The 255,626-nt window shown below is 43.8% G+C and overlaps 2 protein-coding genes and 1 pseudogene across 3 annotated transcripts; 2 read left to right on the forward strand and 1 right to left on the reverse strand.

Moving 5' to 3' along the window:
* Window positions 1-48,380: 48,380 nt before the first annotated feature.
* Window positions 48,381-239,545, forward strand: DOCK5 (dedicator of cytokinesis 5). Of its 2 annotated transcripts, none has more exons than XM_090290277.1 (52): window positions 48,381-48,616; window positions 101,553-101,636; window positions 122,675-122,715; window positions 127,521-127,576; window positions 129,345-129,441; window positions 138,753-138,901; window positions 141,579-141,714; window positions 142,853-143,010; window positions 144,110-144,191; window positions 146,458-146,587; window positions 149,166-149,238; window positions 152,975-153,117; window positions 155,731-155,856; window positions 160,488-160,612; window positions 162,116-162,214; window positions 163,484-163,556; window positions 165,748-165,851; window positions 166,754-166,937; window positions 170,501-170,598; window positions 170,807-170,896; window positions 172,577-172,677; window positions 176,268-176,402; window positions 178,196-178,307; window positions 179,005-179,075; window positions 179,651-179,757; window positions 181,860-181,996; window positions 186,742-186,837; window positions 191,887-191,985; window positions 195,479-195,573; window positions 197,176-197,254; window positions 198,838-198,938; window positions 201,122-201,180; window positions 201,459-201,613; window positions 202,404-202,489; window positions 204,450-204,609; window positions 205,380-205,420; window positions 206,073-206,163; window positions 210,784-210,903; window positions 213,691-213,780; window positions 216,527-216,631; window positions 221,330-221,471; window positions 223,484-223,565; window positions 224,954-225,038; window positions 225,454-225,540; window positions 227,002-227,178; window positions 230,131-230,214; window positions 230,822-230,959; window positions 232,396-232,562; window positions 236,573-236,741; window positions 237,430-237,568; window positions 238,531-238,634; window positions 239,348-239,545. In XM_090290277.1, the coding sequence occupies exons 1-52, from the start codon at window positions 48,574-48,576 to the stop codon at window positions 239,474-239,476; spliced, it is 5,634 nt and encodes a 1,877-aa protein (XP_090146403.1). In that variant the 5' UTR covers window positions 48,381-48,573; the 3' UTR covers window positions 239,477-239,545. The 2 variants fall into 2 exon arrangements, with proteins under 2 accessions (XP_090146403.1, XP_090146404.1); XM_090290278.1 differs by having other exon boundaries at window positions 239,216-239,414.
* Window positions 58,819-59,533, forward strand: LOC150000244 (steroid receptor RNA activator 1 pseudogene; annotated as a pseudogene).
* A 6,473-nt stretch (window positions 239,546-246,018) lies between the features above and the next one.
* Window positions 246,019-249,331, reverse strand: GNRH1 (gonadotropin releasing hormone 1). Its single transcript, XM_090288985.1, has 3 exons — window positions 248,979-249,331; window positions 247,379-247,474; window positions 246,019-246,193 (listed from the first exon to the last, which is right to left on the reverse strand). Exons 1-3 carry the CDS (start codon window positions 249,240-249,242, stop codon window positions 246,155-246,157), a joined length of 399 nt encoding a protein of 132 aa, XP_090145111.1. The 5' UTR covers window positions 249,243-249,331; the 3' UTR covers window positions 246,019-246,154.
* Window positions 249,332-255,626: the final 6,295 nt, after the last annotated feature.

Raw genomic sequence — 255,626 nt, forward strand, 5'->3', positions numbered from 1 at the left:
CAAAACAAGTAGAAGAGTGGGGCAGAGATGTGGCTTCTAGCCTTCCCTTCTGTCCACATAAGCAAACCATTTACACCTCTGAGCCCCAGGCTCCTCACTCAGCAAAGGCATATCCACAGGTGTTATTACCAACCAAAAGGAGTGGCATGAGCATCAAATGATTCCAGGAACATTTTCCATTTGGGGACTCTAGGTTCTGATCACTGTAGGGGAAGAAAATTAATTGTCCTCTACCCTTCTAGGTTCTTAACTGAGGCACCCCTGTCGTAAAAAAGACAAATTTGCCACAGAAAAGCAAATTTAATTACATGTGTATGTACAGGAGTCCCATAAAGATCTGAAAATCAGGAATGACCAGAGCAGAAAGTTTCAAAACAATGATTTGTGATTTGTGAAGAACGGACAAAACAAAGGGGTTTGGGCTAAAAGTTGTAAAATGGTGAAGAAGTAACAAGGTTTGTTCATACAGCCTTCCTCAAGCCTAAATTTCTTCTCTGGTGATAAAGGATGCCTTTTACCCTCCTGGCCAGGGAAGGCACCTTTCACATGGGAGATTTATTGCCGGCTTTCCTCCCCAAAAAAGAGTCTGAGTATCCTTCTTGTTCTATTTGTCAAGCACATTATTTTACATTCAAAATAATTAATATTCCAAGTGGCATATTTTGGGTGTACTGTTCTGAAACCCTACATTACCAATCCCAATATATGAGTTTTTTTCCACACAGCAAGCAATTCTCTGGCACCAGCTATGTGTTTTGCAATTCAACTCAATTCTGACACCATCTACCTGAAGATAGTATCAGATTTCATAGCTTAAGTGTTCAGACCTACAAGACTGTTCCCTTTTCCCATTTCAGAGTCAATTGCCAATTCAGGTTGTTACCTGTGCTTCTGATCTACGGGCTATAAATTAGAGGTCCCCATGAACTCCTCTTTGAGTTCGATCAGTTTATTAGAGCAACTCACAGGACTCAGAGAAACGTTTTCCTGTGGGTTTATTATAAAAGCACATAACTCGGGAACAACCAGATGGAAGAGATGCATAGGCCCAGGTATGGGGAAAGGGCTCAGAGCGCCCACACCAGGAAGCTCTCCAAATCTACTTCTTCGGGGGTTTTCTGGAGGCTTCATTCCATAGGCATGATTGATTGAGCCCTTGGCTGTTGAAGACTGAACTCAATCTCCAGACCCTCCCCCCTCCCCACAGGTTGTAGGTTGGAAGGGAGACATGAAAGTTCCAACCTTCTAATCACATGAATGGTTCTCCTGGCAACCAGCCCACCCCACCCTGCTTTCCAAAAGTCACCTCAGTAACATAACAGAAGACACCTTGACGTCTCTCTTCGCTCTGGAAATTTCAAGGGTTTCAGGAACTCTGTGCTAAAAACTGGACGAAGGCCATAAATATATTTCTTATTATAAATCACTACATCACAGGGACTGACTCATCAAAATCACCACCTTGAGGCAAAAGTTTAATGGCGCAAAGTTTGACTTCTCATTCTTTTAGAACCCCCAAAATCACATTGTCCTGTTGCTCTCATGGTGGAGCACAGGAATAAAGCAGATGGAAGGGACGGCAGTGGGACTCGCTGTCCTGTGCGTGAGAGGAGTGGCTCCTGTTCCACTTCCACCACTGGTTCCATGACCTTGGCCAGGTCACTCGCCTTTTCTGGACTTTCGCTCTGCATGTCCACATTAAGGGGGCTGGAAATTATGAAAGCTAAGATCCCTTCAATGACGAACATTCAGCCCCACCCTGTCCACACACTACAGACAGTTGCTTCTCTTCCTCATGATGGCCATGGTGGCTGGCCTGGGAGAACTGGGAAAGCAGAAGAAAGCAAACAAAACACCCTAGCAGTGCCCCTGTAATTTACATACAATTATTTTGCATATCAAAAAAGAATTAGACAGGCCCTGGATGGGTAACTCAGTCAGTCGGAGAGCCGTCCCAATGCACCAAGGTTGGGATTTGATCCCCTGTCAGGGCACATATAAGAATCAATTGATGAGCGCTTAAACAAATGGAACAACAAATAAATGTCCCACTCTCTCTATCAAATTAATAAATCTTAAAAATTAGACATTTTTTATAACATATAGTACATTAATGGTGCTGAGAATAATTAAGATGCACTCGTTATCTGCTTTTGGTACTTCTATTACTATTTAGAATTAGTGTTACTGAGCAAAGTGGGGCTTGTTCATGTGGTGCCTTGCTGTATGACCCAACAACTAGTATTGAGAAAAACAGGTTTTTATTTACAGTATTCCAACCTGGGGATGGCAGTGAGCGCTTCAGCTCAGAGCCCTGTTCTCCCACGGGACCCAGCACTTCCCTTGCTCCCCAAAAGGCTATAAAACAAAACCAAGCCCAATAGTTCCCCACTCCTTATCTGTCAGTTCTCTCCTTCAGGATCTGGGGTACAGTGTCCTCAACCTCCATATGACAGTGCAGAAAACCATATGCTGTGTTACACTGGATCATGGTGAAATCCAGGAAAGACACAAGTCCTAAGAGAGTGTGCTTTCCATATGTCCCAAGTTCCAAGAGTCCAGATAAGAGTCCAGGTGTGCAAGGTGGAGTCCTTGGTGGCTTTGGAGTCAGCTGAAGTGGGCATGATCAAAACAGCAGCATGCCTCCTTTCCTACTAGCCCAGGCCACGTGGCCAAATCCTGACTACAAACCGCATAGCTGCTTGCTGCTTCTCCCTTCTCACCACAGACCAGCTTCAATACAGACTGCATAGCTGCCACATCACTACAGAATCCCCTTCTGGCTCATGGCTCCTTCATCATGGCTGGCTGCTCCTCCTCTTCTCTTCTACACTCACTCTGTCCACATGACCCTCTCCCATGGCAGAACAGCTCTCCTACAAAACTGCCTAGCTGCTACACCATGGCTTCTCCCCTACACACCAGACCTCCTAGCCAACTCCCATCTACACCCTTTCAAACTGGGTGGCTTCTCTCTCTTCCCTCCTCATGACTCCCCCTAATTTTATATGCTGACTCCATCACCGAATGTCATTGTTATGAAAAGTATCTTAAGCTTGTCGTCCATCTCTTTACCTGTGGGCAGCATAGCTTCCCTTCAGGAAAGGCTAGTATCTTAAGCCTGTCATCTGTCCTTTTGCCCTGGGCTGTAGCACAGCTATTATCTAGTTATCAATTTACCTTAGATATGCAAAGTACCTCAAAAGATGTATGCATCCCCAAAACGCTGAGCTGTGGGGACTTTGGGAAGGGCCCTCACTCTGTTACATTAGGACCAACACTAAAGATAGTAATTCATAACATGAGCAAAGTCTGGGAGGGGTCAGGAGTAGTTGGGAGGGGGCAGATAAGAACTACCTATTTCTCACTAAATTATCTCTGAAAAAAATATAAATAATCTGAAAAGTGTATGTAACTTTGATGTTTTGACCCTTAATTTGAATTTTAACATTGATTTTAGTTATTTTGATACACAGTAACTCAACCCAGGCTAGGGACATGCAGGTAGTGTAGTGAACTAAACAGTGGCTCCTGAAATAATATGTCCACTTCCTTCCTAGTATCCAGAGCCTGTGAATGTTACTGTATAGGAAAAAGAGGAGATATTACTTTGTGGATAAAAGGGAGGCTCTATAGCAAGTCCAAGTCCAGTGACCTAAAGTAACCTCACAGGGTGATCTGACCATAAATTCCTAACCTGAGCAGGTCACGGTGGGTGGTCACGCCCCAAGCATACAACTTCTTTAGTAAAAGGTTTTATTTTTGCCTTAAGCAAGCCCTGTCCATTGTTCCTGTGCATCTAGGTTAATAACCTTTGAAATGCCTCTTCTTCAGACACCTTGGAAGCTTAACCACCCTCAAGAGATGACACAGTCTTGTTAACTATCCTGTAATCCAACCCCACCTGGCTTTCTTCCACTTTCTGTAACCTTTCTTTCCTTCCCTCCTTAGTTCCAAATGCATAAAAGAGACAGCAAAATTGTTTTTCTTTGGAGCATTTGAGATCTTGCTTCCTGGCAATTGTCATCAGTTTGGCTCAAATAAACTCTTGGGGTTTTTTGTTTGTTTGTTTGTTTTTGTTTTCGTTTTGCTATTCTTTATTTTTTAATTTTATTGTTGACACTATTGCCCAGCCCCATCTCCCTCTTCCCTCTGGCCATCACCACACTGTTGTTTGTGTCCATGGTTCATGCACATATGATCTTTGGCCAATCCCTCCCCTTCTTTCCTCCAGTGGCTATCAGTCTGTTCCATGCACACATACCTCTGTTTCTCTTTTGTTAGTTTATTTTGTTCATTAAATTCCACATATTAGTGAGATCGTATGGTTCAGTCATACCTCTATGCGTGTCACTTCAGACCTTATCAAACCCAGTACTCATTGCATTTTGATGAGAAAAACATGTTTCAGCACTCAATGCTTGCTTGGGACTTGTCGCACTTGTTAGAACTTATATGAGATGATGCCGCTTTGCAAGAGAAAAAGCTTCATCACTCAGCACTCATTAGTTTCAGCACTAGTCATGAGTTCCAGGACCAATTAATGACAAGTACTTAGGTACCATTGTATTTATCTTTCTCTGACTGCTTAATTCACTTAGCATAATAATCTCCAGGTCCATTCATTCTGTCATAAAAGGTAAGAGTTACCTTTTTTTCATGGTCTAGTAGTATCCCACTGTGTAAATGTACCACAGCTTTCTTTATCCACTCATCTACTGATGAGTGGCTGTTTCCAGATCTTGGCTATTGTAAATAATGTAAATAATGCTTCTATGAACATAGGGGTGTATATATTCTTTTGAATTGGTGTTCTAGGATTCTTAGGATATATTCCCAGAATAGAATTCACTGGGTCAAAAAGCAGTTCTATTTTAAAAAATTTTAGGAAACTCCATATTGTCTTCCACAGTGGCTGAGCCAGTCTGCATTCCTATCAACAGTGCAAAAGAGTTTTCCTTCCTCTACATCCTTGCCAGCACTTGTTGTTTGTTGATTTATTGATGGTAGCCATTCTGAAAATTCTCTACAGGTTTGGACATTTCTTATGTCAAAACTCTGTATGGCAAATATATTATTAAATTAAGAATCTTGAGAGGTGGAGCTTATCCAGAATTATCTGGGTAAGCTTTAAATGCAGTCACATTTTTGCTTACAAAAAAAGAAGCAGAGGGAGTTTTGAGACAAATACACTGCTATGCATGAACTATGTGTCCTTTCCCCAACCCAAATTTATATCTTGACAACCTAACACCTAAGGTGATGCTATTAGGAAGTAGGTCCTTAGGGAGGTGAAGCCCTCATGAATGGGATTAGCACCTGTATAAAAGAAACCCAGAGAGCTACCATCCTCTTTGCACCAGGTGAGGACCCAACAGAGAAGCAGTCCTCTATGAGGCAGGAAACAGGTGCAAATCTGCTAGCTCCTTGATCTTGGACTTCTCAGCCTCCAGAAGTGCAGCAATAAGTTTTGGTTGTTCATAGGTCACCTAAGACAAACAGGGTATATAAAAGTAATTATAACTATTTTCTCTGTGCTTTTATCATTTCTTACAATGAGCATGTATTCTTTTCATAATCAGGGGGAAAAAAGCTTATATTAACAAAACTGAATGCAGGCAGGTTGGTTCTAGCTGTTTCTCAGCAAAGAGAGAGCCACAGGATGCCCCCTGAAACTTGTGACTTGAGAGTGTTGACAGCTGTGTACCACCTGGAGCATCTCTTTAAGGCAATTGATGTACAAATTTATATAAAGAAAAGAAGATGGACAAAGAGGCACCAGGAAAACTTTAATTGCCATCATGAAATGGTCTCTGCAGGGATGATTTGCTAAGCTAGTATTTTTCATTGGGCATTAGGTCAAAGTCATAAAATCAGAGCCAGGAAAGTTTGTGAACTGAAATAGAATGTTTGTTCAGCCTGCTAAACCCTATCTTAGCCTCTGTCATTGACTTGTAGAATATCCTTAGGTAAATTCACACAGCTTGATTTCTCATCTACAGAACAGAACACTAACCTCTGGATTACAGATCTGCTGCAGCCTTCCACTTGGCTGTCACTGACCTACACAATATTCTTTAAAAAGATCTGCAGTGGGGCATGCACCCAGCTCCCCTATCGATGACAGTTTACTTCTTGCTTAAACAAACCCTTTTATGTGCCGCATCAAAGACCACCAAATACTATGTTAGGGAAAAGTTTTTATGTTCAAGTGTGTTGAAGAGGGATTTAGATTATTTACAAATTGACAACCTGTGATTATTCTGATGATTTTATACAGAACAACAGTTAAGTGAAGCGTTCACTCTGGAGCTGAGAGCTTGCTGTGTGTCAGTATTTCTCCATATTCCAGGAAGGCACTCAGCTATGCAAATCTGTGTCCCATTGCTCACCCCTTCTTTCAGAGCAAGCCATGCATTCTGTAGAAGTATTTTGAGAACACATATATTCATTGCAAAATATACAAATATATACATGGTTATCAGGTTGGTGCAAAAGTAGTGTCTGACTTTTTTTAAAAGAAAGTTTTAGATAGTATTTATTAAATTTGTGCCTCTTCTTATAATTTTTTGATTTCACAGTGACTACTTTATACCTTATTTTTTCAGATTATCAAGGTATTGTTCATAATCATCTGCAATATTTGCACCAATGTTTGTCCCATCTAAATACCACATTAGAAATGTTTTACTCTATGAGTTTCATAAAGGTGCCAATGCAAGTATAGCAGCAAAGTCTGTTCAGAGCGCTTATGGGGATGATTCAGTGACTGAAAGAAGTTGCAGGAGTTAGTTTTCCCATTTCCGAAGTGGGGATTTCAGTTTGAAAAAAAGAGCCAAAAGAGGGTAGTCCAAAAAAAACTTGATTCCAAAATGTTGGAAGCTGTTGTCGCAGAAAACCCCACCATTACCTCTAGGGAACCTGCAGAACAATTTAACGTAGCCCATACAACGGTGCTACGCCAACTGAAAAGGATCGGAAAGGTTTCAGCAGATGGAAAATCAGTCACACATGAACTGTCTCCAGAGAATCTGCAATAGTGTGTTGCTTATTGTGAATCATTGCTTTCACGACACCTTCAGGCACCATTTTTAAGTAGGCTTGTTCGAGGTGCTGAGAAGTGGATCCTTTACCATAACATTACACGCTGCCGATTGTGAATCAGTCAGGGAGGAAGAAGAGTTCAACAACCAAGAGGAGGACTTCATCCAAAGAAGATCATGTTGAGTGTACGGTGGGATATGGAAGGAATTGTTCATTACGAACTGTTAGACAACAATCAAACAATTTCTGCTAATCTTTACTGTGAACAACTTCATCATTTGAAAGCAGCTTTGGACCAAAATCTACCCTCCTTAGTCAACAGAAAGGGTGTCATCTTCCATCACGATAATGCTCGTCCTCACACAGCTCGTCTCACCAAAAATTTCTTGAAAGAGCTTGGCTGGGAAATATTGCTTCATCCTCCATATTCTCCTGACCTTACTCCTTCTGATTATCACTTGTTTTGGGGACCACAGAGCCATTTTGATGGTCTTACATTGACATCAAGAGGAGAGATTGAAAATTAGTTAGATTCATATTTTGATTCAAAACCTAAAGAATTTTATAAGTGTGGCATTTATAAGCTAGTTGACAGATGGAATGAGGTTCTAGAAAGCAAAGGAGGTTATGTTAACAAATAAACATTTTCATAATCATGGGCTTTTTCATTTTTAAAATAGACCTCGAAATGGGGCATTATTTTTGTGCCAGCCTTATAATTTTATGTGTGAAATATACAAATATGTATGGATAGCTATAGATATATGGTTAATTTTATGTCAACTCAACCAGGTCACAGGATGTCCAGATATTTGGTCAAATCTTATTCTGGGTATGTTCATGAGGGTGTTTCTGGATGAGGTGAACACCAGTCAGTAGACTGAGTTAAGAAGATTGCCCTTCCCAACGTGGGTGGGCCTCACCCAATCAGTGGAATGTCTGAAGAAAACACAAAGGCTGACTAAAAGGGAACCCTTCTGTCTGATTGTCTTGGAGCAAAGACATGAATTTATATTTTGCCTTCAAACTCAAACTGAAACATCAGCTCTTCTTGGGTCTCAGGCCTCTGGACTTCAGACTAGAATTACGCCTTCAGTGCTCCTGAGTCTCCTGCATGCTAACCACAGATTTTGGGACTTGTCAGATTCCATAATCATGTGAGACAACTCTTTATAATACATACATATACATGATAAGTAATGAGCATCTTTCCTATGCTTCCTGGCTGGATGAGTATCCTCTTGTGAAGTGCCATTTTTGTGAACAGAAGTTTTTAAGTTTAATAAACTTCTATTTATCAATTCTTTTTCCTTTGTGGTTAAGACTTTCAGTGTCCTGTTTAAAAAAGTTTTACCTATCAGATCTTTTATAATTTATTATATATCGTATATAATATTGATATTGATATTACATATAATAATATACATCTTGAACTTACAATATCAATATAAATTTCAAATCATGCGATGAGTTAAAACACTAGGTCTCTGGATCTACCAAGTATAAGTGGTAGCTTTTTAAAAATTTATCCACTGTGCAGGTTTTAATCCTATAACTGCTAAAATGACTATTAATTGGCTATGTGTATGCACTATAAAACGTCTTAGAATTTGTGTATAATTGTTGGACCAATTCTAAATTAGTTTCCTCAAGGAAATAAATTACATAAATTTTCGTGATTCAATGTCATTATCAAAGATAAGTCAATGTGAATATCTTTACTAACATTCTTTGCTGGTTTCTCCTCATCTCCCCAAACTCTAAATGTTGGAGCATTCCATGCTCTGTCCCTGAACCAATGTTTTTTCTATCTACACACACTCCCTGGATGGTTGCATCTAGTCTAATAGGTTTAATTACCATCATTTTACAATCCAAAATTGACTCCCCCAGCCCAGATGGGGACTTCAAACACACATACCCCCTCCAACTTACGTCTCATGAACACCTCAAATTTATTATGTCCAAGAATGAGCTTCTGGCATTTGCACACTGCCTCTCCTCTTCTCAGTACCTGGCAGGCAAAGCTAATCTTCCAGTTCCCTTTTTCCTTAACATCCCATCTGTAATTAAACTCTACCAACTCTACCTTTAAAATATACTCCGAATCATGCCATATCTGCTGCTGTGACCCTAGTTCAAGCCACCACAATCTTGTGTCCAGACTATTCCAATGGCCTCCTGAGGGTACACTTATTTTTTACCTTCCCACCATTCAGGACGCTCTCAAGAAAGCAGTCAGGAAAATCTGTCGAAATGTAAATCAGATCATGTCATTCCTCTGCTCAAGACCTCCAGGGCCTTTCATCACATTTAGGGAAAAAGTAAAACCCTTTCCAATAGTTATAAATCTGTGTTAGTCTGTGGTGTCTGGGAAACAAATGCCAAGATGGAATTAAAAGGGCAGAGTGACGTCAATAAGAGGGCAAATGAGTGAGTCCCAGGCCATCATTCCCTCATGAGAACATTAAATAAATCATCAGAAACTAAATAAAATAAGTTTACAGAAATTCTCGAAATCAGTTAAAAATCTACAGCAACCAAGCCAATGTCAAATCAAGAAAAAGCCACATTCAAAATAGTAGGAAACGTTATGATGTGTCTACCATTCCTTCCTCATTTGTGGGAAGCAGTGTCCTAGTCCACAGACCCTGTCTAGGAAAGAAAATTGCTACATTTTAACTTATCTGTGGGCTACTTGTGGGATTTGTCTCAGTTGTGCCTAACTCAGAGCTAGATAGCCAAGAGCGACTTGGAATTCAGGCTAGGAAGCTGCATGAAGCAGCAGACATGAATCGTGAAAATTGCAAGAGCAGACAGACCTGCAGACACCCAGGGCAAAGATCACTGATGAGGAATGCTCTAGAATGGCTACAGCCCAAGAAGAAGAAGGAGTGAGACTCTGAAGGAAATTAAGATATTTAAAAACAGCAATATATAAAAGGTAGGGAGGAGGGAGGAGGAGCACAGGCCCAAGAAAGATTCACAATCAGAAAAGGTCTGAAGACCATAAGCCTTCACAGGGGGCCAGTTAGGGAACATCTCCACTGAACAGAGCCAGTCTGAAAAGCCTGGGAGAGGCTGCTATTTCTTCAAAAGCCCAATATTCAACAAAAGAGCACAAGGCATCAAAAAACAAGAAAACATTGCCCATTCAAACAAACAAAATAAATCTCTAGAAACTGTCTCTGAAGAAACATGGGCATCAGACTTACTTAACACTGCTTACTGCATATGGAATTTCAGTCTGGGAAAATGGAAAAAGTTCTGGAGGTGGATAGTGGTGATGTTTGCACAGCAATGTGAATGTACTTAATGCCACTGGACTGTACAATTAACAATGGCTAAAATGGTAAATTCTGTGATTTTTCTACAATAAAAATATCATGTTAAAAAAGTACAAAAGTTTTATTATGGGAAACATGTCTGAGAAAGAATAGGAAGAGAACTGGAGTAATTTGAGAGAATCATCAGTCCACAAAGCAAGTCTGACCCTAAGAAAGGAGAGAGGGAAGGAAAATTGAGTGGAAGTAGCCCTTATGCTCCTTCGGTTGAAGGAGGGTTTAGCGTGTCTCTCACCCAATGTCACCCACAAGAGAAGTCCTATTTTCACCCAGTAGTGGGCCTGCTTTAGTGCCATTGTCATACTTGGTATTGGCTGTCTAAGGAGTGTCCCTAGGGAGTGTCGGTGGGTTTTAGAATGCAACACAGAAGCCCTTGGTCAGTGCCACTCTGCATTTGGAGGTCAGCAAGACATGTTCTCATTGCCACCCAAAGGCCTTGCATGATCTGTCCCCGCCACTGCCTCTTGAACCCCTTGCCTTCTTCACCTTGTATCCTGTATTCCAGTCACACCAGCCTTGCCAATCCTTGAAAACACTAAGTGTGCTCCCACTGCAGAGCCTTGCACGTGTTTCTATGCCTACATGCTCTTCTCCCAGATAGCCAAGTGGTTTGCCCTTTCACTTCCACCAGCTTTTTACTCAAATATCACTTTCCCAATGAAGCCTGCCATGGCCATTCTATTTAAAATTTCAATGTGCCTCCACTAACCGTGATACATATACACATACTTTCTATCTCTCTGCTTTATTTTTTCTTAGCACTTGCCACTATAAAACTTATTACATTTATTTACCTTGCTTATTTCCTATCCCTCAGTAGGATATAAATTTCAAGTCAACAGGGGCATTGATTTGTTTGCTTATTGTTGTTTATTCAGCAAGTAAAATGGTGCATTGACTATATTAAGCATTCTATAAATATTTGCTGAATAAAACACTGAACACACAGAAAACTAAAGATGGAGAAATGATACATCTATTGCTGATGTGCAAATGAGTCACTACAAGAAATCTAGAGGGACATCTTCTTGGCAATATTTTATTCACAGTTAGCCCAAATTTCCATATGTACTTAGAAGGAAGAAAGTTCATGAAAAATCTGTCATCCAAGCAATTCTCCAGTTTAGAATGGTTTCATGACAACACCCAACGAAGCTTTCAAAGATAAAAATGGTAAGACAAAGGGTCATTGTCAAAGGCACCAACACCAGCACAGAGTGACTACTTTTGCTAAAAAATGAGACAGTTTTTAAATCAAAAAAATTATTGAAAAGAATTGATTTAAAGACACTGAAGTTAGACTTCCAGCCAAGATGGAGGCCTAGACAGACATGCTGCATCTCTCTCCACAACTAAGAAAGAATACAACTACCTCAAAACTAGAGACAACCAGAAGTTCCAGAAAGTCGAGCTGCATGGAAGTCCAACAAACAAACATATAAAGAAGAAATACTCCTCCAGACAGGTAGGAGGGGTGGAATCGGGGCGGAGAGGACATAGTGTGGTGGCAGTGGGAGTGGTGGCAGCGGCAGGCTGACAGAAAGCACAGTCACACATTCTAAAAAGTCAGGAGGGACACCTGGGGAGTACTCCCAGCACCAGACCAGACTGTGCGGCTCACTGTCCCAGCACCGGGGAAAATAGTCTCATTGCTTCTGACTGTGCAAACCAGTTGGGGTTGAGGCAAAGGAAGAAACAGCCAGTCTCTCAGCAGAGTCTGCTTGTTTAAAGGGCCCCTACAGTCCTAGAACATCCACAGATCCACCCCCTCTAGGAACGACAGCCAGGGCAACAACTAGAGAGGCACCAGTCCCATACAGAAGTGGGAGGAGTGCCTTGGAAAGGAACGAGCAACATCATTCCCTCTCAGACCCCTCCTCCACATAACAGCGCCACAACGTGGTGAAACAGGTTGCCTTCTACTGATGAGAAAACCTAAGGCTCTGCCTCTTACAATATAACAGGAGCGACAGCTCTACCTAAGACACAGAGGCAAACAAACACAGGAGCCTGTCAAAATGAGGAGGCAGAGAAGTATGGCCCAAAAAGGGGAATGGATCAAGGTTCCAGTGGGAGAACTAAATGACAAGGAGATAGCCAACCTATCAGATGCAGAGTTCAAAACACTGGTGATAAAGATGCTCACAGGCTTGACAGATATGCTTAAGTATGACAAACGCCTAAGGGAATAAGTGAAGGCTATGCTAAGTGAAACGAAGGAAAATCCACACAAAACCAATGGTGAAGGAAGAGAAACTGGGGTTCAGATCAGTGCTTTGGAACATAAGGAAGAAAAAACAGTCAACCAGTACAGAATGAGGAAACAAGAATTGAAAAAAAAAATGAGGAGAGGCTTAGGAATCACTGGGGCAACTTTAAACATACCAACATCCAAACCAAAGGGGTGCCAGAAGGAGAAGAGGAAGAACAAGAAATTGAAAACTTACGTGAGAAAAATAATGAAGGAAAACTCCCCATATTTGGTGGAGGAAATAGACATACAAGTCCAGGAAGCACAGAGAGTCCCAAACAAGCTAGACCCAAAAAGGACCACACAAAGACACATCACAATTAAAAAGCCAAAGGTTAAAGATAAAGAGAGAATCTTAAAAGCAGCAAAAGAAAAGCAGAGAGTTACCTACAAAGGGGTGCCTATGAGACTTTCAGCTGATTTCCCAAAAGAAACTTTGCAATCAAGAGGGGACTGGCAAGAAGTATTCAAGGTGATGAAAAGCAAGGACTTACAACAAAGATACTGTAACCAGAAAAGCTATCATTTAGAATGGAAGGGCTGATGAAGTGCTTCCCAGACAAGGTAAAGCTTAAGGAACTCATCATCACCAAACTATTATTATATGAAATGTCAAAGGGACTTACTTAAGAAAAAGAAGATCAAAATTATGAACATTAAAATGACAACAAACTCACAACTGTCAACAACTGAATCTAAAAAATAAGAACAAAATCCAACTAAGCAAACCAGAATAGGAACAGAATCATAAGTATGGGCATCATTTGGAGGGTTATCACCTGGGAGGGGGAAGAGGGAGAAATGGTACAGGGATCAAGGAGCATAATTGGTAAATACAAAATAGACAGGGGGGAGTTAAGAATAATATAGGAAAGGGTGAAGCCAAAGAATGTATATTCACGACACATGGACATGAACTAAAGGGGTTGGGATTGCTGGAGGGAAGGGGGGTACTGGCCAGAGGGGAGCAAAGGGGGAAAAAATTGAAACTACTCTAACAACATAATCAATAAAATATACTTTAAAAAAAAGACTTAAACTTATTTTTTAAACAGCCATCATTCTTAATGATTTCTTTTTTTAAAGGAAGAAAAGAAAAAGTCAAACAACAGCAACATCAAGAACAAAAACCTGACACGTAGGAATTAAAATACAAGGATTCATCACTTACCTTAGTTTTAGGATAACCGAATTACTTTAGGTGATTAAAAAATATATTTATTTTCAGAAACTATATAGCTAATGAACAAGGGAATACAATAATTTTTCTAAATCATCATTTTGCAACCTCTAGTGAAATATTTGATTCAGCCAAACACTAGTGCGTGAAAAAATTAGAGAAGAAATTGAGGGGGAACTTAAGTAAATACCAAGCTATCACCTATTGGAACAAGTAATCAATCCTGGTATCACCAAAGGTTGAACAAGCAGACATTCATCTGCCTCCTGTTGTGGTGCGATGCAAAACGCACAACACTGCCTCGGAAGCACTCCCGCCAGGAAAGCAGAGTCTGAATCTAACCAAGCTCTAGCGCTAACTCCCATTTACAGGAAATGTGAGACTGAGAAACACGTGAGATGGCTCCACCAGGAGAAACAGGCAATTCCAGAACATGGGATATTCTACCAGGCAACTGACCTGCCTTCTCAAACAAGTAAATAACTAAAAAAAATTATGGGCCATTGTTACAGGTGTTTTTTAACCTTATTAATACTAAACAACAAAATATAATGGATAGACTTCTATTTGGATCTTAATTCAGGTGAACAAAAGATAAAAATACTGTTCGAGACCATTAAAGACATCTGATTCTGGTCTGGTTATCAGAAGGAACCACAGAATTATTATTAATTTTGCTAGAGATGAATAGTGTCATGATAGTTAGATAGGAAAATATCCATATTGAAGTATGGAGAGAAAAATGACATAATACATTTAATATATTTAAAATACTTCAGGAAAAGAAGAAAATAGGTTAAGCCAGTGGGAAAAAAAACTACAATAATTATTGATATATATAATGTATGTATGTGGTTTATTTTATTATTTTCTTAATTTTGTATATGTTTGAATATTTTTTCAACAAAATGAAAAAGAATGGTTCATTTCTCCCTGGCCAGGTAGCTCAGTTGGTTAGAGTGTCATCTAAGAAGCCAAGATCGTGGATTCATCCCTGCTCAGGGGACATTCAAAAATCTACCCAAGGAATACATAAATAAGTGGAAGAGCAAATCAGCCTCTCTCTCTGTCTCTCTCTCTCTCTCTGTCTCTCTCTCTCTCTCTCTCTCTCTCTCTCCCCTCCCTACATTCTCTCTCTAAAAATCAATAAATTTTAAAATAAGCATGCAAATATATTCAACATGAAGTGAGGTAGAATTCACTTGTTTGATATCCAGTCAAAATTTATGAAGTAGGCAAAGCCCTGGTGTCGTTCAAAGGGTTGAGTGCTAGCCTGTAAACTGAAAGGTCTCTGGTTCAATTCCTGATCAGGGTGATTTTCTCTTTCCCTTTCCCATCTCTCTCTCTCTCTCTCTCTCTCTCTCTCTCTCTCTCTCTCTCTCTCTCTCTTTCTCTCTCTCTCAAAAACAGCAATAAGTAAAATCTTTTTAAAAAAATTTACTAAACAGGTTAAGAAACAGGAAAACATGACCTATAATGAGGAGGAGACTTATAACCTAACCTACTCACGAAGCCTGGCAGGTAGCCAAGCATAGATTAAGCTTTGTTTAGAGTTTAGAAACTTGCCTTGATTAGATGGCTCTAAAATTTCTAATGTTTATGTAATGTTCTCTTATAATTTGCTGAAAGTTTCACAGAAAGACGAAGACTCAGTCATATTTTATCCATACCTGACCTTCATGAATGTTTTTCAGGAGCAATTTTGCAAAGCCAAGGGGTGAACCAGGTGAAACCACTTGAGGCCAGCTGGAACAGCCCGAAGGACCGTCCAATGACCTCCTCATAAACCTTCCTTGTTATACCTTCATTATAGTACTAACATCTCCACCCAGGGGCATGCAATATATGTTTGCTCTGTTTCCTAGTTGTGTGTGCTCTGAAATGTCCTACCTATACAGGCAATGACCAAGTCTACCTTGCTGGTTGTGCATGATTTCCCCTAATAAAGATGGAGTAGATGCTTTGGTGAGAGACATGCTGCTCTGCAAATAATCCCCTCTGTGACCTGGCTTGCTGGCTTGCAATCACGTTTCTTCTTATCTTGGAGTTGTCTTTTGGCTTGGAACCACTGAGCATTCAGACCCAGTTCTGTCTGGTAACAAAATCAACCAACTAAAACCAACACAGAATTGATAAAAAATATTAGAATTAGTAGACAAGGACATGGGATTGTAACTATATTCCATATGTTCAAAAAGAGAAAAAAATGAGCACATTACATATTAATGTAGAGATGCAGAAGACTAAAAAAACAATCTGAATTAATGAAGTTAAAATCTGATATTTTGCAAAGACCAATAAAAGTGATTCTCACCTGGGAGTAATTTTGCCCTTCAGGGGACATTTGGCAATGTCAGGAAACATTATGGACTGTCACAACTTGGAGTGTTGCTGGTACATAACAGGTAGAAACCAGGAATGCTGCTAAACATCCTGCAGGCAAGTCCCTACAGCAAAAAATTACCCAGCTTAACATGACAATACTACTGAGGTTGACACTGATCAGAAGGAAAAAAGGAGCGAGGCCCTGGCTGGTGTGGCTCAGTGGATTGAGTGCCAGCCTATGAACAAAAGGGTCAGATTCCCAATAAGGGCATTTGCCTGGGTTTCAGGCCAGGTCCCCATTTGAGGGCACATGAGAGGCAACCACACATAGATGTTTCTCTTGCTCTCTTTCTCTCTCCCTTCCCCTCACTCTAAAAATAAATAAATAAAATCTTTTTTAAAAAGAAAATGTAAATTTCTAATATCAGATATGAGTTTACACTTATTAAAAGTACAGTAAGCCAGTATTATGAGTAACTGTATATGAATAAGTTGTAATTTTACACAAAGTGGAAGGAGATACAGTCCTACACTGCATTATGACTTTTTGGTCAACAATGGACCATATATATGACTATGGTCCTGTAAGGTAATAATGGAGCTGAACAATTCTATCGCCTGGTGATGTAGCCATCCTTTTTTGTTGTTGCTATAGCCATCTTAATGTACTAACACAGTGCACTAGGCAAATACTTACCATTGTGTCACAATTGCCGACAGCATTCAGTATAGTAACATACTGTACAGGTTTGTAACATAAGAGCTATAAAGAAACAGAATTTGTCTCCCCAAACTATATTTCTTTAGCATAAGGATTATTTTAGGCTGGTTAATTTTTTAAAGATTTTATTTATTTTTAGAGAAAGGGGAGGGAAAAAGAGAGGGAGAGAAGCAGCTGTGTATGAGAGAAACATCAACTGGTTGCCTTTAGCACACCTCCAGCTGACCTGGGGTCAAACTGGCAACCTTTCAGATCGTAGACCTATGCTCAGCCCACTGCGCCACACCAGCCAGGGCTAGGCTGGTAAATTTTAAGAAACAGCACACATAGGAAAAGCTCTGAAAATCAAATAGAAGTTACCCTCTGTAAAAAGACGTTCACATGTGTAAGGGAAACCTTTATTTGTAAGGATATCTCCCCTCACTGTACCAGGAAGAGGAGGATGAGCTTATCTCTAAAAACTCTTAACAGTGCACTAGGCAAGGACTTAAATTTGCATAAAACCTTACTCTGGTTTACTGTGCTTTTCCTGGAAATATCCCATAACTGACTTCCACCAACCCCAACATTTTCTTTTGTCTTCAGTTGAAGATGGTGTTTAAGGTCATGACTTCAGCCATTTTGGCTAGTTGCTCAGTTTCTCAGGGTCTCTCCCATGTATATAGGAAGTATACATATTAATGAAACCAGGAAAGCTGGCATTCATGCTGCCTGTCACCTACCAGTCCCAAATAAGCAGAGATAGGGATCAATCTTTATGGGCACTTTATTCAGATGGTCACTGGTTCAATTCTCAGTCAGGGCACATGCCTGGGTTGTGGGCCAGGTCCCTGGTTGGGGGCAAGTGAGAGGCAACCACACATTGATGTTTCTCTCCCTCTCTTTCTCCCTCCCTTCCCTTCACTCTAAAAATAAATAAATAAAATCTTTTAAAAAAAGAATAAAATGGCAATAAATATGTACCTATCAATAATCACTTTAAATCTAAATGGTTTAAATGCTTTATTTAAAAGCCATAGGGTAGCTAAACAGATAAGCAAAGAAGACCCATGTATATGCTGTCTACAGGAGACCCACCTCAGAACAAAACATACACACAGCCTAAAAGTAAAGGGGTAGAAAAAGATATTTCATGCAAATGGAAATAAAAAATGCTGGGGAGCAATACTTATATCTGACAAAGTAGACTTTAAAACAAAAGCTATAGTAAGAGACAAAGAAAGACACTATAAAATGATAAAGGGAGCAATCCAACAAGAGGATATAACCCTTACCAACATTTATGCACCCAACACAGGAGCACTTAAATATGTAAAGCAAATCTTGATCCACATAAAGGGAGAGACCAACAGTAACACAGTCATAGTAACCAATTTTAACACCCCATTCAGATCAATAGACAGATGTTCTGGATAGAAATCAATAAGAAAACAATGGCCTTAAATGACACACTAGGTTAAATGGATTTAATTGATATATTCAGAGCATTTCATCCCAAAACAGCAGAATATACATAGTTTTCAAGATCACATGGAACATTTTCTAAGATAGACCACATGTTAGGACACAAAACAAGGCTTGATAGATTTAAGAAGATTGAAATCATATCAAGCATCTTCTCTGACAATAATGGTATGAAACTAGAAGTCAATCACAAGAAAAAAATGGAAAAACTCACAAAGTCATGGAGGTTATCTAATGTGTTACATACTAAACAAGGAATGAGTCAACAATGAAATCAAAGAAGAAATCAAAGTATACCTTGAAATAAATAAAAATCAGAACACAATGATCCAAAATCTATGGAACAGAGCAAAACTAGTCCTCAGAGAGAAATTCATAGCATTACAGACCTACCTGAAGAAATTTTAAAATCTCAAATAAACATTTTGACTTGACACTTAAAAGAACTACAAAACAACAACAACAACAAACAAAGCTCAAAGGAAGGAAATAGTAAATATCAGAACAAAAATAAACAAATAGAGTAAAAAATAAATATAAAAGAACCAAGAGCTGGTTCTTTGAAAAGATAAACAAGATTGACAAATTTTTAATCAGATTCATCACAGAGAGAGAGTGAGAAATCAAGTAAATAAAATCAGAAAAGAAAGAGAAGTAACAACTGACACCAATGAAATACAAAGATTGTAAGAAAATATTATGAACAGCTATATGTCAACAAATTGAACAATCTGGATGAAATGGACAAATTCCTAGAAATACACAATCTTCTAAAACTAAATCAGGAAGAATCAGAGAATCTGAATAGACAGATTACAACTGGTAAAATTTAAGCTCTAATCAAAAAACTCTCAGCAAACAAAAGTCCTGGTGAATTTTACCAAATAGTCAAAGAACAACTAATACCTATACTTCTCAAACTATTCAAAAAAAATTGAAGAGGAGGGACAATTCCCAAGCTCATTTTATGCACCCAACAGGATAATTTAAAATTAGGATAATTCCAAAACCAGGTAAAAACACTACAAAGAAATAAAAGTATGGGTCAAGTGTATGTCTGTGATGAACACAGACACTAAAATCTCCAACAAAATATTAGCAAACTGAATCCAGCAATACATTAAAAAGGTCATATGCCATCACCAAGTGATATTTATTTCAGGAATGTACAGTATGTACAATATCCACAAATCAATAAATGTGATTCACCGCATAAACAAAATGAAGGATAAAAGCCACATGATTATATCAACAGATGCAGAAAAAGCATTTGATAAAATCCAGCACCAATTTGTAATAAATACTCTCAGCAACATAGGAATAGAGGGAACATACCACAGTGTAATAAAGGCCATATATGACAAACCCACTGTAAACATCATACTCAACAGGCAAAAACTACAAGCATTCCTCTTAGGATCAGAAACAAGATGGGGATGTCTGTGTTCACCTCTCAGATTCAACATAGAACCAGAGGTTTTTGTCACAGCAATCAGACAAGAAGAAATAAAAGGCATCCATATTGGAAAGAAAGAGACAAAACTGTCATTATTTGCAAATAACTTAATACTGTCTAGAGACAACCCTAAATATTCCACCAAAAAATAACTGAAACTAATAAATGAATTCAGTAAAGTAGCAGGATACAAAATAAGTATCCAGAAATCAGTGGCATTTGTATACACAATAATGATCTATCAGAAAGGGAAACTAAGAAAATAGTCCCATTCACAATTGCTTCAAAATATAAAATACCTAGGGGATTAATTTAACCAAGGATATAAAAGACTGTACTCAGATAAATATAAGACACTGAAGAAATTGAAGAAGATACAAATAGGTGGAAGCATATACAATATTCATGGATAGAAAGAATTAACATCATGAAAATGTCCATATGACCCAATGCAATCTATAGATTTAATGCAATTACTAGCATGATACCAACGGTGTTTTCACAGAACTAGAATAAATATTCCAAAAATTTATATGAAATCACAAAAGACCCTGAATAGCCACAGCAATCTTGAGAAAGAAAAACAAAGTTGGAAGAATCAAGCTACCTGATCTCAAACTATACTACCTGATATCAAACCATACCTCAAGGCCATAGTAATCAAAACAGCATGAGACTGGCATAAAAACAGACATACAGATTACTAGAACAGAATAGAGAGCCCAGAAATAAACCTATACCTTTATAGTCAATTAATATTTGATAAAGGAGACAAGAATATGCAATGGAATAAAGATAGTCTATTCAATAAATGGTGTTGGAAAAATTGGATGAGACATGCAAAAACATGAAACTAGACTACCTTTTTACACCATACACAATAATAAACTCAAAATGGATTAAAGACTTAAATGTTAGGCTCAAAACCATAAAAGTCCTAGAAGAAGACATAGGCAGTAAAATCTCAGGTATTTCTTGTAGCAGTCTTTTTTCGGATGTATCTCCTTGGGCAAGGCAAATGAGGAAAAATGAACAAATGAGACTACATCAAACTAAAAAATGTTTTGCACAGCAAAGGAAACTATCAACAAAATGAAAAGACAACCCAGAGAATGGGAGAACATATACACCGATACACTAATAAAGCCTTAATATCCAAATTTTATTTTTCAAAAACTTATAAAACTCAACACCAAAAGCACAAACAATCCAATTTAAAAATGGGCAAAGCACCTGACTAGATAGAAATCTGAAAGGATGTTCAATATTACTAATCATCAGAGAAATGCAAATTAAAACCACAATGAGATATCACCTCACACCTGTCAGAATGGCTGTTGTCAATAAATCAACAAACAAGTGTTGGCGAGGATGTGGAGAAAGGGTAACCTTCGTCTAATGTTGGTGGGAATGCAGATTGGTGTAGCCACTGTGGAAAGTAGTATGTAATTACCTCAAAAAATAAAAAATGGACTGTCTTTTGACCCAGCAATTCCACTTCTATGACTATATCAAAAGATTCCCAAAACACTAATTCAAAAGAATATATGCACCCTTATGTTCATGGCAGCATTATTTACAATAGCCAAGATTTGGAAGCAGCCCATGTGCTCATCAGTAGATGAGTGGATAAAACAGCTTTGGTACATTTACACGGTGAAATACTACTCAGTCATAAAAAAGGAAATCTTGTTTTGTTGAAACAGCATGGATGGACCTAGAGAGTATTATGCTAAGTGAAATAAGTCAGTTAGTGAAAGACAAATACCATGTTATCGCACTCATATGTAAAATCTAGTGAACAAAATAAACTAACAAGCAAAGTAGAAACAGACTCATAGATACAGAGAACAGACTGACAGCAGTCAGAGGGGAAGAGATTGAGGGCTGAGAGAGAAGGATGAAGAGATTGAGAAAAAGAAGAAAGAGAAGAAAGACTCATGGACACAGACAACAGTGGTGATTGCCAGAGAAAACGGAGGGTGGGGTAGATAGAAGAGAGTTAAAGGGGGTAAATGGTGATGGAAGGAGATTTGACTTGGGGTAGTGATCATACAATACAGATAATATATTATAGAATTGTATACCTGAAACCTATATAATTTTAGTAACCAAAGTCAACCCAATAAATTCAATAAAAAACAAATGAAAAAACCTACTAACTCAATAGAATAAAGGGTAAAGGAAATTAATTGATGTTTAACAGAAAAGTAATACAAATAGCTCTGAAATGTGTGAAAGATGAACAATGTCATTCATAGTAAGAGAAACTAGTTAAAAATACACTGACAGACCATTTTTCACCTATCAAATTGACAGTCTGAAAAGTGTGATAAACTAAGTCGTTGAGGGTTTAGGGTAATAAGCACCTCCATACTCTATAAGTGGAAGTGTAAAATAATATATTTAATGAAATGAGATTTGGCAATATTACCATAACCACAGTGCTTGTACCATTTATCCTAAAATATACTCTCATCTGTGAAGTGATGTATGTACGCTTATCCATTGCATCATTATTTTAAATAATATAAAGTTGGAAACAAAAGGAAAGAAGGAAGGAAGGAAGGTAGGTAGAAAGGAAGCAAGGGAAGGAGGGAGGGAGGGAGGGAGGGAAGGAGTCCAGATATTGTTACATTATTTGGTTGGAACTCAAAGTGTTGCTTAAAGAGGCTTTCGCTGCCAGAAATTTCTTTGTAATATATCATGTTAAACACCAAGGATTTGTTTTAAATTTTGCCTAGTGCTTTTTCTAGTACTGTTTCCCTCATTTGGGGAGATAACATCACAGTATATATAGAGAGGACCTGGTTATTTCCAAATCCATAGATTTATCGAGGCTAGGAAATGTCAACTCAGCACCTGAATAAATAAAACACAAGCCCATTAGTGCAAGCTGATGCAGCCTGTCAGCGCCATTAGGCTTTGCCATGCACAGAAAGCCAGCTGGTGCGTGGCCCTCACTAATGATGGCATCTGGGGAGAGAGCCGAACAAATCCAGGCTTTGCTTTTTCAGTAAGCATTCTGATGTTTATTTTCCAGGCAAGGGTCTCATTGCGTTTTCAGGTTGCTGCAATTCAAACCCTTACCTCCTAGGGTCTTCCCATCCCGCTGTGAATGGATGCACCTAAGGAGGTTCCATAGTGGAACTCAGTTCCACGACCCTGACACAGTAACGACTCAGCGGTCACAGCATCTTCCCCAGACCTTACATCACTGAGGCTAGTATTCACAAAGGCAGTTTCTGCATGGCCCCCTGTGGTTTTGAGAATGAACTCATTCACTTTACAAGTTCAGGGAGTAAATATTAATGTTCAAGAGCATAGACCTGCACCCAGACTGTCCAGATCATTAAATCCCAGCCTTGCCACTTACTAGCTGTGTGATTTTGACAAGTTACTAAATCCTTCTGGGCCTCAATTTACTTATCTGTGAATAGAAACCATGATCTTATATATCACATAATGTTCAGTTAAGAATTAAATAGTATTATTACATATAAAGTACATAGAACAATGCATACAGTAAGCACTCTTTGTTCAGGTTATTATTATTAGCTGCGTGAGCTTGCACCAGTAACCTAACCTCTGTGTGCTTTAGTTTCCTAATCTATAAAATTGAAATAATAAAGATACCTACTTTATAGGGTTATTATATGCATTTAATTAACAAATTCATGCACTGTGTATATTGAATTGCATATAATATAGTAAGCATTCAATAAACATTTGTTATTATTTGATCTTTTTTCTTTTTTACTTTAGAAATTGCAGATAGGAAGCTGGGTTGAATATCAATTTATGCAATGTGTTTACCAGTTTTCAGGAAAAAATGTTAATTATTTAATATAATCTATTTTTCCAATTACAAAGGAAATATATGTCTATAATAACACATTTATAAAATACAGAAAACTGATTCAGACTCTCACTATGCAATTACATTTCATAATTTTTTTTTCCAGTCCCTTCTCTACTGTACACAAACTCTGAGCAGGGTAAAAGAAGTGATAATTTTTTTATAGTATAAAATTTTTCTATTTAGAATTAGCCAGCTGGACTCAGTTCAGATGGATCCCAATTCCATTGGCAACATCCAAAGCATCATAGTCTAGGGCCAGTCGAACACAGGCCTTCTTCTCTCCATAAGGCATGATCGGGTGTGGACCCTGGCCATGTCAATGTCACAGAGCTTCTCCACAGCCTGCTTGGTCTGGTGCTTGTTGCCCTTGACCCCCACAATGAACACAAGGTTATTGTTGCTTTCTACCTTCATGGCTGCCTCGGGAGTCGGGGAGCATGATGATGGCGACGTAGTGGTCAAGCTTGGTTCTCCTGGGGGCACTCTTACAATGATACTTAGGCTGCCCTCGGAACCACAGGGAGGTGGGAAGTGTGTGGATCTTTTCTTTGTGGCTGTGGACGCCTTTCAGCACTGCGTTCTCTGCCTTCAAAGCCTCTGCTTTGTTTTCGGCTGTGGGAGAGGCAGCGGCTTCCTTCTTTGCTTTGGGGGCCATCTTCGTGAAAAGTGAAAATCATCATTTTAAGACTTGGCCCTTGAATTCCTTTTAAAGGAGAACTACCTTCCTTTAGCAAAATCCCTTAATAGTATCATTTGGGTCGAAGGTGGGCCTGTCAGGGCATTAATAATAGTTAAGGATGCAGAACAAAAGCTAAACCACTCAGCCACAGGATTGGATGGTAACTTTGCAGTATAGAGTGAGCACAATAAAGAGAAAGGCAGAGAGGAGGCTGAGATATGTAGTGAAATGGCCTAGGGTCTTTAAAGAATAGGAAGGTCTGATGTTACAATTTTAATCATATGCCACATAAACACCATTCACCTTCCCAAACTGAGTAGTCTGTTATCACCAACAGAGCTTTGTGCAAGTGTACATGTGTTTTTGTGTCTGTGTGAGTCATGGAGATGTGTTAAGTCTCACGTTTGGACCATCGTGGTATTGGAGAAGACACCAGGGCTGGTGTGGATCAGACCGAGTGTCCTTCACCTACCTCTTCAATGATTAGATGCCGGAGTTTTAGCTGAGAACATAGCTACTCGGCTAAAGTCTACATTTGCTGTTCTCTTGCAGCCAGATGTGGCCACATGAAATTTTTTGACCAAAAAGGTGGGAGAGGAACATTGGGTGCTACTTCTCAGCCCAGATGCTGAAGCCTCTAAGTAACACACCGTGGAAAAGACGCTGCGTCCTCCCGAGGTCCTGGGCTATGGCTCAGATGCTGTGGCTCAATTAGACTTTTGGACGTCTCCCTTGCGGGGAAGGGGTGTCAAGTGTGGCTCCAGCAATAAGCAGGTTGTGAAAGAGGCACAGACTCAGGGCCAAGCTCTCTAGTGTCCACTTCACTATAAAACTAGAGAGAACAATGGACAAAAACTCTTTCCAGAGAAAGGGATCAGAGTCCAGCTTACAAGTCAGTGCACTGCCAGGGCAAGGAGCCTTCTGGATTCGTCCTGCAGAATATGATCAATTCTATGGATCACAGTCTGCTGTTTGTCTCCTAGGCCTTTCTTTTCCAAGTAAGAGTTTTTATTGCAGCTGCCCTGGGCCTAATCTACCTTTTCATGCTGCATATATAGACAGGAACACAGATGATGTTGTTTTTTGTTTTAGATGTTGGGAAAGGCTGTCTCATGCTCACAGCCTCGCAACCCTCATTGAGCCACATAAGAATGGGCCTTGGACCTGGAACACTTTCTACCCAGAGTTAAAGAGCCCTCGCAGCCTGTGATGGCATTATCACTCTATGTGGAAATATCTTTCCTTGTTTCAGGCTCAGCGATTACAGACATACCCTGGAGATGTCATGGGTTTTGTTCCAGGCCACAATATAGCAAATAGTGCAATAAAGCAAGTCACATGAATTTTTTGGTTTCCTAGTCTATATAAAAGTTTTGTTTACACTATACCAGAGTCTATTAACTGTGCAACAGCATTATGTCTAAAAAATAATGTACTTACCTTAATTTAAAAACACTCTATTGCTGAAAAATGCCAACCATCATCTGAGCCTTCTGCGAGTTGTAATCTTTTTGCTGGTGGAGGGTCTTGCCTCAATGCTGATGTTTGCCGACTGATCCGGGTGGTGGCTACTGAATGTTGGGTGGCTGTGACAATTTCTTAAAATGAGACAACAATGAAATTCATTCCATTGATTGGCAATTTCCTTGTAGTACATGATGCTGTTTGATAACAGTTTACCTATTATAGAACTTCTTTCAATATTGGAATCAATCCTTTCAAATCCTTCCACTGCTTTATCAACTATGTTTATGTAGTATTCCAAATCCTTTTCTGTCATTTCAACCCCAGAGCATCTTCACCAGGAGTAGATTTCACCTCAAGAAACCAACAGTTTATGCCCTGATTGGCGTGGCTCAGTTGTTGGGTGTCATTCTACAAAGTGAAAGGTCGCCGGTTTGATTCCCCATCAGGGCACATGCCTGGGTTGCAGGTTCAGTCCCCGTCTGGGGCATGGACAAGAGACTACTGATCAATGTTTCCCTCTCACATCAATGTTTCTCTCCCTCTTAGTCTTCTTTTCTTCTCTCTAAAAATAAATAACTAAAATCTTTTTTAAAAACCCACTTGCTTTGTTTAGTTATAAGAAGCAACACCTCAACTGTTAAAGTTTGATCATGAGATTACAGTAATTCAGTCATATCTTCAGGCTCAATTCTAATTCTAGTTCTCTTGCTATTTCCATCACATGTGCAGTTACTTCCTCCACTGGAGTCTTGAACCCCTCAAAGTCATCCACGAGGGTTGAAATCAACTTCTTCCAAACTTCTGTTAATGTTATTATTTTGACCCTTTCATGAATCACAAATGTTCTTAATAACATCTAGAATAGGGAATTCCTTCTGGAAGGTTTCAATTTACTCTACCCAGATCCATCAGAGGAATCACCATCTATGGCAGCTGTGGCCTTACAAAATGTATTTTTTAAATAATAAAACTTGAAAGTCAAAATTACTCCTGGATCCATGAACTGCAGAATGGAGGTTGCATTAGCAGGCATGAAGACAACATTGATCTCATTGTATATACCCATCCCATCAGAGCTCTTGGGTGACCAGGTGCATTGGTAGTGAGTTGTAATTTTTTGAAAGGAATCTTTTTTTTTTCTGAGCAGTATGTCTCAAGAGTGTATTTTAAATAGTCAGTAAACCATGTTCTAAGAGATGTGCTGTCATCCAGGCTTTGTTGTTTCATTTATAGAACACATACAAAGCAGATTTAGCATAATTTTTAAAGGCCCTATAAGTTTTTTGGAATAGTAAATGAGCATTGGCTTCAACCTAAAGTCATCAACTGCATGAGCCCCCTTACGAGAGAGTCAGCCTGTCCTTTGAAGCTTTGAAGCCAGGCATTAACTTCTCTAGCTATGGAAAACCTGGATGGCATCTTCCAATATAAGGCTGTTTCTTCTACACTGAAAATCTGTTGTTTAATGTAGCCACCTTCATTAATTATCTTAGGTCTAGAAAACTTGCTGCAGCTTTATGTCAGCATTTGCTGCTTCACCTTGCACTTTTATGTTATGGAGATGACTTCTTTCCTCAAGCCTCACTCTTATGAAATGACATATGAACAAGATTATTCATTGCAAGTTTGTTTATAATATAAAAGGCTGAAATTAACTCAAGTATCCATCAGTCGTCGTTGGCAGCCGTCTGTCTCGAGAGACGATGGTGTAGCTTCTTAAGAGTCTATCTGCACCGCCGAGAATGGCTGTGCAGTCCGACTCGGGAGTGACACGGTATCTGTCTCCTCCCGTGTTGAATCGACATCTTGAGATGACGCTGGAGTGTCCTCTCCAGTGAAGCTGAAGCTACAGAGCCTGGGCAGGGTGATATGGAGGGTCTGCTGTTGCCCATGCAGCAGACCCCCCCTCTCTTCGCAGCTGAAAGGTCCAAGGGAAAGACGGAGTCAATACAGCTTGGCTTCAGGTGCGCCGCAGGAGTTGCCGGTGTTGACTACAACGTCAAACCGCCTTAGGGACTCCGGCTGCGGATTTTCTGTCGGGGTTTACTCCCTTAGCCTTTCCCCTGAAGAGGTATGCCGCAAGGCAGCGGAGGTTTTTTGGAGTCAGAGTTTTCCTTCTCTGATGTACCCTGACTGGAAGATCGAACCAGCGACACTTAGCTCGCAGGCCGACGCTCAATCCACTGAGCCAAACCAGCCAGATCCATCAGTAGAGTAAGGTAATTAAATTATTAATTAAATAAAATATTATGTGGCATTTTTCACAGAAGGAAAGTGTCCATGTACTGCTTCAGAAAACTCTCTGATATATTAAGTTTACTACACCAAAGTGGGATATTACACCAAAGTACCACAAGCTACGTGGCTTAGAACATCAGGAATGTATTGTCTTACAGCTCTGGAGGCTAGAAGTCCAAAATCAAAGTGTCAGCAGGGCCGTGCTTCCTCCAAACTCTCAAGGGGAGGAACCTGCCTTGCTTCTTTCAGCTCCCATTGGTGGCCAGCACTCCTTGGCTGGCAGCTGTATCAGTCAATCTGTCTGTCATCACGTGGTATTCTCTCCATATGTCTGCGTCCAAATTTCCCTCTTCTTGTAAGTACACCAGTCATATTGGATTAGGGTGAACCCTAATAACCTCATATTAACTTGATTACATCTTCAAACACCCTATTTCCAAATAGGAACCATCACAGGTACTAAAGTTTAGGGCTTCAACATGTCTTTTGTGGGGGACACACTTATACCTATAATAGTTCAGAATAGTATAGTACGCTGCCTTTTGTGTAAGAAATGTGATAAAATGCTTTTATGCAGAAACTGTAGAAAATACACAAGGAAATAGTATAAGTTTTTACTCTCAGAAGTGGGAACTAAGGCAGATAGAGGCAAAAAATAGAAGTAAGGTTATATGCTTTCTTACATTGTTATTTTTAACTAGTGCACATTTTATCTATTCAAAAAATAAAAGAATGGTTCAGAAGAATCACATGAGATATTGAGAGCACGAGGGTACTAGACGGTGGCAGAGTTTGACATCAGGGGTTCCACAGCTGTGCCCAGGCACACAAGCCTGTGGCCTGGAGACAGCAGCGCTCCATGGTGCAAGTCCTGAGGTTCATAGTGTTGACGGGCCCAGCAGCTTCAACGTGGCTCTCAGGATCAGGGGAGTCCAAATAGGTGGCAGTTCAATGTCGGAGAGAGATGACAACTTGGAGGTGTCTTTATGTGGCTTTTCACACCACAGAGACCTCACCTACTGGCCTGGCCTGAGAGGACTAGTTTGCAAGCACTTGTGAGATACTCCCTGAAAACTTCTGGAAATAATTTGAAAGGACTTTGAAGGGGACACAGGACTTATAACAGAGAAATAATGTGTATTACTGTGAATGTGATCTGAGGGTGAATTCCTGCCCCTGACTAGCTGTGTCACCTAGGGCCAGTTGCTTAACCTCTCTGTTGCTCAATTTCATCACCTGTAAAACAACGATTCCTTCATACTTCCATTTTTGCACTCACCACAGCACTTCATGGCAGGCTTAGGCATCGGAACTATTGGAAGGAATGGGAGAGGAAACGGTGGACAGTACATCTGAGCTGAGGCTTTAAACACCATTTTGTGGTTCAGCCTCTCTTTTCTGTGATGAGACCCAGATGGAAGCTGCTCACTGACCTTGAAAGTCAGAGGGGGCAAGAGCTGTGGGGCCACCACCAGCCCTCAGCCAACCTTAAATGTGAGAAATGACCATTTGTAGTTGAAAGCACTAAAGGATGGGGTTGCTTGTTATCACAGCCCCACCTGGCCCAGACTGACTGACACAGAGTGCTGTCTAACTCACAGGGCTACTGAGGAAACCAAGGGAGCTCATGTGTAGAGCATTCAGAACAGTGTTGGGCACTGTGTTAGCACTACAGGCATAGCTCATTATATGGTGCTTTGCAGATACTGCGACCCACAACCAGCAAAAAGAATACAACTTGTTAAAGGCTCAGATGATGGTTAGTTAACATTTTTTAGCAATACTGTATTTTTTAAATTAAGGTGTGTACATTGCCTTTTTTAGACATATTGCTACTGCCCACTTAATACAATACAATATGATATAACATAACTTATATATGTACTTGGAAAGCAAAATCTATTAGAGGGTAATGAAGGGAAGCCCCCACCTGCCCAGGTCAAGGCCATTTGTTCAGAAATCAACATGATCACCAATCAACAGGATGGGTGCCTAGGAGAGACCCAGCTAGTTTTTATTTTGTTTTTTTGTTTTTTTATTCATTGATTTTAGAGAGAAAGAGGATGAGAGAGAGAGAAAGAGAGAAACATTGATTTGTTTTTCCACTTATTTACACATTCATTGTTGATTCTTGTATGTGCCCTGACTGGGGATCAAACCCACAACCTTGGTGTATCAGAACAATATGAGTGGTCTCTCATAACCTAGAATGTCAGGACTTCACACTTTTGGAGAAGTGCTGGCAGAAAGAGTCCTAAGCACACCTCAACCTATATGGCTGTGGTGATTTGGAAAGCACTGCCACCCTTGGTCACTTAAATGAGACACTCCTGACCTGCACCCCCTCACTTTCATCACAGCTGTGGGCAGGATTTAAACTGCCCAGAGTTTCTTGGTAGTCCTAGTTCAGGAGGTCCATCTGTGTAACTCAAGTGAAATTCAATCTTTCTCCCACTGAAGAAGAGGAAAGCAGGTGACCACTGGGCAGGTGATGACGGGGCAGGTGGCAAGCCCAGCCGGCAGCTCTAAAGTGTACGTTGATCAGGGAAGCAGGACTAAAAGAGTGCATGACAGTTGCTTTTTCAAATTTCTCCATCAAAACACTGCCACTTGAAAGTATCTGCATCTATTCTAGACCTTTAAGTGTTGATGTTTTTCTTGCACCTGCTTAGTGACTAGGAAAACCAACACTCTTTTTTCCAGCCAATGGAATCGTCCTGTTAAAAGCTAGAATGAGTCGACTTTGCACTGCTTTGGTTCATGGAAGAAATATTCATTCTTAGGAGAAAACAAAACCCACTTGATAAATAAGTCCCAGGACAAAAACAATGTTTAGTCAATGGGACAAATACAGGCAAGAAAAGTCCTCGGTCTAGTGTCAATATAAGAAACACCCAACCCTGTAAGAATTTTTATGTTTATTTGAGCCAAACTAATGACAATTGCTTTGAAGCAAAATCTCAACGAATTGAGAAAATGTACCAGAAATGAATATTACAAGCAAAAGAGGAGGTGTAAGTGGGTTACAGGAAATCCACTGGTGACAGATTAGGGAGGTGAGAGAAAGCAGAGGGTGGGGGGAACCTCGGGGACTGGATAAAGAGCAAAATGATGCACACACACTTCTTTTACACAGGTGGGTGCAGGATAGTTAGCATGGAACAATTAATATGATCACAATAACAATGAGGGGATTTGTAGCCCCACCCCCACCCCCCATGTAGTGCCTGTACTTACAGGGGTCCGGAAAAAAGAAATTTGACAAAAAGACAATATGCAGGCTCACTTAAGGTACAGATTGACTTTTGTCAGGGAAGATCCCAGCCTAGGACATGACTGCCTGCCATGACCTGCTTTTAGTTAGGAAGTTTTCATTTCAGACAGTCCTGTGTGGTTCCTTAGGCCTCTGAGTTTGTAAGACCACCACACAGGCCTCCCATGAGCTTGTCAGGTCTCATATGAGGCCCTTTTTCGTCCACACTAGGGACAAGATGTTCTCCTTTAAAGAAGTGTCATTGTATGGCTGATCCAAGGTATACTGTAGCAGGATGAAAGGGTACTGAGACATCGGTATCAACCCAGCCTTGAGCCCACTCTTCCAGTGAAGAAACTGATGTCAAGCAAAGCTCACTGACCGGCCCCAGATCCATTAGGTACAAAGGGGTAGAGCCAGGAATTGAATGCAGATGTCCTGACTCCAAGCCCAGTGCTTTCTCCCTACCACGCTGCCTACCCATCAGAAAGCCTTGGCGCATGAGTTGTCTTCCTCACACATCACGTGATCCAGCTTGGAAGTAGTGCATGTCACACCTGCGTCCATTTAACCAAAGCAAGCCACGCATCAGTGAGGCAGGGTGGCATCCATGTCCCCCACCCCCCCGGGAGGGCAGCAATAAATGCAAACAACAGCACGAGCTGTCCCACACTCCCTCTGTCCCCGGGACCCAGTAGAGGTAGCAGCTGTTGGTGCTCCCAGCACTAGGTCCCTGTCCTCTGTTCGGCTCTTCCACTCCCTGCGCCGACATCTCTGTTTAAATAGTCAGTGGGGTTTCTGTCTCCTGGTTAAGCCAACAGTCTCTGCCTCATCAACTTAGGACACATTCTGTGTTTCAGGATGTGGCAGGCACAGATGATAATGTGTGGTGTGGATTTTACTAAGAAGCTGGTGTAAAAATACCATGTGAGGTATCATCCTGGATCAGGTGGGATCGGGTTCCATACTGAGAGACAGAAAATTCAGAATAACAGTGGTATAAATAAGAAAGAGCTCTGTCTCCTTTGCACATACACCATGCCTAGGAAAGTGACCCAAGGGTCTATCTTCAACAGTTCATCATTGTCAGAGATTCGGGATGGTCACTTACTCGGCTTCTACTTCACGCCAGAAGGTGGATGGATAGCAGCCCACATGCACAAGCATACACACGTGTGTGTACACACATGCACGTGAACACACAAGCACACATGTGTGCATGTGCATGCACATGCAATTAGGCCTATCAAAATAATTGGAGGAGGCTGCCATTTGAGATACCTATACCAGAGCACTTGGTTATGGCTGCCACACACATGCACACACACACGTGCACACACACATGGAGTGGAATTCTCTAGGCAGGAAGTAGGACGCTGGCCCAGGGATCAGTCGCCCACCTTTGAGATGCCAATCTAAGCTGTAACTAGGCAACTAAGCCATAGCTTTTGGGTGCACATGCTTAATCCATTCGGAACTCATTATTGAGGTTTTCAACTCTACGGCTGGATTGAATTAAGTGCTGCCACTGCCAAATCTGTGGAGAGGAGAGGAGAGGGGAGGGGAGGACCCCTGTGCACAGCTCACACAGTGCTTTCCACCGCTATGATGCTGGACAAATCTTGATTCAGTGGAATTAATCGAACGCACATCATATCTGGACTTGACTCTTGATTTCAGGGATGTTCTCCTGGGAACCAAGTACACTGTTGGGGAGTCGCCATCGCTCCCGCTTCCTGTCTGTTCCTGGCTGAGTGCTGGGAATGAATCTCCAGCTTCATTCAGCTCTTCCAGTCATGGGCTCCTGGGTACACTTTCCAGATTTTGCTTCTCTCCTTCGCCTGGACTTGCTGCCCTGCCCACGGCTCCAACCACTTTCTCCTCTCTCCTCCCGGACCCATCTATCACCATACTTTCCATTTGCTACATTCCCTGTCTGTTTTGTGTTTTCAAACCTTGGACACAAAATACCTTCACATTTAGCAACAAACCCTGGGATTCATCAGAACGTGGTGCTAAGAATTCTTAGCATCTGTGTACGATACCAGTAAAGGTTTGATACTCCATCTATACAAAACAAGGACAAAGAAGACTTTCTCATCCCCTTGATCGATACATGGTTTTGGAATCCTTAGAAGATGCTTTTCAGGAAAATCCTGACCCTTTTTCCTATTTCTAAGCTGAGGTGCTCTAAACATATTCAAGTACAAGGTATAACTGTCAGACATGCAAATTAGCACAAAGGTACATGAATGCCTGAAACTTGCTAAGCATTATGAAAATCAGAAAGGCTGCCCGAGACAACCTGCAGACCATCTTCTTTGCTCTGGTACTGTTTTTAATGGTCAGCTGAAGCTGGGGTGTTGGAACCAGTTAATCTGAATGGACCCCCAAGAGGAAGACCTCACCACAAAGCAACGTAGCCTAATAGGGCACAATAGCAGCCTTGAGGCTGGCTTCTCGTCCAACAGCCATATTCTAAGCTGGCTCTACCCCTCACCATCTTCATGATGTCGGGTAAGCTCTTTAGTGGCTTTCCTCTATGTAATGGGGATAAAAATACTACCTACCTGGCAGAGTTGTTACGACATATAAATGAGGGGATCTTGACACAGTATTTCTCAGCCCCTGCAGTTAGTGCTCGCTTAGCATTGTCCTTAAGATATTGGAAACTTCAACTTGAACCAAAATGACACATAACAAAACCAATTTTACCAGAGGCTTGTGATAGAAACAAGAGTTAAGTTCCTACATTATATTACTGGTCACCAAAGCATCACCAAACTTCTAAGTAAAGACCCCCAAACACTTCTAATATTAGTAAATGTGAGTTATATATACATACAATAAAGATCAATACAAACAAGTAGAATAATAATTTTTCAACTCGCTGATTCCAGTTCAGGGTCAAGAGTAGGCAGACCCTCTCCCAGCAGCTCGAGTCAAGGTGGGACCCCACCCTGAACAGGACACCCATTGCACCAACACCCACACCCACACCCACACTCAGTCGGACTTGGGATGGCTCAGATGTGTCGATTAACCTCATGTGACACTTCTGGGACATGGGAAGAAACAGGATCCCTAAGCAGACATGGGGAGAGCTGGTATACCTCACACAATCTGGTCCGTGGCCCCAGTCCAGAATGTTTTTTTTTCTAATTAAATTTATAAACGAATGACATTGAACAAAAATATGTAATTTGACGACTTGCTGTAGTAATATTTGGGTAAGTGGAACTATGAAAGCAGCATAAAATACGTGTTCCTGCCATGGGAGGGCAAGCTTTAAAAGAATCAGAATAGTGTTCAGAACAAATCAGCCATTGGATAGCTGCAATTTATATTTGCAACAGCAGGTGGCACTAGTACCACGTTTATCTACTGCTGCGTTGACTGAATTTTGTTTTTTGTTTTTTTAACCATTTCTTTTCAGCTTTCTTTTCCAAAAATAGCAGCACTTCCCCCTTGATCTTTTAATTTTCTGCTATTCCTTTATAATATCTAAGCTATTTGCAGTAGTATAGCATGCATAGTAAATTATTTCTATTAAAAAATGTAGACACAACCATGGCCAGTGTTGCTCAGTTAGCTGGAGTGTTGTCCCTTAAACCGAAAGGCTGCAAGTTGAATTTCCCAACAGGGCATCTATCTAGGCTGCAGGTTCAGTCCCTGGCCAGGGCATGTACAAGAGGCAACTGATGGATGTTTCTCTCTCACATAGATGTTTCTCTCCCTCCCTCCCTCCCTCCCTTACACTCTCTCTAAAATCAAAAATCATGTCCTTGCGAGAGGAAACGAGAGGAAGGGAGGAAGGGAGGAAGGGAGGAAGGGAGGAAGGAAGGAAGGAAGGAAGGAAGGAAGGAAGGAAGGAAGGAAGGAAGGAAGGAAGGAAGGAAGGAAGGAAGAAAGAAAGAAAGAAAGAAAGAAAGAAAGAAAGAAAGAAAGAAAGAAAGAAAGAAAGAAAGAAAGAAAGAAAGAGAAAGAAAGAAAGAACGAACACAAATTGACCTGGGCTGAATTTATTAAATTTTAAAATTTATGGTGGACCCTCCAACAACTCGGGCCTACTATACACAGACTTTTCAAAATAAATACTTGTGACTGTTTTCAATCCACAATTCATGGATGCAGAGAATCAACTGTATACATTGTTTTACATCATTTGATATAGGGAACTTAAGCATCCATGCATTTTGGTATCCACAGAGGGTCCTGGCGCCAATCTTGTGCCCACATCAAGGGACAACTTATTTTTGGGTTGTCAAAAGGTCTACGCAGATTTTCACTGCGTGGGAGATTGGCTCTCCTAACCACTGTGTTGTGCAAGGGTCAGCTGTATTTTGAAGTTTTGCCCCTCTTTCTAATTTATTCTCTAAATTTGATCGTATTTTTCTGCTATGGGAATTGAAACAAGAATATTGAACATCTCTCTTCTTTAATGCCAAGAAAGAGTCAAACTCCCTTTTCTAGGTTACCCTATGATATGCATTTATTAGAAGAAATGTTTGAAGAAAAGACTTACAGCACAGCAAAAGGAAAACTGCCCATGGGTCTGAAATCAATCCTAAATTGCTTGATGGCTATGTCCATGGTTAATCTGGCAACAATTAATACTGTTCTCCAATTCAGTTTGTGTTGCTCTCACAAGTATGTTTCCTATGCTGCTGCTTTGCGACTAACGGCTGGTCATTCTCAAGCCCATCAGGGAAGCTCTGGTTTGACCCACGCACAGAGGCTTGACCTGTGACCTGGCTCAGGGCTCCTTGGCCTCACAGAGGTTGGAGATGGTTTAAGAGTTAACCCAGCCTCAAAAGGAAGGATGTCCACTCAGCACCAGCTTCAAGTAAGTATGAGATCTGTGAAAAATGCATGGGTGCGAAAACACCCCAAAATCTCCCTTTCAACTGTGATTCTGTGGTTGGCACACAAGGGTGGTGTTGACAGGTCAACCACAGGGGCACCGCTGTCAGATCACTCTGGGCTGGGAGGTGAACTCTGAGGCTCACTGGCCGTTTAGGGGAAGCAGCAGCACCAGAATTCAGAACAACACATACACTCTCTGCAAAGGCCATTTCACCCAGGAGGGCACAGTGCGCCACTGACAAAGTCAGAGCAATCAGGTTGACTTATTAAAACTATTCTGTACCTCTGACCAGTGCGGCTCAGTAGGTTGGGCATCGCTCCACAAACTGAAAAGTTGCTGGTTTGATTCCCAGTCAGGGCAGGTGCCTAAGATGAGGGTTCAGTTCCCTGGACAGAGTGTGTGGGAGAGGCAGCTGATAGATGTTTCTGTTTCACACCAGTTTTTTTCTCTCCCTCTCTTTCTCCTTCTCTTCCCCTCTCCTAAACATAAAATGAATATTATCTTTAAAAAAACTTATTTTTTCCATAGCAAATGAAATAATTTTGAAGCTGACTTCTCTTCTGTGTTTAAAGATAGGTAAGTTTAGAGGGAAAACTGAGTTTTGCAGAGACTGAAATATCATGCATCACAGTATAGCATTTGATGACAGGGCCCCAGTATATTTTTGTGGCCTATGAAATCCCCTCACATGTACATCAAAACAAGAGAAAAGACTTTGAGCCTGAAATATATGATACAATTCTGATTTATTTGAAAACATTCATTGTTGATTCTGTTAGCCAGTTAAATCATCAGCAGATAATGACAGCTTGGTCTCCTCTGATTCCTGTCCTGCACGTCCTTGCATTGGAAAAAGTAATCTCAGCAGACTGCTCTCACTGCGGTATTAAAGGATTTCACTTCTTATTTCTCATGAATGGGAACACAAGACAATTCACACTTACGTGTGATGCTGGCTGCTGGTTTCCAAAATGCCCTCTTCATCAAATGGAGGACAGATATCCTACTCTTGGTTTACGAATAGACTGGATCAAGAATGAATATTAATTGTGCCCAACCGCTTCTGGGTATCTCTCCAGATGGCGGTACAGTTGTTCTCTGGGAACTTGGGATCAGATCATTTCTATTGATAAATTTGCTATTATTCTAAAAGCTCTTGTACTTTTTGGATAAGATTATTATGTAGTTATTCTGTATTGTTCTTTTAAAATATTTTACTTATTTATTTTTAGGTTTCAATTGCAGTTAACATACAGTCTCAATGTGTCTGCTTCTTCATATCCTCAGATATGGGAATTCCGTCCAACTAGTCTTCAGGCGGTTCTCAGTGTTGGTTGTTCTATAATTTAATTGTAATTGTTTTTGCCACCGTTGCTGCTGCCCTTCCCAATTTAGTTGTAGTTTTAATGTGGTTGTGGGAGGAAGTGACCACAACTTTTACCTACTAGCCATCTTGACTGGTAATGCATTCTGAATTATTCTTGATAAAATTCACTAATATTTTATTTTGCATCTCTCTTCAAAACTGTATTATACAAATACAAATTTGTACTTTTATGTTTCTTGTTTATTTTAACGGGTATTTCTGCTAAGATTGCATTCTTTCATAAAATAAATTAGCATTCCATCTTCTATGGAATTGTTTATATTATATTATATTTAATGGGTCTATTCTGTGATGTAACAAAGTATTTGCCTTTTTATCTAGTCTGGCAGTTTTTTTTAGTGTAATCTTTTGACCATATTTTTTATTTCTTCTGGGCTGTCTGGTCAGCACAGGTGTTTTATTTTGGCTCAATTATCTTTATTTATATTTTCCTAGTGAATTCTGCTTTCATTGTGATTTTTACAGTTTATTAAGTACGGACCATTCAGCACAGTCTTGTGTAAATTTGCCTCTCTCCGTCGATGGGTCTGTACCCTCCCGTATTCCCAACCAGGCACATTTCTGCTTTTCTTTCCTTCTTCACCGGACACACCACAGACGCACTCATTCCAGTGGCGTGCTTTTACTTAAAATGACTTACAGAACGTTAAGTAATATCTACTTTTTGAATTGTCCTATTGTTCACATTCTGGACACAGGAGTTTCCTGTCTTCAAATGCTACTTCATTCTGATGAATTTTAACATTTGTACCCAGACAATGAATTACAACTACAATTGTACAAACAGGAAGATGAGTAAAGAGAGGTCTTTCTGGCAAATCACAGGAGAAATCAAGGTCGAGTGTCCAGCACCCACTTGGTCCTGGGCCCAGCCCAGAGTCACCCAGGATGAATTCCATAGTCAGGTGATTTTTAAATGAAGTTCCCCTCCAGAAGGGACACAAGTGAGTTTATTCTACTCCTAAAAATATTTTTGCTCTGTGGTATGAGTTGTCCTGTGAAGCAAACCCTGAGGCATGATTTTATGGCAGGGAAGGGCTTGTTTAAATAAGAACATTATGCCACAGGAACATGACTCAGATACTATGTAAGGAACCCATCCCCCACTCCCCCCAACGGTCCTTCTAATCCAGCTGAGCCAGGTAATTGCTGTGAAGTATTTCAGGATACCTTGTTACCTTAAAAGAAGTGCGTTCAGGAATACTGCCCAGATAGGACCCAAAGCAACCCTGGGATGAATGCATACTTTGAGATTAAAGACCATACAAAAAGTTACTTTAATTTTATACCCTTTGATTAACACCTCCTCATTTACCCTACGCCCAGCCCCTGGAAACCACCATTCTCCTCTGTTTTATGAGTTTGGCATTTTTAAGATTCTACATATAAGTGAAATTATACTTATTTCACTTATAAGAGAAATAAGGCATATTGCTAAGACCTTCAGGGCACTGTATGATGCCCTCGAGGTCCATCCATGGTGTGGCAGATGGCAGGATTTCCTTGTTTTTCCTGGTTGAATAATATCCATACACACACACACACACACACACACACACATATCACCTATCCTGTGTCCATTCATCCATGGGCAGACACTCAGGTTGTTTTCATGTCTTGCCTCTTGTAAATAATGCTGCAAGGAGCAAGCCAGCCTCCCTCTTTAGAAGTCTGCCTGTTCAATGGGTACCAAAGCAAATGCTTGTGCGCTGTGGTCTTACAGAGATTTAGTTAAGATTTGTATTTATAGTTTCTATCATTTAGAACGCAGTTCAGAGGGGCCACACATGTAGACAATTTCCCAAAACAGGTGCTGTTCTCAGGAGTACCCACCCCATCCTCTTGCACTTTGGGTCCTTCTCTTCCAATGAATTTTCTGCCGGGACCTTCTCCAAAACCATTACACAACAGAGTTGGTGGGAAAGTACTACATCAGCGCTTTCCTCATTGCTTTGCTGTTTCTCCTGGAAGCCCCCAGCCTCCCCACCCACCTCACAGGGGGACAGTTACAGTCTAGAGCAAGGGCCAGGAACTATGGCCCTTAAGTCAAATCCTGCGCACTCCCTGCTCTTGTACAGCCTGCAGGCGAGGATGTGGAGAAACGGGAACCCTACTGCACTGCTGGTGGGAATGCAGACTGGTGCAGCCACTATGGAAAACAGTATGGAATTTCCTCAAGAAACTAAAAATGGAACTGCTTTTTGAACCAGTGATTCCATTGCTAGGATTATACCCAAAGAATCCTGAAACCCCAATTCAGCATTATTTACAATAGCCAAGTGCTGTTAACAGCCTAAGTGCCCATCTGTAGATAAGTGGATCAAAAAACTGTGGTACATTTACACAATGGAATACTGTGCAGCAGAAAGAAAGAAGGAACTCCTACCATTTGCGACAACATGGATGGAACTAGAGAGAATTATGCTTAGCAAAATAAGCCAAGCAACAAAAGAAAAATACCGTATGATATCACCTAATACAGGAAACTAATGAACAACATAAGCAAACATGCAAGATTGAACCAGAGGCATGTAAATAAGAAACAGAGTAACAGTTATCGGGAGGGAGGGTGGCGAGAGAGAAGGGGGGTAAGTAGGGGAAGGGTTTAGTAAAGGAACTAGTATAAATAACCCATGGACATGTACAACTAGGTAGGGATTGACTATGGGAGAAGGGGTGGACTGGGTGGGGGGGAGCAATGGGGAAAAATGGGACAAATAATAGAAAAACAATAAATAAATCAAAAAATTTTAAATAAAATAAAATGAAAAAAGGGTAAAATCAAGGGAGGAAAAGAATGTTTCTTACATTTTTAAATGGTTGAAAAATTAAAAGAATAATATTTCATGACCTATGAAAATTACATGAAAGTCAAATTTTATGTCTACAAATAAAGTTTTACTGGAACATAGCACACTCATTTGTTTACATATTGTCTCTGGCTGCTTTCCTGCTATAATTGAGAGTTCAGTGATTGTAACAGAGACCATATGGCTACAAAGTTTAAAAAATATATATATGTGGTTCTGACCAAGTAGCTCAGTTGTTTAGAGTATCATCCTGATACACCAAGGTTGCAGGTTCAATCCCCAGCCAGGACACACACAAGAATTAACCAATGGCCTTAGCCAGGTGTCTCAGTTGGTTGGAGCATCCTCCCTGGCACCAAAAGACTGCAGGTTTGATTCCCAACTGAGGCGCGTACAGAAGGCAACCAATTGATGTTTTTCTTTCACATCAATGTTTCTCCTGCTCTCTCTCTCCCTCCCTCTCTCTCTCTCTCTCTGAAATCAATAACCAGAAACAAGATGGCGGAGGAGTAAGTGGAAGCTACACTAACTTCCTCCTAGAACTAGTCTGGATTTACAATGTAATTTTGGAGAAATCATCTGGAATAACGAACCGAACACCAGCTGGAGAGAAGTCTTATAACCACGGAGAGACAGAAAAGGCCGCTACATCACAACGTGACCGGTAGGGAGTGCGGAGACGTGGAAGGGCTGGCTGGACTCCCACGGGTGGCAGCTGAAGGGGCTGAGAAACAGCTCAGCAGCCGGGGATTCCCCCTGAGAAGGGCAGGGTCTAAACCCCCAGCTGGGCTTCCCAGCCTACAGCGACAGAGTGGAAAGTAAAATAGTATCAGCTGTGAAAAGCGAAAAGCCACAGGCTTTCTTGCTAGCCGGAGAGAAACAGCAGGAGAAAAAGAGCTCTTAAGTGGATCACATACGAAAATATTTTGGCCACCACTTACCCTGGGCTCAAGCAGAGGGAAGGCAGAGAGGACTGGAGACACTTGGGGAGAATTTGGCACGGTGGCTTTGAGGGGAGAACTGGAGGAGCAGCTGACTGGGTCCCAGTGCTGACTCATCCCCAGTACTGCGGGTAGACCATTCCCCTCCAAGTGGCGTCAGCCTGAGGGGAAGCAAAAGCCCTGCCTACAGGAATTAAGCTGCCACACCCACAGTCCTTAAGCCTGACAGCTAATCACAGATTGAATAGATTAACAATCAAAGAAGACAGACAACAGCAGTAGATCCCTGGAAGTCTCCAACAGGCTGCCTAGGGCCAGACTGGTACATGATCTGACGCCACCAGAGGCAGATCCAGGAAGTGCAGATCATTCCAAGAAGCACCAACAAACAATAGGAGTCAAAAAAATGGGGAGACAGAGAAACAACCTCCCATCAAAAGGAAAGGTAGAATCCCCAGAAAGAGTGCTAAATGAAATAGAGGGGAGCGAACTATCAGATATGGAATTCAAAACATGGATTATGGAGAAGCTGAATGAGCTCAGCGGAAACTTCAAAGAACTCCAGAAAAACTACAAGGAACTCACAGAAAATTACGTGAGCATGAAAAAGGACATAGAAGCTATCAATAAGAGCCAGGAGGAAATGAAAAATACGATCTCTGAATTGAAGAACACAGTAGAAGGAATTAAAAGCAGGCTAGAGGAAGCAGAAGATCGGATCAGCGAGCTGGAGGACAACCTACACAAAAACTCCCAGACAATGCAACAAAATGAAAAAAGACTGAACAAGACTGAAGAGGTTCTAAGACAGCTGCAGGACAACATGAAACGTAATAATATCCGTATCATAGGAATTCCAGAAGGAGAAGAAGAAGAGCAAGGGATAGAAAACCTCTTTGAAAAACTAATGACAGAAAACTTTCCTAACATGACGAGAGAAAGAGTCACGCAAGTCCAGGAAGCACAGAGGGTCCCAATGAAGATGAACCCCAACAGGCCCACTTCAAGACACATCATAATTAAAATGCCAACATTCAAAGACAAAGAGAGAATCCTAAAAGCAGCAAGAGAGAAACAACTAATAACATACAAGGGAGCTCCAATAAGGCTATCATCAGATTTCTCAGCAGAAACACTACAAGCCAGAAGGGAATGGCAAAAAATATTCCAAGCAATGAAAAACAAAGGCCTACAACCAAGAATACTCTACCCAGCAAGGCTTTCATTCAAAATGGAAGGTGAAATAAGGAGTTTCCAAGACAAAAGAAGGCTAAAAGAATACATCTCCACCAAACCAGCATTGCAAGAGATGCTAAAGGGTCTGCTTTAAGAAGATGAAGAAACAGAGAGACAGAGTGAAATCAATAACCATATCCTGGGGTGATGATTAAAAAATAAGAATAATCAACCAATGAATACATAAATAATGGAACAGCAAATTGATGTTTCTGTCCCTCTCCCTCCCTCTCCCCCATCCTCTTCTCTCTCGAGTCAATTAAAACTATTTAATTAATTAATTAATATATAGAACCTTTATCATGAAAGTTCACTGAACCCCTCGTTTAGGGCATGGATCCTGGAGCCATTCTTCCCAGGGTTTGAATTTAAATCTGTCACCAACTAATTATGTGGCCAATGTGTTAACACCTGCTGAGCCACAATTTCCGCATTTGTAAGGGAAGAATGGCAATAGTTCTTGTTACCTCATTAGGTTGTGTGGGGATCAAACAAGTTAATTTAGATTAGTGCCAGGCACAGGTCCAAATTACAGGCCACAAATATTAGCTATTATCAGTACACTGTAGCTGATGATCATGGGAAATCTGTCTGGTATTAACTGAAAATTCTGGATCAAATATTGTTTTCTTAACTGATCTCGAAATAATAGGAAGAAATCTCTGCTAAATATGACAGTCATCTGAACAATATAGCAATAGTGTCACCGTTACAAGTAGCTGCACAATGAGACTTCACTCCTGCCCAAATAAAGGTCAAATTTAGGCTTTTAACACCCTGCTTTTCTAAAGAGTTCAGGTATCTCAGCAACTAAGCTGTTTTCTTTTGTTTCATTTGTTTTGAAAAAGATTGAAGAAAATGTTCAAATTTTTCATGTTCCTCTATGGCCATTTCCCATATAAATATATAATTTTATATGGTCATAATCATAGTATGACATGCACAGTTTAATAATTTTTACTATGCTTATGTCATAGTTTGTCCACATTGCTTCTTAGTTTTCATCATCTCTTGTATTAAAGTTTTACAAAGATAATTTTTCAACATACATAGTTTTACAAGACATATAAATGCAGTGTTTTAAAAAATCATGTCGTTTTTATTCCTTCTCACCTGAATATCAATTCAGTTTTCATCCAACTAAGGACTTTGTGTCACTCACGTCCTCAGCTGCTCCCAAAAGTGGTTTTGGAACACATTTAGACATTTACAACAAAGAGCATTCTAGAACCGAAATGAAAAGCTTTTTGCTGTGTTCACACAAAGGGAGAAAGTGCTTATGAGCCTGAATCTCACAGTCCTGGGAGGAGGGTATGAACAGCTTTGGAGCCCTGATCATCCTGGCTCAGGGTCCCATGGCAGAGCCAAGGTCAGGCCCAAAGATGTTCACCACCCAAGGCATTTGAGGGGCAGAGAGGTCCTGACACGCATAAAACAGCATTTCTAGGGCTGTAGAGATTGGCTCCTTTGTTAGTTTAGACAAATTACAATGTGTCACTGGATCCTGACTTCCATACAACCACCCTGTCCCAAAGCATCCGCCCCTAGGAGGTTGCAAGGTGGTGCTTAAAGCCAATAACAACCCCCATACCCCACTTTTTTTTTTTTTTTTTTTTGTAGCTCTAGCAACTACATTCACTCATATGCAGGATCAAAGAATGAGCCACCTCTAAGGGGGAAAAAAAAAAAGATGCTTTTTAATGGAACCCATGGCTTCTCTCAAACATGTCATCCACCCAGCCAGACCAGCGAGGAAGACCTGGTGATCAGTGGAAGAAAGGAGACGCTTGGCAGCTGTGCTCACATCCACCTATTTTCTTAGACGCCATTGTGAGGGACAGTCACAATGTTCACATCGAACTAGCCTCCAAATGCCTTTATCTGACTTTGCTTTTTTCCCCAAGGCGCCTTTAGGCAGAGCACACAAGTGCTGGTATATGCGTAAGTGTGTTTGTATTTGGGTGGTTTTTGGAGTCTGCATATATCTGGTTGTAAATATGCTTAATGTTTCTTCCGTAAAGAAATCAGAGGAAAAGGAAAAGGATGTTACTGGGAATCAAGGTGTTATTCCACCTGTCCATCTGATTGACTCTAATTTTAAGCTTCATTTTAATAAAAGACTTTGAATAGCTCCGCTTTTATGATTTTAATGGGCTTCCCAATTGGGATTTAACCACCTGACATAACAAAATGGGTGGACTTCGGTCTTCAGAGGAGAAAGAATAAGCATACTGAAAGCTGTAATTTAAATTTTCCATTTTCCGCCAGCCCTCCTAACACAATTATTGTCAAACTTGAAACAGCCAGTGCCTGGATACAAACCTCAAGTTTTGCAAAAAGCCTACAATGCAAGGGTGGGATGAGGCAGCTGAAATCACTTTGGTAGAAATCCAGTTGCACTGGGAGAGCTTTAACATCTGATGTGTATTAAATTTAAAATATACCAAGGGTTAGAGAACATTGGACATCCAATTTCCTTGAAACCAGAGGACTGAAGTAAGTTTGTGAAGCCCTATTCCATGATGCAAAACGTCTCAGCTCCGACAGGTTCACGTAGAGGAGTTATGGGGGGAGGTATGATGTGAGTCCTGAAGAAATATTGAAGGAAAACTTCAGTACAGAACAATTTAGCTATAAAGTGTGAAGATGAGGTAGATATCACAAATGACCAAGAAAATGGCAACTCTAGTTACCAGCAGCTTAGCCCCAAGTTTTAGAGTCATCCTTGACCCATCTCATGTCTTGACCCAGGAATAAGATTCAAGGTTTATGGGCCCTGAAATATTGGGTTGGCCTAAAAGTCTGTTTAGTTTTTTCCATAAACTAAAAGCCACATTTTGCATTTTTATCAGTAACTTTATTGATTTGGGTATTTTGAGTATGTTGGCTATCTCCCACTATTCTATTGGCTGCTAGTGGGCAGAGGCCAGGGGTGCTGCTAAATGTCTTCTAATGCGTAAGACAGCCCCACAGCAAAGGATTATTTGGCCAAAACATCAATAGGGCCAAGGAACTTTGGAAACCACTTTTGACGTGTTCGATCAGTCACAGCACTTCCTCAATACACTGCACAAATCTTTTTTGGGGGTTTCAGTTGCATTTTTCTTTTCTTGAAATAGTAAAGCATAATATGCCAAAAATGTTGCTTATTTTCTTCCATTTTCAATATTAAAATGGCTACACAAAAATTCACAAATTTTGATTTTTTTTTTTTTTTACTATACACTGATATGACCGCTGTCACAATACAGTCTAACAAAACTGTTTCAAACGAAGTTAAAGACAACTAAGCACTACTAGAGCCATCCTGCGGAAAAAAAAAAAACTAAACAAATTTTTTGCCAACCCAGTATATAGAGACTTAAAAAAAAAAAAATTATTTTTGGATGAACTTCCCCAAAACACATGCTGATGAAAGCTCCCTAAGGCGACCAGAAGCCTCAGTGAATTCCCTCTGCCCACACAGCCTTCCTGTTGATCTTACCTTTAGGATATGCATAGAATCCAACCTTTGAAAACTATCCCAGCTCCCCATCCTGTGCCCAACTACCTTCATTTCATTTCTTTCTTTTCTTTTCTTTTTTTATTAAGAAAGTATTTATTGATTTGAGGTGGGGGGAGTAACATCGATTTGTTGTTCCACTTATTTATGCATTCACTGGTTGCTCTTTGTATGTGCCCTGACCAGGAAGAAACCTGCAACTGTGGAGTATGGGGACAACGCTCTCACCTGCTGAGCTGCCTGGATCATTTCTTGCCTGGGCTACTGGAACAGCCTTCCACCCCTCTGATCTTCCCGCATCTTCCCTTGTGTCCTCATGGTCTGTTCATGCCAAAGCAGGCAAATTAGATCATGCCTTTGGTTGGCTCAAGACCCTGCAAACATCTCCCAGTAATAGAGAAAGTCCTGTTGACTTTCACAGTCCTCTTTTATCTGGCCTCTGGGACCAAGTTTCCTCCCACTCTAGGCTTCTTACTCACCTTTCACCAAGGATTCCTAGTTTGGGGAATCTGCCAAACATGCCCCCAGGCCTTTGCATTTGCGGTTCCTGAGCTCAGAATGCTTTCCCTGAAATCCTTACTTCCTTCTGGTCTGTGCCTCTCGGGCACCTTTCCAGAGATGCCTTTCCAGAGCACTCACTACAGAATTGCAGTGCCTGGTATCCATCCCAGTCTCCTGGGTTTGGGGTTTTCTCTGCAGAGGCAGCCTCTTTGAGCGTACATTTATTTGCTCATTGTCTTACCTCTTCTAGACTGTAGCTCAATGAGCATAGAGATTTTACTTTATTAACTGCTGTGCCCCTGTTCTTAAAACAATGCTTGCCACTTAATAAGTACTTCATAAATATTTGTGGATATAAATATTACCTAATGTGGAAAATGAGGTTAATCACGATGGCAGACAGAACAAGAGAGACAATCTGGGGTGGGGTGGGGGAGATGGTGGAATTCCTTTAGGACATTAATTCTAAAGTGACAAGTTTCTTAACTTATGAAACCTTTGTGAATAAAAACCTATTTGTGGATGAATAAGTAAGCCTAGGAGTTAGCCACCATGATCGGGACTTATTTATTTATTTATTTTAAATTTCAGATCTGGCTTTGCAAAAAGTTACTAAAGTTAAAACACACTAATTCTTCAGTCAAGTTTCACTGTGTTTTACCATCCTGTCTTTTGGTGTTACAAACACGCAAGAAAGCCATCACAGATTGCAGAGACAAAATTTCTCTCAAGTGCGCATTTTCTTAAAGGGTGAACATTAATCAGTTGGTCATATACTCAGATTTTTACTTCCATGTGTGGGGTACCAACCGCCCCCATCCAATCTTTATTCTAGAGGTCTCGCCAGGAGTAAGTGAGTTGCAGGGGGGCGGCTTCAGGAGACGCCACCAGGAGCCTAGGGCAGTTCAAAAGGAGCAGTCCCTGAGTTTGGCTCTTTATCACAAAACCATGCAGTGAACGTGAAGACCTGGATGCGCCTGGTAGGTCCCGTGCTCCGTAGAGATGGTCCTTGGGCAGCTGGTTTGTTGGAAAAGGGAGATTCGGAGGCGGACCCCTTGAGCATGAGGGTCTGAGTTTCTTCAGCTGGGGAGGAGGACGATGTCTTGGGGATACAGGATTTCCAAGTCAAGGTTCTCTAATTTTCCCACTAAGGTTTCCCTAGGAAATTATTTCCTACTTCTGAGAAGCCCGTCTCCTTTGCGTCGGTTCTCCGTTTCCCAGAAGACGCGTGTTCCCGCTTTGAAGGTTATAAACGGCGGCCACAGGAGATCTGTCTTACCCGGAGTCCGGCTTCCGGCTCTCGTGGTGCCAGTTAAAAGTTACAGGGGTTGGATGCAGTAGCCAACTGCTCATTCATTCAACAAATATTGAGGGCCGCTGAGTGCCGGGCACGGGCGTTGGTGGTTGTGGGGCGGCCCGTGGGCGAGAAGCAGCTCTCAATTCATTATAGTGGCCCCGGGCTCCGGCCCGCGCCAGGGGAGTGGACCCGGCGATCCTCGCCCACCTGCGGCCCCCGCTGCCCGACGCCCTCGCCGGGAAACCCGCCGCACTGATCCAGCCTCAAGAGGGGAATCCTAGTGGGGAAGGCGGGGGAAAGAAACGGAAACTATCACAACAGCAAACCAGCCCCTCGTCTGTCCTGGGAAGCTGCTTAGGAAAGCGCGCCAGGAGGCACCCGAGCGGAGCCGGAGCCGGAGCCGGCTGGGGCCGGGGAGAGCTGGCCGGAGAGAGCGGTCGGGGCGCGGAGGCGGGCCGAGGGCGCGGCCGGCGGGAGGGGCCGGGCGGCGCCGGGAGGGAGGGGAGCGCTCCACCGCGCGGCAGCCCGGCTCAGCAGGTGACCTCGGGCCGGGCGGGAGCCGGAGCGAATCCCGGGTGGGCGGGTGCGGACGGCGCAGGGCAGGGCAGCGCTGCGCGGAGCCGGCCCTCCGGGCGGGCGAAGTTTGCCGAACATGGCGGAGGAGACTGGACCGTGCAGGAGCGCGGCGGCGCTGCGGCTGGCGCCCCAGGGGTTGTAGCCGCCGCGGCGTCTGGGCGAGGTCGCCGCCATGGCCCGCTGGATCCCAACCAAGCGGCAGAAGTGCGGAGTTGGTGAGTGCGCCCTAAGTGCGCGGCAGCGGCCCTGCCTGGCGCGAAGTCGGGCGGCGGACGCCTGGCAGTGGGTGCGCGCGCCGCCCGAGTCAGGGTCCGGCCCCCGCAGCCCCCGGGGGCGCAGCCAGGGCTCCGTTCCTGCGGCAGCAGTGTGGGGCGGGTGGGGGTCGGAGCCCCTTTCCGAAGCCCCGCGGGGAAAGTTACTCCAGGTTTGAGGAAGCCAAGTGGCTAAAAGTGCATTTGGCATTTGGTTTCCGGGACCCGTCAGCTGTTCCCGAACCCAGAGCTGCAGCGCTTTCCACAGTGGAAACGTCCGAGGTGAGGGCGCTCGCCGGTTACTCTGTGGGAGCCTAGCTCCGGCGCTCGCCCCCCTCCTCCCCATAGTGCGGTTTCATTCAGGAGTTTGTAACCGGCCAAGGTCGGCAGAGTGCTGTTAGCTGCCCCAGTGCTTTCTGCCCGCCTCTTCTTAGGTTCTCTCTGAAGCTCCAAAGTGAGGAGCTGGGAGTAGAAAACCGCTCCCCCGCTTCCTCCTGGGGACCGGGATGCCGATAACAGCTGTAAAGGGAATGGGGAGGTCAAGTTCGGTGTGGATGTGATGGGAGAGACAGGAAGCGTTGGCGTGGGAACGGGGGTGGTAGCCACCGGGGCTCATCCCCTAAGTGGAAGGAGAGGGTCTAAGACTGCCCTCTGAACCCCGAGTTTCGTCGCAGGATCAGCTCAGGATATTTTATTAAGGAAACGGTGATAGGGCCCGGGCTAGGCGGTGCTGGGGGGACCCACAACCGGCGGAGGGACCGCTGCCCTGCTGGTTTGGATCCGAAACAATCCATGGCTGGGCGGTGGGTTTTGGCCCAGGGAAAACGATTCTGCTGTTTCGCAAGGAGTGAGAGGTTGCTCGGGTCTTGTGGGAAGACTGCCGTTAGCGGGGCGATCACGGAGGCAATTAGATTTCGGAGCGATTCCCAGTATATACAGATGTGTGCTTTGAATTTTATCCCTTCCTCTCAGGTTCATTCATTGGGCCTCTTTGTGATCTAATCTTTTACTTTACTCCCTTCCCCGGCCCTGTTTTCCCTCACTGGCTCCTTACTAGGGAGAGGTCCCTGAACCTAGTCTATGCTTTCTGATGGCAAAGTCGCTTTCAGAGATAACTCAACATCTTTAGGTTCTTTTTAAACTCTGTAGCCGTGAGTCAGTTAATAAATACAAACAAAGCCTCTCATATTTGCTGTGTTATTCTTAGACTGTGATCCTTTATGTATGTATGTATGTATGTCTTATATGTGTAATTATATATGTATACAATTAGTTGTGTTCCCCTATTCCAAAACCTAACTTTTCCCTTTAAATTTGCTTTAGAATCCTTGCACTCTCCTATGGCTGCAATTCAGAAATGAGTAGCTGCTGTCTGTCCTGCCCCAGACCACCTGGTCATAATTTGATCATGAGGCTTCAGACAGGGACTCACAGTCAGGTGACAGTAAGTAGCCCGTAGTTATGGAAGTGAAATGCTCTCTAATAAATGGGATTCGTTTAAAGCATATTGAGCAGTGCCTAATTGCTAGTTACTACTTACATAAAGGTTATCAATTCTAACTTTGTTCAATAGGAGAAAAGCTACTTCCAAAGCTATTTCCAGGACTTGGGTGTAGTTAACCCAAGCATAACCCCAGATGTAGTTTTTATTGTGGTAGTTGTAGGAGCAAGTATGATCGTCCTCTCTCTCTCTCTCTTAAGTATGATTTGTCCTGCTGTCAGGTTATCTTATTTGCTATCAACCAAGAAAATGATTCAAACTGCATTTCCAGGGCATAGGTAACAAAATTGCTCCAGGATATAATTTGGGGCGCTCATTTTACTGGGCACAAGAGATTCTGATTAATCCGTATTTTACAAAAGGACCCACTGTTAGGACAGATTATTCAAGAATAAATCTCTGTTATTTATTCCTAAAGTACATTGTTGTTCATATCATCTCTCTGCTTGGAAACCTACCTTGGCCTAAGGGTAAAGTCTAAACTGAGCCCAACTTGTAAGGTTCCCATAATCCAGTTCCACTATCTTCACCAACGTTATCTCTCCCAGCTCCTCTCATTAACTGGCCAGTGCAGACACTGCCCTTCTCACTCTTGTGCAATCAGTCCCTCCTTTGTGACTTTGCTCCCTTGTGCTTGTCCCTTGTCCAGAGTGCCTTCCCACCTTCTGCATCCCGAAGTCCAGACTTCTCCACAGGGCTCAGATCCATCCCCACCTTCGGCTGTGGTACTCACCAGACCTCAGACCTCCACACTTCTTCCTCACAATCCTGCATTATGCTAGACCGCATTTTATTACATGGCCTCTCATCCTTGGCCTCAGTGAACCAAAAGGTTAGGATTTTCTGTCCCTGTCACGGAAGAAGTAGACCAGGTAATAGTGTGCATTCAGTGACTGCCCGTCCTGTGTCGAGATGGCGTCCTAAAGCACTAGCCTCACTTCTATGATGATTTCTTTTTAAGATTTATTTATTTATTTATTTTTTAGAGAGAGGGAAAGGGTGGGAGGAAGAGAGGGAGAGAAACATCGATGTGTGAAACAATTGGTTGCCTCTCGCACACCCTCAACTGGAGACCTGGCCCGAAACCCAGGCGTGTGCCCTGACTGGGAATTGATCGGTGGCCCTTTGGTTCACAGGCCAGCACTCAGTCTGCTGAGCCACACTAGTCAGGGCTCTGTGATGATTTAAAAATTGTTTTCCTACTTTAGGTTTTAGCATCTCATTCTCTCTAATTAGAGTTTTATTTGTTCTGTTAAATGGACGACTAAATGAGAGCTTTCTATCTGTCTTTCCCTTGTAAGTAAAAACATGAGATATACTGCTGAGAAACAAGGAAGTGTAGAACAGACAGACTCGTTTAAGTATAATTGGAGAAACTGGCTTGCTGGGCTTTGGGGGGGGTGTGATTGTTGTCACTTCTGAGTGTCTGCTAAACATCTCTTTCTTGGGTGAAGAAAACCATGTGATGACCATTTGGAAGCCTTTCAGTGATGCAGAACTGCTCTGTGTGAGGTGGCCCTTGGGTCTCAGTGTGAATTGTGGGCAGTGAAGCCAGCAGTCCTGCTCTCTGCCTTATCGTGGTGAGCTCTTGGCTGTCCCCGAGGCAGCCTAGGTTTTTCCACAGGGACTGAAATGCAGTCTGTCTGGGTTTTCTTAGTTTTTAAACATGGCATTGTTGGCTCATCCTTAGCATCAGGTGGGCCTCAGTGACCTGGGCATGTCATCTTATCCGAGGAGGGAACTAGTGGGCCTGCTTCTTTAAACCTCTGGTCCATCAGTACCCAGGGGTGAAGTGCTGAGTACTGAGTGCTCGGGGAAAAAGTGCTTTTCTCCATAGCCCTGGAGAACTCTTCTTTCTGCCTTCCTTTTTCTTTCTCTCTTTCTTTGTTTACTTTGTTCTGTTCAAGGATAGGAGGCTATAAAACACTTTTATTTACATTTTAAGCAAAAACTATTAAAAACTAGTGATGAATATTCAGATTAGTCTTCTGATTATGGGCACAATTACTTTACATCTGCTATTTCTATCAAGAGCAGACCCAGATTATGCTGATGATGGACTCTTTGCAAAATAATTCATTATTGTTTGTTGTGATTTGTTATATGTATTTTAATAATGTAATAAAAGATAGTTTGGAGGAATATTGGCTTTCACTGTTAGCTTTTCAGCCCTTTAGCTGTACTAGGTCCCATGAGTCTAAAAGCATTTAACTTTGTAGAGTCACTTTCTCCAATGCTGGTGTAAAAACAGACGCTTTGCTAATTCACTCAGGTGTGTATGCGTTTCCACCCATTTCTTCCCCACCAGGCACGGGGTTCCAAATACTCTAGCTAGAGGGGTAACAGCTGGGAGGGGGTCTCAGAAAGTAATTAGTTCAATTCCTTTTTAAAGGGAGGAACTTGGTGCCTGAGAGATGAGATTTTACCTTTTTGGTTGTATGAACCCTTTTGGCCATATGGTTAAGCCAATGGACACCTTTCTCAGAATAATGTTTGTAAGTGCACAAAATTAAATATGAAGGATTAAAAATGAATCAAGTTGTATTGAAATACAATTTTCAAGATATTTTCAAAGTTTGTAATATTGTAATATATGTGCTTCTTTATTAATATATTAAAGAACAAGATCTAGTGGCAGATCTAATAACTACCATACTTTTGAATTAGTGATGAGCACATATGATTTTTTAAGTATCTGAGTAACCATATTTGACGTGAAAATACCTGTGATCTGTTGGTGAGGGTATCACTGGTCTGCTGGTACAGCTGTGGTTTTATTGCCTATAGTAGTAATTGAAGTACGTGCAGGATGTCAGAAAATAGAGGTGTATTTTTTCCTTTTTGAAATCCATGATCCTCTGAATTTGAATGCAGATTAAGAAGCCTTGGCTGAAGATCACACAGCTAATTAGTTATAGAACCAGGATAAGCAACAACAGAAACACTTGTTGACCATCTGTCTACAGGAGACACTGGGCTATATACTATACAATTGTAGCGAAGAAATCCTTGTCATAGTGTATTCATGTTCTAACAACATTGAGGCTAAGAATGAAGGAATAGAGAATAATATTTATTTAGAATTTACTTTATGACAGGCACTGTTCCAAACGCTTTATTTCATTATGTTCCAGGGACATGAGGGGTTCTCAGAAACACTTACAGGGAGTCCATGAGATTAAAACTTTTTGGCACTAATACTAAGATGTTACGGAACTATTTTCATGCTGTCCTCTCATGAGTGTACAGTTTAGCTTCCCAGAGGCCACGTGGAGTATGATATTGCTACAGACTGAATGCAGAAGAAGACATGAGAATCCAACAGCCTTTACAAAACCAGACATTAAAGAGATTTACAAATATGCAAACCAGTGCCACTCTTCTGTGTGTTTTGTTTGGAAAAGTAGTTTTTTTTTTTCCCCAATGTATCTTTTAACTACAGTTGACATACAGTATTATAGTGATTAGACATTTATATATCTTACGAAGCAAATCTAGTACCCATCTGACAGCATACATAGTTGTTGGAAAAGTAGAAGTGATCTAAAAAAATACATGGATTGGGTTTCTTATGGTTACTTTAACAAATAAGTACTGTTCAAATGTCTCAGCTTGAATTTTTAATATGGTAAGTAGTCATAGATGTAACCCACATAAACAATAGCTGTTTGGGGTTCTCAATATATTTTTTTTAATCCTCACCCAAGGATGTTGTTTCTTCATTGCTTTGAGAGAGAGAGAGAGAGAGAGAGAGAGAGAGAAACGTCCATGTGAGAGAGAAACATCAATTGGTTACCTTCATGCATGGCCCTATTGGGGGTCGAACCCACAACCTGGGTATGTGCCCTGACTGGAAATTGAACCCGTGACCTTTCAGTGTATGGATGACATCCCAACGAACTGAGCTATACCAGCTATGGCTCAATAACTTTAAGAGTGGGGAGGAGGGCTCCAGTCAAGATGGAGGCATAGGTAGACACACTTAGTCTCCTTGTGCAACCGTAGAAAGAATTACAACCAGATCTCAAAAACAAGTAACAACCAGAACTGTCAAAAAAATCAAGCTATATGGACGTCCGACAACCAAGAATCTAAATAATTCACATTTATCCGGGCGGGTGAAAGAGGCAGAGTAACAGAGATGGGGCAGGGAGGCAGTGTGGCTTGGACAAGCAGTGGCAGTGGTGGAACAAATGATCCCATATTCACTTGTGGTAGAAAAAAGTTGGAAGGGATAACCTGAGAGCAAGTGATCCCAGGCACCAGGCCAGACTGCACAGCCCAGGGTGCCAGCACCAGGAAGATAAACCCCCATGACTTCTGGCTGTGAAAACCAGGTTGGGTTGGGGTGGTGGAAGAAACTGCCAGATTTTCACCACTTAAAGGGCTTGCATGGTATTAGAACATATGCAAGCCCCAGGACAGCAACTGGAGGGGCACCAATTGCGTATGGGAAGTGGATGAAATGACTGGAAACAGGGAGAGTGCCAGGCAAATTGCCAGAAGCCACGTAGGGATCTTAGAGACCTCTACCACAAACACAACCACAAAGTGGTGAAGTGGGTGGCCCCACCCTGGCAATTACCTAAGGTTCCACCCCACACAATTTACAAGTGCCTTTGCTACATAGGCCAAGCTATTAAGACAGGGAGTAAAAGCAGCTTTATCTAATACACAGAAACAAACACAGGGAGGCTGCCAAATTGAGGAGACAAATATGTCCCAGATGAAAGAACAGAACAAATTCCCAGAAAAAAAGCTAAATGAAACGGAGATAGTCAACCTATCAGAGACAGAGTCCAAAACATTGGTGATAAAGATGCTCAGAGATCTCATAGAGAATGGCAAAAAATAAATAAATAAATAAAGGAAGAAATGAAGGTTCCACTAAATGAAATAAAGAAAAATATACAGGGAACCAACAGTGAAGGGAAGGAATCTGGGATTCAAATCAATGATTTGGAACATGAGGAAGAAATAAACAGTCAATCAGAATTGAAAGAAGAAGCAAGAATGCAAAAATGTGAGAGGCTTAGGGACCTCTGGGATAACTTTAAATGTACCAACATCCAAATCATAAGGGTACCAGAAGGAGAAGAGGAAGAGCAAGAAATTGAAACATTATTTGAAAAAATAATGAAAGAAAACTTCCCTAATTTGGTGAAGGAAATAGACATACAAGTCCAGGAAGCACAGAGTCCCAAACAAGTTGGACCCAGAGAGGACCACACCAACTCACATTATCATTAAAATGCCAAAGGTTCAAGATAAAGAGGGAATCTTAAAAGCAGCAAGAGAAAAGGGGTGCCCATAAGACTCTCAGCTGATTACTCCAAAGACACTTTGCAGGCAAGAAGGGACTGGCAAGAAGATTCAAAGTGATAAAAAGCAAGGACCTGCAACCTCGATTACTCTATCCAGCAAAGCTATCATTTATAATGGAAGGGCAGATAAAGTGCTTCCCATACAAGGTAAAACTAAAGGAATTCATCATCATCAAGCCATTATTACATGAAATGTTAAAGGGACTTATTTAAGAAAAGAAAATCAAAACTATGAACATTTAAATGACAATAAATTTACAACTATCAACAACTGAATCTAAGAAACAAAAACAAAAACAAACTAAGCAAACGACCAGAACAGGAAAGAATCATAGGTATGGGGATTATTTGGATGGTGGTCAGCTGGGATGGGGAAGGGGGAGAAAGGGGGAAATGGTGCACGGATTAAAAGGCATATTTGGTGGGTACAAAATAGACAGGAAGATGTTAAGAATAGTACAGGAAAGGGTGAAGCCAAAGAACTTACATGCATGACCCATGGACATGAACTAAGGGACGGGAGATTGCTGGGAAGAGGAGGGCAAAGGGAAAAATTAGGACAACTGTAACAGCATAATTAATAAAATATACTTTAAAGAAAGAGTGGGAAGATGTTCAGAGACCAAAAAGCTTGTGTTGCTGTTTTATATGTTATTTCATTAATCATTGTGATAATGCTATAATTCTCACATATTGTCCTATTTTCCAGATTAAAAAACTGAGGTTCGTAGAAGATATATTTCTCATCCATGGTCATATAAATTTCCACTCCTAAGCCAGACTCTTCACTATATGTTTCGCAAGCTTCAGCTGTTTATCCTCAGCTTGACCTCTGCCAGATTGAGGTGTCCTTCTGTGGCAGCTTCCTGCCCACTGTCGCACCCATGTGTGTCCCATATTATTTTCTACTTACTATTTTTTTATGCTGCCTGCATTTTTTTCTTTTTTACTTAAAACAATTATTGAATAAGAAAACCTTACATTCCTTCCACTGAAGGAGGACCAGCATGACTTGCCATAGAAAGAAGCAACTGTAGAAGTGAAGGCAACAGCAGCAGCAACAAGAACAACAACAAAATGAAGGCAACGGAGACACAGCAGCGGTTGCCTGTGAAGGTCTGGAGACTTGTGGGCAACTGGAACTTCCTCTTCAATGTGCTATAGAGTTTCCTTTGTGGTAGGTAGTTCATGTTCTGCAGAGTCACCATGAACTCTGAATTAGTGAATACTGAATTAGTGCTCTTAGGGGAAATGCAAGGTCAGGTTCCTTTGAGTCCCTGGTCACATTTTCATCAACTAATCAATATATCCCCTTAATTTGTGTGTTGCTATTGAAGGTTTACAGACCTTATTTAATATGCATTGGTTGATTCACTAACATTGAACTCATGGACAACAGCATTATAATGCTTGCTTGAATAAAACTTATCTATCACATATATTCTTCATAAGGCACATCACAGCCTTTTTGTACCTAAGGACATTAGACAGCACTTTAGCACTGTGCTTGGGGGCCATTTTAAACAGCAAAACCATCGACTAAAAGCACAAAAATCAGAAAAACATGATACTAAATAGATGATAAAAAGGACACTTGAATACAGTATGAGAACTGAAACAAGAAGAAGACAGAGTCCTGGCCAGTGTGGCTCATTTGGTTGGAGCATCATCCAGTGGACTGAAAGACTGTGGGTTCCATTCCCAGTCAGGGCACATATCCAGGGTGCAGGTTCAATCTCTAGTCAGGGAATGTGCGGGAGGCAACTGATCAATGTTTCCCTCTCACATTGATCTCTCTCTCTCTCTCTCTCTCTCTCTCTCTCTCTCTCTCTCTCTCTCAAATCAGTGAACATGTCCTTGAGTAAATATTAAAAAGAGAAAGAAGAAGAGTGTCAACTGGTTCAGCCTCAAGTGGGCACTTGCATGTCATCTTTGCCCTTCTGCGCGCATCTGTGAATGAGCTTGAGAGACCAGGAGTGTTGATTTAGGAGTTGCAAGTGAATTGTAGCCAGTAGGAGAACTCACATACACAGAATCTGTGAGGGTTAACTGTCTTGGGTAAAAGGGAAATTGAAAACCGAATCATTTTCTTATATTATTCAGGTCTCTGAATAATCCCTCCTTAGATCCTTTTGAGAATCCTCGTTAATTGTACCACTGTCTTTGTCATGCCTGCCCACACCTCTCCTTGTCTCTCCTGTTCCCTTTATTGTCTTCATAGAATCTGTAACCGTCCTGTTTATTTCTTCATTAGTGTTTACTGTCTGTCTCCCATACTAGAACGTATAGTTGTGAGGATGGGAACTGCCTCGGCTCCTAGTCAGCGCTCAGTGAGTCCACGATGAAGAAAGAAACATGTGCTGAACCTGTCATCCACCTAAGTCAGTCGTGTCTGCCACAGAAGAGTTTCCCCCACACTGTGAATGCACTGTGCCATGCCACTTCCGGTGAAATGCAACCTAAAGCAGCAGGGAAAAGGAACACTTCAGTAACAGATAAAATAGATTTAATAAATTGTTTATGCAAAGGATTATGTGAACATTGAAGTCCTAAATGTTGTGTTATTACATAGGAAGGGAAGAAGGAACGAGGGGAGTTTGGTTTTCTTTTTTTCGCCATCTGTGGAGGCTTCATGGAGGAAGGTACATGGTAGCTTGGCCTCAGGGGAAAGAGCAAAGGTTGGGCACGGTGGTGGATGTGGTTGAGGAAGTTCTGAGTCATTGCATTCATGCTGCATTCAGCACATGAGTTGGATGGGAAAGAAGATGCAATCTCATGGAAGAAGCAAGGCATTTCAATTCACTTGTTACTCCCCATCACCAAAAAGGAGTTGTGAAGCATTAAAATAAACACGTATATACTATACACAGGGAAATGACAGGAAAAAAGGTAAATGATCACAACGAATGTGCAGAAAAATAACTTAGAGGACTTGCAAGAGGCTTGGAAAGAAAGGTCATAGTTATTCAAATCTTAGTTTGTCCAGATTTTCAGAAGGCTTTTTGTGGTGGTCATTCTGCTATCACGTTAGCTGAAAATTAAATTGATTTGTGGTTTGTCCTCATCTAAATTTTGAGAGACAAACCAGTAGGGTCTGGGAGAAAGGAATCAGATTTCATTGCAATGAATTTTAAAAGCAAATTTTTTTCAAGTTCTAGTTTATTTCCAGCAATGTTATTCAATATAATAGCATTATAATTCTAACTCAATACATACACAATATTTTAGTACTGTCAAATGAATTTAAAAAGGAATGCTGGTCAAATTCTATTACAACTCGCTTCAATTATTTGGAATGAGTTGTAATAAATTGCAATAGAATTTGACCTATGTCGGCTGGCCATGCGGAAGTGGAGATGGCGGAGCTATACGTTAAGCCAGGCAACAAGGAGCGCAGTTGGAACGACCCGCCGCAGTTCTCCTATGGGCTGCAGACCCAGGCTGGCGGACCCAAGTGCAGTCCGCTAACCAAGAGAGTCGCCGCTCCCCAGGATGGATCCCCCAAAGTCCCCACTTCAGAGGCTTCTCCTGGGTCCACCCCAGCGGGGCTTCCACCTCCTTCAAGTAAGGCTTCCAAGCCTCCAGCTATGGGGAGTTGTCCTGCCTCCGCTGTGGAGCCTGCAGATTTCCCAGTCATTGAGTGTGAGACTCTGCTGGAAGATGTGCTGAGACCTTTGAAACAGGCTTTGGATGACTGCCATGGCCACACAAAGAGGCAGGTGTGTGATGACATCAGCCGGCGCCTGGTTCTGCTGCAGGAACAGTGGGTTGGAGGGAAGCTGTAAATGCCTGTGAAGAAGAGGATGGCTCTGCTGGTGCAGGAGATTTCAAACCACCGGTGGGACGCAGCAGATGACATCCACCGCTCACTCACGGTTGACCATGTGACTGAAGTCAGTCAGTGGATGGTGGGAGTTAAAAGATTAATTGCAGAAAAGAGGAGTCTGTCTTCAGAGGCAGCAGCTAATGAAGAGAAATCTACAGCCACAGCTGAGAACCAGACCATACCAGGTGTCCCACAGGATCCATAACCCTGCCTCAGATTCACCTCACAGCACCGCCTGTGCCTTGGCATGGGAGTCTTTGTCTCACTTGGCTCCCTTTTAGCACTTGGGAGACTGTCTGCCTCATTGGGGTCCTTGGCCTGACCCACCTCTAGGGGAAGAGGTCCCACCGGGGCCACAGAGAAGTTACTTGTTAACCCTAACATATGTATTTCAATAAAAACAGCTCCATGGTGGGCCCTGGTTAAGAGAAAAAAAAAGAATTTGACCCATGTCTGTGGCCCAGGCACTTGACTAAGGTCACATGGCTTGTTCTTCACTGAATTCAATGGAGGGAAATACAGTTTTTTTCCTGATCTGATAGGTACAATAATCCATGATATGTCTGTTCTCTGTGGACATTAACTAATGTATTAAATCTTTGGGGGCGTCCTTTGACATTGGTTTGTAAGTAGCTTTTGGCATACCTCAGCATTCATTTTTAAGCTTAAAGAGTGCTTTTGAGATCAGGCTAAAAAGCGACTTTGAGGGAGAGCTTTAGGCAAGCGTGGAAAAGCAGCGAATAGCCGGGTTAATTTTGTTTTTCCCAGGGATGCTCAGGCCGCTTCCTCTCGGAGCTGGGGCTGGCTGTCAGATTCCCCGCAAGGAATGGTCTGAATTGCTGGCAACCAGTTCCAGAGCAAGAGACAAAAGTGGACTTTGTCCTTGACACAAAGCACTGTGTCACCGCCAAGCTGCTGTTGTTCAAATGACTCTATATTCCTGAACCCACCTTTCCCGTCTGTGTCATTTTCTCTTACGTTTTCACACCTCATTAAACTGTGGAACTGTCTATGTCAGAGCAAGTAGTTGGGCCCCTGAGATTCCCTCTCTGACTCCTGGGTGTTCATTCTCAGGCTTTTTAAACAACCCAAGGGAAGGAAGTTGCAGCAGAGATGACTTCTTTGAAAATAGCCCTTTGCTGACTCACCCACAGTGAATGAGAATGCTTCCTGCTGACTGGCTTGCTACCTGTGTACCTGTGGCAGGAGGCTCTGCTTGCACTTTTGATGAGCCTGGAGCTGTGGAGAACTTGCCTCCCAAGCCTTTCCTTCCAGGGACACCTTATAGGAATGTCACAAGGCTGTTACAGAAGTCTAACAGCTTTGCTCTTTTGTGTATGGAATCATGAAATATTAACAGCAGATTCTGTAAACATCACCTCTTGGCTCACATCCTCATTTTATTGCAGAAGTATGCCCTGGAGATACCAAGGGACTTACCGAACTCTCACAGCCAGCAGCAGATTTGTGTTTCAACTCGTTGTCTTCGAGCTGCTTTGGTTCTCTTTATCACTGGAGAGAGCAAATTCCTTTATCACGTTTCCCTGCCAGTCTGAAGAGTGCGTCCTTCCACACAACCCTGAGGGGACCCTGCCCGTGCCTTCCCTGGGCTTTTTTCATGTAGAGGTTTTGTTACAAGTAGGATCGAGCTATTAAATCATCTTCTCTCCCTCTTTAATTGAGACTTAATTGGCACATATTAGTCTCAGGTGTACAACCTAAGGATTTTTATATATAGTCAAATGATCACAACAATACTTGTTAACATCAATCATACATAGTTAACGATTTTTTCTTTTTAGTGAGAACTTAAACGAGATTTACTGTATTAGCAATTTCACATATACACTAGTTTGTTAACTGTAGTCACCATGTTGTACGATACATTACATCCCCAGAACTAACTTATTTTATAATGAAGTGTGTACCTTTAGACCATCTTTATCCATTTTGCCTACTGCTCCCCACAACTGCCACCCCCCCACCACCCGGCCTTGTACTTTAGCAATCTGTTCTCTGTATCTATGAGTTTGGATAAATACCCAGAAGTGGAATTGCTGGGTCATATGGTAATTCAGTTTTTCTAAAAGATTTTATTTATTTATTTTTAGAGGGGAAGAGAGGAGAAAGAGAGGGAAAGAAACATCAATATGTGGTTTCCTTTTGCACATCCCCAGCTGAGGACCTGGCCCACAACCCAGGCATGTGCCCTGACTGGGAATCAAACTGGTGACACTTTGGTTCGCAGGCCGACACTCAATCCATTGAGCCACACCAGCCAGGTGCCAGTTTTTAATTTTTGAGGAACCTCCATGCTGTTTTGGATAGTGGGTGCACCAAGTTACATTTCCACCAACAGTGTCCAAGGGTAAGGGTTCCCTTTTCTCCACTTCCTCACCACACTTGTTATCTTTTATCTCTTTGATGACAGCCACTCTAGTAGGTGTGAGGTGATATCACATTGTGGTTTTGTTACCAGAAAGGAGACTGGGCCCAGGCTGGCCTGTAGCATGTGGGTTCTTGACTTAGTGTAAGATACCAAAGCATGAGTCCAGGTGATTTTGACAGGATGTTTATTAAGGCTGGGGACAGTGAAACAAGGAAGCCCTTAGGGTTAGAAGAAACAATAGGAGAGAGCCAAGGTGGCGCTGCTGTCAGCTCACTGGAAAGTCGGAGAAAACAGGGCCTTGGAGACAGGGTTGGGGGTTAGCCTGGCATGAGCTGTTCCTGCCTATTGCTCCCTGGGGACCCTTAGAATTTAGGACATGCACACCTGTTTGGCAAGAAAAGGGGGAAGGGAAAGGCACAAGTGTGCTCCATGCTCCAGGAGGTAGAGGGTTTTGGGGTATGGTGGGGCTGAAGGTGTGTCAGGGGGCCTTAGGGGAGGCTCTCAATAGAATATTAATCAGCTTTTCTAGGTGTTCCTTTCAGGGTCTCTACTGATTAGTTATTAGTCATTGCAGTTGGTCTTAGTGTTACCTGCCTGGCTTTGGTGCTTTTCTGGGCCTGGGGCTGAGGCCTAGATGTTATCTCCAGGGAGAAAAGGCCATGGGGTCTAAATCACATGACCAGTGATGCGTCAGAAGGGGAAGGGCCACCCTGCGAATGAGGTCCTTGTTTTCCCAGTTCTGCCTGTAACTAGGCACCTGGGGCTTTCCACCCTGGTGACCTTCTGCACCTGGCTGTAAACTGCTGGGCCAGTTTGTTCTGCTGTCTGTCTCAGTTTCCCCATTCCACTTGCCAAGGAATTTTCTGAGCTTCTTCCTGTTCTGTCTCAGTTTTGATTTGCACTTCCATGATGACTAGTGATGTTGAGCATATTTTTATATGTCTGTATGTCCTCTTTGGAAAAATGTTGTTAGATCATCTGCCTGTTTTTTGATTGGTGTATTAGCTCTTTATGTAGTTTGGATATTAACTCTTTACAGGTATATGATTTATAAATATCTTCTTCCTTTTGGTAGGTTGCCTTTTCATTTTGTTGATAGTTTCCTTTGTGGTTCATCTTCCCCTTTTAAACAGTTCTGGGAAGAAAGTTTGTTTTGGAGGTTTGAGCCTGCAAAGTGGCAGTCACGCTGTGGATCCCGCGGTGGTTACGTGGTTTCAGGCCTGCTACGGGGCCATTGGTCAATGGGTATTGACATGGTGTTAGTTGCAAAATTAATTAGTAGCATGACAGTCTCTTGATATCACAGGCATGTTTGAGAACCAATGTCACTGGTTTACAGCATGCTAAGGGAGGAAGGAAGGATCATATATTGATCATAAAGGATGACCTAGAAGTGAGAGAATGTTTGTTTGTTTTTAGACCGGAATTTTGAACAAAATGATGATGCCATATTATGAAGACTTGACCTAGGAAAAGTTTGAGTCAGACTTCTTGTTCCCAAGGCAGATTCAATTCCTGCTCTGTTCTCCCTGATGGGAATAGATGGGTTGATCCTGGGGAGGAGATGCAGCCTCACCTCCCGCTGAGACAGACCCCTCCTGGAATAGGGACACGGTCTCTACCTGGTTTCCTGGCAGAGCAGGAGCAAATAGCAGGTGCTTACTTTTCTGTGCTGAGCGGAGAAGGTCTGCTCCTCAAATTGGGACAGAGTGACTCATTTTACTTTCCACCTCATAGGGTTCTGAGGAGGCACAGTTTCTGTGAACTTAGATGGTTTTATAGGTTTTGTCAATCAATGGATATCAGAAGCATAGTTATACACTGATTGTTTTTGAAAACGGGACTCAAAGGCTCAAAAATATTATAATGGTGTATTTGAAATTCTGGTGTGCTGTGTCTTATAATACGGTTTGTTTTTAAGCTTTTTTCCTTTTAAAATTAATTCATTTTAATTTAAAAAAATATTTACTTATATTTTATTGATTATGCTATTACAGTTATCCCAATGTTTCCAATGTTTCCCCCTTTGCCCCTCTCCCCCCAACACCCTTCACTCCCTCAGGCAATCTCCCCACCATTGTTCATGTCCATGGGTCATGTGTATAAGTTCTTTGGCTGCTCCAGTTCCTATACTGTATTCCACATCCCCATGGCTGTTCTGTAACTGCCTATCTGTACTTCTTAACCCCCTCGCCTCTTCGCCCATCCCCCAGAGCCCCCTCCCATCTGGCCACCATCAAAATGCTCTCTGTCTCCATGAGTTCTCTGTTCTTCTTGTTTGCTTAGTTTGTCTTTTAGATTCAATTATTGATAGGTTTGTACTTTTAGCCATTTTATTGTTCATGGTTTTGATCTTCTTTTTCTTAAATAAGTCCCTTTAACATTTCATATAATAATGGTTTGGTGATGATGAACTCCTTTTGTTTTGTCTTGTCTGGGAAGCTCTTTATCTGCCCTTCCATTCTAAATGCTAGCTTTGCTGGATAGAGTAATCTTGGATATAGGGCCCTGCTTTTCTTGACCTTGAATACTTCTTGCCAATCCCTCTAGCCTGCAAAGTTTCTTTTGAGAAATCAGCTGAGTATCTTATGGGAACTCCCCAGTAGGTGACTAACTGCTTATCTCTTGCTACTTTTAAGATCCTCTCTTTATCTTTAACCTTTGCCATTTTAATTATGGTGTGTCATGGAGTGAGCCTCCTTGCATCCATCTTGTTTGGGACTCTCTGTGCTTCCTGGACTTGCATGTCTATTTCCGTCACAAATTAGGGAACTTTTCTTTCATTATTTTTTCAAATAGATTTCCAATTTCTTGCTCTTTCTCTTCTCCTTCTGGTACTACTATGATGCGAATGTTGGAGTGCTTGAAGCTGTCCCAGAGGCTCTTTAGTCTGTCCTCGTTTTGGGGCGTTCTTTTTTCTTCTTGTTGTGATTGGTTGTTTCTTGTTTCCTTATGTTCCATATCATTGATTTGATTCTCAGCTTCATCCACTCTACTGTTGTTGCCCTGTAAATAGTTCTTTATTTCAGTTAGTGAATCATTTGTTTCTAACTGGATCTTTTTTATGCAGCTGAGGTCCTCACTAAGTTCCTCGAGCATCCTTATAGCCAATGTTTTGAACCCTGCATCTGATACATTGCTTATCTCCATTTCAATTAGCTCTTTTTCTAGAGTTTTGATCTGTTCTTTCATTTGGGCCATGATTCTTTGTCTCCTCATTTTGGCAACATTTCTGTGTCTGTTTCCATGTATTACATAGAGCTGCTTTGACTCTGTGTCTTGGTCATGTGGCCTAATGTAATAGATGTCCTGTAGGATCCAGGGCACAGCCTTCCCCATCAACCAACCCGGGTACTTGAGGTGCACCCTTCATGTGGGCTGAGTATACCCTCCTCTTGTAGTTGAGCCTTGGTTGCTGTTGGCAGGTCAATGGGAGAGGGATTTACCCAGGCCAGCCAGTTGCAAAGACTGGCTGTGACCACTTACCACCACCACCCTCCGTGGAGGATCATCGGTGCAGGGGCAGGGTGGTGGTGTTCCGATGTGATCTGTAGCTGTCCATTGGGCGTGCTGGCACTGGGGTTTCCCAAGTGGAACATCAATTGGTTGCCTTTTGTATGCACCCTGACCAGGGACCAAACCTGCAACTCAGGCATGTATCCTGATTGGGAATCGAACCAGCAACCTTTCGCTTTGCGGGATGATGCCCACCCCACTGAGCCACATGGGTCAGGGCCAATTTGTTATAGTTTGAAAAATCTAATTAAAATTGTTGCAACCTCTATCAAATATTTATTAAAATTTAAAATGCTCATATCCTTTGACTTAGCAATTCCATTTTTATGAGTTTGTCCTACAGATGTGCTAACACATGTGGGGAGGATACATGGAAAAGATTATTATTATTTTTAAGTATATTTTATTAATTATGTTGTTACAATAGTTCCAGTTTTTTCCCCTTTGCTCCCCTCCGCCCAGCACCCCCATTTCCCCCAGCAATCCCACCCCCCCCCTTAGTTCATGTCCATGGGTCATGCATATAAGCTCTCCGGCTTCACCCTTTCCTATATTATTCTTTTAAATTAATTAATTTTTATAACAATAAAAAATAACAATTCCCCCCTATCAGACTTAAGACCCTTTGTAATCTTGTAAAGGACAATGGGCGAAGGTCTCGAGCTCCTCTAGCTGCTTCAAGCTGGACATGGTCGTCATCCTACCTACCCTTGGGTCCAGAATTCCCTAATAAGAGTGGGGGTGTGGAGGGGAGGGTGGCCTTCCCACATGGGGAAGGATCTTGCAGAGTCCAGGTCAGTTGGCTGTCCCTGGACAACGGCATGCTTGGTTTAGAAGGCTGGCATCCTTATTGTATTCTGGGAGCAACAGATTTGGCAATAGGGTTAAAAGGCATCATTCAATCCATAACCACTAGATGACAAAAGGCAGGGATTAATTTTTCAATGTTCCACATTAGGGAAAAAAAGGCTGCTTTGGAGGAAGGTATCCAAGGCACGTCACACCTGTTTAAAACCCTTTTGCCCACTATACTTAGTTTGGGCTGAGGGGAATATTTTAGGTTTTCCATCTCTCAGACCTCTGGGCCCTTTCTGTCCAAGCCATTAGGATGGAAAAGAGAAACCAGTTTTAAAGCAAAATCCACAGACCACCCCATGCTTCTCCAACCCAGCCACTTAGTTCAGCCAAACCATTGAGTCTCAGGAGGCAGCGATGCAGACAGGATTAAGTGAGGCCTATACATACATAAAGTCACTCAGGTAATGAGATCTTAGGCTTATGCTCTATGAAAACAGAATACACATGTTAATTTACGCAACATAACCCACAAACCAGTCTCTAAATCTGCAAGACTGTCTTATTGGAAAGACATCCAATTGCAAGGCATTTGACATTCTTCTTGCCTGTAAATTAAGCATCTTTGATAATGTCACAGACGTACTTTAACTTTCAAATGGAAACAAACTTTAAATGAAAATAAACTTTAAAGACAATTAGCTGCACTACTTTATAGTCTACCACTGAGCATTGTGATTTTCCTTGAATTGCAATTTTTCTCCTTAAGATTACCCTCCTTATCATTAAAGGGACTGCGTTAAGTCCAGTTTTAATTTATCCTGTTCGTTTGCATAAACACAACAAGAACAGCAAATGATCACTTATGATCTTTAGTTCTGCTTTGCTGGAACTTACACAAGGAACATTTAGGGTGACCTTCAGTCTGCCCTTCAGGGCACAGAAGCAGAACCACATACCTGGCATTCAGCCTTGCCTGTAAACACCTGTCTTTTCCAAGTCTTCTGGTTTTCCATTGTGCCTTAAGGTCCCTTCTAGCCATCTTTCAGGAAAACAGCCTTCATTCCTTCCCTGGAAAGATTGCCATGGACCGCACAACCAACCAAGGTACCAGGCCTTTTATCTTGTGGGCTTTTATTACCTTCGAAAGTCAATCCCAGTTCCTCAGGGCTTTTTGGTAACAACCAGAGCCCAAGCATGTCTCCTTTAGGCATGACATTCCAGTCAATGTCTTGGTCAACAAAACCTCTATTAACAACTGGTCTTATTAGTTTTATGTTACAGCATTATTTATAGAAAAGCTATGAAAAAAATTTAAATGCCAAACAGTTGGAAATGGGATTAGTAATTTATGGCACATGTACACAGTGTAGTACTATGCAGCCATTAAGAAAACTCAGGTTCAGGATGGACAAAGTGCCTGACATGCAGTGGTTAAACGATGAGCTCTTCAAAAAATTGTGCTTGGTCAATTGGTTATCTCTTTTGAAAAATGTGTTGGATGCCTATCTATGTCTTATAAAAATACCAACTCCAAATGTATGAGAGGTAAAATAGAAAGTTTAAAAGAAAAAAGAAGGCTTAAAAAAGGAAGCACAAGACAATATCCTCTTGACTGTGCAGTAGGCAGAGATTTCTTTACAAGGCACAAAAACACTAATTTTAAAAGAAAAATAATATGCTGAGTCATATTAAAATTAAGAATGTCTTTTCACCAAGACACCCTTGAGAGATTAAAAAGAGTGGAACAAGACATTCCCAGTAGATCATATTGTGAAAACATAAAAGATTGAATAGAAATCAATAAGAGAAAACAATAACCTAATAGAAAAATGGGCCAAAGATTTGAATAGACACTGAACAAATAAACTATATCCAGGTGTGTAATAAACATGCGGAAGGGTGCCGACATACATTTGTCATTGGGAAGATGCAAACACAGTGCCAGACACCCAGAACGCCACCAGAAGGGTCACATTCATTTAAAAAAAGGAAAGAAAAGAAATACCACGCGTTGGCAAGGATGTGTGGCAATAGGACATCTCACACACTGGTGGGAGAGAGTGCAACTGGGTGCAACCACTTTAGAAAACTGTTTAGCAGTCCCTGGTAAAGTTACCTAGTGGCTCCACTTGTAGGGAAATGAAAAAAGATTTCCACAAAAAGACTTGTGCAAAATGTTTATAGCACACTCTTCAGCATAGTCCCCCATTGGAAACAACACAGATACCCACAAACAGTTGAATGGATGTATACATTGTGTTACCTTTGCATAGTGAAGTACAAACTCAAGGCAGTGAGAACAAGTGCTTGACATGCACACACGGAACTATGGGTTCATCTCACAAGCGTGGCTACGGGAAAGAGGGCAAAGACCAAGAGTACGTACTGTGCTATTCAACTTCTGTCAATACCAATACCGGCAAAGCTATTTTTTACAAGTAGGGTAAGGGGTGGTAGGTGTGCTGGGCACTTGCATTTAGGTTATTAGTCATGTTCGTTGTGTTTCTTGATCTGGGTTATGGTTAGGGGGTGCATTCAGTTTATGAAAACTTAGTGAAATGTACATGTATGCACTTCTCTCTGGGTATATTAAACAACTTTCTAGAGAGAAAAAGAATGAGGCAGCTCTAAATGCTTTGCTATGGGCCATTTCAAAGATATATTTGAATAAATGCGTGATGCAGAAAGTGTGTGTGAATAGTATTCATTTCATTTACTATAAACAGATATTGGTGCAGTGCCCCCTCTTCAGGCACCATTCTAGGCACGGGATACAGAAGACAAAGGGAGATGTGTGTTTGCGGGTCCCTGTGAATGCTAGACTGTTTCTGAAAGTGAGACAACCAATTGTCTCTTTGTTGTTTCTGGGAAGGAAATGGGTGACCAGATGTCAGCAGTAGAGTTTTTATTGAATATTTTCGCACCATTTCAAGTTTGTGCAGTGTGAATGGATTACCAATCTAAACAAATAAATTGATTGAAGCTAAGCACCCTATTAACTGTTAATGCAGTTTGCGACTGAAAGGCAGCAGCTCTTGTCACCTCAGCTTTGGAGATCCAGCAACTGAAACAGACGACTTTGGTGGTTTGACCCCAATCACACAGGATGTCATGGCTGGGCTTGGCAAGTAGGTCTTCACCCTGACTGTCAAACTGTGCTGACTCTTGAGCATTCTAGCAAGAATCAAACTTTATATGTACCTGTATTCTTGATGACTGTCTGTAATTTCATACATTTTGCTTTCTATCATTCAGTTAATTACTTATGACACACTGTCTCTTTGTTTATAATCAAAAACCAGATCCAAGCTTTTGCTTCAGTTAAGTGAAAAATGGAATTTTCATGTTTATGCAAGTCTCATCTCTTTATGATCCTAAAATTTAAAACTTGTGGAATCATGTCTCGTTAATTTTAATTTGTTGGTTGTATTTCTGATCTAAATGCCTATTTTGTGATGGATAAAGCATTCGTCTCAGGCTTTGTCTCTTGTATCTGTTTGAAGACATTGAACTACTGTCATATTTTGGTAAAGTACTTGACCATCCTGTGGTATACACAGCACTTGGTCTTGCGTTACATAAAGTATTCAAACAATAAAGCAGAACATTTATATATAAGTCTTTCTGTAGTCTCACAGCATCTTTGATGTGATATGTGTTTTTAACAGGAAGTCACTTTCTGGGTTACTGAAGGAGACTGAGACAGACGACAGTTTGCTCAGTGGCACATGGCAGGCTACATCACAACCCTGGGTCTACCTGTTGTCCTGCAGACCGGAATTAGGGTCCTGTGGCCAAGCCATGCCTGAAATCCCATTGGTGGGGGGAGGGGGAGGCAAAAGCCAGGTACTGCCGAGGGAAGTTCTGGAGAGCAGCTTCTTGTGGCTGGAATTTTAAAGTCCCAGTCTGCTGTATTTTATTGCTCTTTGCCTTTGTGAAATCATATGAGGCTCCAAGCCAAGTGAGAAAGCAGGAATAGGATTGATACACTACCTGGTACCGTGGGCTGTACACAGTCATTGCCTGCAAGTCTGTGAAGTGGAGCCTGCCTCACAGCACCCTGAGCCTGGCAGTCAGGTGCCCTTGTCTGCAGAGCAGGGTTGGTTCTTAAGTTGTTCATCACTGGTTCACCCTGAACCTGTCCTCAACGGTCCATACTAGGGTCTAGTATATTTTCAGTTTTGAAGCCTTTTTGGCCAGAAATGGCCTGGTCTTGCAAGAATCTTCCTGAAGCTCTCTGGATGACGGGTCTTTTTGTTCCCTGTGCCTGTGGTTTGGGAATGGCCCTTGTTCACGGACTCAGGACAGTTTGGAATCCTAACAGGTATAAATAAGTAATAAATTCACACCTAACTGCCTAATTCACATGGAGGCTTTCAGTCAGGTCAGCTGCAATTTGTGTCCCCACTCGATATGGGTCCCCTGTATTTCTGCCCTGAGGAAGGATGTAGTCACTGGGCACCTGTTCTGTTCAATGGCTCACTGGCGGTTATGAGGATTATATAAGTAACATACAGGAAAATCATAGAGCAGGCAGGGCTTTGTAAAGGCTGCTTTCTCCCCCTTCAGCCTGACAGAGTGTCACAAAATAGTCACCTCTGGCCTCATGATCTCCTGGATACTTTTGACCAGTAACCATTTCTGGTCCTACCACACAGATTATCATAGAACCTGAAAACAGGATTCCATTGAGAACAGAATAGTAGATGGTTATCTGATGTCCCGTCAGCCTTCCTTAGGGTAGACTCATGCCTATAAAGAGTTCTCTGCCTGTAGGATACTCTGGAATCATTTTTCTGAAGAATCTTTTATGCCAGGGGAGGTGGGAGCCCAGTTCATCTTTGACTCGTGAGGATTGTCACACGAGCTTGTTTTCAGATTGTTTGATCGCTTCAGGGAGGTCTCATATGCTCACACATTCAGAAATGGTTTGAGTCTGTAGAAGAATTCTTTTCATGTTTAAGCTCTGATCTAAGCCGAGAGCCTTGGAAATTTTGAATCTTATATTTTCTCTCCTGAATTAGATATGAGTCTGCTTGCTCACTTCAGATTTTGACAAGCTGGCTTATTTTAGAAGCAAAAGGCTCACTCCATGAAGCCCATCCATTTTCTCATTTGAATTCTGATTTAATTCAATGACACGAGGACAGATTTTAGACCCAGAAAGCAGGGAGTCCCTCATTTGTTGGCCGAAGGACAGAATTCTTAAGGATCAGGTCAGGGTGTGTTTGGGAGGACTGAGGGCCTTGTGGATTTTTGCTTTCATTTGTTTCCTTATTTACCTTCTTTACTTTTGGATTGAAATTTTATTATTATTATTATATCACAGGGGACAAAATTTCATGTTGAAAAGGTTTAAAACCTTAGGGAAAGGTTGTATCACTGTTGTGGTTCTGTCTTTCTAAAAGACCTCCTATCAGGAAAGGATAGATGAGGAAATATAAATGATATCTAAAATTAAACGTCCCTTCCATCAGACTGTGTGTCTGTCTTCTTGCATTTACCAGCAGCCTTGAGTGATGGGGGCTTATACGTTTGGATCATTACCGGGCTTGTTTTCTGGCTGAAGTAGTCACCCAACCACGTTCTTTTGTCTGCCTTGGTTCTGAGAATTTTTTTTTTTTTACTGGTTTTTAACACCATGTGCTTGGATTAAGCTTCAGGAATTACCCATTTCATAAAGGTCACCTGTCTTTTGTATTCTGGGGGCACTTAGGGTTTGGAGGGATGGCGGGTGAAGTGAAACCAACAGTGGAGTGTTGAATCCGGATTAGGAAGCCAGCTTGTATTTCCATCTCTGCTACACACACAAGCAAGTAGCTGACTCTCTTCCACTTAGTTTTTCCATCTGTAAAATAGAGATAATATTTTCTACAACCTTCCAGATTCTCAGATTGGGAAGGATTTTCAATTTTCAGAAACATATGCAAATTAGTTAAGCAGTGCCAGTAAGGACACAGTCATTGACCAGAAACATTTCATGATTTTAGGTGGACATGCTGTTGAACTTTCTGCCTGGAGACTTACTCAGGAGGTTTTGTCTGGAAGAAGCTTTAGGACAAAAAAAACCTATTTCTTCATGGTCTTTTCTTCACATGTCAGGTGCAATCTTACAGTATTTTTTCTAACTTCCTGGCAGCTTGTGTATACTCTTCAGGCCAGTTAAGTCATTCATAACATGAAGAGCTAATTTTCCCTGCTTGACTCTGAACTTGTGATCTTGTTAATCTGGCTTCCAGTTCTGAGATTTCCCCTAACACTCCAGTCATGTTTCCCAAGGTATTAAAGGGAGCTCAGTTTTAACAGGGGATTGAGTGTGGTCTGAATTGTGATTCTGCTGTTGCTAGGTCAAAGTTGAATCCCCTTAGTTTAATCCCTGGATTCCCCCCTCCTGCAGGTGTTTGGATCTAGTGAAAGTAATTCACACACACACCCCTTGTGCTTACCAGGCATCTTACAGAGGAGCAGGTTTATGCTCAGCCCTTGGAGGGCTCCAGAGAAGAAGTGGACATAGATCCCATTCATGGGAAGTTTATGATGAGTTAAAGGACCCCAAGGTAGGAAGCCACAGTAACTAGTGGACGGCTGAGCATGAGAAGTGGTGCAGAGACGTTCACTTTGGGTTCTAGGTCTTTAGAGAGGCAGAGGTTATTCTAACTGAGGGACGTGGGGAGGCTTCAGGGAAGAAGTTGAAGTTCATAGAGATGGGCGTTCAGGTCTGGGAAGGCTGGGGCTATGGCTCAGTGTCAGCACTGGCCAAAGTGCAGGTATTCTGGGCAAGTGGAGGAGGAAGATGTTGTTCATTCTGGCTGGAGCCAAGGCTGGGTGCGTGGGGAGGAGGGAAGTGACGTAGGTTATGTCAGGTTGTTGGGAGCCACGTTTACTTGACTTTTTTCTTTAACCATTATTAAGGCTGCGTGGTGAGCTAGCAAGCTAGCTGTGCAGGAAAGAACAGTCCCTCATCCTTAGCATCTGCCCGTGCCTGTGGCGTCAGCAGTCAGCACTCCCTCTGTGGCCAGTTTCACACTGCCAGCAGACGAACAGGTGGGTCCCAGAGTTCTTGAACATGGGACGGCTGCTTTATGCCAGTGGGAGCCTGGTGGGGTGCCTGCGTGACACACAGTCACTGTCGTACCTGTCTGGGCACAGCCCGTGCAGGAGACCGAGGGAAGGCCCGGGACAGCCGTGCTTGACACCCTGCTCGCTCCCGTGAGCATCGCTGGTTGGTGTATGGGTGGGTCCACCACCCCAGGGAGGCCACTCCATAGTCTGGACTGTGACATGTGTATTGGCACAAAGAAATAAGCAGAGTGAATCAGAATCCCTGCCTTGGGAGTTTGAATGAAGGAATCTCAAGACCTGTTTTGCCACAGAGGCAGGAGCTGAAAGGGTGCCGTATGACAGCTGAATCCATGGCAAACTGGAGTCACATAACAGCCAAAGTTATGACTGAAAACCACATGGAAAGGTAGGAAGCTGATCGTTAGAAAGGAGCAGAAACCCTATAGCCTAAGAGGGGGCATTCAGGTCCTGGAGCTGTCCTTGTTCTTAGCAGCTTCCCAATTTCAGGGCCGAACATCCCTTTCTTGACATAGCTCGAGTGGGTCTCTGTTCCTTGCAATGTAATAGCCTGACTGAAAAAGTTGACATGGTGCTTCCGAGTCCCTGCAGAGCTTTCAGTGGATAGGGCAGATCATGTGCTTCTTTAAAAAAATATTTTTTTAATTTATTGATTTGAGAAAGAGGGAGAGAAACAGAAACATTGATGTTGTTCTACGATTTATGCACTCATTGCTTGCAACTCATTGCTTGCTCCCTGTGTGTTCCCTGATGAGAGATGGAACCTGCAACCTTGGTGTACCCAAGGATGCTCTAACTAACGGAGCTACCTGGCCAGGCCCAGATCTGGGCTCTGACGGGGGTTACGCGGCACCCCTGCCTTTATATCCTGGTACACTCTCCCTCTGCTCTTCTCCCAGATGGCTTGTGAATCTTGTGTTTTCTCAGGACAGCAGGGCTGGCTTGGAACCCACGAAGCTGAGAGAGTAGCCAGTAGGGCATGTGGTGGGGTGCTATTCCCTGGGTACTAACCATCAGAGACATTGGAAAATTGGAGCCACTGGCGGCGGGGAAGCGGAGGAGTCCTTTATTTGCCAAGGGTGTCTGGTGAGCCAGCGGGTGAGACGAGGCTGCACTGCTGGCACGGAATGCCATCTGAAAGAGGCCTGGGGCAGAGCCGGGCCTGTGCCCTGTCTGATGGTCTCGCTGCACGCAAACTGAGAAAACAGAGCTCTTAAGCAGGGGATGTCTCGCTGTTTTTGCCCAAGGCCTAGTCCTACACAAATGCAGGACAGCGATGGGGCATTAAGATGGGGCAGTTGCGAGGGAAGGGGGTTCCTTTTTTAAAGGAACATTGGAGAGGAGGGGAGGGTAAAGAGAATGCTTGAGAATCAACCAATGGGGTTCTGCTCAGACTTTGTCCCTAACCAGCTGTGGGACCTTACCTAAGTGGCTTCTGGGGGACCTCAGATTCTCCATCTGTAATGAAGGATTTTGCTGACAGAATTTGAACTTTTGTTTGAGGAATAAAGCTCCTTTGGACTTTTGTTTGATGAATAAAGCTCTCTAATGAGAGCTGTGGATTCTCTCTACAGAAAATTGTGTGTATGCAGTCAGACAAAATTTCACATGCAGTTTTAAGGAAGTTTATAAATCTTCAGGGACTGATGGATCGCAGATGAAGAAAAACCCCTACATTAGATGGTCCCTGAGCATTAGCTTTTCGTGTCTGTCAGAGTTCATTCTTCTAAGACTTTGGCTCCTGGGAGAACCTGGAAAGTCAGCTCGGGCCTCCTTTCTGTCCCCATGAGAGACAAGGCCCCTTGGAAACACCGGAGCTGGAGGCTTAAACAGCAGAGCAGGCTTGTGTGTTTCCTCAAGGACTCCATCAGCTCCTGGAGGATGCACTCTTAAGTGGGCAGAAGACAGTACACCTGAAGTAGATACAAGGTAGAGTCAGCTGTGAGGACGCTGATGAAAGACTGTAACGCCATTGCAGAGAGGAGTGGGGGTGGCTGTTGTCTTGCAGGTAGGGCAGTCAGCGGTCCTTGCTCTGAGGAGTGACACTTGGGAAAATCTGAATAAAAGAAAGAGCGAGCTGTGCATATCTAGGGTTTGAATGTTTCAGGCAGAGGGCTTGGCACATGGAGGGCCAGTGCGGCCAGACCTCAGTGGGGTGGAGGGAGGGGCAGTGCTAGGAGATAGGTCCAGGGGTGGCAGAATTCTGGTGGGGTATCCTGTGCCCATGTGAAAAACACTTGTCTGTATCTTGAAGGACATCTCATAATAATGGCTGTTCTTTAAGCCACCCATTCATATGATAAGTTTTGTTTGTTACCCACAATGTGCCAGGAGGCAGTGAGCTAGCTGAGGAAGACAGGAGTCTCACCTCTGCCCTGCGTCAGGGGCACCTGGACGGCTTTCTGAAGACAAAGTCTTGACAACACTGATCCAGATCAGAAAGTGTCTCCCAGGTGTGAGGCCCAGGCCTCTGCTTCGCTTTGTTTCCAAAAACCTTCCTGAGGGCTCTGGTGTATGATTGCTGGACCCACCTGGGAGCACTGTTTGAACCGGATAAGCCGTCTTCAAGAGGGTACTGGGGAGGAGAAGGGATAGGGTGCTGCCTGAACTGTTGGCTGTACGTGGGAAAATAATCTGTGTGGTGAGAAGCACAGAACATGCTAATGAGGGTTTCAGAAGAGGAAGTGAGCACTCTCCACTGGGGAGGTCAGGGAGGCCTGAGGAACAGCCCAACCCATTTCCTCACCCATGAAGTGGGGTGGTCTCAGAACCTACCATAGAGGTTGTAAAGGCAAAGTGAGTAAGTCCCCGAGAGATTTCCAAGCAGGGCCTGGCACGTAGTAAGTGCTCAGTAAATGCGACCAGTCATTTCAATGGGGTCTTAGGAGTGGTTAGAATTTCTAAAATATCAAGTGTTATCTATAAAGCTTGTCATCTAAGAAGAGTTTTTTGTAAAGCTTCCATGTAAAGACCATTTAAATTAAAATAGCTATCACAAAAAATCTGGTGGTTAGCTTGATATCTTAGTTAACAAGGTGATCCAGATTTTCCAAATACATGCATCTGTATAACCTTGTACAGGAAACATTTTGTTTCTGACATTAATTGGTGCTTAATCTGATACATTTGAACCTTTTTCACTGTACTTATTTATTGGACTCACTTTAAGGACTGTGGACCCAGCATTGTGCTCTCAGTGCAGTGGGCGAGGACTCCATGCCCAAGGCCTGGAGCTGGATTCTAGCCCAGGAAGTAAGTGCTCATAAAGTCAAAATCAGTTGAGTCTTCATTACCTTGGTGCCACCTAGGAAATAGACTGGATATACATCTGCCCATGACATCTGGATCCCATTTCAGTTGGAAAGCCTGTTTGAAAAGGAAATACCCAGATGTGTCATGTGACTGTGACTGATTCATTCTGAATATATAGTTTAGAAAGCGTCTGAATCATTTTGCTTCTGTTGAACCCTTTGAGTACCATGAGTAATTTGAAATTTGGATCAACATGAGAAAAAGTTGTATCAATATATAACCTGAGGTACAAAAAGAACAAAATATAAAATACGAATTATTCCATTATTTACATTTATAGCCATTGAAAAAAGAGTTGCTGGGAGTGACGCTGGCACTTTTGGGAAAATTTGTCAGCGTCGATCACAGCGATATTAGCACTCAAAGGGTGAAGCTTGCAAGTGGGAGGGTTGGGGGACACCCCCCCCCCCCAATGCAGGACTGTAGGAAAACCTAGGAAGAGGGAAGCTCCATAAGGCCAGGGTGCTCTGCAGCAATGTCACCTGGATGGATTGACAGTGCCCTGTCCTCTCTTCATGCAGTGCATGTAAATGCTCAGGAAATGGATTAGCTGACCCCTGAATTTTGACTGCCAGAACTGAAAGGGGATTAATCTGCTGTTTAGAGACTGTTCCCTGGCGGTTTGAAGGATAATCGCTTGATTCCAAGAAAAAGCGCAGTTGGTTCTCAGCGTGAGCTTTGTGGATTGCCCACAGCGGTTGTGGGTGGGCGAGTTTGTTTGGAAAGGCCCCCTGCCTGTTCTCTTGGAGTGGCGGGTGAGCGCGTTGGAACAGACGATGGAAAGTTGAACCCTGGGCTCAGTGGGAGTCTAATCAAGAGAAAAGTTTCCTGTGGATAAAGCCCAGACCCTGGCTGGCGAGGGAGGCCCCTCTGTTTCCTGCCTGAAATGAACTGGCAAAATGAAAAGGCGGGTGTGTTACAGCAGCTTCCCCTGGGGGACCCCGCCTCTTCAAAGCCCTCTTCACCTGCATGGGGTTGGTGTTTCACACAGAAGTCTGAGCCATGCATGAATGTAGCGACAGAGCTGCCGATCTCTAGGCTTCTCCCCTGGGCTGGGGAAGCTGTTTGTGGCTTTTCCTTTGTGCCTTTTCTGAAGCCTTTGGAGATGTGAGCCACTGGAAGCCTGGGAGGCAGAGCTCGGTTTTCCTCCAGTTTGGGTTTTCCCCATGCTCCATCAGGGCTTAATTAGAACCGGCTCTCAAGTCGCCTTCCAGGAGGAATAAACATTCACAGCAAAGACCTCCCTGCACCCCAAAGAGAGGCAGTAATACAGATCCACGGTTGCAGGCATTCTAATCCCAGCATCATAAACTCATTTCTTCTACAAGCGGCTGGCAGCAGAGCTGGGAAAGGTCCCCCTTATTCCTGTGGCCGCGGCACAGAGGCCTTTTAGGACATGCAGAGAGTGTGGGGAAGTCGGTGGTCTGTTTGCACCCCCACCATCCCCCTGCTTTTAGGGAACCAATTCCTGCCTTCATTTAGCCTGTTCCTCTTTTGAAAATTCTAACCTGGGGCACTGGACAGGTGCTCCCACTGTTGGGTGTGCAGGCGGGTGTGGACGGATGAGCTGGGACCGTGTCTGTCCTGCCAGTGGGAAGTGGTTTGGGGGTTAAGTGATCGGGGGTGTGAGCCGGTAGACCATTGGTGAACACCTCCACCAAAGGGGAAGTTGCATGTTTTACATCTAAGGGCACAGAATGATCCCATGGTTCCTGATTTCAGTCTTGTATTTGTCTCTTCAGCTTCCCTGTGGGCAACATGCACTGTCAGTATCTGGGTTTGCACAGCGGTTCTCCCTTCAGGAGCGGTGGAGGGAAGCCCTCACCATGTCCTTGGCCCCAGCCACTGCCTTGCTGTGCGGCTGGGCTCCGGGCTGCGAGCTGTGGGCTCGCCTCTTCTCGTAGAGCTCTCCTTGACTGCCAGCCCCTCACTCCTCCCCTGCCAGAACCATGGATGTTGGTCGGTCAGTCTCCTTCCACAAGCCGTCCGTGTCAATGTGATTATAACATGAGTGGGACGTTGGGTAGTGGCATATGGGAGAGGCCCTGTCACTGGCCACATGGCTCAGAGGACCAGAATGGGCGCCTTGAATCAGGGTTCCTGCCCCAACTTTGTCACTGTCCCTGCCCTGGCCAAATCCAGATCTCTTACCTAGAGGAAGCTAGTGACCAGAACAAAAGACTTCCTGTCATTCTGGCTGGACCTGTGTCTCCCACCTGTCACCAGTCAAGTCTTCTGAAGGAACTGGCAAAATCTGGAAATTGGGGTGCAGGACAGTGTGCAGGTCACTTGAGCCGGGGAAGCCCTGGACTCTGCTGCCCAGAGGAGGCCATCCTCTCTACCATGGGGACCTGGTTCCCTGGACCGGGGAATGTCCTGACAACAGTGCAGCTGGACTCTGTTTGAAAAGCGTGGGGGATTGGTGATCAGTTTGATTGCAGCTTTAAATCACGGATAAGCTGCAGTGACACGGAAGGCAACGTGTTCTGTGGGGACGGAGCAGCTTTGCACCAAACAGAGTCGCTGTGTAGGGGTGGGGTAGGGGCCTCTTGTCTTCTGTGGCCTGGATCTGTAGACACGGAGGAGAAATGGGGCATGACTCGCCTCCTATAGCCCAGGGCCAGCCCGTTTCAGCTGCAGAGGAGGGTCCTGTGGCAGCTTTTATGATGTGTCCTGGTGGTGATTGATCTGCAAGGGACAGCGCCTCTAAGGGAGGGAAGAGAGGGCAGAGCTGGGTGGGGGGTGGGGGGAGGAATTACTCTTCCCAAACTGGGCAGGAGAGCATTTGCAATCTACCCAGTCTTTGGACTCTGGGTTCTCTCTGTTTCTGGCAACAATGTTTCAGAAAACAATGTGTATGCATTGGAACACTTTTTCTCTTCTAACCATAAAAAGGCCATTTATTAAAGCAGTTTTGTGCTATTGTTAAAGAATTTATAATAAGAGAAGGTGACATCTATTATCTTTGATATCAGTGTCCCCCAACTTGAATAGAGTAGAAGTTTATTGAAGTTTCTATATTGTTATCAAAAATAACAACTCTTCGATTGTTCCTAATCATGTTAAACCCTGTGAACACTACACACACATGATTTTGCATAATAATTAGGAAGGGATTTAAGAAGTGTTTTGTGTTTAAACAAGTAATTATATTGATGATCTCTGGACATCTTAAAAAGGGGCAACTAAAGTTAGCTGTAACTAAACGTACTGATCACTAGGATTGGCTTATATGACAATTTTGGGTTCTTTCTGTGCCAACTGATATCAGCATCAAGTATGCTAGATGTCCCGCATGGAGTATAGGTCTAGTGCCCCCCCCCTTTTTCTGCATTAAGCCATTTCTGTATTTTGTTATTTTATTTTTCAATTGTAGTTGACATTTAATATTACTTGATATTAGGTTCAGGTATACACATAGTGGGTAGACACTTATGTAATTCACAAAGTGATCCCCCCCATAATTCCAGTCCCCACCTGGCACCATAGTTAGTTATTACAATATTATTGATTTCATTCCCTGTGCTGTTCTTTTAGTGCCTTTAGTTCCACTTACCCAGGACGTTAGCCCTGGCTGGTTTGGCTCAGTGGATTGAGCGTCGGCCTGCGAGCTAAGTGTCGCTGGTTCGATCTTCCAGTCAGGGCACATCAGAGAAGGAAAACTCTGATTCCAAAAAACCTCCGCTGCCTTGCGGCATACCTCTTCAGGGGAAAGGCTAAGGGAGTAAACCCCGACAGAAAATCCGGAGCCGGAGTCCCTAAGGCGGTTTGACGTTGTAGTCAACACCGGCAACTCCTGTGGCGCACCTGAAGCCAAGCTGTATTGACTCCATCTTTCCCTTGGACCCTTCAGCTGCGAAGAGAGGGGAGGTCTGCTGCATGGGCAACAGCAGACCCTCCATATCACCCTGCCCAGGCTCTGTAGCTTCAGCTTCACTGGAGAGGACACTCCAGCGTCATCGCAAGATGTTGATTCAACACGGGAGGAGACAGATACCGTGTCACTCCCGAGTCGGACTGCACAACCATTCTCGGCAGTGCAGATAGACACTTAAGAAGCTACACCATCGTCTCTCGAGACGGACGGCTGCCGACCCAGGACGCAGGCATCAAGCTTGGGCCTGCGGGTGGGACACGTGGAGGCGGGCAATGGCTCAAGGTTGGCCGTGAGAACCTAAGATGCCCCAGGCCAGCACTTGGAAGGAAGGGGCCCTGTCTGTGGTTTCAGAGAGCCGGGAGGTGATTCCGGACGGACGGCCAGCAATATGCGGCACACATTGGACACCGAGCCGTGTAGTGAGGAAGTAATTCCTTTTCAGTTCTCTCTCGGCGCCTGTGGTTTTGACGGCTGGGGCGTGTCAGTGTGGTGATGGCCACGCCGGGCCAGCATTGCCCTCTCATCCTCCAAGGTCCCTGCAGCGGCTAAGACAGTGCACGCTTCAGGCACTTGCACTTCTCTTTCTGCAAGATTATTTTTCCTTCTCCGGTCTCTTATTTCCTTCCTTCTTGTTTTCTGTGCTATAGTCTCCACGGTGGAGGATTTCCCTCAAGTGTTTGCTAACCCTTGGCTGCCTTACTGCCTTGCCTGCTTGTTCATATAGGAAAAGGAGAAACTCCAAACTTCCAAACTGGCTCTTTTGTTTTTTAGAGCCTTCAAATGCCTTGAATAGTAGAACTTTCTCTGGGCAGTTCAGATTCTCCAGAAAAGACTTTCTATGTCCTACGCAGGCAGAACACGCCTGGCCGCTGGAGCTCCTGGACCTCAGTGGGAGAAGTGGGCTCTGGTGATTGGCACAACTTAGTATGTGACCCTCTTTGTCCTGTTCCACTCCAGCACCTTTCCCTCGCCTGGGGGCCCTGAGTTTTTGCAGAGGACAGACTTCCTGTGTTCTGCGAGGGTGGGAAAGGGCTTTTTCTATGGAAGGGTGTGTGGGATGGAGGGATAATGTTCATTTCCCTAGCCTCCCAAATTTCCTCATCTTGACAGAATGCTTTTGCAGTCTCTCCTTAGATGAGGACAATCTATATCACTTTATTTTTATAGATTATTTTGCAAATCCTACACTCCTGTTGGGTGTTCAGCTGTTTACTGTTTTTCTAATTACAATTAAACTTTATGTTGAAATTCTCTTGTCTGTTTCTACTTTCAAAAGAATATTTCTGATAAATGGAATGACTGGATTGAAGAGTAAGAGTATATCAAATATGTGAAGCTTTTCAAAAGCATGAGCTGTATGTTACCAAATCTTAAATTCCATTTCCACTACTAGTCATTATCATATTCATCACCATCACCATCAGTATACCCATCACAATCATCACCATCACCATCAGCATACCCGTCCACCTATCACCATCATCACTATCACCATCACCATCATCATCACCACCATATCTGTCACCATCACCATCAGCATACCCATCACCATCATCACTATCACCATCACCATCCTCATCTCTAGATGAGTACTTGCAGGGTCTATTTTAAACAGTATATTCTCATCTCATTTAATCCTCAGAGCAGTCCTGTTCAAAAGGCACATTGTTAGCCAGTTTGGCAGAGGGAAAATGGAAGCTCACAGAAGATTAATTAATAACTCATTCAGGGTTCCAGAGCCAGTAGGTGGTGGGGCTGGGATCCCTGTCCGGACCCCTGATGGCACAGGGCTGCTTTATGCGCCTGCTTTCCGGGGCTCATCCACAGAGCATTTGGGAGTGCTCATGCTCTGTCCTACATGCTCTCCTGCCCTCATCCTCCCAAGTTAGCAAGGAGCATTGGCTTTTGCTGGGGTCTTGGCTTTGCTGGGGAAACTGTATTTTTGAGTTGGTGTTCTCACTTTCTTCACACCACTCTAGCCTGCACTGTAGTGTATGAAGACTGTCTCCATGGCTCTGGCATGGCGATAGTGCTTTGGTTTGGTTTCAAGGCTGGATGCAGACTTTTCTTTCTTATAATAATTCCAATATTATTTCAAAGGAGATCTGAGAGGCAGACCATACCCCTGAGGGCTTCTACTTGATCACTTATGAATTGTTCCCAAGCTCCATCTTTACCATAAAGGGAAATATAATTCAATTGGTCATCTCGTGTTCACTTCTGGGTGAGTGGATATGAGAACTCTCAGGAGTCAGGTGGCCCACATCTCCTCCTGACTCAGACAGTCCTTTCTTTCTCAAATATAAATAAAAGAATGACATGCCCTGTCTCGTACTGTTTCACACAAGTTCCATGAGAATAAGTAAGAGGATCTCTGTAAACTCGTTTTTTCTTTCTCCCCTCTAATCAGATAGGACAGAGACCAGGAATCATAATTATTGCCGCATTACCACACTGGGTAGAATTCATTAGAAATCATTCCTTTCCATCTCATCTTTTTGTTCACCTGTTCCTACCTTTCAGCAGCGGCTCCTGCTGAACCCTGGGCTATCCCCAGCTGGCTAAAGAAGGCTTTTGTCAGGGCGCAGGCCATCATTCTTTCCTTCACAGTTAGCAGACTTCCCATCTGCAGAATGGGTTTGAGGAAATTTGCCAAAGTGTCTTCCACACTCGGTGGTGTGGACAACCCATGCCCACCAGTGACACACTGTGTCACCCCATTTGCTGGTTCCTTCCCATCCTGCTCTGGGCCTTCGCTGTGGCCAGTTGAGTGTTTGCATTAAAAGCCCTGGAATGGAGCAGTTCCCTTCATGCATCCTTGCTAGCGTGCAGTGGTTTGCTCATGACCAGGATTTAGAATGTGCATTCTGGGTCTTGGTCCTTCAAACAAAGTACATGTGCTCAAATGTTTTGATTTAAAAAGTGAGTAAGGGGAAGGCTTTTAATACACCCAACAACTAAGTGTGAAAAATGACATGAGAGTGGGTGATGACGATGGATTGCCGTTGAGGGAGGATGGGTGAGGGCTTGTGGACCCGAGGCTCCTCTCTGCAATGGGAGACACAGCTTCATCTTTTTTCCCCTAAAATGCATTAGATCGCAAAAGAATCAGCTAATCTATGTGTTTTATAACAAATCAAATAATAGAGATGTGTAAAGAAAAAATACACTGGCTTCCCTGACCCCTTCCCTGTCCTCACAAAAATGAGACTCAAATAGTTGTAATGATAACAATATCATTAAATCTGCTGTTAAATGGCAGAGAACTGATGGGAAAAATATGACGCTAAGCTTCAGCAACTAATTTTACCCTTCCTAAAATTTCTTCAAAGGGCTGAAGACCTATCAGTGTAGAGAAAACCTGGAATCGGCCCTATTTGTTAGTGAGCTATGACATCCAATTCCCTGTGCTTGGCATTTTCACATCACATACTCACACACACCTCTCCACACTCACATCCCCAACCCACCCCCTGCCCAGGAGGAAATTTTGACAATTTCAGAGTGTTAAGTAAGGAGAAACATCGGGTTGGTCTGCAGTGGTGAGCAGACAGGGCCTGACCAAGGGTGCTATCAGGAACACTCAGTTCCCTTTTGAAGAAATTCAGTGAGGGGGGAAAGTCTTGTAAATCAGCTTAGAGACTAATCTACTGTTCAGCGTGTGTAAGGGAGCCCCTGGCCACGTGGAGCTTTTGCTTATGGGGTTCCCCTTTGCATGGAGCCCCTGGAGGGACCTGGGCAGGCCATCACACAGCAGGTGCTGTTGATTAAGCTGTCACTTATGTCAAATAGGCAAGACATTGCGATCTCCAAAGTGGTGAAGCGCTCAGGCTGGGATGGTGGGGGCTGGCTGGTGTCAAGTGGGCGTTTTGTAAGCTCACTTATGGATAGGATTCAGTCCAGTGGAGGAAGGCAGAGACGACCATTTGAGCAAGAGGATTGCAAAACATTCAGGCAGGAATGAACTTTGAAAATTCTTAAGTTATATGCATAGTAGAAAACATACAACTATTGGAAGGTTTTTGAGCTGGGAAATAGATATTACACGTAGTGTAAAAACATCTTAGAGGGGCACAGTTTTGCAGAATGGTGTCATAATACCAAGGATGGCTAGTTCTTCCTGGGGTAAATGTTTTAGAAATATCAATGAATCTCCACTATAGCCCTGTGATTTAATTGTTATTACCTGTCTCATTTTATGAGGTGAGACTGGAGGCAGGGAAATTAGCTTAAACCCAGCGTGGTAATCTGAGCCGTAGATGATGAAGAAAAGGAAAAATGGTGGTAGCAGAAGTGGAGACAATCTATTCTAAGCTGACTCTACAGGTATCAAACCTGAATGACTCAAAGAACCCCAGTCATCTCACTGAAATAGACTGGTCTTGTTGTTGTTTTTTTTCCTCCTTACCTATGCTATGCTCTGATATTGTAAATCCCCTCTGGGGCAGATGGGTGGGTTGGGGGTGTGAGTGAGCAGTGAAATGTGAGTTTGTAATATCTGCAACTAACTCATCAGAAATGTGTTGCCCTTTGGTGGTCAGTGATCTTATTCTTCTCTATTTGTGATTCACAGAGCAGAAGCAGAAGTTGGAACTGTAACACTTTCCATTTGGAGCAAATACAATTCCTCCAGGTCTCTGCTCATTGACTAATTCATTATATTGAAACAAAATATGATATGTTAATGTGGACAACCAGGAAATTTATTTTCCACTAGCTTTAGAGTGATTTCTATTTTTGAATGCCTGAAAACAAACAAGCCTAGATTTCTGGTTGCATAAATGCTATTCTGCTATTAACATTTAGATTGTATTGTAAGTTAGCATTATATTTTATGAGCAGTGTATTCTTTTTATGAACATTATCAAAAATATTTTAATGCTTGAGAGGCATGTTGAATGTGTATGCTTACTTTTCTACTCTAGATTATTTTCAAATGTGTGTGAAAAGTGGAATTAAGGTGAATTTTTATATCTGTAAAGTGATAATAGTGAAATACAGTCTGTGAAATTTAGATTTTTCATTTGTTGTAAAATTAAGTTGGAAATAATGTATTCACTGTCTTCATTTGCTATTGCAGTAGCTGGAACCACCATTAAAATGTGGAAGAGAAATAATGAGAGCACACACTCTTGCTTTGTTCTCAGTGCTAAGGAAGCATGTTGAATATTTGACGAGTTGGTATGATGTTTAACAGTAGGTGGATCATGTATGCTTTTTATCAGGTTGAAGATATTCCTAATTTGCTGACAGTTTTTTATCATGAATGGATATCAGATTATATCAAATGCCTTTTCTCCATCTGTAGAGATTATCATATATTTTTCATATAGTTTTCATTTTAATATAGATTACATTGATTTCAAATAATCCTGGGTTATTTTGAGGTGTATTGTTTAGTTTCCAAATATTGTGGGATTTTTAGAAATGTCTTTCTGTCATTGATTATTTTTAAAAGATTTTTTAAAGTATATTTTATTGATTATGTTGTTACAGTAGTTCCAATTTTTTTCCTCTTTGCTCCCCTCTGCCCAGTACCCCCCTTCCCTCTAGCAACCCCACCCCCCTTAGTTCATATCCATGGGTCATGCATATAAGTTCTTTGGCTTCACCCTTTCCTATATTATTAACATCCCCCTGTCTATTTTGTACCAACCGATTATGTTTCTTAGTCCCTGCACCATTTCCCCATTTCTCCCCCTTCCCCCTCCCAGCTGATAACCCTCCCAATGATCCCCATACCTATGATTCTGGTTTGCTTAGTTGGATTTTGTTTTTATTTTTTAGATTCAGTTGTTAATAGTTGTGAGTTTATTGTCATTTTAATGTTCATAGTTTCGATCTTTTTTTTCTTAAGTAAGTCCCTTTGACATTTCATATAATAATGGCTTGGTGATGATGAACTCCTTTAGCTTCACCTTGTCGGGGAAGCACTTTATCTGCCCTTCCATTCTAAATGATAGCTTTGCTGGATAGAGTAATCTTGGTTGTAGGTTACTTTTCATCACATTGAATACTTCTTGCCAGTCCCTTCTTGCCTGCAAAGTGTCTTTTGAGAAATCAGCTGATAGTCCTATAGGCATCTCCCTGTAGGCAACTCTCTGCCTCTCTATTGCTGCCCCCAGGACTCTGTCTTTATCTTTCACCTTGGGCACCTCAGTCATGAAGCGTCCTGGTGCAGTCCCCTCTGGATCCAGCTCACCTGGGACCTTCCGTGCTTCCCAGACCTGTATGTCCATCTCCTTCGCAAAATTTGGGAAGTTTTCCTCATTTTTTCAATGCTTGCTTCCTCATTCTGCACTGGTTGTGTTTTTCTTCCTTATGTTCCAAATCATTGATTTGAACCCCAGCTTCCTTCCCTTCACCATTGGTTTTGTGTGGATTTTCCTTCATTTCACTTAGCATAGCCTTCAGTTTTCTTATGTGTTTGCCATACTCAAGCATATCTGTCAAGGCTGTGAGCATCTTTATCACCAGTGTTTTGAATTCTGCGTCAGTTAGGTTGTCTATCTCCTCATCGCTTAGTTCTCCCACTGGAACCTTGATTCGTTCCCCCTTTTGGGCCATACATCTCTGTCTCCTCATCTTGACAGGCTGCTGTGTTTGTTTGCGTCTGCATCCCAGGTAGAGCTGTCGCTCCTGTTACGTTGTAAGGGGCGGAGCCTTAGGGATTCGTGAGTACAGGGTGGCCCGTTTCACCACGTTGTGGCGCTGTATGTGGGGGATGGGTCCGTGAGGGAATAATGCCGCCTGCCCAGCACTCACCCCTTTTCCAGGCACCTCTCTCACCTCCGCACCAGACTGGCGCCCCTCTAGCTGCTGCCCTGGCTGTTGTTCCCAGAGTGGGTGGGTCTGTGGACGTTCTAGGACCGTGGGGGCCCTTTAAACAAGCGGACTCTGCTGAGACCGGCAGTTTCTGCCTCCACCCCAACCCCCACTGGTCTGCACAGTCAGAAGCAATGAGGCTTGATTTTCCCCGGTGCTGGGACTGTGAACTTCGAGGTCTGGTGAGGAGCTGGGAATGCTCCCCAGGTGTCCCTGATTTTTAAAACATGTGACTGTGATTTCTGCTGGCCTGCCACTGCTGCTACTGCTGCCACCGCCACACTGGGTCCTCTCCACCCTGGTTTTGCCCCTCCTACCTATCTGGATGAGTATTTCTTCTTTATATCTTTGTTTGCTGGACTTCCATGCAGTTTGATTTTCTGCAATTTCTGGTTGTTTCTAGTTTTGAGGTAGTTGTATTCCTTCCTAGTTGTGGAGGGAGATGCAGCATGTCTGTCTACACCTCCATCCTGGCCGGAAATCTGTTGTTGATTTTTTAATTTAATTCTTTTCAGTTACTGGGACTTGTTTTATTGCCCGGTCTATGTCATTTCTGGATGCTTTCCTATTGATGGATTTTTCTCCTAAGTATAGGTCAAACTGTTGCCCTTCCTTGCATGACTGATAATTTAGAACTGGATGTCAGACATTGTAAATTTTACCTTGTTGGGAATTATGAGGAAACCTTTATTCTTCCCAGGTTTGCATTTGTTCTTTATTAGATGAGACCAGCCAAGGCTTTAGTCTGGGGCTGTTTTAGTGACATACCAAAGCAATAGTCTTTTTTTCTTTTTTTTTCTTTTTTTTCAGATTTTATTTATTTATTTTTAGAGAGAGGGGAAGGGAGAGAAGAAAGAGGGGGAGAGAAACATAGATGTGAGAGAGCAATGTCCATCGGTGACCTCTTGCCTACCCCCAACCAGAGACCTGGCCCACAACCCAGGCATGTGCCCTGACCTGGGATTGAACCCATGGCGTTTGCGGATCTCTGCCCAGCGCACTGAGCCACCCGATCAGGGCAAGGCACTATTCTTATGAGTACTCTGCTCAGTGGTCACAGGTCACCAGGTTTCCCTACTCTGGTTGTGGAGAATGTGAACCATCCCCAGCCTCATGAGAGGGTTGGGAACGGTTTCCACATGTTTTTCTAGTGTTTCTAGCAGTCCTTCCCCTTGGCCTCAGCATTGCTCCATGTGCATGCGCTGGCCAGTGATCGGTGGACTTTAGGGGAAACTTCCACCGCCCTTCCCTCTCGGGTTCTCTGCCCTGCGGATTCTGGTCGCCTGACCTTCTTGAACTCTCAACTCTCATCTCAGGGTCACCACTGGGCTCCCTTTGGGTTGCTCCTCCCTGCATTTTGACCTGGAGACTCTTTCAGCAGGGAGCGGAGGCACCTGCAGGCGGCCCTCGTCTGCAGACTGTCTCCCAGGCATCTCTCTCTGCCAGTCCATGCTGTTTAGCGTCTGAAAACCACTGTCATATCTGGCCCATTTTTGAGTTGTTGAAGACAGAAGAGTTCACCCAATTGCCAACGGTTCCTGGTCCACTGTGGCCACATGTAGAAGTGAAATACATATGTTTTAAGAAAAAAGAATATTCCAAATTCATACTGATATTTCTAGTTCCCATAGATTAGCCCAGAGTTATCTTTTTCCCTTTTTATTGAATTTATTGCGGTGATACTAGTTAAAAAATTATACAGGTTTCAGGTGCACGACTATCACACATAATCTGTACAATGTCAAGTCTCCTGCCATCACCATTTACCCACTGCGCCTGCACCACCATACCCCCCCCCCACCCCCAGGCCGGCAGTCCCCACAGTGTTGTCTGTGTCTGTGAGTTTTTTCTCTTTTCCTTTTGCTCTGTCCCTCCCCCCTCCCCAGTACCCTCGCTCACCCCAACAGTTGTGAGCTGCTCAGTGTCTACCAGTCTGTCTCTTTGTGCTCGTCTTTTCTACTGAAACAGCTTCATTCCAAAGACATGGATGATGGTCGCTTATTTGTATGTTTCTTCTCATTTTATTTTCACAACAATCCTAAGAGGAAGACAAAAGACCAGTTAACAAAACGTCACTTTTGATGAGAAAACTGAAGCCTGAGCTTCCAGAAAGGTAGTTTTTCTGCCAAGCTGCAGAAAGTATCTTCAGTGGCCTGATTATAACTTTGTTTTACCTTGGTCTACAGTTTCAACTTCACACCACAGGCACAATCGCACCAGATGGAGCCTCCCGGAGGGCTTCCATTTCCTCCTTTATGAGAGGAGCAGATCTGAGTGCCCACATCTCCTCAGTTGCTGGCTCTTCTTGTTCCCCTTCCCTCCCAGCAACGTACACAGACAGGTTTTCTCACTGTGCTTGCAGTAGGCAGGGGCTCTGGTGCATTGAAAACCGAAGAAGCTGGGGTGCTGCTCCAGGCCCCGAAGTGCAGGGCTTGTCCTGGGACAGGCCCTGCTGAGGTGTGAGCCCGGGTCCAAGGCGGCTGCTGTTGTCGTTGCATATACAGTCGTAAGTGAACAGCTTCTGCAGCCCTGCTGGGGATCGTTCCCTGGCTCTGGGAACAGAGTTTTGTCTCCAATCCATATTTGTCTGGAAGAAAATAGTCACATTTTCACTGTGATTTCGAAGTGTTTGTTTTCAGCTCCTCAAGAATCTGTGGCTTCTATCGTCAGATTACCTGTGCTTCCATTGTGACTTTTGTCCATAAGTTAATTCAGTACTCCTGACGCTGTTCATAGATGGGACCATTTTTATCTTAGATCTGTTTAATTTATGAGAATGTATACCAAGAGGAACTTGATACTCGTAATGTGTGATTGGGGAAGGTGTGCTGAGCTTCTTAGTAAGTTTGTTTTCTTCATCTAAACCCCGCCTCAGTTGCCCCTCAGATTTTTTTCTTTTACTTTTTAACAAAGAAGAGTCACATAGAAGCCAAAGGACTTGTAGGCATGAGTAACATGTGATGTGTGCCTCTGACATTCTCCCCTCATCGATGGTCCTGTGCTGAGTTCATGAGCAGATGCCACCACTGTTCTCAACAACAGCAGACTCTTCAGTGGGACCCCTGCCCTGCGCTTGGCAGGGGCAGGGAGGAAATGGTTAAAGTGTTGTACTCTCCCCGATTCTTGTGCTGCTCCTTAGGGCCGCTCTGTACTTAGGCCTTTGCTGTCTTTAAGGACAGCTGCATGCCATTGTCCAACATCCTTTACCTTTGAAGAGCTGTTGAGACTAGCTTATTCTGCCCTGACTGCTGTGGCTTCATGGGTTGAGCATCATCCCACAAAGTGAAGGGTCGCCAGTTCAATCCCTGGTCAGGGCACATGCCTGGGTTGTGGGTTCAGTTCCCAGTCAGAATGCATGCAAGAGGCAAACCGATTGATGTTTCTCTCCCTCTCTTTCTCCCTCCCTTCCCACCTCTGTCTAAAAATAAACAAGCAAACAAAAACGCTTCTTCTGTTACCTCTACAGTCCTTCCTGGTACCCAGTTTTCACTGAATGACCTCTGCTGGTTTAGTGGTGTGGGGGTGGTGTCAGGCTCTGCGGATGTGGCTGTCACCATGCTCCAGGAGAAGCTGGACAGGACAGGAAAGGGGAAGGGGACTCCATTGATTCACTGTCTGCCAGGTGTTAGTCACCGTCCTGGGGGCTCTGTTTATCTTCTCCTGTTTGGCTTCACAAACCATATGAAGAATTCACTGTTGCCACCATGTTTTTCAGATGGGGAAGCTGTGGGAAAAAGCTGCCCAGGTTTGCAGAGCACAGTTTTTTTTCTTCTATGATCTTCAATTGCCTTGTTGCAGCCTTTCTCCTTTAAATATTTCATGTAACTTTAATTTAATGTTAATTTAAATGATACAACTTATAGTAATCACTTGGTACCAGTGATGAAATAAATGATAGTTGAGTTTATATCTGTGAGATAATCTTTCCAGTTAAAGATATTTATTGATTCTATCCACAAATAGACATAATCCTTAAAATAGAGATTTTTAAAGCTGTGATTTTCAATTGGTGGGCCACAAGAATTTTTAAAACATGCAATCCCTGACTGTTTAGTCAGGAGCAGTGACGTCTTTTCCCTTAAATTGTCAAATGAAAACATGACAATAGCCAACACAACAATAGTCATCTGATATGAATGCCCTGTCTTGAACCACAAATATATAGGTCATATAACAGAGTTGTATCTTACTGGCCATGTCACATAATAAGGTTGTGTCCAGCTGGTTAATTCTTGGTGCCAGAAATCCTCATATACAAGTAAAGGTATCTGATTTTTTTAAAGCCACTTTGGAGTAAAAGAAGTAGATAATTATTGTTATTGTAAATCAATCAAAATCATACCTATTTTTTTTATCAGACTGGCAAAAAATAATATATATTTTGGTGCGCTGCATTATTTTAGTAATTTCCTCATGTGTGCCATGGATGAAAAAGGTTGAAAATAATTGTTCTAAAGAATAACCAATAAATTGGTTATTCTCCTGAAGAGTCTAGATTAACGAAGTTAAGAATCCTGTGTGAACGTGCTTTTGTGGAGTACTGATGATGAGAATTATACACTGAAGTCTTTATCTGTTAGCCCCTGGCCTGGAGAGTTCGACCAGAGACCCAGCATGATGGCTACCTCCTCCTAAAAAGACTAGTTTGGATGGAGCCTGATTGAAATGATTAGCATGCAACCTTATATTTTCCCTTCCTGGGGTCAGACTTCCTGTTGAATGGAATTGAAGAGCAAAAGAAGTAAGTCTGCTGGCCTTGTAGGAGGCCAACATGGCATTAAACCCAGGGAGAAGATCGAAGATGAGGTGCACCCTTCTAATTCTTGTAGTTCCCTTGGCTGAAAGTAGGCCGATCACAGTAATAACGAAAAAGATGAAGTTTGATGACCTTTTTAACATTCTGAATAGTATACAACTCAAATTGGGACCTCGTTCTATTTACTGAATCTTTCTTTTGTAGATTGTACCAGAAGACTAATAGAAAATGTCATGTTTTAGTATTCTTCAAGGGGTGGTAATTTGAGGATTCATGAAAGAAACTAATTTATTAGAAGGATTAAATACCAGTAACCCACAGACTTTTCATCATCAAATCTGATTCGTATTTGGGGGCCTTTATTTCTATTCTGCTCTCTTTTTGTTGCATAATCCTAAAACCTCAAATTTATTTTATCTTTGTTCATAAAATTCTTGTTTAAAAGAAAAGGCAAAATCAAAGATTTGGTAAAATGCAAACTATTTTACATTTGTAGACATGCTGTCTTGTCTTCTTGGCTCTGCAAAATTATACTTTGGTGATATAAACAGTCACTAAGCTGCTTAGGGAAGAATTCCAGCAATTTGTCTCTCCCAGCCTTGCACATAGCAGCCAGGTGGAGATAGACAGCAACTCCCCATTCCTGTTGAATTTCCTCAGACAAAATGAGTTTGTGGTGGTGCCAGCGAGTTCAAAACGGCAAAACTTGTTTCTCTTGCCTCTTATCATCACCTCCTGAATCAGAGCATGTTGGAGTCGCAGGGACCTTTAGAGTCATCTGGTCCTGTGCCTAGTTTACATACGGGAAACTGAGGCCCAGACTGAGCAGTTCTGCCAAGGTCATGCATGTGTAAAGGGCAGGGGAGCTCTTCAGTTCTGTTCTGTTCATCTCCAAGGGTTTTCTTTGTTTCCGCTTTCTCTCTCTCTGTAACAAGTAATGCACATTCCAGGTTGTAAGTCTATTCCCAGAAGCAGCACCAGACACTCAGACAACATGATCAGCCGTTGCTGGTTTCCATGATAAAGCTTGTTTTGGGAAGTGTCACTCTCATTTAATGGGAGAAATGGAAGGCTGATAACACATTGAGAATCTGTCCAGCTCTTTTGTTTCCAGCTATTCCAGGACAGACCCGCGTCTTACGGACCAGCCTGGTACAGGGTGACCCGTGGGTCATTGTGGAACCATTCCTAGTAACAGCTTGGCTGCTTGCAAAGCCGGGTTACTGGGGGCACAGTGCTTACCCCTGCTGAGTCTCCATTTGCTCATTAGGTACTGTGGTGTGTAGCATCCCCTCCATGTGGTCACCGTATTCCATGTGGGCAGGAAACTGTAAAATGCAAGGGAAATGAGGTGTCCTAAGGAGGCTCCTAGGGAGGGGATTGTTCTGAAGTGCACAGTTGGAATGAATGCATGACAGCTCTGATTGGCTGCAAGCCTTCTTGGTGCTTTTGCCCAAACGCATGAAACGTCCTCTGAACTTGTCCCTGCAATGAAAGGTGTTGTTGAAGGGCCAAGCGCTGCCCATGGGAATCTCTTCAAGAGCTTAAGTTGCAAAGGCCGATTCTCTCTTGTGTAATGAGCAAAAAGCGGCAGGAGTAGTGATCTGGATATCCCTTTTTTGAGAGGTGGGCAGCCCCAGATGCTGTTCCTGCAGCAAGCAGAGGATCTTAGACTAGGGGAAGGAGTGGTGAATCCCTGAATGGATTTGTGGATTTTATAGAAGTAGCTCTTGTGCCTGGAGCATCTTCTCTGTATCTAATCCAGTACCATGAAATATGAAAGACACAAAAGTCCTGTGTAACCAGGCCCCTCTTTGGGAGGAGTTTCCCTTCTGAGTGGTGGCAGATGATAACACAGGATGACCTCTGATTAAAAACCCAAATTGTGTGGGGAGGAAAAGCTGTTATGGGATGTCAGAGGAAAAAAACAAAACAAAAAGGCATGCAGGCCAGTAGGGAGTCAGCAGTCATTTGTCAGATTGAACCGTGAATGTGGGCTTTGGGTTGCTGTGAAGAAAAAGATAAGTTCTTGTTTCAGGCAGGGACAAACCCTCGGTTGAGCACAGAATTTAGGGGAGAATGTAAGAGTTGGTTGGAACAGAGGGTAGTATTTGGCAGCTAATGGTGACAAAGGTGGACAATTAAGGCAGGGATAGTTTTGGAACATTTTGATTGTCAGGCTTAGGACCTAGGATTTAAGGAAACTTATGGTCTTTGGTCTATGGCAGGGGTCCCCAGCTTCCGGGTTGCGGACCACTACTGGTCTGGGCCTGTTAGGAACCGGGCCATGCAGCAGGAGGTGAGCTTGCATGTAATGTGCTTGAATGATCCCGAAACTATCACCCCCAACCCTAGTCTGTGGAAAAGTTGCCTTCCACGAAACAGGTCTCTGGTGCCAAAAAGGTTGGGGATTGCTGGTCCATGGGGTGTGCACATGTGTATGTACATGTGTATATAGCAGTTCTGGGGCGGTGTTTGTGCCTGGAGTTACCATTGCTGTGTGCTGCCTTTGAGAGCTTCTGCTGACTTTCCTGATGACTAATAATGAGAAGAGATGCAGCGTGGTCATTACCCAACATGTGGTCACATTGCAACCTCACCACTTCCTGTTTCTGTCTGTGCACATTGGTGGTGGAAGGACCTGGATCACTGGGAGGCAGTGAATGGGGACTAGGGGCCATCATGGATGTGAGAGCTATATTTTCTATACAAAACCAGCCATATATTCAGTGGGCAAAATATTTGAGTCAACTAGCAGTCCCATGAAGGAGATGAACTCCAGTGGAGTAGCAGCTGTGCCTGGTGGTAGCCTGTGACAAAGTCTAAGGATGGGGAACTGACTCTGCTTCTGAATTTGGTGTAGTTTCTCCTAACCCACTTCATCAGCTTACCCTTGCTGTGATTCACAGTCTAATTCAGGAGCTCAGTGGTAAATAAATTCCCACATAGTTAGTCCAGGCTTCTGTGCCAAGACTGCAGGAGAACACTGCTTAGGTGGTTCCCGTAAAAAAGAGAGGCCATTTGAAACAGATGTGCTGGAGGTTCGCAGCGCTCCCCTCCCCACCAAGACAGTGGCTGTGGTGCAGGGAAAAGGCTATAGCCACACTGCAGGTACAGGATGCATTGTAGGCTCAGGAAAGAGCAATAAGTGGCCACTGCTGGCAATGATGGGTACAGTGCAGTGGATGCCACGTGCCATATCGTTTAATAAGGAAACTGAGACTAAGGAGGGATGAGCATCTTGCCCAGTGACCCTTTTTAATCACCCCTGGGATCAGTGACTCCCTCGTGCTTATCAGAGCTGCAAGATGGGGGTCATCAGATAAATGGTTAGAACTGAATCACTAAGCTGGTTACTTTTCCCTGGAAGGATGCAGATCACTCATCAAGAGAGTGAGGACAAGACATAAATCTAATTATTTAAAAAAAAACCTTTATTGAGGTCTTATTTATATCCCATAAAATCCACCTGTTTGAAGGATGCAGTTCAATGATTTCTGTCCAGTATTAGGTTGTTTCCATCACCCCCTGAGCTCCCTGTTGAACTCAGTCATCATTCCCACTCCTGCACCAGACAACCAATAACCTGCTCCACTGTCTCTGATAAACTTGCCTATTCTGGACATTGCAAATAGATGGAAGTCTAAACTATATTTTTCATAGGGCTTTCCTTTAGCATAATGATTTGGAAACACATTCATGTTGTAGCATGTGTTCCTATTTCATTCCTTTTCATTGATGAGTAATTCCGTTGTATGGATGTACCATATCCATTTATCCATTCATTCATCAGTTAGTGAATTGTCTTCAGTTTTTGGCTATTGTGAATAATGTTGCTGTATTGGCTGTGACAACAGAGGGCCAAAAACTGAGTGATTTGATTTATATTTTAATTTTTCCATTGTAGTTTACTTTCAGTATTATTTTTATTAAGTTTATTGAGGTGACATTGGTTAATAGGGTAATGTAGGTGTCGAATGAATATTTCTGTGATACGTGACTTGTATAATGCATTGCGTGTCCACAACCTGAAGTGACATCATCTTCTGTCACCATATATGTGGCCCCCTTTCCCTTTACTAACTCCCATCCCCTTTCCTCCCATAACCACCACATTGTTGTCTGTGTCTATGAATTTCAGTTTTATATTCCACATATGAGGGAAATCATATGGTTCTTAACTTTTTCTGTCTGACTTACTTCACTTAGTGTAATATTCTCACAGGTCTATCTATGTTGTTGCAAATGGCAGTATTTCATCTATTCTTATGGCTGAGTAATATTTCATTGAATATATGTACCACATTCTCTTTATCCAGTTCTATATCATAGGACACTTTGGTTGGCTCCATGTCATGGCCACCATGAATAACACTGCAGTGAACATAGGGGTGCATGTATCTTTGCAAATAAATACTTTTGAGTTGTTCAGGTTGATACCTAGGAGAGGGATTGCTGGGTCATATGGTAACTCTATTCTTAATTTTTTGAAAACTGCCAGAGTGTTTTCCATAGTGGCTGTACCAGTCTATATTCCCACCAGCAGTGAATGAGAGTTCCATTTTCTCCAGGACCTTGCCAACACTTGTTATTACCTTTCTTGATAACAGCCATTCTAACAGGTATGAGATGGTATCTCATTGTAGCTTTGATCTGCATTTTTGTAATAGCTAGTGTAGTTGAGCATCTTTTCATATGTCTCTTGGCCATTTCTATGTCTTCTTGGGAGAAGTGTCTCTTCAGATTTCCTGCTCATTTTTTAATTGGATTGTTTGTTTGGTGTTGAGTTGTATGAGTTTTTTAATATATTTTGGATATTAACCCCTTGTAGGAGCTGTTGTTTGCAAATATCATCTCCCATTCAGTTGGTTGTCCTTTTGTTGTGTTGTCAGTTTCTTGTGCTGTGTAGAAGCATTTTAGTTTGCTATAGTTCCATTCATTTATTTTTGCCTTTACTTCCCTTGCCTTTAGGTAATACTGCTTTGAGCATGGCCATTTTTACTATGGTGTTTTTTCCAACCGATGAACATAAAATATGATTTCATTTCATTGTGTCTTTTTCAGTCTCTTTTAATAATGCTCTGTAGTTTTCAGTATCCAGGTCTTTCATATTCTTTGTTAAGTTTATTCCTAGGTATTTTATTCTTTTGGTTGCAATTGCAAAAGAATTACTATTTTTAAAAAATATTTCCTGCAAATTCACCAGCGAATTCTACCAATCATTCAAACAAGATTTTATCTCTCCTTGCAAAAAAATTGAAGAAGAGGTAATACTTTCAAACACATTTTATGAGGCCAACATAACCCTGATACCAAAACCCAGCAAGGATAACACTAGAATAGAAAACTACAGACTAATGTCTCTGATGAATAAGGATGCAAAACTCCCAAACAAAATACTAGCAAATGGAATGCAACATTACATTAAGAAAATAATATATCACCATCAAATGGGGGCTCATTCCTAGGGCACAAGGATGGTTCAACATATGTAATTTGATCAATGCAATAGACCACAAAAGAAAGGATAAAATCCTATGACCTTATCAGTAGATGCAAAAAAAGCATTTGATAAGATACAACATTCATTTATGATCAAACTACACGATAAAATGGGTATAGAAGGAAAATACCTCAACATAATAAAGGCCATGGGTGATAAACCCTCAGCCAGTATCATACTCAGTGGTGAAAACTGAAAGTTTCTCCTTTAAAATCAGGAACAAAATAAGGACGCCCACTCTCACCACTCCTATTCAACATGCCAGTAGTTCTGGAAGTCCTAGCCAAAGCAATCAGGCAAGAGAAAGGAATAAAAGGCATCCAAATTGGGAAGGAAGGAGTATAAGTGTCACTTTTTGTCAATGACATGATTCTGTATATAGAAAACACTGAAGACATCATTTATCTTATTTTGTATTGGTTTCAGGTGTACAGCCTAGTGGTTAGACAATCATATATAGATGTCATTAAAACAATAGAAATGTATTGTCTCAGTATTGGAAGCCAAAAGTCTGAAATCAAGGAGCTGACAGGTTGTACTTCTCCAGCAGCTTCATCCTTTTTAAAATATATATATTTTCTTGATTATGCTGTTACAGTTGTCCCAATTTATCCCCGTTTGCCCCACTCCACCTGGTACCCACTTTCCCTCCAGCAATGTCCCCCTCTTAGTTCAGCTCCGGGGGCCATGCATATAAGTTCTTTGGCTACTCCATTTCCTATACTGTTCTTAACATCCCCTGTCTATTTTGTACCTACCAATTTATACTTCTTAAACCCTGTACCTTTTCCCCCATTTTCCCCCTACCCCCTCCCAACTGATAACCCTCCAAAAGATTTCCATACCTATGATTCTGCTTGTTTGCTTAGTTTGTTTTTTAGATTCAATTGTTAACAGTTGTGAATTTATTGCCATTTTAATGTTCATAGTTTTGATCTTTTTCTTATATAATTCCTTCTAACATTTTGTATAATAATGGCTTGGTGATGATGAACTCCTTTAGCTTTATCTTGTCTGGGAAGCAGTTTATCCGCCTTTCAATTCTAAATGATAGCTTGCTGGATAGAATAATCTAGGTTGTAGGTCCTTGCTTTTTATCACTTTGAATCTTGTTGCCAGTCCCTTCTTGCCTGCAGAGTTTCTTTTTTTTTTAACAGTTTATTGATTTATTTATTTAATTTATTTATTTTTAGAGAGGGGAAAGGAGAAAGAGAGGGAAAGAAACATCACTGTGTGGTTGCCTCTCACGAGCCCCCAGCTGGGGAACTGATGTGCAACCTAGTCATGTACCCTGACTGGGAATCAAACCAGCGACACTTGGTTCGCAGGCTGATGCTCAATCCACTGAGCCACAGCAGCCAGGGCTCAGAGTTTCTTTTGAGAAATCACCTGGTAGTCTTATGGGAACTCTCCTATAGGAAGCATTCTTCTTTTCTCTTGCTGCTTTTAAGATTCTCTCTTTATCTTTAATCTTTGGCGTTTTAATTATGATGTGTCTTTGTGTGGTCCTCTTTGGGCCTAGCTTGTTTGGGACTCTCTGTGCTTCCTGGACTTGTATGTCTATTTCCTTCACCAAATTAGGGAGATTTTCTTTCATTATTTTTTGAAATCAGTTTTCAATTTCTTATTCTTCCTCTTCTCCTTCTGGCACCCTTATGATTTGGATGTCGGTACATTTGAAGATGCCCCAGCGGCTCCTTAGTCTATTCTTGTTTTTTTTTATTTTTTTTTCTTCTTGCTGTTCTGATTGAATGCTTTTTTCTTCCTTATGTTCCGAATTGTTGCTTTGATTCTTGGCTTCACCCCTCCACTGTTGATTCCCTGTGCATTTTTCTTTATTTCATTTAATATGACCTTCATTTCTGCCTGGGTCTTTTTATGCTATTAAGGTAACCAATGAGTTCCTAGAGCATCCTCATCACCATGTTTTGAACTCTGCATCTGATAGGTTGCTTATCTCCATTTAGTTCTTTTTCTGGAGTTTTGTTTTGTTCTTTCATTTGGACCATATTTCTTTGTCTCATCAACTTGGCAGCCTCCCTGTGTGTGTGTTTCTGTGTCTTAAGTAGAGCTGCTTTGACTCCCTGTCTTAGTAGTGTGGCCTATTGTACAAAAGGCACTTGTAAATTGTGTGGGGTGGAGCCTTAGATAATCACCAGTGTGGGGCATCCCGCGTCACTGTTCTGTGGCTCTGTGTGTGGGAGCACTTGCAGAAGGGACAGTGCCATTGCCTGTCCTCTGGAGTTTTGCCCAGGAGGATGCCATCTCCTAGCACTGACCCTATTGCCAGTTACTTCACTTTTTCTCCCCGTATGCCACTGGTGCCCTTCCAGCTTCTGCCCTGGTGCTGGAGTCCAGAGGGAGTGAGTCTGCGTAGGTCCTAAGTCTGTTGTGGGCCCTGTAAGAGGAGTCACCTGTGAATCCTGCCATTTCTTCTGCTGCCCCGACCCCCACTAAGTTTTATAGCCAGAAGTTATAGGGACTTAACTTCCTGGCCCTGGAACTCTGGGCTGGGTGGTTGAGTATGGGACTGGGATCCCCGACTCCAGAGGTATCGCTCCTGATTTTTATCCACCACACGTGGGTGCAGAACCTCCTGTTCTGCATCTCTGCATGCCTCCGTGCCTCCCCACACCTTCTGCATCTCCGCCTCTCCTACCCGTCTGGATGGATGGAGCTTCTTTAAATTCTTGGCTGTAGGACTTCCATGCAGCTCGATTTTATGACATTTCTGGGTGATATTTGTTTTGTAGTCTAGTTGAAATTTTGCTGTAGTTGTGTGAGGAGGCAAGGTCAGTTTACCTACACCTCCATCTTGCAGGTTCATTCCTTGTCCCCTCTGGTTTCTGATGGTTGTGGTCCTTAACTGAGGTCACATGGCTTCCATCTCTGCCCCGGTCTTCATAGCACCGTCTCTTTGTGCCTCTGGGCACTCCCTGTCTTTCTCTTACTGGGCTAAGGAGATAGCATTCAGGGCCTACCTTGATAATCTAGAAAAAGCTCCTCCTCTCCAGATCCTTAACCTGCTTAGTTGTTTTGCCATACCAGCTAACAGTCACAGGTTCCAGAAATGTGATGGGGTATCTTTGAGGGGCTATTTTTCTGCCCATCAGAGCAGCTGTGAATATTCACATAAAGTTTTTACTTAGGCATGTTTTCATTTCTCTTTGCAGGTAACTGGGAGTGGAATTGCTGGGTTGTGTTGTTAATTCATGTTTAACTTTTTAAGAAACTTGCCAGACTGTTTCCTAAAGAGGCTTGTCATTTTACTTTTCTGCTGCAACGCAGGAGGGTTTCCGTTTCCCCACATTCTCGCCAGTTGTCAGCCTTTGTAGTGGGTGTGAGGTGGCAGCTCACTGGTTCTGGTTTGCACGCCCCTGATGGTTAATGCTGTGGAGCAGCAGTCGATGTGCTCAGTAGCCATCAGACATGATTCTTAGTCAAAGGCCCCTTCAAAGCTTTACTTATTGGAGAATTGGATCGTCTTTTACTCCCTGACTTACAGGAGTTAGTCTACTGTGTCACCATCTGGTCCAGCCACTGCTGGTCCTAAGGACTGTGGTGGTTGAAGTCACCTGAAGAGGAAGTGCTGGGACAGCCCAGTTCCCCAGGGTAACTGGAACTGGGGCACAATGGCCCTCCCCACCTTGCATTCTATATGGGACTCACTGTGGCCCTTTGGCTACCAGTCTCTACTGGGGGAGCTGGGAAATGACGTAACCTCTGCCTGTGAGACAATAGCTCAGTGGCGGTGCAGGTTGGTTGTCGTCTGATGGACAAGGGGACTGGCCAGCACAACCCCACATATGTTCTCATCATAGCCTGTTTTTTTCTTTCATAACTCTTATAATAATTTTAGTTAAGTAGTCGTTTCTGCAATAATATATTTAATACCTTTCTTCCCTAGAAGACTATAAGTATCCCCACTGACAGGGACCATACTTGTGAGATTCGTCAACCTATCCCTGGTGTCTAACACAAAATGTGTCCTTAGTAGGCCACCAGCCAGGATTTACGGGGGAGAGAAATGAGGGTCCAGGAGGATGTTCTTTGGTTTTCAGTGGGTGACTCACAAAACCATGAAGTAGAGGGTAATTAGTTGATTAAGTCGTTCGCGAACCACAGAATATGTTGTTGAGTGACGGGTATTGTAACTGTCACTAAAGCCATCTCCCTTTGCTTCTTCTTCCCAGCGATCTATAACTACAATGCCTCTCAAGATGGGGAGCTCTCCCTGCAGATCGGAGACTCAGTTCACATCCTGGAGATGTATGAGGGTGAGTTCGGAGGGCCAGACAGGGCACAGGGGGGAAGGGTTACTTATTAATGAAGCACTTGGGGCCAGCGTCACCACGTGGGCCTCACTTTCTGAAGGGGTGCCGGTGAAAGTCCAGGAAGCCCTCAGGTGATACAGTTTCTCACGGAGGGTGATTTCTTAACAGTCAGCTGAGTACATGAGTGCAAACACACCCAGTCACCAGCATCAAAGTGTGTGGCTGGGGCTCAAGCACTGGTCACAGAACGACCTGACTCGGGGCTGGCTCGGGACAGACACGTGGGGCACTGGGCTGGCGGCGTCTCCAGGGAAGCTCTGCTGATTAAGAGGCTCTTGCTGCTCAATACTGTGTGTTGCCAGGCTAGGGGAGAAATGAGGGGGAGACTAACTGGGGTTGCTGAGGTTCTCGCAGAGAATTAGGTCAGAACTGCAGCTGGTCCAGAAAGCCTTATAGAATTATTTCTTTTAATGACGTCTGGTGAGGGTGGTAGTTCTGGTTAACCAACAAGTGGGGCAGGACTCAGGACTCAGGACTCCCAGTGTGTCTCAAAAGCACAGATAATGTCTGCACCCACCCCACCCTAGACTTCTAGTCCAACTCAAGCTCTCTGTATCCTATCAGGACTCCTGTATCCCCATGTCTGACCCAACCCCCTAGAGCACAGTAAACACCTATCCAGGCCTCTGAAGTTGAGGATCAAAGCAAAGAGCCATATTAGGACCCATTTATTCTCTGAAGGTCGCAGCAGGAACAGGGTGGGCAACTAGGCAGATTGTTCTCATAGATTGAGCATCGCTAGACTGGGAAGTGTGGGTTTGCAGGGTGTGGCCCCAGGTACATGCTTATGATGGTCGAATGCAAGGGTGGTCATTCTAATCTCTCTTCAGCTTCCCAGGACAGGACAGAAAGTGCAGGACAGGGATGAGGAGACCCAGGGACGCAGGGACTGGCTGTAAAGAGCTGTCACCTGCCTGATTGCACAGAAGACTCTGCTATTGCTGCTGCCCACTTTGGTTAGGCAGAGGGCTGGGATTTTGGATCGTCCTCTCTTGCCCACAGCTGAAAGCAGCATGCAGCTCCCAGGGGCAGGGGGGATGGGGGGTGTAGGACAGGGATGGCTGCCTGGACCTTCCTGCTCTACTCTCTTTGCTTCTCTTTTTTTAAAAAATATGCTTTATTGATTATGCTGTTACAGTTGTCCCAATTTCTTTTCCCTTTGTTCCCCTCCACCCAGTGACCCCCTTCCCTCCAGTTGTCCTCCCACCCTTTAGTCCATGCCCATTGGTTCTGCATATAGTTCTTCTCAACATCTTCCTGTCTACTCCACTCCCTCCTACTATGCTTCCTAATTCCTGTACCATCTCCCTCCCTTTCCCCCCTTCCCCCTCCCTGCTGACCTTCCCCCAATATGTTCCCCATACCTATAATTCTTTTCCCTCTCTCATTGCCTATTTAGTCTGCCTTTGTTTTGATTCCCTAGCTTCTGTTGTTGGTTGTTGTGATACACTTTTCATTTTAATGTTCATAGTTTTGATCCTCTTTCTTCTAAATAAGTCCCTTTAACATTTCATATAACAGTGGTTTGGATATGATGAACTCCTTCAGTTTTACTTTGTCCTGGAAGCACTTTCTCTGCCCTTCTATTCTGAATGACAGCTTCGCTGGGTAGAGTAATAGTGGCTGTAGGTTTTTGCTTTGCATTACTTTGAGTATTTCTTGCCAGTCCCTTCTTGCCTGCAGTTTCTTTTGAGAAATCAGCTGATAGTCTTATTGGAACCCCTTTGTACGTAATTTTCTTCTCTCTTGTTGCTTTTAAGAGTCTCTCTTTATCCTTAATTTTTGACACTTTGATTATAATGTGTCTTGGTGTGGTTCTCCCTGGGTCCAGTTGTTTTGGAACTCTTTGTGTTTCCTGGACCTGTAAGTGTATTTCCTTCCCCAAGTTCGGGAAGTGCTGCTTCATTATTTTTCACATAATTTTTCCATTTCTAGTTCTTCTTCACTTTCTGGCAACCCTATGATTTGGATGTTGGCCTGCTTATAGCTGTCCCAGAGGTTTCTGAGCCTCTCCTCATTTTCCTCACTTTTCGTTTCTTCTTTCTGCACTGGTTGATTTTTTCTTTCTTCCCTATGTTCCAATTTGTTGATTTGATACCTGGTTTTCTGTCCCTTACCACTAGTTTCATATGCATTTTTGTTCACTTCAGCAGGACTAGCCTTCATTCCTTCCCCATCCTGTTTAAGATCTGCTGTTAGGTCTGTAAGCATTTTTATAACCAAAGCTCTGAACTGTGCCTCAGAAAGATTTTCTATCTGCTGCTTTGTTAGATTAGATATTTGCTGTCTGGTCAGCTGCGTCACCAGGATCTCTATCATGATCTGTGCCATCCTGAGCATTTGTTTACCTTTGATTCCTGGGTGGGGCTGTCACACCTCCTACGCTATAGGGCGTGGAACCCCGTGCACTTGTCACAACCAGGTGACCCTTCTCACCACACTGTGACATTTTGCGTGGGGTTGGGGGTCCAAGATGGATTTCTGCTGTTCACTCTCTGCTGAGAAACTGGGAGCCTTCTCCTCTATCCCGACACCCTCTGGCCTTCACAGTTCGAGGCAATGGGGTCTGCCTTCCCTGGTGTTGGAATCGTGAGCTGACAGGTTTGGTCTGCAGCTTGGAGTGCTCCCCAGGCACTTCTTGCCTCCCCTTAAATACGGGCATCTGTGCTTATCGTTGTCCCACCACTGTTGCTGCAGCTGCTGCCACCAACACAGCTTGACCTCTCCACCCCAGCTTCACCCCTCCTACCCATCTGGATGAGCACCACTTGTTTATGACTTCATACGTTGGACTTCATGTGGCTTTATTTTCTAGAACTTCTGGTTATTTCTGGTTTTGGGGTAGTTGTATTCCTTCTTAGTTGTGGAAGGAGACGGAGCATGTCAGTCTAGGCCTCCATCTCGACTGGAAGTTTCCACTCTCTTTGCTTTTCTTTCTCACCATCTCAGGTCCAGCCCAACATCAATTCCATGGTGTCCCTAAGTCCCTAAGGGACCATCTGTTTATCTTCGTAGGATGCCTTTGCATGATGAAACCATGGTCCTCACAAACCTCACTTGGTTATACACCCCAGTGTCAGGGGCCTGACTCATCCACTCTGCCACTTTCTGTGAACACATATTTTTCCATGGTACAGGTAAAAGGTGAATGTTTACGTTTTTTTGTTTTAACTCTTCCTTTGGACTTGAAAAGAATGTATATTTTAGAATCCTTAGGTGCAAAGTTCTAGCGATAACTGTTAGATTCTGATTTCTTTGTCATACTGTTTTCAAATTTGCCATGCACTGACTTTTTTCTTTTGTTTCTGGTACTGGGAGACCTGTGTGCAGTCCTCTACCATGACAACTGTGTGTGTCAGTTCCTGGCAACATCTGTTTCTTCTTTACACGTTCTCAGACCTGTTTTTAGGTGCATATGATTTTAGCATTGTTACATGAAACAATTCCCGCTTTTAAGTTCTGTTGGTGAAGCCTTTTGTCATCGTTGTCCATAGGAATCCTTGTTTCCTTAGTCTCTTCTGTCTGAAGTCACGGCCAGCTGGTTGGCAGTGCCCAGGCTTCCTGTCCCTCTGGCCCCACAAAGCCATCATACTGCTGTTCAGTTATTCAGGAACCGTGTTAACGCAGCAGATACTCCAAGAAAAATGCAGCCCAAAATTTGGGTCTTACTTTTCTTTTTAAAAATACTTACTTTTATTTCTTTTATTTTTGAGAGAGGGGAAGGGAGGGAGAGAAAGAGAGAGAGAAACATCTATCAGTTGCCTGTTGCACACACCCCGACCAGGGACCTGGCCCACAACCCAGGCGTGTGCCCTGACCAGGAATCGGACTGGCCACTTTTTCTCGGTGGGAGGATGCCCAACCCACTGCGCCACACCAGTCAGGGCCTGGCCTCGTCTTTCTGAGTTTCGGTGTTTTTCAGATCTTGACCTGGTAATTGTTCACTTTGCGTGTGTGTGTGTGTGTGTGTGTGTGTGTGTGTGTGTGTGTGTGTGTGTGTTAGCTTTTCTAATTGTCCTACTGACTGGGAGGAAAGAGTGGAGAGATGATCTCAAATAAAGTAGGTGATGTCTTCGAAATACATTTTCAAAATGTCCTTCACTTTTAGGTGACCACAGCATATTTTTGAAATAGCTAATGGAAGCACTTTGTCCTCATAAGATTCATATTCATGGCAATTTTAAGTGTGCATACTCTTTCCACTTCACCAGCTAGCTTCCCAGGTGACCCACGAGCATCCCTAAAGCTAGTAGTCCTATGGACAAGCTAAGGTAGTCCCTGAGCTCAGCTGACTATAAACGGAAACAGACATAAAACACACATCCATTTCACATATGTTCCGGAGCTTGGGTTCAAAAGCCACAGTGCCCCTTATGTATGCAACTCACACAGCAGTACGCTTGCTCACGTGCTGGCCCATTGATGCACAGCATAAGAAACACTTACTTTATCAAATGCTGCACCATTTCTTTAAATCCTCATGCAAGGATACATTTACTGATTTTAGAGCAAGAGGAAAGGGGAGAGAGAGAGAGGGAGAGAAACATTGATGTGAAAAACATTGATCAGTTGTCTCCTGTACATGCCCTGACCAGGGACCAGACCTGCAACCTAGGTATGTGCCCTGACCAGGGATCTGACCTGTGACCTTTCAGTTTATGGGATGATGTTCCAACCAGGTGCGCCACCCGGCCAGGGCTCAGTACTGCATCTTTAAGGTGATGATTCACGTGCTGTGTGCTGACTGCAGGAAACTGTTTTTTCTTGTTACTTGCTGCCATCAAGTGTTTGGCATGCCCTGTCATCTCAAAGAAGGACACCAGCATCCATTCTGTAACAGTGGACGTATGTCAAGGTGTGACTGGGCAGAGTTAGAACATGAGCTTCCTGTGCTCATGCATCACGCAGAGGCATGTCAGCTTTACAGAGAGTATTATGTTGGATTAATTTTTAAAACAGTATTTTGTTAGATTAATTTTTTTACCAGCACCTGCCTTGCCCCATGCAGTGATAGGTTTTTTTTATCTGCTAAGTGCTGCGAGCTCTTGGCTCAGTTCTCAAATTCCTTTATTATTTCAGGCCGTTCAGGACTAAGTGAGGACAGGAGTGCTTTGCAAACATGAAACACGATGGAAACACTGAGTAATAATGTGTGTTCTCTCCTCCCCCATCTCCTCTTCCCTTTACAAAAATAAAGTGCAGACACCCACAGGACCGGCCGCTGCCGGATGGAACTGAAGGGCAGTGCTGGCCCCGGTTCACAGCCTGGGGGTATTGTATCTTCAGCTTCCTGTCAGATCTGATTCTTGGGGCTCCCCCATACCCCTCTGTTGCGCTCTGCTCAGCCCCACCTTTAACATAGTTGCATACCAGACCTGTGTGTGCTTTTTCTGTGTGGATAAGAGTCCACCCTTCTGAAACCCAGACGTCAAAAATTCCTTTTGACCCATAGCCCACATCAAAATAGCACCCAGGGCTCTCCTTTGCCCTTTCCTGCCCTGTGGCTGGTGGCAGCTCCCTGAAGGCAAAGCCTGCACCGCCTTCACCTGCAGGCACCTGCCTGCCGGCGCAGCTCCTCTGCTGCAGCAGGTACTCAGCCAAGGCCTGCTAAGTGAGTGGAGGTGAGAGAGGAGCCCGAAGCGAGCTCTTGGGCCAGGAAGCTGGTGTGGAGAGCCGGGCAGGCTTGCCTCCACGGAGCCTGGGTGTCCCTGCAGGCAGGGCTGCACTGTGCCTCCACCAGGGAGACACGGGCTACAGCCTTTCCCCGTTCTCTGAAAACTGCAGAAGGATTTGCTTGTTGTACAAACTTTTTATTTTTTTAATTGATATAGTTATTGATAAAGTACACCATTCAGAGAGTTGGGCAACCATTATCATTATCTACTTTCAGAGCATTTTCATTACCCCCAAAAGAAACCCTGTACGCCCCCATCCCAGGCAACCACCAGCCTAATTTCTGTCCCCATAGAGCTGCCTACTCTAGAACTGTCATGTAAATGAAGTCATATATAATATGTGGTCCCTTGTGACTGACTTCTCTACTTTGCATAATATTTTTGAAGTTCATGCACATTATACCCTGTGTCATCACTTCATATCTTTTTATTGCCGAATAATATTCAGTGTATGCATGTATCACTTTGTTTATCTGTCCATCTGTTGATGGACATTTGGGTTGTTTCCAGTCTTTAGCTGTGATGTATAATGCTTCTGTAGATGCTTGTGTACGCATTTTTCTCTTGGTATACATTTTCACTTGGGTACATGCCTAGGAGTGGAATGTCTGAGGTCATACTGTAACTCTGTGTTTGACCTTTGGGGGAACTGCTGGAATGATTGCCTTAGCCTTGGCTCCAAACCAGGAGACCACAGCCCAATTGAGAGAGCTGTCACTCATCCCTCATCATTCGTTTCTCTCTGTGACTTTACCCCTGAACTTCATTTGTTACTAAAAATGAGGGGAGGGCGTAGAATTGGCTGAGAAGCTATATGCTGCTCCCCTTTTCTAGGCCCTGGAGAGTTATTTACCTTTGGAGACTTTTCCAAGGACTGAAGCAAGGGTCCTTGCCTCTGCCTTTGGCACTGGTCTACCTATATAGTCTTGCTTCTTTCACCAGGCAAGGGGTTTGGCAGTGAGAGAGCTGTTCTGCATCTGGAGTGTTCTTTAAAAGCATCGCCACTGGGGGCCTCAGTGTGGCTGTTTATCATTCAGCAGTGCCGGCTGAGCAGTCTTCTCTGTGCAGGATGTACCCAGTGCGTTTCTTGAGCACAAGAGATGTTGTTCCAGGCACTGAGTGAGTAACGCGGCAGCCAGGCTCCTGCTCGCCAGGGTTTTCATTCACGGGATAGAAAAAACAAGTGGACAAAGTAGGTAAGCAAAAAAAAAAAATTGAATACTTGCAAGTGCTGTGGAGAGAGAAGGATGGGATCACAGGAGTAGCTGAGGATGACAGAGAAGGAGAAGAAAAACTTTAGATTCGATGGCTTTGTCCCGACCTAGGTTAACCATCCCAGAGCAGGACATGTTAGCTCTTGGTGTCACGGTCAATTCTTCAATCGAAAGTGATGACGTGGAAGTGCTTTGAAGAGTGAGGCTTCAGCATCCCCGCTCTGGTGAAGCTCTCTGCTCCTGGGATTAACCGCATTCTAGGCACAAGTGACTTTACACCCACGGTCGGTTCCAGCAGCAGGTTTCCTGCACTGGTGTGTATCTGCTGGTTAATTCTCCCTCAGCTCCACAAACCACTCGCAAGTTCAGGAGAGAGTGGCGCATGTTAACAGGGATGTCTGCGGGTAAACCTAACAATTGGCCCCTGTTGGAAATAACACAATGAGATAATGTCTCAAAGGCAGTCCAAGCTTGACAGAGGCAGGCACAGCATAACGTTTTGTATCATTTCAAAGGATAACACAAAGGATTGTATTGGAACCAGAGGAAACAAGCAATCCAAAAAGCTAGAAGAAATAAAAAGAGGCATCTGTGTGTACGTAGGAGGTCTCTAATATACCAAAGTTATTTCTTCTGTGTGGCGTGAGGCTAGCTTTAACATGCACCTTAATCAAGGAACCCACTCCCTTATAACGGGCAAAGGAGTAAAAATGGGTCATGACTTGAGCTGGACATGTTTTGACTCCTATCTTTAAAAATCAGGCCTTTTTCTGATTTTAGTATAGAGGGCAGTATTGTGACAGATAGGTCAAGTTATATCGAATTTTGCCTCCATGGCTCACAAAACTTTATAGCAGAGACTTGAAAAAGAAGAGAGTGCGTTTAAAGGTGTTTTTTTTTTCCAAGCAGAGGCTTAATAAGCATCTTTCTGAGATATGCTAACGGGAACCCTCGTCAGGCTGTGTGATTCAGCATGGAAACAAACTCATAGGCACAGAGGCACAGCCGAGGGCTTATCAAACCCTGTGAGAATGTCTGATTGGAGAAGCTGGATTGTCACATCCGACCATCCTGGGCAGTAATTAGTCAGCCTGGTAGCTTGACATCCTTCATTGTTTCTCTTTTCTACTCATTTCCTTCTCCTTTTGGTCACCATACCCTTTGACCAGAACATAAGGCAAGTGAGAGACAAAGAAAATGGAAATTGAGTTTTAAAAACCAGCTGTTAAGAGCATGTGTAAAACTTCACGTTACAAGCCGAAAGAAGGCATTTGCTGCCTTTCTCACTTTCATTGACTTCTGTCACACCACTAGTCAAGATCATTGCAAGTTGATTGTAACTCAGAATCTGTAGTCTACCCATGTTCTAGTTATAAAAACAACCCCTTTCACAAACACAAATGGCAGTGAGCCCAACAGCTTGGGTTTTAGGACGAGGGCTTTGTGCAAACCTTTTGGCACGAGCCTTGAGGGCAGAGGGTGGCATTTGAGTGTGCCGGTCACTTCCCACATCTGTTTGGCCTTTCCCGTAAGTGCGTTGCTGACCACTGCTGGGGACATGTGGCCCTGAGATGTGTTTTTTCAAAAGGTGTGTGGTAGTGGGAGTGTTTTCACAGGAAAAGCTAATTTAAAAAGTAGAGTCTGCAAAAAGTCATCTCAAATAATTTTATCACAAAGAGAAGGCCTTTTCTTTTCCTTTTGAGATACATTTGAACGTGCTTCTAAAATTGTGTCTTAAAAATTTATGTTGTTCACCTATAGGCATGTATGGGCTCTTCTTGGGTAGCGCTGAGAACCTTTGTCAGAGCGCTGCCTTCATTCAGTGACTCTGTCTTGAACTGGCCCCTTTGGGCAGCTGCCCGTGTACATGAGGAGGCGAGCTCGCCCCGTGGTTTATGGAGATGTTTGAGATGTTCTGGAGGAATGTTCTCCTGAGCTTATGGCATTCATAGTTTTGGTCGCCAAGGGATCTTAGTGGGGCCAAGGGGTTGGACGGGAACACATCGATGGGCAGGCTCCTTTCCTCCCACGAACACCCATGCCGCTCATGCTGTGCTCACCCCTGGGTGCTGGGCCATTCATATCATTCGGTGTCGTGTCCCCATTGTGAAACATGCTCCATCAAACCATTGTGGGGCTGGGTGACACTCAGTTAAGGATAACTGTAAGGAGAAAGTTCCGGAGGAAAGTTCAAAATTGATTGAAGGCAAATCTGAATAAGATTGTCCTGCTCTGGCTTCTACCTGGAGAGAGAAAGCTAAGTGCATGCCTATGCTTTGCTCAGAGTAATATGCCACTTACGCTCTTTAAAAGCACATAAGGGTGCGTATACATCGTAAATATTAACTATGCTGGAGTGCCTCCATTTTATTCAACTCACGGAGGCTGTTCACAGAACAGGAAGTGCTCGAGGAGCAGACAGCACTGCCGGAAAAGCTGCGCTGCCCATGAGTGGCACAAGCACACGGACCTCCAGTCCTTCCCGTGCCTCACTGCCACGTGTAACTCAGGCTCTGAGAGATGTGGACAAGGCGAGGTAGGAAAGATTCTTGTTAAAGAAGGAGTATTCGTCTAACCCTTGTTTTCTGAGTACTGTCTGCGATGTTTGCCATTCGAACAAGACGATTCGATGTGTGTGTTGAATTTGGACAGTGGGACCGGAAGATTTCACACAACCGCACCTGGCAGTTTCATCCAGCTTCTGAGTGACAGAAACAACGAACACAGAATTCCTAACCTTAGTTCTTGTTTTAGTTTTCACCCTTGCAGGTTTAAGACTCATTATTGTAGTTGGAATTGAAGGAATGGGAAGGGTTGGGGGCTGTTTTTAAATTAGTCTTACTGTCAGATTCGTTGCCCGTGGAATGTTAAATCAGGCCTTCGAACAACTTCTGTTGGTGACTTTTGAGGTCTTCTTGGCTCATTCTCCCTGTTCAGGCCCTGGGTTATTCAGCACCATAAGTGGGTTATTCTCAGTTATTCCAGCCACCGTCACATGGGTTTTCTACCACCCAAGTTCATTCTTCTTCTTTTCCTCTGCTTCTCCTTTCCATAGTCATCCTTTCGGTCATTTTCGTGGGTCATGGAACTTACTCTGTTGGAAAATAAAAGTATGTCTTATCAGGTGCTGTGGCTTTGGAGTGAAGCTTGCCCTCGCATGATGTGCTGGCTGCTTACATGGCCTCAGCTTGGTTGATCATCAGTAATTTCAGAATAATTGAGAGAGGTGCCAATCCTCCTTCCAGGGAATGCAGACACACTCCTCAGAACACAAACAAAAGAGAACTCCAGGTCGTCCCCTGCTGCCATGAGCACAGGACCCAGTGACAGCCCTGGAGGAGCAGCCAGTCCCTGATTAGCTCACTGGGCACCCTTATTTCCAAACTTGCCTGGTGTTTTACACTCCTGTCTGTGGCACTGAGCCAAAGGCTCTCCTGTGCTCAACCTCAGCTCTTACAAATCCCGGAGATGAGAGTCACCGACGCCGTGTACAGATGGAAAAGTCACGTTAAGAACTCAAAGATGTCCCCATGGCTGTTACATGCAGAGCTGTGGCCCCCACCGGGACCTTGGAATCCACGGAGAGCATACTTTCCACATTGCGAGGCTTCTGAGGAAATGACACTTCTATTTTGGACATAGCATACAGTTTTCCAAAGGGGGTGAGGTCCTTTTGCTTTTTAAACAGCTGTCAGATAAGTCTGCCACCACCCCAGATTTGTCTCTGTAAGGGTGAGCTCCTTCTGGCCCCAGCTCTTCCACCCCAGCTGGGCACTCCCAGCTCACGGCGTGCATGGGCCCACCTCACCCCCGGCCTCCCTACCTGTGTGTGGCAGCTGACTTTGTCTAAGCAGATAGGCATGTCTGTTCTAGGGGAGCACAGCAGAATCATTCCCTAACCTAGAGATCTGGTCCTCTCCCCAATGCCACGCACTGCAGGTGGGAATTACTGCCACAGTGGCTGTCCCCAGGAGTTTGTCCAGTCCCTTTAGGTGGAGCAGGTGGGGCAGACAGAATAAGCAGAGGACCCCGGCGGCGTCTCTGACTTCCCAAACCTGAAGCAGTCCCTTCCCACCCTGTGTGTCTGTGGGACAACAGTACAGTTTGTGTCCCCATCCTGCCTCCTGCCTGTGTTAGGAAAGGGGCCCACGAGCTGATCCCAGTGGTCTCCGGCTCTGACACTCTCGGAAAGTCCCATGTGGTTCGTATTCGCACTCGCTTCTCCCCTTTGCCACCCTGGCTCTCACTGCTGTTACCACTACTGGGCTCCACTCCTCCCACCACTGCTGACCCTGTCATGTCCCCAACAGTGTCTCCCCTCCCCTGTCTACGTCCTCAAAGGGGGGCCAGTGGTTCTTGTTCAGAGTCCTCAAACAGCTTCACCATTTCATGTTGAAGGTGCACTCCACTGGAGAATTTGTAGCAAGTGTCTAAGTGACCCAGGCCGAAGGGGTCTTGGGGACAGTGCTGAATGCAGGGTGCAGTCTTCACTTCACCTGACTTGCTTCTTGGCTAAGGTATTTCTCTGTCTAGTGCATGCACACATGATCAGTTTCCTTTAGGGGCCTCCATTGCCACTTCAGAAATTCAGGAGCCTTTACAGTACTTCTGCTCTCACCTCTGGCTCCTTCTCAGGATGCTTAGGGGTCATGAGAAGCTCAGCCTGCACTGAAATCATGGAGATCCCTGTCAACCTGTTTCTCTGTTCCACCAGCAATTTGATGACAAGTTCTTCGAGATCAGGGCTTGGGGTTTATTATACTTTCCAGATCCTTGAGGCCCTAGAGGGTCCAGCCTAGTTCCTGGTAAAAGTGGCCTCCTTTCCTGGCCAGTGTGGCTCAGTGAGTGGATTGAGTGCCAGCCTGCAAACTGAAAGGCCACTGGTTCGGTTCCTGGTCGGGGCACATGACTGGGTTGCGGGCCAGGTCCCCCACTGGGAGCTTGTGAGAGACAACCAATCGATGTATCTCTTGCACACTCATGTTTCTCTTCCTCTGTTTCTCCTTCCCTTCCGCTCTCTCTAAAAGTAAATAAAGAAAATCTTTAAAATACGTGGCCTCCTCTAATCTATTGCGCTTGACTCATTGGTTCCTTACTCACAAACCTGCACCCCTTCCTCGTCCATCATGCATGGTGGTGCTCAGATAACAAACCCACAGAAGAGTGAGTTGCAGCAGAATTATTAAAGCTGCATGCTGCATTTGATCATTTCTGCTTTCTGGAGCTCGCGGGATTAAGTCAGAGAAAGGGGTCACAGCAGAGGGAACTTAGAGCCAGTAGCAAGAAGGACTAACTTTTTGGGGTGTGGTGGAGGCTCGATCAAAAGGACATGGGCTCCCAGGACTCACTTTTTTAAAAGCAGGATTTGTTTGCTTTCAAAAAGAAAAAAAAAAAAAAAAAGAAAAGGCCACAAGCAGAAAATATAAAGGAGTCAGCCAGTGAGAGTGATGCTGTTGATTAGACGGGAGGGAATTGTATTTCCTTGTCACTGAGCTTCCAGGTGTCTGTGAAGCCACAGACAGGTGCCCTGGTTCTGCAGTGGACATTTGGATGTGTCATCTTCCCCTTCTGTGCAGTGCGATTGGATCTGCCCCTCCCCTACCGCCTGGACCAGGTCCCTCCGCCTGTCTGGGCTCTCCAACATCTCCATCGATGGCAGGCCACCAGGAGGGACCTGGCATTGTAGCAGTGGAGCTGGGTTTTATGAGGTAATGAGATGGAAAAAAGTGAGGCTGTGTGGAAGGCAGTCGAAGAGATGAAAGCCTTAACTTCTTCCACAGCTGGAGCAAAGGGTCCTATGGAGTGGCCTGCAAAGACCAGGGCGCAGCCCCAGGCCTTTAGATTCAGGTGCATCCTCTTAGGGTGCAGCGCCTCCTCTTTGCTGGAGGCCTCGTAGGTTGGGGTGCAGGACCCTGCCCCACCCTGCCTACTGGGCCTGGGATCCTAGGGGGAGAGAAGGGTGCTGTGACCGTGTAGTCAGGCTGTGCCTTCTGGGTGGAGGTTCTTTTGCACATTTCTTGCTTCTACCTATTCTGTCCATGGCTGCCAGCTCCAGGAGACCTCTTTCTCATTAATATGTTCATTAAAAGCTTATTTATTGAGTGCCTGCTGTGTGCCAGGTATCACAAAGACACGGCTCCTTCTTGTTCATCCAAGATGGAAACCACATTTCTTTCTTTCCCCCTTTCTTGGTGTGCTGGTGCCTGTGTGTTTTCTGTTGCTGGGATTCCACGCTTCTGTTTCCCTGAGAGACAGCGTGAGTGTCCCATCCCTGTCCCGCCACCCCCACCCCCACATGGGGAGGGGAAGAGAGGAGCTGGGGGACAGGGGATTGGCATTTGCACCCCCAGCTTCCATAGTCAGTTCCTTGCCTATATTTCCTCTTTAAAGTGAGGGTGTTACATTTCAGTGAACTCTTAGTTCCTTTGGAGCTTAGACTTCCAACATCTATCTGCCTATCTCAAAGGTATTGAACTCAGCTAAGATAACCAACCTGGAGGTCTGATTTGTCCCACAAAAAGGTACAAAAGAAGAGAATAATCTTTTACCGTCGTTGCCTTAGAGTGTCTCTTCAAAGCCCAGTGAGCTGCCCAGTGCATTTGGGAAGTGAGCCTCCTGAAGGACGAGGTTCTGGAAGGCAGTGGGCCTGCTGCCCCGGGCTGGCGGGATGACAGCTGAGCCCTGCCTTTGTCCTGTGGGCTGATTCTGCCCAGAGCTTTCCCCAGAGGGGCCTTGGGAGGCTTGGAGGGTTGATGGGACACTCACTGGGGATGGGACCCAGGCTGTGGCCATGGAAACCCGACAGGCTTACCTTGCCCCCAGGGGATGGGACCTTTGACCTTGGCCTAATTAACTGCTTTACCCAGCCAACTACCAGAGCAGTGAGCTGACAGGAAAAACAACAGGATTTAGCACCTGCTCCTCCCCATCCCTCCCACCCCCCTCACTGTCTCCATCATGGGTGCCTGTAAACAGTGGCTCCCTCTCCACCCCTGTTTTTAATTTATGGCTGCGCAGTAATGTGAGTGTGCATTGTGCCGCTGACCGTGCACTTAAAATGGTTTATATTTGTTATGTACTTTCACCGCAATAAAAAACTAATCTATTGATTGAGGGGGAGAGAAAACTACACTGGAACTGCAAAATACAAAGGGATTTTACCAAGCACTCCATGACTTCCACGTCTAAATGATGCTTTTGTGGTTCAAAAAACCGTCTGAGTGCCCCTCAGTAATTGCCTTATCAGTCTTTAGCATATTCATAATTCTCTCTTTGTGTGAGGCTCTCTCCAAGCATTACCATTAAAAGCCCCTTTGTGTTTAATTGTTTACAGATCTGTTTCCCTTCTCCTTGCCCACAACGTCTGGCACACTGGTGCTCAATAAGTGCTTTTATGCCTCATCAGTGAATGACCACATTAGTGATGTAAGTGCTCAGCTCAAAGGTACCTTCTCAGGGAGAATTTTCTAGCAGGCCTTCTAAACCGCCCCCCACTCTGCTCTCACCCTGTCCCATGTTACCCTTTCGTTTCTTCCTAATGGTAAGCTCAATAGGAAACTGCTTTGTTTCTTTGCTCATGTGTTAACATGGGCCTCTGTTTCTTCCCATTTGTAAAATAAGACTTAGAAGGATGGAGATGGTACATGTCTTGCTCTGCTAGCCTCTCTTCTGTTGAACGAGTAGATGAGTCTCCAGTCTGTGGCTGAACGTTTGCAAACAGCAGGACTCCTCAGAATCAGCTTTGGAGCGCAAAGTGATTAAGATGAATAATGTCTTTGGAGAAACACAATACAAAATAAAAGCAGTGAAGAAATGGCTCTTTAATTTTTTTCACACATGCCTCCAACTGGTTTCAGAGGCAGTTTCAAACAAGAATATTCAGGAATCCTTGATCAATCCATTATCATTGAATTCTATGCTCCTTTGAGGTGATTACTTTGTATGTTCAATTGCTAGTGTCAATTTCTGTATGATTTTTGAAAACTGCAGTACAATTTATATACAGTGGAATGCAATCCTCTTCAGTATACTGTTGCAGAAACTTTAACAAGCAAATGCAACTGTGTACCTCATGCTCCGATCAAGACAGAGAGCATTTCCTAGCTCCAGAAGGTCCCCTGCTGCCTCCTTCCACACAATCCCGAGGCCCCCGGCACCACCACTGTTCTCATTTAGATCACTGAGCATCTGTCTCCCTGGCTTCTCTGTGGACCTATCCCTGTTCATGCCCAGTCTTTCTGACGGAAGTGTTTGCCTCCTTCTGATACCTCAGACCGATGATATTGTGTCTCCTGAGTTTGTTCCCCTTGGAGTCCTCTGTCCTGCTTCCTTTGGCCTGATTGCTCTCTAGGTAGGGACATAGCTTCTTTTCTGAGGCATTTGCCTTCTATATCAGGGTCAGGAAAATGAGGACTAACAGGTGTTTCAGTGGAGCTAGGGGTAGTATGCATGTGTGCATCAATATAGAATAGAATTTTGACCTGTTTTGGTTTTTTAAAAGTCATGAGAATACAGGGATCCCTTCATGTCCAATCCAGGATCACAGGGTTCATTCTGGTGTTTTTCCTCTCTGTGCTTGTGACTCCCTGCTGTGGCCATGAGGAACCTGGCTTTCAGCACTCCTAACACACTTCCTTACTCTGTCCATTCCTGCGTGTCACCAGGCTCCACCTTCCCCAGCATACCTCCCACATATGCATCCTCCACCATTGGTCTCGCTCTGACGGTCCGTCAGTCCACCATCCCCACTCCAGGTCCTCTGCGTGATACCCACCTCCTCTTCCTGTGTGGGTTCTGATGCCCCATGTGGGTCCCCCAGCCCAGAGGGGTGACTGCCCTCCTTGCTCTGCCTGGGCCTCAATGAGACCTGCTAGCCCGGCCCCAGCAATGCCCTCCTTCCACCCGTGCAAACGTCAGAGTCACCCTGTCCCACTGGTGGCCCCGGGCTCAGGTCAGGAGGGGCCAAGATACATCTCTGATTCTGCCTCCCACGCCCTAACCTTTTCCTTTTTCCAGTCTTCCTATACCAGAGAATGCTTCTGTCTACCCATGTACCTAAGCTCAAGATCTAAATACTCTTGAACATTTGCCCTTCTTCCCCCTGTTCACGGCTCATCCAGCTAAATCCTGAGCAACTGCAATGAATTCAAAATCTGTCTCTCCTTCTCTTTCTTTACTTTCACTGCACCTATGAGTCTCCTCACTGATGTTCCTCTTTCACCTCTGTTTCACCTCCCACCAGTGATTCTTACTGAGCAGCTGATCTTTCAGAAGCATGAGACAGGCTGTACTTCCCACCCTCCACTGGCTTCCCATCATGCTTAGCATACAATGCAGATTCCTCCACGGCATGTAGTACCTGTGCATGTGCTCATCGATCCTGGCTGCACGTCAGCATCAGCAGGGGAGTTGAGACACAGTAGGCCTGGGCGCCCCCGCCAAGTCCAGTTTAATCAGCTGACTGCGAGAGGTGGGCCAGCATCAGTGCTTATTCCCTGTGGAATCTCTTTGTCATTCAGGCTTGGGAGTCACGCCCCCTCCGACCGCCGCCATGCTGTCTTCCCTTTCACACTGATTTTGCGTAGCTTCTCAGAGCGGCCCTTGCTGGACCACCTCATCTGAGGTGATGTCCCCTCACCAGCCATCTCTGCCATGTTCTTCTTTGGGAATACTTCTTCGCACTGTCATTACCTGAGATCTTCTCACTTATGTGTCCTCTTAGCGTTAGATGTAGTCTTTGTGCTGACACTTGCTCTCCTCTCCACCTGGTGCCTGAATTGCTGCTTATCACTATTTGTGGGTAGAGGGGAGGAGAGTCTGGGGGGGGGCTGTCACGTGGGAGCTGGCAAGGGAGGGGGACACTTGGCCAGGGGAGGTGAAGTGGAGCAGACTGACGGAGATTGTTGGAGAAACCAGGTGAACTAAGCAACTTGGACACTGGAATTAGGAGCTCTCTGGTACTGCAGATCAGAGGGGACAGATTTTTTTTCTGAATTGGTGCAGTCCCAGGAAAACAGAAATGACTGGTTTCCTGATTGGAAGAGTGAGCTGTACCATAGACTCACTTTTGATGTTCACCAGGGTTGCCCTAAACTTCTGGAGACTGTCATTTTAAATGTTGGTAAGAGCAGACCTCTGAACTCAACCTCCCGCCCACCGTCCCCTTCATTTCAGTTATGTATGAACTTAAGAGAGCATCAGAGACTCCCACCGGTTCCTCACTCACTTGGCTGTCCCTGCTGTTGACATGCCTTCGCTACCTCTTTGCATCATGATTCATTCCGAAGCCTAATCGCATTACCACATTTAACTATGATGATCTCGTTCTCAATATTGGGATTAATTGGAAAATTGTGTTCTGGCTTATATCCAACCCAGATTAGTAATGAGGAAGTGAGCAAATATTCTCTTGACAAAACTTTGGTCCTACTTTGTGCACATCATTGGAAAAGACAGTGATACCCTCACTGACCCCCCCAAAAGAAGAAGGCTCTGTGGACGTAGGTCATGCATAGGGTCCCCAGGAGGCAGAGCTGACTCAACGGCGCAGAGCTACTCTTGAGCTGTTACCATATCCCTTGCCGTTATTAGCAATGGAATTTATGGAGTCCTGATGGTATATGAATACAACTCCAGGCACAGGCAGTATTCTGCTACTGCCTAATGCCAAGCAAGATGTTCACTTTTACAAATTCAGTGTGGTAATTTTGTGCCTTTAGATAGGGGTGTTACACGTACCATGATTCCAGAGGAGGTAAAATAGGTTTTCAAAAATGACAGGTTTAGGAAGCATAATTCTGTGATGAATGGCTGTGCAAAAATACTGTTTACAAAAGTACCAGTAAATTCCTCTCTGAAAGTGTAGCAAGATCTCTATTATAATAGCTTGGTTTAGAGGACATTGGGAGGTGAGAACTGGTTGGAAGAGACTGAAGTACTATTGCTCAGCTTGCCCCCTCCCACCCCAGGATGAAGGTGAAGTCATTCATTCAGGTGACAGTGCTTTCAGGTGTCAGCAGACCCAAGCAAGTGTGTGCCAATGGTAAGACTTGAGACTCGAGAGAAGTATTTAGCTTTGTGCTACATATGGATCTCTCCCACACTCTGGTATTCTAAATTAGGAACAGTATTTCATGTTCCAGTATCTTTTTCTCCTCCATAGCCCTTGATGCAAACCTATAATGATTCCACAGGACAACATCCCATTTCTCCCTGGAAAAAGAAATAGCAAAATTTGTTAAATTTTTGAATACTGACAGTTTAAAGTTTTTAAAGATTTTTTTTTTTATTTTTTTTATTTATTTATTTTTTTTTCAGATTTAATGTGTTTTATTGATTAAAATATTACATTTGTGCCAATTTCCTTTCCCTCTGCTCCCCTCCACCCGGTGGCCCCCCCTCCCTCCAGTTGTCCCCCCCTTTTAGATTATGTCCATTAGTTGTGCATACAGTTCCTCCCAACCTCTCTCCGTCTATTTCATTCCCTCCTACCATGATCCCCAATTCCTATATCATCTCCCTCCCTCTCCCCACTCCCCCTCCCTGTTGACCTCCCCCCAATATGCTTCCCGTACCCACAGTTCCTTTTCCACTCTCGTTGCCTGTTTAGTTTGCCTTTGTTTCATCTCCCTAGCTTCTGTTTTTTAAACCAGTCCCTTTAACATCTCATATAACAGTGGTTTGGATCTAATGAACTCTTTCAGTTTTATTTTGTCCTGGAAACACTTTCTCTGTCCTTCTATTCTGAATGACAGTTTCGCTGGATAGAGTATTCGTGGTTGTAGGTTTTGGATTTTCATTACTTTGAATATTTCTTGCCAGTCCCTTCTTGCCTGTAGGGTCTCCCTTGAGAAGTCAGCTGATAGTCTAATTGGGACCCCTTTGTACATAATTCTTTTCTTCTCTCTTGCTGCTTTTAAGATTCTCTCTTTATCTTTAATTTTTGACATTTTGATTATAATGTGTCTTGGAGTGGTTCTCCCTGGGTCCAGTCTCTTGGGAACTCTCCTTGCTTCCTGGACCTGCAAGTCTATTCCCTTCCCCAAGTCTGGGAAGTTCTCCTTTATTATATTTTCACTCAATTTTTCAAGTTCTAGTTCATCTTCCTCACTCTCTGGCAAACCAATGATTCTTATGTTGGGCCTTTTATAGCTGTCCCAGAGGTTTCTGATCCTCTCATTGTTGCTTCCCATTTCCTCTCTCTGCATTGGTTGACTGCTTGTTCCTTCTCCATATTCCAGTTTGTTGAAATGAACTCTGGATTTTTTTTCCTCACCATCTGTCTCGTATGTGGTTTTGTTCCTTTCGTTATGAATGTTTTTCGCTTCTTTCATATCTTTTTCCTGCTCTTTTGTGAATTCTGTAAGCCACCTGATAACAATGGCCCAGAACTGAGCCTCTGACAGGTTTCTTATCTGTTCATCTGTCAGGTTCTCTATCTGTTGTCTGGTGAGTTGTGTCACCGGTATTTCTATAGTTGCCTGCCTCATTTTGACAGATGCGTTTTGTTTTCTTGGGCCGGCTATCGGGGGCAGTGCCTGTGTACGCGTCACAAATCAGCGCCCGGCGCCTGTCCGCGACGTATTTCGCAACCCTGTGGTGCTTTCTTTGGGGGCGGGGGTCCAAGGTGGATTCACACAGTTATTCAGCTAGGAGACCGGGATCCGTCCTCCCGCCCCCCTGGGCCTCACTGTTCAAGGCGATGCGGTGGCTGCTTTCCCCAGCGCTGGGGTCGCGCACTGCCAGGGGCTTGACTGCCTCCGGGCTTTTTCGCAGCCCCGCCGCTGACCGCAAACAGCGCTGCCCTCTTTAACTCTTACCTGCCCAAATGGCACCGCTGGTTTATAACTTCATATGTTGGGCTTCCGTGTAGTTTTATTTTCTGGAATTTCTAGTTATCCTTTGTTTTGAAGTAGTTGTATTCCTCTCTAGTTGTAGAGGGAGACCTAGCGTGTCCGTCTAAGCCTCCATCTTGGCCGGAAGTCAGATCTAAAGTTTTTAAAGTTTTTGAAATGTTATTAAGTCTATGCACAAAGAAGGTAAATTCAACTTTCTCTTTCTAACATGTCCAAAATAGATTGTGTGTCTATTTTATGTAGAACAAATGACAAGAAAGATCTAGCACCCTATTAGCAACGGCCTAACATTTTAATTACAGCTTTTATCTAATTTCTGTACGTTCGTGTCTGCCTTACACATATGTACCTCTCACAATAGGATACCTGATGGGTGTGGGGAATGAGGGAAAATATTACAGTGAATTACCTATAGTAGGTGTTCAATAAATATTTAATATAAAATATGTGTTTATGGACAGATTAAATTGTATACTCTCTCTACTAGATAGAGTCAGGAGAACATCCATACGTATATGGTATTGGGACTTTGAAAAGGAAGTTAAAGCCTTCTCTTAAAGCCTCATCAAGCAGACATAAAACCTTTTCACTGTGGGGGTGCTTATAACATTGCCAAGAATTATTTGAAATGTTGTTTTAGTATGTGAATTTTTTAGGTGCAAATATTTGTATACATAAGATTTCCTACTCCAATTTAAAGTTATTCCAAAATAGTGGTTCTTATGCTTGGAACTTGAGAGAGAGAGGGAGAGAAAGGGGGAGGGAAGGAGAAGAGGGAGAAGAGAGAGCTAGAGGAGGAGAGAGAGAGAGAGAGAGATTGTTTTAAAACATTTGTTTTAATAGTGTAAGGTGACCTGTAGAATGTATATATATATGGATGAAAGTCCAGATTCATTTATACAAAAGCACTTACTGAATGACTTAAGGTGTCGATCAAGGTGCGGAGAGGTTGGGCTGCCTTCTGTCTTGTTTTTTGATCTGTCCTTTGTCCGAAGGAGCAGGGATGAAGCATGGTTCTGAAAGAATTTTAAATCCTTTAGTTATTAGGAAAATAAAGCTTTAAAACTGATGTATATTTTTATTGTAAATAAACCAAAATGTGCACTTTCTAACGTGTTGTCTCCTGTGTCTTAGATCCCATTCTAGCCTTCTGACAACGCGAGAATGTATATTGCTCACATATTTATTATACTGCCTCAGATAACATAAAAGATTTGTGCTCTCTTATACCTTGACAGGTTGGTACCGAGGATATACCCTCCACAATAAATCCAAAAAGGTATGGCTTACCATTCAACTTTTGAGTGTGAAATCTGTCTGCTAGTTTTGTGCTGTGCTGTCTGATCCCATATCTGCTCTCTGCTGTCTCTAGACCTAGTTTGCTTTCTCTTTGATGGCTGTTCTTTGGATGTGAAAGCAGATTGTCTGCCCTCAGTGCTCCAGTAAAACAGTACAGATCCCACCAGCCAACTCAGGCTAGAGACCTGGAGGGGAGTTCACAGGCCAGGCCGGCTGCTGCATGCCTATTGTTCCCTGTCCCTCAAGCCAAGCAGCGTGGTGCAGCAGTGACCTTTAATCCCTGGCTCTGACTTTGAGGAGGGGAGGCGGGGGCATGCTTCTTCTCTCCTTTAGATCCAGTGCTAAACTCCCAGAACTAAAGGGCCCCTGTTCCCCTGATTCTTTCCTTCTCTGCACAACGGACCGACCAGAGCAGCAGTCCTCACTCAGGTTGTGCGCCCGGCAGCCCCTCACACCTCAGGAAAGGAGTAGAGTAGGTCATAGCCACTGTTTCCTGAAAAACAGAACTGAAAAATAGAAAAGAAAATGGAATGCCACGGTAAGTAGTATTTCAGGAAACTTTTGCTTCGGTCCATATTTTTACATATGTTATGTATTTTAAATCGTAGTATAGTAAGTATTGGGTGACCATAAAAATTTATCTCATTGTGAGTAGTGGGTTCCTTTTCCCAGTGCCAAGACGACTGATCATCAAGCGAAAATTGATTAGTGATGTTAATCCCCCTACCCCCGGTTTATTTAGGCCAGGTCAGCGCTTCCCCCATGACACTGCCCCTCGGGCCAGCGCAGCATGTCAGCGCTCTATGGAAAGAGCCTTGGAGCCAGTGCCAAGTAGTTCACAGTTAGTTCACATGCAAAATAGGGACTTAGGAAAGGGGTGCTGGCAACTTTTCAGAATTTATCAAGAGGTAAATTAAAAAAAAACCAAAAACAAAAAAAAAAACCCACGGCTCTTATCTGGAGATAGAAGAACCCTTGCTCAAGGCCTCCTAAAGGGCTCAGGGCTGGAAAGACAGCTTCCCAAAGCTGTGGACCGTGAACCCCAGGCCTGCCGTGGGCAAGCTCCTCATATTGTTGCCGCTTCAGCCACATTGTGTTCACACTTGCCTGCGTGGACACGCACACGCTTTGTTAACTTTAATCATCTACCAAAATAAAGGAGTGTTTGCTGGTGATATGACTATCAGCTCCCACAGTTTTGCTCCTTGGATTCCTCCCCAGACCCTGATGCTGAATTTGTCTGCCCACAGATGGTTGCTTATACCACATGTCTTCATTTCCAGCTTAATTACTTTCATTTAACATCTTGCTGACTTTCATTTCTCTAGCCTTCAAATAGGGACCTTGGATGGCATGACCTGGGGGAGACCTTTCTGTTCTGTTGGGATGCTGGTTAGACAGGCGGGCCTGGAATTTACTACACTTCTGCTTCTTGGTTTGGGTTTAACCCTCTCAGTATTTACTTTACTCGTAATTATGGAAGTGTAGTTATTTCAGAGCATAATTAGAGTTCATTATTTTGAAGTTCTATATGTATTAAAGTGCAAGAATACTCATGTCCCTTAATTCCCTATTGTTTAAAAAGTTAATTTTAAAAATAAACAACAAACATACCAATCTCAGGTAAAATCATATGAACTTAAAGGACAAAGTTCTTGACGTTTAGCTGGTGAATGGGAATCGTGTTGGAACAGGACCGCAGAGCACAGCTTTCCCTTTCACAGAGTCTAGTGTGTGAGGAAGCTTTGCCGGCAGAGATGGCCTTGGTTGCCGAGGTATCCCGCAGCTCCTGATGCAGCAGAGGATCTGGCTCCTGCCTTTGTTGTCTGCTTTGAAAAGTGGGTAGGTGGGGGTGCCCTACTAGGACCTAAAGGACAAGTTCTGGAGGTGGTTTTAATGTTTTTGTATTTTCTGAAAACCCTTATTGAAAATGTAAATTTCGCCCTTTAGAAGAATTATTTCAGTAAGGGTTTCTCTTAGTTCTTGATCATTAAACTTTGTAATTCAGTGAAATGATAGTACAGACAAGGGCCGTGCACTTACTTGTTGGTTTTTAAGTTGAAATATCTTTTTTTTTTGTGGGCAATCCAGGAAAAATAGAGGGAATTGAAAGTCAGTTGTCATGAATTAGGTTCAGCTTTTTGACACCCCTTCATTAAGAGATCAAGCCTATTTGAAATCCTCTGCTAATGTTTTCTTCATTTGCCAGTCTTTAGGGGAAGAGCTATTTGAAAGGCCTATTATTTTAATGGAAATTTTTGGTATCATTTATAAGCAGACATAGCCATTTAGAGTGGCAATAAAAGGAGCTAGTGGTTTTACAAATTGAAGAAACCAAGAGCTTGCAGAAACCAGTATTGATCCTTGCAAGATTATGGATAAGGGCAGTATCTAGAAAATCATTAGTTTATTTATCTTTTTAAATCAAGTGAGTAAGTAGGTTACATTGAGAAAGGGAAGGCTATAGATCAGAAATATATCACCCAGGTTTATTCTGGCTTTCCCTGTGTCCTAATGGCACCGGAGAAGTTCTACAAGCCTCTGATTTACCAGAGCAATTAAATGTCTGCGAGTGGATTTATGCCATCATGGAAGGATGATGCCTATAAATAACAGAGTGGTAACACAATACAATAAATGTACTCTTAATATGAAAATTGTCATATCTGTACACCTAATATAACTTATCTGCTTAGGTGTCACAGCATAACTCTAATGCTCCCAGTTATTCAGAGGAGACCAGTTACCAGATATGAGTGCATGACAATTTAACTGGTCCTTTCCCTTCTGGATTTGGAAAATCATCTGCAAGGATAGTCTTTGGGACTAGCAGAGTTACATCTTATTTAACCCCCAAATGTGGCTCTTCAGAACGGCCACCTCAAGTGGTTCATCCTTATCCAACACTCTACCTTTTTATGAGTTCTGGACATTTGTTTATTAAAAGATATATATATATACACACACATATATATATATATATATACACATATATATAACATAACATTCCTGTTTTAATCATTTTAAAAATGTATGGTTCAGGGGTAGTAAGTACATTCACATTATTATACAGCCATCTCCACCATCCATCTCCAGCACTTGTCCATCTTCTAGGACTAAAACCCTGTCCCCATTGGATGCTCACTCCCCATCCGTCCTTCCCTTCAGACCCTGGCAGTTCCGTCCTGTGTTCTGTCTGTATGAATTTGACTGCTCTGGATTTCTCGTATAAGTGGAATCCTATAGTGTTTGTCTTTTCTTTTGTGTCTGGCTCATTTCACTGAGCTTTGGGCAGCCTTGCCTTGTTCTCCACACCCATGGTAGTCAGTACAACATTCATGCTAGCATCTCAGAAGAGACACCACAGTTCCTTATGCATCCTGAGGACAGACAGAAAGGAAGCTTCAGAACCCCAGAATTCAGGCCCAGAAGGAATTATACACACGTTGTATTTTTGTTTGTTTTTAACTGATCATTTTTCCAACATCACTCTGAATTCTGTCCCTCTAAGGAAAGAGGTCATGTTACCCTGCCTAGGCATGTGTCCTGGGTCCTGTAAAAGGCAGAGCTGGGACAGTGCACCCTACGCCTGTCCCTTCTTAGAGCAAGGAGGGGAAGGTGTGTGCTTTTCTGCTTTGTTTTGCTTGGTGGGAAAGAAGGGCCATTTTGCTTCTGACTCAGCAGTGACAGGATCCCCCCCACCCACCCCCACCCCCATCATCTCAGTGCTGGGAGCTGCTCACCTGAAATCTTGTTTGCCATTTCCTGTCTTCATGGCAAGGGGTTAAAGGAGAAAGAAGACTCTTGTACAGATAAATACAGCACACGAAACTAGATACACATGGGCCCTGGCTGAAATCCACTTGTTTTCTGTCTCTGAGTGGCCCGAGGATGTCCCTCTCCCACCTTTGTGGTGTGTTACCCTGACACACTGACTTTTCCAGCCAAACCCATGGTGCCTGTTAAACAGGTTCTTCTCCTACCTCTGCTGGTCCGGCATGCAAAGTCCCATAAAACAGAACCACAGTGCTATTTCCAGACAGCAGTTTCTCTGGTTATTGAGGACCGTACCTCATGGTTAAGCAACAGAAGCTTTTGGCATTTAAGAAAACTGACACCCATGACTTGCTTCCTCCTGTTGGTTGGATCTGGTCTTCATTCCTTTGGTTTCTGCAAACCAGTTTCCAGTCTCTCTTTTAGGTTCTTGTGCGCTTTGGTTTTTCCCGGGGCAACGTCCCAGTACCAATGTAGAATTGCCTTTAAGTTGATAGAAGGGAGAGCAATTTGAGAGTGGAAAGTGTTAAAAATAACTAGATAACTGATACTAATTGGGGCACATTTAGTTAAAGGGTAAGTGCTGAGAGGAATCGCTTCAGAAAATCACTACAGTTCTGTGGGCCACGAAGTACGAGCCCCCTGTCTCACTAATCACGTGACCCCCTTGACCAGGAATCATCTCACCTCAATTAGATCTGAAGGGGTTAGGATCTCACTGGTAAACTCCTTGCCTTCACTGCAGCTCCAGGCTTACCCTGGTATGTTTGCCTGCTCATTTATGAAGCATTTACCTTAAGCTCTCTGGACCCAAGTCATAAATACCTTTTGATGTTTCAGCCATGATTGCACTGAGGTAGCGCCAGTGGGACTGATGTCCTACCAGCCTGACTGCAGATGGCACCTCTTGTTCTGGCTCCTTTCTCCCTCCATTCATCCTCGCTGCTGTCCATGCTCTTCCCTTTGGGCTGAGATCTTCACAGCTGTATAACCAAGTTCTTCTCTCCATAGGGTATTTTCCCTGAAACGTATATCCATTTGAAAGAGGCAACTGTGGAAGACCGAGGGTAAGTTCCATTTGGGGAAGACCTTTAAAAGATGATGAAGACGTAAAATGATTGAGAAATGCCTTATGCATGTTATTTCCCTTGACTCATTAATTCCACTCTTCAAGGGAGAAAGAAAGAAAAATATCTTTTCCTGGCACAATTCCTTCTTCTGTCTTCTCTTTTGATTATGTCCCTCCCTGGCACCCTTGCCCAGGAGAGTAGAGACAGATGATGAAAGAAGAGGGGTCTTTACCCACCTCTTGCACCACCTGTTCCCTGGTGGTGTGCGTGTGTGTGTGCACGTACGTGAACATTGGACACTCTTGCTGGGGACCTGAGGCTCCATGTGGGAACTCTGGGAGGTAGAGGAGCAAGCTGGGTCCTGTACAGCCCAGCCCTGAATCTCGGACAGGTCGGCTAGCCTCAGGCCCTGTATTTGTCAGGAGCTTGATGAGAAATGGTGAAATGATGTGTATGGATGTGCTCTGGGGATAAACGTCATTGTGCTGTGGGTATTTTCTTGTTCACTTCACCATCTGTCCTGGAAGGTGCTGCCTCCGGGGCAGCTGAGCAGGGTGAGAACTCGGCCTGAAGTGGGAGTGCGGCCTCTCGGTTGGCAAGCCCACGGGCAGCCGAGTTAAGCAGGGAATAAGGAGTTCCCGGAGCCGGGGTGGAGTCCCAGGGCTGATACTGAGTAGACGGGGTCAGAGCCTCAAAGCCGCCAACAGCATTCTTGGTCATAAGTTTTGCCTCCTTGTTTGAGAGACAGGAGGTGGACACATGCCCCAAATTACATGACTCTTCAGAAGCAAAATCAGTCTGGTTACTCTGCCTCCTGGAGACCCTTTTTCCAGGGGCCATTCCGGGCACCCTGGGGTGTCACTAGCTGCAGCCACGTGGGTGGAGAGGAAGGGTAGGAGGCACACTCCCCCTACTTGGAGCTGCCACATAAAATGTGCAGGATGTCCCATTAAATTTGAGATTTGGATAACCCCCCCTAATTTTTTACAGTATGTCCCAGATATGGCATGAGACATACTATAAAATTACTTGCATCTACCTGAAATTCAGACCTAACTGTCTGTCCTGTATTTTTATGTGAGTCTGGCCATCCTACCACCAATCCCTGTTCCTTTGCTTGCTCTTGCTCTCTCCTTTTCTCCTTTCAATCATAAAAATACCAGAGAGGATTTGTGTGACTCAGTGTCAGGCCTGCCTTGTCCTGAGTCTCCTGGGAGTAGGTGAGGAGCTTGGTCTGTACACAGTCTCTGTGCCAGAGGCGGGAGAGGAGAAGGAAACCTAGAACCATTCCGGAAGATGGCACTGCCTCTGTCCCACCCACTCCTGGAGTGAGATGATGAGCCCTGGGACCCTGGCACGCACACTTCTCCACCCCACCCCCTCAAGAAACTGGTGCTTGGCAGACTCAGCTGTGATACTAGGCTTTGGCTTCCATTCTCAGGAAATGCTGAAGCCAGCCTGGCTCAGCAATTGAGGCTCCCACAGAGATGCAAAATGGGGAGGCTGAGGCTGGGCTGTTAACCCATCACGCTGCAGAAAATGAGCTCATTTTGAGGACTGTGGTGTCCTTAGCTCCTTCCCTTTTCTCAGATGATTAGATGTGATGAAGATCTCTTACATAGCCCCAACCCATGGGCAAGTGTTGCTTTGTCTCCAGCCCAGCCAGCTCCATTTCCATCTGGGAGCTTGGGGAATCTGACCTTTGTCAAAAAAGGCAACAGTGATTGCCTCAGAGTAACGCGGGCCTCTATCCTGCTCTCTCTAGGCAGAACGAGGCAGTCATCCCTGGTGAGCTCCCATTGGTGCAGGAGCTCACGTCCACGCTGCGAGAATGGGCTGTCATCTGGCGCAAGCTCTACGTGGTGAGTTTTCCCCTGGGGCTTGGAGCTGGTGGCATGACTCCTGGGCCCTCTGCCTGTCTGTGCTGCTGCTGGAGTAGGTGCACCTTACCTGGACCTTACAATGGCTGATAACCAGCAGATGCTCATTCCCCAGAGTAGGGTCATCGCTGAGATGGGCGGTGGAGGAAGCAGATGTAATCATCTCAGTCTTTTCTCAACAGACAGCATGCTGATTATAAAGTAATAACTGCAAACATTTGCATAGTCCTTACTAAGTTCCCAGAACTATTATTAATCCTACAACCCTCCTATAAAGTACATGCAATTATTACCAATTTACCAGTGAAGAAACTATGGGACATTCTGTTAACCTCTACATGTATTGAGCACCAGGGCAGCTATCTTGCAGGAGACTTAAGAATGTTCAGTCTGTTGGCAGCAAGCTTGTACCTGTGTCCACTTTTCACAACATCAGAATTTACAAACACTAGTTTCTAAAGTTCCCTCTTTCCTGGAGACCTTGAGCATAAGCCTCACTCGGTCTTGCCTCTGGAAGCATCTTCCAGGCCTCCAAGGTGGCAGGGAATGTGGCGCCAGTATGTTCTCTTGCTCCCTGTCCCAATGAATTCAGTGCGGGAACAGGCTTAACCTGATGGCCTCCATCCGGTGTGTGACTATTTATCTAGATTGTTTTACAGTCATCACTCTAGACCCGGATGTGAAAAAAGCTCATTCTGGCATAAGTCTAAGAATTCATGTAAGATCCTTCATGTCCATCCTGGGCTGCTGTTTCCCCAGATGGATCACAGCTGTAGAAATCACCAACCGCTTTGGTGGGAAAGTGCATGATTTTCTTCTCTGCCCATCCTTCAAGGCCACATTTAAGCCCTTTCTTCTTCATAATGTGGCTTCTAAAGACATTAATTCATGACGTTTCCTTCTGGGCTATAGGAGCACTAATAGCTGACTACATTGTCTGGCCCTGGGGGCGTACTGCCCTGCAATGCAAGGGAGCTTTTGGTCTCTGTTTAATTGAGGTGAGAGCACTTGTAAGTTCTTAAATCACCAGCTCCAGGAGAATAGAGATGTTGTTTTAAGCCCTTCGGCCTACATCCATTGTCTGGTATTTCTATTGAAAGCATGCTCTGGTTCCTAATTGATTGGTTAGTGGTGGATGGAACCAGTTTGATAGATGAGGAATGACGCATGCATGAGTTAGCTCTTTAACATGGCATTTCTGGAAGTTGGTGCTTGGTGAAATGTATTTGATAATAAGTACTGGAGAGAGGTTTTTTAAAGTTTTTTAGGTGTAATGTACAAGAATGGAGAGTATGAATGAGGTTGACTTTTCCTCTTGCTAAAACACTGCTCTTGGGCTGAGTTTATGATCTGTCCTCCACATGTCCACAGGGAATTGTACCAAGTCTACTACTGAATAGAAATGAGAAGTGAGCAAGCCAGGGAGGAAGAAGCAGGATTTGTTATTGGGCTTCCCGATCCCTTAGCAGCTAAACGATAATGAGCTAGGGTTTGTGATTTCTCCTGAGGGTGTCCGCTGTTGAGGAACAGAACGGGGTTCTAAGTTAAAAAAAACCAGTCTCCTCTCAGAGCACAGCACATTTTCATCTTAATTTTGACATCTAATAAAATAATTATTTTGTCCTTTATGAATATTTAAAAATGTCTTACAGCTGTTGTTGGTTGACTAAAATACATCCACTGCAGGAACCTTAATCATTTACTAAGGCGAGCAGTGTGCTTCTGCTTTTGATACATGACCTCCCTTTAAGAAATATTCCACTTCCAATGGGTTTTTTATAAATCATGGCTTTCCCCTTTTTGTTCCCCCCGTCCCTTCCAAATCCATTGACAGTTTACTTCAGACAGAATTTCTGAAGTTCTTTCTCAAAAAGCTGTGTGTCAAAGGAGCAAACCTCAAATATGATGCTTCACTGGGGGAAAAAGTAAAAGGAACCAAAATCTGTAGTTTTTACCACCACCAGCAGCCCTCTTGCTGCACACACTTTTTCTTGTATTTTTGTTCTCCGATGCTGTAAGTTCCTTCTGTCTATGCAAGATAAATACAGATTTTTCTCATCTATGTCAACAGCTCATTTGTTTCATGCATTTCCTGCCACAGATGATGCGCCCAGGTACTCTGTTTGATGTCTCTAATGACACCTGTGGTGTCTCAGAGCCTCCACAGTCCTAGTTCTGTTCCAAGCCTAAGTTCATGAGAAATTAATGTTGTAGACCCAGAGTCTTTAAAAAAATTTTTTTAAATTAATTTATTTTTAGTGAGAAGGGGGAAGGGAGGGAGAAATAGAGGGAGAGAAACATTGATTGGTTGCCTCCCTGGGGACCAAACCTGCAACCCAGGCATGTGCCCTGACCAGGGATTGAACCCGTGACCCTTCACTTTGTAGAACAACATCCGACCAACTGAGCCGCACCTGTCAGGGCTAGACCCAGAGAGGAAAACCCAATCCCCTATCAGCCTAGCTGTATAGACACAATTATGCTAGACAGAAAAGATATTTGTATAGCTATGATTTATTTTTAGCAGTTATACTGTAACCTTGTGAAATAACCATAAATATGTCCTAAAAGGGACAGAATTCCTCATGCTGAAGAGAGGGGAACCCACTCATCCACATAGAAGAGAGTTCCATCCACCACTAACCAAGGAACCCCATGTTCCTTCTGTTCCTCTTTGTTATATTAGTATTATTTTTCCATTTAGTTATCTTTCCTGGTGGGTGTTGGCCAAAATGTAGGAAACAGACACTGGACTAGAAATTGCGAAGTTTGGTTTCCCATCCAGGCCTGGCCATGACTGGCTTTGTGGTTCTGGGCACGCCACCTGAGGTCTTCAGCTGTTTGCTGGGTTTTGCACCTCCATAAAAGTGGTATCAGATCCACCCTGTTGACCCCATAGAATTTGAGGGTGTGAAAAGAGATGGTGGCTGTGAAATCACTGTGTGGGCAGATCAAGGACTCTGCAAATGTGAGCACGTGATCCTTGTTGCTGTCTTAGCTGGAAACAGTAGCCGCTCTGGCTGTCCTCCCCTGGGTCAACCTTGGAGACTCTGAAGCTCCCCAACGTGCACCACCCCTTATCCAAGGCCACTGCCTTTCCCTGTGTTATCATGTTAGGCGGAGTGATCTTGAACACTCAGTAACCATAGACAGTGAGCCTCCTTAGTCTAGGTTCAAGTCCCAGAGGCATGGACCATTTCAAAAAGGAACACTGAGTGCAAATTCACAAGTTTCTGGCGAGTTTGCCTGCACTGTTCACCCTCAATGGGAGCCTGTTAACTGTTTGTGTCTTTAGTGGTTGGTCCAGAAAGGAGGAAACACTGTCAGTGAGGAGGTGGCCGCCTGGTGAAATGGCCACACTGTGGAACTAGAATAAGACAGGGGGCCAGTTCTCAACTCTGGCTTGCTCCCTCGCTTGGTATGTACTGTTCGGATTCAACAAAAAGGAAAAACCCAGTAACAGTGACTACAAACAAACAAACCACACAGAAAGAACACAGAGTCTGAAGGGGTCTGGGGTCAGTGTTTGGCACTGAGGGATTCCAGAGCCAGAGATGAGTCCTTACACCTCCTCAGTTAATTTCCTCACTTCATGTGGTAATTATATGTTATATATGTCCTGCAAATTTGCTGTAAGAATTCAATAGGATAATCTGTGTAAATCTCCCGGGACAATGCCTGGCACACTCTTTAAACTGTGACAGCCTCTGATTATCCCCCTCACAGCATTGCCTCACGAAACAGCTGATTAATGATGACAAGTATTAGGAGAATGTGATGGCACTGTGGAATTTTGCCCTGAAGTCAGTTAAGAGTGGGCCCTCCAGCTTGGGGACGAGGGGTGGGCTCCCTTCCGGCCCTGTAGGGACTTAACTAGCTTAGGTGGATGGTTTAAGTATGCTGCCTCTTGGAAAGTAGAGCCAATGAATTGAACTTGGCTTCTTTCCTTTCTAGCAGCACATCCCTGCTTTATGTGAGCTCCCCCAGCTAGAAGGGCAGGTGCCTGTGCATTGATTTAGGCACGACGAGACTGAATAACACCTAAGTAGACCTTCTCAATAACAACCCTATTATACCTTCTTAATATGCACAAATCTACATCCCACCTCATAACATCATATCAGGTCTTGAAAACTGACAGATTAGAGTTTTATTTGGGGAGACATGGGGAACAATAATTTTTGAAAGAGGGACTCTCCTGGAAATGTTGAGATGTTTTGCATGTTAGAAACATACTCAACAGCATCACGTGCTGAGCTGTAGCTCAGCGCTGCTCCCATCATTCATTGGTGGAATGGTTTGGTGAGTTGTGGGCAACCAGCTGTTTGTCCCCATCAGATTGGGAGACTGCATGTAATCTTAGGCCCTTAAGGCAAAGAGATAGAAGGAGGGCTCGGTGTGTTAGAAGGTGCTTAACACACATTGTTGAATGAAGTGAACTTAATTGCTAAAATGTGGTTCACACACAGGACTGATCTCCTTTCGTTTAAAATGTGCCAGCAAAGGACAACCTTGTGCTAGTCTCTAGTTCTGTAAAAACCTGGAACAGAAGAAGTGCCTGTAACTGAGGTGGGGGTTGGGGAACTTGCCCACCACAGAGAGTCACCCTTTCTTCTCATCCTTGCGTATCCAGAGGACCAAAGTTCCACAAGTCTAATCTCTTTGAACTGGGGTTATTACTGGCTGCTGCGACACAGGCTGTGAACTTTCACGGTTTGAAACCAGCATCTGGTCACTTATTACCAAGGACAGGACATTCCCATAGAGGAGTAGCAAGCCCCGCCCTAGCGTAGCTCTCAGGAGAGAGGCTCCAAGAGATGAGGGGATGAGGCAGCGACTGGGACGGGGCAGGGGTGGCGCTTTGGGTGTCCTTCTGGTTGTGTTTTTCTCCGACATTGGTGCCTGGCTTTCAGGATTTCTCTTACTACATCCATAGGCAAAAAATGTCCTTTACTGAAATCTTTTCTTTAAAAATCAAGCCTTTGCTAGTCAGGCAAATCTTTTTGCTGTTAGGGAAAAGGTACTAGAATGGATAGCAAGAGCGGGACAGGGGAGGGAAAAGGTACTAGAATGGATAGCAAGAGCGGGACAGGGGCCATGTGTGCTCCCTTCTTCCCCAAGGACACGGAGGAACCAGGACACCGGTCCAGACCCCAGGAGTTACAGATCCTCAGAAAAGACATGAGGTTGATTGCAGAGAGCTCTGTACAGGTGAAATTGCATAGAGAGATAACTGCGTGTGAGAGGACGCAACGATGAGATGGTCCAACTCCGGCCCAGTTAATCAGGAAGCGGCTGGGATGAGTAAATGAGTTTAAGATCTCAGTCTTAGACTTGAAGACCCTTTCCCTTGGGAACAGATCTCAGCGCCAGTGTTTCCCAGGGAGAATAATTCCCCCAAGTCACTGAGCAATTAATGATAGAATGGAGATAGAAATCAGACCCCCATACATTCAGTTCAGTACTTTGGCATCTAACTCAAAATCCACATGGAAGAGGACAGGTTGGTGAATGGAGGAAGTACTAAGCCTTCTGCAGAGGGAGAGGCGCAGGAACGGACAATGGTCTTTGACTGTGATCTGCATTGTTTGGCAAAGCGAAGGATTGAATCCAGGTTTCAGACACCTGCTGTTGTCTCAGGAGCCCCAGAACTTCTGAAAGACTCGGTGGATGGCTTCCATATTCTTGACATAGTTTCTTGTGACTTTATTTTATCCCTACAAGTTCTCTTTTTAATTTTTTTTAAATATGTTATTTATTTATTCTTAGAGAAAGGGGAAGGGAGGGATAAAGAGGGAGAGAAGCATTGATCAGTTGCCTCTGGCATGCCTCCCACTGGGGACCTGTCCTGCAACCCAGGCACGTATCCTGACTGGGAATCGAACTGGTGACCTTTTAGTTTGCAGGCCGGCACTCAATCCACTGAGCCACACCAAGCTAAGCCTACAAATTCTTTTTAAAAACTCAAGATAGGTAGACATCCAGAATTGAAACGTAAAACGAAGACCTCAGAGATCTTCAAGTGGAAAAGAGAGTGAAACTTGAAACACATGCAGGAATACCTTACTGCCTGATGGAGAGAATATAGAGAGATATCTGTACTTGGTAAGAGGTGATCTTCAGATTAAAACTGGAGTGGTGTTTTACATCTGAGCTGTCCAGAGTGGTTACTGAGTCCCCCTATGTCCCAGGATTGTGCTGACTTTTGCGGAGAAGATCAAAGAAATTATTAAATAAGTGCCTCGCGCCCCCTAAGTTTTGTGGCCGTGGCTGCGAGTGCAAAAAGGCCGAGATGGGCGAGGACTGGGGGTACTGCGAAGGCGCCCTGCAGCAGGCAGCTTGGGCTGTGCATGGTTTAGGACAGGGGGCGGGGGCAGGAGAGACTCTCCGGTCCTCGCTCATGGCCTCTGGGTCGGAGGGGTGGTGCCTGAGTTTTTCCTCCCCTGTCCTCGTAAGCTGCCCAAAGGATCCGTAGTGTCTGGGGCAGCTATGGCTCAGAACAGCTGACTTAGAACAATCTCAGGAATGTGGCAACAAAATCCATTTCCTTCACGTAAGTGGGGAAATTGCTTCCTTTGGTGTGTTCCAGCTTGTCTATTCAGAATTCACTTGGCAGAGTGGATCAGAGAAGAATGGCTCTCTTCATCCTCCTTTCGGGGGAGAACTTGGCAAACAAGGCTGATATGGACAGGCAATAATTAAGTTGCCTTGGGTGATGTCTAATATAATTGAGACCAAGAACTTGGGAGCATGTGTCACGAAGAGCTGTCTCTCACACAGGTTCCTGGGTCTTTGAGCCCCTTCTTGACCATATAATGAGACCAAATAGCTTAATTACAATGAGGAAACATTTTTTAAAAGCCTAACTAGGAATAGACAAATTGCAAAAAAGAGAGAGAAAAAGATCCCCTTTCTGCCCAGCAGCTTTGAAAAGCAAATTTTATGGGCTTCACTTCTCCCTCATTTTCCAGTTTGAAAGGCAATATGATGGAAACATTTTTTTTTTCTAGAATTAAATGATAAAAGCAGACTTTTTTAACCTTCGCTTATTAAAATGGAATTTTAAGTCATTTTTATGCTTTTCGGAAGACTACCTGATGAGAAAGAGACAATACAGAAAACACCAACAGCCTACAATGCGGGGAGTTTCAAAATTTCAAGCAGGTGTGGTGGCCTGTGTTTTTCAGATCAGCGGTGTGAAGAGGGCACGTTGCAGTCACCGACAAAGGTTCTTCTCTCTTCCCTGGCGTTCTCAAACAGTCTGAGTTTCTTTTTGCGCCTTGGGGCCTTGATTGCACTCAGCTAATCTCACTGCTGCCTCCCACTGTCCCCCCTCTAGGCAGAGGCCTCCTCCCTCCATGGTTACTCTCAGTTTGGGCAGATCTTGGATGTTTTCAGCCCTGATTCTAAGTGATAACCTTGTGCAGCAGTCTGTCCCTGGGATTATTGTAGAAGGACATCACTACAGAACATGCTGTGCAGCCTCCAGCAACGTGTGTGTGTGTGTGTGTGTGTGTGTGTGTGTGTGTGTGTTAGCATTGCTTTTATAGCAGATAATATAATATAAATATGTCATGGCTTTTCACCTATAAAGAAAAAAGAAGTTGTCTTACAATATACATGGGGTATGTGGAATTGTACAGGTTTTCACTTAAAAAAAAAATCTCAAAAGTGATACACAAAACAGTCTTTCCTAATCCTCTAGCTAAACTGGTCCCTTTCCCCACATATACCCTGTCTTATAGCTCTTTTTATTTATTTTTCTTCTCATACCTTTTAACATTTAGTTTATTGGGGTGACATTGGTTAATAACATTATGTAAGTTTCAGGTATTCAGTTCAGTTATATGTCATCTGTAGACTGCATTGTATGTTTGCCCCGCAAAGTCCAGTCTCCTTTCATCACCATATATTTGACCCCCTTTACCTTTTCCTACCCACCCACCTCACTTCCTCTCTGGCAACCACCCTACTGTTGTCTGTGAGCTTTGTCTGTTTGTTTGTTTGTTGCTTTCCATTTTATATCCCACATTTGAGTGAAATCTTATGTTCCTGTCCTTTTCTGTCTGAATATTTCACTTAGCATGAGGTTTCTTACCCTTTTCTAAGTCTGAAATTGCCTTCTGTGTATATAAATATTATATATAAAAATATATAGTTTACTTATTGATTGTTGCCTTTCCCCCTCTAAAATGTGGCAGGAATTTTATTTCCAACACATAGTAAATGCTTGACTTTTTTAATGTAATGAATCAATCATTTACATAGACCCAAGGTCATAATAGCTTGGACATCAAGTATTTGACTCTTCAAATGATTGGAGCACAAATGATTTGTCATCAGTTAATTTAGTTTGGTTATAGAAAGTTCTTATGGAAGCTCAGGATAATGGTTTAATTATTCTAGATTTAACAACTTTCTGGATGGTCTAATAGTTTTATGGGGAGTCTGCATTTTACATTTCATTTTCCATTATCTCTTACCTCTGAAGTTACAGCTCTTTCCCCATCCATAATGCGCTCCCTGGGATGCCAACTTGAACAAGCTCCTGCCCTGTGGGTATTTACCACTTAAACTGAGAGCAGGACACCCTGGCCAAGGGTGGGGCTCCTGTGATGTGTCAGGAGTTAATCCCAGGAGCTGGGAGCAGGCCAGGGAACTGGAGTTAGGGTTCAGGAACAGACTTCTGACTTTAAGTTAAGGCCAAAGAAGTGAGGATCAGCAGTTGATGGAGGGTGTAGTGGAGAGATTGAGGGGGTAAGCATGGGAGTTGGTTCAGGGGGAGAGGAGAAAAGTGGGTCCAAGTAGAGGAAGTAATATATTAAAGGGTCTGCAGCACCTGGGAGAACTGGACATAGCTTTGCATGGGAGGAGCGTAGGTGTATGAGGGAGAGATTGGTGTAAAATGCAGCTGGGAAATGGGGCAGGAGCCAGGATAGGAAGGGATTTACCATGTGATCCACTGTGGCTCCTGAACAGTGGAAATCCCTGGAGGGTTTCCAAGAGGAGTGCCATGTTCAGAATCTCAGGGTGCACGGATGATTTGTTGTACTTAGGATTTAGTGCCAGCCATTGATCCTACAATTGCTTATCTGTTTCTAATGTTGTAATGGGGGAGGGAGGAGGACTGCTGAGGGCAAAGCCATCCCCTCCAAGTGCACAGCTCACTCTACGGCACAATTAATTGGGTAAATAACACCTCATAAAGCATCAGTCAACAGGTCAAAAGACATGTTCATCCTCCATCTCACTTTTTTCTTGGTCCCTTTCTCCACTTCATCTTCCCATCCCAGGACAACAAGGTCACGCTCTTCCGCCGGCTGCAGCAGATGACCTACAGCCTGATCGAGTGGCGGTCCCAAATCATGTCTGGAACACTCCCCAAGGACGAACTGGCAGAACTCAAGAAGAAGGTCACAGCCAAAATCGACCATGGGAACAGGTAAATCAGTGGTGACTTTTCACTGAGAAAGATGGGCACACTCATGCTAAGGACCCAGCTCAGCCCGAGCTTTTGACCTTGGAGTTGCCAAAGAATAATGCTTACTGCTCTCCTTTTTTAAAAAGATTTTATTTATTTATTTTTAGAGAGAGGGAAAGAGAGGGAGAGAAACATCACTGTGTGGTTGCCTCTCACGCGCCTCCAACTGGGGACCTGACCCGCAACCCAGACACGTGCCCTGACTGGGAATCAAACCAGCAACACTTTGGTTCACAGGCAGGTGCTCAGTCCACTGAGCCACACCAGCCAGGGCTTATTGGTCTCTTTTTGCCTTGGAAAACATCTAATTTTTTTGAAAAAAAAAAAAAAAAAATTGGCAGTGCTCTTCATGGGCCAGACCCTGTGCTGGGTCTCTGATCTAAAGGAGGTGATGGAGGGACAGGGACGTCGGGGCTTAGAGCTAAGTGACTCCACACTGAGCACACTGAAAGGACGGAGACCAATGCTTTTGGAGACCTGAGACTGTCTCTGTTTATATTTTAACAAGGGATTTTAGATCAGTATCAGACTCAGTCTCTCTCTCTCCATCTACACCAGATTTGCCAGAACAATAAAGCAGGTTGTTAGCCTGTTGATTATGTCTGCAATAACTTCGAAAGAGTTAATCACTTCATCAGTTGTCTGATTAGCTCAGGCAGATGTGTAGGTTCCAGATATCACTACCTTTTATAAAATGGGAAATTCGGTCAATTTATCAACATTTGTGGCGACCCAAGACTTACCTTTCTAACCAGCTCTTTTTATAAGACCAGTTTGGTCCCTCATGTTGTTTTTGTTGATGATTGATGTGGTATTTAGTCTTATTTTCTGAATTTCTGCGACTTGTGCATATGTGGTTTTTTTTTCTCCTTCTTTGCCCTACATCGTCAACGTCATGGCTCTTGGAAATGCTTCAGTTACCTGCTAAAATAGAGCTCATTGTCCTCACCATGTTGATGCTGTAGACTTTGACAGTTGCATTCAGAAATTGCTGGAGTAAACACAGCACACAAGATTCGGATTCAACCATCATGTACAAAATCTGTTCCACATACCCTTCACATATATTACCTGACTATGACCGTAAAAGGTAGCTGCTGTTCCCATTTATGGTACAAGAAACAGACCAAGTGAGCTTAAGTGATTTGCTTCCAAGTCACAGAGATAATAAGCGGGAAAGCTTTCATTGAACCCAAGACTTTTTGATTCTACATCTAATGCTCCTTTCTTAGGTTTAATAATTAATAGTTTCTTCCCTCGTCCACTCATAGGACTGCAACCCCAGGGGTTGTATTGCCAGTCATGTAGTGCTGGGGGACTCTTCAAGATCAGCAGCAGTGGGCTAAGGCAGCTCCTCCTTGCACATACGCTGCCTCTGTACTTTTGGGCATTGGCTTAGGGGCCTCTGACCTCTGGCAGAGGCTGTTCATACCCCCCAGGCAGCAGAACATGCCTGCCTCCCCACTCTAGCCCTTCAAAGCAGCTCGAGAAGTTAAGCTGCTCCATCAATGCATCAGTGGTCAGTCTCTGAGTGGCCACCAAGGCCCCTTGCTTCTGAAACTGGGTGGCCGTGGGTCTGGCTGCCATGGAGAAGAACCTGCCAGGTTCAGTCAGTTGATGGATGTGCTGTGAAATATGGAGGAGAAAAACTGGGCAATTTCGCTTTCTTCCCATGGACTCGACACCTCTCACTCTTGTCCCTGAGCTTGCTTGCTGTTTGGGCACTTCCATTCCCGAGCTGCCAGTGCCCGGAATGTGCACTGGGCATGCAGATAGCAATATCCTCCTTCCACCACAGCCCCCCACTTCTTGGAACTAAGGAACATTTTTTTCTACATCCGTGTGCCTGTGGGGCATGAAAGCCTTCCTGGGGATCCTGTCATGCGTAGACCACACAGCCCTGACTTGTCCTGTGCATTACTCAGAATGACGTCATAACACAGTCAGGTATTTTCTTGTGGCAGTTGCCACAATAAAAGCTCAAATTTATTGAGGGCACTCTATACACTAGACAGTATGTCTCATGCTTTACATGCATTATCTCATGAAATCCCCCCAAGAATCCTGAAGGATGGGGAGTATTTACAAATAAGGAAATCAGGGCTTTGCAAAATCTACTTAAGTACCCAGAGTCACCTTGCTAGCAAGTATGAAAGCCAAGATTTAAATTCTGGTCCAGTTATACCAGAGCCTGTGCTTGGGAAAGGGTTAGGAGGTACCAACAGCCAGGACTCACCTCACCGATCTCCTTCAAGACAGTCTTGAGTTAGTACTTCCCCCAGGCCTGTATCTTGAGGGGATGCAGGACAGGCTCCCAGTATCTGTGCACTAGTCTTTCAGAATTCCTCTGCCAAACAACAGGAGACTCAAGAAAGGGGCACTGGTCCAAGTCAGTGCCCGTCCTGCCGTTCCTGGTGAGGTCTGTGGCCCTGATTATTGTGCATATCATTCTAGGAGTTTGGGTCCTATGGTCCTAAGTGTTCTCACATGGTTGTGATGTGGAAAGGAGACAGGAATTGAAAGGAGAAAAGCCAGTGAGCAGTTCCTGACTTGTCCAGCACCTGAGCTTCCTCACTCTCGGTCCTCCAGCAAGGATTCTGTTTCTTTGAGGACCATCTGACCACTTCTTTCTTTCTAGAATGCTCGACTTAGACCTGGTTGTGCGAGATGACGATGGCAACATCTTGGACCCAGATAAAACCAGCACGATCGCCCTCTTCAAGGCCCATGAAATGGCCTCAAAAAGGATCGAGGAAAGGATTCAAGAAGAAAAGGTACCTGCCCTCAAATATGCAGGCTTTAGCCCCTGAGGTTCAGTTTCTGCATTTGTTTCTAATGTGAGAAAGGCAGTCACTGACCACAGAGGTGGAAATGTGGTTTAGAAAGTCACTCGTGTCCTCATTTTAAAAGCAAAGCATAACAGAAAGAATGAGGCAGCTCCATGTATGTCCTGATGCTGAAATACACGAAGATAAATATTAAGTAAAAGCCAGATGCAGAACTGTGTGTGAAATAATGTTATTTATGTTTCAAGAGAGAAGATACATACATCTGGGTTTACTTATGTGTCGGCTAACTGTGGAGTGATGGACGAGGAATTGATAATCATCAGCTGCCCCTGGGAGGGAAGCTGGTGGCAGGGAGCCTTTTTGCCATGGAACCTTCCATGTTTAGTGTGTGTATTATGAGTTCCAAAATAAATTAAATAACATGAAGAAATAAAGCATTTGAAAGTAGGGATTGGACATTAAATAAAAGTTAGAAAGGTACAGAAAAAGAGAAAAAAATTCACCTGTATTTTGACTGCCTAACCATCTTAATATTTTGATATATGGTCTTCAGTCTTTCTGTTCTAATGATGCAAGATTTCTGTTTGTTTTCTTGTTTCTTTTTATTTTCTCAGGTCGTAGGTTTTATTTCTTTAGCATAGTTGTGATAATACTAATGGTGTTTCTGGCTGTAGTGGCTAACATGCCTGAAGGTGGAGCCTCTCCAGGGGGATCCGTTGTTTGCAGTGAGTTATTCCCCAAGAGAAGGACAATGAATCACAATTCTTAGGCTTTTGAGGTTTATCCAGAAGCAACTGTGAGATGAAGACTTCTTGAATCTACTGAAATCATGAATTATCACCTTTTGACAGTTATTGAAATACTAGGGTTTTGAAGCTACTAAAATCGTGAATTACCACCCTTGACAGCTATTGAATTACTTAGGTTTGGGGCCCTGAACAGGACAGTCTGATTATGTAAATAATGATTCTGTCACCCTGCGCTCACTTGGTTATTTGTCCACACACATATGCTTTCCTCTAAGTGCTTCTCCTCTTGGTCAGTAATTATATTTGATGCCCACTTGCCATGTTTCCTGTTTGCTGAAACCAGGATGTGTTTCTTTCCTGTCCTCTGTGTTCAGTCAGTCCTGCAGAACCTGGACTTGCGGGGACAGTCCATCTTCAGTGCCATCCATACCTACGGCCTCTACGTCAACTTCAAGAACTTTGTCTGCAACATCGGGGAAGACGCGGAGTTGTTCATGGCCCTCTATGACCCAGACCGGTCCACCTTCATCAGGTAGTGGCCACCCAGTCACCTGCTGTCAACCTTGGAAAAATACCCAGCCTTCACCTACTCCCTACCTGAGTTCTTGGCTCAGTTTGAGAGGGGAGGACAGAAAAGAGGGGGAGGATTTCTAGGCAGGAGTGAGTAAAATCCTTAGGGCTACTAAGCCTTTTTTCTGGCTGCTGAAACAGTGCTGTAAGAGTTTGCGGACTCCATGGGTCTTAGAAATCACCTAAAACTCAGCAGAACACAGAAACAAGAGCAAAGCATTCAAAAGATAATAGGGGAGGGGCGAGGAGGGGTGAATCTGCAGGGCACAGAGAATTTAGGGCACTGAAGCTAATCTCTGTGATACTGTCTCGTGGGTACATGGCATTATATATTTGTCCAAGCCCATGGAGTGTACAACACCAAGAGTGAACCCTAATGTAAACTATGGTTTGGGTGATAATGATGTGTCAGTGCAGGTTTATTGATTGCATTAACAAATGTACCGCTCTGGTGAGGGGTGTTGCTAGTCAGGGAGCCTGTGTTGGGGGGGTATATGAGAACTCTCTGTACTTTCTGCTCTACTTTGCTGTGAGCCAAAAACTACTCTAAAATATAAAGTCTATAAAAACTTTTAATGACTATAGGGAACAGTAATTGACTCTGTTTAACCCAATAGTGGCATTACTCCTGAGAAGCTAAGAAGACCGTTGTATTTTGGAGAAGATGGTTAAAAGTAACTACTGACAGATTGTTTATTTCTAAAATAGAAATTTTGTTTCAGTGGGACGATGTAGATTGCAGGGGATGGATTTAGAAGGATTATCATAAAATTATATTCTTGATTCAGCAAAGCTGACAGGAATTTAAGAGGAAGAAAGACCCCAGACAGAATCGGGTAGAATCTGCTGTGTCTCTGTCACCACGAGCAGTGTGTGTTGTGGGTCCATACTGGGTGTGCTTTATGGAGCAGGGCTGTGGCAGGTACCCGTCCCCAAAACCAGGAGACCAGCCGCCTGGATGAATGTAACTGAGCTTTGTGGGGCCTTCCTTTCAGTCAGTACTGTGACCAGCTCCGGCCCCAGTGAACCCCTCAGTGAGAATCATTTTTCTCCTTCACCAGTGAGAACTACCTGATCCGCTGGGGCAGTAATGGGATGCCCAAGGAAATCGAGAAGCTTAATAACCTTCAGGCGGTCTTCACTGTAAGTCCTACCTCTGTTTAATCACCTTCTTTGTCTGTGATATTAGTGGAGGCATAAAAATGAAATGATGAATATACAAGGGATCGTAATCCTCCTTGCAGGATAACCCACTCATTTATCCAACAAGAGTTAGTCAAGTGCCTGTTAGATGCCAGGCTCTGAGCTGGGCACTTGAAATACATCAGTGAACACGCCAGATAAAACATCCATTTGTTCAGGATGCTTTTGTCTGAATGGGAAAGACAATAATAAACAGTAATCAAATATGTGAGCAAATGTATAAAATGTTAGAAATCCTAAGTGCTTTGGGGGATTGGGTATTTCTGGTCTGGGAGTAGGTTGCCATTTTAATACGTGGGTCAGGGCAGAAGTTAGGGATGAAGCCTTTTGAGCAAGAACTTGAAGTTGAGGGAGGGAGCTATGCTGATCAAGGGGACCAGCATTTCAGAATGAGGTTATAGCTCAGACCAAGGGGGCATCCAGACTGTTTTGTCTACATATATTTTAATGGCCTTCCCCTGTCCTCCTCCTCCTCCTCCTCCTCCTCCCAGGGTAAGAGAAGTGATGCCATATATGCATCAAGAGCAAGGAACTGTCCTGGGCTCTAGTCTGGGGCACGGTGACTCTGTCTCACTGGGCTGAGAACTTTCTTGACACCAGTGCTTATAGCGCCCTATAGCCGCTGCTGCTGGCCCAGAGAAGCCTGAGAAGGCTGGTTTCCCAGCTCCCAAGAGGCACTTCCTTCCCTCCATCCCCTGTCCCTTAAGCCACACCCATACCCCTCAAAAGGCAAGGGGTACCAGGCCTAAGGGAGAGGCCAGATGAAGTGATAGGAAGGAGCAGTGGTCCCAGTGTGGGCGTGTCCATCCATCCATCCGTCCACCCATCCACTCGTTCACTCATTCATTCAGTTCTCCTTACTATCCATGCCTTCTGTTAACCTCCCATCCCTAGGACAGGCCTGGTTTGATGACCGTCCCTACACTGACCCATCTATAGCTTCACCACCTGGTAAACACAGACAAAAAAGCACTTAGAACTAACTCTTCCCCAAACCTGCCCCAAACACATAGAGTATTTCCTCATTTCTGAGATAGGTGAGTTTTTTCCCCCTAAAATCAAAAGGCATTTACCAGTCAATGTGTACGTTAAAAAGAAAATACATTTTAAGAAGACATCATTAAATCCGTGGTCCATCTTGTCATCAATACTGCATAGCTGTAATTCATCCCCTCCCCCACTCCTCCCACCAATTAGGATCTTCTTGTATGTACCTTTCATGCCCAGCTTTTTCACTTAAATAAAATGTAGTGATCATTTCCCAGGTCATAAAACCTTTCCCAAAACTTCATTTATTAATGATTACATATTATTAAATAATAACAGTGTACAGCAGTTTATCTAACTAGTCACCTGGAACCTTTATCTCTCTCTTAACAGAAGCCTTACGAAACCTGGAGTAGAAATTCAAGGTTGATGTTATCATTGGTCCATAGTCCTATTTTGAGGATTTAAATTAAGTAAATCACAGAGGATAGATTTGGAATGATTTTTTAAAAAGGTAATTCTTGAGTCAGTCAAGAGGCCTCGGACAGCTGTTTCATGAAAAGAATTTGAGATGCAACTAAATTCTGTTTGATGTCAAAGTGAATGAACCTTGTGAGCTTATTCATGGGTTTACTCACCCATCCTTAAGGATACAAACAAATGTAGAACATGAGCCAGAAAAAAAGATATTTCATCCACACATCACTTATTAATCAATATACATCCAGAAGCTACCAATGAATGCTTTTCCTAAAATACATGAAGGATTACAGAAATCAGTGCATTAAACTTCTCTCCTATAATTGCCTCACAGGATTATTTGGAAGATGAAATGAAACCAGCATGTGTGGATACCCAACAAATGTCAATATCACACAAGGTTTAATTTCATTAGACACTGAAATGCATCCTGTACTCAGCTGTGTCTTGGCAGTATATAAAGTAGCAATGACAACTGTTCTGATTTTTAAATGCCCTGCTTGAGTGGATGAAGTAGAGGCTAATTTAGATTAAATGTGATCTGATTTATAAATTTGAAGTAGGAGCTGGGGAATAAAATTTTTTCCTTTTTTGAATCCAGTCATTCTTCTCTGATGCCATGATCATTCTTGGGTGTGTAGGAAGGAGAGAGGAGCCATTCTGATCTTTCAGCTCCAGGAAATAGGCAAAGGACATGAGGTGATGCAGTGTGGCCCCCTTTATGTGCTCTGTTCTGTAGGACCTCAGCAGCACAGACCTCATCCGGCCCCGCATCAGCCTTGTGTGCCAGATCATCCGGGTGGGCCACATGGAGCTGAAGGAGGGCAAGAAGCATACCTGTGGGCTGCGTAGACCCTTTGGAGTAGCAGGTATGGAAAGACCCAGAGACGAATGTAAAATGGTGCAGCCACTGTGACAAACAGGGTGGCAGGTTCTCCAAAACATTCAACGTAGAATTGTGATCCAGCAATCCCTCTTGTGGTTGTGTACCCAAAAGAATTAAAATCAGGGTCTCAGGGAAGTAATGCACATCCCACATTCTTAGCAGCATTATTCACAATAGCCAAAAGGTAGAAGCAACCCAGGTAGAAGTGGCAGTGATAAATGAATGGGATAAACAAAATGTGGTCTGTCCATACAATGGTGTATCATTCAACCTAAAGAGGAAAGAAGTTCTGACACCTGCTACCACGTGGGTGATCCTTGAGGATGTTATATGAAGTGAAATAAGCCACTCACAAAAAGATAAATACTATAGGATTCCACTTCTGTGAGGTATGTCTAAAACGGTTAGATTCATAGAAAAAGGAGTGGTTGCGGGGGGCTGGAGGAAGACAGGAATGGGGAGTTAGTGTTTAAGGGGGTCAGAGTTTCAGTGCGGGAGGGTGAAGTCATTGTGGATGAACAGTGGGGACGGCTGGCTGCACAACAATGTGAGTGTGCTGAGTCCGCAGAGCCGCCCGCTTCAGGATGGCTACAATGGTAGGTTTACGTTATGTATATTTTATCGCCGTAAAACAAACAAACAAAAAAAGAAACATGAAAAATAGAGGCGATGAGGGAGGGAGACAAAGCCAGCAACTGTGGGAGATGACTCCGGCCACCAGCACTTCCTGCCTGGGACTGCCAGTCACCTTCCCGTGGGCTCTGTGTCCCCCCGGGCCCTCCCCTTGGTGCCCAGCACAGTGTCTTGCACTCAGCAGGCCACTGTGATGCCTCAGTGGTGACTTTTGGAATATCCTCCCTTACTGATTGGACTCAAGTGAAATTCTCTCTGGACAGTGGTCTTCCTGTCTAGGAAATGTCCTCGTCAAAGGCAATATTGTGTTTGTAACTGCTTTCCAAGAGGATCCTTGGCTTCAGTCAAACCCTACAACCTTCCAAGGGGGCCTGCTTTTCCTGTATAGTTTGTTAAATTAAGGAAATACATTTTCAGTCTTCAGGTGAAATGCCGATCACTAAGTAGTTTCGAAAGTCATCAGTGAAATATCGTAACTTTGCTCCTGGAAAGAGGGCCCAGAAACTCCTATTGTCAGGGTTATGTGGCTAATCAGGCAGCCTTTGTACCCTGTGAGCCTGTAGGTCCTGCTTCCCTTGAACAGCTCTGCTCCCCACCTGCTTTGCAGGTGCCCGAAGTCTGTGGCCAGAGGGCTCCGCATCACTTCCTGGGGGGGGGGGGGGGGGGAGAGAGAGAGAGAGAGAGAGAGAGAGAATGAGTGTTTTCAGGGCATTGAATGTGATGGGAATGGAGAGAAGACTTCTTTCCTCAGACCCTGGAGGCTGAGCACCAGCAGAGCTTAGACGCATCTAGATGTGGCGATGAGAAATGAACTGCCTGTTGTGTTTTGTTTTTGGGGTTTTTTTTTTGGCAGGGGGGGAAGGGGCACGTCAAATGTAAGTTTTTTAGGCTTGTTTGTTTTTTTGTACAATTTTTTCAGAGTTCCATGAAAGGCTGACAGCAAGTTGATGCTACGCCCTGCTTTCTACAGCTTCCTTCCACCAACATTTTAATTTTCCAAGCCTGACACTGTGTGGTTTGGATTATTTTGAGAAGGCATTTCCTTCCTTACCCTTAGTTTCTCATATGAGAATTGTCTCATATCTCAGTGTCTGGGGAATGGACCGTTAAGGAGTGTTGATGGCCAGACTGTCATTTATTAACTGCGGGATTGCATTGCCCCTTGCCATGGGCCCCGCCTGATGTCAGCAGCTGGAGAGGGGCCCGTTTACTACCCTGTAAACCGCAGGGGGTGGTTAGGTTCAGTACTTCGGCCCCGTAATCACTTTTGGATTCATACCCTGGCTTTCACACTTAAAACTTCTGCTGTGAGGCAAGCTGCTTACCTTCGCTGTGCTCAGTTTTGTCATCTCAGAGTAGAGCCCATAGTATCTGTATAAATACGATAATGTATATGCAGGGGGCTTAGAACAGTATTGTTCTCCTTGTCCATAAGGCAGCAGACCACTCTGGAGTCTTCTCGTGTGTGCAGCCAGTGCTCTGGCCTCCCTTGTTTATGTGTAAATCAAGAGAAAATGTGAAACCGGAGACAGGACCACTTCCAGTCCTGTGCTCTCTCCCATGTCTATTATTCTGTTGACACACCAAAAATGTGTGTTCTCTGGGTCTTTGCATTCAGACTTCCTAAAAAGTGGTCAGGGTGTCAGATTTCTCGAGAATGTAGTCCTTGGACTTGTAGAGTTTGGAAAAGGTAGCCGTCTACAGGGTTATCTGAGAAAACCGAAGCCCCTGCAGGAGGGAGCTCCTGGTGGGTTGCTCTTCTGCTGGGCAGGCTCACTGGGAATCCTTGTTGGCAAAGGACAAAACGTCTCATCTGTGGGATTTCCCTCTCCCCGGTGTTCTATGTGGCTGACACTCTTAATCTTCCATAGGAACCCACTGAGGCCTGAAGTAACTAGTTTCTTTAATTAAGTTTATCTTCTTCCTAGTGATGGATATCACCGATATCATACATGGGAAGGTGGATGATGAAGAAAAGCAGCATTTTATTCCCTTTCAGCAGTAAGTACTGTGGCATTTGTCCCAGGTGACTGGAGACCTGGATTAGCACTAGGAGCAGTGTGTTCACGCAGAACCAGGTGCTGGAACCCTTGCCTAGTTAGAGAAGGACAGGTTGTCCAGCTGAAAGGTGGCCAGGGAGGAGCCGGCAGAGGCCTGTACTCCAGTGGACACCAGTGGCAGAGGGTAAACTGAGCTTTTCTGATGTTACCGAAATGACTGAAGGAATATAAGGGGCAAATCTGTGTCTGTACTAGAAACCAGAGAATGGTGCTGTGGAAGGGTCAGAAATGCCAAAGGGTGTCTGTACTTTGTCACCTGGAGCAGGTGTTACAGAAGTCACGGACTTGCATAGGGCAGCACAGGTTTCTCAGATGGGTGCCCGTGTGCATATCACCCGGGACCTTGTTAGAACCGTGACCCGGGAGGTCTGGAGTGCCCATCGGTCGAGCTTCCAGGGGATGCTCGTGCTGTTGATCTAGGGACCCCACTCAGAGTAGTGCGGACTCGGGGCGGGTGAGAGTGAAGGCTGACGGGCCGTGGGTTCCTGCAAAGTGGGGGAGAGCCAGCCCTTGGGGGATGTGCTCGCGGAGGCCTCGCCTCCATGCTGAGCTCAGGAGCTGCTGGGAGCGACTGGGGAGCAAGTCTCAGCCCCTGTGCCTGGGAAAAGCATCTGTTGGAATAAACATCTGTGTGAACGTGCCACTAGCTCTGGCGACCAGGCTCTGCTTCCCCATGTGCAGGTGGTGGGGGCCCAGGTGAGGCTGGGATGTTGCTAGAACTGACTCCTCCCTCACGGCTCAGTCATGTCAGGGACAGAAGGTGATCGTCTGAGCTAGCTTGTAGCTGTCACGACACATCAGTCTGACATACTGAGAATTACAGAAACCAGCCCGAGGATATCTGAATTCATGAATACTTTATTAATAATAAATTATATGATTATATTACTGTAAATTATTTTGGAATAATAATAAATCAGTGGAGGAAGGCAGACTATGCAAAAGAAGGAAAAACTAGCTAACTATTTAAGAAACATAAATTAGAACCTTGTCTCACATCCTGCACCATTGTAAAGGCCTGATGATGAAACATATTAAAATACTTCAGGAAAATAGAAGTTTTACATAATAGTGATGTGTGGGAGGCCTTTCCAAGTTAGATACTGAAGATTTGACTGAAAAAGAAAATCAGTAGATTTAGCCACACAAAAGTTTTAAACAACTTATACATAGAAAAAATTTAATAAAATCTTTGGACTGTCTATGAAAGAAATATGCACACACACAAAGAAATGGCCTATAAATTCATTGGGAATCAATGAAATGCAAATTAAACAGTGAGGTTTAGTTTTTGGCTTGACCAGCTTTTACAAAGGTATGAGCTATCTCGTGTTAGGCGGGTGTAAGGAAGCATATTACTTATATGAATACAGGGGTGGACAAAAGTAGGTTTACAGTTCATATGGAAAAACACTTGCAGGTTATAAGTGTTACAAGAGCTTCATTAACTCTTGTTTTGCATGCTCACAGCTGTAAACCTATTTTGCCCACCCCATGTAAATTATTACAGTGTATTAAAAGCCTTAAAATATAGGTATTTCGAAGAATGTACTCCATAATTAACAGTGATTATTTATATTGTTGTAACTATAGGTGATTTTGCCCTTCTTTTTGTTAAATCCTATTTTCTAAATGTTTTTCTATAATATATATTATATGTAACTTTACTAAAAATACAAAAATCCTTATCTTTTAATTTAAAGTCCAGTACCTTTGGACCAGTTTCTAAATATAGTGGTACGAATAGCTCATGCTAAGTAACACTTCCCTCCTTCATTCAGATGCTGCTGTTTATAATTTTTCAAAATACAGGGTGGAGAGGGTGGAGCAAAAGTAGGTTTACAGTTGTGAGTATACAAAACATAGTTTATTCTTGTATTATTAATTATTATTTTTTCATATAAAGAACCATAAATCTCCTTTTGCCCCACCGCCATCCATTTATCTAGTATCATCCCACCTGTACACTAACCCACCAGAAGCATAGTGAGGGAAATTAGCATATGGCTAATTTGAATTATGAGATAACTTTCAATTTCATGACTGCTGCTCCCAATATAAATACCTACATATGTTAAAGTACATCGAATAGATATATTAAATGTAATAAATGTAATATATTAACTATATTACAATTTTATATAATACATTAACTGTATTCATATACCTTATATAATCAGTAAGTAGTAAAATGTATAGAATAAATGAATATGTTTAAATATAAAAAATATATTAATATATTAAATATGTACAGATATATTTGTGATAAATATAACTTTTTATCCATGAATGTTGTTCTTATACATGTATGATGATATTGTACAATATTATATATGTATTATGTGTATACATTATACATGCAGCATTCATGGCTGTGAATGTTATATGCAATATATAATAGTGTGACATAGTATATTATATATGTAAGTAATAGGCACTGTATTCATGGGTATGAAAGTTGTTCTCTCTAAATATTATAAATATATCAAAAATTGGTTTGGTGTGACAGATGTGAAAGTTATCTTGTGTATTTCTGTACACTGCACCTGTGTCCCCTGAGAAGGATCCCCTGCTTTGGTTGAGTGCCCCCTGCTGACGTGCTGCGCAGCTCCCACCCAGCAGACAGTGCGGTGAGACAGCACGCCCGGGACTGTCCCCACCGTGTCATGACACTGCGTCTCCGGGGACACCAGTCCTTACTTGATTACTGCCACTGTAAAGCCCTCGGGATGCAAATCGCAACCTCTGGCATTTAACTCAGAAGATGAGGGCAGATGCCTTTGTTCCTCACCTCAGAGCTTTAGAGGGTGTGGGAAGTGAATTCTGCATGTATGTTCAGCTGGTCCATCCGAGAGGTCCTTTAGACACAGCTCGGATGGGTGACAGCAAGCCCCTGTTTCAGGAACAGTGCAGTGTCTCCCCTGCTGTCAGGAGACAGCTCTGGGCCCACAGAGGAAGTGGCCTGCATGGTGGGCATAAGAACACCCCATGGCCAGGAAGCCTGGGGACCCTGTGCTGCACCCAGTGATGTGTAGTCCCTGCTGGCACTTCACTGTCAGGAGAATGCTGGTTCTGTGGCCACACTGTCCCCACTTCAGCCCGGGCGATCACTGAAGGGAAGCTCGTTCATGGGTGCCTGCACTGGCACACCCCTAAATAGACACTAGTTTGTTGTCACATGGGCATCTAAGAACACCCTCGGAAGCCCCTGCATACACACTGCTCTGTACAGGGTGTCGGCACTAGGTGGGGGCCTTGGAGGCATAGGACCGGCCGTCTCCTGACAAATGAGGACTCTGAGGCCAGAGGGGAGGCTGGTGGAGTCGCTGCCAAGCAGGACCAGAACAGGAGGCCAGGCACCTGCCCTTCCTGGTCCTGCTTCAGTTCCAGAACAGCAGCCTCTCCCACTCCTGGTTTTACGTGTTAATCTTTGGCCCTCGGTTTTCTATGTTATTTGGTTTTATTTTTTGTTTGTTTGTTTGTTTGTTTTATCTTCTTTGCCCCTAGTCATTTGCAAGATGAATTTGGTGTCTAAGATGGTCACCCAATGGAAAAATAAGATAGAAAATGTCTTCTAGTTGCGTGGGTTTAGTATTTATATTCCTAAACTGTTCCCATAGGACCCACCACTATCCGAGTCCTGTTTTTTTCTTAACTCTCATTTCTGACTTTCCTAGGATCGCCATGGAAACCTATATCCGACAGAGGCAGCTAATCATGTCGCCCCTGATAACATCCCATGTGATTGCGGAAAATGAGCCACTCACTTCAGTCTTGAATAAAGTGATAGCAGCGAAGGAAGTGAACCACAAAGGGCAAGGTACACGGCTCTGCACTCAGCTGGGCGGGGATGGGCGGGGATGGACTCCTGCCCATTCCTTGTCTTTCTCTGGTATAAAACGCACCCTGCTGGGCAGTGCCCAGCTCAGCTTCCTGCTGGAGGCAGTTAATCCTGAAGAGCACCTAGAATGCACCCAACACTGAATTGGATCACAGCCGCATTTTGTAAATTCTGTGGAACAAATTTTTATCCCATGACTCTTTCCTCATGTTGTCTGCTCCACAATCCCTGACTCTAAGTGAATGCACAAAGACAGAGAATTTTGAGGGTAATCGTGTTCCGCTCTCTGAATATGTTGATCCCATTGCACTTCCTAAAATTGAGAGGAAGGAGATCACAGCAATACAAAAGACTATGTATTAATATAAAACAATGACTCTCTAGCAAAAAGTGTTAGTTGTTTTTAGTATAATACTTAATGTAGAATCCTATTGACATCATTTGAACCCAGAGAAGTTCTGCTTATTGAAACTGCATTTTAAATTCAAAATAATCAAGGAAAATAGTTCACATTTTTTCATTTTTTTTTAACTACCCTGTAACTGTCTTCCAAAATGGATGCAATCAGAAAACACATTATTTTCAGCATATTTAGTTTTCCATGTATTAATTATCCTGAGTGGGAAAGACATGTGAGGAATCATTGAAGAATTAAAACAAATAACTAAATATATTTATGTCGTTTTGGAATTTTCTTTTAGCAAAACTGAAAAAAAGATCATTTATTCTCTTGCTGCTTAATGAAACAAGCACTTTCAAACATTTTTATGCTCTTCACAGATTTTTTTTGTGGCTGCATAATATTCTATTGCTCGGATTTCAGAAAATGAAATCTCCTAAGTAAACACTTCAGTGTTCCCTAATTTGTCATCATTATAAAGTTAAATAACTCTACTGTGACTATCTTGATAAATGCAGCTTTTTCCATGTTTAGAACTGCCTCCCCTCAAAATTCCCAGAAGTAGGATTTCTGGGTCAAATGGTGGCAAAAAGCTTAAATCTCAACACATGGAGCTACAGATTTCTGCCATGAGCACTAACTGCCATCTTGCCCGCTTTGCAAACTGACATTTAAAAATCTTTACCTGTTTGAAAGGTAAAGAGTAGACTTCCATATAGTTCTCTTGAATTAAAAAAAACAAACTACTCTTCATGAATTATCTAGCCTTCATGTGTATTTGTGAGTTTTCTAAAGCTTTCCTCCTCAATTTTTATGGGTTGTCGGCAGCCGTCCGTCTTGAGAGACGATGGTGTAGCTTCTTAAGAGTCTATCTGCACCGCCTAGAATGGCTGTGCAGTCCGACTCGGGAGTGACACGGTATCTGTCTCCTCCCGTGTTGAATCGACATCTTGCGATGACGCTGGAGTGTCCTCTCCAGTGAAGCTGAAGCTACAGAGCCTGGGCAGGGTGATATGGAGGGTCTGCTGTTGCCCATGCAGCAGACCCCCCCTCTCTTCGCAGCTGAAGGGTCCAAGGGAAAGACGGAGTCAATACAGCTTGGTTTCAGGTGCGCTGCAGGAGTTGCCGGTGTTGACTACAATGTCAAACCGCCTTAGGGACTCCGGCTCCTGATTTTCTGTCGGGGTTTACTCCCCTAGCCTTTCCCCTGAAGAGGTATGCCGCAAGGCAGCGGAGGTTTTTTGGAGTCAGAGTTTTCCTTCTCTGATGTGCCCTGACTGGAAGATCGAACCAGCGACACTTAGCTCGCAGTCCGACGCTCAATCCACTGAGCCAAACCAGCCAGGGCTTATTTTTATGGGTACTTTATATAATAAAGATAATCTGTCTTATTTAGGACATATTTTTCCATTTTTGGTTTACCAAATTGTTATAAACTTCTTGTACTTCTTTATGAATTATGTATTTATGTCTTATTTATTTGTGAGGACCTTAATCTTTTTCTTCCAATGAATAGTATATATTCATAATTATAAGTATTTCACCACTTTATGTATACTAATGTTTTCTGAATATCAAAACTTTCAGTTTATATATAGATAATTCTTTTTTGCTTTTGTGACTTCATTTGTTTCTATACTTAGAAAAATGGTTCATTCTCAGAGATTTAATAACTATACCTTTATTTATTCTTTTCATTTCCTGTCTATTTTTATATTTGGAATTTATTTTAATGAAAATGTGAGGTGAGAAATTACATAGATTCCATTTTAAGTAACAGGAAATTATCCCAGTACATTTATGAGATTGTTGTGTTTTTTTTTTTATGATTTGTTGTGCCTCTTTTGCAATATATTAAATTGCTGTATATTATAGTACGTAATCACATTGTTCCCATTGATTCACATAACTTTTGTTTTTTATCATTAATATCATACATTACTATAGCTCTACAGCATTTTGGTGTCTGATAGTGGTTATCTTTACCTTTTATTCCCCCAAAGTAAGTATGTGTTCACACCTCTGTCAAATTCTTAAGTCCTGATGGAGTATCATTAAAATGGTAAATTAACCAGAATTTTCATCCTATACACTCCATCTGTATATCAATACAGCATGTTTTCTAAGTGCTGGTGTGTGTTATTATACAGAGCACACAGACAGCTAAATGTTTATCCTTTACTTCTTTAAAGGACTTTGGGTATCCCTGAAGCTATTGCCGGGTGACCTCACACAAGTTCAGAAGAATTTTTCACACTTGGTGGATCGATCAACAGCAATCGCCCGGAAAATGGGCTTTCCTGAAATAATACTTCCAGGTAACAACTTTGCTGAGTCACCTGTCTGCTTCCTCTAGGACTTCCTTTCTGACATCGTTACTTGCAACTGCATAGCTGAAACGACACTGATCCACCAATGGATTTGCCTGCACTCAGTGGTGTCGAGACCGTAGGCAGTACCAACGGTGGTGGTGGTGGGGTGGTTTGCAGCACCTAAGCAGCAACGCAGGGCGCAAGGCCAAGGTCGTGCTTCTGAACGTAACTCAGAGTTTTCTGTTCGCTCTCTCTTGCTGTCTGTTCTGCACAAGCCCGTCTGAGATGCTTCCCTGGGCCGCTGTTAATTTGAACCCAGTAGCACAGGTTCTCTGTGTCATTTGCACGTACTTTTTCTCACGATGACATCACCAGCTTTGTGGGCTCCTGGCTGTGATGCTGCCTGCTCCACTCACTCTCACAGGATTCTGTGCTTCCTTTGCTTCAGCTGTAGCTGCGTGACTGGCTGTCCCCAAACTCATGGTAACACGAATGTAAACATTCTGTGGTTTCTCACTTCAGTGTCATCTTATTTGCCACCACATGCTGGTGATCTGCATATGTGTTCTGTCATATTCACTAATTTAACCCATTTAGTTTCTTAATCTTCATATTAGTAAAAGGAAATCATTCCCCCAAAGAACATATATAAAATTACCATTTTATTATATTACATAAATATTGTATATAAAGGGTATGGTTATAAATAAATATTAAAATATAAATATATGACATGGATTTTATGGGTAGCTGAAACATAAGTAAATAATCTTTGGCATATTAGAAAAATTTTAGAAAACCAAGCTCTTACCTATTACATAAAACTTCTGGTTCTATTAAAGTAACATAAGGTTTTATTTCTCCTTTGGGAGATTAATGAGCAGTAATAATTTGTTGCTGCACACATTGTCTGCACATAGTAGGTATTAAAAGAATATTTGTGGAATGAAGAGAAGAGTTATAAAATGGAAATTATCTTTTCTTATGAAAGAAAAGTAGTTTTTCATCTGTCTTCCAGAACCATTCCACCCTGGGGAAATGTTGTGCCTTCTTGTTATTTAAAAAAAATAAGTATTGGTAATATTCTTATAACTGAAGGCAGTTTTACTGCTGTAGCCATACAGAAATCTGAAAAAATTAAAGTAGAGAATTTTATTTTTTGGACAAAGTGAATTTATCTTTGAAATCTGGCTAGAGAGATTCTTTATAGCCCTAGGATTGGGTCATAGACTATCAGGACGATAGCAGACTTTAAAATCATCTAGGCTGATGGTTCCCAAATGCTCGTCTTTGGCTCAGCTAATCCGGACAACCTGGGAAACATTGAACTAGAGATTCCCAGACTTTTCCAGAAACTCGGATTCAGTTGTAAGAGCAGGGCTCCCCAGGTGATTCTCGCGATGGGCCAGGTTTAAGAAATAGAGATCTTGGCCTACATCCCTCGCCTTGTAGCTTCTCGTCACCACTTAAATGGCTTCAGATGCGTTAAAGCTCTTCTCTCTACCCCGCTTCCCCTCTTACTCTCTGCTCGCATCTTTTCAGCCCAATTCTTGGAAGCAGTTACACTCTGTCTCTGTTTTCACACTAGCCAGTCACCCTCCAGCTGTGCCAGAATGGCTGTCACTGGAGTCACCAGAGATTGCAGAGTCACTGAGTCCAGAGGATGGTTTTAGCCTAATGATCATTTCTGGTCTTTCTGCAGCATGTGACCCTGTTGGTCACTTCCTTCTCAAAATACTGCCCCTTCCTCATCGGTGACTCACACTCTTCTCTTTTTCCCTGTCCCCTGAGGCCTCTGCTAGGACTCCTGTGCCCTTACCATTTTCTGCCTCACCTGTGAGGTGAGCTTGCGTCAGTATTTGGTCCTTACGCCCTGTATCAGTTTGCTAGGGCCACCGTAACAAAGTACCATGGACGGGGGCTTCAGCAACAAAATGTACTTTCTCAGCCTGGAGGCGGGAAGTCCAAGGTGAAAGTGTCAGCAGGTTTGGTCACTTCTGAGGCCTCTCTGCACGGCTTATGTGTGGCCACCGTCTCCCTGTGTCCTCACGTGGTCAGCCCTTAGCCTGTGTGTTATCTGTGTCCTAAACCCTTTGTAAGGACACCAGTCCTATGGGATTAGGGCCCAAACATGACTTCACCTTTTTAAAGGGCCTCTCTCCAAACACAGTCACATTTTGAGGCACGGAGGGTTGAGACCAACATGAGAAGTTAGAGGGGCACAATTCAGCCCATAACAGGTCTCCCTTGGTATCTCATCTGCATTCTGTCCCTCAGCGATCTCATCCACACACTTGCCCTCTGTGTGCCAGTTGCTCCAAATCCATCTCTCACTCCAGGATCTCTCCCCTGAACTCTGTCACTATAGATCCAACGACTTCCTGCTCAGGACTTTAGTAGGTGCTGTTTCCCAACTGGGTTGCTCTTCTTCTCCCTTTAGTTGCTCAATTCTAATTGAACTTGTGACCCTGTGCATCTGCACCTGGATCTTCTGTTGAGTTTTCTTTAAGAAAATGACACCCTATCTATCCAGTTGCACAGATTAGAAGGTCATCCTTGACCCCTCCCTTTCCCTCCCACCTCACTCAAAATTCGTGGGTGAGACCTGCCAGTCTTGCTTTGAAAAGGCCTCTCAAAGCTATACCCTTCCTTCCATCTCCATCGCCAATACCCGAGTGGCAGCTACTGTCATCTCTTCGCTGGACAACTGCCATCGCAATGGGTTTCCCCCTTTCTGCTTACTCGTACCTCACTTCCTCTTCTCCACACCGCAGTATGACTGAGCTTTTATAAAAGCCCACCTGAATTTGTCCCAGTCTTCCCAGGCTGAAAACATTTCAGTGTTATATTTAGGACAAAGGCACACATTCTTAGCTTGGCCTGCAAGCTTAGGGAGACGTGTCTCTTCTCTTTCTCCCTGGCTGCGTCTCATACCACCCGCACCTCTCAACTGTGAACACTTCCAGTGTGTCTGCTACCTCTGGGCCTTTGCACCTGCTGCTCTTGCTTACTCTTGTTCCTTCAGTATCAGTTCAAAGGAAAGATGCCCGTGTGCTCCAGACAAGGTTGGAACTTAGGGTCATGCTTTCACAAAGCCTGGCCTGTTCCTCCATTGTGAGGATGCTTTTCATCGTGTGATTATCTGATACTGCTTCTCTCCCACTTGACAACGCCATGTGAAAGTGAGGCTGGCGTGTGCTCACCGTCACCTCCCAAACATCAGTGTAATGCTTGCACACAGTAGGTGTGGCCCACTGTCACTTCCTAAACTCTCAGTACTTGCACACGGTAAGTGTGGCTCACCGTCACCTCTCAAACACTGAGTGAAGTGCTTGCACACAGTAGGTGTGGCTCACTGTCATCTCCCACTCAGTGCAGTCCTTGCACAGAGTAGATGTGGCTCACCATCACCTCCCAAACACTCAGTGCAGTGCTTGCACACAGTAGGTGTGGTTCACCGATATCTCCCAAACAGTGCAGTGCTTATGCACAATAGGTACTCAGTGTTTTAGATGAATAGTACCTTATCTGATTGTACTACCATTTATTCTACCAGGGGTCTATGGTTGGAAATTGAGAGCGTTTCCAAGGTTTCACTTTCATAAACAATATCACAGTGAATATCCTTATGGATAATCATGGCCCACATTTTTATACTTTGAACAAATATTACCAGTGAAGTTGCTGTGTCAGTTAAGTCTCTTGACATGAACTGCTAACTTCTCCACTGACAAAGAGTATGGAATTAAGATTTCCTACTGTAATATATAAATAAGCTTTCTCTTCACCCTCACCAGTGTCTTCAATTTTTTCCAGTCAGATAAGTGATGAAAATGATATGTGTTGAATATACATCCTGATTTCTTTGTAGTGCTCTAAGGTTTTCTTTTTTACTCTGGGAGGCAGTTTAATATAGGATAGATTTTGGAGTCATTTTTACAGCACTGAGTCTCTCTGTCCAGGAACTTGGTTTGCCTTTCATGCATTCCAGGTTTCACTCATGTGTCTCAATAACAGTTAAATTTTTTCTTCACTGTGGGGGACTACTCATTTACTAATTAAAATTTTCATTTTTAAAATTTTGTGCTGGTTAACCAAAAATATGGCAAGCAAAAATTATTGTGATATTGGTGAAAGCAATGAATCTGATTTAAATAAACGTAAAGTATTTGATAGGCTTTCAGAAATAGTGTCTATCGCATCAGCTTGTTATATGGATTCAATAAATTATTGCATATAAGACACTTTGAACTGTGCCTAGTGCACAGTAAGCACTCAGTCAATATTAGCCTTCGTTTGATTTGCAGATGCGTTAAAGTATCCCACTCCCCAAGGCTACTATAACCTAATCAAATATATTGAGTACTTATAATTAGACAGCAGTGATTAAATAGAATAAAGGACTACTATTGAAAAGAGTTCATTTTTCAAAACTGTGCTTCAGAGACACTTCGCTGCATGTTGGAAGTAGAATGAGGTGCTCTGGAGAGAGCAGCACATAGAGAAAGTGCTGTATGAATAGCTCACCGTCAGGTCAGATCTGGCCATTCCTAGTTCACTTACAATTTATCTTCTTACATACTGAAGATTAAAAGTGATGTCTCAACACCATTCACAGGCTGGGTTGTCATTTACAGGAGATGTTCGCAATGATATTTATGTCACCCTGATCCATGGGGAGTTTGACAAAGGGAAGAAGAAGACACCCAAGAACGTGGAGGTGACCATGTCTCTGTGTGACGAGGAGGGCAACATCTTGGAGGTACGCACCATGGCCCAGAAATGTCACTGCCTTCATGCACTTCCTCACGGCATCTTGGGACCCTGGCCTAAGGTTGATCATTCTCCTCATTGGGGTAGCTTTGTTTTTTCATAAGGAAAAACTACGAAATCTGTTAAATTGGTTATTAGCCATGACTGGTTTTAGTAAGGAACTTGGTTAGGCTCTTCTTTTTCTACTTCTCCTGGGCTAAGAAATGTCTCAAGCCATGTACGCCTTCATGTGTACGCTCCTGATGCAGAGTTCTTTGTCATATTTCAAACTATTTAGCCCCTTCCCAGCTTATCTTGTCCCTCGGGGGCTTGAGCAAAGTGGCGTGTGTACCTAGAAGGTGCTGAAAGGGCCATCTCTCTCCTGACCGGGCAGGCAGAGCCAGAGTGGATGCACCCAGTAGAGCATTGTCAGATGGAAGCCTCTTGATGATCGGTCAGCTTGGTGAGAGGTCAGCTCCCGTGATTGTTAGTTTAAGTAATCAGGACACTGCAACCCAGAGAGACTTAAGTTATTTTCTCAGGAAGCACCGGGGTTAGTGGTGGCGCTGGAAATGGATCCATGTGTCTTGACTCTCGGTCCAGAGCTTCTCCAGCCGTCCATGTGGAGAAGTGAGTCTGGATTCTGACATGAGAGGGAAGGATATAGGCAGGATGCTTGCCCTGTCTCAGTGACATCTGGCCCCTCATGGATGAGCCCTAGTCACCTGCTTTGGAATCTAAGAACCCAGCTGTCCCTGCACTCAGCTCACTGTGCCTCACTGCAGAGGCACTTGAGGGAACAACAGGGTACACAACCCTGTCACTTCCCCTTGGATGTATAAACTCCAAGGGAAACTGTTGAGTAAGTCCAGGAGTATTCTGCATCATGGGACCAGCGGAATGCTGCAGGCCGTGCTTAGGCGTGATCCATTTGTGCTACTCGCAGAGCCCCTTAGCCCATGAGTTCAAGGGCACATCTTCTCTCAGTTGGCCATCTCATGGCTTTGCTACCTAGCTTCAAAGTCCTCTCATGGCAGCCTGGGCTTACTAACTAAGTGGTTCATTACTAGGAAAAGGCACCGTGTGCGTTTGGGGAGCATGCGGTACCTGCACAGCAGGTCCTTGAAGCAGAGCATGGGAAGGACCTGCACAGCCATGGGCCTGTGTCTGGGCCGCAGCTCCCGGCCACCCTCCCAGGGCCTCTGTGCCCCCAGAGAGGAAAGGACGAGAACAATGTGTGTCTGGGAGGGAAGAGGGAATAAAAGTTGCCACAAAGAGAGGAGTGTTAGGATGGTGCAGGGTCCCTTAGCGATCACCACACCAAGACCCTCAGAGAAAGTTGTGGAAGCTCATTCCTTCTCTGTTCTTCATGCCCCAGGTGTAATCAACGTATGGACGCCAGCGTTGGGCCTGACTGGCCATGTGGAGGGCAGAGGGTATATGCGTGGTTTGGGTGGTACTTTATTGTTCTAGACAATATTATCCCCTCCTTGTTTTCTCTTTCCTTCTGAAGAAAGCAGTTCATCCTGGCGCAGGATATGAAGGCATTTCAGAGTACAAGTCGGTAGTCTATTACCAAGTCAAACAGCCCTGCTGGTATGAGACTGTCAAGGTGAGAATGTAACTCCTATCATATATGAAACCTCACTTAGATTCCTTCCTTCTTTTTCCCTGTGGATTGTTCCTGCTTTATCCAGGAGTTTTAGATAGGTCGACTATGGTGTATAATAAGAAAACTGATCCTTACAATTCTGCAGAAGAGTATTTGTCTTTAGAAACTCAGATTTCTTAAATGGCATTTTCATTCATTCGTGTGTAGACATTTGAATAGAGAGACTGGCTGCAGTGATGTAATAGGCTGCCAAGACTGTCTGAAACCAAATGAAAATGTTCACGCTCTGCAGCAGTTGCCTAACGTTTTGTTCTTTGGGGCCTCTAACCAAGTTTTCTGGGCCTCCTTTCAGTTTAAATGAGTATTATAAACTTCAAAGTGCTTTCCAGATCAGGCTCTCAGGTGAGCCTCTCAGGCGCCTGCAGTTGACACACTCAGTGCTGTGATGCCCTTTCTGACCCGTGCCCGAGACTCTAGGATCCTGCAGCTCTCCAGGGCCCGAGCCTGAATGGGAGCCCACTCCTGAATCCAGGCCCCGTCAGCTCTTCCCATTGTCAGTCTTCTGAACGCTCCATAGAAAACTCATAAAATGCACATTTGTGTTAATATTTCAATACAGAAGTATCTAATGTCCACAGTTTTATATACTTCAGATATTTTCAATTATGCTCTCTATACAGATTTATATTGTGCTAATAAAATCTACATATCCCAAAGCATTATAGGTGTTCCGAAATGTATTTTTAGGTGCTTGCGTAGTATTCCATCCTGCAGTTATGCCAGGACTTACTTAACTTTGTCACAGATGCTCTGCTCTTTCCGTTGCCTCGTGCGTCTATTTTTCCTGTCCCCCTTCTTTATGTAAGCAGCGAAAGTCTTCCTTGCCCCCAGTGTATACCTTTTCCTTCTATTATAGACCCCAATTAATACCATGTAAATATACTCCTTACAGTCTGACAGGTCCTGTATAAACCTCAAATGGCTGATCTTTTCCCTCTGAAGTATCTTCTGTTTTATACTGAGAAAATACTAGAAACGTGTAATATCTCCATTCTCAGAATCTTTATAAACAGCAAAGACAATCTTCTCCTAAGAGACTTTTAGCTTGAAAATAACTAAATCTCCTTTGAACAAAACCTTCCACCAAATTTCACTTTATAGGAATTAGTGCTGTGACCAGATTCTTAAAATGAGCCTAATTCCGAAAAATGAGCTATGAGTACAAAGGAATGTATATAGGTAAACAGTTAATTTCTTACTGTTATGCAGGTGTCCATTGCTATTGAAGAGGTTGCTCACTGCCATATCAGGTTTACCTTCCGACACCGATCGTCGCAGGAATGTGAGTATCAGGAGGCCCGCGCCATCTCCGTAAAAGCATCTTGACTCCTGCTGGGCCGTGCTCCCGTGGGTCTGCAGAGCCAGATGCTTGGGCACTGGGTCCACAGCGTCATTATTTCAGAACCTCCTGGCTGCCGCTAAGCACATCAGAAAAAAAAAAAGAATTCTCCTGGGCTTTCACGATCTGTGTTACTACTCTGTATCAGAATTTCCCCCAAATATGTTCTGTGAATACTAAATTTTTATAAGATGCTTGTAGATGCTCTATGACAAAAAGGGTTTCACAGTTTCACAGTCAGACAGGAATAGCAAATGCTGCATATCTTACCTTCCTCTTAAACATTCACACTTTCTGTTGCCATGTTGCTGGAAAGTCCCACAGCAAGAAAACTTTATTATGAAACAGTTTAATCTGTTGTCTCCCCAAATAACTATTTTTCTCATTTCAAGTCTCAGATTACAGATAATGAAGTGACTGCCCTAAAGTGTGATCCAAGAAAAATAATTGTTTTCAGATTGATCACAAAATTTCTGCAAGTGCCTTGTAACTCGGCACTGCATGGAAATGCAATTCTTTATTTCACACGGAATGTACTGGACCATCTGCGTACCAGGCTGCCGGCCAGGTCCTGGGTCTGTCACAGCCCAAGGGACTCAGCCCCTGCTCTGAAGAGCACCTAGGGTCCAGTGAGGAAGATGAGCAGGACACATGTGGTTAGGTTCAGAACAGTGGCGTTGGCCACAGCAACAGGCAGAGTTGGAAGGGCACGCAGAGCCCAGCTCCTCACCCTGTCTTGGGGTCCAGGTCTGAGATTTCCTACACCTTAGCTGAGAGCTGGAGGTGAGCGGAAGCTAGCCCACCGAAGGGGGCAGTGGAGAGAGTGTTTGAAAACCGAAGTGAGCTCAGCAGGCTGAAGTGGGAGCACGGGAGCAATCATCGTTTCAGGCTGCTCACCACGACATGGCCGCTGTGTTGGTCACTATCAAATAGCCAAATGTCAGCAGTTTCACACGACTCTACATAATACTAAGCTAGCGTTTCTCAAGTCTTAGTTTGTAGCAGACACTCAGTAAAGCAGTTCACACATACCTGGTTTCTATCCACAACAATCCGATAAAGTGCATACTACTTTTATCCACATTTATATATAAAGAAACCAGGCACAGAGCAGGGGAGCACCTGGCCACACTCACGCTGCTTGTGAGTGACGGAGCCTGGGGTGGCACCTCTGTCGTCTGGGTCCCGGCAGCCCGAAGCCAGGTCCTGGCAGATGACGGTTCCTTTGAACCATGTCCTGGAGGAGACATTCAAGGGTGTTTTACAGTGGGTGGCTGTTTTGGTGTGTGATTATAACAGCTTTGTTCATAATGTCCTCATACTGGACCCTGTCCAGGTGGTCATCGGAGTAGGAATGAATAGAGTAGTGGGTCACTGCTTAGCCAATGTGGGGACACAGGAGTCATGGCAGACCTTAGAGCTGTGTCTGTGGTGAGAACAGGCACAAGTGCCCCCGGCCATTGGCATCTCAGTAGGGGATACAGTGAGCTCAGACCTGAAGACCAGGAAGGAGGCCCTCGGCTTCCTTGTGAGGGGACCCTCCTCCCCAAATGCCACAGAGCAATCACCTCTCCTGGTACTTGTGCGAGTATCTGGAAAGAAACCTCATGGAAATGTTTTGGAGCAGGGTCTTTGACCTGATGAGGTTTGATTCTGGAACCCTCGCTCTGGCTGTAGTGTAGAGGGAGGGATGGGTGGACAAGGACTAGAGACAGAGACTAGTGAGGAAGGTCCTGTAGAAAGGGAGGGGAGGGGTGGGAGTGGCCTGGACTTGGATGGGAGCGGAAGGGAGGGAGAGAAGGCACAGGCTGCAGAGGTACTCAGTACACGTGGCGTGGAGTAGGTGTGGACACTCCATTTCTGATTGCGATAACCGAGTGAGTGGTGGCTGGTCTCATTCATTTGTACACATAGAGACGCACACCTGCAGGTACCAGGAGATTTCAGTTTGGGAAATATTTCCTTGAGGGAGCCTGTGACATGCACAGTACGGGTGACTTGTTACTTGCTGGCCTACGTTGGTTACAGCATGGTTGAAGGTCACCTCAGAGCAAAATGTGAAGTCAGATGTGATCGCCAGCACTTTCCAGTCATCTTTCTTCACTGCTCAGACATGTTGTTTCTGTCTTTTCAGCCAGAGATAAATCGGAGCGAGCCTTTGGGGTGTCCTTCGTGAGGCTGATGAACCCGGACGGCACCACTCTACGGGATGGGAGGCATGACCTGGTGGTTTATAAGGTGGTGCTACCAGAATGAGGGAATATTGGCTCCTTCTGAAATGGGTTCTGGAGGTTCCTTTCAGATTTATGCATATAAATGTCAAAACCTTCTCTAGGGCTACGTGTTTGCCGCTTTCAAGGAACCCTGAGGACTCCCCCAAGCCCTACAGGGGCCCGTCCTTTCTGCAGAGCACATTGCATTCTCAGCTTCTCTTTGCCCTGCAGATGGCTGCCCCCTTGCCGTTGCGCCCCCGTGTGCGTGCCGACAGGTGCACTGTGGGGCGGGGCCAAGTGTGCTGGCTGTGGTAGGACGTGGTGTGTGGATGAGCAGGAGCCAGATACCATTTCTCTGTGATCGGGCCCATTTCCTTTCTTAGTTTCGTCTTCGAACTGCTCCAGAGCTATCTCATCTACTGAGATTTTAGAGTGAACGGTGGATGCCGGAAGGTCTCATTTACCCAACAGTATCACAAGCTCAGCAGCTTTGTTGAGATGTACCCAGCTGACCTGTATTTCCCTGAAGAGCTGTCATGAGTTCACAAGTAGCTTTCGAAAGCACGGCAAGCTGTTTCTCCCCCGTGAACCCAGTCAGCCCAGCAGTGCATAATTGTAACCATTTAAGAAGGTTCAAGAAAATGAATTCCAACCTTATTCTTTACTATGCATTTATTTATAGCAGAGACCTAGGTTATTCTTGGTCTAGCTCATAACTTACTCCATTTTCATTCAACTTTGAAATTATTTCTGGGCTCCAACTGAGAAGGTACTACCATGTCTCAGCATTGGAAGGGATCTAGGTTTAATGTGATGAAGTTTCATTTCTTATGCTATAAACACACTGTGTTCGTGACAGAGATGCTTTTTGTTGGCATGTCAGAGGTTTTGCTGTTATTTGGTGTTGCTGACACGCTCCCTTTTCAGGGAGACAACAAGAAAATGGAAGATGCCAAGTACTACCTGACCCTGCCTGGAACCAAGGCGGAGATGGAAGAAAAAGAACTCCAAGCATCCAGATCCCTGGCCGGCTTTCCCCCAGCCAAGGACAGCACAAAGGATAGCTTTCAGATTGCTACTGTAATTTGCTCCACGAAGCTTACCCAGAACGGTAGGTGTGGCGACCGCATGACACCAGAACGTGTCTTCTGCTTCATCCTCCTGGGAGCCTGTGTCAGCCTTGGGCGGCACCAGGTGGGGCTGCACCTCCTGAGCCGGGGGACTGGGCACTCTGGGTTCCTGAGCTGTTCCGGGATGACCAGATGTTCTGACCACACAGCCAAGCTCCTTCTGAGGTTTCGTTGTCCGTCATACCAAAATAAAAAGTCATAAACAATATCCTGTCCCAAAGAAGGCTTAAGGAAGCACACTGATCTAGACCAGAGAGAAGTGATCTCTGTCGGCGTGGGTGGGGGGAGGAAAGCGGGGGGCAGATACAGCAAAGATGGGGAGACCATCAGGGCATCATGAGCATCAGAGAAAGCAGAGCATTCGTGGGTTGTTCATGTTTACTTTCCTCAAACTTGATGTGAAAGACAAGGAACCAATGTTATTTATTCTGAGAAAGGAGAAGTTGGAGAGGATGAACAAACCAGCAATCTCTGAGAGCAGTTTCTGATCAAGAGGGTAGCCATTTTTTCCTACAAAGACCGCGAGCAGAGGCATTTCTTTGGAGCCTCAGAAGTCTGTTCAGACTCTAAAGGTTAAAAGCCACTGACCCTTATTAGAGACAGAACTTGTAGAGTCTTCATTAATTTTTCCAAAACAAGAACAGACCGGTTTATGCGGAATCATTTGTTGCTGGGCCCGGATGGAGGGTGAGGACAGATTAGTTGTTCCAGGAAAGGGAGAGGGGAGTTCACGTCCCTACAGGTGTGGGGGCCTGTGCCAGGTCGTTCACAGTCAGCCAGACACCCTAGCTTGTGAAGACCCCGGTGTTGCCGTTCTTCAGCTCAGTTTACTAATCAGGACATTGAGTTGAAGTGCTCAAATATTTTGCCGAAGGTCATAAGTGGTGATTTGGGGTCTGCAAATAGATATATAACTTCAAAGTGTATGGTTTTTCTTTCTTTCTTTACTTTATTAAGTGTTATGTTTTCTAATCCTCTCCCAAAGGTATTACCTATCCTAAGTTTGGCGACTGTCATTTAGAGTATCTGGAAATCTCACATACTTCTCTTGGGGATAGAAGTTGGGACAACTTTGGATAACATTTGATAACATCTGGTACAGTGTAAGGTGGTCATTCCTAGTGATGTAGAAATTCCACTCTAGTTTTATGTCACGGAGAAGCTACTGCACCTCAATACCAGAGACATATGAGAATGTTCAGAGCAGAATTGTTTGTGATCTCAAAACGCTAGAAACCACACAGATGTTCATCAGCAGTAGAATGAATAAATAGTTAAGGGTACATTTATACACGGGGATAGATGCTGTGCAGCAGTGAAGGTTAGCCAGAGCTACGCATCAGCCTGCATAGGTGGCAGAGACCCAGCAGCCCAGGGCTGCCTCCACGATGCTGTGCCACCGCTGTCCTGGCCCCAGGACCTGTGACCCACCATGTGCCAGATGCACTCCTAATAGTGGCAATGGGGAATGCAAATATTTTAGGGAGTAAGCCTCTGGGCTGATCAGTGGCTTCTTGGCAGATGCTTAAAGACCCTGGGTGACTGTAGTATCTAAATCCTTTTTCTCAGGCAGCAGTGAGTGAAGTGAAGTGATGAGTGGAGTGGTACCATTGGCTGGCCTGTGACAGAAATAGAGATAGGAAGCCAGAAGTGGACAGTGCCTTGTGGGCGGGCCTAGCACAATGCCTGTTATTAAGGGATGAATAAGTGAATGAATGAATGAATGAATGAATTGAAGAATTGTATTGAGCACATGACCAGCTTGCTCAGGGCTACAGATTCTCTATTCATCCATCCATCCATCCATTCATTCTTTCATCAAGCATGTATGGAACACATACTAGGTACCTAGCAGCGTGGTAGGGTTATAAGAATGAAAGCAATATGGTTCCTGCCTTAAGTGGCTCAAATCTGTGGGAAGAACAAAAGAAATACCAAGTATGTCTATATTGTTATTTGTATATGTATATGTATATGTATTTGTAGGAAGGTGTGCCCACAGCAGATAATGACTGGGAAGTTTTTCCCAGAGGGCCTAAAGGTTGAGACTGGTCTGAAAATTTAAGTAGGATCTTACAAATACTGAGTAGTTGGGTGCATTTCAGACAAAAAGAAGAACAGATGCAAAAACATGGAGCTCTTTCAGAGCATGCCATAGTGTGAGGGTGGGGTTAATCTGTCTGACTGTTGAGGGATAGCAAGAGAATGGTGGCTGATGGGGCTGGCAGGAGGCGATAGGTGGGGCCTTATGCCTTCTGTGAGTGGGACTTCATTCTGTTGACAGTGGGGCACCTCTAGGCACTGGGTTTCGGGACTTCTGAGGGACTAAACAATATGCAAGCCAATAAAACAAATGTACCTGTGACACAAATGGACTACTCTAATGAACAGTATATGTTTTCAACTACGTAAGTGTGTATGTATATCCATTAATGAAAAACTACGTATTGCTACTTTTACTAGATAAAGCTCTGTTTTTTTTTAAGATTTTATTTATTTTCAGAGGGGAAGGGAGTGAGAAAGAGAAGGAGAGAAACATCAATGTGTGGTTGCCTCTCATGCACCCCTAACTTGGGACTTGGCCAGCAACCCAGGCACATGCCCTGACTGGGAATCGAACCAGCGACCCTTTGGTTCGCAGGCCAGTGCTCAATCCACTAAGCCACACCAGCCAGGGCTGAAGCTCTGTTGATAATAATAGTAACTTGATGTACTAAACAAAATGTTAAAGTAGTAACAGTCCAGACACCTGCTGTATTTCCCTGGGCACTTTAGTAGCTCAACATTCATTACAGCTGTCAGTGGCTTAAAAATTCAAAATTCTGCATTTTAAATTCAAAGTCATCTCAAGATTTTTGCCCCAGACTTAACTTAAGGGCCGTGAATCTGTTCTGCCTTCTTTTGACATAGCAACTTACCTGATTTGCTTCTCTGTTTCTCTGCAGACTCTGGGGAGACAGGATGTCAGAGTAGCAACGATGTGATTTGTTGAAATCAGATAAATCTGTAATTAAATTCCATTCCTATCACTCCTGGCAGTTGTGTGACCTAAGGCAAGGAATCCAGTTTTGCAAAGCCTTAGTTTCCTCATCTCAAAAAAGGAAAAAAATCAAATCTGCTCTACAATGTGGATGTGAAGTTTAAATGAATTAATGCATGTGTATAAATTCCCTTTTCTCTTTGAATCCACCGAGATACACACAGTGACAAGGGAGAAACTAAGCAGGTGCAGCAAATTAGAGGCATAAATAGGCATCAGCTATGTGGCTGGGATGTCATTATTTGCAAAATGTGAGTTATATTCAGGTATCATTTTATGTTCCTGAACATTAGTGGTTAATTTTTTATCTTTGAAAAATGAAAGAAGACCACAAGGTTTTTCTCTGATTTAGATCAGACACAGTCAATTAAAGAATACATAAGGTATTGGCCACCATTAGGAGCCATTGTCTTTTCTAGAGTTCTGTAGCTCTACCCTGAAATGATCTGGGTTGCTCTTTCTCATCCATGCCTGATGTTTATGGTTTGTGGTTGTTTCTCCTAGTTGACCTGTTAGGCTTATTGAACTGGCGTTCGAACTCCCAGAACATTGAATACAACTTGAAGAAGTTAATGGAGGTGGAGGGAGGAGAGATCGTTAAGGTATGTTTATATAGTCACACTTAGAAATATGCCCACTGTATCATTACTTCAACATTTTAAATTAAACCTATCTACATTGGGAAACAAGTGTGTGATTTTTAAGAAAATGCCATTTTAAACCTATACCATTGAAACTTAATTATCCCTGAGTTCCTGCAGTATGTAGCTGAACCAAAACCACAAATAATCTCTCTGTTTCTTTCCTCAGTTTTTGCAAGATACACTAGATGCACTTTTTAACATAATGATGGAAATGTCAGACAATGAAGCATATGATTTTCTTGTGTTCGATGCACTGGTAAGTAAACATATTAACTAGCACTTAATTCTCTCAACTGTTAGTTACTCATGTATTATAAATAATTGTAATGAATAACCTACATAAATATTTGTATACATTCGTCTTGACTATTTCTTGAGGCTCAATTTCTGGAAGTAAAAGTAGAAACATTTGGCTTATATTCAAAGCCTTTCTTTTTTCTACTTCCTGTCAGATCTCAATTTTGATGTGCTTTCTTTCTCATGAGGGAAAACGAGGTTATGTGACATTAGAAATCAGGAATCACTTTAACTTACTTGAAAGCTGCCCGGTCAAGAATGAAGAAAAACCATTAACAGAGACTCTGGTGGCTCGTTGCCCGTGTGTGTGTGTGTGTGTGTTCATGTGAGGAAGACTGATTTTACAAGTCAGAGATGAGTCTGTCTTGTATACGTACGACATGCTGCCATGCAGAGAATTACATTCATCATGCAAAACGTAGCACACTGTCCACTCCAAGGACTGAAATCTGGACCAGGGAAGGTGATCTGGGTTGGCCAGGAGTGGCGGTAGAGGGGGAGATGTTGACACATCCAAGCCAACCAGTATTTTTCTCATTGTCGGGGCTTCCATTCAGTGCAGAGTTTCACCCACTTGTTGCAGCACAGGAGGAAGGTAAATGGCCGCTTCGGGTCATTCGCCAGCTTGGAGAAGCTGGTACATTTGGGCAGTGGCCAGGACATGGGAGGTAAGAGTGTCAGATAAAGACAGGACGTGCCTCCTGCTGAGGTTGCCCCTGGCCAGGTTTCTAGGAGGGAGAGGCTGTGGCTCTGAGCTCTGTGCGGTAAGGTCTGGAGATGCCTCCCTGCGGAAGAGAGCAGAGGGCAGTGAGCATGTGTGGGGGTCTCAGGCTCCTTCTTTTGTGCTCTTCTGTCATGAGTGGGTGCCCAGAGGTCATCTGTAGGGTATGCTTCTGGTAGTGATATGAGGGTGTAATCGGAAGGCAGAAATCTGGTGAAGTTCCGTTATTGGAACGCTCACACTGCCCTTGGGAGGGGACACTCGTGGAATATTGCCGCAGTAGCTGCACCTTGGGGCAGAGGGCATGCTTCCCACAGGGAGCCCCTGTCCCCGCCCTTCCTTCCTGTCCCTCCATCTGCCCTGACTTGCATTACTTGTGCATTGGACTCTGAGACAGTGAGCCCCCGGGGGCCAGGACGGCGGTCGTTGGTGTCTGCACAGCATCTAGCATGGTGCCCAACACTGAAGAGTCTTTCGTGTTTGTGTTCAATGCAACGGAACCCACGACTTGACATGACGTCAGCTCTAAACAGTAGTGAGAATGCTACAAACATGATGAAGAAACAGAAGACAGCAATCCGACATTCAAGTCCAGTTTGCTTCCCTGACCAATTTGGCTCAGTTGGTTGGAGCATCATCCCATAACCGAAAGGTTGCGGGTTCGATTCCAAGTCAGGGCACATAGCTAGGTGACAGGTTTGATCCCCGGTCTGGGCACAGGCGTGTGCGAGAGGCAACCAATCTGTGCCTCTCTCTCACATTGATGTTTCTCTTTCCCTTCCTCTCTCTCTAAAAGCAATGAAAAACCATGTCCTTGGGTAAGGATTAAAAAAATAAAATAAAATGAAAATCCAGTTTGCTGACAGATTGCCTAGTGCTGTGCAGTGCTTCTATTTATTTATGTTTCCCCTTTGGCAGGTATTTATTATTTCACTGATAGGAGACATCAAGTTCCAGCATTTCAACCCAGTCCTGGAAACCTACATTTACAAGCACTTCAGTGCCACTTTGGCATATGTGTAAGTCTGAGCCTGGGAGCGGCCTGTTGTTGGGTTGCGGGTTTGGCCTCCGAGTTGGGGTGGTTGTTGAGGAGCAAGAGGGTCGCAGGCTAAGTAAACATGGCTCCAGGGGCAGAAGCTTGTTCTAAGCTTCCTGGTGGAGAGAGGGGGCCGTGTGATTGTTCTGACCTTGGAACAGGTATGATGATCAAACCCTCCCTTCTGGAAATGACAGAAGAGATAATGCTGTGTATCTTTAAGAATGCAGACCATGTAGGTGAGGATTTGAAGCCTTCAGAGCAAAAGCCAGGACAGGGAACTGTACTCGGGATCTTTGGAATTGGGTATCAGTGAGACCAGCGTGAGGCCCCAGAGGGAGCAAGCAGTGGACTAAGCCACACCACATCTGAGAAAATTATTATTTATGAGATATAAGGGGAGTTCATTTCTCCTTTTGCCTAAGAGGGAGTGGTCTCTCCTTTTCCATCATGTAGCCTTCTTTCTGTCTTTGTTTTTTTTGTTTGTTTGTTTTGTTTTTTAAAGTATATTTTATTGATTATGTTGTTACGGTAGTTCCAATTTTTTTCCCCTTTGCTTCCCTCTGCCCAATACCCCCCTTCCCTCCAACAATCCCACCCCCCTTAGTTTATGTCCATGGATCGTGCATATAAGTTCTTTGGCTTCACCCTTTCCTATATTATTCTTAACATCCCCTGTCTATTTTGTACCAACCGGTTATGCTTCTTAGTCCCTGCACCATTTCCCTATTTCTCCCCTCCCCCCTCCCAGCTGTTAACCCTCCAAATGATCCCCATGCCTAGGATTCTGTTCCTATTCTGGTTTGCTTAGTTGGATTTTGTTTTTATTTTTTAGATTCAGTTGTTGATAGTTGTGAGTTTGTTGTCATTTTAGTGTTCATAGTTTTGACCTTCTTTTTCTTAAGTAAGTCCCTTTGACATTTCATATAATAATGGCTTGGTGATGATGAGCTCCTTTAGCTTCACCTTGTCTGGAAAGCACCTCATCTGCCCTTCCATTCCAAATGATAGCCTTGCTGGATAGAGTCATGCTGGTTGCAGGTTGCCTTTCATCACATTGAATACTGCTTGCCAGTCCCTTCCTGCCTGCAAAGTGTCCTCTGAGAAATCAGCTGATAGTCCTATAGGCACCCCCCTGTAGGCAATTCTCCGCCTCTCTCTTGCTGCCCCAGGACTCTGTCTTTATCTTTCACCTTTGGCATCTCAATCATGATGTGTCCTGGTGTGGTTCCCTCTGGGTCCAGCTCACCCGGGACCCTCCTTGCTTCCCGGACCTATATGTCCATCTCCTTCACAAAATTTGGGAAGTTTTCCTCATTTTTCCAGTGCTTGCTTCCTCATTCTGCACTGGTTGACTGTGTTTTTCTTCCTTATGTTCCAAATCATTGATTTGAACCCCAGCTTCCTTCCCTTCACCATTGGTTTTGTGTGGATTTTCCTTCGTTTCACTTAGCATAACCTTCAGTTCTTCTCTTATGCGTTTGCCGTACTCAAGCGTATTGTCAAGCCTGTGAGCATCTTTATCACCAGTGTTTTGAACTCTACATCTGTTAGGTTGTCTGCCTCCTCATCTGTTAGGTTGGCTATCTCCTCATCGCTTAGTTCTCCCACTGGAACCTTGATCCGTTCCCCCTTTTGAGTCATACTTCTCTATCTCCTCATTCTGACAAGCTCCTGTGTTTGTTTGCCTCCTCGTCCCAGGTAGAGCTGTCGCTCCTGTTATGTTGTAAGGGGCGAAGCCTTAGGGATTTGTCAGTACAGGGTGACCTGTTTCACCACGTTGGGGCACTGTATGTGGGGGAGGGGTTCGGGAGGGAACAATGTCACCTGCCCAGCACACCCCTTTTCCAAGCACCTCTCCCACTTCCGCACTGGACTGGTGCCCCTCTAGCTGCTTGCCCTGGCCATCATTACCAAAGTGGGTGTGTCTGCGGACATCTAGGACCTTGGGGTCCCTTTAAACAAGCGGACTCTGCTGAGAGACCGGCAGTTTCTGCCTTCACTCCAACACCCACTGGTTTGCACAGTCAGAAGCAACAACGCTTGATTTTCCCCGGTGCTGGGACCATGAACTGTGGGGTCCGGTGAGGAGCTGGGAACGCTCCCCAGGTGTCCCTCCTGACTTTTTAAAACATATGACTGCGCTTTCCGCTGGCCTGCTGCTGCCACCATTGCTGCTGCCACCACACCGCATCATCTCTGCCCCATCTCCACCTCTCATACCTGTCTGGATGAGTGTTTCTTCTTTATATCTTTGTTTGTTGTACTTCCATGCAGTTTGACTTTTTGAACTTCTGGTTGTTTCTAGTTTTGAGGTAGTTGTATTCCTTCTAAGTTGTGGAGGGAGATGCGGCTTGTCTGTCTATGCCTCCATCTTGGCCGGAAGTCTGTCTTTGTTTTATGAATCTTGACTAAGGAAAGCAACTAGGTTCACTCCACACTCCTCCAGGACTGCTCAGCCCCTCACAAATACTATGTGGCCTGTCAGTCCACCTCCTCGTATCCCTGTTGCTATGCGGAGCACCATGGTAAATGGTGACAGCAGTGTAGAGATGAACAAAGAGCTTTCTGACAGTGGCTTTACCAGATCACGTCAGTTGCTACTAGCTGATCGAGAGGTCACATCATTCATGTCCTGTGTTCTTTCCTCAACTGTACAAGAAAGTTCTCAGTTTTATTTGCGTGATATTCCCTAAATGTAATATAACAGAAGAAGTGACATAACCGAGGTGTCCTGCAGCACAGTTGCTGACTAACATGGGGAAGCAACGCCAGTGGCAGGGTGTCAGCTCCCAGCAGCCTGACACCACCAACCCCCGACATGGGCAGTAGCCTCAGCAAGGTGACCCTGGCACTGGGTCTTCATCACACAAAACCAATGCAGCGCTCCACGTGGTAGTCGTCTGGATTTGGTTGGTTCTATGTGCTTCCTGCAGGGTTTTTCTTAGAAAACTCAGAGGTCCCCAAAGGAGAGAGCCAAACATCAATGCCCTCAAAAGTGTGAATTAGCAGGTTAAGACAATGCCTTGTCTGAAGATGCTCAAAAGACAAAAAGAGCCACATGCAGCCTCAGAACAGGGCTCTGGGTTGGGAGTGCAGAGCCAGGGGTGTTCTCCTCCCACACTCAGTGATGTCTCCATTCGCCTCTGCGTGCGGTGGTCCCGATGCATTTGGGCAGATCGGAGGGAATTAGACATCTTTTAAGGTGACTACCTTAGATGGGCAGCTTCTCCCTTACAAGGGACCTCTGAAAGTGTCTGTATGGCATACCAGAGGCTAAAATATCCTTAGGTTTTGAATCTTCAACTCTTGTATCTTCGTCCTGTTTTAAAGTCCTGCAAAGGGGAAGAAACCATCCTGTTTCTTAGCGGTAATGAAGCCCCAAATCCAGACTGCAGTGAGGAAACTAAATTGCACAGGAGTTGGTGTCCCTCTTTGGGACGTAGTTGAGAAGAGATCATTATCGTGGTGGCTTCTGTTCCCCGAGAATGTCAAGTCCCCCCTCTGTGGCACACCTCAGACCTCCAAGTACCCCTCTGCTCCGCTGACAGTTTCCTGCCTCACCCTTTTCAGGAAACTCTCCAAGGTGCTGAACTGTTATGTGGCGAATGCAGACGACTCCAGCAAGACAGACCTGCTTTTTGCTGCTTTGAAAGCCTTAAAGTACTTGTTTCGGTTCATCATCCAATCCAGAGTGCTCTACCTGAGGTAATGGTTGCTGCAGTGAGATGCTGCTGCTGTCTGTGCTTTCCACACTCTGTCCCTGATCCCAGGCTCGTGCTCAGCCCTGTGAGCTCCTGGGTCGTGGAGCGCGAGCTTTCAGAGCTTCAGGCTGAAGACAGGGTGCCCTGGGAGGCTGTTAGAGAAGGTCCGTGCAGAGTTCTTTGGGGGCAGCAGAACTTCTGGGGCAGTAATGCCAGGAAGACTTGGGTATGCCATTTGCTGGAAGCCTCTGTTGGTGACAGCATTTTCAGAGAGGCATGTTCCCATGGTAGGATTTCCTATAGCGAGGGCTTCACGATGGTGTACGGTGTAGATCTAGGACCATGAGCTGATTGTTGTTGGTAGTAGAGGGGAGATGGTGGTAATTACTTGGGATGATGTTTCCGGAGGTGTGAGTTTCTTTGCTGATACCATGCTCAGCTACCAGGTGGAACTAAGCCACAGAGAGGATAATTCCCAGTTTGGATTCCTAGGATACCAGCTCCCTCAAAGAGAAGCAACCAAGGACCATGAACTGCCTTTCCTGGGAATGCTCACAAGTCTGGTGCCATCCCTAACATTTAATAGTAACTGGATTTCCAAACTGTTAAAATATGTATAAGGCAAAAGGAAAGGTCTGTAGGTTAAAGGTCTGTAGGTTCCAGCATGTGTATTTTTTAAATTTGTATATTTGAAAATATAAGCAAAGACAAACAAGTTACCTGAGGAAAATAAAGCTTGTAACATATAGTACAAATGAAAGGTGAATTGCTATACTGATTAAAGGCTCTTATAAATCAAGAGTTGAATGACAACTATCTCTAAATAATAAAAACACAAAAACATAATTTACAGAAGAAAAATTCAAGTGGTTTAAATTTTTAAAAATTATACTCATCGAAATGTGATACACGCACCCTATCTTCACCTATACATGTGATAAAGTTTAAAATAGGTCTATGAATTCTTTTTATTTTATTTCATTTTTTAAATTGTTTTTCTATTACGGTTGTCCCATTTTCCCCTCATTTCTCTCCCCTGTCCTGCCCACCTCCACCCTAAATTCTTAAGGACCGAAATTTGTCACTATGAACAGAAAGGAAGGAAGGAAAGGAAAGGAGAGGAGAGGGGAGGGGAAGAGAGGGAAGAGGAGGGGAGGGGAGGAGAAAGGAAAGGAAACGAAGAAAGAGAAAATGTCACATTTGTCCAATAAGACTTATTGATGAGGAAGCACCAACTTTTCAGTTGATGGACAAACCTTGACAATGAGAAGAGGACAAGCGTGCATCAGCGAAGACTAGGTGTCCGTGTCCAGTGAGCGGAGGGCCCCCTTGTAGAGCAGGCCATCACCAGCGTGGCCACTTTGGTGGATGGAGGACACTAATAGGCTGGCACACTGGGTGGGATCCAGAATGCTTCTGGGTTGAGAAACTTTTCTACCCGTTGTCTGAAACTTCTCCTTGCGTGATGAGGGCTTGATGAGATCAGGCAAAGTGGTTAGAGTGATACAAAGGGAGGGGAGGGAATTCAGGGAAGTTCTTCCGCAGCAGAGCAGCTGGAGAGCTCTGTGGTGGCCGTCACACACAGGTGACTGCCTGGTGGTCGTTGCAGGTGGTAGCATCCTCTCAGCCTGTGGGGCTCTCCCTGAAACTATCTCAGCGCACCCTGTGGCTTCTCCATGTGCAATCTGAAGCAGTGGCCAGGGACGCTGGGCCTCCAGCATTGCTTAGGCAACAGACATACCTGAAATTTCTTTGAAAGATGAAAAGTCTAACTGCTTTTTCCTTTTTCCTATTAAGATTTTATGGCCAAAGCGAAGATGGAGATGAATTTAATAACTCAATCCGCCAGTTATTTCTCTCTTTCAATACACTAATGGACAGGCCTCTGGAGGAAGCCGTCAAGATCAAGGTCAGAAGGGCTTCATAACTTGATGCTGTCAGTGAGGATGCCCGGGGGAAAAACAGAACTAGCCTTGTTGGGAGACAAAGTAAATCATAGTTCATGGAAAGCATGTGAGTTTTAGTATGACTTACAGGAATTACAGGGGAGAACCTATGTTTTAAGTTTATTGCACTTTTATATTCTCAGGTGTCATTTTGCCAAATAAAGCTACCCTTGTAGACATCCCTTGAGTGGTTTTTTTGGCCCCTGGGGACTCTGCCCAGTGATACTGATGTTATAGGCAATGGGTTTCTAGTCTTAGTTCTATTCTTTCTGGAAGCCCAAAGTAACCATCATTTTCATCATTATCTATTTTTTTAATGTAAAATACGTAATCTTGAAAGACTCAAATTTAAATTTTATTATTCTTCATTTGTTGTGGCAATGTTGTGAGGGAGAAGCCAAGATTTTAACTACCTCCTTAGATAGAAAAAGGAATCTGAACAGGCAGCACCTGTTGGTAGTGAAGCCAGAACACTGTGCCCCCTGACTTTTCAGAAAGAAGACTTTAAGGGATTGCACGTTACATCAGCTTCCTCTGCAGTGGCAGGACATCTGTGCCTGTACCATTTCAGACCCAAGCCTTCTCTTCCTGGGGTCAAACGATAAATTCTGTGTTTGTCCTGCTAGGCAACTGAATCTGCCTTTGGTGTTTTTCTTACAGGGGGCAGCTCTGAAGTACCTTCCAAGCATAATTAATGACGTCAAACTTGTGTTCGATCCTGTTGAGCTCAGGTAAATAGCAAAAGACATTTGTTTATTGACTAGAACAGAAGAGCAGCCACCGGCTTGGCTGGGGCTTGGCTGCTACGTGTGCTACTCTTCTTCCAGCACAGATGAACTGCACACCTTTTTGTGCTCAGCTCTGAGGAGGGTACAAAAAAGACACAAAGCCATCCTCTGAAGGGGGTTTGCACTTTTTCTGGGGAAATAGGACACACAGACCTGAAATTACCTACATAATAACATACTTCCAGCCCTGTACCTAAGTACCCAGGAATGCAAAGTCAGGTGGTGATTGGCAGTGGGCAGGAGTTAGCAGAAATGAGTCTGCGGAGTGCGGTGCTGGGGCGGGTCTGGAAAGCCGCTGTGGGCCCCGTTGCTTCAGCAATTCAAGCAGGGTCTGCTCTGAGGCTGAGCCCTGCATTGAGCCGGAAGCACAGTCTCTCCTTCACTTCCTAGCGACAGATGTCCCAGGGCATTCCAGGTAAACGTCTCCACATCCTGGTCTCTGGGCAGAGGAGGGAAGTCTTAATGATACGCTGAACTTGGCCCCGTGAAAACACTAACCACAGGGGCTTCTCTTCCAGTGTGCTCTTCTGCAAGTTCATTCAGAGCATTCCCGACAACCAGCTCGTTCGCCAGAAGCTTAGCTGCATGACCAAGATAGTAGAGAGCAATCTGTTTCAGCAGTCGGGTGAGTCCCCACCAGAGACAGCTCCCTGCTGACATTCTCATCCTGTCTTGCTTCTTCAGCCAACACTGGCCCTTGTTTAATGTCACTCATGCCCTCGGCAGCTGTTTGTTGGCACTTAAGGCCCTTGTGGGAAACCAGCTTTAAGGAGAAGGTGGAGTCAGTTCAGTATTTCCAATACTCCTAAAAGAGCAAACTCATGTGTTCCTTAATTAGAATAGTCAAGTGCTTCATTCATAGCCTTGTCCACAAAACAGGAAGCCCAGGAAGTAACGAGCAAACAGGAAAGATGATCCTTTTTAATAATTGCTTCTTCTTTGACCCATACTTAGTATATCCTCAAAAACCGGGGCAGGGGTCAGCAGCGTCTTGTGTGCTGGGTGCCACCAGCCCAGGACAGCTGATGACGTGCATCTGTCCTCAACTCCATGCTCTGTCATGTCACACGAGTAGCTGAAAATCAACCATGGTGGAAATATTTACACCACGAAAATTGGCAAGCACTGGAAATCAAAAGGGTTTTTTGGGGGGTGGTATTACTAGCATACTGGTGGGAGAGGGAGGGCATGGAGGGGAGAAAACACTGTCACTGATAAAATATTGTTCCTTTGTCATTAGAGTTAAGCCCGTGGCCACTAAGTCTAAATCCCTTTGCCCCCACCTCGAAGTTGATATGGGTAAGAGGTCCAACCTTTGGTCTTTCCCCTAATAAACCCAAGACTGGCAGCTGCAGGAACTTGTTTTGCATCTTCCTCCAGGCCAGGATGCCCTGAGGGTGACCTCATGCTGTCTGTATTGTCTAGGGGTGTGGGGTCCAGCAGGACTCTTCAGAAAGAGGGGAGTTGATTGAGTAGTGGTGGGAGAACCCCTCTGGCCTTGCCCCTGGCTAGTTATGTCACTTGGACAAATGACTGACCTTCTCTCAGGCTGGCTACTGCTTCTATGGAAGGAAGGACTTGAACTCAATCAAATGAGAAGCCTCTTTGACTTTGATATTTTCTGACCCTACAAATGTGTGTATAGAGATTTTAACTGTTGGAAAGACCCCGTTGGAGGTTTCAAGCTAGTAAGTGCTCAGAAGTAGGAAATGTAATATTACTAAACATCTTAATATGCTATGATAATTTCTGCCTCTAAGGATGCTGAAGGGAGACATCAGCCAAGAAAGGTGGGGGTGTTTGCTCATTAGATCAAGCATACACTAATTAGTTTCATTTAGAGGAACCATTCTCTCTGTTAACTATCATTTCTGTGAGCATCTAAAATCTCTGTATTCGTCATAATAGTGTCTTATAATAGTGAAGATCCCAACAGGAAGATGCAGGCCTTCCTCTGTGAAGCCCACGTGCCTGCAAAACATGGACTGAATGTCTGTGAAACACATTAAAATCTACTAGTGAAGCTAGGTATTTACAAAGATTTTAGAGTAAATTTTCTGCATTAAGTAAAAAAATTTCAAAATAAATTTTTCTTACATTTGTTTCTATTAAAATTTTTTTCAATTACAGCTTACATTTCATATTATTGTGTATTAGTTTCAGGTGGATAGCGCATAGTGGTTGGACAATCATATACTTTACAAAGTGTTCCCCTTGACGTTTCCAGCCCCCACCTGGCACCACACAGTTATTACAATATAACTGACTGTATTCCCTGTGCCATACTTTACATCCTGGACTGTTTTGTAATGGCCTATCTGTACTTCTCAGCCCCTTCCCTTTTCACCTAGTTCCCCATCCCCACTCCCCTCTGGCAACCATCACTCTGTTCTCTGTATCTAAGAATCTGTTTCTATCAAAACACAATTTTTTTAACTGTATAACTTGCTTAATTTATTAGTTTCACATGACTTTTCTTTCAGTTATCAAGTTGGCATTGTTTTAAATGTTTAAATACTTTAAACATTTTGCAACAGTTACCTTCGATAGGTATAATATTCTTAGTTTTAAAAATCAGGTTATAATGCTGAAGTTCATGCCTAAACCCCTGTGCCGCTGGAGCGAAGCCCACCCCACTGGGTGAGCCAGAGCCGGGGCTGCGGGAAGGTGCCGGCGGTGCAGGAGGTGGTCCCGCAGCCAGTGAGCCGCCTTCCTTCTGTGTCTCAGAGTGCAGGGACGTGCTTCTGCCGCTGCTGATAGACCAGCTCAGTGGCCAGTTAGACGACAACTCCAGCAAGCCGGACCTCGAGGCGAGCGTGCAGCTTCTGAGCAACATCCTGGAAGTGTTGGACAGGAAAGATGTGGTGAGTTGCGCGTCACCGGTGCAGACCACACGCAATGGCCTTCCTGGGCTGGGAGCTTGGCCCTGCAGCTGAGAATCTGGGTACTGGGGCAGGCCATGCCTATTTCAGAGACGATTAGAGAGGCTTCTCCGTGCTAGAGCTACTCTGCCTGTCTGGTTCCAGGGCAGGCTTGCTCATGGCTGGGCCTGGCCCCACCTCTTTTTCCTGGCTGTTCGTCTTTGCAATCCCTGGGAGCCCTTCTCAGACCAGGGCCCTGGTCAGATGTTGTCTTTTTATGCAGAAACCTTGACTCTCTTTTACCTCTGATACCTGACAACACCATTGTAGATGTTCCTGAGCTTCTTAGAAGGTCTCATTTTTATCATCTCTCTGACACTGATCCTGTGAAGCCCAGTGGAAAGTCTGTTTTCTTATCTGGCCTCATCTCTGTGAGCCCCTGACACCCGGGGCAGAGTCTGTCTGGCTTCACCGCGTCCTGGGGAAGAGCCAGTACAGGCCCAGGCGTGACCACTACTCGGCAGGCTGGACTGTCATGCAGAATGTGTTCCGTGGGGCACAGCTGTGCTCACCCCCTCCTGTGGTGGCCACGCGGCACTAACGATTCCACCAGCAGGGAAAGTGCCACTGGTTTTGCCCAGGCCCAGTCTCTTACCAATAGCTTCAGATTCAGTTCTGCCGAAGGACAGGAAGAACACTGTCCCTCTGCCCATAGGGGACTCCTAAATGCACCTCTCAAGGTCCCCCCCAGCTTGGCCACAGCCCAGCTCACCTGCGCATCATCAAATAGGCATATCTGTGTTGCTGATTGTTCACACCTCAGCCGCAGAAGTGCAGGGGTCACCGCCACTCTCCACCCACCTGTCTCTTCTCTTCCTGGGGCCCCTGGAGCCCGCCTTACTCACTGTACTATTTATTTGAAATTTTTTAATTATAAGTCACCCTTCCTTTTTTTTTTTTTTTTTAACTTACATGTATTTTTAGAAACCACATTATAAAATGGAATAAATTTTCCCCAGGGAATTCTGTGGTTGGGGATTTGATCCCTAACCAAAGTTTTTTCAACAAGTAAATAAATGTGATCAATCATGCCACAATAACAATAACATTTTTAAAAAATAACTCTTATGATCCAATAATTAACATACTGCAGTAAAGCTCAGAACCCTGCAATGTTGGCAACAATGTACTAGTTACGCTGGTTCGGTCCAGGCTCCAGTGTTGTACAAAGCGTGTATGTATGTGACACTTACACAGGAGCCGGGCAGTCCCAGTACTACCACTCCGTAGCTTCTTCTCCTTAGACAGGTCTCATAGTGCCTCACTTTCCTGTTCAGTACTAGGCAGGAATGTTTCTAGATGATTTCGTAGGTTTCCTCCACTTCTAAGCCTGTTATTAAAAAAATATGTAATATCTTCTAACTACAGAATGACTCTTCAGAAATGACTTGAATATATTTAGGTCCTGTGCTAAGAGATTTAATTGGCTTAAAAATTATTCTTGCCTTCCCGATAATGTTCCCTGTAATGAGCAGAGGCATTCAAGATGATTGTTCTCGAAGCTCTGTGGAAGTAGTAAATTCAGAAATTTTCTTGGTGATAGTGATGGTATGTTGTTGTTTTCCCACCATGAACATTTTTAAATGTACATGCTAAGTTCATATGTCCTCCTGTATTCTCTCATCTCCTCAGTTAATTCTAGGCTCTACTTAGTGACATTCATTCTGTGCCTTTTTTTATGGTCCAGGATTCCCTCCTCTGTCCCCAAAGCTTAATCTCCTAATTGTTCTTATTCTTCAAAGTCCAGCTTCAATAAACACCTCAGGAAGTGTCTCCTGGTATAATCTGCCCAAACGCCCCCACTAGTTCCCTTCAAGCCTCCTCCCTATGTCTCTTTTAAGAATATTATCCTTTTGTACCTTGAGTTATGAATTTAGTTCACAGACACTTACAGAGCAGCCCCTGGGCTCCAGGCCCTGTGATGGGCCTAAGAATACAGCAGTGAACAAGAGAGGCAAGTACCCTGCCCTGGTGGTTGTGACCTTCCCATGGAAGTGTGCTTTGCTTATTTATACTCATGTCCCTGCTCCCCTGTGGAGAGCGAATCTCAAGGGCTCAGAGGATGCCCGGTTCATTTCCGCACCTCACACGAGGCCCTTCATGGCTTGCACCCATAGTTGGCTCTGCAGTATGGAAATGTTGTGTAACTGGAGGTGGGAGCAGCACCACCAGGAGACGCAGGCCTGAGAAATCACTTTCATTCTCAGAAGTGGGAAGCATGTAAATAAGTGATAAAAAGCAAGGAAGGAATGATTTAGTTATTTGAAGCATTAACCAGGAGTTTCAAAATATTATGAAGCAAGAATGAATAAAGGCTTTGAAAACATAAGTTGTATATTGATAAGTGGAAACTGAATGAATGTAACACCAAATCACAAAAAAAAAGAAGAAAAAAACATTATGAGGTGTTGAAGCTTAACAAAGTTAAATAATTGCTCAAAGTCACACCTGACAGAGTCAAACCGTTAAATCCCTGTGTTAGTCTATAAGGCCGCCAACACAAACAAGCCAGTTAAAAAATGGGCAGAGGACCTGAACAGGCTCTTCTCCAAGGACATACAGATGCCCATAGGCATATGAAAAGATGCTCAACATCACTAGCCATCAGAGAGATGCAAATTGAAATCACAGTAAGATACTACCTCATACCTGACAGAATGGCTACCATCAATAAATCAACAACCAACAAGTGCTGGCAAAGATGTGGAGAAAGGGGAACCCTAGTGCACTGCTGGTGGTAATGCAGGTTGGTGCAGCCACTATGGAAAGCAGTATGGAATTTCCTCAGAAAATTAAAAATGTATCTGCTTTATGACCCTGCAATTTCACTTCTGAGAATATATCCGAAGAAACCCAAAACACTGATTTGAAAGAATTTATGCACCCCTATGTTCATTGTAGCATTCTTTACAATAGCAAAGATTTGGAAACAGCTCACGTGCCTATCAGTAAATGAGTGGATAAAAATGCTGTGGTACCACATGATCTCACCTATAAGAGGAACCTAATGAACAAGATAAATGAGCAAAAAAGAAGCAGAAACATGGAAACAAGGAACAGACTGACATTGACCAGAGGAGAGGAGGGAGGCGGATGCAGGGGTGAAAGAAGGAGAAAGGTCTAGTCAAGGAACTAGTATAAATGACCCATGGACATCGACAACAGGGTGGGGATTCACTGTGGGAGCTGGGGGTGGGCGGGGCAGGGGGGGAGAATAGGAGAATATTAGGACAACTGATAGAACAACAATTTAAAAAAGATGTGGTGCATTTACACAATGGAATACTACTCAGCTATTTAAGAAAAGGAAATCTCACCTTTTGCAACAGGATGGATGGACCTGGAGAACATGCTAAGCAAAATAAGTCAGTCAGTGAAGGATAAATACCATATGATTTCACTCATATGTAGAATCTAGTGAACAAAATGAACAAACAAAATGGAAAAGTACTCATAGATACAGAAAATAGACTGACAGCTCTGCGAGGATGGGGGCTGGGTGGAAAAGGTGACAGGATTAAACAAAATAAAAAAGCTCGTGGACAACAGTATGGTGATTAGGGAAAGGGGGTGGAGGAGGTAGAAGAGGATAAAGGGGGGATAAATGGTGATGGAAGGAGACTGGACTTGGGGTGGTGAACACACAATACAATATAGAGATGATTTTCTGTAGAATTGTACTCCTGAAACCTATATAATTATATTAACTAATGTCACCCCAATAAATTCAAATTTTTTTTTAAAACAGTCAGTCCTCACTTATGTCATTGATAGGTCCTGGGACGTCGAGTAAAACCACGTATAAGAACACCAGTTTGACCTGGGGCTAGTTGAGATTAACAAGAGTTAAGTTTTTATGACATCTCATCAACCTTGTAATGAAACGATGTTATCTGAGACCTACTGTACAGTAGCCTGGGTGTCTTACACAACATACATTGTTTCAGTCCTGGAGGCTGGAGGCCCAAGGCCAAGGGGCTGGCAGGGTTGAGCTTGTAGTGAGGGCTCTTCCTAGCTCACAGGTGGCTCTGTCCGCACACGGCCTCTCTTCGGTGCACGTGAATAGAGCAAGAGAAGAGGCAAGCTCTCCGGTGGCTCCTTACATGGACACTAAACCATCGGCCCAGGGTGTTGCCCCCGTGACCTAATTGCCCCCAACGACCTATGTCGAGTACCGTCACAGTAGAGGTTAGAGGTTCAACACAAGGATTCTGAACACAATCACTCATAACCGTCTCCTTGACTTGAATTTCTTGGGGTTTTTTTTTCCTGCTGTTCAGAAGGTGGCAAGGACTTTGTATTGTTGCCTTTCACTTCCTGTGCATGTGCCGTATTGTCTTGGGCACCCTAATCTGCTCAGAGTTGGTACTGCTGGGTATCCTCCCAGAATGCGTTGCATCCATGGCCCCAGAGAGCTGCCCGTGACCTGGGCCGCCTGGATTATCAGGGCAGCATTCCTCCCCAGCACCCTCTGCTCATCTTTTAAATGTTATAACTGATTATTTTCAACTGATTCCTTAGTAACAACATTACATACTACTCTGTGAAGCCGTTAATCTCTTTTGGATAAGAGACTGCTTGGTAGGGAAGAGCCAGAATGAGATTCACAGAGAAACCTCATCTGCCCAAGGTTTTAGAAAGAAAGTGAAGCTGAGTCGGGAGTGACGCCAATCCTGTTTCCCCTGCAGGGCCCCACTGCGCCCCACGTACAGCTGATAATGCAGCGGCTGCTGAGGAGGATCAATCGGACCGTCATCGGGATGAGCCGACAGTCTCCCCACATCGTGAGTAACACTTCAGGGGACCCACACCACCTCTGCTTCTCAGGGTTCCATCTGCCTTTATGGGGGGCTGTCAGGACCAGTGTCTTGAGACCAGATTCCCACAGGACCCTCGCAGCCCAGTGTGCACCTGCCTGTACACTGTGCAGTGTGGCTCCCTCAGAAAGGAAACGGATCTAGAACTAGACAGCATCCCCCGACAGGTGACCCTTGGCTACCACTGGGGCAGACCTTAATTCTGACACTGACTTTCTCTTGAGGGAAGATAGTCCAGAAGGGTGGGGAGGTCCATGGGGGGGGCGTTATTAAAGATTCCCCGTAAGTATGAGGCATGCGGATCCATTCTGGAGGACTCTTGCCCATGGTGAAGATCAAATGAAAGCTTCTTCTAATACATTAAAGCAGAGGCTCATTGAGGCATGCAGGTAGCCTAAGCAGACTGATACCTCAGTTTCCATTCAACCCAAGACTCTCTAAGTATTTAATATTTTATTCAAGGAAAATAGAAGTCTCAGTGAGCAGAAAATGAGGGCTTCTGGTAGCTGCATTCAGCACTTCCTCAATAGTCTCAAGCAATGTAGTTCTAAATCTCAGTTTATGCACACTTGTTAGACCGATAATAGTAATTAGTGTTAGTACTTCCAACTGCAGTGATAGTAGCAGTCATTGGCCAATTCTTTTTGCATGCCAGAAACTGTTTTAAGCACTTTCTATTTCACTGAAGGCTTGCCCCCATCCTGTTGGAAGTTCTCTCATTAACTCCATTTTTCTGGTGAGGGAGCATGCACAGGATGACTAAGACACCTGCCAAGGTTATGTAACGACCAGAGGGTCACTAGGGTTTGGACTTGGGCAGCCACGCTGGCTGCGGGGCGAGTGCATGTTGTCAACCAACCTCATCCCCAGGCAGCTGTTACCAAGCTATGTTTCCAGCTGTGTCCTGTAGATGACATGGAAGGAGTTCTGACAAATGTAGTTGGTGCCCTGTGGTATCACCCAGAGCTTTTGATTCAAAGAAAAACAAACATTTTATGGAACTTGTGACTAGTGTGCTTTTAGAAGTACCAGCGTTGCTCTGGCCTCTCGGTTTCCTTCTACTGTGTCTATGAGACCACAGGAACTATTGAAAGCCAAGTTGTAACATCATTAATACGAAGCATCTTTTACTTGCGATAATAAAAGATAGGTTTAGATTATAATGAACATAGTAAGAAAGCTATCCCAAATTGCTGTAGAAAATAAAAACCAGTTATTTATTCAACAACTATGTATTAAGGAATTGCTGTAAGCCAGGTGCTATTCTGGACACTGGAGATACATCAGGGAACAGACAGACAGAAATTATGACCTCAGTGAAATTCACGTTCCAGCAATACCAACAACAACAAAGCACATGGAGTTGGAAGATAAGTGCTGCGGAGAAAAAAAATGAGCAGGATAAGGGAAGTCAGGGTAAGAGAGTTACAACTTTAAACAGGATGGTTAGAATGGCTTTCCTGAGAAGGTAGAATTTGGACAGATGTTTGAGGAAAGTGCTGGAGTGGGCCATGTGGATGTGGGGAAGGGCCTTCCAGCCAGAGGCAGTAACAAGGCAGAAATCTTCAGAGTTCCTCATACGATTCACATGTAGGTGATAGAGGTGATCCAAACAAGAATTTAGAGAAATGATTGCAAGCAAAATGTTGTCTTTCTGCTAGATCAAAACTCAGGGTGATCCAAAACTTATAAGAGAGTTCAGATCTTGTGATGAAAGTGTAGATACTGGCTGGACACACCATTAATTGATGTTGCCAAGCCATTTCTGCCATGTATGTGAAGAATATATGAAGAAACGCAGGTTGGTAACTATATAGTTTATGAAATGATATATTCATACAGATAATGAGACAGATAGTACTGAATATGCCTGAGTTTAAATTACCTATTCAGCTTCTTTTAGTAGAGAAATCATCCATCATCCCCTTGTTCAACTCAAGAGCTTTGGCTCAGCCTGTGTTCGGAGAGCTGGTTGAGGGTGTGAATGTGAAAGTGGCAGAACTGCTACCGTGTTTCTTTTAAGACAAGGAGATGGAATCGGACGTGGCTAAGACACATGGAGCGATGAAGATACAGGAGAGCCCAGGGAGAAAGCTTGAGAAAGATAAACATCAGGAAGAAGAAGTGAGGGAAAGACATACAGAGGCAGAGGCAGTCACAGAGAGAAATATGCACATACATGCTCTATATATTATATAAATGTGCATATATACACATTAGATATATATATGTATGCCATTATACTATATATTATACACATATACACATACTATATATTATATACATGTGCACATACATGCATTAGATATATATACCTATGCTCACACATATACTATATAGTATATACGTATAAACATATACATATACACACACTATATATTACATACATATGCACATATACTATATATTATGTACTATACATATATGAACATACACACAGTGTGTGTATATATTACATACACTACATATACACACTTATATACATGTGCACATACACACTATACACTATACACATACACACATGCATGCTATATACATTATATACATGTGCACATACACTATATAATGCACATATGCACATATACACAGGGTATATATATTACATGCATTCACATTATATTATATACAATACACATACATGCTATATATTATATACATATACACATAGGCACACTATATTATATACATATGCACATACACACTATATATTACATATATATGCATACATACACTATTTTCATAACTATATATGGTTTAATATAGTTTATTCAGCTTATTCAAGAATTGTTAATTATTTAAGGATCCATTAATGAAATATATCTATTCAATAAAAGGAAAAAAGTTTCATGACTCCACAAATGCATATGTGTTAGATATAATATCTATTCCAAATTAAGAGTAGGCGGAGACTTTTTAACATTCAATCTCCAGGCAATATATTACTTGATGTTCATAAAAAGAGGATTAAGGTGTTAAATGTCAAAACTCTTGAGATTTTTCTATGAGTTCTATTCAATATAATAAGACCAAAAAATATACTAAGTTTAAATCTGAGAAAGGGTAAAATAACTGTCATGATTTTTAGCTGAAAAGACTACCATATCTATGGAACCCAAGAGAGTTAACTGAAATTTTAATAACGATGAATAATTTATTTAACTACTTTCAAAATAAATGTTATTCAGTGGCCTTTCTATATTACAAAAATAGTTATTTACAGATTGGAAAAATTCCATTTAATTTAGTCACAAAAATATGAGAGTAAAAGTGAAGAGAAGCTACACATAAATGAATAGCCCAGTAGGAGTAATGATGCAGGGCTTGCCTACCAGATCTGAAAACATTATAATGCTACAATAATTAAAACAGTGTCAGACTCAGACAATAGAGTACATATATCAACAAAACAGAACCGAGAGACTTTAAAAGGAGACTTTAGATTACATGAAAAGTTTTACCTTTCAATAGGGAAAGTGAAGATTTGTAATAAACTTATTTGGAAAATATATGAATAATGTGGAAAAATTTGTTTGACTCTTGTTTCACGCTATACCCACAAAATAAATCTCAGGTAGAATGAAGGGTTTAATGTTTTTTAAAAATCCCAAGGCAGCTAAAACAAAATATAAATGCATATATGCCTATTTTTAAGAGAAAAAATATTTTTATCAATTTTTTAAAAATTAAAAGGATACTATAAAAGAAAAGTAGATTTTACTAGGTAAAAAATTAAAACCCTTATATGTAAAAAATATATATAAGCAAATTAAACTTCAAGCACCAAACTGCAAGAATTATTTGTAAAATATGTGACAAGTGGCTAATAGCTTTAATATTCAAGGAGCTATTGCAAACCACTAAAAAAGATATTTTAATTAAAAATGGGTAAAGAACATGAGCAAACACCCAAGTGAGAAAAATAAGTGGCTGGCTGACAAATATATGGACAGAATGTGTAATTCAAAACAGGAAATGCAAATTAAGCAAAAGTGAGATTAAATAAAACTTCAATATCCAGAAGAGGCAAAAGCCTGGAGAAACAGGTGGTGTTAGACATCAATGGGGACACAAACTATGCTAGGTTGGAATATATCAGAAGCCTTAGTGCAATAAATGTACATTGTGTTAGAAAAATAAACTTTTTAAAACAAGAGATTAAGACAGACATCCACTGAGAGGGAGGTGTACCCGACTGGACTCGCGTTTTGTACTTATGAGTCATTCTCTCCATCCCAAGAGCAGCTGTATCTTCATCTGCTGTGGGCCCATTGCATTTAAATTTGTGTTGTTTTCATGGTAATATACACAGGGGATGGGAGGGTATTTACCTCTAGATATTTGCCCTCTGGCTGGAAGATATATGACTTAGATACATTTGGACAAGGGGAAAACTCGTTGAATATGTAATTCCTGACCTCAAAATTAAAATAATCATCATCTAATTATTCAATCCCTTTCCTCAAACCAGGTACACAGTTACATGTGCCCAACCTACTGGGAATAACTGGCTACAGGCCTCCACAGGGGGACAAGTGACATTGAAATGTTCCACCAAGGACTCATTTCCTCTCTTTGTTCTTCCACTCTGTTTTACTTCCTCTCTTTTTCCTCCTTGCATTCCTCCAAACTCATACGTGTTTAAACAATCTAAATATTCCAGACATTGCTCTATGGACTGCTACCCTACAGCACTGTCCCAACAAGAACTCGGAGGGCACCGCTGGCCGAGCGTCACTAGCAGTCTAGCCGAGGGCTTGACATCAGCGTCCCTTGACCTGCAGGGTGGCACCAATCTTAGCTGTTGTGGGGATGAGGAACATTTTTTACGTGCCTTAACTCTAAGTCGAAAGGAGGTCCTTTCAGTCAGAAACAGCAGAGTGCATGCCCTTTGGACCTTGGCATGCAACATGTTTCCAGTTTGCTGTGGTCCCTTGCATGGGGGTTTGGGTGGGCAAAGCCAGAGTGCATGTTACATGTGCCAGGTCTTGTTCCATCAGCTGGTTCTTTCTCCTCCAGGGCAGTTTTGTGGCGTGCATGATCGCCATCCTGCGCCAGATGGAAGATGGCCACTATACCCACTACATTAGCACTTTCAAAACCGGACAAGATGTCACTGTAAGTTGTCTTCACTGAGTCCCAGGAACCTGGAGAATTCTTATGTTCAGCCCAAAGAGTAATCAGAACTGAGCATCCTAGGCCCAGGTCTCTGCCATCCACCTGCAGCACCTTGTGGCTGAAGAAAAAGAGGCTTGGTTCTTTCTCTCTGGGATTGGGTTTGAAGACGAGTATAATCTGTATACCAAGGCGTCCTCACTGAACTTCTAAATTTCTTGGATTTAGAGAGAGCCCTTGTCTAGAAACATTTGAGAGATCTTTTTTTGCCCTTTAAAGAGGATAGTGTCTCATTTTCAGGAACAATAGTTACTCACGCCATGGCAAGGATTTTAAGAGGCAGAGGTGTGCAAAGTCTTGTTGGAGGTGGTCGAATCATCACTTTTAGTATTCCCTGAAAAGGGAAACAAGAAGAGGTAATACCTGCCCCTTATAACCCTTGGATCTTCTGTTGAAGTATTTCATTCTCATTTTAAACAAGAAAATTGTTCTTAGTTACTATTCAGCATACAAGCAAAGATTGCCTGAGAGACAGCTAGGCCTCCAGCTGCTCTTCAGGAGTCTTCCCTTCAGAGAATTTTTAGTGGCTGTAAAATGTCCCTGATGATGTCATCTTACCTTGTTAAGGAGTGGGCTGGACACAGATCTGTATCAGCAATTTGATGTCCCATGACACGGGTCTTTGCTCTCAATAACTTCCCATAATCCATGCACATTTCAGTCTTTTGTGCTCTAGATTTTCTATTTCCTGCCTCTATTGCACCAATAGTCTGTGGCTGGTGCATCGAGGCCATCAGTTCCTTTCCTGCCAGTCACCCCCCTTTGGTGAGGTCCCAGGTGGAGAAACACACAAGGATTGGGGAGAAACTACTGTTGAGTATTAGTAGTAGCAGCTGGTCCAGTAATGAACACTCCAAATACTATACTGGACCATGTGGCCTAATCTGTGCGCCTACTTGGGACTGCACTTGGACTGTGCCCTGGCAGGTAGCATGGCAACGAACCCATAGCAATGTGTAGGTGTGCTTCAGAGCACGTACAGGTGTGCCCACACAGCATGTACAGGTGTGCCAGCAGAGCGTGTAAAGGTGCGCTCACACAGCATGTACAGGTGTGCCAGCAGAACGTGTAAAGGTGCGCCCACACAGCATGTACAGGTGTGCCAGCAGAACGTGTAAAGGTGCGCCCACACAGCATGTACAGGTGTGCCAGCAGAGCGTGTAAAGGTGCGCTCACACAGCATGTACAGGTGTGCCAGCAGAGCGTGTAAAGGTGCGCTCACACAGCATGTACAGGTGTGCCAACAGAACGTGTAAAGGTGCGCCCACACAGCATGTACAGGTGTGCCAGCAGAGCGTGTAAAGGTGCGCTCACACAGCATGTACAGGTGTGCCAGCAGAGCGTGTAAAGGTGCGCTCACACAGCATGTACAGGTGTGCCAGCAGAGCGTGTAAAGGTGTACCTGCACAGCGTATTCAGGTGTGCCTGTACAGTGCGTTCAGGTGTGCCAACAGAGCACATTCAGATGTGTCTGCAGAGACTGGGGACAAGAGAATTAGGAGGAGAGGAGAGGAGGGGAAAGATGGAGGCTTAGGGTAGTGCTGTTTCTCCTCCATAGGCAGATGGGGTAGTGGGTTTAAGAACACAGGCTTTAGAGCACCCAGATCTGGGACTGGATGCTGGCTCTTACACTTCTTTTTATGAAATTTTGGGCAACCTGTTTGACTTCACTAACACTCAGTTTTCTCATCTGTAAGTTAGGCCCTATCTTGAGGGTTAATGTGAGTGAGTATTGATTGAAACGATGCATAGAAAATTACTAGCTTGTGCTTGGCATGTATTAATGCCTATGAAGACTAGCTATTTATAATAATCTTACTACTATTAAAATGTAAGATAAAATTAATATAAAAATAGGTTTATTTTAATCAAATTTTTTTTAAAAATCAGGTAAAATAGTGGAAGTTATACTGACTCCAAATTCTTGACAATTTGGCTCCATTAATTAAGTAAAAAACTGGTTTTAACTCTTGTTTTCCAGAACAATGGTGAGCTCTTCCCCCTCTATTATTTAATTAGGAAGAGGATTCTTGTCCCTGTGGAATTACAGTCATCAGTGGCAGGACTACCAGGGACAACTAAACCTTTGCCTTTCAGTAGTTCGGCCTTTCAGTCTCACCTGCTGCTTCTCAACAAGTCACCTGACAGACTTTGGGGGTGGGGGGAGTGGATAAAATGAGGGATTATCTGTGGATTGCCCTTGTTATGCATGCCTGTCACTGTTTACAATGACCTTAGGTTACCATTCAGTGAAATGAATAACTGTCATCCAGATTTAACCCTAGCTTCACAAACCATGATTTCTTGTTGAATTGAAGGAAAGTGTTAATAGAATAGTTGATAAATTGGTAGGATGAAAAAATTTTAAAGGCATGAAATACCTCTCTGATTTCGGAATTGAGGATAGTCACGTTTGACTCTCCACTGAACCAAAAGGAAGATTCAAGGGTGGAACAGGTCTCAGGGCAGGAGTGGCTCCTGTTCCCGCGCCATCTGGCATCTGAGGTGAAGGAAGTTAACCACTTGACCCGTGTCTCGGAGGAATGTGGTGAGAGACAGGACCCAGGCCTCCTGCCCCCACATGCAGTGCCCTTCCTGCTGCGTGATGTCATTCGTAAGCCGGAGCTGCATGGTTCCATGCTAAAGAAAGTTCACGGGCTTGCCATTTCAGGAATCCGAGTGGAAAATGTCTAAATTTAACTAGCTAATAAATACAAAAGCTTTTTAAAGTTTTTAGCTTTGATTTTTAGTGCAGTTGTTCTGAGTTCCTTTTTGCTTCTAGCCTCCTGGTGGGTCACATAGCTGTTTGGCCGATACTGGATTTTCGTTCTTAGTTACTGCAGTCAGCGTGATCCACTGCTGGAATCTCTTTTAAGGACCACTTGGGACCCTTCTCCCAGACTGCACATGGTTGGTTACCTTCCTGGGATAGCAAGAGTCATGACTCTGCTTCTGATTCATGGCATCTGGGCTCTGTTCTAACAATAATAAAGAAGAACTGGACTCAGTCACTTGCAGTATCAGTTTTCTCACGATGGTGGAGAGTTCATTTTAGTGCAGTGGATCTCTTCAGACAACACTTGGCTTTAAATATCTGGTTCAGAACCCCAAGTTCTTTTCCCGGCTCTTCTGCTTCCTTGTTCCTACAACCTCAAGCAAGTTGTTTAATTTTTCACAGCCTCAGTTTTATCATTTGTAAAACGTGGACAATTTTTTTATCCTGTCTGCCTCATCAGAGTATATAGTGTAAAATCAAATCATAGGACAGCTGTAAAAAATGCTTTTTTATCCCCCAAACCTTATTTAAAAGCTCAGCTTCTACGATGGGAGCAGGAACATCTTATTCTGATGTTATGCTTCTTCTTGTCCACATGCTGGGGGAAGACTTAGAAAATGGAACCCGGTTTTTCTCCAGCCACTCCCATGTTTTCTGCAGGACTTCCTCATGGAAACTTTTATCATGTTTAAGGATCTGATTGGAAAGAATGTCTATGCGAAAGACTGGATGGTCATGAATATGACTCAGAGCAGGTAAGAGCACCCATGGCCAGCCCAGGGCATGTGACTCAATACTGCTGACCCTTGAACAACATGGGTTTGAACTGCTCGGGTCCATGTATACATGGATTTTTTCCAGTAAATACAGTATATGTATTTTCTTTTCCTTGTGGTTTTCTTAACAACATGTTCTTGCTCTAACGTACGTTATCATGAGAATACAGTATATGATACGTGTAACATACAAAATATGAGTTAGTTGCCTGTTTATGGTATCAGTAAGTCTTCCGGTCAACAGCCCTCTGCATCCACAATTCCCAACTTCAGACTGAAAATACTATTTCTGATCCACAGCTAGTTGAACCTGCCGATGTGAAACTGAGACTGTAGCTAAGTTGTTGGGGATTAAGTTAGATGCGAGTTTTTGACTGGCGGGGGCGGGGAGGTAAGTGCCCCTAACTCCCATGTTCTTCTAGGGTCACTGCACTTGGGTCTAGTAACCAGCGCTCTGACTTTAGTGAAGTGCTGTTAACTCCTTAGCCTCAAATGCATCATCTGTCAAGCAAGGACCCTCCCACTTCCACAAGCTCAGCTTATGGGCTCACGTTCTTCCTTTCGCTGGGCCCCTGCAGGTGCTCTGACTCCTCTCTGCTATTGTCTCTTCGTTGAATCGTGAGCATCAGCTCTCCCTGCTGTCTGCCGGTGGCTTCATGTGGCCTTTGTCCTTCTGACAGCCAAAGGCCTGGCACCCTGGCCCACCCGCACCTCTAGCCTGTCTTCCACCCTTTCCCTCTATGTACAAGCTGCACTCCACCCACACTGGTGGCTTCCTGGTCTCTGAACGAGTTCTGTGCGTTTCCTCCTGCTGCTCTGCCGCCTGCCTGCCTTCCCCTCACCTCTGTCCGTCAGCCTGCCACCCATTCACATGCCGTCTCCGAAAGTAGTCTTTCTGGCCTGGATGCCATCTCCTCTCCTTTGATTTCCCTTACCTCTCTATATCTCCTCATCAAATTTTCCATATTTTTTGTCATGGTTGCAGATGACACCCCCACCCAGTTGTAAACGTCTCAAGACCAGAAACAGTCTCTTTCAAGGCAAAGTCGAAGCCAATGCTTTGTATCTGGCCCACAACAAATACTTGTTGAGTGAAAGTGAAATGAACTAAATACACATGTTCTGTTAAAAGAGCATCAGAATTTTTTAAAGAGCCAAATAAAGTAAATCATGATTCTCACTACTATTGTTAACTCAACATGGTCCTGAAACCTAATTAGAAATACCCTTCCCAACTATGTATAAATTAGGGGGAAATTGCAGATTGAAATAGAAGCAGAGCACAAAGAGCCCTGGTCCAGGCCTATTCATCACAGCTCAGGGGGCCGGGCCTGTTGTCCCAGCCCAACCTCCTGGCCTACATTGGGATGCAGCCTTGAGTGCGTCTTGTAGTCAGTTCTAGACACTGACCTCAGTGTCCTCTCCAGGCCGGGCTCTGTCACTGGTCTCCAAGGACCTTGAGAGATCTAAAGGTCATCTGTTGCCTAGTTCAGGTTTGGTTTGCTTTGGTTTTTAACACCGATAGGAAGGCTTTCAGTGGGCAGGAAGTTGCCTGTGTTACCCTGTGTTTTCCTCCCCCAGGGTTTTCCTCCGGGCCATAAATCAGTTTGCTGAAGTGCTCACCAGGTGCTTTATGAATCAGAAAAGCTTTGAACTTCAGGTAAGTATGCCTGGGAGTTCCTTAAATTCTCAGCCAATGTAAGACAACCAGTTCATTTTGGAAAACATTTTAGAGTTAATGATTTTCACATGAAAAAACTTTTCTTGTCCTTTCTCCTTTTCCTAAAGCACATCACTCTGTGCTCCACACATAACAAAACAGGGTTTTCTTTCTTCTTTCTGTAAAACTAATACATGTAAAAGAAGTAATAGTAGAAAATATAACTAAGCAAAAAGAAGAGAAGTGAAAGACAGTGTTACCTTTTGCCGCTAACATAAGCCAATTACACAGGCACACATGTACTTGCTGACAAACTCACAGATCCCCTCTACCTACCCACGGTTAGTTTCCAAAGGGACTTCTGTACCCACTTGCTTCAAAGTCCAACATGATAAGAGAACAGGTAACCAACAGCTGCACCTTCATTCATTCATTCATCCCACAAATAGAGTATTTATATGTACAGAGCGCTATTCTAGGCCTGGTGAAGGCAGGCAGGGCCCTATTCCCATGGGGCTCTGTGCTCACATATGCTCTCTGGGTGGTATGCTTTGCTATATCATGTGCCTTTGTTTGTATCCGTGGGATGTTAGAAGAGTCATAGTAGAGGAGATAACTAGATGTATCATGTACATATATATGTGTATATGTATATGTATATCCATATATGTATATATGTATGCTATATTTGTAGATTTGTATTTGTATGTATGTGCCAAAATGAAATTCAGCTGTTAAGTTCTTTGATAACCTATTAATCTACTTTATTCATTTACTTTTTCTGTGCTCTTCTCAATGACATTAAATATTTTCACAACATTTTTAATGGCTGAATATAGTCCATTGTCTGGCTGGGCCGTGGTTTATTTAGCCATATTCTCATGAACACTTAGATTATTTCCATTTTCTGTTAGGTTAATTAGTATTTGGAGGACCTTTCTTGTTTAAAAAAATTTTTAAATACTCATGAATTACTTTGCCAAGATAAAATCCTAAACTATTTACTAGTTCAGAAGTTTGGCAGAATTCTAGGGCTTTTGATACACATTGCCAAACTACTATAAATAGGTATAGTTCTTGGAAGCAGTTTGCCTCTATCCCAGGAGTATAGACAAATACAATCATTTGGATTTTTCTCTTTTTTTAATTTATTTATTTGTTTATTTTATTTTATTTATTAGAGAGAGAGGAAAGGAGAAAGAGGGAGAGAAACATCAATGTGTGGTTGCCTCTCACTCGCGCCCCCAACTGGGGACCTGACGTGCAACCTAGGCATGTGCCCTGACTGGGAATCGAACCAGCGACACTTGGCTCGCAGGCCGACGCTCAATCCACTGAGCCAGAGCAGCCAGGGCTGGATTTTTTTTTAAAGCATAAATTAAGTGTTAAAACTTTCAGGTTTGAATAATTGAAACACAAGGAAGAAAAAGAAGTCTTGTAGATTTTATTTTGTTTTCGTTTTTGTTTGTTTTCATTAATCCCTGGCAACTGACTTGTACCATATGGTACTGTTTTATGATGATCCCTTATTAATGTTATTTTCCATTTCTTTTCACCCACACAATTAAATTAATTTTGAACAGCTCTGGAACAATTACTTCCATTTGGCAGTCGCATTTCTCACCCATGAGTCCCTTCAGCTTGAAACCTTCTCTGAAGCCAAGCGTTCCAAAATTTTTAAAAAGTAAGTGTCCTCTTAAACTTAGAAAGTAAGTGTCCTCTTAAACTTGCTCAAGACGAGGTAGGTGATTTTTCCATTTCAGAGAGAGATTTTGGGTATCCCAAACATTACTGTCCACTCGCTACCACCCTTGTTAGTGAGATAGGTCTTATAATTATTCTGTAGACCTCCTATTTCCCTGGATCCATAACTCTTTTCTCAAGGCCCCATTCATTTTTTTTCATCACCCATCATATTCTTTTTAGAGAATCTGCATGGAGAGGCAGGAAGGTGGCCAGTACTCCTATCCCCAAGAACAGCTGCCCTCTGCTGGCAACTTGTCCAAATTGCAGGCAGAGTACCCCTCCTGCTCCCCAAAGCAGGCTGCTTTGGTACCTCTCGGTCATTGCAGCACAGAAGCCAAGACTAAGGCATCACCCAAACATGCCCTGCAGATTCCTGCTCGGATTTCAAAGTGGACTAATGCATAAGAATGATGAGAGCTGCAGGGGAGCTTTTCATGGCTTTTGTATCAGGTCTGTTTCAGAGTTCCTCAAGAGCCTGGAAACTCAAAGGCTGTATGGTTAGAAAGAACTTGAGAAATCTATCATTAAAAAGCTGTGAAACTTTAGTTCTCTTCCTCCTCCTGGGATGTCTGGCTTCTAGACAAATTATTTGGCATCCCTTGACCCCTGGTTCATCCCCAAAACACTCAGATAAGTGGCTAAGAGATGGAAATTTAGTGATTGTGTTTTCCATGATAAAAGTAAAACTTGTTTTGTACATTTCTTTGTGGGGAGGGTACCAAAAGATAATTGATTTTTAAGATGGATGCCTTAATCTCACTCTTTAGAATATTTTAAATGACATAGTTTCTTTCAAGGAGAGATTTAATGTTGGTTGAAGAACCATACGTGAAGTTAGTTGACACCAAGTCTGGTAAAGTGGCTAGTTAGGATCAATGATTCTGGTTTTGGTCAAAGTGTGGCTGTGAGTATAATCCATGTAAAAATATGCACATGTATGGGCAGGGATAAACCTTGGGAGATAACATTTGTATATATTCAGGTTATAAAAATGTGATGAAATTCTTTTAAGATTTCTCTTATTTTTAGTAGAAGTAGCATCAACAGTATTAATAAACAATAGGAATTGTTATTTATTGTCTATTTTGAGCCAGACAGTGACCACATACACTTACTTAATTTTAATAATAAAACTAGATTAGGTGGTTTTGTTAAAATGAAATAGTAAGAGGAAATTTTAAATATGGCTTTTATACTGGTTTCTGAAGGCATTTCCAAAGGCAGAATCTGAAAAAAATGTTTGGCACAGTCGTAGTTCAAGTAGTAAATGTAGAACCCGCTTGTCGGATGGGTCATAGGTCCCCATTCGAGTTCCCTGGGAACATTAGCAGGATCTGCTTTGACCCGCCCTGTTTCTATTTTTCCAAGCCCCCAGGCTTTGATCTAATATGTGATGTAGTGACCCCAGAAATATGTATTCTTTAAGAGGTTTCTAGATCATTCTTATTCACCTCCCCAAAAAAACCACCGTCTGGACCAAGGTTTCTCACTTTGTTTTCCATTATCAACCCTATAGGTAACCTTTTTAGAAATGGTTTTTCTAATCACCCCTGCAATGAAATAGTGATCCAACAGATAGATGCGTATCTGTTTATGTATTATCTGTGTACCTGTGTTTTATTCATTAAAACAGTAGGCTTCTTTTGCCCCCAAGGACCAATTTTCACCCCTTTGGGGACAGTATCTCCCCATTGAGAATGTATGTCCAGAGCTTTCCAATGTGGTATTAGATATAGACTACTCAAAAATAAGTATATAAATACAGCATGTGTGTTAGGCATCAGTTACATTACTGTATAAATCGTACCCCCGTGTATCATTCTTTTCAATGATGAGCATGCTGTTTGCTCTTCTCCCTTCAGTCAGTTTGTCGGTCTCAGCATCTCAGTTCTTCTCCCGCATTTGCATGGGTCCCTTCTCCTGCTGTGGGAGCTCCCCTCCCCCGTGGGGCTTTAAAGGGGGCTTGTTTAGGTGTCAACTTTATCTCTTAAAGTGACCTTGCCTCAAAACCTGCCTGAACTGTGACCTAGAGGGACACAGGCTATTTTTAGTCCCCTTATTTTAGTATAAATACTCGTTTCCACTTTGCATCATTCTCTCGGTTTATTATCTTCTTCCTAGATATGGGGACATGAGAAAGGAGCTCGGCTTTCGAATCCGGGACATGTGGTACAACCTGGGTGAGTGTGGAACCTTGAATGAGCTGCACACAGCTCCTAGGCCACAATGAACTCTTTTTAATTCCAATAACCCTAAGATCCGTGTGTCTGGAAGTGAGCGTTGACTCTTGGTAGGACATCCACTTGTTATCCGAATACGGTATTTAGTCCCTCAGTTCTGAATTGAGTTGATTTACCCACATGAACATATTCTTTTCTTAGGGGTTCTGTGGAGGAAGATGGTAACACTGTACTTCCAATGAGCTTATTTTTTACTATCTTCCTTACTTCCATTGCAGGTCCCCACAAAATCAAATTCATCCCTTCCATGGTGGGTCCCATTCTGGAGGTCACTTTGACCCCTGAAGCGGAGCTCCGGAAAGCCACCATCCCCATTTTCTTTGATATGATGCAGTGTGAGTTCAATTTCAGTGGAAATGGCAATTTCCATATGGTAAGAGGTGGTTAGACCTATAATCTTAGTAATGCATGTATAGTCAACTCTTGTTTATTTTCTTTCCATATAGAGAAGCCCTAACCTGAATAATACAAATTAAAGTTGGTCTGAAATTTTTCTTTTACATGTCAGTTTGTAAGGCAATAGAGACAGAAGCAGATATTCCAACTGAGGGCAGCCTCAAAGCAGTCTTTCCTACTACATGTGTTTCCTAAAGCCGCCCTCTCTGTCTGGATACTGAAAATATGACTTCATGCACTTATAATCCTATTTGCAGCTGAGAATAAGGCAGAGGATCAAGGGGATGACGCAGAGGGCTCTGGTTTATGACCTCAGTTTGCTTATGCTTTTTCTATGTTCCATTTTCCTTATCTATGCAGTATATTAATATTGAAAGAAAGATTTTGCAGCTCTGCAGCTCTGAAAAATCAGAAAAAAAGCAATCCCATTGCCGAGACTGAGACAAGAAGCAAAAATAAAATAGAAAATTAGAATCGTGAAGCTGTTTCTATATGCATAGTTGTAATAGGGAAAAAAATGTTTCAGGTAATTTTTCTCTGCGAATATAAGCCAAGGAGGAAGTAACAAGAGGCTACTTCAGAAAGTTTCTATAGGGCTTCGGCACACTGCTGATGGACGGTGTGACGTGCAATCTTCCTCTGGGAATTAAGTTTTAATTTACAACTTAAAAAGGGGGCTGGGCAAACCTACAGAGGCCAGTGGGGTGTCTCCCATGCCCTCTTCTAAGCTATGACACTGGCCTGCGGAACTCTGGCTCTGCTTTCAGTTTGAGAATGAGCTGATCACCAAGCTGGACCAAGAAGTGGAAGGCGGCAGAGGAGATGAACAGTACAAGGTCCTCCTGGAAAAACTGTGAGTGTTTCAGACACAAACCTCAAGATAATGGCATTGGTCAGAGTTGGGGGACGCAGGTTTGCACCACACTTACACGCCCATGAAGGGGCCACAGAGTCACTGGGAGCAGAGCAGAGGGGGGTGGGGGGGAGGTACAAAGCGTTTTGCCCAGTGTTTGAACTGATGAACTTCACCAAAAGTGGTAACACCTCTAATTATGGCTTCAAAGCAACAATGTCAAGGATAAGGGAAATACATATTTCAAGGTTCCTCTTTACATTTTAATATACCCTGTGCCCTGAAAACACCTCCAAGAACACTAGTGACATCTCCAACTGGGCTGGTCTTCACACTGCCCTCCCCTGCCCCAGTCCAACATTCACTCCCTCCCTGTGCTCCCATTAGCACCCCTACTCCCCACTGACCTCACCCCCACCCCCACCCATCACCCTCCTGTGCTCTTAACTCTCCTTTGCTCATAGGGAATCACACTATAAAACCAGGGTTAGAAACACTTGCATGTTGAAATTAGAGATTGAGCTTCAAATCCTGTTTTCTCCGCATTCCAGGCCTTTGACTTTGGACAAGTGATGCAACCCACCCAACCCCTCTTTTTTTTTCATCTACAAGAATAGGATCTATATCTTGGTGTTGTGGTGAGGATGAATTGAGATCATGCATTTTCCTAGTGTCTGTTACAGATTGGATGCTGAGCAAATGCTGGCTGCTCTGGTGTTTGTGCTGGTTACTATTATCATTATTATCTCTGAGTCCTCCCACTATCCGGGGCTGTAACTCCTAGATGCTTTATGTCTTCTGTTCTCTGAACTTTTATTGTACTGACCACCTTGCTGGGCTGTGCCCGGGTCATGTCGTTATTCACCTTTTTTGTTGGGGGGTGAGGGAAGTGCATGAGACTGTGCTTGAGGATGAAGCTGCCAACTTCATTCTGTTTCTTAAGATTTTTTTAAGGAACCAGCACACTGGGTAGTCAGAAATGAGTTGATGACTCATCTGTATTTTAAAGAACCAGCAGTTTTCCTTACGTTGTTTGTAATCACTGTTAAGACCATTTGTGGATCTTTGTATCCCATTTCTATTAGATCTGCCTGTTCAGACAGGCTTCAAACCTCCCAGCTTATCACTTATAATTCTGATCTCCTACGGGAATTAAATGGAGAAATAACAGACACATCCAAACACATCCAAAATACTGACAAATGATAAAGTACTCATTTTTTGTCTTATAGCTGATTTTTCACATAAATATCTTATTTTGTTTTCTTTGTTCTTCCTGCATCACTAGCTCAGAAAAATGGACCACGCAAATCTCCAGTGCCCAAGAATAATCCTAGAATCTGGACTAATTCTTTGAACACATTTCTTCCTGTTCTTTTTCTCTTGTTCCCCAAGTGTTTTACTAATTGTCTAATCTCAGACGCTCCTATAGAAGCTTTGCTTTATTGGGGCCCCCCAAAAGATTTAGAGCAAAAGTTTAGCCTCAGTCTCATTTACCACTCCTCAATTTTTTTTTTTTTTTCTGAAAATAGTACTTGTATCTAAAGAGCCACATGTTTGTCTGTGTGCTAGAGTCCTCCGTTCCTCCGGGCTGGGCATTCCCACAGAGCTTTCTGGAATGCCCACAGGAGGCACCGGAGAGGTGGTCTCTTTCAACTTGAGCAGAGTGACCAGAAAACATACATAAACCTTTGGGGCAAAGGTTCCCATTTTTATGGTTTTGACACGAAAACAAAAACCAACAAAAAAGAAACACAGAGAGGAGTTTAAAGGAGGGCATTGTGGGCTGGGATTCTAGGTGGCTTGAGCCAAAGCTGTAAAGAAAAGGTAGAACTTGAGTTGTGAGATAAGCGAAGGGCATGTCTCCTCACCTGCTCTGGGACCCTGGACGGTGGTCAGAAGCCGTGCGAAGGACCGTGTGAGACACAGGTGGGCATTTATCCCCACCTTCACCCCCCAGGCTCCTGGAACACTGCCGGAAGCATAAATACCTCTCCAGCTCTGGGGAAGTCTTTGCGTTCCTGGTCAGCAGCCTCCTGGAGAATCTCTTGGACTATAGAACCATTGTCATGCATGACGAGAGCAAGGAAAACCGGATGAGCTGCACTGTGAACGTGCTGGTAAGTGCCCGGCCCTGGCATGGCGGGAGGGTGGGAGGGCGGGCAGGCCACCACTCCACCCGCGTCCATCAGCTCCAAGTAGACCACACAGACACAAAGGCCCCCCGGGGCCCCCTTCATGGAGTTTGTCCTGCTGTGTCTAATAGGAAGAGCCACCTCACCTCATCATCAGACTTAAGATGCCGGCACCGTAGTCCTTGAAGATAAATTTGGAAACGGAGAGAAAGTGCGACATAAGCTCTTACCTCTCCGTCCTGTCTGTTCCTCAGCCTTGTTGACGTGTAGTCCTTTATTGTTGGGCTTACTGGGCACAGATGGATGTGTGTGAGAAACACCGTGCCATGAGCAGTGTCAGTGCCTGAAACCCTCAGGGTGGTGGACCACTTTGGTCTTGCCTTTCCCTAGACTGACGTATCTGGGGCCACAGACTCCGGGGCTGTAGGCTGCAGTGCCTCTGCTAACTAGCCCAACAGCCCAACAGCCAGCCGTCCCTACTGAGAAAGCGGAGCATCAGGTGGCCTGAATAACGGCCAGGTGTCTGTTCCCTTAGAAGGCTCCCCTCAGGTTGCTCAGGGGCATAGTCCTGAAAACTGTCTTCAATTTCTCTTCCTTATAAACTGTCAAATATCCTTGTGGGGATATTTGTTAAAGGAAAACAATCAACTCTAGAGAGGTGATGCTGTTGAAAAGCAAAAGTAGCTCTTTGGCCATTGTCATGGCCAACTAGTCAACAGCTCTTAATTTACATGGGTGTTTTGGACTTTTTATAGAATTTCTATAAAGAAAAGAAGAGAGAGGACATATACATAAGGTAAGCTGAAGGAAATGCCTGCGTTTGCTGCTTGTGTCATGGCTTTATTATTTATTTATTTCTCCCATCAACACATATTAAGCCTCCACCCGATGCGTGCTGCTTTGAGAGATGCCAGAAATTTTGTGATGTTCCTCTTTCCCCTGAAAGAGCAAACTCTCTAGACAGAAACACAGTAGGTGCAGCGCAAGGGTGTGCACAGGGAGGGTGATGTTGGATTCCAGGGGAGGGAGGAAGGTGCTGCGTGGCTGCCGTCAGGGAAGTTCAGCCCGGTGGGAGGCGTGAGAACTCGCCTTCTGACGAGGAATGTTAGCTGCCGCCAGGGAGCCCCAAGCATGGGACATACATAGACATAAACTACATGCATTTCCTTGGGGACAGATTCCATAGGTCTTCTTAGCTTCCCAAAGGAGTCCATGGCATAAAAATGAGCAAACACCCCTGCCTTCAAAAAAGAATATAGAGTAGATGGAGGAGGAGAGACACAAAGGTAGGAAGCGGCCTCGAGCGTTAAAGGAGTAGGAAGATAGGAAGGGAGGGAGGGGTAGCAGGGAGGAGAGATAGGGAAGCAGGTTGCCACTTGCTGGTAGACTGAGCCGAATGCTGGATCGGCTCCCCAGCGGCAAACCTCCAGTCCTCCCGTTCTTACCAGGTACTTGTACAAGCTGCGGGATCTGCACCGCGACTGTGAGAACTACACGGAAGCCGCCTGCACGCTGCTCCTGCATGCAGAGCTTCTGCAGGTGAGTCGCTCTGCCTGCTGCTTTCCACCCGGCAGAGGACACAGCGTGGCTGGGCAGCTGTCCAGGCCTGTGGGGCCAGGGCCTGTCCGCTTCGGGCTTGTGATGGGGACGATCCTTATTCTAGGAGAGCCTTTCAGCCAGAAATGTTGTTACACCTCCTAAGGGGGCAAGGTCAGGAAAATGTCAGTTATCATTGGATGAATGCATAAATAAGTGGTTCCATGGATTTTAAAATCCTTAGAAGGCAGAGTACCACTTACAGGCCCCTAATAATTGACACTGTAATTAAAGAAACTAACATCCATCACTTAATATACGTAAAAAATGTGTAAAACTGCAGAGACATGAGTGGTAAGTAAATATAGTACCACAGAAGTAGTTTCCTATTTATACTCACCCAGTAAGTGAAATTATAGTGTGTTGTGGATATAAATATATCTACCCGTCGTGCATCTCAAAAAATTATTTCTGGCTGTGACCACTCCTCCAAATTCAGATGCACGAATAAACTGTTCTTTCAGCAAACCTCACACATCAGTACCAGAAGGTCTGATTTCCCACTTTCTCCTGACCCGTGCCTTCCTCTCATTTCTTGCCATTTCACCACCATCTACCCGGTTGCTCAGGCAAATACTTGTCACCATCTTTTATTCACTCCCTCCCACATTTTCCACCAGCAAGAACCATGCCCCTCTCTCCAAAACGTCTCCTTAAGCTCTGCGCTTTTTTTAAAAATTGTGATGTCGTTGACATAGAATACTGTGTACATTTACAATGTGCATGTGTTTTGGTACATTTATATATTGCGACACATTATCACCGTAGCTAAAACCTCTGTGATGTCACTTAATTATATTTCTTTTTGTGGTGGGATTAAAATCTAGTCCCTTAGCAACTTTGAATTTTGTAAGACAGTATTGTTGCCTGTAATCACTATACTGGGCGTTAGATCATCAGATCTTACTTCTACTGGCTTTAAATATGTAATCTTTAATTTAAATCTCCTCAATCTGCACCCCTACCCCCATCTGTACCCCAGCTCCTGGTAACCTCCATTCTACTCTGTTTTCACAAATCTGGCTTGTTTAGATTCCTTACCCTTTTTTAGATTCCTTACTGTACAGTACTTATTATCTTTTCCTGTTTGACTTGTTTCACTTAGTGTAATGCTCTCTAGGTCCATCCACGCAGTCGCAGATGGTAAGGTTTCATTCTGTCTCTTGGCTGAGTAATTCCATTGTTTATGTACAGCATCATCCATTGGTGGACACTTAGGTTGTTTCCATGTTTTGACTATGTGAATAACGCTGCATGATCATGGGAGAGCAGATCACTTCCACATCCTATGTTATCTGTTTTTTTTTTTTTTTGTAAGTATATGTTATTGATTATGTTGCTACAGTAGTTCAATTTTTTCCCCTTTGCTCCCCTCTGCCCAGTACCCCACTTCCCTCCAGCAATCCCACCCTCCTTAGTGCATCTCCATGGGTCGTGCATATTAGTTCTTTGGCTTCAACCTTTCCTATATTATCCTTAACTTCCCCTGTCTATTTTGTACCAATCAATTATGCTTCTTAATTCCTCCACCATCTCCCCATTTCTCTCCCTCCCCCCTTCCCAGCTGATAACCTTCCAAATGATCCCCATATCTCTTGAGTATGTTCCTACTCTGGTTTGCTTAGTTGGGTTTTGTTTTTATTTTTTAGATTCAGTTGTTGATAGTTGTGAGTTTCTTGTCATTTTAGTATTCATAGTTTTGATCTTCTTTTTCTTAAGTAAGTCTCTTTGACATTTCATATAATAATGGCTTGGTGATGATGAACTCCTTTAGCTTTACCTGGTCTGGGAAGCACTTCATCTTCCCTTCCATTCCAAATGATAGCCTTGCTGGATAGAGTAATCCTTGCTGCAGGTTGCCTTTCATCACTTTGAATACTGCTTGCCAGTCCCTTCCTGCCTGCAAAGTGTCCTCTGAGAAATCAGCAGATAGTCCTATAGGCACCCCCCTGTAGGCAACTCTCCGCCTCTCTCTTGCTGCCACCGCGACTCTCTCTTTATCTTTCACCTTTGGCATCTCAATCATGATGTGTCCTGGTGTGGTCCCCTCTGGTCCAGCTCACCTGGGACCCTCCATGCTTCCCAGACCTGTATGTCCATCTCCTTGACAAAATTTGGGAAGTTTTCCTCATTTTTTTTCAGTGCTTGCTTCCTCATTCTGCACTGGTTGACTGTGTTTTTCTTCCTTATGTTCCAAATCATTGATCTCATCCCTGGCTTCCTTCCCTTCACCATTGGTTTTGTGTGGATTTTCCTTCGTTTCACTTAGCATAGACTTCACTTCTTCTCTTACGCGTTTGCCGCACTCAAGCATATCTGTCAAGCCTGTGAGCACCTTTATCACCAGTGTTTTGAATTCTGTATCTGTTAGGTTGTCTATCTCCTCATCTGTTAGGTTGGCTATCTCCTCGTCACTTAGTTCCCCCACTGGAACCTTGATCTGTCCCCCCTTTTGAGTCATATTTCTCTGTCTCCTCATTCTGACAGGCTCCTGTGTTTGTTTGCCTCTGCATCCCAGGCAGAGCTGTTGCTCCTGTTACATTGTAAGGGGTGGAGCCTTAGGGATTTGTCAGTACAGGGTGACCTGTTTCACCACTTTGGGGCACTGTATGTGGGGGAGGGTCAGGGAGGGAACAATGCCGCCTGTCCAGCACTCACCCCTTTTCCAGGCACCTCTCCCACTTTCACAGTGGACTGGCGCCCCTCTAGCTGCTGCCCTGGCCGTCATTCCCAGAGTGGATGGGTCTGTGGATGTTCTAGGACCATGGGGGCCCTTTAAATAAGCAGATTCTGCTGAGAGACTGGCAGTTTCTTCCTCCACCCCAGCCCTCACTGGTCTGCACAGACAGAAGCAATGAGGCTTGATTTTCCCCGGTGCTGGGACCATGAGCTGCTAGGTCTGGTGAGGAGCTGGGAATGCTCCCCAGGTGTCCCTCCTGACTTTAAAACATGTGACTGGGCTTTCTGCCGGCCTGCCGCTGCTGCCACCATACCGCATCCTCTCCACCCAGGCTCCGCCCCTCCTACCTGTCTCAACGAGCATGTCTGTCTATGCCTCCATCTTAGCTGGAAGTTCTTGTCTTTTCTATCCATGTTTTTTTAGACCTCCACTATGACCGGCATAGTCCTAGCTACCTTGTCTCTCCCAAAAGAACTACCGTATCCTCCTGTTACATCTCCCTGCCTCCATTCTTGCCCCTGGCAATTTGTTTTCTTGTATCACTTCGGGCCGCTGTTCACACTTCATATTCAAGTTTGAGGCACTAAAAACTTACTGTGTATGGGTTAGGGAAGACAGCTTGTTGTCCGTGGGATGATCAGAAAGAAACCCTGGTGTCTGTAACCATAGATCTTTTTATTGGCGCTACTCAGAAAATTAAGTTCTCCTATCCTGCTGTAGTAAGGTATGAGGTGTGGATACAGTTTTTTTCCCTGATAGCTACTCAGTAGGGATGTATAATATAGCCCACATTTTCTTCATTGGTGTCTCTTCTTTGTCATGTATGAAATCCCTATATGGGGCAAGAAGAGTCTCTTTCCATTTCTGTACTTTTGCATGTGTCTTTGTCTATTCATGTACCAGTACCACACTCTTAATTAGTAATTCTTTAGAGTATCTTTTATTACCTGGTAATTAGTAAAACTATCTTCATTGCTCTTTTTCAGAGTTTTCTACCTATTTCTTTTTGTTTATTTTCCATATGGACTTTGGAATCATAAATTTAAAACTTTAATGTAGGGAGAATTTTTGTGTTTATGAAATAGCATTTTCTTATCCCAAAGCATGGTGTGGCTTTCCATTTGTTCATGTCTCCTTCTGTGTCCTTCAGTGGTGTGTTAGTTTTCTGTACAGGAGTCTCGCGTGTTCCTTGTTGCATTGATTCCTAAATATCTTTTCTTTTTAATTTAATTGTGGTAAAATACACCAAGCTTAAATTAGCTGTCTTATCCATTTTTACGTGCACAGTTCAGTGGCATTAGGTACATTCATGTTGTTGTGCCTGGCTACCTTATCGTTTTGGGTTTATTCTTGTTGGGCTCATTTCTTCTAGTATCTTAAGCATGGTTATCGATTTATGTGAAATCTATCTTTAAGTTGTTTCTAAATGTCAATTTTTTATCCCATTCATTGACTTAATTCTCTGTGTTTGTGGTAGTTTTTTAATTGGCACCCTTTGTAAAAGCATTGATCATGAAGAATATAATCATTGTAATAGCTGTGCCCCCTCCTTTCCATGTTTATACTTCTGATTCCTTTCCCTTATCTGTGTGGCTGATACCTTCAATACAACAGCTGTCTTGCTGGCTAGAACCCCACCTCATTCCTGGCTTCCATGGGCTGCCTTGCTTGTGGGTCCACTCAGCCTGTCGCTGGTTTGAAAGCTGGTGTATAGTATGTCTGTGTGTGTAATTTTTTGTGTTTAATAAATAATCTAAAATACAATATCAATGAGTCACAGACATATGCAAATATTTCTATGACTTCTTTAAATATTTGTTAATCTCCTTTAATTAATTAATGAATTAATGATGTGTCACATTCATCTCTTGTTTGCTTTCCAGTGGTCTGACAAACCCTGTGCACCCCATTTGCTTCAGAGGGACAGTTACTATGTTTACACCCAGCAAGAGCTGAAAGAGAAGCTGTATCAGGAAATCATATCCTATTTTGACAAAGGCAAAGTGAGTGTTGGGCTTTCTGTTTGTATGAGGGGATGGAGGACGAGCACAGCAATCCTGCAGTGTGCTCTGATGCTGGCCACCAGAGGTAGCACAGACCCACAGGTGAAGGACACAGTCCCCAGCCAGAAAGCCCTGACTTCAGAAACCAGCCACAAGTTCAGGAGTCCCCAGGCAACCCACAGTTCTGACCAAGTGACTATAAATTTGGGGGAGAGCCCTATGACCCCCCTCAGTTCTGATAATATGCTAGAGCAACTATACTTAGATTACAGTCTTATCTTAAAGAACACAGATCGGGACCAGCTAAAGGAAGACTTACATTGGGCAGGGGCTGGGGTGTCCCAAATATAGAGCCTCTGTGTCCTGTCTCTGTGGATTCAGAGCCCCTGACGCTCCTGGAGAACTGATGTGTTTACCAGTCCGGGAGCTCACCCAAGCTGCTGTACAGAGTTTTTATTGGAGTTTTATTACTTAGGCTTGATTGACTGACTCATTGTCCATGTGAGTGAATTCTGTCTCCAGCCCCCTCCTCCATTTAGATCTGGCTAATACCACATAGCTCCAAGGCTCTGACCCTCTAATTACATGGGTGGTGTTTCTTGCCAGGGACCCTCAGAAGCATAAACTCAGGTGTGGTTGGACGGTCCACCATGAATAACCAAAGATACTCCTGTCACTGGGGAAATCCCAAGGGTTTATCGGCTTCCTCGCAGAACTCTGGACAAAAACCAGACAAATTCTTCATTCTACAGTAATGACTCATGTCTTACTTTTTATTATCCCCATGTATACCTTTGAACCCTGAAATTTTTAATGGGATAGAAAATGAATAGATAAAATTAATGTAAGAAAGACAATAAGATCAGTTATCTTGAGAACACTTAACCCAATGGAGAACACAATGGACAGCCTCCACTCTCCATAATCATAATTTTCCCTCTTCAGTATTGCTGAGGGCCAGGAGCAAGCCCTGTCCCTTTCAGTGTGCTCCCTGGAGGCCATGGCTAACACCTGGTGCTTGCCCAGTACCCAGATTCCAGGGCTAACAGGTTTGAGAAGCCTGCAGAGTTGTCACGGACTCCTGCATCCAGCCACCCTGCCTTTCTGCATCAGGGAAGCTGTTGGTTAAATAAATACACAAGTAAGCCAAATAATCATCATGATAAAATAGCAGATATCTATTTGGTGCTAGTGATTGTTGGGTGATTTCCTGAATTTTTTCCTAATTTAGTTCACCCTAAAACCCTACAAGATAGATTTTATCTGTTTTACAGTTGACGAACTTCAGGCTCAGAGAGCAAATAGATTTATTCAAACATTTTGGTGTCTGCACCTGTTGCTCTTAAAAAATCACCGAGAACCCAAAGAACTTTGTTCATGTGGGTTGTTTCTATTGCTCCTTACACTTGAGAAACTAACACAATTTTAAAATATTTACTTATTTTAACAATGATAATAAGCCTATTACTGGTTAGGGTAAATCATATCTATTTTTGAGAAAATTGTTGTATGTCCCAAAATATTAGTGATATGAGTGGTGGTTGACATTTTCACAAATCTCTCCAACATCTGGGTTAATAGAAGATAGCAGCATCCTCGGGTCTGCCTCTACATTCATTCTGTTGTGATATCAGATATCCCGTGGCCTCTGGGAAACACCATGGCGTCCTCACAAAAGAACGAGTGTTGAAAAAGGCAGATAACTTAGTTTTATTAAGAAGGTAGTTTGACCTCATGGTCCCCTGAAGTGTCCTCGAGACTCTCAGAGACCAGGGACCACGCTTTGAGAACCACTGTGCTGGGCTGTCTCCCTGTCCCTTCCATAACTTGGCATTTGGTGAAATGAGGAGAGAATTTCTGCACCTGGCTCAGCTGATGTGGAATAATTTCCATGTGGCACCTTTCAGAGCTTTATCATGGACCAAGGCTTTGAAATTTCAGAGGGCACATTTGGCAAACGATGATTTTTAAGAGGTTTTGTTTTAAAATATCTTCCAACTGTATGTGAACCAAACACACATTTCTTCGGCAGCCAGAAACAAGGGAACGTAGCCCCTGGTTGACAAGAATGAAGGAGGAAGTTACCAGGTGCTGTGTCACTAATAGTGTCCACTTAAGAGACATGTTGTGAAATGCCAGAATGAACAAAGAGATCAATCTGGGATGCTAGCTCCAGACACCAGGTGTGTGCACTAGGCTATACCTTATGCCGTCATACATGCTCCAGGTATCCCCTGAAACTCTTTTTGACTAAGTATTCAGTTTAGTTAAAAATAGAAAATCAGTGCTCTGGAGAGCATTGGCTAACACTTGATGCACAGTTTCCCACATTCCACACAACAGAACAGTTAGCCTTTTTTCCATTTCCCCCTCCTCCCCAAACAGCCTAACTCGAAACACACACACAACTAGAGCCACACCAACTTTCCCCTCCAACAAGGCTTTCACACTCTCAAGATCTAGGCCCGGGCACAGGCTCCCCTCCACTTTCATTGGTCTTTAGTGCTTTGCCCAGTAAGCTCAGTGTTGCTTTGTCTGGGGACACGTGGTGTTTGTTCTTCATAGTCTTGCAAATGGAATTACAGAAGATACCTCCAGTAAAGTAGCCAAGATATAGTAGCTTTATGATACCAACAGAAATGGTTAGTTAATCCAGGAAGTGAGGCATGTCGGGAATATCTGCAGAAACTCAACCCACCTGACTCATTACTCACTGCCAGTGACTTTCAAGTGGCCTTTACAGCTAGATCAATGACTACTTTGTTCTCCACTTCTCTTTCTCCGAAGATGTGGGAGAAGGCCATCAAACTGAGCAAAGAGTTGGCTGAGACTTACGAGAGCAAAGTGTTTGACTACGAGGGCCTTGGAAATCTCCTGGTGAGTCGAGCCAGACTGTGCCGGATTATCCCCCTCCCCAACCCCGGGTGCTAAAGTGAGTACTCACAGGAATGTTTCTGTAAGCTTAAGAAAATCAGAATAAATGATGTTCTTTACAATGGAAAAGTAAACCTGGCTTGATATAAAAATGAAAAAGATGCAGTCCAAAAGCTGTTATCATTCCTTCCCCTGGTTGTCCTGATGGCGGGCTCAGGGTCCCTGTCCACAGCCCTCGCTTCCATCCCCGTGCCTTTTGTTCCTCTGAACCGTCCGTGCCTGCCTGCCCACCTGCTTCCCACGCAGTCACGTTGCCTTCGGTGAACACCATCTGTATCTTGGACATTTTCTGACATCTGTTCATCAGAATTCTGTGGTCCACGTCCTCGGGTCCCTACTGAATCACTGGGCTGCTTATCCTGGAGCCTTGTTTTATTTATTCAAGATGCCATTGTGCACGTTTTGGTTAAGTTGTAAAATGCCTCTGCCAGAACTTGATTCTCAAATTTTGCCTTGCCCTGTCTTCTGGATGTCACTGGAGTACTCTATCGGGTTGGCCAAAAAGTTCATTTGGGTTTTTATCATACAGTGACTTTCGTAGTTCTTAATTGTCTTTAACTTCATTCAAAACAATTTTGTTAGATTGTATTGTGACAGCTGTCATATCAGCATGCATTTTAAAAAACTTATCAAAATTGGTGAATTTTTGTGCAGCCATTTTAATATCGAAGATGGAAGAAAATATGCAACATTTTCAGCATATTATGCTTTATTATTTCAAGAAAGGTAAAAACTCAACTGGAACACAATTTAAAAATTTGTGCAGTGAATGGAGAAGATGCTGTGACTGATGGAACATGTCAAAAGCAGTTTATGAGTTGGGTGCTGGGTATTTCTCACTGGACAGTGCTCCATGATCGGGTAGACTAGTTGAAGTTGATAGTAATCATATCAGGACATTAACTGAGAACAATCAACGTTCTACCACTCGGGAGACAGCTGGCATACTCAAAATATCCAAATCAATAAAGTTATTTGTGAAAATGAAGAATGTATCTTATTTTACGGAAAAACCTAAACAGACATTTTGGCCATCCCAATGCTTTTACAGTTCCCTGAACCTGTGTGTTATGCCTGGCTGTTGGCGTAGGTCAGCTGTTTTAAAACAACAAAGGAAAACAAATAGTCTTCCAGATGTCCAGTGGTAGGCCAGCAAAATATTATTTAATAATTTTTGGTAGAGGAGTCACAAAAGGTCAGGTCGCCCACTGTCACGCAATCATTTATTTGAGGAGAGAGTTTACAACATCACTTTGAAAGGTACTTATTTACCAGTGTGTTGTACCAGCCCCTGCCATTATGTAAAAAATCACTCCTTAATTTCATAAACTCAGCCAAGCTGTGTTAGTGATGTAACACGTCACCCTTCTAAGACAACGTTGTGATGGAAACCTTCACCTAAGTAGAGTACTTTAGTCCCCACGTATCTGCAGTTTTGCTTTCTGTGGTTTCAGTTACCCGCAGTCAACTGCAGTCTGAAAATGTTAAATGGAAGATTTCAGAAAAAAATCTACAAATTTTAAATTGCACGCCATTCTGAGTACTGTGAGGAAATCGCGCGTCCTCCTGCTGCATCCACCTGGGATGTGACTCATCCCTCTGTCTAGTGTCTCTGCCCTGTGGACACTCCCTGCCCTTCGTCACTGAGTAGCCCCCTGAGTTACAAGACCAACTCTCAAGGCATCACTGTGCTTGTGTTCAAATAACCCTCCTTTTACTTAATGATGGCTCCCAAGTGCAAGAGTGGCGACCCTAGCAATTCATATATGCCACAGAGAAGCTGGAAAGTGCTTCCTTTATGTGAACAGGTGATGCAGGCAGTGTAAGATATTTTAGAGAGGGAGGGAGGGAGACATGGAGCCCACATTCACATAAGTTTTATTAAACTTCAAGGTTAAATTGTTCTATTTTATTATTAGTTATTGTTGTTTACCTCTTACATGTCTAATTTATAAATTAAACTTTACCATAGATATGTATGAGTAGGATAAAATGTAGTATATGCATGGTTCAGTACATATCTGCAGTTTCAAGTATCCACTGGGGGTCTTGGAACGTATCCCCTGTGGACTGGTGGGGGGTGCCCTGCTGTAATAATGTAACCATAGTGGGAGGGGCTTAGAGACATCCCTCAGAGCCCCTGGGTCTGGCTACCTTGTTTGCTTTCTTAAAGGCTGACTCTGGTACCCAGGCAGGAAAGCCTCCCCACAAGGGAAGAATTAAAACTGGTTGGTGCCAGATACTGAACAACAGAACATTACCTTCCCTTCCCTTCCTGAGCACTTGGAGCCGAACCAAGGACTCCAATCCAAACCACCTGCACCAGCTGGAAAGTTCTCTGTCGTCTTCTCTCGTGTATCTCAACTTCAATGCAGACACCCTTCATTAATCTTGGAAAGTGCTATTTAACCCGTTATGGGTGCTGAGCCCTCTTCAGGAAACTGGTGAAAACTAAGCACCGCTCGTACCATCATGGAATACCCACGTTTGCATCTTTCTACAGACAACTTCAGGGAGACCTAGACTCTCCAGGCCCAAGCCTTCCTGTCCCACAAAAGGATAACTCTCTGGCCCCCGGGACATTTCTCTGTGTTACATGGGAAACAACAAAAGCAAATAGTCAGATCTTTCTTTTCCTCCAACTGTGCCCTTGTAACCTCCCTGTGGAATGTCTTGTTTTGTTTTCCAGAAAAAAAGAGCCTCATTTTATGAGAACATCATAAAGGCCATGCGGCCTCAACCTGAGTACTTTGCTGTGGGATACTACGGACAGGGCTTTCCCTCTTTCCTGCGGGTAAGAGACCTGCGGGTGGTCTTCCAAGCCATTAAGCGGTGAGGTCTGAGGGAGGGGAGGTCTTCATCGCTTTTCCAGATGGGCTGGCGCTCTCAGCTGGAGCCCATGTCCCCACTGTGGGAGGTTGGCAGGGAAACCGTTTCCTGAGCAGCCGCCTCTTCACCCACACCCGGCCACTTCTGGGATTCTGGCAGCTCTTTGGTAAAACGACTTTTCCCAGGTGGAATGAAGAGTGAAAAACAGACCCATCTGCTGCTGCAGGTCAGGCGAGAGAAAAGTGTGGATTAATGTGTTTGGCTGTTTATTTTATTTCCAGCCTAAGCAAGTTTGAAAGCAAATATCCCAAGGATAAGACTGCAAAAGTTTTGCAAATAATAACAGTTTTGTTGTCATGGTGAGAAGGACCATGTTTTTCTTCCTTCTCAAAATTTCCTATAATGTGATGCTGATGTTACAACCTAAAAAACAAACAAAACCCTCTTTTTCTCCCACCGAAAAGAAGTGGCTTTCAGCGCTTAGCAACGTTTAAGCATACATTATCCATCCTTCTTCCCCTAATTAAAAAAAAAAAAGTTAAGTGGGAAAGTACTTTACATTCCTTACAGTGCCTAACAAAGTAGTTTATTCATTCATTACTTCACTAACTATTTACTAAGTGCCTACTGTGCGCCAGGCACACACTAAGCATTAGAGGATCATTGCTGATTATAATCCGATATGGTCCTTGCTTTCTTAGGATTTTACAACCTAATGGGTGAGATATTAATTAAATAATCACACAAACAAATGTAAAATTGAAACCGACCAAGACAAGTATTCCAGAGAGTAGTTACCCAAGTGAAATAAAAACCTACGTTCACATTAAAATTGTACATGGTGGTGTGTGTATAGTACCGTTATCCATCATCACCAAAGACTGGATAGAACCCTGATGTCCCTCAACTGGTGAAGGGATAAACAAACTCTCATATGATATGGCCCCATGATGGAATAATACTCAGTAATACAAAGGAGTGAACTGCGATGCAGCCACGGGGATGAATCTCAGCTACATTATGTTAAGTAGGAGTTAGACTTTAGTCTACATGCGAGACATTCTGGCCTAGACAACACTTTCTATGGGGATGGAAAACAGACCAATGGTTATCTGACATTTGGGGTGGGGGCAGGGAGGGTGGTGAGCTACAAAGAGGCATGGGGACATTTTTAGTGATAATAAAACCGTTCTATATCTTGATTGTGATTGTAGTTATATTTGTGAAAATGCACAGAATTTTATACTGAAAATGGTAGATTTTACTATATGTAAATTGCACTTGAATTTTTTTTCGTAAGAGTTAGGAAAACTTCCCAGGGAATGTCAGGGCCAGCTGCATGTTGAGGGGTGAGCTGGGCCTGAAGGCAGTAAGGAGGGCAGGAGAGTACGATCAGTGCATTGGTAACAGCAGAGCTGGTGGGCAGAGGGCAGGTGAGGCAGGGAGCGTGGAGGGTGTGCAGGGGGGCTGCCTCCGGCGGCAGAGGGTCTCTGTCCGCCTCCTGAGAGCAGCGGGGGAGCCACTGCAGGTGTTCTGTGTGGGCGAGGTCATCTGGTTTGGGCATAGAGAATGGGTGGGAGGTGTGCGTAGATGAGACATCTGAGACTACTGTGGATATCAAAGAAGAGAGGGCAGGTTGGCCTAGGCAGGTGGCTTTAGAGGGAAATGGAAAGATTAGTATGATGGAGATGAAGTAACAGTGTTTGATAATTGGTGGGCTATGTAGGTGAGGAAGACAGAGATGGCAAGAATGGGTCCTAGGTTCTGGCCTGCGTCATTGGAGGTGCAGGGAGTCACCCACTTATACAAGAATACTGGGAAGGAAAGAGTCCCAAAGAAAAGTAATCCATTCATCGAATGAATATTTATTCCACTCACACAATGTGCCTTGTTGTAATATAGGCATGGGGCAGAGTCCAAAAAAAAAAAACAAAACAAAAATCCTTGAAATGATGGAGCTTAAATTCTAACTTGGGGAGACAAAAAAACAATGTAAGTAAACCATTTAATGTCAGGTGGTCTAGACAATGTCTCACACAGCACAGAGACTCCACAGTATCATGGAGAAAATGAGTCAGGGAAGACAGTAGAGAAGCAGGTGATGAGGTTGCAGTTTTAAACAGTGCGTAGGGAAGATTTCAGCAGGAAAATGACATTTGAGCAAAATCCTGAAGCAAGTGAGGGAGCTATCGAGAGATGAGCAAGGGTGTGAGAAGAGCAGGCTCAAAAGCCACGAGGCTGGAGAAGCGCGGACCAGAGAGTGAGGAGAGAATGAGGTCAGGAGGCTGCGGGCGCCAGCTTGCAGGAAGCCTTTGAGATGTTTATAAGTTTTTCTGTAAAAGTTTGGTTTTGGACGTACATAGTATGAGACAAATTTGGAACATCCAGAAGATATGTCACAACTTGATATATGGGTGTGGAGCTTAAAGGAGAGTTCTAGGCTGGAGACAGAATTTGCTGAATTCTTTACATGAAGTTAAAACCAGCTGTGGGTGAGACGGCCGGGGAGAGAGAAGGGAGTGAAGGGTCGGGGTTTGGGGCAGAGCCTTGCTGTAGGGTCTAGTCTTAAGTTTACTATTAATTGGGTGCTTAAGTCATGATAAGTTCAGCCTGACCATGCTTGTTAACGTGTGACTGTTGTGTCACATGAAGTGCTGGGCGTGGACCAGGAGACAGCAGCGGGTCGGTGAGAACAGGAAGTCGAGACTTGCAAGCTGAAAAACGGAGTCTGCCTTATGTGCTGAGTGACTGTGATTTTGGCCAAATCACATAACCACCAAGTCTTGGTTTTCTCAACTGTAAGGTACAGAAATCATGCCCACATCACAGGGCTGTTTTGAGAATTAAATAAATAGCGTATAGGGGTGCTTCATGAACTTTAGTTTGTAGGTGTTCTATGTTGTCGAAGTGTACAGAGAAGTATGAAATCCTTATGAGTGATGTAACCCAAATGCCCTTTCAAGTTAGGGACAACTTTCCCAAACTCAGACTATGTAAGTTATACTACCTGCTCCCCTGTCCCAGCCAGGCCTCCTCTTCCCTTTCTGGAAGTGGCACCTCTGTTCCTCCTGCTCCAGGGCCAGTCATCTCAGTCCTTGTTGTCCCCGCAGCCCCATCTCTGCAGCACATCGCCAACACCAGGGTCCCACACCAGATCCCGCAGCTTCTCCTTCTCCAGCTCAGTCTGTCTTGGATTCCTGCCCCTGGATGTGTACCCCGCCGTCACACCGGGTTGTCTATACCATTTCTTCCATCAAGTTACTCCCTCCTTGCAGAACCTCCAGGGATTTCCCTGGGCTTTGGGACTTCTGCCTGCCTTTTGAGCTCTGTCTTCTGCCTGAACTTCATACTTCCTATCCGTGGGCCTCATCCCTGTTGTGACTTTCAGTGCCTGCTTGTCCTTTCCCCTTGTGTTCCCTCTCCTTACCTTACCTGCCCATCTAGGCCCAAGCAAGCCCCGTGTCTGCCTTGAAGCCCCATCCTTCACATTGAGCTCATTTGTGCTGGCCTGCATGGTGCTGCCTGGCGAGGAAACTTGATAATGCAGGGGTCAGTCACGTAAATCTTTCATCTATTCTGAAAGCTCTGGCCATTTTTACTGCCTTTGGTGTTCGGCCTAGAAGGTGTGTTGCCTTTGCATTGTTTATCTTATCTTCAGTCATCACATTCCCTTATTCATTGTTCAATTCGAATCTGTCTCCACTGGAGCCTAAGCTTTGTGAGAACAGGGTCACTGTCGTATCCCTAGGGTCCAGCACGTTTACTGTTTGCACAGTATATATTCATTATGTGAATGGGCAAGTGATTTCTAAAAACATTTTACAGAACAATGCACACCCAACTTTCAGTTTAAAAATGTGTCATGAGGGGGCTGCCAATCAGGTCTGAGTCCTCACCTAAGTGAAGATCAGACGAGCAGAAACCTTCAGAGTGTGGCTGCATTTGAACTTGCATGGGCAACAGCAACTAGGAAGCAAATTACTCCTATACCGGGGGCCCAGGAAATTTTATTTTAAAAATATCCAGTTTTATTAATGTTATGGGCAATAAATGGAGAGACTACTATTTTGTGCAGTTGTTTTCTATGGGACTTTGATGCTGCCATCCACAGTGATTTTCAGGGTTGCCTAGTGACTGTTGTCGCCTCTTCCTGTTTGCGGCTGCTGCACCACAGTGTTGAAAGGCACACGTCTCGATTGTCTGTACCTCCATGTTCCCAACGGCTGCGCCTCTCAGACTGCTGGCCCACAGACTGTCCCGGTCAGGATGAGATAAGGCGCTTGCCGAGTATAAACCAATGCGCTTCCTTCACTGAGAATGTCCCACTGTGAAAAGAATCTGCTGAACTAAACAGCATCCTGGTGGCGCCACGAACCTGCATTGGGGCCCAAGCTCCTTATTTTCGGGGGCTCAGTGTAGGCGGCACCAGCCGCGGTTACAGGGCCACACTATGAGAAGCACTGCCTGTGCCTCAGTGCCCCAAGAAATCCCAGAGCTTGGTCAGACACGAGGGCTGCTGTGAGGTGTGTAGCGGCTGTTCAGTGAGAACCTGATGGTAGGGTGTGCTTTGGCTGGGAGTACAGTGGCTTCCTCAATACTGGGATCTCCAGTTGTCCCTCAGGCTTCATATTTAATTATTCCCCTTGCTGTCTCTGACCTGCAGAACAAAGTCTTCATCTACCGAGGGAAGGAGTATGAGAGACGAGAAGACTTCAGCCTGCGGTTGCTGACCCAGTTCCCCAGTGCTGAGAAGATGACCAGCACCACCACCCCAGGAGAAGATGTCAAGTGCTCCCCAAAGCAGTGTATCCTTGCCGCAGGGACGCCTGGCCCGGAGGCTCCGTCACTTGCTACAGCTGGCCCAGCCCTGCCTGGCCCGAGGGTTCCATCTGTCTCTGAGCGCAGAGGCGTCTTACACTCAGACCACTCACTTCACCATTCAGACAGAGTCCCAGACTGTATAAAAGCTCTGGGACCCTGATGTCCTCATCTTGTTGTTATGAAGTAATTAAAGGAGAGAGGAGACAGCAAATCTTGAATATGAAAGGCAGTACTTGAGAGCCACACAGGAAGCTTGAAGAGAACATAGACCTGTTCTGCATTCTGGATAAAGATGTATAGTTCTGTTTTTGTAACATATCACGACTTATTAAAATATCAATTATATGCATTATCAAAAAAAAAAAAAAAACACTGAGGGCTCCATAACAGTTACTTTTACAACTTTCTCATGGATTTTATGCCAAAACAAGATGTTATAAAGCTGAACAGTATCTAAGAGAGGTAGAGAAGGCAGAGCCAGGGTGGCATGGTGCATAAGAAATTGGGCTCAGGAGGCGAAGCGCCTGGGTTCGAGCCCCGCCCTGTCACTCACTGTGTCACTTGGGGTAAGTTACTTAACTTCTCTATGCCTCAGTTTTCTCATTAATAAAGTGGGGATGATGATCATTCTTCCTCTCGGAGTTCTTATAAAGACTGAGTGTATAAGTGTACGTAAATACTAGGAGCAGTGTTTGATGTGTCATAACATTTCAATATGCATTAGCTATTAGTATAGACATAGATAGGTAAAGCTTTATAGAAAGATGGGTAATAATATAGATCACTAGACAGACGCACCTTTAAGAGAAGGGCAGCAGTGGCCTGGTAACACATACTCGCACTTGGGAATAAAAGGTCTTCCAGGATAGATCCTTGGGTAACGGAGGGTTGGCAAACAGCAGAGGTGCCTGCTTGGTGTGTCAATGAAAGAGGATTTCGAGAAGTGGATTTAGAAACAGGAGTCCTGGTGTGGCCTTCAGTTGTGGTCTTCAGTGACATCTGTGGAGCCATTTGACCTTTGACCTTGCCCAAGCTGCTTCCACTGTCCAGGCCTCAGTTTTCCCACCTGCAGGGTGGGAGGGCAAGTCTGTTTTCCCCAAGTACCTTATGAACTTCTGTGAGGGTCAAAAATAAAAAGAAGGTAACTTATGTAAAAATGCTTTATAAACTAACAGCATATGGTATAGCCCAGTGGGTATCAGATTTTATTCTTCAGAAGAATCAACGCGGAGAGATTCTAGTCAGCAGTTGTGAATTCTTTCTGCATTGTGAGTTAGTCTTGGGTGGTTCTGGCGTGGGTGGACTGGACAGTTCACTCGGAGAAATACTGGTAGTTCTAGACCCAAGTGCCTGAAAGTGTAGTTCAAATGCTATAGGTACTGAAACAGTGTCTGCTCTGGTGAGGACCGAAAAGAGTTATTGCTGAGCGATCTCTAGATCAGAATGCAGCCTGGGCTGAGCTGTGTGTGGAGCCCGACCTCAGTTCCCAGCTCTGTGATCTGGGTTTCCTCGGGTCCTCCTTTCTTTGGTGGTAAAAGGAGATTAGTAACCTGGTAGCAATTGTGTTGACTGGACACGATGCTTCAAGATACCTGGCAGTGTGCAGCTGTGCCCCCCCATAAGCAGATGGTGTCCAGAGCCACAAGAACTTCCCATTGCCTGGACTCCAGTTCTGGCTACGTCAGAGGAGTGCTTGCTTGTCCAAAAGAAAGGATTTAAGAGAGTTTCTAATTACTTAGTTTGGGTATTTAATTGATACCTGTTTTCCTCTGGGAAGGTCATTGGCCAGACGACCACAGAAAGTGTCCTAGGACGATGCCTTGCTCAGACATCTGGGGAATGCGAGGGGGGCCCCTCTTCAGTGCGCTCCTGGCATTTGGTGAAGAGGAGCAATGGGTGCAGGCGCCTTTTCTGTCCATGAAGCAGGAGGCACAGGTGGCTTTCGGCCTGTGACAGCTTCACGCTGGTCCCCTCTCCTTCCTTAACGGGCCCTCAGACATGCAATGTTTCACTGTCAAGCCCGTGATGAACCTGCCGCGCAGCTACAAGGACAAACCAGTTCCGGAGCAGATCTTAAAGTAAGTGCACTCTCTGGTGTGTGTTTTCAAATGCCTGTCTTTCCCACATTCTTTATCTGGGTGCCATCTAAGCCAAAGGCTCCGTTCATTGCCATTTGGAAGCCACTCTGTTGTCAGAGTCCGTTCAGGCAGTGGTGACAGATGTCACAGCCTCAGTGGCTGATAAACAGCAGAAATTGAGTTCTCACAGTGCTGGGAGCTGGGAAGTCCAAGGTCAAGGCGCTGGCACTGGTGGCATCTTCTGAGGACCTGCTTCCTGGTCACAGGAGGCCACCTCTCCCTGTGCTCTCACACGGTGGCAGGCTGGGGGAGCTCTCTGGGTCTCACTTATAAGGGCACTAATCCCACTTCTGATGGCTTCAGCATTATGTCCTGATCACCTCCCAAAGGGCCACCTCCTGATACCACACGCACACAGAGGAACTGGGGGAGGGGGACACAGGCATATAGACCACAGTAACTGTCCTTTCATTTTTGATAGAAGAGCTTGGTATCTCAGAGGGACTTGGGGGTTTTGTTTTTTAGCAGCTAGAGGGAACTTGGGAATTTCACTCTGAGGTTTGGAAACCCTAGCTCTCCCTCCTGTTCAGAGGTTCACCAGTCAGTACTGGCTTACTTCCCCTTGCCTAGTGAGTTCCCCAGTGACTGAAGCTCTGATTCCTTCTGAAAAGTGAAAAAGCTACTAGGATTGATAGAACTGTTACTGCAGATGAGATTACAAACCTGGACATCTCAGAGCTGACGATCTCCACCATGAAGGCTGGGGTTGGCATACAATTTCATTTGACTGTAAATCTTATTTTTAAAGATTTATTTTTAGAGAGAGGGAGACAAAATGATGTACATCTTTTTAAAAAATTGATTGATTTTAGAGAGAGGGGAAGGCAGGGAGAGAGAGGGAGGAGGGCAGGGGAGGGAAATAGATTTGTAAATAATAAAATTTAGATATATGGGAAAGCCCTGGCTGGCGTGGCTCAGTGGGTTAGTATCCCAATGCACCAGGGTTGTAGGTTTGATCCCGGGTCAGGGCACATACAGGAATCAACCAATGAATGCATGAGTAAGTGGAGCAACAAATAGATCTCCCCCCACCCCCACCCCCTGGTTCCTTCCCTACCCTGCCTTCCCCTCCCCTCTAAAATCAATTTTTTTAAAAGATGTACATCATTTTGTCACCCTCTCTAAAAATAAATAAAATCTTTAAAAATAAGATTTACGGTCAAATGAAATTGTATGCCGACTCCAGCCTTCATGGTGGAGACTGTCGGCTCTGAGATGCAGTGGATAAGACTCAGTTCATGGGAGGGGGGCCCCAGCTTCTGGGCGCTGAGATCAAGCAGTGCTTTTTCTAAGAGAGCTCAGACAACATGAAGCTGTATCTTTCGCAGCTACTACAGAGCCAATGAAGTGCAACAGTTCCAATATTCCCGGCCATTTCGGAAAGGAGAGAAGGATCCAGACAATGAGTTTGCTGTGAGTCCACCCCCTTGGGCCCCTAGAACAAGGCGGGACTGGCACCCAGTGGCGGCCTCCCGCCTAACCAGCTTCTGCAGCTGAAGTGATGGGTCAGGGACAGAGGCCGGACAGTCACCTCGGGAAAACGCCAAACCAGGAGTCCAGAAGCTGGCTCCATTCCCGGGCCTGCCACCACTATGACGGAGCAGGTCACACCTCTCTGGACCTCACATTTCCCATCTGGAGGGGTAGAGGGCCCACGGCGAGGATCCTTTCAGCTTTTAACATCCAGGATCTCACATTTTGAGGGGAAAGACGGCCCGTTCTCCAAGGAGGCATTGGAGAATGGAATATCACTTAAGTGGACCGGGGAGTTTTGCTCTTTGAAAGCCTGGAAACTGACCAGCCTTTCCTCTTCCCCTTCTCCTGCCAGACTATGTGGATCGAAAGGACCACATTCACGACCGCATACACCTTCCCTGGGATCCTCAAGTGGTTTGAGGTCAAACAGATATCAACAGTGAGTCATTTGAAACTAGAACTCAGAAAAATCTTTCTGTCACCAAATATAATAAGAGCCTTTGTTAAATCCCCCTCTGGTTCTCACGTGCTCAGCCAGCTGCCTCTGGCCAGCTTCATTTTCCAAAAGAGAAATAAAAGATGCACTTGTCTAATAGACCCTTTGTAAAGCGGCTGTGACAGCACCAACCCTAAAGGTCACTCACTGTGAATGACACTTTTGTGACCAAAGGCATGCTGTCTCCGCCGGGACCCTGCCAGTGCCCAGACATTTCTGGAATGCCTCCCTTGAGTTTCCTGTCCGTCCATTCTCCTCTCTCAGAACTTGTCCTCTTCTTTTATTCTCAGCTCGTCACATCAGCAGGCACCCTGGCCTCCTCCGTTATCAGCCCTCCTCTAGGTGGCCTGCTTTTCATGTTCGCTAAGTCCATTTCACTTCCAGCCCCAGTGCTCCTGCACCCCGTTTCTAACCCCTCGTTTGGAGATGACTCCTCGAGGAAATCATCTCTGAAACTCTCGGGGTGGCTTAGATGCTCTTTCCCTGTGCCCTTCACCTTCTGCACTTATTCCTAATGAGTTCCCTACTGGGTCCACGTGTTTTGAGATCCCACTGAAACCATCAGTCCCTCCCAGCCATGAATTATGTCTTAATACCTTGTGTAACTGTGGTGCATAACATAGTACTTGGCATAAATAAGCATTCAAGAAATAGGCCTTGAATGAATCTGAACTGAAGTTGGACATGCCCCACACCACTTAGTGTAAGTTATTTTTCTTCAAGAATGAATATGATTTTATGGACAAAGACTTTTAAAGTCAAGTCTGGAGTAGGAGGTGATTATCCATGATAATGGGTAAAATGGGGAAAGAGTTTTTCTTGAAACCTGGTTTTGAAGACATTTCCACATGAGGAGCTCTCCTATTTTCATCCAAAATTCAGCCTGAAATTCTAATGCTTCCTATTATTTCTGATTTCTGTTGACCACAGAACCTGTACTAAGGTGACTTATGTATGGTCTGAATGTCTGGCTTCCAAAACCATTTCCTTTTTTCATGGAAGATGCACCGAACCTTTGCCAGTGAACATTCTTGATGGTGCAGAAGTGTCTTGGATCACATACCCTATTACTCTGTTGTCATTTATCTCAAATATTCATGAGGAAGCTCTGCCTAAAAACAATCATTATTACAGATCTAACTTTTTCTTCTCAAAATTTCTGCCGATGCTTTGCCCCCCAAATGATCATGACTATAGTGTTGATGTTTAAACCACGCTTATACTGTCCAAAGAAATTTTTCAAAGCTCATTCTGCATTTCAGATAAGTGTATCCTAAGAAACATAACCTTGTCCACCACAAAGCTCACTCTTCCATGGCTCGGTGGGCATTCTGTACCTTTGGGGGGAACGATGGGCTCTCTTCAGTCCTTGCTGGGGAGCTCACCCAGTGCCCTCTGTCACAGGAGGAGATCAGCCCCCTGGAGAATGCCATCGAAACCATGGAGCTCACCAACGAGAGGATCAGCAACTGTGTGCAGCAGCACGCCTGGGACCAGGCGCTGTCCGTGCACCCCCTCTCAATGCTGCTCAGCGGCATCGTGGACCCAGCCGTCATGGGGGGCTACTCCAACTATGAAAAGGTGGGCTGGCTCCCCAGAACCCACAGCACACGCAGGTCTAGATGTTCCCGTGTCGCTTTCTATGGCATTGTGCAGCTGGTGAAGCAGCTTCCTACCACTTACCTGGGAGACGTTCACTCCCCCTATTTTATGAATGGGACAGTGAAACGAATGAAAATTTGTTCCCTACCTCACAGCTCCTAGAGAACCCCCCACAACCCAACCCTGGGTGAGGTACTGCCTGGAAGAGAGTTCCTGACAGGTCCATCAGACCTCTGTTCTCTGGTTGACTCACCTGATCTTCTCTCTCACTCCCCCTCTCTGCTGGGAGGTAGGAAGCATATGGTGGAGGTGGGGGAGACACACATGTGAATGCTCTGGAAGTAAAGCCATGTGTGGGAAAGGCAGAGCCACACTTTGTTTAGAATTAGGCTCTGGGAACCATACCCTGACGTGATGGGCCAGAGGTCACATGCACAAATTCTGGCCCTAGCTCTACAATTAAATCAATTCAACTGAATCTGTTACTCTGGAAAACACGAAAGGAGTGCACACTACCTGTGCATCCACTGCATGGAAGTTGGGTGTGGCACATTTAAGATGGAGGTGATGCGCTGGGTTAGTAGAGTTCAGTTACATGTACAGCTGACCCTTGAATAACGCAGGTTTGAACTTCACAGGTCCACTAATACCTGGACTTTTTTCAATAAGTGCAGCCGGCCCTTCATATCCCCTACTTTCACATCCATGAATTGAGTCAACTACGGATGGAAAGCAATATTTTCACATGCCCAACCACAGATCAGAAATGCTGTTTTCCACCTGCAATGGTTGAATCTGTGGATGCGAAACACCCACTATAGAGTCAAAACTTTTAGTGGATTTTTGACTGTGGACAGCAGGAGGAGGGGTCAGCATACCTCACCCCCACATTCAAGGGTCAACTGTAATAGAGGCAGAATTTGTCATTGTTAGGTGCATTTTTGGTGGCTAAATGATTTTGGAGTCCTCTTAAAAATAAACATTTGGCTGGGACACCCCTATTGTGTAGCCTGGAGAACAAGGGGGAAGAAAAGGAGATGGGTGGAAGGGCCAGTGGATGCTACGCAGGCTGATCCTTGTGTTTCTGTTTGTTCACAATGCTCTGGCCTTAGAACAGTCATTGCTGTGACCCAGTTTGGCTCCCTGTTGTCCCATTGGCCGCTGTGTACTCCTGAGAGGCTTAACCTCTCTGAGCTCCAGGTTTCCAATCTGAAAAAAGTGAGAAAACTACCTAACTCACAAGAGCAACTGAGGGCCTTAAGGATGACATTCTGTATATAAGGAACAGCATGCAGTGCTTGCCACGTCGCTGAAGCTTGATCAGTATTGGCTTTCTTCCTGCCTCCTGTCCACGTGGAATGAATGTGTGGTCTGAATGTTCTTCATGAGTGATGTTACAGTGCTGTGTGAATGTAAGTGCATTTCATCATATATCAGAAAACGATTTTTAATTTTCAAAACTTTAAACTGATTGTATTTGAAGGTGGCTGAAGATTTACATTCTACTTTATAGCAACAGTTCTAAAGGTGAATCTGGCTAGAATGAGCTGCTGGAAAACGTGTGGTCCTGCCTCCCTTGGTGGCACTTGGCTACGACTCTTCTGTTGTGTCATTCTGGCAGGGCTGCTGCCACAACAAAGTGCCTGCTGCCAACAGGGCAGCTTCACACAGTGGAAAGTGACAGTCCCCTAGTTCTGGAGCCCAGCAGTCAAAGTCAGAGTGTCTGCGGGGTTGCTCCCCTCTGAGGACCGAGGAAGAACTTGCTCCCTGCCTGTCCCCTAACTTCGGGTGGTTTGCGGGCAATCTCTGGTGTCCCTGGGCTTGTAGGTGACCGTCTTCTCCATGTGTCTCTTCACGTGAAGTTTTCCCTGTGTGCACGTGTCTGCCTCCACTGTACCCCTGTCTATAAAGTCACATTCTGAAGTGTTGGGGGCTTAGGACTTCCACATGTGAATTTGGGGTGGGGGTGGGGGTTGGATGACACAGGTCCACCTATGACATCTTCCCATAAGGAAGAGTTCACACATACTCTGTTCTCCACACAAAATGGGCCAATCGCTTTTATAACTGTAGGCTATAGTTTCATGAACTCTTGGCTTTTATATAATGGGGTAACTTTCTTGTAGTGGAGCAAAAGCATAAGGGTGGACTATGAAGGTTGGTCTTTGAAAGCACTTTCAGAAATGAGGGTTAAGGTACAGGGAGGAACTATGTAACTCCCATTTTGAACTCTGAGTGGAAATGTTTATTACAGAATTGTTTTCTTTCCTAATGAATTCTATTTTTAAAATCTCCTATGTAATGAATGCCTATATTTATAGTTTGAGTTTTATTTCTCTATGATAGGGCCTTAGCCATGGGGGCTATGATTGTTTATGGATGATGTTATAGGTGATATGGTCTTGACATAAATGCAGCCTGCATTTAATATTTTCAAAGCATTTTTACATCTATATCTCATGTCTCCAAAATAGCCTCTGGATAGGTAATTAGTAAGAAAGAACAGATACTAATCTACACGTGGTAGAGCAGAAAAATCATCAGCCACATCTCCAGCCTGTTAATTTTTTTGCTCTTTTCGTTATAACATCTATATGCTTAATCTAATGAATGACTTTTTGATATTGTTATTTGGTCTTAGTTCTTAGGGAAAGTTATTTTAAGGAATGACATTCTCCTCTGCTGCTGATTATTACTGGATTCATGTGTGTGTGGTTGTTGAGAATGCACTTTTGGTAGGAACTGCATGATTTGAGAAAAATCACAAAACAGCACCTACCTTTTTGAACTGTTCACTGTGTGTAAGGCTATTAGGTCATCACTCCTGTTTTATCATATAGAACCGAAGACATTTCACCCTCCCACTTCCATTAGGGCCAAATACACAAGTAGGTATGTGTCCTCATTAATACTCCATGTGCTCGGTCTTAGGCTTTTTTTACGGAGAAGTACTTGCAGGAGCATCCTGAAGACCAGGAGAAGATTGAGCTGCTGAAGAGGCTGATAGCATTGCAGGTATGCCTCCCAGCGGGGCGTGGCTGGCCAGCTGCCCACTGCACTCGCTGGGCGGCCACAGGGCACGAGGCTGAGATAGTTCAAGGCTCAGATCTACATGCCCACTTGTAGAGTTACTTTCCCTTTAAAAAACATGGAATCACAACCTATCTAATTGTTTATTTGGCAAAGCAATCTAGGAATAGCATCCATGAATGGCAGAGTATTGAGAGGGCCCTTTCAGGAGGTAAGACTCCAGGTCCCCAGTCGAATTCCTGGCCTGTGTTTCAGCTGAGAGTTGTTGGCTCAGTTTTCTCCTCACTACTTCCGTGAACAAAAAACCCATCTAAGGCTAAACCTGTCAGTTGCTCACCCACAGAAACGCCCCCGGGGCTCAGGTGGCTTTGCCTCCTCAGGCAGCCCTTCCCCAGCTCAGGGCCCCTTGTATCCTTGGAGTGTGTTCCTCTGCTCCGCTGACCCACGCCCCCAAGCCTTGCACTGACAAGTAGCTTTCTCCTCTGATAGGTGCGGCCCAGCCCCACCCCCACCCCCATGTTTCCCCAGCCTCCCATTCAGACTTTCTTTCTTCCTAAACCTCATTGCATCATCTCCATTCCCATTTTCCCAGATGCCTCTGCTAACAGAGGGGATTCGCATCCATGGGGAGAAGCTGACGGAGCAGCTCAAGCCACTGCACGACCGCTTGTCCTCTTGCTTCCGGGAACTCAAGGAGAAAGTGGAAAGACTCTACGGGGTTATCACGCTGGTACGCTTTGCCTAAGTGCCTGGGAGCTTTTTCAGGCTCTGTCACCTTGTATGATGTCAGCCAGTGTTTCAGATGCCAAATGAGTCAAAATAGCATAGGTCTGGCATGAAAAGCCTGGATGGGTCAGAGAAGGCGTGGCCTGCCCTCCTGGCGCAGAGAGGGCTGCCCCCCCTTAGGGATCCTCGTCAGCACCAGAAGGTGGTGAGAACACACAGTGCTGGGCCCCACCCCCAGGGTTTCTGACTCAGCTGGTCTCGGTGGTCCCCAGGATTTACATTCCTAGCAGCTCGCAGGTGGCGCTGACGTGCTGGGCCAGAGCCTGCACTTAGAAGACAACTCTGTGAGAAGTCAGGGTGCTCCTAAGCCCAGACACTGGTGGGTCCTATCTTGTCTAGCCCAGTTCTTACGGTTTTTTCCTAATATCTTTATTCCGATGATAAGTTTACACTCTTCACACCTTTGAAAGGGAGAAAGAATTGTGAAGTACATTTTACAAGACACATAGCTGATTTCATCATTTCTGACCATTCAAGCACATTTCTCACAGCTAGTTTTCTGTTTTGCCTCCTGAGGAGTTGGGTGGAGGGATGCGCGTGCTAACCTTTTCTCTCCAGCAGTTGCCTGTGTGCTCAGTCCTAGCTTTATCTACCTGCTGTCTTTAGCGTGAGTCCACCCTGTATTATTTAACTGCCTTATTCTTGAACCCCTGATATCCTCACATTTTCTTTCCTCAAACCAAAGCTCTGAATTTCTCACATGCCAAACCTCCATCTCCACCCTTTTCTCCAGAGACCTTTTTGATCATCTCTTTCTGTCACCTAAGTGTTCAATCATGATCTCCTAAAAAAGTACCTCCTCACCTACCACCAGTTAAGAGCTTTCCTCTGGGAATATTTGTCTCTTACACAAGTTCCTAGATGGCAGAGACTGACTTTGACCTCACGAGCTGGGTTGTTATTAGACCCAGGCCAACATGAGCAGGTTAATGTGAAACAGTGGCAGGTAGGGCTCAGCGACCCTACAGGACACATTTCCCGTGGAGCTAGATCAGTGGGCCCTTCCTTCCTAAGCCAGTCGCCACACTGGGTGTCAAGTCTGAGGTTTCAATCTAAAGCTTGTCTCTCAGGCCGGTACTCCATTTGTATATGCCTGAAAGAAGCAAAGCTGGAAATGCAGGCAGAGAATCTTGCTGTATATCAGTTACTTCTCTTCCAGGGAGCTGGTGAATTTTTCTCTAGTCTTGGCAACAGGACAGGTTTAACCTGAGTTGTGTGTATGAGTAAGAATGTAAGTATTTCATTACTTAATGGCTGAGGCAGCGCAGGGACCAACCAATCAAAACGGGGTCCCAACCAGTCCACCTGGGCACCTGCCGCAGAGGCTCCTGTGCACTGAACCCCAGGCCAGCTACCCACAAGGTTTCATGTGCTCTCCAGCCCCCCAGCCTGACGGAGAGGAAACAGAGCCGCACAGGGTCCATTGTGCTGCCCTACATCATGTCATCGACGCTGCGCAGGCTGTCCATCACCTCAGTGACATCCTCTGTGGTCTCCACCTCTTCTAACTCATCGGACACAGCCTCTTCCAGACCCGGATCAGATGGGTAGGGCCTGATCTTCAATTGCCAGGAGGGGTGGGTAACTCCTTCCTGGTACCTGCCTTTGGTACTAAAATGGGCATTGGTCGGTATAAATACATTATCCTCATGAGGGAAATAATTTGGAGTTCATGACTTATTAGCCTTTGGGTCATTCTTATTGTCTCCCTCATGAGGAATATTATTTACATAATGATAACAACAGTTACAAAAAATGAGAGGGAAAATCACCCATAATCCTATCATATCCTACCACCTACCTCATCATATTCCAACTTCTTTCATTATAATTTGTTGCCACTGCCTGATTTCTTCATCATTTCAATTTTCAAAAATAATTTTTAAATTTATACTTATTTTATGAATAGTTAGTGTAATCCCATGATAAGAAATTCCAAAGGTACAAAAAGCTATATCATGAAACACCTCCTGTCAGTCCCTGAACCCAGCTTGCCAGCACCACCCTCCAGAGCCAGGTGGGGCAAGTGTCCGGGTTCCCAGTGCCCTTCCAGCGGCTTGGTACGTGCAGGCGCACGAGAAACACCGAGACACACAGTTCTCCCCACTCTTTCTTACCATAGCAACGGCAGCCTATAACCCTCCGCTTATCCTGCTTTTTTTAATTACTAGATCTTTAAATCAGTCCCTTTCCAAACACAGAGCCTCCTCTTTTCTTTGAGTTGTAGGCATCTCACTGTAAGTTGTCCCACGAAACATGCCGCCAATGCCTGTGGATGGACATCTGGTTGCTGTGGCAACAAGGCACTTAAAACTAATTTACTTTGTAAATATACAACTATACCTATATGAGAAAAATTCCCAAAGTGGAATTGCTCTGTTCAACCTATACAGTTGCAATTTTCAAAAGTACTCCTAAACTGACTTCCCTAGAGATTATACCAATTTACTGTCCTGCCGGCAACATACAAAGCATTCCTGGTCCCCCACACCTCGCCGCCAAATTGTGTTACTGCTCTTTAATTTTTACCAATCTGATTGGTGGAAAATATTTTCTTGATATAGGGTTTTTTGGTTTTGATTTCTCTTATCTTGTATGAAGTTGAGCACTTTTTCATCTGTTTCTATGAACTGTGCTCAAATATTTGGTGCATATTTTCTATTGGATGTTGACCATATTAGTAATATGAGTTGAATATTTTCCCCAGTTTTTCCTTGGTCTTTTTTTAGATTTTACTTTTTAATTACAGTTTACATTCAACATCACTTTCTTTTAGTTTCAGGTGCACAGCATAGTGGTTAGATCTCCTTGTCTTTTGACTTTGCTTCTAATTTTTTTTTATTGTGTTGTGCTGATTTTTTAATACAGTAAAATAAATTAATATTTGATTCTAACTTCTGGATATTATCTCATAATTAAAGGCCTTCCCCTCTCCAAGATTAAAACAAAAACAAAAAGTCACTAAAACTAATTTTAAAGTTTCACTGTTCACAATTAAATCATTACTCTTTGGAATTTAGTATAACTGTGAGGTATAGAGCCAACGTTCTTTCCCCATGTGACTACCCAGTTCTCCCTATAAAATTTAGTGAGCAAGCCATCTTTTTTCAACTGATTTAATGGACAACCTTATAAAAATATCAAATTTCTATATGTTCTTTAGTCTCTTTGTGGATTGTTCCCCCATTTCTTTCATCTACCTGTGTGTTCATGCACTGGTGTTAAGCAGTTTTAATTACTATAGCTTTAAAGGGTTTTAATGTCTAGTAATTCTTTTCAAGATTTACCTAGCAAGGTTTCCTCATTACTCACTTTTGGATTAACTTGTGTAGGATCCTGTTGTTCTTTTTATTGGGATCACATTAACTTCATGGACTAATTTCAGGAGGATTGGTGGCTTTTTGATGTGTAGTCTTCCTTGCCAAAAACATAGCGTGCCTTTCCACATGTTCACACTTAAAATATTTTAAAGGAGTGCATTTATAATATGTTCTTTCTGTTTAAAGATACTATTTTAAATAATATTTTACTAATTATAAAATTAATATATGTACATGTAGACATTTTTCAAAGTATTAGAAACTTTTGAAAGAACTAAGGCTTATACCTTCATCACTCAGAAATAACCACTGGCCCTGGCTGCTGTGGCTCAGTGGATTGATGACTGGCCAGCCTGCAGATTGAAAGTTTGTTGGTTCGGTTCCTGGTCAGGGCACATGTCTGAGTTGTGGACCCGGTCCCCAGTTGGGGGCCTGCAAGAGGCAACTGATTGATGTTTCTCTTGTATATCAATGTTTCTCTCCCTTCCTTTTCTCCCTCTCTTCCCCTCTCTCTAAAAATAAATAAAAATAAATTTTTTTTAAAAGAAGAAAGTACAATTATGTCTTACGAGAAAAGCACATATATACTTTATACAAGTGGAAAAGCATTGCAGGTGCCATTTTGTGACATGCTTAATTAAGTATATATGATTAATATTTAGCTTCATTATATATTTTAGTGTTGACTATAAATCAAGCCAGTTAACTCACCATTTACTCATGGATTTGTAATTCCGTATTATAATAATTATATCACAAAACTAACCTGTCCAAATGGCTCCCTTACCTGGAAATCAAATGATTAGGGTTCCAAAATTATTTGTCCATTCTTTTTCATTGACAGGAATATCTCTACATAGTTATAATTATAGGAAAAGTATAATTTGATAATTTGCTTTTCCTCTTTGTCTTTTTATTATCAGCATTTTCCATGTTGCTGTGTAATTTTATCATCAGTTTTTAATGTCATTTTTCATGGTCATGTACCATTGCATGGTACAAATGTGCCATAATTAACCTTTCTCCTCCTCTAGAATATTTAGGTTGTGTCATTATTTCTAAACATATATGAAGTTTATTATAAATTTAATACAAAACATTTAGCTTGCATCAATATAAAATGCATTTTTTATTAAATATTGTAGCAAACATGTGTACATGTGCATATAGGTTTTTGATTATTTAGGATGCATTCTCAGATCACTTCTTGACTTTTGGTGAAGATCAAATGTGGGATGCATTTCCAAAAGCATGCATTACTTAGTCAGAGGAGGAGATTATTTTTGCAATTCTTGATATAGCAAACAAATACCAATATATAATGCCATGCGCAGTAGTGAGTGATGATGTAATTTTCATCATATATTCACCAATATTAAGTATTTATTCTGTTTTTAATCTTTTGAATTCCTAGGTGTTAAATAATGCCTGATTCACTTGTTTATTTTTTCCTCTTCTGGGGTTTTTTCCCGTGCTATAAAGAGATACTACCTACATGGTGGAAAGGATAGAAGTTATGGAAATTCTGTTCTTTTAACTCCTTTCTTAAACTCTGCATTCAAATCAGCTAAGTTCTGAAACAGCTGTTGAAAATCAGAGACACCAGAACGGCTTATACAGTAGGGTGGGCAGAAAACAGAGGGCCGGGGAGTGGGGCTCTCTCGATGATTTACTGCTCTTGCCCATGTTTTCCCACTGTCAATGATAATATTTTCTCCATTTATTTAGGATGTTTCTTTAAAGCAGCTCACGCTAATTCACGCTGATGACCCTGATTCTCCTATCACCAGTGTTATGCATGGATAGTATTCATCAAAACTTTCACAGTGATGATAGGTGCTCCATCTATACAGGATCAGTTCTTTGTTGGTAGGAAGTAGAGCGCATCCATCCCATTTGGCAAATGGGAGGCTAAGGCCCGGAATGAGAATTACCTCATGAAACACAGCACATCTTGTTAAGGAAGCCCAGGAGGGATTACACAGCAGGCCAACTAAGTGCCTGCTTAGAGCCCCAGCAAAGTAGTCTCCAAACCTTAACTTTTACAAAGTTTAATCTTTGATATTTCAGGAAATTTACTGATGTTGTCATTATAAGAAAAAACATAATACAGACACTGAGAGGGAAGTCATAGGTTAAGACTGGGTCAAGGGGTCTTCACCCCTGGCCTCTTTGGGGTTCATTCTGATTGTCAGGTGGTCAGCACCTTGTAATCGATCCATGTCCTTGGCTGACAGGTCAGTCCTGGAGCCCCTTCTGGGACGTAGGGCCTCGGCAGGTGCCGGAGTTGAAGACCTGCCCCTCAAAGAGGACGGCGAGAACCGCATCGGCAAGTTCAAGAGAAAAGAACAGAGCCTAAGCAAGTCCCAGGTCATCGCTGAGAAAGCACCAGAACTCGATCTGATGGTAAAAAAAAAAAAAGGAAAAGGAAAAGGAGATGTACCAGAGGTTTTGCAGTGCGTTCCCTGGAGCCAGGCACGCCACCACTCCCTTCATTGCTCTGAGTCACCAGATCAGAGCCTCACCGCGGCTCTCAGCACCAGCAGCCTGGGCGAGTGTCCAGTCTCAGATTGCACTAAGAAATGCATGTACAGAGAGTCCAAGTCTCTAAATCAGTAATGGTGCAATGCTTGTACCCACAACATAAACATGTGGTGGATGCTTAGAGTTGTGGTTCTCGCTACCACAATCTATGAGTCAGTCCAAACATTGTCATTTCTCTGCTGTTAACTTCAAAAAATAAACAGTACTTGTTCTTCCGTAAGCCAATCAAGTTTTAAGTGTGGCAAGACCAGCTTTCCCTGAGAATCAGGATGGCTCATTTCCGACCTAAATGGCACCATCCAACTGTGGTCAAAATGAAGTCCGCAGTCAGCCAGAAAATAATCTGTGATTCAGGGGTGACCTTTTAGTATCTTTGCCAGGGTGCCCCCCACATGAGATTCCTTGATGATAATGCGGTAAGCTTAAAAATGGCTCCTGGAATTATGCCCTGTAACGAGTTTCTGCTCAGCAGACAAGGTTCTTAGGCGCTGATGAGTCCAGCCGTCCTCTCCATGAGCTCATTTTCTTCTGCCCCCCACCCCCACACCAGAGCCCCGCCAGGAAAGCACAAAGGCCAAAGAGTCTCCAGCTATTGGACAATCGGCTGACACTGTTTCACGGTTCTTCGACTCCTCCATCAACACCCTTGAGCCCACCTCCACTGACTCCTAAAGCTTCCAGGACCCTAAGTAAGTTTTCCTGTATATAAATCCATTGTATTTGTTTTACTAGCGAGTGGAGTATGTTTATGAACCTGTGCAGTTTTTATCCCAAACAGCCACAAGATATATGACATGACTGTAAAGTTGGTTCAGTTCCGTTGTAGTGAGTATAATACAGTTAGACTAAGTCCTTGCCAAAGAAAGGAGCTCTCTGGTTGCTGGGGCTCATTAAACTTTTTTTTATAGTGCTCCCTAGGGTCTCCGTCATTGCCCCTTTCCCAGCTATGAAAATATAAATGAGGGAGATCCAGACAAGGACCAAGGGGAAACCAGTACCTTATGAACTATTGAGCGGATAGCCCTGTACAGTACATGGGGAAGGGTCCCAAATGAGGACAAGAAATAGGCCCATTCCATAAACTACCTGTGGCGAGGCTTGGGGAATTGCAGGGCACACTGCCTGAGCAGAATTCCAAGGTGGCCTTGGTACGAAGGAGTCCTGGAGGGGCAGTCATGTGCCAAATGGGAGACAAGATCAACCAGGAGTTAGGAGATTATCCAGTAAGATTTCCTGGAGGAAGTGGATGTCACACCCTTTACGTGGTAAAACAAAGAGTTTAATTAAAATTAACCAGTATTTATAAACCACCTATTATGTGACAGACATTTTTTAAGCACTTGGGACAGGCCAGAGAACAGAGTGATAACCTGAAGTCCTAGAAAAGGTTCTCGCCTTCAACTGAATAGCAAAAACCCTGAACAAAAAAATGGAATTTTTACTTGAGAACTCTTGAGAAGCCTTCTGGTGCATGAAGGGCGCTACATGTGTTGGAGGGGTCAGAAGTCATGTTCATTTTGTTCACCGAAACCATGGACTGTGAGCTTAGCAATTTGATTGACCAGGTTGGTTCCAGTGTTACCCTGGCAACCAGTTCCATGAGATTCCTTAATGAATTCTTCCTGCCTTCATCTCCTTTTATCACTTCTAGGCTCCCCATCTTTGCAGACGGATGGGCTGGTGACTGCCACTGTGCCACCGCCACCCCCCCCCAAAAGCAAGCCCTACGAGAACAGGGAGAGGAGCTCCACGGAGGTAGGGGAAGGATGGTGGGTGCTGGGGCCAGAGGCCACTGTGGGGAAGGCAGCTTGGGGTTCCCCAGGGGTTTCAGTGGACTGGCTTTCCCAGAACATTTGTCACTAGTCAGTTTTGGGTCTGTTCCTGAAGCCGTAAGAGAGGGCAGCTTTCAGCAGGAAGGAACCACATGCAGGGAAGGCCTTTTCATCAGATGGAATGTAGTCAAGCTTGTCTCTGGGCGTCACCCCGGTGCAGGTGGGGGACAGAACAAGTGAATTCTGGTTCGTGTGTGAAGAGTTTATTTCTGAGTGAGTGGCCTCAGATGGGTTTCCTTCATCCATTTAGCAAATATGTATTGAGCGCCTGCTGTCTGCGTGCCAAATATCCAAGTGCTGGGGACATAGCAGAACTGGCGAATATCAGATTAACTCAAGGCAAACACGGGAGGACAAATCTTGTCTTGCTTCCCTTTCTATCTGGCAAAGGCTGTGTGGATCAACTCAGTTTAGTTAGGAGCTCAAGCAGAGTGTGGAGATGTGGCGGAGGAGTCAGGTTTGGGAAGGAAGAAGGACTCATTTCTGCTCCGTCTGCTCCCTCAGGCTGCGCCCCCACTGCCTGTGCGCAGAGAAGCCAAAGTCCCACCCCCACCCCCTCCCAAAGCTCGGAAATCTGGCCTCCTGTCTTCAGAGCCTGAGTCCCAGTAAGGATCTCACCCTGTCTCTGAACCTCAGCACGCCCTGGATGCTGGCGCCCGGAACAGGCCTGCGGGGGGCAGGTCCCTCCCCGTCCCGACCTGTGCAGACGCCCGGCCTGCCACAGGCTCCAGACTGCTTGGTCATTCCTGCCTTCTGTCGGATTGATGCCTGAAGCCATGCAGCCTCCCTGATCCCCGTGGAATTCCAGAATTGGCCGGGCCCTGTGCCTTTCTCAGAGAGCGCTCCCTCGCCGTTGTTCCACTTCAGCCTCCAGCTCAGAGCCACCGCGGCAACCTCAGAACCCTGGGCAAGTTCTGCTGTGGAGACGGTTGTGCAGCGGCCACGGTAGCCTGCTCCTCAGACAGATGTCCTGCTTTGCTTCTGAAAAGTTGTGCTTGAGGCTTACTTTTCGCGTGTGGACATGTGTGATCTCATCTAATGTTGGGAGAGACCAGTGTCAAGTCCTTTGGTAACTGAAATAATCATAACTTCCTAACATCTGCTGTGTCATTTTTGAGAAGAAGAATATCTTTTTAATGAAGACTGGCTGCTCTCCAGTGTGAATGGCTGTCATGATTGACAAACCATGGACTCCCAGGAGCCCTGAGCTCCTGTTTCCCTGCCACCGGCACCCACTTGTGTAAGGAGGACACTGGCTGTGCCCCTCCAGGGTCCCTCACACTCCCGACCAGTGGCCCTCATTGTACGGCACTCACTCCTTCCTACTGTGGACTCTTTTGAAATTCTTTCTTTTGCACATACAGCATCTTGCCCTGTTACCTCTTCTGAACTCAAATCACTGGATAGAAGGACTTAGAAGCCCGGGTTCAGCAGTTTCCAGTTTCTCTTCCAGCCCCATGTGGATGGCTCAGCAGCTCCTGGCTGCAGCCTGATTGCACCCTGGAGAATACAGTGCAATACTGCCTTTTGATGACTTATTCCTCTTGATTGTGCATTTAATTTGACTATGTTATGGTACTAAAGTGATTTAGATGATCAAATATTACCTACACTCACATCAACAGCTACACCAAGTTAGACATTTTGAGCTAGAAGGGCCCTAAAGGTCATACATATAAACTGCCCCCTTATTTTGTAGATAAAGAAATGGAAGTTAAACACAGATAATCCTACTACAGATCCTTATAATAACCCAGCTTGCTAATTGAGGTAATATCCAGATAACACTTCGATCTAGAAGGCAGTGCTAACAAACTTTAGCTCCTACCCTTAGTTGGATCAACCCATGGAAATGGCCCGGATATTTCTATGCTACTTAGGTGTACAGGCAAGCAGACAGCCTGTGGGCTGTAGGTCTCCAGGTCAACGTGGGGACGGCTCCACGGGGTCTCTTCTCCACGTGGCCCAGTCAGCCCCCTTTCCTCTGAGACGGAGAGCAGAGAGAGATTGCACCTCTGAGAATTGGGGTTCGCTTGCCTGCATCTGTGTGTTGTGCTTGTCTGGCCACCCCTCTTTTAGGAGAGAGAAATCAGTCAGACAAGGTCAAAGAAGTGAACCTCTGAGCATTTCCTGTGTTCTCAGGAAGTGAGTTCGCATATGTAAAGGCAAGGAAAGAGCTCGTCTCCACGCACCAGGAGAACCTGTGGTGGCGTGATGGAGGGATCCCGGGCTTTGGAAGTAAAACCATTTGGTTTCAAATCACCAAACTCCCCCACATCACTTGAATATTTCTGAGCTTTCATTTCCTCTCCTCTCAAAAAAGGGGACAATTGCCACATAGATTGTGAGGTTCTAATAAGATCGAATATGTGAAGTAGCAGGTGCTCACCAAATGGACCTTTCTCCTCTCTGCTCAACCAGAGTAAGGTCTGGAACTCTAGAAGCATTATTGATAATTCTTTTTTTGGAAAGTAATTTGGAATGTGAGTGCAGGTGAGTTCTTGTGGAGCCTTTTACATAATTATTTATAACTTGAGACACAGAGTTAATAAGACCTGAAGAGGATTTTCAGTGGAAAGAACTCAAGAGAATAAAGGGAGATAATAAAGAGCAGGACCAGAGAGGCCAGGCTGGGTTCAGGCAGAGCCTGGAGCCGCTTCTGAGAAATGGCCCCGCAGACTGGCCGGAAGGTGTTTGTATGGGTCGCCCACTCTCCAGGCTGCCATTAACATAGATGTAAACTGAGTCACAAAAAAGCCCTAAACATGTTCCCTCAGAGTGGTGGAAGTGAGTCCTACAGTCTGGTCTTTGAACAGAGGCTGGGGAACCCCATACACACATGCCAGATACCTTCCCCCTACCACCTTTTATTCTTTTACTGCTCACCCGAGGACAGTTTTCATTACTTTCGAAGACAGGGGAAAGGGGAAAGAGAGAGAGAAACGTCGATTGGTTGCCTCCTTCCCATACATGCCCCAACTGGGGATCGAACCTGCAACCTAGGTATGTGCCCTCACTGGGACTTGAACCCTCAGACTTTTGGTGTACCTGACAATGCTCCCACCAACTGAGCCACGTCAGCCAGGCCTCCCTTTTTAATATAACAATTTTCCATATGATTCCCTTCCACATTTATGGAAATAGTAGGTCTCTCTGGCCTGAACAGAAAGGATTCCAGGGAGCGTTGTGAGTAATAGATGAGGGGACATTGGAAAGTTTGCCTTTTCAGGAAGCCATTGGGTAGGAAAGAGTCATATTTGACAAAGGTCATGAATGTATGTCCTGAAGTCACAGAGGAAGACTGCAAAGAAATACCTTGATTCTATTAAATTAGGGGAGATGAGGGGCAGGGATAAAGAGGGCGAGAGCTGGTCTTTATATTATTCCCTGGGAGGAACTCTGGAGTACTGAAAGACATTGAAATTAGCCCCAAATTGTCACAACCTTTGTGAATATTGGTTTATGGGATATTTTTGTAATCTCTTTTTTCTCTATCATGGCAACCTGTTTTAGGATTTTTTTTTTTTTCAAGATCTTTCATTCAACATATAGTAGGCTCTTATTAAATGTCAGGCACTGTACTAGACCCTGAGGATGTGGCAGCTCAATGTCTTCGGGGAACAGGCCCAGTATACAAACACTGTGGTGTGTTATGGGGTGGGAAGTGAATGGTATTAAAGTGAAACCCTAAATGCTACTGGGCCACGGGTGGGCTTCCTTCCACCTTCATACTTTGACTCTAGAATTGTCATTTTCTCCTGTCAGGGAGACCCTTAAAAACTGCTGCCATCACACTGCACATCCCTAAGACAAGATAAGAGCTAACGCAGGATTGAAGAGACAACGATCCACCCTCGTTAGCTCTTTCCAAGCTGCAAGAGTGCTTCCCCTCTAGTTACCCCAGGTCCGGGGCCATTTCTTACTTTAAAATTGAGACCTAACTTTCACACACATCTTAGTGTACGGATGGGTGAAATTTCACACTGGTACAGACACCTGTCACCACCTCTCAGATCCGGATATAATCAGCTTCAGATGTGTTCCATCTTTCCCTCACTTCGCAGAAAAGGAGGGAAAGGAAAGGAAAACACCACCATTTACACAAAACAATAGTGTACTTTTGGGTCAGTCAACATGTAGTCATCCTTGGCATCAATTTCCTCATGTAAAAAAATTACATGTCTATGTATGTTACATGATTTTTAGAATCCTTTCAGCCCCAGCTCTTTTATTATAAGTGAATGAAAGAGTCGGGAGGAGACCAAGTTTCTGTAGGCTTTTCAGTTCTGTGCACCAGGACCAGGTGGGACTTCAGGGTTATTTTGGAAAAGGTAAGTTCCTCTCTGGCTCGGTTGAGAGTGGAACCATCAGTTCTACAGAAGGAAGAAGTTTTCCTTTCAGGTTCATGATTTCAGGCTGATTCTTAATAACCCAGCCAGAGTGCCCTCCACTGTATCTGTCCAAACTCACCCATTAGTCCTGTTTTGAGTTGTTCATTCATACTTTGTCCAAAGCTGTCTTGCCATGATTTTGTAAACAACTTGGGTTTCAAACATGGACAGGAAAATGTGCATTGAAGTAGAAAATTTTTGTTCAGATTAGCTATTATTTATTTTTTAAATTAAAAATGAAATGTATTTTAAAGTTCACTGTGTGTTTAGTTTGTTACTATCCATATATTAATGAAATAAAATCATTAATTTCTGACACCTCCTTTTGACACATCACACATAGACTCCCCTCTAGCCTTTCACTATGGGTCCTATGAATTTAAACTTGTACTGTGGGGTCAGAGAGTCATCTTTGCCTAGAAGCAATAGAAACTTCAAATTACCTGGTTCCCCCTCTGCCCCTGCCTCCCCATCTGAGCTGGCCAGTTTTCAGATAACAGTTCATTTACTACAATAGGTTCTATTTACTTACTCATTCATCACAGGTAACTGGGAAATAAAGGGAAATAAAGAGGTTAAAAGGAGTATCTAATAACTCCCACAGAAAGCATGGGAACTGGTTCTCCAACTAGGTTGAACAGCAGTATCCCCTGGGAAAAGGTGCTGTGCCCCAGATCACTGGCATCCGAATTTCTGGGGGCAGGAATGGGACCCAGGCATCTCCCTGTGCTAGTCCAATGTTAGGAAAGGTTAAGAACCCCTGCCTAGAGGAATGCCAGCTTTAGAAAATTGGTGCTCAAGGTGTGTTTCTTAACCTCCCCGCCAGCGGTGGGCCCAACAGGAGAGGACCACCATGCTTCCATAGCGCAGCTCCACTGTAGGAAGTCCTCGCCTTAAGCACCAGAATTTTTTAAAGTGTTTCAGTGCTTTCAAACATTTGTGATCTATTGCTTCTTAGAGCAAACAATGCCCCACTGTATACATAAGAATCACCAGGTGCTTGTTAAAAATGCAGATTTTGAACCAGTAAACATGGGGAATCATCTGGGATCTAGGTCCACACTGAAGAACACTCCGTTTAGAGCACCTTGCCCTGCCAGGATTTGTAACTGCTCTTATCTCACGCAGTAATTCTTGACTTTTCCCCGATCATCTCAGAAATACCACAACTTCTAGAATTTCTGCTAAAATGGTCTGCGTTTAATCCCTTTTCATATCTTTATCATTAAAGCCATATATATTTGATAACTCACCTAATTACAACTATCATCATTCACATTTCCCCTCCTTTTATTTTGAAAGGCTGAAGACTTTTTTTTAAAGCTACAGTGATGTGCTAGAGAGCTCTTCAGATTCAGGAAAATGCTTCCAGTGTTAATAAAGGGGCCATGTTTACTCTGCCTCCCTCCATCACTTGGGCGTTGGGGAATCAAAGATCCCATACACACATGTCAGCTGCAAACCACTGCCCCAAAGACAGGCTTTGGCAAAGGAAACCTGAGACTCCAAACAATGTATGAAAGAAGTTGTTGTCTTTTTAAAATATGTAAATAATAAAAGATTGTAAGTGATATCATTTATGTAAAAAGAAAGTTACTGAGTGGTTGACAGCTGGGAGTCTCCATCCTGCCTACTATGTATTGATTAATAAAATGATGCCGTTCTGCCTTTTGTTTCATAAAGTAGATTATAGACCCTACGACCACCTAATTTTATTAAAATGGGAGTGAAGAAGTTTTTTGATTCACTTTTAGAGATTCTGCAAATGGTGATATTTGGGAAATCTTGCATTGTACAGTAATAAACATTAGTATTAGAAAGAGAGCCCCCCGCCCCCCAAAGAATGTACCTGTCTTGCCCTTTTAGAGGTATGGGGCCAGGGAGGGGAGGAGGAAGTTTTTGTTTCTGACTAAAAGAGGAATAAGGGCCTACATCTTGACCGTGACACCAGGCAAGTTATCTGAAATTTGAGTTTTCCCCATGGTCTCAGAGTCACGTGGAAGTTACAGGGGTACATGAGAGTGTTCATGTTGTAGCGTCTGGAACCTCACAGAGAAATAGTCACCAGTGACACTAAGTTGACAGGAGCTTCAGTGTCCTGTCCCAGCTCCAGTTAGCAAACTGACCTCTTCCAGGTCCAAGTCCACTGGCTGCTCATCACCCTGCAAGGCAGAGTCACTGACCACAGAGCCCAAAGTGGCTCCGTGGGTCTCAGAAATGGTTGGAGCCCCAGTTTCTGCATTTCGAAGGGAGGAAGACCATGATACCGACTCTCCTCAGTCGTTATGAAGGGTGATGAAAATATGTGTGTATCCAGCACAAAGTCTGACCCTCTTTGCAGAGAGCGAACTGTGACAATGCTATTTGACCAAGGGACATGGAAACCGACTCTACACTCCACAGTGTTCTCAAGAGAAGCAGCAAAAAGATCAGGTAGGTGAAGATTATTATTCTTAGGTCTCAGTCCCCCAACTCAGAATGCACCACATGCTTGGAGAGACCACATGGAGCCAGGAGACGCTATGGACTAGAAGCCCAGCAAGGCCTTTCCCCTTGGCCTCTCTCAGGTTCCAGTGACTTTTAAAGGGATTAGAGACAACCTGCGGAGGCCGCCTTGGCCATGGCCCCATCTACCTTCTGCAGGGTGTGGTCAAAAAGCCACAATCCCACAACGCCCTGTAGCTGAATCAAAGTAGCCCAGACCAATCTGGGGCTGTTGTCCTTGTGGTTCAGGGGGGTGGTGGAGGAGAGCCATGAGATTCCTGGTCAACAGTAGTGTTGAGCCTGTGTTCTCCCCCTTGCATCAGCCCCTGCAGACACAGTGGGAGGACTCCCCTTGGGGGCTCACAGTATCCCTCCCCCACCAGAGAGAGGTCTGAGTTATAGAAAGGCTTAGTCAACATTTATGCCACTTTATTCACACTACTTCATTATATCTGCAATTTGGTGTAAGAATTTCTGAAATTCAGGCAATTTACAACTATTAAATGGGTCACAAATTTCAAAGCCAGAATTATACTCAAGTGTTGTCAATTCCTCTGGACCCATGACTTTAAATCTTTGGCCCGGTTTCATCTTCAATCAGACTTTCCTGAAAAAGATGTGAGTAACAAATCTATCAAGGTTGATTTTACTCGCTGAATTTCATTATACATTTAATACATTATTTCTAAAATATCGATAAAGAAAAGATCCATTTGTTTTGTGTTCTAGAAAGTTCTAAAGAGATATACAATCATGTCTTACAGTTTATAATAAAATCCTCGTTCATATTTTAAGGATAGATGCAAGGAAGAAAGTAAAAGAAAGGTCTGACCTATCAGCTTGCTACTGAGTGAGACTTTGCTTCAGTTCCTTCTCTCTAATGTCACATTTGGGAAATTTCAGTGCTTCCTATGTTTTTATCGTGTGGTAAGCAGGATTAGAAAAAGAAAGGAAGTAAAGATAGCTCTCTGCTTTCTTCTTTTTCCTGTGAGTGTGGAAGTTCAGGTCAGGGGAGAAAAAAACTATGGCTTAGCTTCATGTGTGGCATATTCTGGTTTTCCCTGCCCCTCGAATTAACTGTCATGGCTTCTAAATGCCACAAGCAAGTGGACCATGGAGCTCAGAGAACACCAACATTGACTTCAAGACTCAATTTCTATATTAAATTCTCTTTATGTTTATTTGAAAATCAAAAGCCTACATCAGGTTACTATATTTCCATTCCTGGAGAGAATTTAGAGATCGTGATAGTCCAATCAGAAAACTGGAAATCATACATGTGGCTCTGAATTATGAATTTACTAGTTTGGAACTTTTTATTCCAAAGGCAAAATTAAAAATAAACTGAAGCAACATTTTTGATTTCTGCATTTCCCAGGGAAAACAATGTCATACCAAGAACAACTGAAGAATCGCTGAAAAGGTACGGTTACCTAAAGGAGAAGAGTCTAGACTGTGAAACTGAAGAATGCATGGACATATTTGAAGAACTGAGATGGAACAGGGGGAAGAAATTTGGTCCATCATTCCCAAAGCCAGAGCCAACATTAGCAGCTAAAGGTTACAGGGTGATTTCAATTCGATTTATGAAAGAAAAAAAAAGGTTCCAACCACTGTACTGTACTCTCCAGCCACTGAAAGGGGGTGTCATGAGATAGTGAGGGCCCAGCCACAGAAGCCACTCAGGTGGTCAGGAAGGGAGCCTCCCAGCGGCTGAAAGACAGTTGCTCTAGTGGACAACCTACAAGGCAGTGCCCAAGGGCTGTCCCATCCCCCAGGGGCCGTGACTCACCAGAGCTCCTTTCAGCTCCCGGAGGGCAGAGTGGGGCTGGTGGATGGTGCATTCCAAGCGCTGAGGTTCTGCTTGTTGATCAACCTCTTTGGCTATCTGAAGGAAAAGAATGTGACTCTTGGAGATAGAGATAAAGAAATGAAATAATATTTTCCATTTCCACTAAAAGTTGTCTGTGGAGAATGAGGTCAAAGTGGACGCAGGACTGAGCATGTTGCGGGACTGGGGTGGGGCCTTTGGGAAAGTCCATCCCCCGTGTGCCATTGCTACAGGGTGGTGTGGGTCCCCAGGTGAGGGCCGTGGTCGGGAGAGAGAGTCTTCTCTCTCTCCAGATGAGAATGAAGGACTCCGAACCTCATGAGGAGACAGTATACAGAAACTACAACAGCTTATACTTATTAATAGGGTTGATTTTTATTTTCTAGGTTTTACTAAGTGTGTCAGTTAAATGAGACTTGCTTCCCAGCCCTGGCTGGGTAGCTCTGTTGGTTGGAGTGTTGCCCATACACCAGGGTTTCCAGTTCTATCCCTAGTCGGGGCACACACAAGAATGAACCAAAGAATGTATAAGTAAGTGGAACAACAAATCAATGTCTCCTCTCTCTCTCTCTCTCTCTCTCACTCATAAAAACAAACGAACAATAAATTTTAAAAAGAGAGAGAGAGTTGCTTCCTGTACAATCTATGTAAAGGATACTTCAAATTCTGGGGCTTCTTTAATTACATATATTATTTCTCTAAAAAGAGAGATTTCTTTCCAATGAAAACTAAATGGTTTTAAATTTCTTTCCCTACGTTTCCCATTTCCAGGCCTACATTAAGTGTCCCAGTTCCAAATCACTCATCCTTTAGGGCCTAGCTTGTTTCCCATTAATTAAACAACAACGACAACAATAACAAGAACTGTGTTTTATTAATCCATTGCCATTTGGGGGATGGACCAGCTAACATATATATGGCCTCTCATATAACCCTTGCATGACCCCAAGAAGTTGCATTTTATAGATTAAAAAAACAAAACCCATGTAGCCTATGCTAGAGCTGGCACTGGTACTGAAATCTAACTTATATGAAATTAAATCCAGCATATTTCCCTGCATATATTTTGTCTCCTTGAGCTTGCTAACTCTTCTGATCTAATGACCTCTGACTTCTTTGCTTAAATACACATTTTTATAAATATGTGCTGCTGACCTGAATCATAGGTGTTTTTAAAAGATGAAATAAGGAAGAGAAAACATAAGCAGAAGTTCTAAGATTTTCTTTCCAAATCTCAAAGAGTCATCCTGCCTAGAGGCCTTTCTTCGTCATAGTTTCTCATGCCTGGGCGACTCCCTGTGCTCAGAGCCCAGCGCACTGCGCAGTTGTGGCTGCGTTCTCTTGCAGCAGCTCCTTTCATCTGCCCTGTTAGTCCTCACCTGAATTGAAAGCAGGAACGGGGCTTTACTTCCTAAGTGTGTTATCACCCCCAGGAGACCTAGGGTGGAGTTTAGAGTAGCACTTACCAGGGCACACAGAGAACACTTGTATAGTTACTAACTGTATTTGGTTATTAAACCAAATAAGCCACATCTTATTTTTGAAGGTGAGAGAGACTCACCTCTTGGAAAGAGTCAGTCAACTTTTCTGCGTTTCTTTTCCCTCCAGGGCGCAGTCCATAGGACCAGTGCTGGCCGGAGCAGCCCACCACACACGTCAAGAGAATGAGTCCAGCCAGGAGTTTGGCAACCGCTTCCATTCTAAGGAATATCAATACAGCAATGAACACCAGCCCAGACCAGGCTGAGCAAAAGGGAAAGAGCTCTTTGGTGAAAAGGCTAACAGTTGTGTCACTGACTTGATGGCAGACGGAGTTAGGAACCATCTACAAGCCCAGCACAGACGAGGAAACACACGTACCCACATGCTTGCCTTGCATTTCCTAGCCACTGGGGCCAAAATCATTTCTTTAAACTAAACTAGTCTATTTCTATTTTCATTAGTTATTTTGTTCCCCAAACCCCATGACTCCTCCTCTATGGAGTTCACCTTGTTGTCTTAACCTTTCCCCCTCTGTCACTGGTTTTGAGCTGTATTGTTCCTGAGATGAAGGGAATTGGGTCATCTGCTCTGTTAAGTAGCTCCTACTAAAAGTTCTGGCTAAAAGAGGACTTTCTTGATATTAACTGGCTACACTAGGTGCTAATGAGGTTCTGCTATCTGTCCTCTAGGCGACCATGCGTTAGTGCTGCTGGACCATCAGAGAGTGAGGGAGGACTCAACACTTCAGACACTGCAGCCAGCCCAGCTGCCTCCCCAGCCAAGGCTGTCTCAGGTTATCTAGTGACGTGGAGTTTTCACAGAGTCTTCAGATTAATTTTTATTTGATGAGAGGAAGCTAAAGACAAAATCAAATACTGGTCAATGAGGTGTTGCAGTTCCCCAAAGGCAAGGTCTTGTGGCCAGGGCTGACAATGACCACGAAGGCTGATGTTTCTTCAGACTCCGTCACCCCTGGATTTGGCAGGTATGATGTAAAAGCCCTGTAGACAGACAGTAGCATGCAGCCTAAAATAAAAGTGCTAGAAATACAAAGCATTTTACCTGTTTGACAGCAAGGAGCCCAAAGAATGCCAAGCTTCCTTTTAAGTGTTGAATATCGTGCCTTTTTGTTTTGCTAGTTCCCTTTTTATATGAAACTTTTCCAGAATACTGAAATCTTTCCTGCTGGTAAATTGTACTGCGCGTGGACTATTTTTTAATAGTATTTTTTTTTAATCCTCACATAAAGCCCTTTAATGGTGTTTGTAATTGGAACACCCACTGGCATAGCTGTTAAATTTACTTAAATCTTTGCCATTAAAACCTCAGCTAAGACTTTTATAGCTGAGGCCACAATTCAAAGAGATTAAAACAGGGAGTTGGCTTCCCTTGAAGAAATTGACAGGCCTATCAAGAGTTCAAGGAAAGTAACTGTCCTAGGTTGAGTGATGCTGAATGCACACATAACTCTCACAAAGGGGTCTGTGTAACAATTACAGAAAGAGGTCAAGTGAAGATTCGTAGGAGCTGGTCTCAGCTCCTAGATTCCTCATTTGTAAAAGGAACTGGTTTACAATTAATAAGTGATTATTCACACTGCATCGAGCCCATATAGAACCCTAAAGTATATTGTATGAATCTGAAAATCCACCCCCGTCTCCTCCCACCAGGCTCCCTCCTTGACTTATCTCAAAAGCCTTCTATAGCACTAAAAAGGGAAGCAGAAATGTTGTAGTTAGAATACACTAAGCACAAGACCACCTGGGGGAGACTTAGGTCAAAGGTTTGATTCATTTCAGTGAATGTTTACTTATCCAGGTTAACTAAGCAAATCACCATTCTAAACACATTGAGAGCACAAAGATGAGAAATAATATTTTCTGGTATGTCAGCAAGACCGACCTCACTCATTGCCGGTCCTACAAAGTGGGTATCATTATTCGAATTTTATATTTAGGTATGTCAACCCAGTAGTAAGCCCTTGAATATATTATTTACACCTTACAATTATTTAATTATTCTTCAAAAATTTTTTAGAGAGAGGGGAAGGGAGGGAAGAAAAGAGGGAGAGAAGCATTGATGTGCCAGAGAAATGTTTATGGGCTTCTTGGCACACCCCAGACCGGGGACCGAACCCACAGCCCAGGCGTGTGCCCTGATTGGGAATCCAACGTGACCCTTTGCTTTGAAGGGTGATGCCCAACCCACTGAGCCACCCCAGTCAGGGCCACAGTAATTTAAAAGAGAGAGAACCATTTATCTTTATTACATTTATTTGAATACGTAATTGTTATTTTCTAAGTTTCTTAAAAGTATATTTTATTGATTATGCTGTTACAGTTGTCCTAATTTTTTCCCTTTGCTCCCCTATGCTCAGTAGCCTTCTTCCCTCCAACAGTCCCTCCCCACTTAGTTCACGTTCATGGGTCGTGATTGTATGGTCTTTGGTTTCTCCATTTCCTATACTATTCTTAACTTCCCCCTGTCTATTTTGTACCAACCAATCATGCTTCTTGATCCCTGTACCATTTCCCCCATTTCTCCCCCTACCCCCTCTCAGTTGATAACCTTCCAAATGATCCCATACCTATGATTCTATTCCTGTTTTGGTTGTGTGTTTAGTTTGTTTTTGTTTTTATTTTTTAGATTCAGTTGTTGATAGTTATGGGTTTGTTGTCAGTTTAATGTTCATAGTTTTTATTTTTTTCTTAAGTCCCTTTAACATTTCATATAATAATGGCTTGGTGATGATGAACTCCTTTAGCTTTACCTTGCCTGGGAAGTTCTTTATCTGCCCTTCCATTCTAAATGATAGCTTTGCTGGATAGAGTAATCTAGGTTGTAGGTCCTTGCTTTTCATTGCTTTGAATACTTCTTGCCAGCCCCTTCTTGCCTGCAAAGTGTCTTTTCATAAATCCACTGATAGTCTTATGGGAACTCCTTTGTAGGTAACTCTCTGTTTTTTTCTTGCTGCTTTTAAGATTCTCTCTTTAACCTTTAGCATATTAATTATGATGTGTCTTGGTGTGGTCTTCTTTGGGTCTAGCTTGTTTGGGACTCTCCGTGCTTCTTGGACTTGTATGTCTATTTCCTTCACGAAATTGGGAGAATTTTCTTTCATTATTTTTTTAAATAGGTTTTCATTTCTTGCTCTTCCTCTTCTCCTTCTGGCACCCTTATGATTCAGATGTTGGTACCTTTAAAATTATCCCAGAGGTTGCTAATCCTCTCCTTTTTTTTTTCAATTCTTATTCCTTCTTTCTGTTCCAGGTGAAAGTTTATTTCTTCCTTTTGTTCCAAATTGTTGATTTGCATCCCGGCTCCCTTCCCATCACTGTTGTTTCCCTGTACATTTTTCTTTATTTCACTTTGTATAACCTTTACTTCTTCCTTTATTTTGTGGCTATACTCAATCATTTCTCTGAACATTCTGATCACCAGTGTTTTGAACTCTTCACCTGATAGGTTGGCTATCTTCATCTCATTTAGTTCTTTTTCTGGAGTTTTGTTCTGTTCTTTCATTTAGGCCATATTTCTTTGCCTCCTCAATTTGGCAGCCTCCCTGTGTTTGTTTCTATGTACCAGGTAGAGCTGCTTTGACTCCATGTCTTGGTAGTATGGTCTAATGTAGTAGGTGTCCTGTAGGGTCCAGTGGCACAATCTCCTGTCACCCAAGCTGGGTATTCAAGTTGCACCCTTCATGTGGCCTGAGTACACCCTCTTCTTGTAGTTGAGCCTTGGTTGCTATTGGCACATCAATGGGAGGGATTTACCCAGGCCAGTCAGCTGCAAGGACTGGGTGTGACCACTGACCATCAACCTCCACCCTCTCTGGATGATCAGCTGTACAGGGGCAGGATGTTGGTGCTCTGATGTGGTCTGTAACTGTCCACTGGTGCGCTAGCCCTGGGTTTCCCGGATGATGCAGGATAAGGTCAGCCCCCACCTGTGTTCTGCCCAGGGCCACCCTACCTGAGCTATAAAGCAATCTGAAATGGCTGCTACTTGTGCTGGGCTTGGAGATTCCCAGGTGAAGCCAAGTTGTGAATCTAAACTGGCTGGTGGTAGTGCTGGATCTGGAGCTCACTGAGGCCAGCTGTTGATAGGATTTAGGAAGTTGTGAAACATGAACCAAGACCAGCCATTCATATGGAAAAGGAGCTTGGGTGGGCCCATAAGTTGAATGGGGCAAAGTCTCTGGGGATCTCCAAGCTGGGTCAAACAGTGTTAGCCAGCTATATGGACCCTCAGATATGGCACTAGCTTGCCAATTCTGTGGGGGAAGGGTTTAGAAAACAGACAATAGCCTCTGCTGGCCTTGATGACAGACACTCCAGTTTCTCCCTTGTGTACCACTGGTCCCTTCCAAGCTGCTACCCCAGTGCTGGAGCTCAGAGGGAGTGAGTCTGAGTAGGTGAGTCCATGTATGGGTTCTTCAAGAACTGCTTGGGGCTCCAGCAGTTCGTTCCACTGACTCAATCCATGCTGGTTTTGCAGCCAGAAGTTGTGGGGACTTAAATTTCTGGCACTGGAACCCTGGACTGGTGGGCCTGATGTAGGCCTGGGACTCCTCGCTCCTGAGATAGTCCTCCTGAATTTTTATACATGACACATGGGTGAGAGACCAACCTGTTCAGCGTCTGCACCCCTCCTGCCAGTCTGGATGGATGTGGTTTGTTTAATTCCATAGTTGTGAGACTTCCATTCAGCTCAGTTTCTGACAATTCTGGCTGATGGTTGTTCTGTATTTTAGTTGTAATTTTGATGTGGTTGTGCCAAGAGGCAAGCCATGTGTGCCTATGCCACCATCTTGCTGAATCAGTGTCTTTCCCTAACGTACCACTGGGCTGTAACTCCTGATGGGAAGAACATCTGTTAACAAATTTGTAGCATTCAGTTAGCATTCAATAAGTATAGGTATGAATACATGAAAGGGTCTTTTAACCAGTTTAAGCCTAATGCTTCCTGTATTTCTGCAAAGATATGTTTAATCTGACAGAATTAAAATTTCTTGTAGAATTAGCTCTAAGGACTGATATATTCAATAGTAAAATGGTTTAAAATAATTGGATATTTGGTCATTTTAGAGCTGGCATTGGCAGTTTCTCCTTGGGTAGAACACAAAACCAATCAGTCATTGCCCAATGTCCTCTGGAACAATTACATTTGCAAGGACTTAAGAGCAAGGAGCAAAGGTGTCCTGCCCAGACACGCTCCCTTGCTTTGCTCATCCATCTCTCTGGAGGCTGTCAGATCCTCTTGACAAGTAGAGAAGAGGATCAACTGTAAAGTATAATTGCAAACAGAAGGGAACTTAAAAGAAATAACATGTAAGTGACTACGTTACTTTATTTCTACACTGTGAATAACTTAAGAGCCATTCTCACACGAAGGAGCGGAAGCTCCTTTCACTGTAATAGAAAGGTAATGAGAGGCTGTTTTTCAACAAAAGTTCATAACGTTCTAACAGTGTTCATTTACCTGTCCAACTGATTTCCTGTTTGCTGAAAGAGATGTCCTTCCAACAGTGTCACATAAGCAGGTGCATTCTTCGGTTAGGACTAATGAAATGGGAGTCAGGATCTCTGACCCTGTTGTCAGAGTTAGTACTTACCCCTGGGTAAGCATCACTGGATTTCTTTGTATTTCTATCAGCTGGCATTACATTTTTGAATAATGCTGTGATACTTTCAGTCACCTACAGCCACATGATCTCTGAATTCACTCAGTATGTGTTATACCCTCTAGGCCTACATTAGTATTGTGCAGGTCACAGATATGAAGAGCAAAGACCAAATTTAATTTTCTACAGCAGCAAATAGGGTACCAAATATGCAATTAACAGAATATTGCTGTTCAGTGACAAACTCTGAACCTTTTCATAGTTGCCAGGACAGACCAGTTTTACCATGGAGCTACATTTAGTCGGTTGTGTTTAAATAATTGGATCTTATAGTTATCATTTCTTTTCTAAATTTAGAAATTTCCTAAATGTTAAAGTATGGCTTTTAGAAGGAAATGGCTTCCTTTTTTGCATTAAAAGAAATACCTTAAAATTACACTGCAACAATGACTTAGTAATCTTGCTGAATGACAGGTGCAAACCACTTTTTGCCCTGATGTGAAACCCAGCAGGAAGCAGGCTGAATGCCTCTAACATCTCTACCTGTGTGACCAGTCTCAGAAAATTAACCCTGAGTAAGGTACTTGGTATAGAAAACAAGTAACTGCTTTTCTTTGTAGAGCTGTACCTTCAAGTTTAAAAATAATATTTCCTTGGAGATTAATACTATCCTAGGGGTTTTCATATATTAAAGGTGATTAAAAGTTGACCTGAGGGTAGATTTATGAAGAACCAATTCATAAAATCATAAAATGGACAGGAGAAAATATTCACATCTTGATTTATAACGGCAACCTTCATAAGAAAATGAATTTACAATATTTCCTACTAAAATTTCTTTGAAACTGTAGGTGAAAGAACTATACTAGATTATATTACAGCATAACATAAAATACTGCTCGAAACGATTACACAAGTAGAGTTCTAAATGTTATCAATGTAGATAATCTAGCTGAATAGGTTTAAAACCTTTTTCTAGCCCTCCTCCCCAACAACTGTATTTTTGCCTGTGTATAGACATGTTTCATCACTAAGCTAATGGAAGTTTTATTTTGAAACTTCCCTCCCTGCTTAAAATTCTCTCTCTAGTTGTCAGGCAAGAAT

This window comes from Furipterus horrens, unplaced genomic scaffold (assembly GCF_987537825.1).
Source record: "Furipterus horrens unplaced genomic scaffold, mFurHor1.1.pri manual_scaffold_10, whole genome shotgun sequence".
Lineage (NCBI taxonomy): Eukaryota > Metazoa > Chordata > Mammalia > Chiroptera > Furipteridae > Furipterus > Furipterus horrens.

Coding starts and splice junctions, on each gene's coding strand:
- DOCK5 (XM_090290277.1), top strand. CDS start 48,574: ATGGCCCGCTGGATCCCAACCAAGCGGCAGAAGTGCGGAGTTG. Junction 162,215..163,483: donor GCTGGTATGAGACTGTCAAG/GTGAGAATGTAA, acceptor ACTGTTATGCAG/GTGTCCATTGCTATTGAAGA. Junction 191,986..195,478: donor AAACCGGACAAGATGTCACT/GTAAGTTGTCTT, acceptor TGTTTTCTGCAG/GACTTCCTCATGGAAACTTT.
- GNRH1 (XM_090288985.1), bottom strand. CDS start 249,242: ATGGTTCCTAACTCCGTCTGCCATCAAGTCAGTGACACAACTGTTAGC. Junction 247,475..248,978: donor TGACTGACTCTTTCCAAGAG/GTGAGTCTCTCT, acceptor CTTTTCCTTCAG/ATAGCCAAAGAGGTTGATCA. Junction 246,194..247,378: donor GGGAGCTGAAAGGAGCTCTG/GTGAGTCACGGC, acceptor CATCTTTTTCAG/GAAAGTCTGATTGAAGATGA.